Here is a 277,566-nt window from a genome sequence, read left to right as displayed (position 1 = left end):
AATTAAGAGATGTGCACATACATATATTTTTACTTACAAAGTAAGAGATGGGCTTTGGAAGCATTAGAACTGTAGGAAGAGATGGTTTGATTTCAGAAGCATAGAATGAGAAGCCAGGACCTGCTTGCCCAGAAGGTACGCAGTGGGGTTATGGGAGGATGTGCAGCTCACTGTATATGCCAGTGTATGCAGCGGATGCCGAACTGCCGGGCAGCCCCTTTACAAGTCTCTGGTAGCTGCTGGTGCAATGGCCTGAGATGTCTAGGTCAGGCTCACAGCCCCAGTCCAATGACAGCAGAAACCTCACCAGATGCACTGAAATTTTCTTCCCGTTTCAGGGGATGCGTCCTGTCTGTGGTCCCCTGTGCACCACATGCAATGGACTGATGTGGTGAGGTGACGGGTGCCATCTGACTGCCACCCAGCACCCTGAGGTACCCCTGGGGAGGGGCAGGAGAGCGGTTTGTGGCAGGGGGCTGTGACACCTTGCACATGGGGTGCTGGCTGGGCAGTGAGTGGGCTGAGGGTGTCCTGGGCAAAGGTAAGCTGTGTGCAGGCATTGTGGGACAAGGTATATTTTTTTAAAACTATATAGATTTTCTAAATGTCTTTCCGTCTTTTGAGATGTGAAGAATTTGCCTTCTATGCAGACCAGTAAAGCACTTCTGAACCTGAGATTCAGGAAACAGTGAGGAGGAGATGTGCCAGTCCTTCACCATACACAGATTTGGAAGCACAAGAGGGAGGAGTGATGAGAGAAGAGTGGAAGGGCTGAAAGCAGCAGATGTTGGTGCATCTGTGTAGTCAGATATGAAAACAAAGCAGCCTTATCTGTGTTCACATAATCTTCCATATACTGGCAGGGTTTTGAAAGAAAGAAGAATAGAAGTTTTGGGGAGAAGAAAAAACAGGAAAATAACAGCATGAGACACACTGGGCCCATGGAAGTTTAAAAGCGCCTTGACAGGTTCTTGACAGATACAAGGACCTTGTAGGAAGCTGGGAGGTCAAAGAATAATCCAGGGAGATCTGACCATTCCAGGAATTTTATGGTCTTATGTTTATGTGCTGCATTGTTCGGTATGTCTGAAGCTATGCAGGACTCTAACTTGCCAGATAAAATGGTTGCACTGTGGCACCTCTTAAGGAATCTCTTTTTAGTACAGTATTAAAGTGGCAAAATTATTTAGTAGACTCTTCTAAAATGTTTTGTGCTGCTGTTTGTTTGTTTTTTTTTTTTGAACTCCCAACTTTTGGTAGCAGGGAGTACTCAGGAACTCATCTCTATGAAGTCTTGGTATGCGATCTAAGCCAGGGACCTGGCTCTGAAACACCAGTGTTTCTGGAGATCCTGCAGCGGAAGCCACAGTCCTTGCAGATCTCATATATAAGTGGAACCTCTTGTGTTCTAGTTGGTACCCATTGCCCCTTGTTTAAATTGCAGATCTGGAACTATGTCACTTCCTTAAGCACCTGCAGTTTGCTACTGCCTGAGATCTATTTCAACAGGTTGCTTTTCTGCCTTTTTTGTTTTGTTTTGTTTTAATTAAGCAACTGGCATCTCTCGAGGGCCTCCTGGTTTTGCTTCCTCTACCTCAAAAGTTATTCTTGCTGTTTTCCTCCTCTGCAGGTCTCTCCCTCCGGAGCCCCGTAAGTGCTCCCTGCACAGGCTGCTTTTGCTGGGCTGAATAACAGTCCTTTAGTTTTACTTTCTCTTTGGCTATGCTTGGGCCTTTGGGAATGTGGGGGGAACCTTCTGCACTTGGGGGGGAAAAAAGCTTTTGTGCACATGATATGAGGTCTCTAGAGCGTGTTTTCATGCATTTAGCTGTAGCACTTGCAAAGTTGGTTTGAAATGTAACCCCTGTAACTGGTTTCTTAACTCTCTGTTGGCCTTGAGTGGTGCTTTCACGCATACTGCTCCCCACAGCTGGTGAGAATAAAGCATTGCCTGCCAGTACCTATTCTGTCCAGGTGTTTTATTTTTTTAACTCTCCAGCTGAGGCAGTTTCCCTGTAAGAGGGGCAGTCCTACAACAGTGAGATCAAATCTAGCTGACAATGTCTCTGGTGACAAGCAGAGGGTTTAATGGGTGAAGGTTAATTCAGCTCAGACGAGCTCTCCTGCCACAGGTTTGCACAGGGGCACATCTCAGAAGCCATTAAGAAGCTACTAAGGTTTTTGGATGGCACAAACAAAAGGCAAATCAGTGTTGAACCTTCTTCCAGCACTGATAAGAATTTAAATATTTAACTTCTCAAACTTATTTTTATTATAATTTTATTACAGAAGTCTCACCAGAGAGGAAACTGCAAGCTGCACTTGCAGGCCCAGTTTAATTCATTTAATGTGCAGTGCAGTTGCTAAACCACAGAAGTTAGGATAGGAAAATAAATGAATGGCAACTTTGTACATTGGCTTACTCTTACCCTACATCCTTCCAGAGGCCCAGGACAGACCCTGGCTGTCACAGATGGTTCTTCCTGCTTGATGAAGGTAGAGTTGTCATAAGGGAAGGCAGGGGAGAAAAGGTAAATATGGTGTCTACCATAAAGGAGTGAAGAAAGTTTACATTCCCCTGCAGAGTAGGGAGTGGTCTTTTGCCATCTCCCTGTGCAAGGGGGCATTAGAACTCTGAAGCTGCATGAGCAGAGAGACTGGTGCTACATACACTGAATCCAGTCTGCAAAATTCATCTTTTCCTCAAATGGGCACTTTCTTCTCACCGAGAGTCAAAGCACACACCTGATGGCATGACTTACCCGCTCTTCGGAGTGCATGTGCCATGCAAATGGGTTAGCTGGACCCTGAATCTGCCTGTGGAAGTGCAACCACAAACCCCTGCAGCAGAATGTACGTGCATGAACTTGGCAGTGCCAAGAAGACTTTGGGAAGGATATGGAAAAATGAATGGCAAACTGGGAGGACAAGGAAGGAAGGCTGGACCCAAAGCATGGTGCAGAGGCTGAAGGCTCCTGTTGTAAAGAATGTTGATTCTGCTTCATGGTGCTGCTGTGAGAGGTGGAGCAAAGAATTAAAGAATGCACCTGAAGGGAGCTGCTTTTGCTGAGGTGCAGCTGGGGCATGGATCATAATAAGGTGATTCTGGTAGAGTTTGCTCTTGCCAAGGTTAAAGGTGAGCTTGGGAACCAGGTGCTGCAATCCCTCTCTCAAGCAGAGGGAGGGGATTTGCACTGAGGTGGCTATTTTAGTCCTTGGTAAATAGTGACGATGGGAATAAAAGTGGTTGCATTGCTACCAAATCTCTGACAGCTGACACTGAATCCTGATACTGTGATACTGCCTTTGATACAGACAGAGGTGAGAAAACCACTCTAGTTAAAATTAGAGTTGACCCGAACCATTAAGCCTCCACTCTGCCTTGATATCTTTAGCTGAAAAAAACAGTAACTCTGGCCAACAAACTGCCCCTGTGTTTCCTTAAAAGCCCCCCAACAGCTTTGAATGCAGTTGGCAGAGGTAAAGGAGCTGTAAAAGCCATGCTCTGTGCTAATAGCTGTGCCCTGGATAAATAAAGGCTGTGCTATTTTCATGGTAGTTTAACAGGTTTCACCTCTGCTGCATTTGAGAGCAGCACGTACAACCTCGGCCCCCTTTGGAGACTGGGGTGAAGGCTGCAGGATGTGCAGGTCTGTCACTCCCTGCTGCTGGCTCCTGGAAGGGACGTCGTCGGTGCCCTGCGGCCAGCACTGCAGCTGTGCCCCGGCTCTCGGGCACGGCCTCAAATGTCACATTCCCTCTGATTCAACTGCTGCTGCTGGGGCTTCCTCTGCAGATGCACACACATCTGTACGCACACATCTATACGTAGAGACACTTCCTTTTCACAATAGTCCTCGTCTGTGCATGCTGTCAGCGTATATAATAGATCAGACTATAAAACTGCTCAGTGTTGACACATTTCTGTCAGTGCAAACATACAAGTAGTAGTACGTGTTATTTCAAGAAGGGAAGTTGGCTATTCTAATAAGATGACTTTCACATGTGCATAATTGTGCCAGTACCAGGATCTCTATTGCTTTGATTACTGTATTATTCTGGCAGTTTTTTATTTTCAGTATCACTCAGTGAAAACAAAACATGCTCCTGTTTCCTCAGGGAACGGCCACCCTCCAGCTAACTCAGCCCAGTGGTGCTGGTGGGTGGCCCTGCAGGCTGGACCTCCCTGTGATCCTGCCATTAATGCTCCATTTGACGGTAATGGTAACAGCGTGCCCCTCTTTTGGTCCTGCCCAGGGGTGACAGTAGTTCATGTTTCATGCCTGTAGGAAGCTATAGTTTTTGTTTGTTTGTTTGTTTGTTTTCAAAATTACAGATTGCACTTGTCCCAGTAAAAGCTGGCCTAAGATCTTCCTTAGTGCATTTCCAACAATGCATAAATCTGTCCCACTGTATCCTTTCCTTAGTGACCCTCTCCTCCTCTTTGTCTTTTGCCATGGCTTCTTTGTGTCATCCGCTGCTACTTTTCATTATTTGGCATTGCAATGGCATCATTTATTTACACGTTTGGGAGACAATGTACCCAAAAGGTCCTATATAGAATAAAGTTTTCTAACTAGATATATCCTTTGCTCACAACAGACCTGGAGAATACTTGGCCCAAATCCCAAAGCTTTGCACATTTGCAATCCGAGTAATTTCTGGCTTATAGCTGCCTTCAATCACAATTTTATATGTAAGAAGAGGAAACGTATTTCATGGGGAAAACATGCCCTGCTTTTCAGACGGCAGATATATGTGCATTTATCCAGAACAGCAGTAAAGTAGTGTTGTTTGTAACTTGTTTGTAGAGGATGAGCTGACCATAAGGCCAACAACAGGTGAGAAGGGTTTCACAAATCTATTTATACTCCAGCCTGGGTGCCGTTCAGCCCAGAGCTATGTGACAACTCATTGCCATGGGCCAGTGCTTCCCAGCGTAATGAATTCCTGTGTAGCTGGAACAAGCGCTTCTAGGTTTGGCTCTGACTCCTGATGAACTGCGTGATCATTGACATTGCTGCCTCTTAAGAAATTGTTTAACAGTTTTGTTTCATAATCATTTGAATCTGCTAAACTTACATTTTAACGTGTAGCTGCCATTATTCCTGTGCCTTAGGAAAAAACACTTCACAGCCCAGTGCAAACCATAACATTCTGTCAGCATATTCTGCATGGTTGCCAGTTTCTGATGTTACAAAAGAAAATGCATGTGTGAGGTATGAATTAGGATTTCTGGAGGAAAAAAATCTATTTTATGTAGCTGTGTGTGTTTGCTTAGCTATCATCTAATCCTGGCCTAGTAAAGCCCAGGCAGGGTAGCATGATGGAGGGAAGAACAGTCCGTGAGCTTACAGGGTTGCCATTACCAGCAAAGTGAATATGTCTTTTTTGTTTTCCTTGGAGACAAAATCATGGAAACAGACTGCCTGTTTACCCCCCTCTCTGCTCTAATATTTTCTCAGATCTTTTTAAAACACCGTAGTAAAGACAGTGAAACTTGCTGTTGGAAGGGTAGTATTTTTCCCTCTCCTTGAAGTCACTGCTCTTTCACATCAGAAACATTTCTTAGTCTTCAAACATGGTAATAAACAAACGTGGATGATGCATGGTCCTCCTGATGGTGCTTCAGAGTACTGCTAAGTGCTTGGCTTACAAAATTAAATTTAGATATAGCTCAGGTCTTGGCTCAGTATTATGCAAATTTAGGAGGAAAAAAAAATTGAGATAGAAACCTCAAGATAACTGGATCCATTGGGCCCTGTGCTAGCTTTCTGCTTACCTCTTTGCTGGGCTGGCCTGCCATCCCAAAATGGGTGGTGGGAGATGCTCAGCCCCAGAGCTGTTGCCTTGAACTTCTGGAGCATGTCAGTCTCCTGGGAAGCATCATCTGAAGAACAGAGACGCTCGCACAAGTTCTAGTCTCCTTTTCACTGCAAGGAGTCTAAATCAAACCCATCGAAGGACTCCTAAAGTTACTAGTACACTGTTTATTTAAAGAAGTGCCTTTCTATTTTTGCTGGTTTGTAAACAGCCTCTGTGGCAGTTACGACAAACTTCACTGTGTGGCTGGAGCAGACAGGCTGCTGAGCCGTTGTGTTGGGAATACACTGGGCATCTAAATGCCTACTGCGCTTGTTGTGTGTTTCCAGCAGCTTTTTTTTCTTTTATTTCCCTGTGGAAAAGCTTTTCCTAGCTCTTTGGCTGTCAAGAGAAATCTGCAGGGCTGGATGGGGAAATTGTTGCCTCGCCTGGGCTGGCAGAGCTCAGAGGTGCAGTACGTGCTTTCTCCCACTCTTGGCTATTGGTAGGATAAGTAGTTCTGAAGTCCTGAGGTTTTCAACATGAAGAATGTAGCATTGTAATTTTATTTCAACTGTCCATGGTGCTTTCTAGATTATTTCTTCATTTTGCACCTTAGAGATATCCTGTTACCAGCTGTTGTTAATGTGATACATGGATCGACATTATATTTGTCTCAGATTCAGAATTAGGTAACTGCTTACCAGGAGCCCTGTGTCTGTCTGCAGAGCGCTGAGCGCCAGCCGAGCAGCCCTCATGCTCCCCATTGCCTGGTTTATCCACATGAAAAAGCGTGCTATGGAAGCCTACTGGTATGCCATTAACGCATGTACGTATATGCATGTGTTTTCTCTGAAATATGAGGATGAAAGGATCTGCATTGGATATCAGGTTATTGATTAAAAAACATCAGTATTAAAAAACTCCAGAGAGATGCATTACCTTGTGCCCTCAATGTCTATGGTAACTCTATTTACAAGAAAAGACACAACACTTCGAAGTGGAGGAAAACATTAAAAATATTAAAAAAAAAAAAAAATTGTATTATACCGACAGGTTTAATTTAGAGTTTGAATATAAGACTCTTACACTGATATTGGGTTCAAGAGGCAGGAAGGCTGCAAGGTGCAAATTGCCCCATTAGGTTGACTTCTTAGAGTCACACTCAAAAGCCAAGCAGCCAGTGAATTTGTTGGTTTAGGTTTTACCTGTAGCGCCATGTCAGCCTTGCTATATATCTTTCTGTGTCTACTGGAATGCCTGGAAAGTTTTGTTCCCAGCTTTACAGTCACTGCCCTGGGGAGTCTCTTTAGTTTGGAGAAAAGGAGGCTAAGGGGGGACCTTATTAATGTCTATAAGTATATAAAAGGTGAGTGCCGTGAGGATGGAGCCAGGCTCTTCTCAGTGGCAAACAATGATAGGACAAGGGGTAATGGGATCGAGCTGGAACACAAGAGGTTCCACTTCAATTTGAGGAGAAACTTCTTCTCAGTGAGGGTAACAGAGCACTGGAACAGGCTGCCCAGGGAGGTTGTGGAGTCTCCTTCTCTGGAGACATTCAAAACCCACCTGGACATGTTCCTGTGTGACCTCATCTGGGTGTTCCTGCTCCGGCAGGGGGATTGAACTGGATGATCTTCTGAGGTCCCTTCCAATCCCAAACATACTGTGATACTGCGAAGGACATTGCTGTGTTGGCAGCCCTAGGCCTCAGCTTTCATTCATTCATATGCTGAAGACCCAGTGGTTTAGTAATAGTAATAATAAATGAAGAGCAGCCTTTAACACTGAAAGCTTTCAGTTTCTTCTTAATTGCTATATAATCAATTCATCTATGCCTCAAGGAAAACTTTATTAAAGCAAGAGGGATTCATACAGAGTAAGACAGGCTTATAACCCCTTTCTCCTTTAAAAGAACCTTGATAAAGGGTGTACTCTATACAGTCTAACTCCAGAAATCCTCACAGGATTACTTAATGCAGTCACAGAGTGGAATATTACTAAAGAAAGGATGAGGACAGGTAAGCGGCCAGATTTTGAAATTCAGTATGTCAGTAAAGTGGAGAGCAATTAGGGATGGTGAAGGCTGCAGATAATTTTGTGCTTGCAGTGGTGGAACAGGGTATATGCAGGGCAGGCAGATGTGAGATGAACCAAAATGAGATCAGAGGGATAACGTGGTCCTGGGTCTTGACCACCTTGTCCAGCTGAGTGCCTACTGTCTGTATCTGCACATCTTTTTTTTGACATTTACATTTTCATTATTCATCCAAAATGGCCAAGAAATGGAAAGTTGGGATCTTTGCTCCAAACTTTCAGTTGATCCAATATACAGTAGTGAGTTTATATTTGTCTGAGGACAACATGGAAATGAGTCCCTAATCAATACTGCAAGCATTATGAAACCTGCAGTATCTTGCCCGGGAAGATCAAAGTCTGAGTTTGAAGTTCATAACTGCAACAAGCATCTATACACACTGCAGTCATGATGGCACCGAGTGTATCTGCTGTGGATGGATTAATGATCTGCTAATCTAGAAGGATTTCTCTTCAGGAGATGTTGGCAGCTCCTTACTGATGAGACATGACAGTAAGAACAGGTTACTCTATCTCTGTGCTGAGATTTCTTTCCCTCCTACATAGAGCAAAGGGAACAACTTCTCAGAATATTCCTCTTAATGACGAAACTTCATAAATGATTATGAAATGCTTTGGGTGTTCAGAGGTGTGGCAGCGCAAACACTGTGACACGCTGGTTTTATTGATAACCTGCGTAGTGCTGTCATCCAGATTGCTAATATCTGGAGTAGTTCTTGTCAAAGAAGTAACTGGAGTATAAGTAGTGCTTTCATGTTCTTGTGGTCTTCAGATACTGAGGGTATGGAATGACAAGTCCCTGCAAGGTCTGAGATGTGAGCAGCGTCACTGGAAGCAAGGGCACCTGCCAGCTTTTTAAAGGTCTGCAGATAAAGTGCCACACAGAGCTGTTGGCCACTGTTCTTGCAGCAGTGAAGCCCTGGCTGGAAAACTGATACTGCTTCACTCTGTGCTCAGCCCCTCTGCAATGAGACTCCACTGCAGCAGGTGCACTCTGGTTTTAATCCTTAGGGGAAAACCACTACCTGCTGCTCAAACTAGCCGTGGTTGCATGCAGGAACTCTACTAAACAGAGTACAAAATTGCCAGGTAGCTCAAGCTTAAATCAGGGCAGGGGAAGGGTGGAAGCACAGCTGATCTCTGCTCTGCTCTGTCAGTGTACAGGCTTGATCTTGTAGCCTAAAGAAGGCACGTTTGTGTAGTGGAAATGCAACCTTAATTGATGTACAAGTAAAACATAAAACAGGCTTGCACTGTGGTGAGGAGGAAGCAAATAGACTTTTTATAGCACAGGGCACTAATTAGCGCACTAAGGAAGAAATCAGTAGTATAACATTGGGGTAAGATTTAAGCCGTTTGCATACAGAATGTAAGAGAGCTCAATTCATACCTTGCATATAAAAACTCTGATTTATTTACATCAGTAAAAAATAAATCTTAAATTTGAGTATGGTCTTATAAAACAATTGTATTCCAGAAAAATTACATTAATGAAAAATGAAAGTGTTGTCCAAAAAAACTGTATAAACATTTTTTTTTAAAGTGACCACCCAAACTATAATTTCCTCCATACTATAGTTACTCTTAATCTCATGCTTGCGATACAAATTGAAGGTAAACACTTTATTTGCAATAGTCCTGTACATTAACTGTACTGAAGAGAATCTGTTAGCTGTATGTAGTCACAAATTCATATTATAAAGTTGTAGATCGCTCCTGGAGAAGCTCTGTTTCTTGAATATAATTCTCTGTTTTCTGCAGCGTCCTTAGAGCAGCATCCGAACCCTTCAGCAGCTGCAGTGTTCAAGTGGGGTTGTGTTTGCAATGAGCCTCCTGACGACCATGGGCTTAGTCAAAGCTGGGAGAGATGCTGTGGTCGGATGACAGTTTGTGTGCCAGGTTTTCAGGGGAGCCTGGTTTTTGGGGGAAGATGCTTTGGCTGACTCCACGTCTAGCTGGCACATGTGTGAGGAGGTTTCCAGCCTGATTGCTGAATTGAAGTGTTGCTCCATGTGCCGCTGTAGCTCTTGTACCACAGATTTTGGTGCCTGGGGTATATAAATGAATACTTTCTCTCATCACCCATCATGGGTGCCGGGACATTTCAGCATGAAACCATAAAGAGATAAAATGATTGTAGCAGCTGAGCAGAAGTTGTCCTCCCACTCTGTCACATTTTCATCTTCAAAGCCACATTTAGGCATGCAAAGCGCTGACTTTCTGCTGTCATGTTCCTGATTTGGTTCCATTCTGGGTAGTTCCTGCCAGCAGAACAGACAAACTCAAAGTGCACGCGAATGTATTTGTATCTCTGTGTATCTGGGAGGGAGCTACACTTCTGATGAGGGGGAAGGCCAGCCTGCAGTTTGCCCTGCTGTTGATCTTTGCAGTACCCGCAGTGATTTCCCAGTTCAACAGGGGACGGTGCATCTGCCTGTGTGACTGCAAGGTGGATGTGTTGACATCTCCTGGCTGTACACTCTGGGTAAGGCTGCTGTACCACCTCAAGCTCACAAAGCCCTGACGATCCACAGCATCTGCTTACCGGGAGTTGCTTCTTTCTGTTCAATACCTCACCTTAAATATGACAATTAAGGTGTCAGAAGATGGCACTGAAATAATTGAAGAAGGATCGTTGTGATTAAGGCACCAGACTAAAACCTCAGGAGCTCAGTATCCAAAGCGGTCCTTTGTACAGCACAACACGAGTCTCAGTTCTCCCACCATGAAGGTGGCAGGAAAGGTTAAAAATCCTGTGTGAAGGCGGAGTGCCCAGATGCCACTATCATGAAAACCATAAGAAAAATTTAAACTATTCCTATCAAAATAGGACCACAAATGGCTTTTTTTTTTTTTCCTGGATCTCATTCTGTGCTGAAGTTGCATATAAAATCACATCAAATTAAAGTAATTAAAATTACATTAATTCAAATTTGCATCTTAATTGTGATGATAAATGAGGTGAGCAAGATCCAGTAAATTCTGAAACTGTATTCCACTGTAAAAGCCTGGGATTAATTGACTGTAAAGAACTTGTGTTTTTATTAACAAACATCTGTCTAGACTCTTCAGTGAAATGACAATAAATCCCCTCAAACGGCATAAATCAGAAAGAATATAAATCTGTTTCAGGGAGAGCAGGGTTCTCTATGCTAGCATTCTCTTCTCTTTAAAAAAAAGAAAAAAATACATGTCCTTAGGTGCCTCAGGATTCATAATGTTTGATTGGGCTATTACAAAACTACTCTAATCAGGATTAAGCCTTGTACCCTGGAAACTAGAGGTGATGAGATTATATGATGATCAAGGGTGATTTAGAAGATCAAAGCCTTTTTTGAGGGAATAAGGTCCCTAATTTTACTCCTTTAAAAGAGGTTATTTTGTTTTAACTTGTATTGGTCTTATTCTTTTTCTGCATGTTGACAAATACCCAGTGTAAAGATGTGGTTTTGCTGAAGCCATTGATGTTTTTGCAAGAAAAATCAATTGGTTCAGGATTTTACCTCCCCCCTGGAAATGTCACAACAGACACTTTTTACATAACTGAAACTTTGGTGCCTCCTGAATAAATAAATTGTCAAATATTGATAATTTCTGAAAGTTTTTGAACTCCTTTAGCCAAACAGCGAAACAAAGGACTTCTCTCTGGGTCCTGTCTTTATCAAATCAAATTGCCTCAGACTTGACCAACTGCGAAGTATTTCTTTTGCTCAGTGTAAATCTTCGAGTTGCGCCACGAAATGCAATCCAAAGAAGAAGCAGCTGCCTACCCCTCTACTGATATTTCACTAGATTGTTAGGACCAGTCTGGGTTTTTCCATGTGATGCCGTCATATTGTTTCCTAAAAAAAACAATGGAGCCAGGCTTTGGAGGTTTGGTTAGGGCCCCCTGGGGCCTCTGGCTTTGATTCTTTGCAGGTGCTTCTGCTGTCAGTCCCTCTGCAGCCCCTGGCCCACGATGTAGAGCTCGGGGTGGGACGCGGATCTGTTGGACTCTTTGATTTCGGGTACGCAAGGGCTGTTCCAAGAGTCGCCTGCTTTCCTAGGGCTCTCCTCCAAGCTGCAGAAGGAAAGATGCTTAAGTTAAGAGGCTAATGAATTGTGACTTTTTAAAACAGCACTGATTAGACCACATTAACCCTCAAAGCACAGATGCTGCACAATACTATGTAATTCCCTGTCTCCTGTGTATATGCACTGTACTGTTCCCTCCCAAAAGTCTACTGGGAAGCAAACGTTTCATATGTCGAACCGGAGATCAGTATGAATCTGGGTTTACTTGCAGGTGGACACAGACTTGCACAAAAAGTCTTGTTCCGACCCTGCTGGAGGAAAGGTCTTACCTCTGTTACACATCTGTTGAGTGAGGTTACAGTGATTTCTGAGTATGCCAACATGACTGTGGGATGCTGCAGTCAGGAGAACTGAGACACGGAAAGTGTAAATGATGTTCCTGAAGTCACACTGGCAATCTTTAGGGTCACAGGGACTTTATGAATCAAGATCTATTATAGCAGTGGAGCTAGTCATGTATGTCTCACGCCTTGGGCCTTCATGCTGAAATGTGCCCTGTGTTGCTGTAACTAATTAAAGTGGTTTAAGCTCAACATGAGTTATCTGGGAATCATTATTGTGTTTTAAGTATATAAACTGTTAAACTGTATTAGCTTTCAACTACAGACAAGCTGTCGTGTTCCTATTCTGACTGCTAGGAGTTTAATTATTTGAACTGAGGAAGAGATTTCTGATATGTGACCAGTCATGAAAATAATCCAGACCCAAATATCACCCAGTTGCAGAAGGTCTCACTTGGGCTACTTGCTTTCGGTCTGATTCAGTCAACACAATCCATCCTCAAGCCCTCCTCGAACAATATCTTAAAGGCATGTAATCTTTTATCTTTGTTCTACCTCTTGGGAGATTAGGAATCTTAATAAAATATTATTTTGTTTAACTGCACACACAGAAATCCTATTACAGATCAGCAAGATTTCTGTGAGCAGAGCGATTGTACATGTTATGCCTTGATAAGATGCCAATAGCTGCTGATTGCTGTCAAACGACCAAGCTTAGAAACCAGCAAAGTCAGCTCATTCTGTCCATGTACTGGCTGTCCATGTGGGAACCAGTTGTACTGACTTGAGCACTGAAACCTGAAACTCTCATCAAGTACCCTAAGACTGGACACAAAAGCTCTAGCTCCCGCCTTAGGGCTAATGATGTCTTAAGTCCTGATACTCCTTAGAGAACAGGATGGGCAGGAGACAATCTTGGGAAAGAAATGCTTTTTGCCTTCTAGGGGATCAGCGAGTGTACAGGAGACATGCAAGTCTGCGTATAGCACTGACATTTAATGCCTGGCAACACCAGTTAGCAAGTGAGATGGAAGTCACCCCCCTTTTTTGGTGTTTCTTCTAAAATTGAGTGGGTGGGAGAGGATGCTCAGCTGCCTAATGAGAAACATGTTGCTTGTACAAGCTCCTCTCTTAAACAATCTGTTTCTCAGCAAATTGATGTTTTAATTGGGCATGGAAAAATTGGAGGACTCTATCCTTGAGTTTGGGAGCATAGTAGAAACTGGCTAACTCACTGATTTTCAAAATGTTTTACCTGTAAAAGAGTGATGCTATTGCAGGTTTGCCTCTGCCTCTCCTCCCTCCTGTGACTAGTGCTTGGAGCTGCTAATAACACACAAAACCCCCACACAGACAAAAAAATAGGCATTGTTATATTTGTAGAGGAGAGGTAGAGCAAGGGAAGGAATGAAGGAAAGGAGACTGACAGCTGGTTGGGAATAGCTTGTGAACTTGAGACCAGATGCAAACATGGCCAGAACGAGGAGGTTTAGGAGCACAACATCTGGTTTGGGGACACGTTTCGAAATTTCCCTCCGTCAGCTGAATGAATGGCAAGGCAGAGGAAGCCTTGTATGCTTAATGAACTTGAAGGAGAAAGACGGACCAGGGTATGGTGGTTTGTCTCTTATGGCATCTGCTGCAAGAGCAGGGGTCGGCATCTGTGCATGGGGATGTGGCGCTCACAGCTGTGGCAACCGTGCTGGTCCCCAGTGACTGGAGATGAGCAGCAGTGATGGGAGGAGCTCTTGGAGCTTCTGCCTTATGCTGGTTCCTAAAACAGTTCTCTGCCCATCAGTGTATTTGCTGTGATATTCAAATAAGGCCATTTGATGTAAGGTCTGTAAAAGCTTCCTCCAGGCAGCTTATTTTAAATGTAAGAAAACACACGGTAGTGTATTGCATTTTAAATCACTGTATGTGGCAATTAATGGGCCAATTTTCCCTTTTGCTTATATTGATATAAATTTGGACTAACTCAGCAGGACTACTTTTGATGTCCATTTGTATAAATGGTAAGTTGAATTTGGCTCAGGATATATGTCGTTCTTCCAAAATGCTGTATATCATAACACTAGCATATATAATTTTTTTCATGAAAGGGAAGATTTTATTTACAGTGGTTTGTTTTGGTTTTTTTTTATATTACTCTCTATGCTCTGACAGACTACAATAGAAAGATAATACACCCCATTTAAGTATAAATTAGCTAACAATTTATAAAAGACTGTTTTTCACATTGATCCATAAAACTGCCAGGGCTTTTGTCTTGCAAGGTTTGATATAAAGCCTCTTCTGAAAACATTTATATCTGCTAGCAGGCACTGGAGTAGGCAAAGCTGACTTCACATAGTACACAACAACAACAGAAAACACAGCAACAACATATAGGACTTTTAGGAAACTTTCAAATGTCAGAATATATTGCAATATTAGAACTGGGAATGCAAACCGGTCTGCATTTCTCCGTGTTCTTCACATGTTTTGTTCAGCACTTTCCTCTACTGTCCCTGTGGGAAACTTGATCCTTTTTCTGTCTCTAGGGAGGGAATTCCTGGACACCTTACTTCAGTGCCTATGACTGTCCCTTTACTCATTCAGTATCCAGGACTGTCCCAGTATTTACAATGTGCGGAGTGCTTGTGCACTTACAAGTGCAGTTTTGTCTCCTGCTAGTGTTGGTCTTGCAATCTCTGCTCATGGGGATGATTCACATGATTTCAGCTGTTCTCTGGCAAGAGTAACAATATTCCTCACATGAGGAAAGGCTGCCTGAGAAGGGTCTTAATCCTCTTGCGTAGCTTAGAGCTTAATGGACTTAAACATCCTAAGATGCTAAGAAACTAGAATAACAACCCTTTTTACTTCCGGGCTGTTACACTGATCTTTGAGTATTCCCAAATACCATTTCTGTTTCCTAGCTGGTTCTGAGTTGTTGTTTTGTTTTTGTTTTTGTTTTGTTTTGTTTTGTGTGGGTTTTTTTGTTTGTTTGTTTTTGTTTGTGTTTTTTTTTTTTTTTAAGTGGTAGAGAGAATTTAAAGGTAAGCCCAGATTTTTTTAAAAATGGCCACCAATGCTTGCAAACATGGAACTGGTGTGTTGATGCTCCAATTTCTTTAAACTGACTTTTTCAGAGCAATTAATCTTCAGTAGCCATGGGAGGTTTCTCCACTTTGAAAACTGGGCTTGGGCTGTGGACTCATTAGACTTGAAATTGGCACCTAGTTCTGAAAGCCTACATGAGAAGCTCAGAAGCTCACATTATCTGTCATTCTTGCCAGCTGATTTGAAACATTTTAATAGAGATATCAGGTGAACAGTTTACTGGCTTAGAAGCTGAAGTTAGGAATGATACCCTTCCTCTTGGTCCAAGCCTACCTCCTAATGGTTATTTAAAGATGTGTGTAACCTGATGGTTACTTCAGAGCTTTTAAGAATTGAATGTGGCTATCTTTAGCCCCCATGCAAATAAGAGAAGTTCTGTGCCATGAAACCAACACTGAATTTTCCCTGGGGTACCTGTCACAGCAGATATGTAAGTGTAAGGCTTGAGCAACCCATGGAAGCTTAACTCCTCCCTGTATTCATACTGGCAGACTGAAATCTGGGGTGAGAAAATAGAACAGAATATTTCAGTTGGAAGTGATCTACAACAATCACCTAGTGCAACTGCCATGGTATCTTTGCCCAGCTGTCTGTTCTGCACATGAAGAGAGCACTTTTCTGGGAAATCTCTCAACGACATTAAATTCTCATCAGGAGCTCAGAAAGCCAATGCAGTGCTACCCTTCCGCTTCCTTGGCCTAGAGTGGGAAGTTTCTTACCTTGCGTGGTTAAGCGCGGGTTCACTGCCAGATGTCACGGCAGCTGGAAGACGAAACAGGACCCCTGGTCGGCGGTCAGAGAAACTTCTCCTCACAAACGGCTGAGGATTGGCAGCGCTCAGGGATAGCTTTCTGGTCCGGTCTCCAGGCTGCCGGAAAAGCAGGCTGGTCTTTTGGGAAAGTGATGAAGCTTCAGGCTGGCTGGTCGCTTCCACAGAGGGTTTGGTGGGTTCCTGTGGAGGTCTGGCTTCAAATAAGGAAGAGGTGGCTGGGCAAAATATCGAATGAACATTGCTGCCTCTCTTGGAGGAGGAGAGCTGGTGCTCATCTCCAGCATCCAGCCCAGGTCTTGGCCCCTTGTAGGAGCGGGATGGGGAGGTTGGTGGGGAAGGAGCGGTGGAGAACGGTGGGGGACTTGCATCTCGGCGGTAGGCTGGGGAGCCCAGCATCCGGTATGGTGTTGGCGAGCTTTGCTTGTGTCCCGTGGGAGGGCTGAGCGGTTTTCGCTGGGGTGGTGGAGAAGGCAGCTTCTTCTGTGAGGGTGGGCTGGGCACCCTGGGACTTGCGGGGGGACTCGGTTTCCTTTGCGTGGTGGGTGAGCTTGGTTGCGGGTTGCTACAAGCCTGCAGAGAGCGTCTGTGGTGTGTTGGGGGGCTAAAAAGCCGTTTCTCCATTGGTGGAGAAGGAGGAGGAGGAGTTCTCGTTGGGGAGACCCTCCTGGCAAATGCTGAGCCTTTTTCATTTCTCCTGAGCAAATCAGGAGAACCTTGCTTCTGGTACTGCACCAAAGTCGCAGGTGAATTGGGCTCTTTGCTCTCTGAGCTGTTGATGTGTGGTTTTGAAACCCCACTGGGATTTTGAAGAGGAATGATTTTATGGGTTTGCTTGTACAAATCTGCAGCCTCTTTCCTCTGGGTTTCCAGTATCTCCTCCTGGCTAGGTATGTGCACACTGGTAGGGTTCAGCTCCAGAGAGTACCTCTGCAGTTTCTCGTCCCCTGCTCCTGTATTCCTTAGACCTTTATTAGTGATCGCACTGGGGCCACTGATGTTTTCACTTGGCAGTAAGTCAATGGACTGGACAGAGGCTTTCATTTTTGGGGAAACTTGTGCTCTCTTAGCAGCATGAAATTCTGTTTTGGCAGGCTTTTTGGCATCTTCTGAAGAGTTTCCTTCTATTTTTGCAGTTTCTTCAGGCTCAGATAAATCGAAACACGTGTCCATTAACATTTCAGGTGGTGGTGGTGGCAGGTTCTCAAGGTCTTCTTCAGCTTCTTCCTTTGTGTCCTTCTTGCTTAATTCTGCAGTTAGTGCAGGAGGAAAGGCATTTGGAAAGCTAGAAGAAACTCCATTGGCGTCTGAAGGGTCCGTGTCTTCTACTGGTGAAATACGATGCTTAGGATTTAAAGGTGCCAGGCCTCTCTGGAAAGGAATGGTGGGTGGAATAACTGGAAGTCCAAATTTTCTGAGGCAGGCCTTCAATTTGCTAGAGGACCTGGCTGTAACTTGTTCATCCTGTAAATAGGGTGCTGCTCTTGATTTCCAAGGCTCTGGGTTGCTATGTGTATCCTTCTTCTCATAAAACATTTCAAGCCTTTTGCTGAGCTCTTTCTGAGTTCTCTGCAGCTCTAGGAGGGTCAGGTCCTCTGCCTGGCTTCTGAGGGACTCCTCTGACCTGGACCGTCGTTGTTTCCTGAAGGTTTTCTGTCTGCCCATTGCTGTACTGGGCCTTGTTGTTAAAACCGCTCTTCCACTCTCATCCTCTGTCCATTCTTTATGTCTGGATTTAGCTGGGACAAACTTGATTTTTTCACTGATGGCATATTTCATCTTCAGAATAATTTCCTCTCTCTCTGCATTCTCTGTCCTCTTGATGGACTGTCTTTGCGTGTTATCAGTGACTGCAGGTGAAGACAGGGGCCTCCTCGGCAGGGCATCCTTCCCCATATCTGATAAACTTGTGTTGTCATCATCCTCGCCCAGGGTGCTTCCCTCATCATCTTCATCATCATCATAAGGAAAATCTGTTGATTCACATATTTTGAAATGTTCATCTTCCTGAATAGAGTCAGACTGGAAGGAGTTATAGGAATGACTTTTTCTCAAGTTTGCATATTGGGGCGTGGTAGAAATGCCTTCTGGTACTCTACCCTGACAAGAAGTTGCTTCTTTACTCCGCACAGATGAGTAAAATATATCTTTAAAATGCCTTTCAAGTGCACAGTCATGGGATGTGGCTGTGCCTGGCGACATTGTCCCATCACGCACTGTTCTGGCATACTTTTGGGATGGATGTCCCTGTGCATAGGAATCACAGCTTGCTTGTCCTCCATGCTGGCTGAGAGCACTGAAGTCTTTGAGGGATTCGTTGTCCACGCAAATGCCACTGTCCTCAGAGCAGAGAGTCCTGTCATCACCCTGGGACTGAGAGGATCTCACTGCTGAGGCTTCAAGCAGCCTCACCATCCTCAGCAGGCGCTCATCAAAGCTTTGCTTTGCTTTCAGTTTTCCTTCCAGGTTGCTTGCAGCAGACTGCAGGTAGCTGCATGTTTCCTGCAGGGCGTCAGACGTGAGAGAGGCCAGTGTCCCACTCACTAACTGCATTTTATTGACTGTGTACTGCAGTAGTTGTTGCAGAAGATCAGGGTGCTCCTTCAAATCACCTTTTTCTGCTGGCCATGCCAGATTCCCACCTATGTCTTTGAGGAGACTTTCACCATCACTGGCAATTTCTTCCAAGAGCTGGTTGATTTCATCAAAACGAAGCACAAGAAAGCTTACCATCTGCTGTAGGAAGAGTTGAGTTTGGGTAGCCTGGTTGGCCATATGAAGTATAGTTTCATATTTCGAGAGGTTGGGATTTAAGTAGGTGTATGCACTCTGATGAGCCTTAACAAGCAGTTCTGGGAAATCTACTTTTTTCTCTGTCTCGCACGGTGACGAAATGGACTTTTCTTTACTTTTGCTAGATCGACCTTGTTTTGCCAGCTTGTGATTTTTTGCTTCTTTCCTTTCTTGGGAATTTGCTTTGCATTGCTTTCATCCTTGTCATCCCAAATGAAAGGTGACGCTTCTGATTCACAGGAGCTTTGCTTTCTGATCTGTATGGCCTCAGTGATACTTTTTTGAGACTCAATCAGTTTGGACATAACAACTTCAGCATCTGTGGCTGTCCTCTCAATTTCCTTGTCTTCCCTGGAAACTTGAGGATCTGAATGGGCCTTGGAAGATAACTGCAAATCATCTTTGTTGTCCTGGTCCGATAATTCATCCTCCTTTTCTCTCAGGTATTCTTTCCCCTGGATCCCATACTGGTGGAATTCATCAATATTGTAGCAAGATGAACCTTTAACAAGCAGTGGGATTCCTTTATCTCCCGGATCAATACGCAAAACACTTTTGGGTTTATTGAAAGCCTTAAGACCACTTCTTGCAATTGTATTCTCAATCTCATTGTGAGAGGGTGTGCAGCCCATCCTTTCTCTGTCTTTGGCTTTATCTTTGATTAAAAATCCAAATGAAATAGGAAAAATACAACAAAAATTCAAACTTACTGTTTCATCCTGAACTGCAGACTGGCATTCTTCTCACAGCTTTTCCATCACAATTCCAGTTTTGTTGTTGGTTTTCATTGCTGTTTGCCTCAAAATCTCACGTGCTCACTGCCCAGGATCTTCTCTTGAGTTGTGCACTGCCTCATTTTATGTTCCCACTCAGGTTTTCTTCTTCAATTCAAAAAAACAAGTGTGAAAGCTCTGCTGGATTTAGAGCTAATGGATTAAGAGGACTTGTGTGCCTCACTTCTGTCTTGACAGATGTCCACTACAAATAAGAGTTTAAGTTCATTAGGGTAAGCAGGCACCAGCCAGTCAGCACCCGTGTTGTATTTATTAAGGCAGTTTTTTTTCTGCACTATATTGGGAGGCAAAGGGACTTGGTAACTGTCCCTCCTTTATTTCCCTTGTTGCAAAAGCATAACACACGCTGAATGCAGAGATTCAAAGGAAGATACTGTAGTTTAGAGGCCTTTTTGAAGGGAAACTATTTGAACAGGTGCATAAATGATACTCCTGAACTAAGAGAAAGGTGACCTTGACCAAGTATACTTCTATGGGAGAGTACAAGACACGAAATCCAAGGGGTTAGAGACACCTGTTAGACTTCTGCCTTGAGGGGCTTCAATTTTTTCCCCTGCTTGCCAGTGACAAGCTGTTTACTCTTCCTTCTAAGACTTCCAAACAAGATTTTGATTTTTTTTCTTCCCCTCAGTTGATAATTCTTGGAAAGTGGTTTTTTTCCTCTTCTAGATAGTTTCACAACCTGAAAAGGTGAACTGCACGATAACAGTATTTATAGAATAAGTTTTGCATATGTTGTCGAGATGGTATTTGCCTCTAATGGATCTAAACTGTAAAATTTTAGATGAAAGAAAAATTAAATCCAAATTCATATTTTCCTTCCTCTGAGTGTCTTGGGATAAAATCTGAATGTTTTCTTTGCAGTCACAAAAGTGATTTGCTTACTTTTATTTCTTTTCATCACTTAGGGCTTAGTTCTCTGAACTGCAAAACTTTATGGGTTAAAACTATAAGAAAAAAGCTAAAAAATTAAAAACACAGACCCATTTCTGAAAAAAAAACACCAACCAACCAACCAAACCACAAAACTGTTGTTTGGTTCACTTCTGAGATCAGAACAGAATAATCCTTTCTGAAAGAGAAATTTAAGAAGCCAAAGTAGGAATTGAATGAAGCAGAAGATATTTATCTTTTCCAAGTATTGATTTATGAAGGGTGGTATGTGGATGAGGGTGAAAATAGCAATCCCCCCCACGCCAGTTTCCCTTTTCATTACTCAGACTGGCCTAAGTGGATTAGTCTTCTAATTTCCAGATACAGCTTTTCTGCCAAAGGTGGCCATTTCTCAGTGTCACAAGGTCACAGACAGCAGTGGCCAAATCTAATGCTGGGTAGACACCTGCAGCTTCTCTCTAGATTTCTAACTGCATGGTTGAGGGTAACATGTCTGAATCCTAAAAATCTTTGCATGCTACCAAGGCTATAAAACATTCTTAGACTTTAACGAACAGCTTACATGATTCATTCCTTGGTGCTGGACTGCAATAGCTGCATGGAAAGTTGTTATTCTCTGTAGCCTTGTTGTTGAAATCTCTTTTTATGTTCAATGGGGGCAATAAAATTATTGTGTTTGTTGAGGGTTTTGATTGTGGGATGACTATAAAACCGTGGTAGATGTATTGCTAACCCCCTCTCCCTTCCTCTTCCCCCTTTAGCCCCCCCCTCTCCCCCCTTCCCACTAGGGACAGACGATCAGGAGGGAAAGAAGGACAGAGAGAAGAGAGTTGGAAAAGTTAAAAATGTTTTACTAATGCTACTAATAAGAATAGAGAAAATAATACAAAATACACAAAACCAATCTTGAAAGTCCCAGCAACTGCAGAGCCAGCACCCAAAGTCCTGGATTGGACTCTGCAGCCAACCGGAGCTGGATTCAGTCTGTCACTGGGCCTCAGTTTGCAGGGACGGCCCACAAGGTCCTCTCCTAATGTCAGCCATAAGGAAAAAGGGACGAGATCCTCTTGATCTCCCACTTTTATATGAAGTATTCACGTGAATGGGATGTTATACTCAGTTGGTCAGTTTCTTGGTCACCTGTTTCTCGTTGCCCCTCTCACGAGATGTCCATCCATGCTTATCAATAACTTTGCATTCCATTGCTATGTTTACCAAAACATATATCTGGTTCTCCAGGAAAATGCAGCTAATATGAAGGCTTTAGCTGACAGGCAAATTCACTAAAAGAGAAACTTGGTTTTAACAAAACCAGGACAGTGTTTTACCAGGGACAGGGCATGTCAGTGATTCCCAGCAAAATTTTTAAAACGACGTGCTTTCTCTAAAATAATTTTCTGGAACACAGAAATTGTACTTAATATACATGGTGGCATAGTAATTTCCTTCAAAGCTTTTCTGGAAGGTATCAGGTAATTACTTCTTGGCTCTGCTTCTTGCAAGTCATGTAGCTCACTCTCTGGCTGCTTCTGGGTCTCACTGTGATGTGGTTTCTACACAATGGTCCCAGCTCTTTTTCCATTCCCTTTTAAGCACATATCTAGTATGTTCAAAGTGGAGAAATGGAGCAGATTTAGGCAGCTGCTTCATCCTAGTGATCCAAACAGTCAGGATGCTGTAGCCCTCCTTCGTAAGTCAAGGAAAACACAGTAGACCAAGCAGCGAGCCTTAGTGCACCTATTTTGGTTACAGTGGAAGTTAAGAGACATCTTTGGCTATAAAATATCATAAGACATTCCTTTGAAAAGCAGCTCCAAGAGTTCCATTGTTAGCACTGGGAATTTTGACAATTAACTCCATGTGAGTTATTTGTTGTATTTGGGAAGTCATTTTTCTTTACTTTTTTCCTTTGATTATCCCTTCATGTCACTTTTTTTTTTTTTTGTTATTGTCAGGCCATGTGTTAATATCTTCCAGGAAATACATGCATGGTTAAAAAATGCAAAATCCTGGTTTATGCTTATTTATTATATAGTCTTTTATTATTTTAAATATTAATATTAAAACAGTAGTAAGTTTATTATATATTTACTATTAACTAGAGAATCATGGTCATGGAAAACATGTTTTTAATAGGCACCTGTGTTATCCTAACTGTAATTGCAGTTCACATGTATATGCAACATGATTATTTAATGTTCTGTCCAATTTTTTAGCTTATGTGACAGCGCAGGAACTGCTTCCAACCACTTATGAAACTGTATTTCCCCCATCAATACTTCTGTTACTAAGTATTTATATATTGTTTGGAATGTCTGAGGTGCTTTAGAAAAACCAAATCCTCTACTTCGTGGAAAATGCTAAGGAAAATGCTTTGGCTCATGGTCATGCAACAAAAATAAAGACAAAATGGATAAATTAGGTAAAAAACAGTGGTAAAAGAGAATATCAATGAAGTGAACGACAGGGAAATATTTTTGAGTGTAAGGGGATTAGATGAATCTATAATCTGTGATTTAGGATAGCTGTATGTTGATGTCATTCCAAGTGCAGTTACTATAGTAATGTATTTTGGTTTACAATGCTACCACTTGCAGAACACAGGCTGAAAAGGCAACAGCTGGTCATGTTCAAGTGGATGCCCAAGTGGTGTTACCTGTAAACTTGCTAACTAAAGTGATTTTTACAAGTGCACCAGATGAACACAAAACTGTGTTTGAGGAAGGGACCCTATGAAAGCACCAAATATAAGATAATTAAGGATAAAAGGAGGCTTTTCCTTGCATGTGGATTGTGTATAAATTGCCTTTCCTCTTCCTTTCATATACTTTCTTCCTACTGTTAAAATTGGCAGTATTGTCATTTTGATGGGGCTGCCTGGTCATGCACTGCTCCTGAAGGGAAGAACTTAAATATTTAAACCCCATCAGACATAGTTGGTACAATAGATTATAAAAACCAAAGACTAGTCTGAAAGTGGCACTGTAAGTGCCTTAGAAAAGGCAAGAAAAAGGCCTGAATCTAGGCGAAGATGTGTGATACTCAGCCCTCAGAGGTGTTGCCAATGCTGTAACCACGGGATGGATTTTAGAGCCTTATGAAGGAAGAGTCAGTTGACTAAAACTGTATGAAATGACAGTGTAAAACCAGTAACATAAGTTTAAAAAATATGGAAATAAGGTAAATAATAATGAGGGACTGCTTGTGAGAGTGCCCTGGTTTCAGCTGGGATAGAGTTGATTTTCTTCCTAGTAGCTGGTATAGTGCTGTGTTTTGGATTTAGAATGAGAATAATGTTGATAACACACTGATGTTTTAGTTGTCACTCAGTAGTCAAGGACTTTTCAGCTTCTCAGGCAGTGCCAGGTGCACAAGGAGCTGGGAGGGGACACAGCCAGGACAGCTGACCCAGGCTGACCAGAGGGATATTCCATACCATGTGATGTCATGCTCAGTATAGATTCTGGGGGAAGCTGGCCAGGAGACTGGCTGCTCAGTAACTGGCTGAGTATCAGTTGGTGGGTGGTGAGCAATTGCATTGTGAATCACTTGCATCATCATCATCATTATTATTATTATTATCATCATCATCATCATCATTATCATTATTATTATTGTTGTTGTTACTATTATTATTTTCTCTTTCTGTCCTATTAAACTTTGTCTTCACCCACAAGGTATACCTTTTTATTTTTTTTTCCAATTCTCTTCCCCATCTCCTGAGGTCGGGGGTGAGCAAACAGCTGTGTGAGAAGTTTAGCTGCCTGCTGAGCTAAACCACAACAGAGAAGTTGCAAGATTTAAAAGAGAAATGTGCATAAATGCTCATACTGGATCTTAAAAATTTAAGGTTTGTATTTGTGGATGATTTCTGAGGAAAGTGCACTCTGCTCGCTGAGGAATTATGAAGCGCTTGAGTGATAACAGCAACTTTAAAGAGCTATTTTGCTCTGAAAGAAACCTGCTTTTTCTTCTTTTATATCAGCAAATTGAATATAACAAGGGAGCTGTTCATATTGTTGGCCTAGATATCACTAAGTAAATAAGAAATTGCTGCTTTTTATTTCAGCTTCTCCTGCAGAGCTGATGCTGTCCTGGGAGATAGAGTAGATTCTCTCTTTTCTGTAACCACTGACAGAAACACTTACAAAGCTTCATAGTGTTTCCCCTGTGGAAACCTGTTGACAATGGTAAGGAATAGGAGTATCAGGGTTTGAAGGAAATCTGGTTGCAAATAATTAAATGAACCCAGTGAGTCTATACAGAGCCTTTATTAGTGGTGATGGTGCAAGTGAAAGACAAAATTCATATTGACTCTGGGTCAAGGATAAACTTTTCACAACTGGCTGTCTGAGGCTCAACTTATGCCTTCTCTTCTTTTATGTCTAACTTCTAAGCAGGTTGCTTCAGACTGATTGCATGACACAATAAATATGAACTCAATGTTTTCAAAAACCTCTTTTGCAAAAGCAGAACCTTTTTTTTTTTTTTTTTTTAACAGCAGCAGGACAAGAAGAAACAAGTTGTTGAAAACAGGCAGGGGAAACCGGTTTTGTGCTCCAGCAAAAATACTTTACAAAGGAACTAACAGAAGAAGAAATATATATAAAAAATTAAAGAGTTCTGGGTGTTTGCTTGCTCAGAGCTGTTGATACACCCAAGATGATCCAAAGGAGTAGAGAAAAATTGTGAGTTTAATGCCACCTGAGGTCAGCAATAGTTTTGTGAGATATATTTACATTTGTCTATTATTTTTGGAATATGTATTCTGGTCACTTGGTCATAGTTTCTCTTTGCTAAGAATGCCATGGATATTTAAAAGCTTGCTATCTGTTGTAACTAATACATTCACTGCTGCTTTCAATGGTTAAGACAGCAACTGCCAAAAGGTAAGAGTTAGGAGTAAGAATTGTGTGAAAAAGCATAAAGCTTTAAGTACAGATTTCCAGAGTTATGCAAATCTAGAAAATTGAAAGGGGACAGTCTCATTAGCCCAGGCAGTGGTTGGATCAGTTCCCACAAGTGGAAGCAGGTTTGTGCTTGCAATTTCAAGGAAAGTGAGTTTCTACAAGGTGAGGGACTGGCAACTCAACAGGTAGGCAGTGTCATTTCTAGTGGAAGGTGGTACGTGGACTTGAGATCTAGAAATGAGGTCCAGGTGACTCATATTCCTGAAAAATATCCCAGGATGCTATAGAAAAGGGAACAGATATTTAGCCCTGTGCCTCTTCTAGTTCCCAGTGGATTCCCTCACCTAAATCACTTGGGGTTTCCCTGAGAACAAAGATAATCACAGCATTCCTCCTGGCTCCTCCCGCAGAGCTTTCTCCAACCATGCTGTGCACTGACTGCTGCGTGAAACCACATCAAACCCACAGGCAGATGCAGCGTGGCAGCTGTGAGTCCTGATGCATGTGTGCAGAGCAGGTGTTTACTCTGGAGAGAGGATGATCTTTCAGTGCTGGGGCACTAATGAGAGAGGAACCGAGTGGCTCTTGCTGTGGATCCAGAAGCAGTTGATGTGATCTGAGAAGCTGGCACACCTGGCAGAAACTGGAAAGGGCAATGTACACAGCAGGGCACTGGCTAAAGCTCAGAGGGAAGAAGGGTGGCATGTTCCTTGGGAAATAATGGGCAGGGCTGGAAAAACTGACAGTAACCAGTGGCCTTTTTTGTAGGAGAGAAATATCCTGATTGTGGGTGGATGCACAGCTTCCTTGTTCCACGTCCAGCTCTGAGGGTAGCTCCTGCAGTATCCATGGTCTTTTGAACATGCTTGCTGTCCCAAAGCCACATTGAAAGTAGTATGTAAGTGTGCTCCCTTTCAGAACCTCTCTGCTGCCCTAATCCTCACTCTGGAGTGGCTCTACTCAAAGCTGCAGTGTCTTCCAAAGCCACTTAAATTATCCCTTTGCCCTTGTCCAGTGTACAAATGAGGTTGCCACGGGCAAAGCCCAGGGGCTTGCAACCCAGCAGAAGTGGCTGTGAACAAAAAAGAAGCTGCCTGTGCATCAAGAAGCTGCCGCAAATGGCTGCGCTGCTCAGCAAGTGTTCTGTGTGAAAGAAAATGTGCTGAGAGGAATTGCTGAACAGGTTTCTGGATACCAGTGTGTAAGGTGCCATGATTTCCATCCCTGCTGCGGATGGGGCAAAAAGTCCTGCTCAGCCCAGTTGTCCTGCCTGCGGTGCCCTGAGGCTTCAAACCAGGGTGTGGAAGTTTAGCTGAATAAGTCCAAGATGTGTTTGTTGGCATAGAGATGCCATGATTTGTGTCTAGAGAGAGAGAGGATCTCAAGGCAATTTGTTTTGTTAACCTGTGAGGGATGATTGGACTGTTCCCTGTCAGGGGCACTGACAAAGGAGTTTTGGGGTGCTATGGATAGATGAGAGTGAGTTTGACCTTGTAGCAAGGTTTATCCCATGGCTGCCTCAAGGAATGTTGTGATAGCTGTCACCAAGTTCATTTCCAGGGCAGGTGTGAGCACATAGACACTGCCCCTTCTCCTATAACATAATGTGTCCTTACAGGGTGTGTAGGTGACATAAGAGCATGGCCATGTGGGTGATGCTGCTGGAGATGAAGTGGGTCTGACGCAAATTAGGCTCAGGAGGGAAGGTATTCTTTTCCCTGGTTATGGCTGCAATTTTTTTCTTCCTTTTAAAAAGCATGAAATAAAACTTTGACTTGCTGTTTTTAAGGCTAAGCACATAGGCTTTTGACTTTCTCTTTGGTTGAATCTGTCTCATCAGCTTCAGTATTACTGAACCAAAAGAAAAAAGAGTGTAGGTGCTCAGAGAGGGAGACTGGACATTAGATGCTCCTGAGTGGTCTTAGTCTGACCAGCTGACCATCTTGGCTCTACTTTTGCCACTTTTGGTGATACAATGAGGATCACACTTCTCAGTGCTGCAAATGCTGTTTTCCTATAGAAGTGGTCATTTTGAGACACCCAGGATCTTAACTTTTTCTCTAGAGCTGAGAAGGTAGCTCATTTCTGGGCCCTTAATTAGAGACAGACCCAACACTGTATTGGGAAAAGTCTTTTGAAGAGCTGCTGCCACCACTGTGGAGAGTCTCTGGCTGTGTGCTGTGAACAAGCCAGGGCTTGATGCAGCTGTGCTACACGGAAGGATTTCCCTGAGACACCAGAGACAAAAGGAAAGTAAACAGAAGCTGCTCTGCCCTCGACCCAGGCTGCAGGAGGGGCGTTGCCGCTGCCCATGAACAGTCTGTGAACAGTGCCCTGCAGCCAATCACCATAGTGGGGGGGGATGAGTGACTGTGAGTGTAACCAATTGTAGCCTGCACTTGCCGCATGGCCTTTTGGTATAGAGTATATAAGGCTTGGAAAAACGTGGTCTCGGGGACATTGATATTCAGTGTTGTTTAAGAGTTCATTAAAGAGTACGGATGGTAAATTCACATTGAATTAGACTCCTTACTCTCGCCCAGCCCGCCCGTTCGATCAAAGAGCTTATGCCGGCGTCTGGATTCGTCGAATTTACTACCACTACAATTGGTAGCAGAGGATGGTTCGTTAGCAAAGCATAACATTCCGGATCTACATATGGTAGCAGAAGGATGGATCGTTAGCAAAGCATAACGCTCCGGATCGAAATTACTGTGGTAAGCAGCGTTCATAAAAACGGAGCCAAGCCGGGGTGTGGGATAGTGTGCTTAGTCCGATATCAAAAGACGGGCACCTGTCGAGCTGGCCACTCGCATCCTACGGTTAAGACCGCGCTGATAAGATAATGGATATTGAAACAGCCGCGGCACTGCTGACGACTATTCTCTCTAAGAGAGGTATTGAATCGTCACAGGAAAAGCTAATCACATTGATTTTTTTAGCTCAGAAGTGGGGACACTTTGGAGAAGTTCCACTTTTGTTTTCCCCAACGGAATGGAGATCAGTGGGGGACACTATGTGGGACAAAACTATCAGAGGGGAAGAAGAGAAAGAAATTAAATCTGTGAGAGAATTGTGGAAAACCGTATTAGAATCATTAGAAGTTATGAAATTGGAACAACGTGCCGCCCTAAGAGCCGCGGAGGCGCTTGTCCAAGAACAAACCTGGACTGATAAAACTTGTCCAAAAGAAAAGAGGGTCCTGTGGGCTACTCTGTGGGGTCTGCCTGCCGTTCGGGGTGGTCGCGGGGTCCCGGCTCAGCCAATACTTTCACAATCCGATCTGCAACGCGGATTAGAAACTGCGCGGCTCGTAAACAAAGGACCGGAAGTTTCCCCCTCCGAGTCTCTGGGGCAATGTCCCAAGAAGGCGGAAGTGCAACGGGTCGACTGTCCGGATGTGGGAGGCCCTGAGTGCCGCCCTCCTCCTACCGCTCCGCCTCTGCCCTGCCCCGAGCCGGACGCCCCCCCTCCCTCCGAGAAAAGCGTGGAGGCCGGGCCGGCGCCGCCGCCGGGGCCGGGGCCGCCTCAGACTTTGCCTCCGCAAGCACCCGCGGAAGTTTTTTGTGAGCCTCCTCCTACATCATTGGGCTCACCCCAAGCAGTAGAGCAGTTACTGCAAGTCATTACCAACAAGCTTGAACAACTTAACTTAAGAGTGTCAAATGTAGAGAAAAATAAGGAACAAATTGAGTTTCAAAAACCAGCTTGCCCTTCACAAACAATGCAATCAAAGGTGCCTATAGATTCTACTGACCAGCCGCAGCCCCGACGTGGCAGATGGTCAGGGGTCATCAAAGATGCCATCCTAGAAGGTGATTGGTCTCCAGCAAAATTAGCCCTACCGGTAATTCAAAATATGAACACTCAGACAGCGGTATGGGAACCACATGATTGGAAAATTTTGCAGCAAGCAAAACAAATAATCACAAACTATGGTGTACGTTCAGCAGCTACCAGACACAAAGAACATCTCCGAACCTGTATCACAATCAGCGACCCAACTGTGAACCAGGCTTCTTTCACCTCAACAAGCCAAGCACCGCAGGAAGCCTCGGAGTTGATGTGGAGACAGCAGTAGATATAACATTGACCAATACTGCAATTCATAGAATACCAACTAATGCTAAAGGACCTTTATTTAGACAAGATAGTCACATTGGAGGCCTATTGATTGGCCGTTCTTCTGCTAGTATCAAAGGTCTTCTAGTAATACCAGGTATAATTGATGCAGATTTCACAGGAACTGTTCAAATTCTGGCCTACACTCTGCATCCACCAATTTTTATTCCTTCTGGGAGTAGAATAGCTCAGGTAGTAGCACTGGAAAACTGCCTACCAATGCTTCCAGGAGTTCCTCCAGCATCCTCAACACAAAGGCATGATAAAGGATTTGGATTGACCGGTCCTGCAGTTTGCTTCACCTCATCAATGACTCAGCGTCCCATGTTACGTGTGCAACTATTTCAGTCTGATTCTACTGTTGTTGTAGAGGTAAATGCAATGCTTGATACTGGAGCTGATGTCTCCATCATTAGTCAATTCAAATGGCCACGAAATTGGAAACTTCAAAAATCAATCTCTTCCACTGTTGCTGGAGTAGGGGGTCGAACTACTCCAAATATAAGTGTTGATCCCATTTCCATCAGTTTCCCTGAAGGTCAGTGTGTTACCCTTAGGGTGTATGTAATGGAATTGCCAAGCAGCCTTGAGGCGCTTATTGGCCGTGACGTCTTGGGGCAACTTGGTGCCGTGTTAACTACTTCACCTTTTCCTTAGTGGTCACTGGAAAGCAGTTGCCCAACCCTCCATTGACCTGGTTAACAGATAGCCCAGTTTGGGTTGACCAGTGGCCATTAACAGAAGAGCGACTGCAAAAGGCACGTGAATTAGTAGAAGAGCAATTAGTTGCAGGCCATATCAAGCCTTCTACTAGTCCATGGAATACCCCAATTTTTGTAATACCAAAAAAGAGTGGAAAGTGGCGATTATTACATGACTTGCGAAAGGTAAATGATCAAATGCAAGCCATGGGTGCTTTACAACCTGGATTACCATCACCTGTAATGTTACCAGAAAATTGGCATATTCTAATTATAGATTTAAAGGATTGTTTCTTTACCATTCCTTTACATGAGCAAGATACACAGCGTTTTGCATTTACACTGCCTTCAGTAAACAAAGCAGAACCAGCTAAAAGGTATGAGTGGGTAGTGCTACCGCAAGGTATGAAAAATTCTCCTACACTGTGCCAAATGTATGTTGCATGGGCACTTCAACCTATTCGTGCATCATGGAAACAAACAATTATTTATCATTATATGGATGATATTCTGTTCTGTCAACAAGCTGAGTTCACAGAAAGTTCCATAGTCCAAATTACGATCAAACTCAAAGAAAAGGGGTTGGTTATAGCTCCAGAGAAAGTTCAAAAGTCTGCACCTTGGAAATACCTTGGTTGGTCCATTTGTGATGCACAGATTCGTCCACAAAAAATTGAATTACATACTGATTTACAAACATTAAATGATGTCCAAAAATTGTTAGGGGACATACAATGGATTAGAAATTGCGTAGGCATTACTAACAATGATATAGCACCTCTTACTTCACTTCTAAAAGGAGGTGATCCAGCTAAGAAAATAAGCTTAGAGTCCGTGCATCTCAAATGTCTTTCTGATATTACACAAAAAGTACAGACAAATTGGTCTAGCCGAAGACTTTCTGATCGACCAATTTCCCTCCTTATTAGCAATCTAGAACATCCGTGTGCAATCATCTGCCAGTGGCAAAACAAAAACGGGGAATTCCCCATAGATGTTGCTACAGATTCTTCCTTTTGTGCCACTGTCAGATTGAAAACAGAAAATGATTTGCGATTATTAGAGTGGATTTTTCTCAGTGTCCAACCAAAATTCAGTATTCAAACGAGACCAGAAGCAATTGGAGAATTGATTCAAAAAGGAAGATCTCGAATATTAGAAATTAGCGGTCAGGAACCAGATGACATCAGTATTCCGATAAATGGAGCCGATTTAGAATGGTGGCTGAGACATTCGATGCCTATACAGAATGCATTATTAGGATTTATAGGCAAGGTACATTCACGACAACCAAAAGGTAAACTATGGCAATTCCTTAGAACAAATCAGTGGTTAGAGAGAAGCAAAGTAAAAGCAAAACCTGTTGAAGGCCTTACAGTATATACAGATGCAGGAAAACGAAGACACCAGGCAGCATGTGTCTGGCAAGAGAATAGTCAATGGAAACACCATTTAACTGAAGGTTCAAAAGAGGATTCATTGCAGACTTTAGAGCTCACAGCAGTAATATGGGCCTTAAATAATTGGCTGAAATCTGCTTTAAATGTTGTCACAGATTCTTTGTATGTAGCAGGTGTAATACCCAGAATGGAAAATGCTCTGTTAAGACAATTGAATAATCCTCGATTAGGAAAATTGTTTGTACAATTGAGAGCTATTTTAAATCAAAGAAAAGAACCCTGTTGTGTGATTCACATCCGCAGTCATCAATGGAATCTTGGTCTAGGTGAAGGAAATCAAATTGCAGATAGTTTAGTAAGTTCAGTACAGCACATGCCTCCAACAGATAAATTCCAACAAGCGAGACAAAGTCATGAGAGCTTTCATCAGAATGCCAGAGGTCTCCAAAGACAATTTGATTTAACTTTAAATGAAGCAAGAAGTATTGTACAGGCATGTCCTCAGTGTGGAAGCCAGATGTTAGGTATAGGAATCGGTGTCAATCCTCGAGGTTTAAAAGCCTTAGAAGTATGGCAAATGGATGTGACACATGTGCCAGAATTTGGAAAACTTAAATATGTGCATGTCACAATTGATACTTTTTCAAAAATGATATGGGCTACTGCTTTACCAGGAGAAAAAGCACTACATGTATGTAAACATCGCACAGCTTGTTTTGCTGTAATGGGTGTCCCAGAAAAGATTAAGACAGACAATGGCCCTGCCTATGTTAGCCAGAAAGTTAGAACTCTTCTAATGAAATGGGGAGTGAAACACGTTACAGGTATACCTCATTCCCCAACAGGCCAAGGAATCATCGAGAGAGCACATCAAATGATTAAAGGGTATTTGAGCAAACAGAAGCAGGAAGAGTTAGATTGTCAACAGCGTTTAGCAAAGGTGTTGTTTACCTTGAATTATTTATGTTTAACTGGAGACCATGAGGAGCCTCCTGTGATCATTCATCATTATCAGATCAGACTAGGAAGGAAAAACACTTTACCGGAATTCATGGTGAGATATCGTGATCCCACCACTGGATTGTGGAAAGGACCAGTACCTGTTATTTTTAATGGTAGAGGGTATATGTGTCTCTCCACAGATCAAGGTCCATTGTGGGTTCCAAGCCGAGCAGTAAAGCCGGAGTTGAAACAAACTCAACCAAGTCAACTCCCTGCAGCAGAACCCTCGGAGGTCACAGAGTGAGGTGTAACCTTTGCATTGATTTAGCTGTGACATGTATGCGTACTATAGTTATATAAGTAGATCTTTAAACACCACTACCTCTTGAGTAAGTTTATCAACACCCAGCACATCGTTTGTTATAAGTTGAGTATCTTTAAACCAAAGTTCTTGGAATTTGTTTAATCAATCCATTGCGATATTTAAATGGCAATGGAATACCTCAGGTTTATTGCAAAGTGCACTGTTTATGTTGATTGTTATTGTTATTTATATGTTATGTATAAGTTGTTTTTTATCACATATCAAAGAAGGATTAGAACACACAGCTAATCAATCCTGGCTTGTCCAAAAAGAAAAAAAAAAAGGAGGAATTGTGGAGAGTCTCTGGCTGTGTGCTGTGAACAAGCCAGGGCTTGATGCGGCTGTGCTACACGGAAGGATTTCCCTGAGACACCAGAGACAAAAGGAAAGTAAACAGAAGCTGCTCTGCCCTCGACCCAGGCTGCAGGAGGGGCGTTGCCGCTGCCCATGAACAGTCTGTGAACAGTGCCCTGCAGCCAATCACCATAGTGGGGGGGGATGAGTGACTGTGAGTGTAACCAATTGTAGCCTGCACTTGCCGCATGGCCTTTTGGTATAGAGTATATAAGGCTTGGAAAAACGTGGTCTCGGGGACATTGATATTCAGTGTTGTTTAAGAGTTCATTGAAGAGTATGGATGGTAAATTCACATTGAATTAGACTCCTTACTCTCGCCCGGCCCGCCCGTTCGATCAAAGAGCTTATGCCGGCGTCTGGATTCGTCGAATTTACTACCACTACACACCACTATTTTATGGTAACGCCTCTAGCTGACTGCTGCGCCAGCTCTGTTAGATGATGCACACATGTTTAGGAAGAGACAATTCCCTCCCTTAAAGGGTTTATTGCCTTAAAAGAAAACACGGAGAAAGGTGAACAAGCAGCATTTCTGCTATGCTTGCTTTGCAGACAGAGGCTGGAGCAGATTAAGTCTTACCTGAAGCCTGCAACACGGCTGAGGCAGAATTTTTCTTGCGTCTGCTAAGGTCTAAAGCAGTGCAGGAGTCTGAGGGCAGTCCTCTGCCTCTTGTTTGTAGCAAAAGCAAGAAGTCTTTCAGGAGAATTCTCCTGTTTCATGCAGGAGATGGCAGATTTGGAGACCCATTTGCTGCAGTCAGTTCATTTTCTGCCATTCTACAATATATATAGGGTTGTTATTTTCTCATATATGTGATTACTCAGCCTTGGAGAAGCTGAGAGAATGGTGTGGTTTAAGGTGACTCATTGTAAGGCGGAATCCTTTACTCCTACAGTGCTGGTAACAACAGGGTGGCTTGGCAGTGACTAGAAGATAGTTCCCTTTGGCTTTGCTGCTGCTTTTACCAAGTGATGTGACAGTCACCTCCTCAAATCGCAACAGGGTGTGTGTGCTGCCTGTGCTAGTTGGAGAAGGATTGTTAACTCCTGCAGATGGTTTTCTGTGGGTTTTTTTCTCCTGTAGTAGCTGAATTATTGTGCATTTTTACAGCTAATTATCCTTCCCTACTTATCTGTTGGCTTACAGGTTGGGTACACTGGCTTGAGACTCGCTGCTTACTGTCTGAATTCCTTTTCTCATAACACTCATGGGGACACTTTCCATACAAATAATTGTAAAGACAGGTTGAGCTGCTGCTCCTCATGGTTAACAGAGAACCTCAGGTGTGCCCTTGTACTTCTGCACAAAATTTCCTTCTCTTTTTGTATACATGGGGTTTTTAAATACAGCCAGAAGCAACCTTGTTGTGGATGATATCCAAACTCAACATGGACATTATGAAAATATTATAATTTTTACATTTGAAAGTATCTTCTGAGTGAGCATAACTACAGCAAAGCTAAATTTCTGTTCTGCATTGCCTATTGCACAATTATCCACAGCAGAGGGGATAGGCATAAAATATTTGTAATGGGGGTGGTGGAGAATTGCTGTTTGGCAGCTTTTAGTGGAGACTGCAGTGAATGTGGCCATGACACATTGGAGAGGGCCAGGCTGAAGGAATAATTTCTCCGCTTTTCCTAATCTTGCCTGAATACAATGCTTTCTGTAGGGCTGGTATGGACTTAACACGATCTGAGAGGGGCTTCAAACTCACACTGCCCAGCTGAGCCATTTGCCATGCAGAGATGTCATCAAATCCTGCAGCAAGGGGGCTGGAAACATCCCCCTCCCTTTTATCAGTTTCCAGCAGCTGCAGACTTTGCTGTTTGCTCGCACGCTGTGCAAAGCTTTAGGGATGATTCTCACGCAGTGGTTGTAGGTAGGCAGGGAGGGACCAGGAGCACAATGTGGTTCAGAGCGTGTCCCTGCCTGAAGCTCTGGGTGCTGCTGAGGTCCCTTGGGTGCTTTTGGCTGCAGCACTCAGGGACCTGCCTGCCAGCCCTGCAGGCAAAACATATTCCTTGCATCTCACGCTCAAGATTTCTTCAGAGAAGGGGTTGCTATGTAGCCTTGTTTATTCCTGGTATGTGACACTGTTTGCTTGCTGAGCTTGTACACCTGGAAGGGGGAGCCTGCTGTCCTCCTGGAGAAGGGGTCCAGCTTGACAAATGGCCATCCCTGCTTCCAGTTTTGGAAACACAGGGTCTGGAGCAGAAGAAATCCTCGTTCCCTTGTGGGTGGCAATCCGCAGCAGGGCTTTACAGCTCCTGAGGGCATTGCAAGCTTAACAACGTGGAGCAAGATTTCCAAAGTGAAGGACATGTGTGTTTGTGAAGGAGGTTGGTGGACAGCCCTGTCTCCTGTGCTATTGGTTTCTCAGCAAGGTGGTGCTCCAGGGGGGCTGGCAGTAGCCAGGCAGAGGGGTTGCTTTTACTCTGCTCTGGTAGAGGTTGCTTGGTGCAAGCATCTTTCCCAGAAAGCAATAAACTCTGGGAAAAAGAGTTGATGATTTTTTCTTTATTCCTTCTCTTTTCAACAAATTATTTCAAAAATTCTTGAAACTGTTGCTGTGTGACAGAGAGTTTGGGTGTCAGTTAAAAGAGACACAGTCCTGGGAAGTGTGGAAGGAGAGCGATGCTTGGGGTGGCAGATGGAAGGAGGGGAGAGGACAGGTGGGAGCTGCAGTGCAGATGCGGTGGTTTGTTGACAGGGAAGCTCCTCTTCATAAGAAGAGCAACAGCCTGGCCTCTGCCACGCAATGGGGAGCAGAGCAGGAGCTTCCACCTGGGCTCAGGTGCTGCTCCAGGGCTCCCTTTGCTGGTATGTGTGGGCAAATGGGCAGGTCTCCGCTCAGCTCCTGCCCCAACTCCCCTTGCTCTGACTGGGGCCAAAAAGCAAAAACTGCACTGTTTGTCCTTCCTGGCTCATACTTTTATTTTCCAGGTAGAATTGAGGAAAGTTAAAATCAAATCAACTTTCTGACTCAGCCCCTGCTAAAGATTAGGTCACTGTTTATGGCTTCTGGGGTGCTGGTTCATCTGTGCAGGATGGTAATCGAGTCTGCTCTTGCCAATGGTTTAAACTGTTGTGTTTCACGAAGTTTAACCTTGGTGATTTGCTTCAAAGGATGTGGGGGAAAAGTGGAATCTTTTTACTCCAAGCAAAGAGAGAAGTGAACCTTAGTGAGCTTACAGGCTCTCTGATACGTAAATGCCTAGTCCCAAAGCAATATCACTCTGATCAACAAACTTGCCTCCAGGTTAGCTTCTGTTTTCAAAGCTCTTTATTACTTAAAGTATAAATCTCTGAAAATTTGATCTGGGAAAGATGTAGGAGGAGGATGAAGAGGGAAGATCCAGAGTATGACACATCTCAAATTGCTTCTGGGGTGCAGAGATGTCAGCCTGCCACAGCAGCAGAGGGACGACAAACCAAACTCTCTGAAGGATTGAGATATAGGGACCCTGCTCATTATCAAAGTGTTTGCTGGTTACTTTCTCCCTCTGCTTCTCTCTTTCTTTCTCCAGAGACAATGCCTTTGCTTCACTTTTTTTTTTCATTCTATTTCTTCTTGGTAATACACCTAACAATTAGCTAGCTGGGGCTCTGCTGCAGAGACCACTGCTGTAATGACAACAGTAACTGCTCATATTAGTGTAATATCCATCATCCCAGGGCCTTTGAGAGCTTTGCAAAGCTTCCAGGCATCATTTGCTATTTTCTGTTGGAGGATATGTAAGAAACTAAAGCTGACTTTTTAAAAATCTGTGTCCTGCAGAGGTCACATTTATAAGCTCCTAACAGTTTTCTGGCCCTAAGATTTATGTTTCTGAGCCTTCTTTTTCTCTGCAGGCCAGTGAATGAATCGTCAGCAGAGCAAGCCCTGCCTCTGCATTCTTCCACTTGTCATGCCGTTCCTTGGCTTCGCTCACTTTCGGACATTGGAAGTGATGGCAGTTGGGAAACATGGTGCTTTCTCCCAGGTTAGTAAACCCAACCATTGCAAGTTTCGTCAGCCAACTCTACAGCGTTGCATGTCCAGCTCTGGCAGCTCCTTTTTATCCTCTTCCCTGTAAGTTCTGCGGTTTGTTGCAGAGACAGGCTATTACTCCTTGGCCTCTTAGTGGCCTCGGGCTCATGCAAGGTAGATGCTGCCAGCTGGCAGGTATTGGAAAATAAACATTTGTCCACCTTGACTGAAGGTCCTGCTTTGGGTCCCCTGGTCACCGTGGTGTGGGGCTCTGAGCAGCAGATCAGATGCAAGAAAGCCCCTGTGTTTAGCAGGCATCAACCCGTGGACACTTGGGCACTCCAGGGATTTAAATGCCTGTGGAGTTAGGTGATGCCTTGTAGGTCAGAAGAATGGAGATTTTAACTATTTCAGTGATACCTGAATGGTGGACTTAGGACCTGAACAAGACAGAGGTGCTTGAATACTGTAAAGACCAGGGTATGAATTCTGAACAGTGGGAACTGTTGTATTTCAAGGTTCATACGGCACTAAGAACAGTACTGGGATTTCAGTGGAATAGATGTAAAAGCAATAAAACGGACAATTAAGCTGGTCTTGTTACAGGATATGGTCTTGTTTTAGTATGTCAGCCCTGCACCTCATGCTCCCAATGCTTGTTACTCATAATGAAAAATTTCAATACAGACCTCAGATCCCATGCTGCAACTGAACGAAATTGCTTCAGATCATTGAGAATTTCCCTGCCTGATGATTACACAGGAACAGGACAGAGCCCTGTCATGGTTCAACCGTGATAGCCACTCACTCACCCCCTCCCTCTCCCCCCCAACAGAGGAGAGAATCAAAAGGGAAGAGAGAAACTTGGGTTGAGATAAACACAGTTTAATAAAATAACAAAATAGTAACACACTACTAGTAAATGTGTGTATATATATATATATACATATAATAGAAATAAAAGATACTCAAGGCAATTCCTCAGGAAGACACCAAGCAGCCACTCCTAGGAAACAGCACCTGTTCACAGAGAGAGAAGAAAGAGGAACAAAGGCAGAAAAGCTCAGAGGTCTCTGCAAAATGGCAAAAAGCTGAACTAAACATCCTGCACCAAAAACTCCCCCGGCTCCGAAAAAAAAAAAAAAAAGAGAGTACGAAAAAGCCCAACGTGTGCAAGAGAAAGCACCAGAGAGAAAGAGCAGAAGAGCCCGCAACCCGGAAGATCCTGACTTTTCTTAAATATGTGGCAAGATGCTAGTGCGATGGAATACTCTTATTGATCGGTGTGGATGTCAGTCAAGCTCTGCCCCATCTCTGCCCCCTTCCTCACTGCCTCACACCTGTGGGCAGAGCTCAGAGTGTCCTTGGCTCTCAGCCCAGAGCAATTAAAAACATTAACTCTGTCCTGGGGTGTTATCTCTTGCTCTCAAACTAAGTCCAAATAATGAACATGCTAGTTATAAAAAAAGAACGGTTTCTAAATGCATGAAGAAAATTTACCCATTTTCAGTCAAACCAGCAGGGCCCTTAGAATGCTCACTTGCAGTTATCTTGGATTTATGCAGCTGTTTGTGGAAACCTGCTGTAGTTAGCATGCTTGGCATTGTTCTGTGCTTGTATGAAAGATGTGTGGAACACTATTCAGGGCCCTACCAGGAGAAAACTACTGTCCAGGGAATGTATTTTAGTAGCCCTGAGAGATGGCTTCACACAGGAGTACGAGGCAGGAGATCCCTTTCCCCGAGGCTACTGAGAGGAAGGCACTGATGAAGACGAGCCAAATATTTCTAAGGAAAATGCTTTTAGAAGAAACAGACGTGACCTGAGAAACAGCTGATCTAACATTTCAAGACATGGGCCACTGGTTGGACTTAATATGAGGATGCATCTAGTTCAAGGTGCTGATTGTGACTGCTTCTGTACCCAATCCTTGAGTGTTGGGCATCTAGGGCCTTCATCCACGGCAGAAATCCTATGTGCCATGAAGACCCGCTCTCAGAAGAGACGCAGCAGCTGATTGTTGCATGCTTTTTCTAGCACTAGCCCCTGCAGTGAGGACCTCTCTGCATGAGATGCTCTGCAAAACCCTGCATGGGCTCCGGATCTCACTTTTTGAAGGTTTTCTTCAAAATGTCTAGGTGAGGAGGGGAAATGTTTCGACGCTTTTGGTCGAGGTTGGGTTACACTCAAAGCAAAGGTGTGTCAGTGTACTTGGCTCTTTCTCGTCTCATTGTGTCATGCAGTCACAGGAGCCCACAGAGCAATCGATCACCCACCTTTGGGGAATGACCGCCCTAGGCCACATCTCCAACAGAGACCGTCGCAGTGCTCAGTGGGAGCAAACTTGTGTACAGTACTCAAATAACCGTGGTGTCCAGCACAACAGCTCATTAGAGCTGGCATGAGGGATTGCTCAAGTGCTTTTTGAAGGAGCTAATGAGGTTTGGCATTCAGATCAGCTTATTCCTAACTCTTGATTTGCTGCCCTGGGTAAGCTGCTGCTTGTGGTAACTCTTGTTTCATGGTTGAGCAGGCCCGCTCTGCTGAGAGGCAGCCATTAAAGGAATTTTCAATAGGGGCATTAAACTTTTAAGATCTTCTGAATGAAAGCTGAGGGCAGAACTTATAAAAAAAGCATCATGTGGGTGATGCTTTTAACATTACATCTTTGGTGTGTGCCAATTGGTTAATATTGTTAACAAATTAAGCAAAATTAGTAACAATTGTTAGTAAATATTTGAGAAAGCAGTTTGCTGGTTCAGAAATTCCTCAAAACAGTAAGTTCAACGGTAAGTGAAAGGAGATTTTGAATGTGTAATCCTACTTGCACCATCATGCAGAGGAAAGATACAGGAGCACTTCCTGAGAGCTGTGCCTCTAACCTAAGCAGCTTTGACACGAAGAACATAGAAAAAGGGTGAGAGATACAATTAGTAGCCCAGGGATCTGACTCGCAATTCTCCCACAGGTCTGGGGAAGCTGCCCAGTGCCACCGGGCGATGGCTGTTTACTCCATGTAAAAACTTCATGTTAAAGATGCATTAGGGCCCTGTAAGCTGAAATCCACTGAAACCCCAAACAACTGTCATCACTCCAAGTCAATTTTATCCTAACAACAACTCTCTGGCTGGTGAGATATTTGATTCAACTGCCACAGTGGCTCCAATCCTGATGGACTCTGCAGGGTTGTTGGTATCAGCATGTCTCACGTAATGCTACTGTATGTTTACTGCTCTAGGAAGCTACCAGAGAAACAGCTTGTTAGGTGGGAAAGAAAGTAATGGTAGCATTAAATAATCTCTGTTTGAATTTACTGGTTACTAATGATCCAAAGAAGCTGAAAATCCCAGAGGATGCATTTCCTTTCGATTAACCCAGCAGAAGGATGACAGGGAGCACATTTACTGTTGACTGTAACATCACAGGGCCTGGAGCTGTTCAAATGCAGTTGTATTCCATTTTTTCCTCTCCAGAAAGCCATTTTCAAACACTTTTTCGCTTTGTAGGGAACCTCTGCCACCGTTCTCCTCTGTACAGAGAATGGCACCAGCTTGTTTTCCGATCTCCTATCAGTAGTGGCAGAAGATGAGTCCTGCACACCCAACACTTCCCCCAGGCTGCAGACAAATTGCTCTGCCTAATGATAATTCCGGTTACAGTGGTTTCAGTGCAAGGGAGAAAGGGGTTGCCCTGCATAGCTGTACATTTTGGGTTTTCCATATCATGTACCTGGTCTGAATTAGGAACTATGCCCTGAATTTAGGCAATTAACCCTGTGGAGGCCACAGAGGTGTTGTAAGTAATGCCTTTCTTAGTTGCACTTACAGTGTGTTAGCATTTAGGTAGGACAGCCTGGCAGAGGAACAGACCTGAGGCATGGAGAGCCTGGCTTTGTGGTGCAGGGTAAATGAGTGGCAGAGGCAGCCTTCTCCCCTAGCTACAGAATACACTCATCCTGGTACTTACAACTTTATCTTGGGCATTTGAAATACCTTCAGAAATGTGGCATCCTCAGCTTCTTTTATGAGGTGATCTTAATCAGCCAAAATTGCCACTGGCATGTTTCTTAGGTATTTATCCTATGCAGTGAGATGAAAGAAAATATACCTTAATCCCTGCTTTATGCCCTAGTCCAACTCACAATTATAACTCCATTGCTTGTTTTAAAGTACGCAGTCCAAATAGACCTACATCTCTATTTTTAAAGGTATTTCGTCCCTGCCTTCCATTTAAAATAATGGGAATTAGCCTCTAAAAACCCTCTAAGCACCTTCATTCCTTGACCTTAAGCTGTCTCTGTGAATTTATCAACACTAACAAAATAAGGGTGAAAGCCAGAACTGGCCTGACTGTGTCAGTTGACTCCAGCCTTTCTGAAATCACTTGCTTTATTCCAGATGAACACTTTGACAGCTTTTGAGCAGAGTTAAATCTCTTGAGTAGGAGGTGGAGGAGTACAAGGCCTTGCTGCAATATGAACAATTTCTGTTGAAATTTGCTTGAGGATAGCATTTTATCTGACTATAAGTTTGACTGATAGGAGGGTACCTAAAGTCTCTGTACAGGCATTCTTCGTTATTTGTTTGAAGCTTACAGAATACATTAATAGGAACCTGCCTTTGCTTCTTCCATCTAGTGCAGAGGCATTTTTCCTTCTGTAATAATTTAACTGAACTGTTCTGTGATTGATCCTTCTGGCTGCACTTAGCTAGCATGTGATAGTTGTTCTGTTTGCAGACCTTTAGAGGCACCTATGAGTGGATTTTCAAAAGCAGCTCACATTGGCATCCTTCTATACTCACTGACGTTTGTAGGAATTTTACTGCTGGTTTATCATCCTGACCTCTTATCCTAAGGTACACTCAGCAAAATCCCCTCTTACCTCTCATTTAGGCCATAAGAAACGGGTTAATCCATTTAAGGAAGCAAAAGCCCTGTATGGTGACTGAAGTACCTATCAGAAGGTGAAAAGAAATCTCTAGAGTTTCGAAGTGAAAGCAACCAAACTGTTAAGGAAACGGACTGCAGAGACTGAGGCTGAAAAATGTCACATTTTGCTGTAGCACTAACCTGAAGGGCTAAGCATAAACTTCCTTTACTCTCATATACCCTGTGCACTATAACACTGCCTACAACTCCTCGAGCCCCTTGGGATGTGTGCTTGCTGATGTGAGAATGGCAGGTAGTTTCTGGATAGCTAGCAGCCCTGACTATGGGTTGTGCTGTAGCCTCAGGCTTGCTGAGGTGCTGCAAGCATGATAGATACCTCAGCAATGCTATAAATGTAGGCAATTCAGCTACAACAGCAGTTGTTTCAGCTGCTTTTCTTCTTCCTTTCCCAAGGAGTGGCAGATTTGGAAGTATTTGGCTTGTGGTTTGAGTTGTGGCTCAGAATTACTCATGGATGTGTCAGAAAATCTTACCTACCCCTTTCTGCAGAAAAGGAGTCTTGCAGACTGGTGGAAAGTGCTACAGATATGAGTTACACACCAGTCTCCACTATCATCAGCCTTGTAAACCCCCTAAAATCCAAGTACATTTGTATTAAAAAAGAGCAAACTATTCTATCCCCCATTTTTCCAGTTGTTCTTGGGGTAAGTCCAGCATGACATTACAGCTCTTTGTACCAAATGTGTGAAACGATGCTCCTGCTGCAGTGGCAGCAGCACTGAGGTCAGTGGGAACAACCCTGAGACACTGTGCTGGGCCCAACAGCACTGGGCCTGGTGAGAGACTTGCCTCTGCTGCCGTGCCCATACAGCCATGGGGAGAGCAGCTGCTGGGGTAGAGTTACGTTACAGTAGTCTTTGTCCAGCGTTTGTACTTTATGGCTATGATTTTGACAGAACGTGGAAAATGTAGCTTGAATATATCTTAATGTTGTTTTGTACGCAGGAACCCTGTAGGCAAGGCAATGCCAGGAATCGGTGGCTGTCACTTGCACTAGCAGTGTTATTTTTCCATCCAGGTTCCTGATGCTGCAGGGGAACCCATCAGCAGCTGTATCAGGCCCACCGACCAGCAGCACATCAAGTAGAGTTTCATCTGCAAAGAATCCATTGCTCCCCCCCACCATGGCCACACAAGATGATTTCACAGCAGGTAAAGGGCTGCAGCAGACTGGAGACTCCTTCAGTTGGGCTTGTTGCAATCCTGTTTCTGCAGCTTTTGCCTGGAGGATGTTTGTCTGCAGCGGCAGTGCCAGTGCCCAGGAATGCTGCTCAGCTCAGGGAGGAAGAGCGTGTTACAAAAGCTGCATTCAAAGTGCTGATCATGAGACCCTGGAGATGCTGGCAACTGCAGCAGCTATTCTTCATGCTGTACAAGTGAGAGGCCAGCCTTAGAGGCTGGGGAATGGGGAAGACATTGAACAGGACATGAGGCAGGGAAACATGCTGTGTATAATCTTGAATTTTCAGGAACAGCCAATATCAGAAATTTTGGGGGGCAGGCTATGTTTTTGTTGCTTTTGGGTGTCTCTGCAGTAAAGAAAGCAGGGAGTAAAGCCCTGTAATGGTGAAGCAGAACAAAGGAGAAGATTTGGATGGACAGTTTGTGTCCTGCAGATACAATAATCAAATACGCCAATGGGGACATCTAATGCAGAGTGCAAACCTTCTTTTAGTTATGATACCTAGTGATTAATTGTTTGTGTCCTAGTATTTTCTTTGTTGTGAAGAGAAATCTAAAACTAAACCAAATCAAAACTCAATCCAAAATGGAGTGGGAATTACAGGAACGAAGGACTTTCAAACTATTATAACTTCAGAAAGTATCTACTTATTAGACATTGCCAAACTCTAGAGACCATTGTGGGTTGTCTACACTTTGAAAGGAGAGGAAAGAAATCCTGCAGTCATGGATGGACAACTAGCAAATCATATGCAAATATGTAGAATGTTGAGCTGTCACAATGCTGGAATGCAAGTGCACCAACCAACGGAATCATTTGAGGTTACTGTCGTGGGTGACTGCCACAGTTTGCCACGGTGCAGTGTTTACCTCACTTAGAGTGCAGCTTAAGAGAGCGACAAAAGGTACTCTGCTACCTACTGCGTGAAGGAGATATCAAGGAGAATTGGGTGAGAGTTGTTTAGAGTGATTCATATGGGGGCAGGAAATGTGAAAGGGTAGAGGGAGGCCCTCCCGTTGAGTCATGAGGTTCAGAAAGGATCCCCTTGCTTTCTAAACTCCTTCTTGCAGAGGAGTCTAGGTGTGGCTAGATCCAAACTTAGCCCCAGACTAGGTCAACAGTTTATGTCTAAGAGACACAAAGGGTAAAGGAAAACAGGCCAGGGATTATAGGTGTTTATGGCGAAAGGATTATATGGGCACATGCAATTCTTTATATTGCTTGCCTAGGATTTAAAAGTTTCACCATTCTGCATCTCAACCTGCTTATGTCCCCTCATGCAATTATTCAGTCCAATAGCATTATTTGAATCTGAGGTCTTCTTGCTTCTCATTGGATTCTTTCATCGTCTTCAGACAGGCCTTTGTTTTGTTTAATTGCAGACATGTTTATAGTCCATAGCCACTTTGTGCTGGCCTTGAAGGCATTATTTGGTTGAAATGAATCCTGTTTCGCTCAGCAAAGTACAAAACCGGCCTTGTCTTACGTGTCCATGATTGTCTGTATCTGCTTTTGTTTTCATTAAGTAGATACAAGTTCAGTGAATATGAGCAGAACTTTACAACATACAGTTTAAGATTTCAGCAAATTTAGCTTACTAAGTAAAGTGAGACAGACAGTATCTTAAAAATTACACAACCTTATAATCTAGTGATTAATTCTATTTCAAATGCATTTACTTGAGCTAAATGATTAGTATAAAACTTAAATTTGTGCTTATCCAGTGATCAGTGAATAGTAAAAGATCATTGCCCTACAGCCACGCTTGTCTAGCAGAGACAGCTCACTGTAGGCTCACCCAGGCTGTCATATTTATGGAATAAAGTGGTTGGCTTGAAGTCAAATTGCATACAGTGGGAAAGGTCTGCATGAGACTCCTTGCACCCACAACTTATCATTGTTCACTCTGCCATTCTATTTTCTTGTGGGTTTCCTAAAATAAGTTCTTGGCCTGGCTAAAGCTCAGGCCTTTGTCTCCTTTGGAGCCTGTACCATATTGCTGCTGGTGTGGCTGGGTGTAGGTTGAGAGCACACATCACAGTGACCATTCCAGAGGCCAGGACTAGTGTGTTAATCTTCTGTGAAAAAAAGTGTCTGGTGGGTTTTTTTTGTCTCCATATCAAATGTTGTGAATTTGAGTCTTTTGTACTGTTCTTATTTTAAAGCTAAATACCACACCTCAATTGCTGTCTACTACGGGAGCGTTCCCAAATTCAAACCCAGATACAAGGCTCTGCGAGGCAGAAGCATTGATTCAAACTTGCGGTTTTGTGGCAGCAGTTGGACTACTGAAGAAGGAGGTGAGGATGGAAGGGGGTTGAATGTGCAATGGTCGCCTCAGCCAAATGAAAAAAAATAAAAAATCAGGGAGAAAGGGTCCGTGGAGGTCAGTCCTCATGTGCTGGCTCTGCATCAGAGTAGGTGGCTGACAGAGAGCTGCAGATGATCCTGTCCTCCTTCAGTGGTGCATATGGCATCACATCTCGCTATCATTAGTTCATTACGCTTTCTCCTTCATCAACAGTAGCCAAATCACTACCACTGCCAGCCAGGACAGGGATTGTGGCCCAACTGCCATAAATCAGGCATCCTCTCCCGGATGACTGGGCCAGTGAGGCTGATGTGCATGACTTCAGCATTGGGCAAGGAGGTGACCACCCCCACCTTTCTCACCAAGCCTCGACCCAGGACCCCCAAGAGAGGGAGGCAAGCAGCGCTGACCCGGGTACCATCCAGATCAAAGACAAGCTGAAGATGAGGAGGATGTCTGACGGTCTGTCAGCCTCATACAGTGGTAAGGCGGGAACCTGCCTGCTCTCCTGTGGGAAGAAGGGTCTTTTCCCAGCCTAGAAAGCTAGTGCACATTCCCAGGGAACAGTTGTGCCCCCTGCAATAACCTTCCCTGTTGCTGTAGGGGTGTACAACTGTGAGGCAGGGAGAGGAGCAGGAGAGTGAATGTGCAGGTGAATAATTCTGGATATGCACAGGTCCATGGGCTCTCTGTTATTCGACAGGAGCTCAGAGGACCAGGATGCTCCTCTGGTGGCTCTGTGGGAGTGCCTAAGTGTTGTCCACTGGCCTGCTTCAAGTGGCTGCCAGCATGAGCATGTTTCCCTGTGCAGCTATTTAGAAGTTTCCAATAAATCTGTCCAATGAAATATCTAGCTTCAGGTGCTTTATGTTTGCAGTGCTGCTTCTATTATGCTTTGTGTCTCTGCTTTGCAGGCCTGACTGACTGTGATGACCCTGAGGGGGTTACCCTGAAGCCAGTAGTTTCCGGATCACCTTCCCCGAAGCTCCTGGAAACCTCCAAGACTATGTCTCCCAACCAGAACAGACCTATTTCCTCAGAGACCTGCATGTTAAGCGATGGAGAGCAGGAGCATGAGGAAAATGACACAGACTATGATGCCAGTGATGAGGATAACACGGAGCTGATGTCAGAGAGTGAAGGATGTAAAGTAAGGAAACCAAGCCAAATCATGTGTAGTGGGTCTTCAGTTTATTTCCAGTAGGCAGAGCTCTGAGATCTTCTTTTTCTGCAGTGTGAGCCCAGGGAAACAGCTGAGCCAAGAAAGTGCTCAGCTGGACATTGTGCTTCAGGCTGTTTCTGCAACATGCATGCTGCAGACTTGATGTCCTCAGTCTGTATCAATAGGAGAATAGTTTCTGTGCTCTCTAGTGGCTCCTGCTGTGTTTTCTGACTGAGAACACACCAGCAATGAATCAGAGCAACTAAATGTGTCTCACGTGGTCAAGCATGTTCTTCTACAGTTAGTAAAATCCACGTTTCTGTATACATGGTATACTCTTAAACAACACTGAATATCAATGTCCCCGAGACCACGTTTTTCCAAGCCTTATATACGCTATACCAAAAGGCCATGCGGCAAGTGCAGGCTACAATTGGTTACACTCACAGTCACTCATCCCCCCCCACTATGGTGATTGGCTGCAGGGCACTGTTCACAGACTGTTCATGCGCAGCGGCAACGCCCCTCCTGCAGCCTGGCTCGAGGGCAGAGCAGCTTCTGTTTACTTTCCTTTTGTCTCTGGTGTCTCAGGGAAATCCTTCCGTGTAGCACAGCCGCATCAAGCCCTGGCTTGTTCACAGCACACAGCCAGTAACTCTCCACATTCAGTGGCTTCCGTGCAGCTTCATTATCTCCCATGGTTCTGCCCAGGGATAGGTGAAGGGAACTGCCAACTCTGGCCATGGGTAATGGAGTCCAGACTCCATCCACTTTTTCAGGATGGATAGAAGCTGCAGTTGTTTTGGGTTTGCTGTGGTGGTAAGGAGAAGGCAGATGAAAAACAATTTTTGTAAACTGGATAACCAATAAAAGGCTAATGTATTTGATTTCAGCCTTGCAGATACAGGGCCGACTGTATCCCTGACATTCGCTCTGTTGGTTTCACTGGAATTTGAACAGGTCTTGATTTGGCTCTTTATCTGTGACAAGAATGATGGGATACTAAGGAAGGGTGCATGTCTGCCTCCACTCCCTCCATCCCCTTCCTAGCCATGGCAGGGAGAGCCTGAAGTAATTTCAGCAGGCAGAGACACAGAGCTGCAGGGTGGGAGCTCTGCTGAACTTCAGAAAATGATGGTGAGCCTGAAATTAACTGTGTGGGAGCTGGAGAGCACCAAGTATCCAGAGAGCACAGTAGAATCTGGGCCAAAGGGCTAGTAGGGGAAAGGCAGAAAGCAGAAAAAAAAAGATGGGCTTGAGGAAAGCAGGTTTTGTCAGCCTGCAGAATGACTACGTGGGGACTTGGCTGGAGTTCAACAATGCCTGGTAGGTGCTTTAGGGACGAGAGGCTAGTGATCTAAGCCCATTCCCTTACCATCAGAAAGGCTTATAGAAGCAATGGCATGCAGAACATCCTTACGTCGAGCAGATGGATACCAGGTGGGAAAGCAGCCACTGCTAGAGAGGTGAGTGAGAGGAGAGAGCTGGCAACAGCATGGGGACATTGTCTCTCCCTCATCACTTCCCTTTACATCGCCCATCCTAGGTCAAGTTGCTCCACCAGTTTGACTTTTTTTTTCCTGGTATGTCCTAGCTAAGAGCATGGCTAAACTACTTCTGGCATCAACGGGGAACGCTGGATGCTCCAGCTGAGCACTGTTCTACTATTTCCAGGCTTCCCTGCTGCATTCGTATTGCAGTGGTGAAAATGGGAACAAGCCACGGGGAATGGCTTTGCTTTCCCCGATCCCCGAGTCAGCAACATCTTCTGATGGGACTCCTGACAGTGCTGCAGGCTCTCAGAATGCGGATTTCGAAGAGGCCCCAGAGATGAGGTAAGCCAAAGTGTGCGCTTCTCCAATATGTTTTTCATCTCACACTTCTCATCTTGTGAGATTGTTTTCCACGGTCAGTTCTTCAATATATTTATGCAAACTTCTGTACTTTCACCACTTTCTGTATCTCTTGTGACCAGCACTGTGTCAAAGCCAACATCTAAGATTGGCTCTAAGCAACTCAACCAACTCTCACCAACTCTAAGATCAACTCAAAGCCACCTCTAAGATCTTGGGTAGTGGGGCACAGGAGGAGGCAGGACTTAAGAGGAACTTAAAAGCAAGTCCTCTGCTGAACTCTGATACTGATTCACTCTGTAATCTTTGTGGCACCCTTTGGGAACTGTATTGCATGGATCTGAATACAGCATCTGGTTTTGTGTGTGATCTTCGCCAATACCTGTACCTGCAAAGTTATGTTAGGGCAAATATTGACTATTGTAGAGCTGTCTGTAAATTCAGATGCTGCTTCTGTAAACATCAATTATAACTTCTCTGTGTCTGGGCCTTCACTGTAAAATGGAAGCCCAGATAAATCTCTGTTTATAGATGTCTAATTCTATAGATGCCTAATATTTGCATATGGTTTTAAGATCAAAGGGTGGAAAGTACTAGAGAACAGTTATGGGGCTGTAACTGATGGAAAGATGTTTGCTTCGATATGCGTGAGGAAATCTAGCTGTCAGCTTTATCCTAGTTATAACAATAAATAAGGAGTCATAGAAATATAGTTCCAATTCAAAAGCTTCAGCATAGCTTTTACAGTGCAATCTGAGTATACTTACCTACCAGCTGAGTTGGAAAAACCCTTCTTCTAAAAAGAACAGGGAGGTGTAAGATTATTCTCAGGAGACAGCAGTGGTATTTCCACGTGTAACAAGATACTGCCATCAGTTTAAGGCATGGCCAAGCAATGTTAGGCTTCTACAGCACTATAAAGGTAGCTGCACTCAATACAGACTTATGGCTGGCTTAACATCTCTTGCTGATTCAGAAAGGATGCATGAACAGTGAGAGCCACTCAACTCCGAAAGCAGAGACAGCAGAATTGGATAGTTAAGGCCCAAATTGAAATCCTGTGTTTCAGCTGGAGCTTGACCAGTTCTGTGTGACTCCAGCAGCTGAAAATTTAGTGACAATTAATCACCTTTGTGTATTGTTGGTTTTATGGGTTGCATTTTCTCCTTCATCAGATGGATCTTGCTAAGGAAGTTTGCCTCTCCTTCTGTATCCTCATATATTATTTTGTCCTCAATTTTCTTAAGGTCAAGATCAGGCAGCAGAAGTGAAGAGAAGACATTTAAATCTCAAGGTGGGTACAGGGCATGGTTGCCCTAAAAAGAACATAGGTGACTCATGGATGGCAATGTGAAAATTCAGCTGAAAACTGTCCTGTAACTTTTTTCATTCTTTGATGCACTCAGATGGCTCCTCAGAGACCAGCCACTGGGAAATGTGCTCTGTTGATCCAGTGAAAATGACTCCAGCATGGAGTTATGAATGGCAGGAGCTAGAAGAGTACCTTGGGGCCCTGCAAATGCACAGGAGGAAAAGAAAATGTTCCCCTAACTCATGCTTATACCTTTTAACCCCCAGCATGCTCTCTAATGTCACAAAGATTAGAGAAAAATGAGGCATTTTGCATGAAATGAGAAATGTGCCCACTCATTCCTCCAACACTTGAAGGAGAAAACCTTATCTTGAGCAGCTTCTGAACTGAACCCTTTCAGATCTGAAGTAGATTAATCAGCAGAGCCTATTTTTGCATTGGAAGAAATAGTGAAACCTTGTATGATAGCAAGTCCTTGTGAATTTTCCTTTTACAAAGAGACTTAAGGATCCAGCCTACGCAGGACCTGAGCTCTCTGTCCTTTTAAGTACAAGCCTAAATTCAATGCTGAGTAATGAGGTTTCCTTGTTGCAACTCATTTACCCCAAGTCACATATCCTGGGTTTACGATTACAAATCTCTTCCCCCACTCTATGTGCATATGTCAGTATTGCACACTGAGGCTGGGTAGGAGATGCTTACTGACTTTCCTCTGCTCCCTGCCTTGCGTTGTCACTAGCAATTAGAGTTCTGCAAGACAAAATCTGGTGTCTGGTGCATCTGTGTCAGCCAGTACTTCTAACCTGAAAACCTCAATGACACCGTTGCTGCCCCTTTGCCGTCTGTGGGTTTGTAGCAATAGGAGAGATGGGAATTTGAGAAACAATTGTGCTGATGCAGAAGAAGCAATAAGATCCACTGGTCCCTCAGCTCAGTATTAGTCCTGACAAATAATGGGCATTCCCAATAGGAATGATTCCTTTATTGCTGATATGCAGCTAGGATGCTGGGTGCAACTAGGGAGAACTATTGCTGAGCAAGTAATGTGACATTTTTGATGGATACATTATAGACTAGAAATGAGATATATCATTAAACCATCTTTCTCTCTCTTTTGTTATTGACCTGACCATTCTGCAGGGAAAAAATTCCTGATTTAAGAAAGTTATTCCTTTTTTACTGCTTGGCTATCACATGATTTTATCATCTGTGAAGCCATGTAAGGAATGATTAGTTCTCCGAGTTTTAATAGCTCTTTCTGGAGAGTATTTCAGAATGAGCTGTACTGTGCTATTCCCATTAAGAAAATCAGCCTTTGGTGAGTCTGCCCAGAAAGTGGGCTGACCTACTGCAATTTAGAATGAAACCCCTTGGGGAAAATGAATTCTGGCTTCAAGAGCACAATTCTGCTTTTGGTAACACTCTAGCAATCCTAAGCTTTTCTTTTAATGCCCTCTAAAATATTCCAGCAAAGAGGAGGAAATGTTAATTCTTACCTCTACAAAGACTATTAAATATAGCTATTAAAACCCAGTAGTTCTTTAGTAACTGGGGAAAAGAGGATGTTTACTAAAATCAAAATGGATAGGAACAGAGACAAACCCTTTTGGCAAGAGCAATCTCCATCTCTCTGTTCTTCTCTATCAAACACAGCTGCTCACCAGAATCCAAGGGCTGAGGCCTTTATCGCACAGTAGGTTTGAGTCTGGTGGCCAACAAAGCAATGTCATTTCTGCTGCCAGTGCAATATGGTAGTACGCCATCTGTTTGGAAAGGTGCTATCTTCCTTACTGTTATCATACACGATCTATATCCTTGTCTTATCAGAGGTCCAGACTTTGGAACCCATTTTGCCTCCTATCAAGCATCGCGTTGCTCGTGATGTGAAGTCTGCCAGACGTTTGCGTGAACCTGTGGTCCCATTGCCAAGCCTTCCACTCAGACAGGCCAAGGAGACAAACCATCGTGAGAGGCCTCGCCTTCTGAGTGTCGATGACTTCAAGATCAGCAATGAAAAGGTAATGGCTAAGGACAGGGGTGAGCAGGCTTCCTTTTCAATGACTGTTCAGTGCTTAGCACAAAATGTCACTGAAAATCATAATCTTCCCCTCTTGTGGAGCAGATTCTATTTGGAATACATTTGACAACTACAGAGCAATTACTTGAGTATTTTCCCTGGTGCAGAAGTCACTGGTTGAGAGGCGGTGCTAAGGTTAGGCAAAAAGCATTCTTTATGTGCGGAGGCCGATTTAGAGCAGATCTGAATGGCAGGGCAAGTTACACATCAGTGAACATGTGCACAGTGCATGCTTGGAAGCACAGAAGCAAAGATTATAATGTTGAATGCAAGGAAGGCTGCAGAATAAAATAGAAGACCTTGCTTTTCCTTAGTTACCTTTCTTGCTGTATCTCACAGCCATCTCATTCACAGTTTTTCTATTCAATAAGACCAATGTTCCTCCAACTTGTTTTCACATGACTCCTTTTTTGGACTCTGGGTTCTCAGAGAGCAGCTGAGTCATTCAGAAGCAAGGAAGTGAGAAGCAACTGCAATTACTGGCCATGACTGTTAAGAAGCAGCAAATTACCTCTCATTGCTGGTTATTGCAGATGGGTTTTGTTCCCCTGCCATAGCCTGTAGGAACTGAACCACCTGCTCACAGTAAGGTGAGCTCTTAATCTGTCTTGGAGCGCTGCTATGACTCTCTTGGTTCAAGCAGGTCTTCTTGACATAGATTGAGAAACAGCATCTTGGGCCAGTAGAAGGTTATGGCAATGGAGTGTTACATATCACTAGCTGTAATTGTCTGCCAAGGTGAGGGAAGGAGGAATTCTTCTGAAACTATTGAGATGTATATGGAGCTGCAGTAAAGAAGATGACACGCTACCACTGTGTTCCTGATGAGGTGTTGTGTGTGGTTTGTGCATCTTTTTTCATGTGCTATGATTTATTTCCATTGCAACTAGATCCGCGTTGTCTTGTGCAAGTCAGCTTACAATAAAATGAGAGAGAGGAAGATTGTGCTTAGGGAGAGGGAGGAAGAGACAGAAAAGCCCTTGCAGCTCCCTGCACTGAACACTGACCCCAGGGATGCAGCCAACAAAAGTAAGTGGTTGCAATAGTTGTGAGCCTTTTTGTTTGCTTGCTTGCTACTTACTACATAGTGTTGCAAATGTCTATGAAATTGGACTGGAAGGCTGTTAAACTTGCATCTGAGTGGAAGCTTACACAGGACTTATTTCCACTTTTCAAAGAAAAATACAGAGGCATGATGTGTCTTGCTCCCGGCCCATACTGAGTCAGTCACAGTAAATCACTTTCCCCACTTCTCCTATGAAGTCTTTCAGACTGGATAATTCTGTCTTGCAAACTACACTGGGGATTCAGACTCTCTAATTGAGAGTAGCCTCCAGGAAAGGTGAATGGGTGAGTCCAAAAGAAGGCTTTTCAACCAAGGTGCCCCTGGAAGAAACAAAATCAAACTGTATCTAATTAAAACACAAAATATCTTGCTCACATGATAGGACAGATTATCCTGCTCACCCCACTCCTTGCTGAGGAGCTCACACTATAGAGCTGTGCTGGAGCCCTTAGCCAGAGCTTGCGTTTCACCCACATGAGCAAGCAGCATTGCTGACTTAATTGCAGCTGACAGACTCTGATTGTACAGCTGCACGCACTACCTTGAGCACAGCAGCAGCAAACTTAAGTGTCAGCACTCAGCCCAAGGGCATCAGACAAGGTTCTCTGCTCTTTTTCTTGCTATTATTTTGTGAAGTACTAGTGAGGAGTGCTGAGGTGGGAACCTCTAGAATGTAACTTCCCTATCCAGCCTCTGAAACAAGAAAGCAAAAGAAAAGCAGCACTGAGTTTTCCTCATTTCTTACGGAAAGCATCACCACATTGTGTGATCATTGTCTGGGATAACAAAGAGATGTTACCCAGCTCCAGCAAGACTTCTAGCCCTTTCCAAGCCCCCTGTTGAGGGATAGTCCACCCTGTTCAGATGTTTCCTCTTAACAAGATCCTTTTTGGTCTCTGCAGGCTTTGGCCCACCACCTGTCAATGGGACAGCTCCCAGCATGCGCAATACAGGCAAAGAGAGCACTGGTACTGCTTTGAGGAAGCGGTTCAACAGGCCCGCACTGCCCAGCATGCCTGTCATCAACAAGAACAGCAGCGTCCCACGCAACTCCTCAGGTGAGCCTGCTCCCCTGCAGCCCCCACACCAGTACGTAGCACAAGGAGCACAAACTGCCTCACTCCTCAACCACAGGTAAGATCTCAGGTCCAAAGCCTGTTCAGAGGACTGAGAGCAAACCTCCTTTGGATCCATTCCAGCTCAGTGATACTGGAGCAGTTGGTGCTTACAGATCCACTGGGAAGTTGAGCTGCATGAAGTAGGGGTAAAGCCTTAAGCTATAGCTTTTGCCAGTACTGATAGTCCAAAACATAACACTGGTGCTGGGAAGCAGCTGTAACTGCAGGACTGAGCTCCAGTACTGTCTGGCAGGGTGTGCTCACCATGCACATATGTGTACCACCATGGTCAGTTAGCCTGTGCTGCTGTCTGGCTCTGCAGCCAGTTTTTCTACTATCGCAGCAAGGGCTGCCTCTTCATGGAAATTAGAGAAGTGATACATTCATTCTATTGCATCTAGAAGTGCTTAACGACTTGTAGCATCTCTCATCCCACTGCCTGCAATGCAAACTGGGAACAAGCAGTGCCTGTATTTCCGACTGTATTTTGGTCAGCCCACCCAAATACAGTGGCTCTCTGTAGCAGAAGACGTACATGAGAGGTTACTGGTGCTCCCAGGCTGCTCACTCCCTGCAGCAAATATGCAGCAGATAGTGAGCATACTGATTCTCAGCTCTCCTTTGTGGGTGGCCTACCTTGTGTTATGATCCTGAGCACCAAGAGTTAGGAAAAAGGGAACTAAGAATGATATTTTGAATGCTCCTTCCTAGTGATGCTACTCCAGTTTTCAAAACTGATCAGAACTAGCCTGACATGGCTCTCCGTTCACCTCGAATATAGTTGTGTATATGCACATACTTGTGCATATGTACATATGTCACTGATGTCAGTGATAGTAGTATTGGTAACATCCAAATTAGTACCCATCTGAATATTTTTGATTTTACAGTTCCTCCATACTTCATAGAACACGTAAGGTAGCATAAAAACACTACAGAGTCCATAGTAGTGCCTAGATTCTATGTAATATTTATACTCAGTACTTTTAGACAGCTCAGATGTTTACGTCTACACTTTAGGAAATGAGCTTTTGCAGGCAATGCATGAAGTTTTTGACCTACAATGCTTTTGATGATAAATAGGTTTCATAACAAATGCATTTGTCATCTGAATGTTCTTATACCTGGTATATTTATCATCAAGAAACTGTATTTGCCAACAATTTGCATCTATATTTACATATTTTTATTCTCAGTTCACATTTGGAAGGCTTTTTTTTTGTCACAACTATCAAGACTAGAAATTGCCTTTTTCCACAAGAGAAAGCTTAGGCATTGCATAGTTTGCAAACAAATACATTTGATGACAAATAAATTTCACCTCAGCATCTTCAAAATACAGCCAATGGGTACCTCTGAAATAGTAAATATTCCTCATGCTCGGAAAATAGTGAAATCCATAAACTACTACTTTCCCAATGGTATGCTAAAATGTATGTGCACTTAGCTGCCTGCTGTCCAGAATAGTTGAGATAAATGGGAACAGAGGTGCTGTCAGGCTCAGCAGGTCAGGTATCACTATTCCCTGGCACTTGCTCCTTGTGGATTTGACCAAGCCCAGCAGGACTTGGTTGTTCAGGCTTGGTGCTCGCTGGGGACAGCTGGAGATGTTTCCTCAGAAAGTTACAGGGTCCCTCTGTCCTCACTGCCTCAGGTCACAGCAGGTGATACAGGGAGGTATGTGCACATCTCAGGAGCTTACTCCTGGGGTAGCAAGTCCTGCTGAGCAGCACTGGCTCCTGGTGAGTGTAAGCCCTGCAGCACTATCAATCTGCAAGCTGGCTGTGGTACCCATCCAGATGTGGGAGCTGGCTCAGTGTGTGCAATTTTCAGGTTCACACAAGGAGCTGATGCCCAACTGGGGATGAATGTGAGATGGTTGGGTGCTGGAAAAATGAACCAGACAGCAGGGAAGCCACTGAATCAATGCCAGTTTGCGCGCATATGTAATCTTGGCTGGGGACTGGGTTGCCATCTGCTCGGTGGCAGGGTGCCTCACCCTGGGGTACGCAATGCTGATGTCTGACACTCTCCTTACAGTGAACTCACTGTCGCCCATTGCTCTGGACTCCTCCAAGGGGAGAGATGAGCCAGAGTGCGGGGACGCCCGGGAAGCCAAACCCTACCCTAATGCACAGCAGGTGCTGCTCAATGCTCTCACATGGCTCAGCAGCGATGACTGGTAAGAAAGCCCCCTGTTCAGTCTTTCTCCCTCTCAGTGTAAAGGTAAGTTAGAACCTTTTTTCTAGTGCCTCTGAGCCCAGACATCCCAGATGTCCCAAGGGAACTACTGAAACCACTCCAAAGTAATCACAATATAAAGATGTGAGAGCAGCCTTTTATTTGCCTTGGTCCATAGCAGTCTTAGAGCCACAGCAGGTCCCTGCTGTTTCCTAGGTTGGTTTTTTGCTCCACGTAGCTGCAAATGAAACCTTCAGGGAAGAGAGAAAGTTGACAACAAGATGATTTGCTGGCTGAAGCCAGAAGCAGGATGGAAGTGGTCTTGAGTTTACAGATTTGGGTGCCTCAGGTCACTGGCCCGGGTGGGACTGAGTAAGGATTTATCTCTGGTCCTCCCGCAGCTAAGTTCCAGAAGCACCTATGGGGAGTTCCTATTTCTGAGAAATGGACTGAGATGTGGTACGGAGTTTCTCAGCCTGTCATTTCCCCTGAAAGCCTTGTGGCAGAAGACAAGTAAAAAGAAAAAAAAAATCCTTCAGGAATCTTGCACTTTTAGAATGAAACTTTTTCTTCTTCACTGCTTAATATGGGCCAAAGATGTTTTTGTTGATAATCACAGTGTGTCCTGAAATTGAACACAGACAGGAGGAGACTCAGCAAATTTCAGGTGATATTGGTTTTCCCTTTGATTTCTGAGTCAGCATATGTGCACTAAGGCTCCATTCACACTGGGATAACCATGAAAAGTCTTCCATGATGCACCTCCTTGTGCAATATCACTTTGTTTTGCCCCTCTCTCCTTTCTCTTTCCCACTCCTGTTTGATGCCCTGTGAGGTGCAGGGAGCTGCTGCAGGGTCTGGGTTACACTCAGGGACCCCAGTGGGGGTGGATGCCCAGCCCTGCCCTGCCGCCCTGGTGAACCAGTGACTGTAACATGTCTTCATGTAGCTCAGGTCCTTCACTAAGAAAATGCTGAAAGAGGTGGGTTTTTACTACTTTTAAATAACATGTTGCTGTTGTAGGTGTTATTTTAAGTAGGGATTTTCTGGAAAATCCAGCTTTTTGTCTATTCTTGCCCAGGTATGGAGTATTTTATGACATGCTGTCTTTTTTGGGGGAGGGGAGGGCGAGGCTGTGGGGAACAAGACTAAATTGTAGAGTGCAAACTCAAGCTATGGAGTGGCAGTGAAGGCTCTCCCTCCTGCATTGCCCTATGGGGATGGCGAAGAGGGAAAACGCCCCAGTAACAGCCAGACGGGGCTGTTTCTCAGACACAGGGTACAGGGAGGATGCAAGAAACAGAAACATGGCACAGTCTTCCAGCTTCTAGGAAGCAGTGACATAGAGACTTTGTGTGCCAGTGATTTCAGGAAGGGTGTCTTGTTTAACAGCTGCAAATTAACCCAGCCATTCTGAAACCATCTATTTGCCTTTTGCATTTATGTGTGCTTTTGAACACGACCGCATCCTGTAGCAACGAGTCCACAATTTAATTAAGTGCTGTATAAGAAGCACCTCCCTGTGCTTGTTTGAGCTGACACCCTGGTAATTTTAGAGGGTGCTGCCAAGTTCTTGGGTGGTGAGAAAAGTCGATCTTTTTGGTAATTGCCTTTCAGGGAGGAGAAAGTGAAGGGACTCACCAGCATCAGACGCCTGGCTGTCTCCCACTCAGAAGTCCTTCTTTCTAAACTTCATGATGTTTCCTTGGTAGTTATCAAAGAGGTAAGAATGTTATGTTCGATTGTGTCCTATGCACCTCGTACATGAGAGCATAGAGTTGATACGTGCTTCTTCATTTACGTGGGTGTCTGCCTTCATCACTATTTTATTCACTGTTTTTCTAAGGGCTATGTCACCTATCTATATGATCTGTCTGCACAATATAGCTGTATTTACAGGCATGCAGGGCTTCTGTGTCTCTTCTCTTTGAGGTAGGTGTCATTCTCATGCAATATACAAATACAGAAACTGCAGGTGATTTGCCACAGCCCAAGTCTCTGCCAAGCTGTAATTAAACACTGCAGCTTTTGCCTCCCAGCTTCCTCCCACTTCTTCCTCCTCCTCAGCAACCTGGGTGAGTGACTGCAGGTATTTATTTTCCTGTGTTTCCTGATGATGTTTTTTCCTCCTTCCTTTCTGCTTGCTTTTTGGCAATTTGCCCTTTCCACTAAACTGCTGACTCTGTGTGCCTGTGGAATTTTGCACAGCAGCAACTGGGTGCTTAGACCAGCCTGGCTGTGGGGTGAGCAAGGCAGTCACACACAGCTTCACTGTCTCATCTCTCAGTGAACACAGAGGTCTCACCCTAAGCTAATTAATAACATCTGTGGCTGTATTTCCAACTTGGCACTTAGCAGCCAGTTCAGGCCACAGACTTGTACTCTTACTGCATGATTGCCAAATATATTAAATTTTCCTTTGCTTGCAGAAGACAGTAGGACAGCTTATTTCCATGAAAGCAACTCCTCCTCTCCAATATTTAATGACATTGGAAGCTTGAATGTTCCTTGTGTTGTTGGACTCTTTAAACCCTTCTGTTTAGATATGCAGGACTCAGATTCTACCCCTGTGAGATCTGGCTTAGGGCAAGAAGCCCTTTCAGCTTAGCTCATCTGATTTTTATATCACTTTTATATTTCTGAGGAAATTTCCTCCTCTCTCTTCTACGATCATGCACAGAGACATCTTTCAGCTTTTGTTTCACTCCAGTCCCAGATTTTGCTTTCACAAGCACTTCTAGCACTTATATGGTTTTCTTTTATTAAGAGGCACAACTAATTCTGGCAGAAAGAAATACTGGTCTGTCCTTCAAAGTATTTTTCAAATGAAGCACGTGACTCTCAGTTATTTCTTCCTTACCCTTATGGGAGAGACTTTTGGAAGCAAGGGTCACCCAAGAACAGCCCTGAATGCTGCAAAACCCCATGGGTTGCAGCTGTAATTATATGTGACCTCCAAAATGCTTGAGTACCTTGAGTTCAACAGCTGGGGTTCTCCTGACCAGGCAGAGCAGTAGATGGACTTCAAGTCCATGCTGCATATTAGCCTGATTGTACACTTGAGCCTGCATTTTCAGTTTCCTCGTTGAGTGCTCAAACTGCCAGTGCTGCGATTTTGGACAGGAAGAAAGTACTACTTTTCCTCTGTCTTGTCTTTATGAATTGTACCTTTATAGTTTAAAAACAGCCATTGCCTTTATTTTTTTTTAAGGTCTAAAATCAAAGCAGTGCACATTATGGGTTGAGTAGCACACTTAGTTCTAGATTAAACAATATTTTTAGGCCTTCAGTCTCATTAAAATTGTATAAGTGGGCCTGAGAGAGAAGAAGTTGGCGTCAGAGTAAGTGTGTTCCTGTACTTGTGGTCCTCTGCTCTTACTGTGCTCTTATATTCCATCTGGACACAGTGAGAAGTCATGTTGTTTCATGGGACTTTCACCTGGAGAATTGATTTTCTCTACAGGGTGGTTCTTACATTTCCCCTCATGACTTCCCCAGGTGAACAATCTCCGCTCAAAGGTGTGTTGCTGTGCAATCAACACTCTTGGAGATCTCTTCAGGACCATGAAGAAGGACATGGACCACAAGGTGGATGAGATTGCTCGGGTCTTGCTGCAGAAGATGGGGGACTCCAACGACTTCATTCAGACAGCAGCCAATGAAGCCCTGGGGCTCATGGCGGGGAGTGTGACTCCTGCACGAGCAATGACTGCTCTCATGGCCAGTGGAGTCCAGTACGTCATTCTTTTCTTAGTGCTATCCTTCACCTTGAATTGTGTCGGTAGAGGGAAGGGATGGGAGGCAGAAGGGAACTGATGGGAGGGAAGGGTCCTGTCTCCTGCATCTTCTGTGAACTCGGTGATTAGATTCTCTGATCATAAACCTCTCTCCCTTCCTCTTGCATCTACTTCTGCCCTCCTGCAGCCTATTTGTTCCCACAATATGTCAATGCTGGTGAGATGTGGTGAATGATGGGGAAGCAAAAGTTCCTGCAATGCGTGGTGGTATAGTCTTGTGGCTTTGCAGGAAGAGGGACAATAGCTATTCTAGCAGTGAGTGCCTTTTGATATTTCACAACGCTAACCACAGAGGCACTGAGAAAAGCCATGCATCATCATTATGCCATTAACTTGAGAAATAAGGAGGCTAATTGCTAACACATGGAGCACACTGGGGAGAACGTGCTGGGTGCGGCTCAGCAGGCACAGCTCCTACTAAGTGGGCTCTGTCTGACCGTCATGTCCTTAGATCTCTACTTTCTATTCAAATTGATGTTGCAAGTCAGCCTTGAGATAGTGAGCAGCTTTATAGGTGCCTTCACAGGCTGACTCCCATAGGATAACTGAAGCAAATGCTGCCTTAAATCATAGAATCACAGAGTACCAGATTGGAAGGGACCACCTGGACCATCTGGTCCAACCTTACTTGGCAGAAGTGCAGTCTAGACAATGTGGCTCAGCACCCTGTCCAGCTGAAACTCACTTCCCTGGGGAGATTATTCCAATGACTGATTGTTCTCATTGTGAAAAATTTCCCTCTGCAGATTTGGAGATAAACAGGTGGAATAAGCCCCAGGACTGCTACAGTTCTGTTTGTGTAGTGGAGCCCTCTGATGAGTCAGTAAAAATTGTCTTTCATTTCCCTCTTTCCTAGACTAAATTTCAGGAAAGAAATTAAGTATCAAATAGTCCAGGGAGGTAGAATTCCTTCCTCTTACTTGCAGGTAGCCTCTCTGTACAATGCCAATTTTGTGTTTATCTGAGGACAAATCACCTACAGGTGGCTAAAATGGCAGTGAGAACTTGTGTGTCCTTTCCCTAGCAATGACAGGGACCATGCTGTGACCGAGGCCTGTGCTTCTGGCCCTCTTTTTCCCCCTACCCCAGTCTTTGTTGCCTTGTTTGCAGACACCGCAATGTCCTGGTGCGCAAGACTGCAGCCGAACACCTACTGACTGCGATGGAGCGAACTGGAGCCAATAAACTCCTCTCGGGCATAGTTACCAGTACTGAGGTGCTGGTGCACACGCTGGTGAATCTTGCTCTGGACTGTCATCAGGACACAAGGTGATGATCTTCATTTCACCTCCTAAAATTTGAAAACTGTTTGATGCCTGGCTATAAATTATAAAACCACAAAAGAGTGGAAGGTAAAATTTAAAAAGTTACTTCACAGTGTGGATAACGTCTGGGGAGATGACTGTACTGAGTAAGATGAGGTTGTCCAGCAAGAGAGGCCATTGACAAATTCCTGTGACTTGAATGATTCTTTATTCAGATCAGCTGAGCTCAGATTAGGCAGTCAAATAATTCTGTTTCACCTTACGTGTGCAATGTAAAGCTGAAGCATTGGCCACTGTTCGTCACTGAATGGTCCCAAACATCTATTTCTGGGAAGGTTAAGACTGTCCTAGAAAAAATCCAGCTGTTTTCAAGTGATATATTCAATCATTCTAAATCCCTTCTGCAGATTTAATTGCCTATTGTAGTCACAAATTTTTCTTCCCAATCATTGTATAATGTTGTTGGCTGTGGCTGAATGACGTCCAAATTTCCTCTTCACAGTAGCTGAAGTTTCATAGTAGCAAAACCAAAACAACTAACCAAAAACCAAACCAAACCATTAGTCTGATTATTAATTATATTCCCATTAATAGATGTGAAGAACACATGATCAATTAGCTGCCCATGTGCATACATGTCGTATAGAATAATAAATAGTAAGCATGAGGTCATCTGTCCTAGATTCTCTGTCAGTTAAGGGGAAGTAAATTATTGTGCAATGGCAGCAAGACACTGCAAATAAGCCATGACATCCAAGCAGGAGGTGGTCTTCACTTGTCCCATGGGATCTTCCACTTCCACAGAAGCATACCCTCAGTTTCAGAGTGAAATTGTATTTTCCTGTTACCCTATGTTCTCCTCTTGTGTTCAGCTGGTAGCATTGTGCAGTTGCAGTAAGAGGAGGTAAATCTCTTTGCTGAAGAGGTAATACCTCCTCATGCAGGTATTACACATGATGAGTTTAAAATATCAGTTTATTAACGCTTTTCCTTCGTTTATTCACAAGGCCAGGGAGAAAAGACAGTAGTAGTCTGTATTAATTTCTCTTTTTCCTATGTTAGATATTATGGACGGAAGATGCTGAATTTATTGATGAGTCATCCAAAATTTGATAGTTATTTGAAAAAGTCTGCCCCCTCACGGGACTTGGAAGCTGTTATGGCAATGATTAAGCGGAAGGTAAGTGCTTGGCAGGAGAAATGTCTTCTTTATGCTAGTACTGAGATTGCTAATATGAGATTAAACATATATAATCTTTCTTTACCTCATTCTTCTTCTGCTGAATCATTTTGCTCCTGGGAATGAGCTGTTGATCCTTAGCCTGTTTATCTTCAGACAGTGAATGAACTAGTATAGTTAGAAAGAAAGTGGGTGTATTTTGAATATCAGCCACAAACAGGAAAGGAAAGTAGGAGAAAATGGTTCTACCATCAAGCATTAAAAAAACCCAATGCTACTCCCCACACCCCCCAATAAAGCAAGGAAGGGAGAATAGTGCTTCTGAAGGTAATAGAGTCTTTGCAACAGATGAAGTATTAGTGCCAAAAAAATTTCCAAATATACAAAAGATGCACAAGGCAATCATAATTAGTACGCATATTGTGTGTATTCTGGGAACACTGCCCTGCTGTTATGCTCTCTGAAGCCGGAGGAAGCTTCATGAATTCAGCATCCCATGGAAAATCATCCCTATTTTTTTTCATTCCTTTTCATTTACATTCTAGACAGGCATGTGCCTTTGTCGGGGATAGGGAGAATGAGCGTAAACCAAATTAACTCCCAACACAATGGGCCACCCTCCAGAAAGTCCAAATGTTTCCCACCAGTTTGTTTCCTTAACAGTTTGCATTATTCTTGTGCACAAGACTAATGAATTCTGGATTTTGTATTGCTGCCCATTATGGTAGCACCTATAACCTACCTTATGTTATTGAAAACAAATAGTAGACATCACTGGATCTCTGGCCCATCTCCCTCTCTAAGTTAGGAAATGTTTTCCTAAGCCTTTCTTGGTAGCAGTGATCCTTCCTGGTTATAATTTGTGTTTTAAACAAATAATTTCCTCTTTTATCTTCTATAGATTCATGTTTTTTTATATATTTGTGTAGGGGACAGAAGACCATGAATGTGAACCTCCTTCTGCCAAGGAGTCTGAGGAATCTCCTTCTGACAAGGAGTCTAAGGAACCTCCTTCTGCCAAGGAGTCTAAGGAACCTCCTTCTGCCAAGGAATCTAAGGAATCTCCTTCTGCCAAGGAATCTAAGGAATCTCCTTCTGCCAAGGAGTCTAAGGAACCTCCTTCTGCCAAGGAGTCTAAGAAACCTCCTTCTGCCAAGGAGTCTAAGAAAAATGGCTTGATGATGCCCCAGGACAACTTGCCTTCTAATGAAGGGTACTGAGCACTTCTGTTATATCTGACAAAGCACATGACAAGCTTTGCATGTCTCTTCCTCAAAAAAATCTTTCTGGTGGAGACAAGGGGTACCAGAGATTGTTTCCTTGCCCCACAAATATTTCGTGATCAAAAATGTCTACTTCTACATTAGGCTGAACACAAGTTCTCTGGAGGGTTTTCCACAAAAATTGAGAGAGAGGAAGAGACACCCACCAGTTTTAGTTCAGAAAATCCAGTGCGGTGGCGAGGACAGTGTTGTGGAGGCTGCGAGAGGGCCATTTCTCTGCTGTTTGGTTTGGGACAAGTAATTTCAATCAGGGTATTATTATCTCAGTGGAGTCTTTTTGAGATGGGTGATTTGATGAGAAGTCCCATTCTAGAACCAAGATGCCATTCCCAAAAATAGCACTTCCTATGCATTTTGTTTGGCCTGTCTGAGTCATTGCTTTCTGACTCAAAAACAGTACTGGTAGTTCTGGTCAAGAGACATATCAATGTGGACTCTGTAGCTATTCATGTCATTGAGACCCATTATTGGTTGGTTGATGGACAGCATATTTTTTTCCCTTGTGCCTCAGTCAGCATTCAAGATAGGAGTTTGGTCCTTGCTGTCTCCCCATGCTGGTGAGAGAGCTACCTGTACCTGCCCTTCTCTGATAACAGAGTGGATTTATTTAGCTCTGTTGTGCTCAGCAGTGGCAGGAAGATCACCGCACACCTCAGTAGTGGGGTTAGGAGCTTCTCGTGCTCATGGCAGAGAGAGGCTGATCCAAGAGAATTGTTCCCATTGGGTTTGTCAAGCTGTGGATCCAGCTGCTAAGGAAGCAATAATGTGAGCGCAGTAGCGGGATGGCTGGCTTCAGTTTTTGCCTCTGTTACTGATCCTCTGGATCCCTTCAGTTATGCCCCTTGATCTGTCTGGGTAGGATTCATCTGCTCAGATGCATCTGAGCTATTTATCCAGATTCCCATACCTGTTGTAGAGGCACTTCTCCAGGACAATTAATTTCCTTATAATACAGACACCTGCCATAAGATGAGGCATTTAGACTTTGTAGTGCCTACTTTTCCACACATAGGGAAGCTGGATGAGTACCTGGGAAGACACCTGAAGATAAATGAGATGCATCCCATCCTTGGTGCCTTGGTTTTCCTCAGTAAGCACTAGTGATAATGTTAAGTCCAGATTGTCTCCTGTAATGATTGTCATGAGATCAAAGCTGCTTTTCAGATAAAGATCTAGCTGAAATCACATCATTAGGAAGTCTTCTCAAGTTGCATTCCTCACAATTAACCAAAGGGAGATATTATCACCAAAAGGTCTAACTTTGTTTTTATTTTCCATTTTAAGGTCTGTCTCTTATGTACCCATGCCACCCTCTCAGACAGCCCGTCAGAAGGCCCGTCAGACAGTCCGCCAGACAGTCCGCCAGACAGCCCGCCAGACAGCCTGCCAGACAGCCCGCCAGACAGTCCGTCAGACAGTCCGTCAGACAGTCCGTCAGACAGCCCGTCAGACAGCCCGTCGCCCATCACAGGAAGAGACTGAACAGCGCCAGGAGCTTTGCAAGCTCCTGACAGCTAAGGACTTTCAGACAAGAATGGAGGGAGTGCTGCTCCTCCTTGACCACTGCAAAAACAACCCCCAGCTCATCTCCACTAACATTTCCCAGGTAGGTAGGGCATCTCCATCGCTCCTTTCCTGTTAGGTCCCTTCCCAAGCCTGTACCAGTAAAGTTAAAACAGTGCGTCTTATGTTACCTACTAGCTGTCTGGGACAGGCTGGTCTCTTCTCACCCCAAATAATTTCATTCAACTCCAGGCATCAGGGCAAGCAATTTCAGTCCAACTGTATTTCTCTGGTAGGTGTCTCTTGGTGCTGTTCATGAGACAGAATTTCCTGTTGCTGTAGCTTTTGCTGTATCTTACTACCAGTTAGGTTAAAACAAAGGAAATACAGCCACTGAAAGGCTGGAAATTATTCCCTAGAAGAGAAATCAGTTGGGGTGGAGGAGAAGTATCAGGATGCATTGATTAAAAAAACCAAAAATTAAAGGATACTCCTGTAAACTTTCTCTTCTATTGCAGACACAACTCTGCCTATTTACTTCTATCCTCATCCCTTTCCTGATTGGGACCATTCTCACCCTTCCTGTGGGCCCTTTTTTCCCTTTGGAAAGAGGAAGACAATGGCTAGAGACAGATCTCTTCCTTTTCCTCCCAGCAGCTCTTTTTTTTCCCCTTTTCCAGCAAATGGTGCCTGATAATGTGGCTGTCAAGGGACTGAACCTGCTCTAATGAGAACTACACAACACATTAAACTTCAGAAGTCTACCTGTTAGCTAGACAAATGGTCTGGGTACTGAAGAGTTCATCAGAGCCCTGCACTCCTCCAGATGCAGGTTCTGAGACAGATAAAAACAAAACTTGGATCACATCCAGCCACAGTTTTGGCAAAATCAATACTGCCCTCAGTACTTGAGGCAACTTTATGGAAAAATGGGTATCATAAATACCTGTTTTCATACCTCTGCACCAAAGATATTGCATTATTAAAATGGGATTAATTTAATGATTTGTAGCGATGATTTATGTAAATAATAATGTAAATAATATAGAGAGAAACACCATATGAACTATCCTGTCTGCACTCAAACCTCTTAATAAAATATGAAGATCTTTCCAACCACCATTAGGTGCAACCACTACAGTGAGTAGCCCATAAGAAAACAGTGAAATTGTGCTAGTAAGTGCTGACCTAACAGAAAACATTATATTTTACATTTCTGGGTGCTTGTTTCTACATCTCTCCTTGAAACAAGAACATTTTAATCCAGATTTCCTGTCCCTTGTTTTCTTAACAGATTTTTGACTCTTTTGTCCTGAGACTTCAGGATTGCAACAAGAAAGTGAACCAGCAGGCGCTGGAGGCACTGGCTTTGATGACACCCATACTTGGAGATGCCTTATACCCAGTCCTGACCTCTCTGATAGCAGCAGTCACTGAGAACCTGAACTCAAAGCACTTGGGGATTTATGCTGCAGCTGTGAAGGTGCTGGAAGCATGCATTGATCACCTAGGTAAGGCTGACCTCTGACACTGACTCTCCCCAGCTGCGGCTCCTCCATCTCAGAGCCAAGTGAGTGCTAAGTCTGTGGATGGCTGTTGTTGTCTGTGGGAACATCCAGCTGCTGCAAGATGTGTATGAAGTCCTGCCTGCATTCTTTTTATTCCAATCGGTTGTATCATGTTGGGATGTGTAGCTGAATGGACACTGCTTATCACCTGGGTCATAGATCTGATTATTACAGAGAGGACATTCTAGGGATTATTTTAAGTTTCCACTATAAGAGCATGAGGGAAGTGACTAGCATCTGTCATGACTGTTTTTCCTGGGAAACTGCATGCATTTTGTTTTTATTGAATTGGATTTCTAATATGTGCACTCTGTTAAGTTTACAACCACTAAAACAAGATGAAAGGAATGTGCTTTTTCCTTGAAACACATAGGGGGAAGTGTGGTGGAGGCTCTTTGCTCTTGCTGGGCTTCTTTCCCACTTCTTTAGAATAAACAAGTATAAATCAAGATAAATCAAGCTGTAAATGATGGCTTATTCCAAACGTTGTTCTGCATGGGGCAAGATTGCTATAGCCAAGGTCTGCTGTAAATTCTCTTGCCACACAGACTTATGTCAGCTGTGAAAATGCAGCACTGGGTGAATATGCCTGAAAAATTCAGTGTTGAAGAGGCAGGTGTTAAAGTGAAATTAACAAGTTCTCCACATCAGCTGCTTTGCAAACTCAGTGAATCTGCTGACCTGCTGCCTTTCTGTATTCCAAGTATTGGGTTGTTCCTAATCATGAAGCAGGAGAGGAGGGTGAGACCTTTACTGCTCTTGGCCCTTACTGATTTTTTTGTGGTGCGTGGGAGAAGGTGTGGGAAAAGTTGCAGAATCCTGCTAAGAGAGGATGTGGCAAATAGATCCCTTCAGGGTTTTGTATGAAGCTTTCCGTCATTCCCCTCTCACCAATTCTAAGAGGTCACTGTAAATTTTCCATGCTGGCAGATGCTAGAACAGGAGCAAGGTGCATCTGTCTCTTATCACAGTGGCTTTACTCAGAGACAGGTTCTCAAGCAAACAAGGTGGGATATATATTTTTTGTTCTGCTCATTTTTGTGGACATTTGTAAAAGTTCAAACAGGTAACTGAATCACAGATATTTCAAAATTCAAGACCCTAGGGCTTTACTGGGGGAAGGAAGGCTCTACTGGAAAAATGCATGAGCAAAACCATACCATATGCTATAAAGTGACAAAACCACCCCAGAACGCTAAAGGATTGTTCAATGCTCCTAGCAAAGAGTAAGAGAGCACAACCTCTTGCCCCATTGCTCCTATGAGTTTAATAGCTAAGAGCCCAGCTATTGCACCGAGGCTCTGTGTTGACATGCCTCATATTCTGAGCTTTAGGTGAGACTTCCTCATCTGCCACCTTTAATGATCCATGCAAAAATGCAAGCTGGTTAGAAAATTGTTTGATCACTTGATGTGAAACAAAAAAACCCCAAATGACATACAAACAAATAAAGAACATAAAACACCCCCCCCCATCTGTTAGACCAAAATTCTACCTAAAACCAAACTAATTTGCTTCCCAATAGTGCCTGAATAGTTTGTTTACCTTAACCCTGGCATTGGTTTGGATGTCCCCAGCTGAAGACCACACACATTCATTAGCTGTGACCTGGGACCATAATCCCACTCAAGGGAGCCACCTTGTAGGTGGAGGTGAATCAGCAAATCAAGCTCAACTGCAATGGGACCAAGACATCTTGCTGTCTCCTCTGACATCTGTCCTGCCCTGTTCTCTGTCATGAAAGAAATGCCCTTCAGATGGCCACTGCCTGACACCAGGGCATGGAGTCAGACCAGCAGCCCCAGATGGTTCCCAGAGGAACCATCACTCTGAGAGAGGGGAGGGGGAATTTCCCTGTAGTTGTCAACATAGCAAAGAGGGGAACGCAGTGAAAATGAGAGTGCGGAGAAGCAGATTCCTCTGCTCAATACAGCAACTGCGGGGCTGCCTGTCCTGTGGCCAGCAGGTTTAGCTGATACGTAGTACAGGGAATTAAAGCTGGGTTAGTAAGAACCAGACTGCCTGTTGCCTTGTTTTCTCTAGTAGCTATTAAAAGCTCCTCTGTCTTTAGGTCTCTCAAGGCAGCAAAAGTAACTGCTGGGTGAATTTGTTATTTACTTGAGCTTTAATGTTTCAAAATGTACCGAGCATTTGAAACTCTCAAAGTGAAAGTTGAATACTGCTAACATACTTATCTTCCTACAAAAACAAGAAAACAAGCAGCTCCCCCTCACCCATCCCAAACCCAAGTGTTCCCCTGAAAATCTATGTAGATACCAATATTAATGACAAATTAACATTTTGTGCTTCCACAAGACCTCCAGATCTTTTTTCAAAGCAGCAGCTGTAAGGTAACTCCCTGGGGAGGAAGAGCAAATGTGAAACAGCATCTGACAATACTGCAAGAGGGTGGGACAAAAAGTGAAGTGTCTGTTTGAAAAGATGAATGAGAAGAGTGTAATTACCAAAGCAGAAGCTTAATTAGCGTAGCAGAACGGATTCATTACTGCACACTCACAAGGAGATTGTTAGGGACTACCTTTTTTATATCTCAGGCAAAACGGAGCACTTAATAGCACAGTACTACTTAAAACCCCTTTGGGATTTGACTCTGTAGTGGTTCACAAAGAAGCAGGTTGCTTACTCTACCTATTGGTGCCACTCCCGGTGACACTGCGAGGTATCGTAGTGCATCCCACAAACATTCTACCTCCAAGAAAAGCTTTGCTTGGCTTATCAAAGCAGTGAGACTGGAGGCTTGCAGACCAATTCAGGCAGCAGTTTATTAATTAAAACAAGACCTCAAATCCAAAACAGGCAGCACAGGAGACGTTAAAATATATATGGCAGTCAAGTATTGGGAAATCAGGTTGTTTTTCAGTCTCTCTACCGAGATCTGATTTCAGAGATAGTATAAGAGCACCTGAGAGTGGATGGTGTTGGCAATGAGCAGCAATTATCTCTTGTAAGAGTAACTTGGAGTGTTGTCCATAGATCCCAACAGGTAGTTTAAAGATTTAACACCAGCTTATCCTTAAAGTGTGAATGGATGCGTGGACTCTTGAGCCTTCTCATCCTTTTCCTTAGACAAGGGAGGAGGTCACTTCTGCAAAGCTCCAGGATGCAAAACATTTTCATTGCTTACAGGTGATTTAAATTTTGAGGGCCCTGATGTGGAAGCTTTAACACAGCTCATTGTACAGCAGTTAACTCTGGATTTACAAATGTGAAATGAGAACTTTTCTTTTTGAATTTAAAATCCTCCCAAGTAAGCTGAAGGAAAGAAGTAAAGGACTCAGAAACTGGCATAAATTTCCTTCATTTTACAAAATGCAGTTACCTCTGCCTTTTCCCCTCCTTCCCTTTTTAACTATTTTTTTTTTCTTATAACCTCGGAAGAGTGAGCAGAAATACATGTTTCTCTTTCAGATAACACATTGCTGCTGCAAATCTTTGCCCACCGAGCGCGTTACCTCAGCGGCAAAGCTCTGCTGGATGTCATTGAACGTCTCACAGGTATTGCCTTCTTCAACTAATCTCCACTTCTTGAAGTCTTCAGAGGGAATATTTAGAGGGAATACCTCAGAATAGACAGTGCAGTCGCTTATCAACCACCAGAAGGTCCTGAGCTTGTTCCTCCTGCAAAATACTTGTACTTGGTGTATTTGGCAGGGGTTTGCCTGGCCTCTGCAGAGGCTTGCAGTGTGTGAGAGAAGAACAGCGCTTGGGCTCCAGCGCTGAGCTCTCACTGAGGCATCTCAGGACCCGCCTCCAGGAAAGAGAAGGCCTAAAAATACCCTGGCTGACTTCTCTCTTTGAAGTACAGTACAGTAAAGGTCATGGAGGTCTCTAAGAGGTCCCTGTTCTACAGCGAACCAACATCCTTTAGAAAAAAAATTGTGGCAACTGGTATTTCTGAGGATCGGTTTGTTTTGTCATCATAGGATTCTTGTTGTCCTGTTGGAAACTTTTGAGGCGGAGTCCTGCAGAGCCTGGGGGGTCACAGTGTAGGTGAAAACTCAACACACATATTACAGGCAAGGACTTTGTACAAGGCAGGATTTAGGGGCAGAAGGAGGCAGTTCAGCCCAACCCACTGAGGCTCCCTGCCTGTATTGCAGATATCATATGGACTCATTTCAGGATGTACAAACAGTCTACTGTATCAGCAGTGTGCAACACACTGGAAGTACAGCTGATAATTGATTTATAATAGTAGCTTGCTCTGTCCAGCAATAGCCAATGAATGGAAAAAATTATAATCTCAATATATACTAGAGAAGAGTATTTATAGCCTTGCTTTAATTAGGACTAAATCCACTTCTAGTTATGCCAGCATCTTTTAATCCAAGGTTTAATACACTTTGCTTCTTCATTATGAATCTCAAAAGGGCATGTTTAGCCATAACAAATATAAAAGGGCCTTTAAAGATAATTTGGATAAAGTAAATCTCTGTAAACATAAAATTTACTTTTACAGTTATTTTAATCTCTTTTTCAAATACAGCATTTGAACATAAATTGGAACTACTTTAGAAAGCGCAGATGTTCTCTCTGGGATTCAGTGGGAACAGACAGCTCTTTTTGTTCTGAAGCTCCATAGTGACCACTGTGTTTAATAGCATTTAAACATAAATTAACTCCTATTTTAAAATAGGTACCCTTTTCCTGCTTACTAGAGTTGGTTTTAGGTACTGTCAGGAGCCGTTTAAATGTTGATGACTGATGCTAGATTAACAGCATAGAGGAAATGAAGGTCCTTCCACTACAAAATAATAAATAGTTACTGCATAACGTTTCTACTGAACAGAAGATAACAAAGCTCTCTTCAGACCATTTCAGATTTTGATCTCTCAGCAAAATCTGCCATGCAAGGAGCTTATTGATAGTAAATTTTTGTTTGTATTTAATAGAGCTCAGTTCAGAAAATGAGCTGAGAACAGACGTCAGAGAGAATGTGCAGAATGCGTTAAATATCAGGCGCCTGTGTAAGATTTTTCTCTGTTCCCCTATTTTAGGGAATGTTGTGAGGGCAATTGCCATTAAACTCGTGAGATGCTCAAATGCCATGGCAATGGGGTTTGGGTAATTATCTAAGACATTCTGAAGTTTGAAACAGCTGTTCATTAGAAGCCACTAAGTATGAGGGGAAAAAACCTCAGTTTGGACCCTTCTGTCACAGACCTCAGTTAGTCACTGATGTTTGTAAGAAAACTGTCAAGCAACACACATCTTTTCTGGGCTGAAGTTTTGAAGTGTGGTGTCATACTGCTGTTTGCTGTGTGCCACTAAGCAAAAGGAACAGCCACACGGGACTTCTGTCATTCTTTGTCAAAGGTCACAAAAAAAGTAATCATCCTTTTGTTAGAAATCTTTCAATTACCTCTCTGAGCTGCATTTCAAAATCTTCAGCAGCTGGTTTAGACAACTTCTTAACGGAAATAAACAGCGATTTGCCATTTTTGGCATTTGTAATGCAGAAGCAGATAGTGAAATTATTTACAAAATGTGTATTATTCACTTTGATAAGTCTATCATGGATACAAAGCCTCTGATTTGGAGAAATTAAGGTCCTCAGAGGTTGGTTATGCTGTTCAGTGGATGATCAGCCACTGTTGCCTGTTTCTGGACCATTGGGCCCTTTGTGCTTGTTGATATTAGCCAGAAAAGCCTTCCAAGAACCAAAACTTATAGGTACTTGTAGGTACAAGGAACATACTTGTTTACATTACGGCTGTTAATCTGTTTGTCTCTCTCACCTGGCAGTGCTTGTGGCCACTGTTTATCCCCGGAAACCTCAATTCGTCCACCGCTATGTCCTGCCTGCGCTCTGGTTCCTTTTGGGAAACAAGGCCCTGCCTGTCCGAAGCGGCAGTGTCAGGGCTGTGCTCACCAAGCTTGCAAAGAGCCTTGACGAAGTGATGGGCCCCAGCCTGAAGAAGTATGCCACCAACCAGCCTCAGTATGTGACAAGAAACCTCTGGGATCTTTTGAACCTGAATGTGAAGGCTTGATGTGCTCCAGGAAACAGAAGGAGGGGTGTGGAGTGGGACAGCTGGAGGCAAAGGTGGATGTGGTGGTGGCATTCGTTTTATTCCGTGTGTTTGAAGAAGAGGATTTATCTGATAGAGTTTGTAGTTACACATTTACTTAATATATTTTGATGTTGGTTTAAAAAAAAAAAAAAAAAAAAAAAAAACCCTTAAAAAAACTTTAAAAAAAACTTAAAAATCTTAAAAAACTTAATAAAAAAAATTTAAGAATTCTTTAAAAATAAAAAATATTTTAAAAAAGAATTTTTCTAAAGTTTTATGTCTTGACCTCATGTTCCCTAAGAAGTTTGCACAGATACCAAAAAAATAAAACCTGTGTGTAAATGCAATTTGTAACTGTAAAAAGGAAAATACTATATTTATATACATAGAAATTAAGAGATGTGCACATACATATATTTTTACTTACAAAGTAAGAGATGGGCTTTGGAAGCATTAGAACTGTAGGAAGAGATGGTTTGATTTCAGAAGCATAGAATGAGAAGCCAGGACCTGCTTGCCCAGAAGGTACGCAGTGGGGTTATGGGAGGATGTGCAGCTCACTGTATATGCCAGTGTATGCAGCGGATGCCGAACTGCCGGGCAGCCCCTTTACAAGTCTCTGGTAGCTGCTGGTGCAATGGCCTGAGATGTCTAGGTCAGGCTCACAGCCCCAGTCCAATGACAGCAGAAACCTCACCAGATGCACTGAAATTTTCTTCCCGTTTCAGGGGATGCGTCCTGTCTGTGGTCCCCTGTGCACCACATGCAATGGACTGATGTGGTGAGGTGACGGGTGCCATCTGACTGCCACCCAGCACCCTGAGGTACCCCTGGGGAGGGGCAGGAGAGCGGTTTGTGGCAGGGGGCTGTGACACCTTGCACATGGGGTGCTGGCTGGGCAGTGAGTGGGCTGAGGGTGTCCTGGGCAAAGGTAAGCTGTGTGCAGGCATTGTGGGACAAGGTATATTTTTTTAAAACTATATAGATTTTCTAAATGTCTTTCCGTCTTTTGAGATGTGAAGAATTTGCCTTCTATGCAGACCAGTAAAGCACTTCTGAACCTGAGATTCAGGAAACAGTGAGGAGGAGATGTGCCAGTCCTTCACCATACACAGATTTGGAAGCACAAGAGGGAGGAGTGATGAGAGAAGAGTGGAAAGGCTGAAAGCAGCAGATGTTGGTGCATCTGTGTAGTCAGATATGAAAACAAAGCAGCCTGATCTATGTTCATATAATCTTCCATATACTGGCAGGGTTTTGAAAGAAAGAAGAATAGAAGTTTTGGGGAGAAGAAAAAACAGGAAAATAACAGCATGAGACACACTGGGCCCATGGAAGTTTAAAAGCGCCTTGACAGGTTCTTGACAGATACAAGGACCTTGTAGGAAGCTGGGAGGTCAAAGAATAATTCAGGGAGATCTGACCATTCCAGGAATTTTATGGTCTTATGTTTATGTGCTGCATTGTTCAGTATGTCTGAAGCTATGCAGGACTCTAACTTGCCAGATAAAATGGTTGCACTGTGGCACCTCTTAAGGAATCTCTTTTTAGTACAGTATTAAAGTGGCAAAATTATTTAGTAGACTCTTCTAAAATGTTTTGTGCTGCTGTTTGTTTTTTTTTTTTTTTTGAACTCCCAACTTTTGGTAGCAGGGAGTACTCAGGAACTCATCTCTATGAAGTCTTGGTATGCGATCTAAGCCAGGGACCTGGCTCTGAAACACCAGTGTTTCTGGAGATCCTGCAGCGGAAGCCACAGTCCTTGCAGATCTCATATATAAGTGGAACCTCTTGTGTTCTAGTTGGTACCCATTGCCCCTTGTTTAAATTGCAGATCTGGAACTATGTCACTTCCTTAAGCACCTGCAGTTTGCTACTGCCTGAGATCTATTTCAACAGGTTGCTTTTCTGCCTTTTTTGTTTTGTTTTGTTTTAATTAAGCAACTGGCATCTCTCGAGGGCCTCCTGGTTTTGCTTCCTCTACCTCAAAAGTTATTCTTGCTGTTTTCCTCCTCTGCAGGTCTCTCCCTCCGGAGCCCCGTAAGTGCTCCCTGCACAGGCTGCTTTTGCTGGGCTGAATAACAGTCCTTTAGTTTTACTTTCTCTTTGGCTATGCTTGGGCCTTTGGGAATGTGGGGGGAACCTTCTGCACTTGGGGGGGAAAAAAGCTTTTGTGCACATGATATGAGGTCTCTAGAGCGTGTTTTCATGCATTTAGCTGTAGCACTTGCAAAGTTGGTTTGAAATGTAACCCCTGTAACTGGTTTCTTAACTCTCTGTTGGCCTTGAGTGGTGCTTTCACGCATACTGCTCCCCACAGCTGGTGAGAATAAAGCATTGCCTGCCAGTACCTATTCTGTCCAGGTGTTTTATTTTTTTAACTCTCCAGCTGAGGCAGTTTCCCTGTAAGAGGGGCAGTCCTACAACAGTGAGATCAAATCTAGCTGACAATGTCTCTGGTGACAAGCAGAGGGTTTAATGGGTGAAGGTTAATTCAGCTCAGACGAGCTCTCCTGCCACAGGTTTGCACAGGGGCACATCTCAGAAGCCATTAAGAAGCTACTAAGGTTTTTGGATGGCACAAACAAAAGGCAAATCAGTGTTGAACCTTTTTCCAGCACTGATAAGAATTTAAATATTTAACTTCTCAAACTTATTTTTATTATAATTTTATTACAGAAGTCTCACCAGAGAGGAAACTGCAAGCTGCACTTGCAGGCCCAGTTTAATTCATTTAATGTGCAGTGCAGTTGCTAAACCACAGAAGTTAGGATAGGAAAATAAATGAATGGCAACTTTGTACATTGGCTTACTCTTACCCTACATCCTTCCAGAGGCCCAGGACAGACCCTGGCTGTCACAGATGGTTCTTCCTGCTTGATGAAGGTAGAGTTGTCATAAGGGAAGGCAGGGGACAAAAGGTAAATATGGTGTCTACCATAAAGGAGTGAAGAAAGTTTACATTCCCCTGCAGAGTAGGGAGTGGTCTTTTGCCATCTCCCTGTGCAAGGGGGCATTAGAACTCTGAAGCTGCATGAGCAGAGAGACTGGTGCTACATACACTGAATCCAGTCTGCAAAATTCATCTTTTCCTCAAATGGGCACTTTCTTCTCACCGAGAGTCAAAGCACACACCTGATGGCATGACTTACCCGCTCTTCGGAGTGCATGTGCCATGCAAATGGGTTAGCTGGACCCTGAATCTGCCTGTGGAAGTGCAACCACAAACCCCTGCAGCAGAATGTACGTGCATGAACTTGGCAGTGCCAAGAAGACTTTGGGAAGGATATGGAAAAATGAATGGCAAACTGGGAGGACAAGGAAGGAAGGCTGGACCCAAAGCATGGTGCAGAGGCTGAAGGCTCCTGTTGTAAAGAATGTTGATTCTGCTTCATGGTGCTGCTGTGAGAGGTGGAGCAAAGAATTAAAGAATGCACCTGAAGGGAGCTGCTTTTGCTGAGGTGCAGCTGGGGCATGGATCATAATAAGGTGATTCTGGTAGAGTTTGCTCTTGCCAAGGTTAAAGGTGAGCTTGGGAACCAGGTGCTGCAATCCCTCTCTCAAGCAGAGGGAGGGGATTTGCACTGAGGTGGCTATTTTAGTCCTTGGTAAATAGTGACGATGGGAATAAAAGTGGTTGCATTGCTACCAAATCTCTGACAGCTGACACTGAATCCTGATACTGTGATACTGCCTTTGATACAGACAGAGGTGAGAAAACCACTCTAGTTAAAATTAGAGTTGACCCGAACCATTAAGCCTCCACTCTGCCTTGATATCTTTAGCTGAAAAAAACAGTAACTCTGGCCAACAAACTGCCCCTGTGTTTCCTTAAAAGCCCCCCAACAGCTTTGAATGCAGTTGGCAGAGGTAAAGGAGCTGTAAAAGCCATGCTCTGTGCTAATAGCTGTGCCCTGGATAAATAAAGGCTGTGCTATTTTCATGGTGGTTTAACAGGTTTCACCTCTGCTGCATTTGAGAGCAGCACGTACAACCTCGGCCCCCTTTGGAGACTGGGGTGAAGGCTGCAGGATGTGCAGGTCTGTCACTCCCTGCTGCTGGCTCCTGGAAGGGACGTCGTCGGTGCCCTGCGGCCAGCACTGCAGCTGTGCCCCGGCTCTCGGGCACGGCCTCAAATGTCACATTCCCTCTGATTCAACTGCTGCTGCTGGGGCTTCCTCTGCAGATGCACACACATCTGTACGCACACATCTATACGTAGAGACACTTCCTTTTCACAATAGTCCTCGTCTGTGCATGCTGTCAGTGTATATAATAGATCAGACTATAAAACTGCTCAGTGTTGACACATTTCTGTCAGTGCAAACATACAAGTAGTAGTATGTGTTATTTCAAGAAGGGAAGTTGGCTATTCTAATAAGATGACTTTCACATGTGCATAATTCTGCCAGTACCAGGATCTCTATTGCTTTGATTACTGTATTATTCTGGCAGTTTTTTATTTTCAGTATCACTCAGTGAAAACAAAACATGCTCCTGTTTCCCCAGGGAACGGCCACCCACCAGCTAACTCAGCCCAGTGGTGCTGGTGGGTGGCCCTGCAGGCTGGACCTCCGATCCTGCCATTAATGCTCCATTTGACGGTAATGGTAACAGCGTGCCCCTCTTTTGGTCCTGCCCAGGGGTGACAGTAGTTCATGTTTCATGCCTGTAGGAAGCTATAGTTTTTGTTTGTTTGTTTGTTTGTTTGTTTTCAAAATTACAGATTGCACTTGTCCCAGTAAAAGCTGGCCTAAGATCTTCCTTAGTGCATTTCCAACAATGCATAAATCTGTCCCACTGTATCCTTTCCTTAGTGGCCCTCTCCTCCTCTTTGTCTTTTGCCATGGCTTCTTTGTGTCATCCGCTGCTACTTTTCATTATTTGGCATTGCAATGGCATCATTTATTTACACATTTGGGAGACAATGTACCCAAAAGGTCCTATATAGAATAAAGTTTTCTAACTAGATATATCCTTTGCTCACAACAGACCTGAAGAATACTTGGCCCAAATCCCAAAGCTTTGCACATTTGCAATCCGAGTAATTTCTGGCTTATAGCTGCCTTCAATCACAATTTTATATGTAAGAAGAGGAAACGTATTTCATGGGGAAAACATGCCCTGCTTTTCAGACGGCAGATATATGTGCATTTACCCAGAACAGCAGTAAAGTAGTGTTGTTTGTAACTTGTTTGTAGAGGATGAGCTGACCATAAGGCCAACAACAGGTGAGAAGGGTTTCACAAATCTATTTATACTCCAGCCTGGGTGCCGTTCAGCCCAGAGCTATGTGACAACTCATTGCCATGGGCCAGTGCTTCCCAGCGTAATGAATTCCTGTGTAGCTGGAACAAGCGCTTCTAGGTTTGGCTCTGACTCTTGATGAACTGCGTGATCATTGACATTGCTGCCTCTTAAGAAATTGTTTAACAGTTTTGTTTCATAATCATTTGAATCTGCTAAATTTACATTTTAATGTGTAGCTGCCATTATTCCTGTGCCTTAGGAAAAAACACTTCACAGCCCAGTGCAAACCATAACATTCTGTCAGCATATTCTGCATGGTTGCCAGTTTCTGATGTTACAAAAGAAAATGCATGTGTGAGGTATGAATTAGGATTTCTGGAGGAAAAAAATCTATTTTATGTAGCTGTGTGTGTTTGCTTAGCTATCATCTAATCCTGGCCTAGTAAAGCCCAGGCAGGGTAGCATGATGGAGGGAAGAACAGTCCGTGAGCTTACAGGGTTGCCATTACCAGCAAAGCGAATATGTCTTTTTTGTTTTCCTTGGAGACAAAATCATGGAAACAGACTGCCTGTTTACCCCCCTCTCTGCTCTAATATTTTCTCAGATCTTTTTAAAACACCGTAGTAAAGACAGTGAAACTTGCTGTTGGAAGGGTAGTATTTTTCCCTCTCCTTGAAGTCACTGCTCTTTCACATCAGAAACATTTCTTAGTCTTCAAACATGGTAATAAACAAACGTGGATGATGCATGGTCCTCCTGATGGTGCTTCAGAGTACTGCTAAGTGCTTGGCTTACAAAATTAAATTTAGATATAGCTCAGGTCTTGGCTCAGTATTATGCAAATTTAGGAGGAAAAAACAATTGAGATAGAAACCTCAAGATAACTGGATCCATTGGGCCCTGTGCTAGCTTTCTGCTTACCTCTTTGCTGGGCTGGCCTGCCATCCCAAAATGGGTGGTGGGAGATGCTCAGCCCCAGAGCTGTTGCCTTGAACTTCTGGAGCATGTCAGTCTCCTGGGAAGCATCATCTGAAGAACAGAGACGCTCGCACAAGTTCTAGTCTCCTTTTCACTGCAAGGAGTCTAAATCAAACCCATCGAAGGACTCCTAAAGTTACTAGTACACTGTTTATTTAAAGAAGTGCCTTTCTATTTTTGCTGGTTTGTAAACAGCCTCTGTGGCAGTTACGACAAACTTCACTGTGTGGCTGGAGCAGACAGGCTGCTGAGCCGTTGTGTTGGGAATACACTGGGCATCTAAATGCCTACTGCGCTTGTTGTGTGTTTCCAGCAGCTTTTTTTTCTTTTATTTCCCTGTGGAAAAGCTTTTCCTAGCTCTTTGGCTGTCAAGAGAAATCTGCAGGGCTGGATGGGGAAATTGTTGCCTCGCCTGGGCTGGCAGAGCTCAGAGGTGCAGTACGTGCTTTCTCCCACTCTTGGCTATTGGTAGGATAAGTAGTTCTGAAGTCCTGAGGTTTTCAACATGAAGAATGTAGCATTGTAATTTTATTTCAACTGTCCATGGTGCTTTCTAGATTATTTCTTCATTTTGCACCTTAGAGATATCCTGTTACCAGCTGTTGTTAATGTGATACATGGATCGACATTATATTTGTCTCAGATTCAGAATTAGGTAACTGCTTACCAGGAGCCCTGTGTCTGTCTGCAGAGCGCTGAGCGCCAGCCGGGCAGCCCTCATGCTCCCCATTGCCTGGTTTATCCACATGAAAAAGCGTGCTATGGAAGCCTACTGGTATGCCATTAACGCATGTACGTATATGCATGTGTTTTCTCCGAAATATGAGGATGAAAGGATCTGCATTGGATATCAGGTTATTGATTAAAAAACATCAGTATTAAAAAACTCCAGAGAGATGCATTACCTTGTGCCCTCAATGTCTATGGTAACTCTATTTACAAGAAAAGACACAACACTTCGAAGTGGAGGAAAACATTAAAAATATTAAAAAAAAAAAAAAATTGGATTATACCGACAGGTTTAATTTAGAGTTTGAATATAAGACTCTTACACTGATATTGGGTTCAAGAGGCAGGAAGGCTGCAAGGTGCAAATTGCCCCATTAGGTTGACTTCTTAGAGTCACACTCAAAAGCCAAGCAGCCAGTGAATTTGTTGGTTTAGGTTTTACCTGTAGCGCCATGTCAGCCTTGCTATATATCTTTCTGTGTCTACTGGAATGCCTGGAAAGTTTTGTTCCCAGCTTTACAGTCACTGCCCTGGGGAGTCTCTTTAGTTTGGAGAAAAGGAGGCTAAGGGGGGACCTTATTAATGTCTATAAGTATATAAAAGGTGAGTGCCGTGAGGATGGAGCCAGGCTCTTCTCAGTGGCAAACAATGATAGGACAAGGGGTAATGGGATCGAGCTGGAACACAAGAGGTTCCACTTCAATTTGAGGAGAAACTTCTTCTCAGTGAGGGTAACAGAGCACTGGAACAGGCTGCCCAGGGAGGTTGTGGAGTCTCCTTCTCTGGAGACATTCAAAACCCACCTGGACATGTTCCTGTGTGACCTCATCTGGGTGTTCCTGCTCCGGCAGGGGGATTGAACTGGATGATCTTCTGAGGTCCCTTCCAATCCCAAACATACTGTGATACTGTGAAGGACATTGCTGTGTTGGCAGCCCTAGGCCTCAGCTTTCATTCATTCATATGCTGAAGACCCAGTGGTTTAGTAATAGTAATAATAAATGAAGAGCAGCCTTTAACACTGAAAGCTTTCAGTTTCTTCTTAATTGCTATATAATCAATTCATCTATGCCTCAAGGAAAACTTTATTAAAGCAAGAGGTATTCATACAGAGTAAGACAGGCTTATAACCCCTTTCTCCTTTAAAAGAACCTTGATAAAGGGTGTACTCTATACAGTCTAACTCCAGAAATCCTCACAGGATTACTTAATGCAGTCACAGAGTGGAATATTACTAAAGAAAGGATGAGGACAGGTAAGCGGCCAGATTTTGAAATTCAGTATGTCAGTAAAGTGGAGAGCAATTAGGGATGGTGAAGGCTGCAGATAATTTTGTGCTTGCAGTGGTGGAACAGGGTATATGCAGGGCAGGCAGATGTGAGATGAACCAAAATGAGATCAGAGGGATAACGTGGTCCTGGGTCTTGACCACCTTGTCCAGCTGAGTGCCTACTGTCTGTATCTGCACATCTTTTTTTTGACATTTACATTTTCATTATTCATCCAAAATGGCCAAGAAATGGAAAGTTGGGATCTTTGCTCCAAACTTTCAGTTGATCCAATATACAGTAGTGAGTTTATATTTGTCTGAGGACAACATGGAAATGAGTCCCTAATCAATACTGCAAGCATTATGAAACCTGCAGTATCTTGCCCGGGAAGATCAAAGTCTGAGTTTGAAGTTCATAACTGCAACAAGCATCTATACACACTGCAGTCATGATGGCACCGAGTGTATCTGCTGTGGATGGATTAATGATCTGCTAATCTAGAAGGATTTCTCTTCAGGAGATGTTGGCAGCTCCTTACTGATGAGACATGACAGTAAGAACAGGTTACTCTATCTCTGTGCTGAGATTTCTTTCCCTCCTACATAGAGCAAAGGGAACAACTTCTCAGAATATTCCTCTTAATGACGAAACTTCATAAATGATTATGAAATGCTTTGGGTGTTCAGAGGTGTGGCAGCGCAAACACTGTGACACGCTGGTTTTATTGATAACCTGCGTAGTGCTGTCATCCAGATTGCTAATATCTGGAGTAGTTCTTGTCAAAGAAGTAACTGGAGTATAAGTAGTGCTTTCATGTTCTTGTGGTCTTCAGATACTGAGGGTATGGAATGACAAGTCCCTGCAAGGTCTGAGATGTGAGCAGCGTCACTGGAAGCAAGGGCACCTGCCAGCTTTTTAAAGGTCTGCAGATAAAGTGCCACACAGAGCTGTTGGCCACTGTTCTTGCAGCAGTGAAGCCCTGGCTGGAAAACTGATACTGCTTCACTCTGTGCTCAGCCCCTCTGCAATGAGACTCCACTGCAGCAGGTGCACTCTGGTTTTAATCCTTAGGGGAAAACCACTACCTGCTGCTCAAACTAGCCGTGGTTGCATGCAGGAACTCTACTAAACAGAGTACAAAATTGCCAGGTAGCTCAAGCTTAAATCAGGGCAGGGGAAGGGTGGAAGCACAGCTGATCTCTGCTCTGCTCTGTCAGTGTACAGGCTTGATCTTGTAGCCTAAAGAAGGCACGTTTGTGTAGTGGAAATGCAACCTTAATTGATGTACAAGTAAAACATAAAACAGGCTTGCACTGTGGTGAGGAGGAAGCAAATAGACTTTTTATAGCACAGGGCACTAATTAGCGCACTAAGGAAGAAATCAGTAGTATAACATTGGGGTAAGATTTAAGCCGTTTGCATACAGAATGTAAGAGAGCTCAATTCATACCTTGCATATAAAAACTCTGATTTATTTACATCAGTAAAAAATAAATCTTAAATTTGAGTATGGTCTTATAAAACAATTGTATTCCAGAAAAATTACATTAATGAAAAATTAAAGTGTTGTCCAAAAAAACTGTATAAACATTTTTTTTTAAAGTGACCACCCAAACTATAATTTCCTCCATACTATAGTTACTCTTAATCTCATGCTTGCGATACAAATTGAAGGTAAACACTTTATTTGCAATAGTCCTGTACATTAACTGTACTGAAGAGAATCTGTTAGCTGTATGTAGTCACAAATTCATATTATAAAGTTGTAGATCGCTCCTGGAGAAGCTCTGTTTCTTGAATATAATTCTCTGTTTTCTGCAGCGTCCTTAGAGCAGCATCCGAACCCTTCAGCAGCTGCAGTGTTCAAGTGGGGTTGTGTTTGCAATGAGCCTCCTGACGACCATGGGCTTAGTCAAAGCTGGGAGAGATGCTGTGGTCGGATGACAGTTTGTGTGCCAGGTTTTCAGGGGAGCCTGGTTTTTGGGGGAAGATGCTTTGGCTGACTCCACGTCTAGCTGGCACATGTGTGAGGAGGTTTCCAGCCTGATTGCTGAATTGAAGTGTTGCTCCATGTGCCGCTGTAGCTCTTGTACCACAGATTTTGGTGCCTGGGGTATATAAATGAATACTTTCTCTCATCACCCATCATGGGTGCCGGGACATTTCAGCATGAAACCATAAAGAGATAAAATGATTGTAGCAGCTGAGCAGAAGTTGTCCTCCCACTCTGTCACATTTTCATCTTCAAAGCCACATTTAGGCATGCAAAGCGCTGACTTTCTGCTGTCATGTTCCTGATTTGGTTCCATTCTGGGTAGTTCCTGCCAGCAGAACAGACAAACTCAAAGTGCACGCGAATGTATTTGTATCTCTGTGTATCTGGGAGGGAGCTACACTTCTGATGAGGGGGAAGGCCAGCCTGCAGTTTGCCCTGCTGTTGATCTTTGCAGTACCCGCAGTGATTTCCCAGTTCAACAGGGGACGGTGCATCTGCCTGTGTGACTGCAAGGTGGATGTGTTGACATCTCCTGGCTGTACACTCTGGGTAAGGCTGCTGTACCACCTCAAGCTCACAAAGCCCTGACGATCCACAGCATCTGCTTACCGGGAGTTGCTTCTTTCTGTTCAATACCTCACCTTAAATATGACAATTAAGGTGTCAGAAGATGGCACTGAAATAATTGAAGAAGGATCATTGTGATTAAGGCACCAGACTAAAACCTCAGGAGTTCAGTATCCAAAGCGGTCCTTTGTACAGCACAACATGAGTCTCAGTTCTCCCACCATGAAGGTGGCAGGAAAGGTTAAAAATCCTGTGTGAAGGCGGAGTGCCCAGATGCCACTATCATGAAAACCATAAGAAAAATTTAAACTATTCCTATCAAAATAGGACCACAAATGGCTTTTTTTTTTTTTTCCTGGATCTCATTCTGTGCTGAAGTTGCATATAAAATCACATCAAATTAAAGTAATTAAAATTACATTAATTCAAATTTGCATCTTAATTGTGATGATAAATGAGGTGAGCAAGATCCAGTAAATTCTGAAACTGTATTCCACTGTAAAAGCCTGGGATTAATCGACTGTAAAGAACTTGTGTTTTTATTAACAAACATCTGTCTAGACTCTTCAGTGAAATGACAATAAATCCCCTCAAACGGCATAAATCAGAAAGAATATAAATCTGTTTCAGGGAGAGCAGGGTTCTCTATGCTAGCATTCTCTTCTCTTTAAAAAAAAGAAAAAAATACATGTCCTTAGGTGCCTCAGGATTCATAATGTTTGATTGGGCTATTACAAAACTACTCTAATCAGGATTAAGCCTTGTACCCTGGAAACTAGAGGTGATGAGATTATATGATGATCAAGGGTGATTTAGAAGATCAAAGCCTTTTTTGAGGGAATAAGGTCCCTAATTTTACTCCTTTAAAAGAGGTTATTTTGTTTTAACTTGTATTGGTCTTATTCTTTTTCTGCATGTTGACAAATACCCAGTGTAAAGATGTGGTTTTGCTGAAGCCATTGATGTTTTTGCAAGAAAAATCAATTGGTTCAGGATTTTACCTCCCCCCTGGAAATGTCACAACAGACACTTTTTACATAACTGAAACTTTGGTGCCTCCTGAATAAATAAATTGTCAAATATTGATAATTTCTGAAAGTTTTTGAACTCCTTTAGCCAAACAGCGAAACAAAGGACTTCTCTCTGGGTCCTGTCTTTATCAAATCAAATTGCCTCAGACTTGACCAACTGCGAAGTATTTCTTTTGCTCAGTGTAAATCTTCGAGTTGCGCCACGAAATGCAATCCAAAGAAGAAGCAGCTGCCTACCCCTCTACTGATATTTCACTAGATTGTTAGGACCAGTCTGGGTTTTTCCATGTGATGCCGTCATATTGTTTCCTAAAAAAAACAATGGAGCCAGGCTTTGGAGGTTTGGTTAAGGCCCCCTGGGGCCTCTGGCTTTGATTCTTTGCAGGTGCTTCTGCTGTCAGTCCCTCTGCAGCCCCTGGCCCACGATGTAGAGCTCGGGGTGGGACGCGGATCTGTTGGACTCTTTGATTTCGGGTACGCAAGGGCTGTTCCAAGAGTCGCCTGCTTTCCTAGGGCTCTCCTCCAAGCTGCAGAAGGAAAGATGCTTAAGTTAAGAGGCTAATGAATTGTGACTTTTTAAAACAGCACTGATTAGACCACATTAACCCTCAAAGCACAGATGCTGCACAATACTATGTAATTCCCTGTCTCCTGTGTATATGCACTGTACTGTTCCCTCCCAAAAGTCTACTGGGAAGCAAACGTTTCATATGTCGAACCGGGGATCAGTATGAATCTGGGTTTACTTGCAGGTGGACACAGACTTGCACAAAAAGTCTTGTTCCGACCCTGCTGGAGGAAAGGTCTTACCTCTGTTACACATCTGTTGAGTGAGGTTACAGTGATTTCTGAGTATGCCAACATGACTGTGGGATGCTGCAGTCAGGAGAACTGAGACATGGAAAGTGTAAATGATGTTCCTGAAGTCACACTGGCAATCTTTAGGGTCACAGGGACTTTATGAATCAAGATCTATTATAGCAGTGGAGCTAGTCATGTATGTCTCACGCCTTGGGCCTTCATGCTGAAATGTGCCCTGTGTTGCTGTAACTAATTAAAGTGGTTTAAGCTCAACATGAGTTATCTGGGAATCATTATTGTGTTTTAAGTATATAAACTGTTAAACTGTATTAGCTTTCAACTACAGACAAGCTGTCGTGTTCCTATTCTGACTGCTAGGAGTTTAATTATTTGAACTGAGGAAGAGATTTCTGATATGTGACCAGTCATGAAAATAATCCAGACCCAAATATCACCCAGTTGCAGAAGGTCTCACTTGGGCTACTTGCTTTCGGTCTGATTCAGTCAACACAATCCATCCTCAAGCCCTCCTCGAACAATATCTTAAAGGCATGTAATCTTTTATCTTTGTTCTACCTCTTGGGAGATTAGGAATCTTAATAAAATATTATTTTGTTTAACTGCACACACAGAAATCCTATTACAGATCAGCAAGATTTCTGTGAGCAGAGCGATTGTACATGTTATGCCTTGATAAGATGCCAATAGCTGCTGATTGCTGTCAAACGACCAAGCTTAGAAACCAGCAAAGTCAGCTCATTCTGTCCATGTACTGGCTGTCCATGTGGGAACCAGTTGTACTGACTTGAGCACTGAAACCTGAAACTCTCATCAAGTACCCTAAGACTGGACACAAAAGCTCTAGCTCCCGCCTTAGGGCTAATGATGTCTTAAGTCCTGATACTCCTTAGAGAACAGGATGGGCAGGAGACAATCTTGGGAAAGAAATGCTTTTTGCCTTCTAGGGGATCAGCGAGTGTACAGGAGACATGCAAGTCTGCGTATAGCACTGACATTTAATGCCTGGCAACACCAGTTAGCAAGTGAGATGGAAGTCACCCCCCTTTTTTGGTGTTTCTTCTAAAATTGAGTGGGTGGGAGAGGATGCTCAGCTGCCTAATGAGAAACATGTTGCTTGTACAAGCTCCTCTCTTAAACAATCTGTTTCTCAGCAAATTGATGTTTTAATTGGGCATGGAAAAATTGGAGGACTCTATCCTTGAGTTTGGGAGCATAGTAGAAACTGGCTAACTCACTGATTTTCAAAATGTTTTACCTGTAAAAGAGTGATGCTATTGCAGGTTTGCCTCTGCCTCTCCTCCTTCCTGTGACTAGTGCTTGGAGCTGCTAATAACACACAAAACCCCCACACAGACAAAAAAATAGGCATTGTTATATTTGTAGAGGAGAGGTAGAGCAAGGGAAGGAATGAAGGAAAGGAGACTGACAGCTGGTTGGGAATAGCTTGTGAACTTGAGACCAGATGCAAACATGGCCAGAACGAGGAGGTTTAGGAGCACAACATCTGGTTTGGGGACACGTTTCGAAATTTCCCTCCGTCAGCTGAATGAATGGCAAGGCAGAGGAAGCCTTGTATGCTTAATGAACTTGAAGGAGAAAGACGGACCAGGGTATGGTGGTTTGTCTCTTATGGCATCTGCTGCAAGAGCAGGGGTCGGCATCTGTGCATGGGGATGTGGCGCTCACAGCTGTGGCAACCGTGCTGGTCCCCAGTGACTGGAGATGAGCAGCAGTGATGGGAGGAGCTCTTGGAGCTTCTGCCTTATGCTGGTTCCTAAAACAGTTCTCTGCCCATCAGTGTATTTGCTGTGATATTCAAATAAGGCCATTTGATGTAAGGTCTGTAAAAGCTTCCTCCAGGCAGCTTATTTTAAATGTAAGAAAACACACGGTAGTGTATTGCATTTTAAATCACTGTATGTGGCAATTAATGGGCCAATTTTCCCTTTTGCTTATATTGATATAAATTTGGACTAACTCAGCAGGACTACTTTTGATGTCCATTTGTATAAATGGTAAGTTGAATTTGGCTCAGGATATATGTCGTTCTTCCAAAATGCTGTATATCATAACACTAGCATATATAATTTTTTTCATGAAAGGGAAGATTTTATTTACAGTGGTTTGTTTTGGTTTTTTTTTATATTACTCTCTATGCTCTGACAGACTACAATAGAAAGATAATACACCCCATTTAAGTATAAATTAGCTAACAATTTATAAAAGACTGTTTTTCACATTGATCCATAAAACTGCCAGGGCTTTTGTCTTGCAAGGTTTGATATAAAGCCTCTTCTGAAAACATTTATATCTGCTAGCAGGCACTGGAGTAGGCAAAGCTGACTTCACATAGTACACAACAACAACAGAAAACACAGCAACAACATATAGGACTTTTAGGAAACTTTCAAATGTCAGAATATATTGCAATATTAGAACTGGGAATGCAAACCGGTCTGCATTTCTCCGTGTTCTTCACATGTTTTGTTCAGCACTTTCCTCTACTGTCCCTGTGGGAAACTTGATCCTTTTTCTGTCTCTAGGGAGGGAATTCCTGGACACCTTACTTCAGTGCCTATGACTGTCCCTTTACTCATTCAGTATCCAGGACTGTCCCAGTATTTACAATGTGCGGAGTGCTTGTGCACTTACAAGTGCAGTTTTGTCTCCTGCTAGTGTTGGTCTTGCAATCTCTGCTCATGGGGATGATTCACATGATTTCAGCTGTTCTCTGGCAAGAGTAACAATATTCCTCACATGAGGAAAGGCTGCCTGAGAAGGGTCTTAATCCTCTTGCGTAGCTTAGAGCTTAATGGACTTAAACATCCTAAGATGCTAAGAAACTAGAATAACAACCCTTTTTACTTCCGGGCTGTTACACTGATCTTTGAGTATTCCCAAATACCATTTCTGTTTCCTAGCTGGTTCTGAGTTGTTGTTTTGTTTTTGTTTTTGTTTTGTTTTGTTTTGTGTGGGTTTTTTTGTTTGTTTGTTTTTGTTTGTGTTTTTTTTTTTTTTAAGTGGTAGAGAGAATTTAAAGGTAAGCCCAGATTTTTTTAAAAATGGCCACCAATGCTTGCAAACATGGAACTGGTGTGTTGATGCTCCAATTTCTTTAAACTGACTTTTTCAGAGCAATTAATCTTCAGTAGCCATGGGAGGTTTCTCCACTTTGAAAACTGGGCTTGGGCTGTGGACTCATTAGACTTGAAATTGGCACCTAGTTCTGAAAGCCTACATGAGAAGCTCAGAAGCTCACATTATCTGTCATTCTTGCCAGCTGATTTGAAACATTTTAATAGAGATATCAGGTGAACAGTTTACTGGCTTAGAAGCTGAAGTTAGGAATGATACCCTTCCTCTTGGTCCAAGCCTACCTCCTAATGGTTATTTAAAGATGTGTGTAACCTGATGGTTACTTCAGAGCTTTTAAGAATTGAATGTGGCTATCTTTAGCCCCCATGCAAATAAGAGAAGTTCTGTGCCATGAAACCAACACTGAATTTTCCCTGGGGTACCTGTCACAGCAGATATGTAAGTGTAAGGCTTGAGCAACCCATGGAAGCTTAACTCCTCCCTGTATTCATACTGGCAGACTGAAATCTGGGGTGAGAAAATAGAACAGAATATTTCAGTTGGAAGTGATCTACAACAATCACCTAGTGCAACTGCCATGGTATCTTTGCCCAGCTGTCTGTTCTGCACATGAAGAGAGCACTTTTCTGGGAAATCTCTCAACGACATTAAATTCTCATCAGGAGCTCAGAAAGCCAATGCAGTGCTACCCTTCCGCTTCCTTGGCCTAGAGTGGGAAGTTTCTTACCTTGCGTGGTTAAGCGCGGGTTCACTGCCAGATGTCACGGCAGCTGGAAGACGAAACAGGACCCCTGGTCGGCGGTCAGAGAAACTTCTCCTCACAAACGGCTGAGGATTGGCAGCGCTCAGGGATAGCTTTCTGGTCCGGTCTCCAGGCTGCCGGAAAAGCAGGCTGGTCTTTTGGGAAAGTGATGAAGCTTCAGGCTGGCTGGTCGCTTCCACAGAGGGTTTGGTGGGTTCCTGTGGAGGTCTGGCTTCAAATAAGGAAGAGGTGGCTGGGCAAAATATCGAATGAACATTGCTGCCTCTCTTGGAGGAGGAGAGCTGGTGCTCATCTCCAGCATCCAGCCCAGGTCTTGGCCCCTTGTAGGAGCGGGATGGGGAGGTTGGTGGGGAAGGAGCGGTGGAGAACGGTGGGGGACTTGCATCTCGGCGGTAGGCTGGGGAGCCCAGCATCCGGTATGGTGTTGGCGAGCTTTGCTTGTGTCCCGTGGGAGGGCTGAGCGGTTTTCGCTGGGGTGGTGGAGAAGGCAGCTTCTTCTGTGAGGGTGGGCTGGGCACCCTGGGACTTGCGGGGGGACTCGGTTTCCTTTGCGTGGTGGGTGAGCTTGGTTGCGGGTTGCTACAAGCCTGCAGAGAGCGTCTGTGGTGTGTTGGGGGGCTAAAAAGCCGTTTCTCCATTGGTGGAGAAGGAGGAGGAGGAGTTCTCGTTGGGGAGACCCTCCTGGCAAATGCTGAGCCTTTTTCATTTCTCCTGAGCAAATCAGGAGAACCTTGCTTCTGGTACTGCACCAAAGTCGCAGGTGAATTGGGCTCTTTGCTCTCTGAGCTGTTGATGTGTGGTTTTGAAACCCCACTGGGATTTTGAAGAGGAATGATTTTATGGGTTTGCTTGTACAAATCTGCAGCCTCTTTCCTCTGGGTTTCCAGTATCTCCTCCTGGCTAGGTATGTGCACACTGGTAGGGTTCAGCTCCAGAGAGTACCTCTGCAGTTTCTCGTCCCCTGCTCCTGTATTCCTTAGACCTTTATTAGTGATCGCACTGGGGCCACTGATGTTTTTACTTGGCAGTAAGTCAATGGACTGGACAGAGGCTTTCATTTTTGGGGAAACTTGTGCTCTCTTAGCAGCATGAAATTCTGTTTTGGCAGGCTTTTTGGCATCTTCTGAAGAGTTTCCTTCTATTTTTGCAGTTTCTTCAGGCTCAGATAAATCGAAACACGTGTCCATTAACATTTCAGGTGGTGGTGGTGGCAGGTTCTCAAGGTCTTCGTCAGCTTCTTCCTTTGTGTCCTTCTTGCTTAATTCTGCAGTTAGTGCAGGAGGAAAGGCATTTGGAAAGCTAGAAGAAACTCCATTGGCGTCTGAAGGGTCCGTGTCTTCTACTGGTGAAATACGATGCTTAGGATTTAAAGGTGCCAGGCCTCTCTGGAAAGGAATGGTGGGTGGAATAACTGGAAGTCCAAATTTTCTGAGGCAGGCCTTCAATTTGCTAGAGGACCTGGCTGTAACTTGTTCATCCTGTAAATAGGGTGCTGCTCTTGATTTCCAAGGCTCTGGGTTGCTATGTGTATCCTTCTTCTCATAAAACATTTCAAGCCTTTTGCTGAGCTCTTTCTGAGTTCTCTGCAGCTCTAGGAGGGTCAGGTCCTCTGCCTGGCTTCTGAGGGACTCCTCTGACCTGGACCGTCGTTGTTTCCTGAAGGTTTTCTGTCTGCCCATTGCTGTACTGGGCCTTGTTGTTAAAACCGCTCTTCCACTCTCATCCTCTGTCCATTCTTTATGTCTGGATTTAGCTGGGACAAACTTGATTTTTTCACTGATGGCATATTTCATCTTCAGAATAATTTCCTCTCTCTCTGCATTCTCTGTCCTCTTGATGGACTGTCTTTGCGTGTTATCAGTGACTGCAGGTGAAGACAGGGGCCTCCTCGGCAGGGCATCCTTCCCCATATCTGATAAACTTGTGTTGTCATCATCCTCGCCCAGGGTGCTTCCCTCATCATCTTCATCATCATCATTAGGAAAATCTGTTGATTCACATATTTTGAAATGTTCATCTTCCTGAATAGAGTCAGACTGGAAGGAGTTACAGGAATGACTTTTTCTCAAGTTTGCATATTGGGGCGTGGTAGAAATGCCTTCTGGTACTCTACCCTGACAAGAAGTTGCTTCTTTACTCCGCACAGATGAGTAAAATATATCTTTAAAATGCCTTTCAAGTGCACAGTCATGGGATGTGGCTGTGCCTGGCGACATTGTCCCATCACGCACTGTTCTGGCATACTTTTGGGATGGATGTCCCTGTGCATAGGAATCACAGCTTGCTTGTCCTCCATGCTGGCTGAGAGCACTGAAGTCTTTGAGGGATTCGTTGTCCACGCAAATGCCACTGTCCTCAGAGCAGAGAGTCCTGTCATCACCCTGGGACTGAGAGGATCTCACTGCTGAGGCTTCAAGCAGCCTCACCATCCTCAGCAGGCGCTCATCAAAGCTTTGCTTTGCTTTCAGTTTTCCTTCCAGGTTGCTTGCAGCAGACTGCAGGTAGCTGCATGTTTCCTGCAGGGCGTCAGACGTGAGAGAGGCCAGTGTCCCACTCACTAACTGCATTTTATTGACTGTGTACTGCAGTAGTTGTTGCAGAAGATCAGGGTGCTCCTTCAAATCACCTTTTTCTGCTGGCCATGCCAGATTCCCACCTATGTCTTTGAGGAGACTTTCACCATCACTGGCAATTTCTTCCAAGAGCTGGTTGATTTCATCAAAACGAAGCACAAGAAAGCTTACCATCTGCTGTAGGAAGAGTTGAGTTTGGGTAGCCTGGTTGGCCATATGAAGTATAGTTTCATATTTCGAGAGGTTGGGATTTAAGTAGGTGTATGCACTCTGATGAGCCTTAACAAGCAGTTCTGGGAAATCTACTTTTTTCTCTGTCTCGCACGGTGACGAAATGGACTTTTCTTTACTTTTGCTAGATCGACCTTGTTTTGCCAGCTTGTGATTTTTTGCTTCTTTCCTTTCTTGGGAATTTGCTTTGCATTGCTTTCATCCTTGTCATCCCAAATGAAAGGTGACGCTTCTGATTCACAGGAGCTTTGCTTTCTGATCTGTATGGCCTCAGTGATACTTTTTTGAGACTCAATCAGTTTGGACATAACAACTTCAGCATCTGTGGCTGTCCTCTCAATTTCCTTGTCTTCCCTGGAAACTTGAGGATCTGAATGGGCCTTGGAAGATAACTGCAAATCATCTTTGTTGTCCTGGTCCGATAATTCATCCTCCTTTTCTCTCAGGTATTCTTTCCCCTGGATCCCATACTGGTGGAATTCATCAATATTGTAGCAAGATGAACCTTTAACAAGCAGTGGGATTCCTTTATCTCCCGGATCAATACGCAAAACACTTTTGGGTTTATTGAAAGCCTTAAGACCACTTCTTGCAATTGTATTCTCAATCTCATTGTGAGAGGGTGTGCAGCCCATCCTTTCTCTGTCTTTGGCTTTATCTTTGATTAAAAATCCAAATGAAATAGGAAAAATACAACAAAAATTCAAACTTACTGTTTCATCCTGAACTGCAGACTGGCATTCTTCTCACAGCTTTTCCATCACAATTCCAGTTTTGTTGTTGGTTTTCATTGCTGTTTGCCTCAAAATCTCACGTGCTCACTGCCCAGGATCTTCTCTTGAGTTGTGCACTGCCTCATTTTATGTTCCCACTCAGGTTTTCTTCTTCAATTCAAAAAAAGAAGTGTGAAAGCTCTGCTGGATTTAGAGCTAATGGATTAAGAGGACTTGTGTGCCTCACTTCTGTCTTGACAGATGTCCACTACAAATAAGAGTTTAAGTTCATTAGGGTAAGCAGGCACCAGCCAGTCAGCACCCGTGTTGTATTTATTAAGGCAGTTTTTTTTCTGCACTGTATTGGGAGGCAAAGGGACTTGGTAACTGTCCCTCCTTTATTTCCCTTGTTGCAAAAGCATAACACACGCTGAATGCAGAGATTCAAAGGAAGATACTGTAGTTTAGAGGCCTTTTTGAAGGGAAACTATTTGAACAGGTGCATAAATGATACTCCTGAACTAAGAGAAAGGTGACCTTGACCAAGTATACTTCTATGGGAGAGTACAAGACACGAAATCCAAGGGGTTAGAGACACCTGTTAGACTTCTGCCTTGAGGGGCTTCAATTTTTTCCCCTGCTTGCCAGTGACAAGCTGTTTACTCTTCCTTCTAAGACTTCCAAACAAGATTTTGATTTTTTTTCTTCCCCTCAGTTGATAATTCTTGGAAAGTGGTTTTTTTCCTCTTCTAGATAGTTTCACAACCTGAAAAGGTGAACTGCACGATAACAGTATTTATAGAATAAGTTTTGCATATGTTGTCGAGATGGTATTTGCCTCTAATGGATCTAAACTGTAAAATTTTAGATGAAAGAAAAATTAAATCCAAATTCATATTTTCCTTCCTCTGAGTGTCTTGGGATAAAATCTGAATGTTTTCTTTGCAGTCACAAAAGTGATTTGCTTACTTTTATTTCTTTTCATCACTTAGGGCTTAGTTCTCTGAACTGCAAAACTTTATGGGTTAAAACTATAAGAAAAAAGCTAAAAAATTAAAAACACAGACCCATTTCTGAAAAAAAAACACCAACCAACCAACCAAACCACAAAACTGTTGTTTGGTTCACTTCTGAGATCAGAACAGAATAATCCTTTCTGAAAGAGAAATTTAAGAAGCCAAAGTAGGAATTGAATGAAGCAGAAGATATTTATCTTTTCCAAGTATTGATTTATGAAGGGTGGTATGTGGATGAGGGTGAAAATAGCAATCCCCCCCACGCCAGTTTCCCTTTTCATTACTCAGACTGGCCTAAGTGGATTAGTCTTCTAATTTCCAGATACAGCTTTTCTGCCAAAGGTGGCCATTTCTCAGTGTCACAAGGTCACAGACAGCAGTGGCCAAATCTAATGCTGGGTAGACACCTGCAGCTTCTCTCTAGATTTCTAACTGCATGGTTGAGGGTAACATGTCTGAATCCTAAAAATCTTTGCATGCTACCAAGGCTATAAAACATTCTTAGACTTTAACGAACAGCTTACATGATTCATTCCTTGGTGCTGGACTGCAATAGCTGCATGGAAAGTTGTTATTCTCTGTAGCCTTGTTGTTGAAATCTCTTTTTATGTTCAATGGGGGCAATAAAATTATTGTGTTTGTTGAGGGTTTTGATTGTGGGATGACTATAAAACCGTGGTAGATGTATTGCTAACCCCCTCTCCCTTCCTCTTCCCCCTTTAGCCCCCCCCTCTCCCCCCTTCCCACTAGGGACAGACGATCAGGAGGGAAAGAAGGACAGAGAGAAGAGAGTTGGAAAAGTTAAAAATGTTTTACTAATGCTACTAATAAGAATAGAGAAAATAATACAAAATACACAAAACCAATCTTGAAAGTCCCAGCAACTGCAGAGCCAGCACCCAAAGTCCTGGATTGGACTCTGCAGCCAACCGGAGCTGGATTCAGTCTGTCACTGGGCCTCAGTTTGCAGGGACGGCCCACAAGGTCCTCTCCTAATGTCAGCCATAAGGAAAAAGGGACGAGATCCTCTTGATCTCCCACTTTTATATGAAGTATTCACGTGAATGGGATGTTATACTCAGTTGGTCAGTTTCTTGGTCACCTGTTTCTCGTTGCCCCTCTCACGAGATGTCCATCCATGCTTATCAATAACTTTGCATTCCATTGCTATGTTTACCAAAACATATATCTGGTTCTCCAGGAAAATGCAGCTAATATGAAGGCTTTAGCTGACAGGCAAATTCACTAAAAGAGAAACTTGGTTTTAACAAAACCAGGACAGTGTTTTACCAGGGACAGGGCATGTCAGTGATTCCCAGCAAAATTTTTAAAACGACGTGCTTTCTCTAAAATAATTTTCTGGAACACAGAAATTGTACTTAATATACATGGTGGCATAGTAATTTCCTTCAAAGCTTTTCTGGAAGGTATCAGGTAATTACTTCTTGGCTCTGCTTCTTGCAAGTCATGTAGCTCACTCTCTGGCTGCTTCTGGGTCTCACTGTGATGTGGTTTCTACACAATGGTCCCAGCTCTTTTTCCATTCCCTTTTAAGCACATATCTAGTATGTTCAAAGTGGAGAAATGGAGCAGATTTAGGCAGCTGCTTCATCCTAGTGATCCAAACAGTCAGGATGCTGTAGCCCTCCTTCGTAAGTCAAGGAAAACACAGTAGACCAAGCAGCGAGCCTTAGTGCACCTATTTTGGTTACAGTGGAAGTTAAGAGACATCTTTGGCTATAAAATATCATAAGACATTCCTTTGAAAAGCAGCTCCAAGAGTTCCATTGTTAGCACTGGGAATTTTGACAATTAACTCCATGTGAGTTATTTGTTGTATTTGGGAAGTCATTTTTCTTTACTTTTTTCCTTTGATTATCCCTTCATGTCACTTTTTTTTTTTTTTGTTATTGTCAGGCCATGTGTTAATATCTTCCAGGAAATACATGCATGGTTAAAAAATGCAAAATCCTGGTTTATGCTTATTTATTATATAGTCTTTTATTATTTTAAATATTAATATTAAAACAGTAGTAAGTTTATTATATATTTACTATTAACTAGAGAATCATGGTCATGGAAAACATGTTTTTAATAGGCACCTGTGTTATCCTAACTGTAATTGCAGTTCACATGTATATGCAACATGATTATTTAATGTTCTGTCCAATTTTTTAGCTTATGTGACAGCGCAGGAACTGCTTCCAACCACTTATGAAACTGTATTTCCCCCATCAATACTTCTGTTACTAAGTATTTATATATTGTTTGGAATGTCTGAGGTGCTTTAGAAAAACCAAATCCTCTACTTCGTGGAAAATGCTAAGGAAAATGCTTTGGCTCATGGTCATGCAACAAAAATAAAGACAAAATGGATAAATTAGGTAAAAAACAGTGGTAAAAGAGAATATCAATGAAGTGAACGACAGGGAAATATTTTTGAGTGTAAGGGGATTAGATGAATCTATAATCTGTGATTTAGGATAGCTGTATGTTGATGTCATTCCAAGTGCAGTTACTATAGTAATGTATTTTGGTTTACAATGCTACCACTTGCAGAACACAGGCTGAAAAGGCAACAGCTGGTCATGTTCAAGTGGATGCCCAAGTGGTGTTACCTGTAAACTTGCTAACTCAAGTGATTTTTACAAGTGCACCAGATGAACACAAAACTGTGTTTGAGGAAGGGACCCTATGAAAGCACCAAATATAAGATAATTAAGGATAAAAGGAGGCTTTTCCTTGCATGTGGATTGTGTATAAATTGCCTTTCCTCTTCCTTTCATATACTTTCTTCCTACTGTTAAAATTGGCAGTATTGTCATTTTGATGGGGCTGCCTGGTCATGCACTGCTCCTGAAGGGAAGAACTTAAATATTTAAACCCCATCAGACATAGTTGGTACAATAGATTATAAAAACCAAAGACTAGTCTGAAAGTGGCACTGTAAGTGCCTTAGAAAAGGCAAGAAAAAGGCCTGAATCTAGGCGAAGATGTGTGATACTCAGCCCTCAGAGGTGTTGCCAATGCTGTAACCACGGGATGGATTTTAGAGCCTTATGAAGGAAGAGTCAGTTGACTAAAACTGTATGAAATGACAGTGTAAAACCAGTAACATAAGTTTAAAAAATATGGAAATAAGGTAAATAATAATGAGGGACTGCTTGTGAGAGTGCCCTGGTTTCAGCTGGGATAGAGTTGATTTTCTTCCTAGTAGCTGGTATAGTGCTGTGTTTTGGATTTAGAATGAGAATAATGTTGATAACACACTGATGTTTTAGTTGTCACTCAGTAGTCAAGGACTTTTCAGCTTCTCAGGCAGTGCCAGGTGCACAAGGAGCTGGGAGGGGACACAGCCAGGACAGCTGACCCAGGCTGACCAGAGGGATATTCCATACCATGTGATGTCATGCTCAGTATAGATTCTGGGGGAAGCTGGCCAGGAGACTGGCTGCTCAGTAACTGGCTGAGTATCAGTTGGTGGGTGGTGAGCAATTGCATTGTGAATCACTTGCATCATCATCATCATTATTATTATTATTATCATCATCATCATCATCATTATCATTATTATTATTGTTGTTGTTACTATTATTATTTTCTCTTTCTGTCCTATTAAACTTTGTCTTCACCCACAAGGTATACCTTTTTATTTTTTTTTCCAATTCTCTTCCCCATCTCCTGAGGTCGGGGGTGAGCAAACAGCTGTGTGAGAAGTTTAGCTGCCTGCTGAGCTAAACCACAACAGAGAAGTTGCAAGATTTAAAAGAGAAATGTGCATAAATGCTCATACTGGATCTTAAAAATTTAAGGTTTGTATTTGTGGATGATTTCTGAGGAAAGTGCACTCTGCTCGCTGAGGAATTATGAAGCGCTTGAGTGATAACAGCAACTTTAAAGAGCTATTTTGCTCTGAAAGAAACCTGCTTTTTCTTCTTTTATATCAGCAAATTGAATATAACAAGGGAGCTGTTCATATTGTTGGCCTAGATATCACTAAGTAAATAAGAAATTGCTGCTTTTTATTTCAGCTTCTCCTGCAGAGCTGATGCTGTCCTGGGAGATAGAGTAGATTCTCTCTTTTCTGTAACCACTGACAGAAACACTTACAAAGCTTCATAGTGTTTCCCCTGTGGAAACCTGTTGACAATGGTAAGGAATAGGAGTATCAGGGTTTGAAGGAAATCTGGTTGCAAATAATTAAATGAACCCAGTGAGTCTATACAGAGCCTTTATTAGTGGTGATGGTGCAAGTGAAAGACAAAATTCATATTGACTCTGGGTCAAGGATAAACTTTTCACAACTGGCTGTCTGAGGCTCAACTTATGCCTTCTCTTCTTTTATGTCTAACTTCTAAGCAGGTTGCTTCAGACTGATTGCATGACACAATAAATATGAACTCAATGTTTTCAAAAACCTCTTTTGCAAAAGCAGAACCTTTTTTTTTTTTTTTTTTTAACAGCAGCAGGACAAGAAGAAACAAGTTGTTGAAAACAGGCAGGGGAAACCGGTTTTGTGCTCCAGCAAAAATACTTTACAAAGGAACTAACAGAAGAAGAAATATATATAAAAAATTAAAGAGTTCTGGGTGTTTGCTTGCTCAGAGCTGTTGATACACCCAAGATGATCCAAAGGAGTAGAGAAAAATTGTGAGTTTAATGCCACCTGAGGTCAGCAATAGTTTTGTGAGATATATTTACATTTGTCTATTATTTTTGGAATATGTATTCTGGTCACTTGGTCATAGTTTCTCTTTGCTAAGAATGCCATGGATATTTAAAAGCTTGCTATCTGTTGTAACTAATACATTCACTGCTGCTTTCAATGGTTAAGACAGCAACTGCCAAAAGGTAAGAGTTAGGAGTAAGAATTGTGCAAAAAAGCATAAAGCTTTAAGTACAGATTTCCAGAGTTATGCAAATCTAGAAAATTGAAAGGGGACAGTCTCATTAGCCCAGGCAGTGGTTGGATCAGTTCCCACAAGTGGAAGCAGGTTTGTGCTTGCAATTTCAAGGAAAGTAGGTTTCTACAAGGTGAGGGACTGGCAACTCAACAGGTAGGCAGTGTCATTTCTAGTGGAAGGTGGTACGTGGACTTGAGATCTAGAAATGAGGTCCAGGTGACTCATATTCCTGAAAAATATCCCAGGATGCTATAGAAAAGGGAACAGATATTTAGCCCTGTGCCTCTTCTAGTTCCCAGTGGATTCCCTCACCTAAATCACTTGGGGTTTCCCTGAGAACAAAGATAATCACAGCATTCCTCCTGGCTCCTCCCGCAGAGCTTTCTCCAACCATGCTGTGCACTGACTGCTGCGTGAAACCACATCAAACCCACAGGCAGATGCAGCGTGGCAGCTGTGAGTCCTGATGCATGTGTGCAGAGCAGGTGTTTACTCTGGAGAGAGGATGATCTTTCAGTGCTGGGGCACTAATGAGAGAGGAACCGAGTGGCTCTTGCTGTGGATCCAGAAGCAGTTGATGTGATCTGAGAAGCTGGCACACCTGGCAGAAACTGGAAAGGGCAATGTACACAGCAGGGCACTGGCTAAAGCTCAGAGGGAAGAAGGGTGGCATGTTCCTTGGGAAATAATGGGCAGGGCTGGAAAAACTGACAGTAACCAGTGGCCTTTTTTGTAGGAGAGAAATATCCTGATTGTGGGTGGATGCACAGCTTCCTTGTTCCACGTCCAGCTCTGAGGGTAGCTCCTGCAGTATCCATGGTCTTTTGAACATGCTTGCTGTCCCAAAGCCACATTGAAAGTAGTATGTAAGTGTGCTCCCTTTCAGAACCTCTCTGCTGCCCTAATCCTCACTCTGGAGTGGCTCTACTCAAAGCTGCAGTGTCTTCCAAAGCCACTTAAATTATCCCTTTGCCCTTGTCCAGTGTACAAATGAGGTTGCCACGGGCAAAGCCCAGGGGCTTGCAACCCAGCAGAAGTGGCTGTGAACAAAAAAGAAGCTGCCTGTGCATCAAGAAGCTGCCGCAAATGGCTGCGCTGCTCAGCAAGTGTTCTGTGTGAAAGAAAATGTGCTGAGAGGAATTGCTGAACAGGTTTCTGGATACCAGTGTGTAAGGTGCCATGATTTCCATCCCTGCTGCGGATGGGGCAAAAAGTCCTGCTCAGCCCAGTTGTCCTGCCTGCGGTGCCCTGAGGCTTCAAACCAGGGTGTGGAAGTTTAGCTGAATAAGTCCAAGATGTGTTTGTTGGCATAGAGATGCCATGATTTGTGTCTAGAGAGAGAGAGGATCTCAAGGCAATTTGTTTTGTTAACCTGTGAGGGATGATTGGACTGTTCCCTGTCAGGGGCACTGACAAAGGAGTTTTGGGGTGCTATGGATAGATGAGAGTGAGTTTGACCTTGTAGCAAGGTTTATCCCATGGCTGCCTCAAGGAATGTTGTGATAGCTGTCACCAAGTTCATTTCCAGGGCAGGTGTGAGCACATAGACACTGCCCCTTCTCCTATAACATAATGTGTCCTTACAGGGTGTGTAGGTGACATAAGAGCATGGCCATGTGGGTGATGCTGCTGGAGATGAAGTGGGTCTGACGCAAATTAGGCTCAGGAGGGAAGGTATTCTTTTCCCTGGTTATGGCTGCAATTTTTTTCTTCCTTTTAAAAAGCATGAAATAAAACTTTGACTTGCTGTTTTTAAGGCTAAGCACATAGGCTTTTGACTTTCTCTTTGGTTGAATCTGTCTCATCAGCTTCAGTATTACTGAACCAAAAGAAAAAAGAGTGTAGGTGCTCAGAGAGGGAGACTGGACATTAGATGCTCCTGAGTGGTCTTAGTCTGACCAGCTGACCATCTTGGCTCTACTTTTGCCACTTTTGGTGATACAATGAGGATCACACTTCTCAGTGCTGCAAATGCTGTTTTCCTATAGAAGTGGTCATTTTGAGACACCCAGGATCTTAACTTTTTCTCTAGAGCTGAGAAGGTAGCTCATTTCTGGGCCCTTAATTAGAGACAGACCCAACACTGTATTGGGAAAAGTCTTTTGAAGAGCTGCTGCCACCACTATTTTATGGTAACGCCTCTAGCTGACTGCTGCGCCAGCTCTGTTAGATGATGCACACATGTTTAGGAAGAGACAATTCCCTCCCTTAAAGGGTTTATTGCCTTAAAAGAAAACACGGAGAAAGGTGAACAAGCAGCATTTCTGCTATGCTTGCTTTGCAGACAGAGGCTGGAGCAGATTAAGTCTTACCTGAAGCCTGCAACACGGCTGAGGCAGAATTTTTCTTGCGTCTGCTAAGGTCTAAAGCAGTGCAGGAGTCTGAGGGCAGTCCTCTGCCTCTTGTTTGTAGCAAAAGCAAGAAGTCTTTCGGGAGAATTCTCCTGTTTCATGCAGGAGATGGCAGATTTGGAGACCCATTTGCTGCAGTCAGTTCATTTTCTGCCATTCTACAATATATATAGGGTTGTTATTTTCTCATATATGTGATTACTCAGCCTTGGAGAAGCTGAGAGAATGGTGTGGTTTAAGGTGACTCATTGTAAGGCGGAATCCTTTACTCCTACAGTGCTGGTAACAACAGGGTGGCTTGGCAGTGACTAGAAGATAGTTCCCTTTGGCTTTGCTGCTGCTTTTACCAAGTGATGTGACAGTCACCTCCTCAAATCGCAACAGGGTGTGTGTGCTGCCTGTGCTAGTTGGAGAAGGATTGTTAACTCCTGCAGATGGTTTTCTGTGGGTTTTTTTCTCCTGTAGTAGCTGAATTATTGTGCATTTTTACAGCTAATTATCCTTCCCTACTTATCTGTTGGCTTACAGGTTGGGTACACTGGCTTGAGACTCGCTGCTTACTGTCTGAATTCCTTTTCTCATAACACTCATGGGGACACTTTCCATACAAATAATTGTAAAGACAGGTTGAGCTGCTGCTCCTCATGGTTAACAGAGAACCTCAGGTGTGCCCTTGTACTTCTGCACAAAATTTCCTTCTCTTTTTGTATACATGGGGTTTTTAAATACAGCCAGAAGCAACCTTGTTGTGGACGATATCCAAACTCAACATGGACATTATGAAAATATTATAATTTTTACATTTGAAAGTATCTTCTGAGTGAGCATAACTACAGCAAAGCTAAATTTCTGTTCTGCATTGCCTATTGCACAATTATCCACAGCAGAGGGGAGAGGCATAAAATATTTGTAATGGGGGTGGTGGAGAATTGCTGTTTGGCAGCTTTTAGTGGAGACTGCAGTGAATGTGGCCATGACACATTGGAGAGGGCCAGGCTGAAGGAATAATTTCTCCGCTTTTCCTAATCTTGCCTGAATACAATGCTTTCTGTAGGGCTGGTATGGACTTAACACGATCTGAGAGGGGCTTCAAACTCACACTGCCCAGCTGAGCCATTTGCCATGCAGAGATGTCATCAAATCCTGCAGCAAGGGGGCTGGAAACATCCCCCTCCCTTTTATCAGTTTCCAGCACCTGCAGACTTTGCTGTTTGCTCGCACGCTGTGCAAAGCTTTAGGGATGATTCTCACGCAGTGGTTGTAGGTAGGCAGGGAGGGACCAGGAGCACAATGTGGTTCAGAGCGTGTCCCTGCCTGAAGCTCTGGGTGCTGCTGAGGTCCCTTGGGTGCTTTTGGCTGCAGCACTCAGGGACCTGCCTGCCAGCCCTGCAGGCAAAACATATTCCTTGCATCTCACGCTCAAGATTTCTTCAGAGAAGGGGTTGCTATGCAGCCTTGTTTATTCCTGGTATGTGACACTGTTTGCTTGCTGAGCTTGTACACCTGGAAGGGGGAGCCTGCTGTCCTCCTGGAGAAGGGGTCCAGCTTGACAAATGGCCATCCCTGCTTCCAGTTTTGGAAACACAGGGTCTGGAGCAGAAGAAATCCTCGTTCCCTTGTGGGTGGCAATCCGCAGCAGGGCTTTACAGCTCCTGAGGGCATTGCAAGCTTAACAACGTGGAGCAAGATTTCCAAAGTGAAGGACATGTGTGTTTGTGAAGGAGGTTGGTGGACAGCCCTGTCTCCTGTGCTATTGGTTTCTCAGCAAGGTGGTGCTCCAGGGGGGCTGGCAGTAGCCAGGCAGAGGGGTTGCTTTTACTCTGCTCTGGTAGAGGTTGCTTGGTGCAAGCATCTTTCCCAGAAAGCAATAAACTCTGGGAAAAAGAGTTGATGATTTTTTCTTTATTCCTTCTCTTTTCAACAAATTATTTCAAAAATTCTTGAAACTGTTGCTGTGTGACAGAGAGTTTGGGTGTCAGTTAAAAGAGACACAGTCCTGGGAAGTGTGGAAGGAGAGCGATGCTTGGGGTGGCAGATGGAAGGAGGGGAGAGGACAGGTGGGAGCTGCAGTGCAGATGCGGTGGTTTGTTGACAGGGAAGCTCCTCTTCATAAGAAGAGCAACAGCCTGGCCTCTGCCACGCAATGGGGAGCAGAGCAGGAGCTTCCACCTGGGCTCAGGTGCTGCTCCAGGGCTCCCTTTGCTGGTATGTGTGGGCAAATGGGCAGGTCTCCGCTCAGCTCCTGCTCCAACTCCCCTTGCTCTGACTGGGGCCAAAAAGCAAAAACTGCACTGTTTGTCCTTCCTGGCTCATACTTTTATTTTCCAGGTAGAATTGAGGAAAGTTAAAATCAAATCAACTTTCTGACTCAGCCCCTGCTAAAGATTAGGTCACTGTTTATGGCTTCTGGGGTGCTGGTTCATCTGTGCAGGATGGTAATCGAGTCTGCTCTTGCCAATGGTTTAAACTGTTGTGTTTCACGAAGTTTAACCTTGGTGATTTGCTTCAAAGGATGTGGGGGAAAAGTGGAATCTTTTTACTCCAAGCAAAGAGAGAAGTGAACCTTAGTGAGCTTACAGGCTCTCTGATACGTAAATGCCTAGTCCCAAAGCAATATCACTCTGATCAACAAACTTGCCTCCAGGTTAGCTTCTGTTTTCAAAGCTCTTTATTACTTAAAGTATAAATCTCTGAAAATTTGATCTGGGAAAGATGTAGGAGGAGGATGAGGAGGGAAGATCCAGAGTATGACACATCTCAAATTGCTTCTGGGGTGCAGAGATGTCAGCCTGCCACAGCAGCAGAGGGACGACAAACCAAACTCTCTGAAGGATTGAGATATAGGGACCCTGCTCATTATCAAAGTGTTTGCTGGTTACTTTCTCCCTCTGCTTCTCTCTTTCTTTCTCCAGAGACAATGCCTTTGCTTCACTTTTTTTTTCATTCTATTTCTTCTTGGTAATACACCTAACAATTAGCTAGCTGGGGCTCTGCTGCAGAGACCACTGCTATAATGACAACAGTAACTGCTCATATTAGTGTAATATCCATCATCCCAGGGCCTTTGAGAGCTTTGCAAAGCTTCCAGGCATCATTTGCTATTTTCTGTTGGAGGATATGTAAGAAACTAAAGCTGACATTTTAAAAATCTGTGTCCTGCAGAGGTCACATTTATAAGCTCCTAACAGTTTTCTGGCCCTAAGATTTATGTTTCTGAGCCTTCTTTTTCTCTGCAGGCCAGTGAATGAATCGTCAGCAGAGCAAGCCCTGCCTCTGCATTCTTCCACTTGTCATGCCGTTCCTTGGCTTCGCTCACTTTCGGACATTGGAAGTGATGGCAGTTGGGAAACATGGTGTTTTCTCCCAGGTTAGTAAACCCAACCATTGCAAGTTTCGTCAGCCAACTCTACAGCGTTGCATGTCCAGCAATGGCAGCTCCTTTTTATCCTCTTCCCTGTAAGTTCTGCGGTTTGTTGCAGAGACAGGCTATTACTCCTTGGCCTCTTAGTGGCCTCGGGCTCATGCAAGGTAGATGCTGCCAGCTGGCAGGTATTGGAAAATAAACATTTGTCCACCTTGACTGAAGGTCCTGCTTTGGGTCCCCTGGTCACCGTGGTGTGGGGCTCTGAGCAGCAGATCAGATGCAAGAAAGCCCCTGTGTTTAGCAGGCATCAACCCGTGGACACTTGGGCACTCCAGGGATTTAAATGCCTGTGGAGTTAGGTGATGCCTTGTAGGTCAGAAGAATGGAGATTTTAACTATTTCAGTGATACCTGAATGGTGGACTTAGGACCTGAACAAGACAGAGGTGCTTGAATACTGTAACAGTGGGAACTGTTGTATTTCAAGGTTCATACGGCACTAAGAACAGTACTGGGACTTCAGTGGAATAGATGTAAAAGCAATAAAACGGACAATTAAGCTGGTCTTGTTACAGGATATGGTCTTGTTTTAGTATGTCAGCCCTGCACCTCATGCTCCCAATGCTTGTTACTCATAATGAAAAATTTCAATACAGACCTCAGATCCCATGCTGCAACTGAACGAAATTGCTCCAGATCATTGAGAATTTCCCTGCCTGATGATTACACAGGAACAGGACAGAGCCCTGTCATGGTTCAACCGTGATAGCCACTCACTCACCCCCTCCCTCTCCCCCCCAACAGAGGAGAGAATCAAAAGGGAAGAGAGAAACTTGGGTTGAGATAAACACAGTTTAATAAAATAACAAAATAGTAACACACTACTAGTAAATGTGTGTATATATATATATATATACATATAATAGAAATAAAAGATACTCAAGGCAATTCCTCAGGAAGACACCAAGCAGCCACTCCTAGGAAACAGCACCTGTTCACAGAGAGAGAAGAAAGAGGAACAAAGGCAGAAAAGCTCAGAGGTCTCTGCAAAATGGCAAAAAGCTGAACTAAACATCCTGCACCAAAAACTCCCCCGGCTCCGAAAAAAAAAAAAAAAAGAGAGTACGAAAAAGCCCAACGTGTGCAAGAGAAAGCACCAGAGAGAAAGAGCAGAAGAGCCCGCAACCCGGAAGATCCTGACTTTTCTTAAATATGTGGCAGGATGCTAGTGCGATGGAATACTCTTATTGATCGGTGTGGATGTCAGTCAAGCTCTGCCCCATCTCTGCCCCCTTCCTCACTGCCTCACACCTGTGGGCAGAGCTCAGAGTGTCCTTGGCTCTCAGCCCAGAGCAATTAAAAACATTAACTCTGTCCTGGGGTGTTATCTCTTGCTCTCAAACTAAGTCCAAATAATGAACATGCTAGTTATAAAAAAAGAACGGTTTCTAAATGCATGAAGAAAATTTACCCATTTTCAGTCAAACCAGCAGGGCCCTTAGAATGCTCACTTGCAGTTATCTTGGATTTATGCAGCTGTTTGTGGAAACCTGCTGTAGTTAGCATGCTTGGCATTGTTCCGTGCTTGTATGAAAGATGTGTGGAACACTATTCAGGGCCCTACCAGGACAAAACTACTGTCCAGGGAATGTATTTTAGTAGCCCTGAGAGATGGCTTCACACAGGAGTACGAGGCAGGAGATCCCTTTCCCCGAGGCTACTGAGAGGAAGGCACTGATGAAGACGAGCCAAATATTTCTAAGGAAAATGCTTTTAGAAGAAACAGACGTGACCTGAGAAACAGCTGATCTAACATTTCAAGACATGGGCCACTGGTTGGACTTAATATGAGGATGCATCTAGTTCAAGGTGCTGATTGTGACTGCTTCTGTACCCAATCCTTGAGTGTTGGGCATCTAGGGCCTTCATCCACGGCAGAAATCCTATGTGCCATGAAGACCCGCTCTCAGAAGAGACGCAGCAGCTGATTGTTGCATGCTTTTTCTAGCACTAGCCCCTGCAGTGAGGACCTCTCTGCATGAGACGCTCTGCAAAACCCTGCATGGGCTCCGGATCTCATTTTTTGAAGGTTTTCTTCAAAATGTCTAGGTGAGGAGGGGAAATGTTTCGATGCTTTTGGTCGAGGTTGGGTTACACTCAAAGCAAAGGTGTGTCAGTGTACTTGGCTCTTTCTCGTCTCATTGTGTCATGCAGTCACAGGAGCCCACAGAGCAATCGATCACCCACCTTTGGGGAATGACCGCCCTAGGCCACATCTCCAACAGAGACCGTCGCAGTGCTCAGTGGGAGCAAACTTGTGTACAGTACTCAAATAACCGTGGTGTCCAGCACAACAGCTCATTAGAGCTGGCATGAGGGATTGCTCAAGTGCTTTTTGAAGGAGCTAATGAGGTTTGGCATTCAGATCAGCTTATTCCTAACTCTTGATTTGCTGCCCTGGGTAAGCTGCTGCTTGTGGTAACTCTTGTTTCATGGTTGAGCAGGCCCGCTCTGCTGAGAGGCAGCCATTAAAGGAATTTTCAATAGGGGCATTAAACTTTTAAGATCTTCTGAATGAAAGCTGAGGGCAGAACTTATAAAAAAAGCATCATGTGGGTGATGCTTTTAACATTACATCTTTGGTGTGTGCCAATTGGTTAATATTGCTAACAAATTAAGCAAAATTAGTAACAATTGTTAGTAAATATTTGAGAAAGCAGTTTGCTGGTTCAGAAATTCCTCAAAACAGTAAGTTCAACGGTAAGTGAAAGGAGATTTTGAATGTGTAATCCTACTTGCACCATCATGCAGAGGAAAGATACAGGAGCACTTCCTGAGAGCTGTGCCTCTAACCTAAGCAGCTTTGACACGAAGAACATAGAAAAAGGGTGAGAGATACAATTAGTAGCCCAGGGATCTGACTCGCAATTCTCCCACAGGTCTGGGGAAGCTGCCCAGTGCCACCGGGCGATGGCTGTTTACTCCATGTAAAAACTTCATGTTAAAGATGCATTAGGGCCCTGTAAGCTGAAATCCACTGAAACCCCAAACAACTGTCATCACTCCAAGTTAATTTTATCCTAACAACAACTCTCTGGCTGGTGAGATATTTGATTCAACTGCCACAGTGGCTCCAATCCTGATGGACTCTGCAGGGTTGTTGGTATCAGCATGTCTCACGTAATGCTACTGTATGTTTACTGCTCTAGGAAACTACCAGAGAAACAGCTTGTTAGGTGGGAAAGAAAGTAATGGTAGCATTAAATAATCTCTGTTTGAATTTACTGGTTACTAATGATCCAAAGAAGCTGAAAATCCCAGAGGATGCATTTCCTTTCGATTAACCCAGCAGAAGGATGACAGGGAGCACATTTACTGTTGACTGTAACATCACAGGGCCTGGAGCTGTTCAAATGCAGTTGTATTCCATTTTTTCCTCTCCAGAAAGCCATTTTCAAACACTTTTTCGCTTTGTAGGGAACCTCTGCCACCGTTCTCCTCTGTACAGAGAATGGCACCAGCTTGTTTTCCGATCTCCTATCAGTAGTGGCAGAAGATGAGTCCTGCACACCCAACACTTCCCCCAGGCTGCAGACAAATTGCTCTGCCTAATGATAATTCCGGTTACAGTGGTTTCAGTGCAAGGGAGAAAGGGGTTGCCCTGCATAGCTGTACATTTTGGGTTTTCCATATCATGTACCTGGTCTGAATTAGGAACTATGCCCTGAATTTAGGCAATTAACCCTGTGGAGGCCACAGAGGTGTTGTAAGTAATGCCTTTCTTAGTTGCACTTACAGTGTGTTAGCATTTAGGTAGGACAGCCTGGCAGAGGAACAGACCTGAGGCATGGAGAGCCTGGCTTTGTGGTGCAGGGTAAATGAGTGGCAGAGGCAGCCTTCTCCCCTAGCTACAGAATACACTCATCCTGGTACTTACAACTTTATCTTGGGCATTTGAAATACCTTCAGAAATGTGGCATCCTCAGCTTCTTTTATGAGCTATTCTTCATGCTGTACAAGTGAGAGGCCAGCCTTAGAGGCTGGGGAATGGGGAAGACATTGAACAGGACATGAGGCAGGGAAACATGCTGTGTATAATCTTGAATTTTCAGGAACAGCCAATATCAGAAATTTTGGGGGGCAGGCTATGTTTTTGTTGCTTTTGGGTGTCTCTGCAGTAAAGAAAGCAGGGAGTAAAGCCCTGTAATGGTGAAGCAGAACAAAGGAGAAGATTTGGATGGACAGTTTGTGTCCTGCAGATACAATAATCAAATACGCCAATGGGGACATCTAATGCAGAGTGCAAACCTTCTTTTAGTTATGATACCTAGTGATTAATTGTTTGTGTCCTAGTATTTTCTTTGTTGTGAAGAGAAATCTAAAACTAAACCAAATCAAAACTCAATCCAAAATGGAGTGGGAATTACAGGAACGAAGGACTTTCAAACTATTATAACTTCAGAAAGTATCTACTTATTAGACATTGCCAAACTCTAGAGACCATTGTGGGTTGTCTACACTTTGAAAGGAGAGGAAAGAAATCCTGCAGTCATGGATGGACAACTAGCAAATCATATGCAAATATGTAGAATGTTGAGCTGTCACAATGCTGGAATGCAAGTGCACCAACCAACGGAATCATTTGAGGTTACTGTCGTGGGTGACTGCCACAGTTTGCCACGGTGCAGTGTTTACCTCACTTAGAGTGCAGCTTAAGAGAGCGACAAAAGGTACTCTGCTACCTACTGCGTGAAGGAGATATCAAGGAGAATTGGGTGAGAGTTGTTTAGAGTGATTCATATGGGGGCAGGAAATGTGAAAGGGTAGAGGGAGGCCCTCCCGTTGAGTCATGAGGTTCAGAAAGGATCCCCTTGCTTTCTAAACTCCTTCTTGCAGAGGAGTCTAGGTGTGGCTAGATCCAAACTTAGCCCCAGACTAGGTCAACAGTTTATGTCTAAGAGACACAAAGGGTAAAGGAAAACAGGCCAGGGATTATAGGTGTTTATGGCGAAAGGATTATATGGGCACATGCAATTCTTTATATTGCTTGCCTAGGATTTAAAAGTTTCACCATTCTGCATCTCAACCTGCTTATGTCCCCTCATGCAATTATTCAGTCCAATAGCATTATTTGAATCTGAGGTCTTCTTGCTTCTCGTTGGATTCTTTCATCGTCTTCAGACAGGCCTTTGTTTTGTTTAATTGCAGACATGTTTATAGTCCATAGCCACTTTGTGCTGGCCTTGAAGGCATTATTTGGTTGAAATGAATCCTGTTTCGCTCAGCAAAGTACAAAACCGGCCTTGTCTTACGTGTCCATGATTGTCTGTATCTGCTTTTGTTTTCATTAAGTAGATACAAGTTCAGTGAATATGAGCAGAACTTTACAACATACAGTTTAAGATTTCAGCAAATTTAGCTTACTAAGTAAAGTGAGACAGACAGTATCTTAAAAATTACACAACCTTATAATCTAGTGATTAATTCTATTTCAAATGCATTTACTTGAGCTAAATGATTAGTATAAAACTTAAATTTGTGCTTATCCAGTGATCAGTGAATAGTAAAAGATCATTGCCCTACAGCCACGCTTGTCTAGCAGAGACAGCTCACTGTAGGCTCACCCAGGCTGTCATATTTATGGAATAAAGTGGTTGGCTTGAAGTCAAATTGCATACAGTGGGAAAGGTCTGCATGAGACTCCTTGCACCCACAACTTATCATTGTTCACTCTGCCATTCTATTTTCTTGTGGGTTTCCTAAAATAAGTTCTTGGCCTGGCTAAAGCTCAGGCCTTTGTCTCCTTTGGAGCCTGTACCATATTGCTGCTGGTGTGGCTGGGTGTAGGTTGAGAGCACACATCACAGTGACCATTCCAGAGGCCAGGACTAGTGTGTTAATCTTCTGTGAAAAAAAGTGTCTGGTGGTTTTTTTTTGTCTCCATATCAAATGTTGTGAATTTGAGTCTTTTGTACTGTTCTTATTTTAAAGCTAAATACCACACCTCAATTGCTGTCTACTACGGGAGCGTTCCCAAATTCAAACCCAGATACAAGGCTCTGCGAGGCAGAAGCATTGATTCAAACTTGCGGTTTTGTGGCAGCAGTTGGACTACTGAAGAAGGAGGTGAGGATGGAAGGGGGTTGAATGTGCAATGGTCGCCTCAGCCAAATGAAAAAAAATAAAAAATCAGGGAGAAAGGGTCCGTGGAGGTCAGTCCTCATGTGCTGGCTCTGCATCAGAGTAGGTGGCTGACAGAGAGCTGCAGATGATCCTGTCCTCCTTCAGTGGTGCATATGGCATCACATCTCGCTATCATTAGTTCATTACGCTTTCTCCTTCATCAACAGTAGCCAAATCACTACCACTGCCAGCCAGGACAGGGATTGTGGCCCAACTGCCATAAATCAGGCATCCTCTCCCGGATGACTGGGCCAGTGAGGCTGATGTGCATGACTTCAGCATTGGGCAAGGAGGTGACCACCCCCACCTTTCTCACCAAGCCTCGACCCAGGACCCCCAAGAGAGGGAGGCAAGCAGCGCTGACCCGGGTACCATCCAGATCAAAGACAAGCTGAAGATGAGGAGGATGTCTGACGGTCTGTCAGCCTCATACAGTGGTAAGGCGGGAACCTGCCTGCTCTCCTGTGGGAAGAAGGGTCTTTTCCCAGCCTAGAAAGCTAGTGCACATTCCCAGGGAACAGTTGTGCCCCCTGCAATAACCTTCCCTGTTGCTGTAGGGGTGTACAACTGTGAGGCAGGGAGAGGAGCAGGAGAGTGAATGTGCAGGTGAATAATTCTGGATATGCACAGGTCCATGGGCTCTCTGTTATTCGACAGGAGCTCAGAGGACCAGGATGCTCCTCTGGTGGCTCTGTGGGAGTGCCTAAGTGTTGTCCACTGGCCTGCTTCAAGTGGCTGCCAGCATGAGCATGTTTCCCTGTGCAGCTATTTAGAAGTTTCCAATAAATCTGTCCAATGAAATATCTAGCTTCAGGTGCTTTATGTTTGCAGTGCTGCTTCTATTATGCTTTGTGTCTCTGCTTTGCAGGCCTGACTGACTGTGATGACCCTGAGGGGGTTACCCTGAAGCCAGTAGTTTCCGGATCACCTTCCCCGAAGCTCCTGGAAACCTCCAAGACTATGTCTCCCAACCAGAACAGACCTATTTCCTCAGAGACCTGCATGTTAAGCGATGGAGAGCAGGAGCATGAGGAAAATGACACAGACTATGATGCCAGTGATGAGGATAACACGGAGCTGATGTCAGAGAGTGAAGGATGTAAAGTAAGGAAACCAAGCCAAATCATGTGTAGTGGGTCTTCAGTTTATTTCCAGTAGGCAGAGCTCTGAGATCTTCTTTTTCTGCAGTGTGAGCCCAGGGAAACAGCTGAGCCAAGAAAGTGCTCAGCTGGACATTGTGCTTCAGGCTGTTTCTGCAACATGCATGCTGCAGACTTGATGTCCTCAGTCTGTATCAATAGGAGAATAGTTTCTGTGCTCTCTAGTGGCTCCTGCTGTGTTTTCTGACTGAGAACACACCAGCAATGAATCAGAGCAACTAAATGTGTCTCACGTGGTCAAGCATGTTCTTCTACAGTTAGTAAAATCCACGTTTCTGTATACATGGTATACTCTTAAACAACACTGAATATCAATGTCCCCGAGACCACGTTTTTCCAAGCCTTATATACTCTATACCAAAAGGCCATGCGGCAAGTGCAGGCTACAATTGGTTACACTCACAGTCACTCATCCCCCCCCACTATGGTGATTGGCTGCAGGGCACTGTTCACAGACTGTTCATGCGCAGCGGCAACGCCCCTCCTGCAGCCTGGCTCGAGGGCAGAGCAGCTTCTGTTTACTTTCCTTTTGTCTCTGGTGTCTCAGGGAAATCCTTCCGTGTAGCACAGCCGTATCAAGCCCTGGCTTGTTCACAGCACACAGCCAGTAACTCTCCACATTCAGTGGCTTCCGTGCAGCTTCATTATCTCCCATGGTTCTGCCCAGGGATAGGTGAAGGGAACTGCCAACTCTGGCCATGGGTAATGGAGTCCAGACTCCATCCACTTTTTCAGGATGGATAGAAGCTGCAGTTGTTTTGGGTTTGCTGTGGTGGTAAGGAGAAGGCAGATGAAAAACAATTTTTGTAAACTGGATAACCAATAAAAGGCTAATGTATTTGATTTCAGCCTTGCAGATACAGGGCCGACTGTATCCCTGACATTCGCTCTGTTGGTTTCACTGGAATTTGAACAGGTCTTGATTTGGCTCTTTATCTGTGACAAGAATGATGGGATACTAAGGAAGGGTGCATGTCTGCCTCCACTCCCTCCATCCCCTTCCTAGCCATGGCAGGGAGAGCCTGAAGTAATTTCAGCAGGCAGAGACACAGAGCTGCAGGGTGGGAGCTCTGCTGAACTTCAGAAAATGATGGTGAGCCTGAAATTAACTGTGTGGGAGCTGGAGAGCACCAAGTATCCAGAGAGCACAGTAGAATCTGGGCCAAAGGGCTAGTAGGGGAAAGGCAGAAAGCAGAAAAAAAAAAGATGGGCTTGAGGAAAGCAGGTTTTGTCAGCCTGCAGAATGACTACGTGGGGACTTGGCTGGAGTTCAACAATGCCTGGTAGGTGCTTTAGGGACGAGAGGCTAGTGATCTAAGCCCATTCCCTTACCATCAGAAAGGCTTATAGAAGCAATGGCATGCAGAACATCCTTACGTCGAGCAGATGGATACCAGGTGGGAAAGCAGCCACTGCTAGAGAGGTGAGTGAGAGGAGAGAGCTGGCAACAGCATGGGGACATTGTCTCTCCCTCATCACTTCCCTTTACATCGCCCATCCTAGGTCAAGTTGCTCCACCAGTTTGACTTTTTTTTTCCTGGTATGTCCTAGCTAAGAGCATGGCTAAACTACTTCTGGCATCAACGGGGAACGCTGGATGCTCCAGCTGAGCACTGTTCTACTATTTCCAGGCTTCCCTGCTGCATTCGTATTGCAGTGGTGACAATGGGAACAAGCCACGGGGAATGGCTTTGCTTTCCCCGATCCCCGAGTCAGCAACATCTTCTGATGGGACTCCTGACAGTGCTGCAGGCTCTCAGAATGCGGATTTCGAAGAGGCCCCAGAGATGAGGTAAGCCAAAGTGTGCGCTTCTCCAATATGTTTTTCATCTCACACTTCTCATCTTGTGAGATTGTTTTCCACGGTCAGTTCTTCAATATATTTATGCAAACTTCTGTACTTTCACCACTTTCTGTATCTCTGGTGACCAGCACTGTGTCAAAGCCAACATCTAAGATTGGCTCTAAGCAACTCAACCAACTCTCACCAACTCTAAGATCAACTCAAAGCCACCTCTAAGATCTTGGGTAGTGGGGCACAGGAGGAGGCAGGACTTAAGAGGAACTTAAAAGCAAGTCCTCTGCTGAACTCTGATACTGATTCACTCTGTAATCTTTGTGGCACCCTTTGGGAACTGTATTGCATGGATCTGAATACAGCATCTGGTTTTGTGTGTGATCTTTGCCAATACCTGTACCTGCAAAGTTATGTTAGGGCAAATATTGACTATTGTAGAGCTGTCTGTAAATTCAGATGCTGCTTCTGTAAACATCAATTATAACTTCTCTGTGTCTGGGCCTTCACTGTAAAATGGAAGCCCAGATAAATCTCTGTTTATAGATGTCTAATTCTATAGATGCCTAATATTTGCATATGGTTTTAAGATCAAAGGGTGGAAAGTACTAGAGAACAGTTATGGGGCTGTAACTGATGGAAAGATGTTTGCTTCGATATGCGTGAGGAAATCTAGCTGTCAGCTTTATCCTAGTTATAACAATAAATAAGGAGTCATAGAAATATAGTTCCAATTCAAAAGCTTCAGCATAGCTTTTACAGTGCAATCTGAGTATACTTACCTACCAGCTGAGTTGGAAAAACCCTTCTTCTAAAAAGAACAGGGAGGTGTAAGATTATTCTCAGGAGACAGCAGTGGTATTTCCATGTGTAACAAGATACTGCCATCAGTTTAAGGCATGGCCAAGCAATGTTAGGCTTCTACAGCACTATAAAGGTAGCTGCACTCAATACAGACTTATGGCTGGCTTAACATCTCTTGCTGATTCAGAAAGGATGCATGAACAGTGAGAGCCACTCAACTCCGAAAGCAGAGACAGCAGAATTGGATAGTTAAGGCCCAAATTGAAATCCTGTGTTTCAGCTGGAGCTTGACCAGTTCTGTGTGACTCCAGCAGCTGAAAATTTAGTGACAATTAATCACCTTTGTGTATTGTTGGTTTTATGGGTTGCATTTTCTCCTTCATCAGATGGATCTTGCTAAGGAAGTTTGCCTCTCCTTCTGTATCCTCATATATTATTTTGTCCTCAATTTTCTTAAGGTCAAGATCAGGCAGCAGAAGTGAAGAGAAGACATTTAAATCTCAAGGTGGGTACAGGGCATGGTTGCCCTAAAAAGAACATAGGTGACTCATGGATGGCAATGTGAAAATTCAGCTGAAAACTGTCCTGTAACTTTTTTCATTCTTTGATGCACTCAGATGGCTCCTCAGAGACCAGCCACTGGGAAATGTGCTCTGTTGATCCAGTGAAAATGACTCCAGCATGGAGTTATGAATGGCAGGAGCTAGAAGAGTACCTTGGGGCCCTGCAAATGCACAGGAGGAAAAGAAAATGTTCCCCTAACTCATGCTTATACCTTTTAACCCCCAGCATGCTCTCTAATGTCACAAAGATTAGAGAAAAATGAGGCATTTTGCATGAAATGAGAAATGTGCCCACTCATTCCTCCAACACTTGAAGGAGAAAACCTTATCTTGAGCAGCTTCTGAACTGAACCCTTTCAGATCTGAAGTAGATTAATCAGCAGAGCCTATTTTTGCATTGGAAGAAATAGTGAAACCTTGTATGATAGCAAGTCCTTGTGAATTTTCCTTTTACAAAGAGACTTAAGGATCCAGCCTACGCAGGACCTGAGCTCTCTGTCCTTTTAAGTACAAGCCTAAATTCAATGCTGAGTAATGAGGTTTCCTTGTTGCAACTCATTTACCCCAAGTCACATATCCTGGGTTTACGATTACAAATCTCTTCCCCCACTCTATGTGCATATGTCAGTATTGCACACTGAGGCTGGGTAGGAGATGCTTACTGACTTTCCTCTGCTCCCTGCCTTGCGTTGTCACTAGCAATTAGAGTTCTGCAAGACAAAATCTGGTGTCTGGTGCATCTGTGTCAGCCAGTACTTCTAACCTGAAAACCTCAATGACACCGTTGCTGCCCCTTTGCCGTCTGTGGGTTTGTAGCAATAGGAGAGATGGGAATTTGAGAAACAATTGTGCTGATGCAGAAGAAGCAATAAGATCCACTGGTCCCTCAGCTCAGTATTAGTCCTGACAAATAATGGGCATTCCCAATAGGAATGATTCCTTTATTGCTGATATGCAGCTAGGATGCTGGGTGCAACTAGGGAGAACTATTGCTGAGCAAGTAATGTGACATTTTTGATGGATACATTATAGACTAGAAATGAGATATATCATTAAACCATCTTTCTCTCTCTTTTGTTATTGACCTGACCATTCTGCAGGGAAAAAATTCCTGATTTAAGAAAGTTATTCCTTTTTTACTGCTTGGCTATCACATGATTTTATCATCTGTGAAGCCATGTAAGGAATGATTAGTTCTCCGAGTTTTAATAGCTCTTTTTGGAGAGTATTTCAGAATGAGCTGTACTGTGCTATTCCCATTAAGAAAATCAGCCTTTGGTGAGTCTGCCCAGAAAGTGGGCTGACCTACTGCAATTTAGAATGAAACCCCTTGGGGAAAATGAATTCTGGCTTCAAGAGCACAATTCTGCTTTTGGTAACACTCTAGCAATCCTAAGCTTTTCTTTTAATGCCCTCTAAAATATTCCAGCAAAGAGGAGGAAATGTTAATTCTTACCTCTACAAAGACTATTAAATATAGCTATTAAAACCCAGTAGTTCTTTAGTAACTGGGGAAAAGAGGATGTTTACTAAAATCAAAATGGATAGGAACAGAGACAAACCCTTTTGGCAAGAGCAATCTCCATCTCTCTGTTCTTCTCTATCAAACACAGCTGCTCACCAGAATCCAAGGGCTGAGGCCTTTATCGCACAGTAGGTTTGAGTCTGGTGGCCAACAAAGCAATGTCATTTCTGCTGCCAGTGCAATATGGTAGTACGCCATCTGTTTGGAAAGGTGCTATCTTCCTTACTGTTATCATACACGATCTATATCCTTGTCTTATCAGAGGTCCAGACTTTGGAACCCATTTTGCCTCCTATCAAGCATCGCGTTGCTCGTGATGTGAAGTCTGCCAGACGTTTGCGTGAACCTGTGGTCCCATTGCCAAGCCTTCCACTCAGACAGGCCAAGGAGACAAACCATCGTGAGAGGCCTCGCCTTCTGAGTGTCGATGACTTCAAGATCAGCAATGAAAAGGTAATGGCTAAGGACAGGGGTGAGCAGGCTTCCTTTTCAATGACTGTTCAGTGCTTAGCACAAAATGTCACTGAAAATCATAATCTTCCCCTCTTGCGGAGCAGATTCTATTTGGAATACATTTGACAACTACAGAGCAATTACTTGAGTATTTTCCCTGGTGCAGAAGTCACTGGTTGAGAGGCGGTGCTAAGGTTAGGCAAAAAGCATTCTTTATGTGCGGAGGCCGATTTAGAGCAGATCTGAATGGCAGGGCAAGTTACACATCAGTGAACATGTGCACAGTGCATGCTTGGAAGCACAGAAGCAAAGATTATAATGTTGAATGCAAGGAAGGCTGCAGAATAAAATAGAAGACCTTGCTTTTCCTTAGTTACCTTTCTTGCTGTATCTCACAGCCATCTCATTCACAGTTTTTCTATTCAATAAGACCAATGTTCCTCCAACTTGTTTTCACATGACTCCTTTTTTGGACTCTGGGTTCTCAGAGAGCAGCTGAGTCATTCAGAAGCAAGGAAGTGAGAAGCAACTGCAATTACTGGCCATGACTGTTAAGAAACAGCAAATTACCTCTCATTGCTGGTTATTGCAGATGGGTTTTGTTCCCCTGCCATAGCCTGTAGGAACTGAACCACCTGCTCACAGTAAGGTGAGCTCTTAATCTGTCTTGGAGCGCTGCTATGACTCTCTTGGTTCAAGCAGGTCTTCTTGACATAGATTGAGAAACAGCATCTTGGGCCAGTAGAAGGTTATGGCAATGGAGTGTTACATATCACTAGCTGTAATTGTCTGCCAAGGTGAGGGAAGGAGGAATTCTTCTGAAACTATTGAGATGTATATGGAGCTGCAGTAAAGAAGATGACACGCTACCACTGTGTTCCTGATGAGGTGTTGTGTGTGGTTTGTGCATCTTTTTTCATGTGCTATGATTTATTTCCATTGCAACTAGATCCGCGTTGTCTTGTGCAAGTCAGCTTACAATAAAATGAGAGAGAGGAAGATTGTGCTTAGGGAGAGGGAGGAAGAGACAGAAAAGCCCTTGCAGCTCCCTGCACTGAACACTGACCCCAGGGATGCAGCCAACAAAAGTAAGTGGTTGCAATAGTTGTGAGCCTTTTTGTTTGCTTGCTTGCTACTTACTACATAGTGTTGCAAATGTCTATGAAATTGGACTGGAAGGCTGTTAAACTTGCATCTGAGTGGAAGCTTACACAGGACTTATTTCCACTTTTCAAAGAAAAATACAGAGGCATGATGTGTCTTGCTCCCGGCCCATACTGAGTCAGTCACAGTAAATCACTTTCCCCACTTCTCCTATGAAGTCTTTCAGACTGGATAATTCTGTCTTGCAAACTACACTGGGGATTCAGACTCTCTAATTGAGAGTAGCCTCCAGGAAAGGTGAATGGGTGAGTCCAAAAGAAGGCTTTTCAACCAAGGTGCCCCTGGAAGAAACAAAATCAAACTGTATCTAATTAAAACACAAAATATCTTGCTCACATGATAGGACAGATTATCCTGCTCACCCCACTCCTTGCTGAGGAGCTCACACTATAGAGCTGTGCTGGAGCCCTTAGCCAGAGCTTGCGTTTCACCCACATGAGCAAGCAGCATTGCTGACTTAATTGCAGCTGACAGACACTGATTGTACAGCTGCACGCACTACCTTGAGCACAGCAGCAGCAAACTTAAGTGTCAGCACTCAGCCCAAGGGCATCAGACAAGGTTCTCTGCTCTTTTTCTTGCTATTATTTTGTGAAGTACTAGTGAGGAGTGCTGAGGTGGGAACCTCTAGAATGTAACTTCCCTATCCAGCCTCTGAAACAAGAAAGCAAAAGAAAAGCAGCACTGAGTTTTCCTCATTTCTTACGGAAAGCATCACCACATTGTGTGATCATTGTCTGGGATAACAAAGAGATGTTACCCAGCTCCAGCAAGACTTCTAGCCCTTTCCAAGCCCCCTGTTGAGGGATAGTCCACCCTGTTCAGATGTTTCCTCTTAACAAGATCCTTTTTGGTCTCTGCAGGCTTTGGCCCACCACCTGTCAATGGGACAGCTCCCAGCATGCGCAATACAGGCAAAGAGAGCACTGGTACTGCTTTGAGGAAGCGGTTCAACAGGCCCGCACTGCCCAGCATGCCTGTCATCAACAAGAACAGCAGCGTCCCACGCAACTCCTCAGGTGAGCCTGCTCCCCTGCAGCCCCCACACCAGTACGTAGCACAAGGAGCACAAACTGCCTCACTCCTCAACCACAGGTAAGATCTCAGGTCCAAAGCCTGTTCAGAGGACTGAGAGCAAACCTCCTTTGGATCCATTCCAGCTCAGTGATACTGGAGCAGTTGGTGCTTACACATCCACTGGGAAGTTGAGCTGCATGAAGTAGGGGTAAAGCCTTAAGCTATAGCTTTTGCCAGTACTGATAGTCCAAAACATAACACTGGTGCTGGGAAGCAGCTGTAACTGCAGGACTGAGCTCCAGTACTGTCTGGCAGGGTGTGCTCACCATGCACATATGTGTACCACCATGGTCAGTTAGCCTGTGCTGCTGTCTGGCTCTGCAGCCAGTTTTTCTACTATCGCAGCAAGGGCTGCCTCTTCATGGAAATTAGAGAAGTGATACATTCATTCTATTGCATCTAGAAGTGCTTAACGACTTGTAGCATCTCTCATCCCACTGCCTGCAATGCAAACTGGGAACAAGCAGTGCCTGTATTTCCGACTGTATTTTGGTCAGCCCACCCAAATACAGTGGCTCTCTGTAGCAGAAGACGTACATGAGAGGTTACTGGTGCTCCCAGGCTGCTCACTCCCTGCAGCAAATATGCAGCAGATAGTGAGCATACTGATTCTCAGCTCTCCTTTGTGGGTGGCCTACCTTGTGTTATGATCCTGAGCACCAAGAGTTAGGAAAAAGGGAACTAAGAATGATATTTTGAATGCTCCTTCCTAGTGATGCTACTCCAGTTTTCAAAACTGATCAGAACTAGCCTGACATGGCTCTCCGTTCACCTCGAATATAGTTGTGTATATGCACATACTTGTGCATATGTACATATGTCACTGATATCAGTGATAGTAGTATTGGTAACATCCAAATTAGTACCCATCTGAATATTTTTGATTTTACAGTTCCTCCATACTTCATAGAACACGTAAGGTAGCATAAAAACACTACAGAGTCCATAGTAGTGCCTAGATTCTATGTAATATTTATACTCAGTACTTTTAGACAGCTCAGATGTTTACATCTACACTTTAGGAAATGAGCTTTTGCAGGCAATGCATGAAGTTTTTGACCTACAATGCTTTTGATGATAAATAGGTTTCATAACAAATGCATTTGTCATCTGAATGTTCTTATACCTGGTATATTTATCATCAAGAAACTGTATTTGCCAACAATTTGCATCTATATTTACATATTTTTATTCTCAGTTCACATTTGGAAGGCTTTTTTTTTGTCACAACTATCAAGACTAGGAATTGCCTTTTTCCACAAGAGAAAGCTTAGGCATTGCATAGTTTGCAAACAAATACATTTGATGACAAATAAATTTCACCTCAGCATCTTCAAAATACAGCCAATGGGTACCTCTGAAATAGTAAATATTCCTCATGCTCGGAAAATAGTGAAATCCATAAACTACTACTTTCCCAATGGTATGCTAAAATGTATGTGCACTTAGCTGCCTGCTGTCCAGAATAGTTGAGATAAATGGGAACAGAGGTGCTGTCAGGCTCAGCAGGTCAGGTATCACTATTCCCTGGCACTTGCTCCTTGTGGATTTGACCAAGCCCAGCAGGACTTGGTTGTTCAGGCTTGGTGCTCGCTGGGGACAGCTGGAGATGTTTCCTCAGAAAGTTACAGGGTCCCTCTGTCCTCACTGCCTCAGGTCACAGCAGGTGATACAGGGAGGTATGTGCACATCTCAGGAGCTTACTCCTGGGGTAGCAAGTCCTGCTGAGCAGCACTGGCTCCTGGTGAGTGTAAGCCCTGCAGCACTATCAATCTGCAAGCTGGCTGTGGTACCCATCCAGATGTGGGAGCTGGCTCAGTGTGTGCAATTTTCAGGTTCACACAAGGAGCTGATGCCCAACTGGGGATGAATGTGAGATGGTTGGGTGCTGGAAAAATGAACCAGACAGCAGGGAAGCCACTGAATCAATGCCAGTTTGCGCGCATATGTAATCTTGGCTGGGGACTGGGTTGCCATCTGCTCGGTGGCAGGGTGCCTCACCCTGGGGTACGCAATGCTGATGTCTGACACTCTCCTTACAGTGAACTCACTGTCGCCCATTGCTCTGGACTCCTCCAAGGGGAGAGATGAGCCAGAGTGCGGGGACGCCCGGGAAGCCAAACCCTACCCTAATGCACAGCAGGTGCTGCTCAATGCTCTCACATGGCTCAGCAGCGATGACTGGTAAGAAAGCCCCCTGTTCAGTCTTTCTCCCTCTCAGTGTAAAGGTAAGTTAGAACCTTTTTTCTAGTGCCTCTGAGCCCAGACATCCCAGATGTCCCAAGGGAACTACTGAAACCACTCCAAAGTAATCACAATATAAAGATGTGAGAGCAGCCTTTTATTTGCCTTGGTCCATAGCAGTCTTAGAGCCACAGCAGGTCCCTGCTGTTTCCTAGGTTGGTTTTTTGCTCCACGTAGCTGCAAATGAAACCTTCAGGGAAGAGAGAAAGTTGACAACAAGATGATTTGCTGGCTGAAGCCAGAAGCAGGATGGAAGTGGTCTTGAGTTTACAGATTTGGGTGCCTCAGGTCACTGGCCCGGGTGGGACTGAGTAAGGATTTATCTCTGGTCCTCCCGCAGCTAAGTTCCAGAAGCACCTATGGGGAGTTCCTATTTCTGAGAAATGGACTGAGATGTGGTACGGAGTTTCTCAGCCTGTCATTTCCCCTGAAAGCCTTGTGGCAGAAGACAAGTAAAAAGAAAAAAAAAATCCTTCAGGAATCTTGCACTTTTAGAATGAAACTTTTTCTTCTTCACTGCTTAATATGGGCCAAAGATGTTTTTGTTGATAATCACAGTGTGTCCTGAAATTGAACACAGACAGGAGGAGACTCAGCAAATTTCAGGTGATATTGGTTTTCCCTTTGATTTCTGAGTCAGCATATGTGCACTAAGGCTCCATTCACACTGGGATAACCATGAAAAGTCTTCCATGATGCACCTCCTTGTGCAATATCACTTTGTTTTGCCCCTCTCTCCTTTCTCTTTCCCACTCCTGTTTGATGCCCTGTGAGGTGCAGGGAGCTGCTGCAGGGTCTGGGTTACACTCAGGGACCCCAGTGGGGGTGGATGCCCAGCCCTGCCCTGCCGCCCTGGTGAACCAGTGACTGTAACATGTCTTCATGTAGCTCAGGTCCTTCACTAAGAAAATGCTGAAAGAGGTGGGTTTTTACTACTTTTAAATAACATGTTGCTGTTGTAGGTGTTATTTTAAGTAGGGATTTTCTGGAAAATCCAGCTTTTTGTCTATTCTTGCCCAGGTATGGAGTATTTTATGACATGCTGTCTTTTTTGGGGGAGGGGAGGGCGAGGCTGTGGGGAACAAGACTAAATTGTAGAGTGCAAACTCAAGCTATGGAGTGGCAGTGAAGGCTCTCCCTCCTGCATTGCCCTATGGGGATGGCGAAGAGGGAAAACGCCCCAGTAACAGCCAGACGGGACTGTTTCTCAGACACAGGGTACAGGGAGGATCCAAGAAACAGAAACATGGCACAGTCTTCCAGCTTCTAGGAAGCAGTGACATAGAGACTTTGTGTGCCAGTGATTTCAGGAAGGGTGTCTTGTTTAACAGCTGCAAATTAACCCAGCCATTCTGAAACCATCTATTTGCCTTTTGCATTTATGTGTGCTTTTGAACACGACCGCATCCTGTAGCAACGAGTCCACAATTTAATTAAGTGCTGTATAAGAAGCACCTCCCTGTGCTTGTTTGAGCTGACACCCTGGTAATTTTAGAGGGTGCTGCCAAGTTCTTGGGTGGTGAGAAAAGTCGATCTTTTTGGTAATTGCCTTTCAGGGAGGAGAAAGTGAAGGGACTCACCAGCATCAGACGCCTGGCTGTCTCCCACTCAGAAGTCCTTCTTTCTAAACTTCATGATGTTTCCTTGGTAGTTATCAAAGAGGTAAGAATGTTATGTTCGATTGTGTCCTATGCACCTCGTACATGAGAGCATAGAGTTGATACGTGCTTCTTCATTTACGTGGGTGTCTGCCTTCATCACTATTTTATTCACTGTTTTTCTAAGGGCTATGTCACCTATCTATATGATCTGTCTGCACAATATAGCTGTATTTACAGGCATGCAGGGCTTCTGTGTCTCTTCTCTTTGAGGTAGGTGTCATTCTCATGCAATATACAAATACAGAAACTGCAGGTGATTTGCCACAGCCCAAGTCTCTGCCAAGCTGTAATTAAACACTGCAGCTTTTGCCTCCCAGCTTCCTCCCACTTCTTCCTCCTCCTCAGCAACCTGGGTGAGTGACTGCAGGTATTTATTTTCCTGTGTTTCCTGATGATGTTTTTTCCTCCTTCCTTTCTGCTTGCTTTTTGGCAATTTGCCCTTTCCACTAAACTGCTGACTCTGTGTGCCTGTGGAATTTTGCACAGCAGCAACTGGGTGCTTAGACCAGCCTGGCTGTGGGGTGAGCAAGGCAGTCACACACAGCTTCACTGTCTCATCTCTCAGTGAACACAGAGGTCTCACCCTAAGCTAATTAATAACATCTGTGGCTGTATTTCCAACTTGGCACTTAGCAGCCAGTTCAGGCCACAGACTTGTACTCTTACTGCATGATTGCCAAATATATTAAATTTTCCTTTGCTTGCAGAAGACAGTAGGACAGCTTATTTCCATGAAAGCAACTCCTCCTCTCCAATATTTAATGACATTGGAAGCTTGAATGTTCCTTGTGTTGTTGGACTCTTTAAACCCTTCTGTTTAGATATGCAGGACTCAGATTCTACCCCTGTGAGATCTGGCTTAGGGCAAGAAGCCCTTTCAGCTTAGCTCATCTGATTTTTATATCACTTTTATATTTCTGAGGAAATTTCCTCCTCTCTCTTCTACGATCATGCACAGAGACATCTTTCAGCTTTTGTTTCACTCCAGTCCCAGATTTTGCTTTCACAAGCACTTCTAGCACTTATATGGTTTTCTTTTATTAAGAGGCACAACTAATTCTGGCAGAAAGAAATACTGGTCTGTCCTTCAAAGTATTTTTCAAATGAAGCACGTGACTCTCAGTTATTTCTTCCTTACCCTTATGGGAGAGACTTTTGGAAGCAAGGGTCACCCAAGAACAGCCCTGAATGCTGCAAAACCCCATGGGTTGCAGCTGTAATTATATGTGACCTCCAAAATGCTTGAGTACCTTGAGTTCAACAGCTGGGGTTCTCCTGACCAGGCAGAGCAGTAGATGGACTTCAAGTCCATGCTGCATATTAGCCTGATTGTACACTTGAGCCTGCATTTTCAGTTTCCTCGTTGAGTGCTCAAACTGCCAGTGCTGCGATTTTGGACAGGAAGAAAGTACTACTTTTCCTCTGTCTTGTCTTTATGAATTGTACCTTTATAGTTTAAAAACAGCCATTGCCTTTATTTTTTTTTAAGGTCTAAAATCAAAGCAGTGCACATTATGGGTTGAGTAGCACACTTAGTTCTAGATTAAACAATATTTTTAGGCCTTCAGTCTCATTAAAATTGTATAAGTGGGCCTGAGAGAGAAGAAGTTGGCGTCAGAGTAAGTGTGTTCCTGTACTTGTGGTCCTCTGCTCTTACTGTGCTCTTATATTCCATCTGGACACAGTGAGAAGTCATGTTGTTTCATGGGACTTTCACCTGGAGAATTGATTTTCTCTACAGGGTGGTTCTTACATTTCCCCTCATGACTTCCCCAGGTGAACAATCTCCGCTCAAAGGTGTGTTGCTGTGCAATCAACACTCTTGGAGATCTCTTCAGGACCATGAAGAAGGACATGGACCACAAGGTGGATGAGATTGCTCGGGTCTTGCTGCAGAAGATGGGGGACTCCAACGACTTCATTCAGACAGCAGCCAATGAAGCCCTGGGGCTCATGGCGGGGAGTGTGACTCCTGCACGAGCAATGACTGCTCTCATGGCCAGTGGAGTCCAGTACGTCATTCTTTTCTTAGTGCTATCCTTCACCTTGAATTGTGTCGGTAGAGGGAAGGGATGGGAGGCAGAAGGGAACTGATGGGAGGGAAGGGTCCTGTCTCCTGCATCTTCTGTGAACTCGGTGATTAGATTCTCTGATCATAAACCTCTCTCCCTTCCTCTTGCATCTACTTCTGCCCTCCTGCAGCCTATTTGTTCCCACAATATGTCAATGCTGGTGAGATGTGGTGAATGATGGGGAAGCAAAAGTTCCTGCAATGCGTGGTGGTATAGTCTTGTGGCTTTGCAGGAAGAGGGACAATAGCTATTCTAGCAGTGAGTGCCTTTTGATATTTCACAACGCTAACCACAGAGGCACTGAGAAAAGCCATGCATCATCATTATGCCATTAACTTGAGAAATAAGGAGGCTAATTGCTAACACATGGAGCACACTGGGGAGAACGTGCTGGGTGCGGCTCAGCAGGCACAGCTCCTACTAAGTGGGCTCTGTCTGACCGTCATGTCCTTAGATCTCTACTTTCTATTCAAATTGATGTTGCAAGTCAGCCTTGAGATAGTGAGCAGCTTTATAGGTGCCTTCACAGGCTGACTCCCATAGGATAACTGAAGCAAATGCTGCCTTAAATCATAGAATCACAGAGTACCAGATTGGAAGGGACCACCTGGACCATCTGGTCCAACCTTACTTGGCAGAAGTGCAGTCTAGACAATGTGGCTCAGCACCCTGTCCAGCTGAAACTCACTTCCCTGGGGAGATTATTCCAATGACTGATTGTTCTCATTGTGAAAAATTTCCCTCTGCAGATTTGGAGATAAACAGGTGGAATAAGCCCCAGGACTGCTACAGTTCTGTTTGTGTAGTGGAGCCCTCTGATGAGTCAGTAAAAATTGTCTTTCATTTCCCTCTTTCCTAGACTAAATTTCAGGAAAGAAATTAAGTATCAAATAGTCCAGGGAGGTAGAATTCCTTCCTCTTACTTGCAGGTAGCCTCTCTGTACAATGCCAATTTTGTGTTTATCTGAGGACAAATCACCTACAGGTGGCTAAAATGGCAGTGAGAACTTGTGTGTCCTTTCCCTAGCAATGACAGGGACCATGCTGTGACCGAGGCCTGTGCTTCTGGCCCTCTTTTTCCCCCTACCCCAGTCTTTGTTGCCTTGTTTGCAGACACCGCAATGTCCTGGTGCGCAAGACTGCAGCCGAACACCTACTGACTGCGATGGAGCGAACTGGAGCCAATAAACTCCTCTCGGGCATAGTTACCAGTACTGAGGTGCTGGTGCACACGCTGGTGAATCTTGCTCTGGACTGTCATCAGGACACAAGGTGATGATCTTCATTTCACCTCCTAAAATTTGAAAACTGTTTGATGCCTGGCTATAAATTATAAAACCACAAAAGAGTGGAAGGTAAAATTTAAAAAGTTACTTCACAGTGTGGATAACGTCTGGGGAGATGACTGTACTGAGTAAGATGAGGTTGTCCAGCAAGAGAGGCCATTGACAAATTCCTGTGACTTGAATGATTCTTTATTCAGATCAGCTGAGCTCAGATTAGGCAGTCAAATAATTCTGTTTCACCTTACGTGTGCAATGTAAAGCTGAAGCATTGGCCACTGTTCGTCACTGAATGGTCCCAAACATCTATTTCTGGGAAGGTTAAGACTGTCCTAGAAAAAATCCAGCTGTTTTCAAGTGATATATTCAATCATTCTAAATCCCTTCTGCAGATTTAATTGCCTATTGTAGTCACAAATTTTTCTTCCCAATCATTGTATAATGTTGTTGGCTGTGGCTGAATGACGTCCAAATTTCCTCTTCACAGTAGCTGAAGTTTCATAGTAGCAAAACCAAAACAACTAACCAAAAACCAAACCAAACCATTAGTCTGATTATTAATTATATTCCCATTAATAGATGTGAAGAACACATGATCAATTAGCTGCCCATGTGCATACATGTCGTATAGAATAATAAATAGTAAGCATGAGGTCATCTGTCCTAGATTCTCTGTCAGTTAAGGGGAAGTAAATTATTGTGCAATGGCAGCAAGACACTGCAAATAAGCCATGACATCCAAGCAGGAGGTGGTCTTCACTTGTCCCATGGGATCTTCCACTTCCACAGAAGCATACCCTCAGTTTCAGAGTGAAATTGTATTTTCCTGTTACCCTATGTTCTCCTCTTGTGTTCAGCTGGTAGCATTGTGCAGTTGCAGTAAGAGGAGGTAAATCTCTTTGCTGAAGAGGTAATACCTCCTCATGCAGGTATTACACATGATGAGTTTAAAATATCAGTTTATTAACGCTTTTCCTTCGTTTATTCACAAGGCCAGGGAGAAAAGACAGTAGTAGTCTGTATTAATTTCTCTTTTTCCTATGTTAGATATTATGGACGGAAGATGCTGAATTTATTGATGAGTCATCCAAAATTTGATAGTTATTTGAAAAAGTCTGCCCCCTCACGGGACTTGGAAGCTGTTATGGCAATGATTAAGCGGAAGGTAAGTGCTTGGCAGGAGAAATGTCTTCTTTATGCTAGTACTGAGATTGCTAATATGAGATTAAACATATATAATCTTTCTTTACCTCATTCTTCTTCTGCTGAATCATTTTGCTCCTGGGAATGAGCTGTTGATCCTTAGCCTGTTTATCTTCAGACAGTGAATGAACTAGTATAGTTAGAAAGAAAGTGGGTGTATTTTGAATATCAGCCACAAACAGGAAAGGAAAGTAGGAGAAAATGGTTCTACCATCAAGCATTAAAAAAACCCAATGCTACTCCCCACACCCCCCAATAAAGCAAGGAAGGGAGAATAGTGCTTCTGAAGGTAATAGAGTCTTTGCAACAGATGAAGTATTAGTGCCAAAAAAATTTCCAAATATACAAAAGATGCACAAGGCAATCATAATTAGTACGCATATTGTGTGTATTCTGGGAACACTGCCCTGCTGTTATGCTCTCTGAAGCCGGAGGAAGCTTCATGAATTCAGCATCCCATGGAAAATCATCCCTATTTTTTTTCATTCCTTTTCATTTACATTCTAGACAGGCATGTGCCTTTGTCGGGGATAGGGAGAATGAGCGTAAACCAAATTAACTCCCAACACAATGGGCCACCCTCCAGAAAGTCCAAATGTTTCCCACCAGTTTGTTTCCTTAACAGTTTGCATTATTCTTGTGCACAAGACTAATGAATTCTGGATTTTGTATTGCTGCCCATTATGGTAGCACCTATAACCTACCTTATGTTATTGAAAACAAATAGTAGACATCACTGGATCTCTGGCCCATCTCCCTCTCTAAGTTAGGAAATGTTTTCCTAAGCCTTTCTTGGTAGCAGTGATCCTTCCTGGTTATAATTTGTGTTTTAAACAAATAATTTCCTCTTTTATCTTCTATAGATTCATGTTTTTTTATATATTTGTGTAGGGGACAGAAGACCATGAATGTGAACCTCCTTCTGCCAAGGAGTCTGAGGAATCTCCTTCTGACAAGGAGTCTAAGGAACCTCCTTCTGCCAAGGAGTCTAAGGAACCTCCTTCTGCCAAGGAATCTAAGGAATCTCCTTCTGCCAAGGAATCTAAGGAATCTCCTTCTGCCAAGGAGTCTAAGGAACCTCCTTCTGCCAAGGAGTCTAAGAAACCTCCTTCTGCCAAGGAGTCTAAGAAAAATGGCTTGATGATGCCCCAGGACAACTTGCCTTCTAATGAAGGGTACTGAGCACTTCTGTTATATCTGACAAAGCACATGACAAGCTTTGCATGTCTCTTCCTCAAACAAATCTTTCTGGTGGAGACAAGGGGTACCAGAGATTGTTTCCTTGCCCCACAAATATTTCGTGATCAAAAATGTCTACTTCTACATTAGGCTGAACACAAGTTCTCTGGAGGGTTTTCCACAAAAATTGAGAGAGAGGAAGAGACACCCACCAGTTTTAGTTCAGAAAATCCAGTGCGGTGGCGAGGACAGTGTTGTGGAGGCTGCGAGAGGGCCATTTCTCTGCTGTTTGGTTTGGGACAAGTAATTTCAATCAGGGTATTATTATCTCAGTGGAGTCTTTTTGAGATGGGTGATTTGATGAGAAGTCCCATTCTAGAACCAAGATGCCATTCCCAAAAATAGCACTTCCTATGCATTTTGTTTGGCCTGTCTGAGTCATTGCTTTCTGACTCAAAAACAGTACTGGTAGTTCTGGTCAAGAGACATATCAATGTGGACTCTGTAGCTATTCATGTCATTGAGACCCATTATTGGTTGGTTGATGGACAGCATATTTTTTTCCCTTGTGCCTCAGTCAGCATTCAAGATAGGAGTTTGGTCCTTGCTGTCTCCCCATGCTGGTGAGAGAGCTACCTGTACCTGCCCTTCTCTGATAACAGAGTGGATTTATTTAGCTCTGTTGTGCTCAGCAGTGGCAGGAAGATCACCGCACACCTCAGTAGTGGGGTTAGGAGCTTCTCGTGCTCATGGCAGAGAGAGGCTGATCCAAGAGAATTGTTCCCATTGGGTTTGTCAAGCTGTGGATCCAGCTGCTAAGGAAGCAATAATGTGAGCGCAGTAGCGGGATGGCTGGCTTCAGTTTTTGCCTCTGTTACTGATCCTCTGGATCCCTTCAGTTATGCCCCTTGATCTGTCTGGGTAGGATTCATCTGCTCAGATGCATCTGAGCTATTTATCCAGATTCCCATACCTGTTGTAGAGGCACTTCTCCAGGACAATTAATTTCCTTATAATACAGACACCTGCCATAAGATGAGGCATTTAGACTTTGTAGTGCCTACTTTTCCACACATAGGGAAGCTGGATGAGTACCTGGGAAGACACCTGAAGATAAATGAGATGCATCCCATCCTTGGTGCCTTGGTTTTCCTCAGTAAGCACTAGTGATAATGTTAAGTCCAGATTGTCTCCTGTAATGATTGTCATGAGATCAAAGCTGCTTTTCAGATAAAGATCTAGCTGAAATCACATCATTAGGAAGTCTTCTCAAGTTGCATTCCTCACAATTAACCAAAGGGAGATATTATCACCAAAAGGTCTAACTTTGTTTTTATTTTCCATTTTAAGGTCTGTCTCTTATGTACCCATGCCACCCTCTCAGACAGCCCGTCAGAAGGCCCGTCAGACAGTCCGCCAGACAGTCCGCCAGACAGCCCGCCAGACAGCCTGCCAGACAGCCCGCCAGACAGTCCGTCAGACAGTCCGTCAGACAGTCCGTCAGACAGCCCGTCAGACAGCCCGTCGCCCATCACAGGAAGAGACTGAACAGCGCCAGGAGCTTTGCAAGCTCCTGACAGCTAAGGACTTTCAGACAAGAATGGAGGGAGTGCTGCTCCTCCTTGACCACTGCAAAAACAACCCCCAGCTCATCTCCACTAACATTTCCCAGGTAGGTAGGGCATCTCCATCGCTCCTTTCCTGTTAGGTCCCTTCCCAAGCCTGTACCAGTAAAGTTAAAACAGTGCGTCTTATGTTACCTACTAGCTGTCTGGGACAGGCTGGTCTCTTCTCACCCCAAATAATTTCATTCAACTCCAGGCATCAGGGCAAGCAATTTCAGTCCAACTGTATTTCTCTGGTAGGTGTCTCTTGGTGCTGTTCATGAGACAGAATTTCCTGTTGCTGTAGCTTTTGCTGTATCTTACTACCAGTTAGGTTAAAACAAAGGAAATACAGCCACTGAAAGGCTGGAAATTATTCCCTAGAAGAGAAATCAGTTGGGGTGGAGGAGAAGTATCAGGATGCATTGATTAAAAAAACCAAAAATTAAAGGATACTCCTGTAAACTTTCTCTTCTATTGCAGACACAACTCTGCCTATTTACTTCTATCCTCATCCCTTTCCTGATTGGGACCATTCTCACCCTTCCTGTGGGCCCTTTTTTCCCTTTGGAAAGAGGAAGACAATGGCTAGAGACAGATCTCTTCCTTTTCCTCCCAGCAGCTGTTTTTTTTCCCCTTTTCCAGCAAATGGTGCCTGATAATGTGGCTGTCAAGGGACTGAACCTGCTCTAATGAGAACTACACAACACATTAAACTTCAGAAGTCTACCTGTTAGCTAGACAAATGGTCTGGGTACTGAAGAGTTCATCAGAGCCCTGCACTCCTCCAGATGCAGGTTCTGAGACAGATAAAAACAAAACTTGGATCACATCCAGCCACAGTTTTGGCAAAATCAATACTGCCCTCAGTACTTGAGGCAACTTTATGGAAAAATGGGTATCATAAATACCTGTTTTCATACCTCTGCACCAAAGATATTGCATTATTAAAATGGGATTAATTTAATGATTTGTAGCGATGATTTATGTAAATAATAATGTAAATAATATAGAGAGAAACACCATATGAACTATCCTGTCTGCACTCAAACCTCTTAATAAAATATGAAGATCTTTCCAACCACCATTAGGTGCAACCACTACAGTGAGTAGCCCATAAGAAAACAGTGAAATTGTGCTAGTAAGTGCTGACCTAACAGAAAACATTATATTTTACATTTCTGGGTGCTTGTTTCTACATCTCTCCTTGAAACAAGAACATTTTAATCCAGATTTCCTGTCCTTTGTTTTCTTAACAGATTTTTGACTCTTTTGTCCTGAGACTTCAGGATTGCAACAAGAAAGTGAACCAGCAGGCGCTGGAGGCACTGGCTTTGATGACACCCATACTTGGAGATGCCTTATACCCAGTCCTGACCTCTCTGATAGCAGCAGTCACTGAGAACCTGAACTCAAAGCACTTGGGGATTTATGCTGCAGCTGTGAAGGTGCTGGAAGCATGCATTGATCACCTAGGTAAGGCTGACCTCTGACACTGACTCTCCCCAGCTGCGGCTCCTCCATCTCAGAGCCAAGTGAGTGCTAAGTCTGTGGATGGCTGTTGTTGTCTGTGGGAACATCCAGCTGCTGCAAGATGTGTATGAAGTCCTGCCTGCATTCTTTTTATTCCAATCGGTTGTATCATGTTGGGATGTGTAGCTGAATGGACACTGCTTATCACCTGGGTCATAGATCTGATTATTACAGAGAGGACATTCTAGGGATTATTTTAAGTTTCCACTATAAGAGCATGAGGGAAGTGACTAGCATCTGTCATGACTGTTTTTCCTGGGAAACTGCATGCATTTTGTTTTTATTGAATTGGATTTCTAATATGTGCACTCTGTTAAGTTTACAACCACTAAAACAAGATGAAAGGAATGTGCTTTTTCCTTGAAACACATAGGGGGAAGTGTGGTGGAGGCTCTTTGCTCTTGCTGGGCTTCTTTCCCACTTCTTTAGAATAAACAAGTATAAATCAAGATAAATCAAGCTGTAAATGATGGCTTATTCCAAACGTTGTTCTGCATGGGGCAAGATTGCTATAGTCAAGGTCTGCTGTAAATTCTCTTGCCACACAGACTTATGTCAGCTGTGAAAATGCAGCACTGGGTGAATATGCCTGAAAAATTCAGTGTTGAAGAGGCAGGTGTTAAAGTGAAATTAACAAGTTCTCCACATCAGCTGCTTTGCAAACTCAGTGAATCTGCTGACCTGCTGCCTTTCTGTATTCCAAGTATTGGGTTGTTCCTAATCATGAAGCAGGAGAGGAGGGTGAGACCTTTACTGCTCTTGGCCCTTACTGATTTTTTTGTGGTGCGTGGGAGAAGGTGTGGGAAAAGTTGCAGAATCCTGCTAAGAGAGGATGTGGCAAATAGATCCCTTCAGGGTTTTGTATGAAGCTTTCCGTCATTCCCCTCTCACCAATTCTAAGAGGTCACTGTAAATTTTCCATGCTGGCAGATGCTAGAACAGGAGCAAGGTGCATCTGTCTCTTATCACAGTGGCTTTACTCAGAGACAGGTTCTCAAGCAAACAAGGTGGGATATATATTTTTTGTTCTGCTCATTTTTGTGGACATTTGTAAAAGTTCAAACAGGTAACTGAATCACAGATATTTCAAAATTCAAGACCCTAGGGCTTTACTGGGGGAAGGAAGGCTCTACTGGAAAAATGCATGAGCAAAACCATACCATATGCTATAAAGTGACAAAACCACCCCAGAACGCTAAAGGATTGTTCAATGCTCCTAGCAAAGAGTAAGATAGCACAACCTCTTGCCCCATTGCTCCTATGAGTTTAATAGCTAAGAGCCCAGCTATTGCACCGAGGCTCTGTGTTGACATGCCTCATATTCTGAGCTTTAGGTGAGACTTCCTCATCTGCCACCTTTAATGATCCATGCAAAAATGCAAGCTGGTTAGAAAATTGTTTGATCACTTGATGTGAAACAAAAAAACCCCAAATGACATACAAACAAATAAAGAACATAAAACACCCCCCCCCATCTGTTAGACCAAAATTCTACCTAAAACCAAACTAATTTGCTTCCCAATAGTGCCTGAATAGTTTGTTTACCTTAACCCTGGCACTGGTTTGGATGTCCCCAGCTGAAGACCACACACATTCATTAGCTGTGACCTGGGACCATAATCCCACTCAAGGGAGCCACCTTGTAGGTGGAGGTGAATCAGCAAATCAAGCTCAACTGCAATGGGACCAAGACATCTTGCTGTCTCCTCTGACATCTGTCCTGCCCTGTTCTCTGTCATGAAAGAAATGCCCTTCAGATGGCCACTGCCTGACACCAGGGCATGGAGTCAGACCAGCAGCCCCAGATGGTTCCCAGAGGAACCATCACTCTGAGAGAGGGGAGGGGGAATTTCCCTGTAGTTGTCAACATAGCAAAGAGGGGAACGCAGTGAAAATGAGAGTGCGGAGAAGCAGATTCCTCTGCTCAATACAGCAACTGCGGGGCTGCCTGTCCTGTGGCCAGCAGGTTTAGCTGATACGTAGTACAGGGAATTAAAGCTGGGTTAGTAAGAACCAGACTGCCTGTTGCCTTGTTTTCTCTAGTAGCTATTAAAAGCTCCTCTGTCTTTAGGTCTCTCAAGGCAGCAAAAGTAACTGCTGGGTGAATTTGTTATTTACTTGAGCTTTAATGTTTCAAAATGTACCGAGCATTTGAAACTCTCAAAGTGAAAGTTGAATACTGCTAACATACTTATCTTCCTACAAAAACAAGAAAACAAGCAGCTCCCCCTCACCCATCCCAAACCCAAGTGTTCCCCTGAAAATCTATGTAGATACCAATATTAATGACAAATTAACATTTTGTGCTTCCACAAGACCTCCAGATCTTTTTTCAAAGCAGCAGCTGTAAGGTAACTCCCTGGGGAGGAAGAGCAAATGTGAAACAGCATCTGACAATACTGCAAGAGGGTGGGACAAAAAGTGAAGTGTCTGTTTGAAAAGATGAATGAGAAGAGTGTAATTACCAAAGCAGAAGCTTAATTAGCGTAGCAGAACGGATTCATTACTGCACACTCACAAGGAGATTGTTAGGGACTACCTTTTTTATATCTCAGGCAAAACGGAGCACTTAATAGCACAGTACTACTTAAAACCCCTTTGGGATTTGACTCTGTAGTGGTTCACAAAGAAGCAGGTTGCTTACTCTACCTATTGGTGCCACTCCCGGTGACACTGCGAGGTATCGTAGTGCATCCCACAAACATTCTACCTCCAAGAAAAGCTTTGCTTGGCTTATCAAAGCAGTGAGACTGGAGGCTTGCAGACCAATTCAGGCAGCAGTTTATTAATTAAAACAAGACCTCAAATCCAAAACAGGCAGCACAGGAGACGTTAAAATATATATGGCAGTCAAGTATTGGGAAATCAGGTTGTTTTTCAGTCTCTCTACCGAGATCTGATTTCAGAGATAGTATAAGAGCACCTGAGAGTGGATGGTGTTGGCAATGAGCAGCAATTATCTCTTGTAAGAGTAACTTGGAGTGTTGTCCATAGATCCCAACAGGTAGTTTAAAGATTTAACACCAGCTTATCCTTAAAGTGTGAATGGATGCGTGGACTCTTGAGCCTTCTCATCCTTTTCCTTAGACAAGGGAGGAGGTCACTTCTGCAAAGCTCCAGGATGCAAAACATTTTCATTGCTTACAGGTGATTTAAATTTTGAGGGCCCTGATGTGGAAGCTTTAACACAGCTCATTGTACAGCAGTTAACTCTGGATTTACAAATGTGAAATGAGAACTTTTCTTTTTGAATTTAAAATCCTCCCAAGTAAGCTGAAGGAAAGAAGTAAAGGACTCAGAAACTGGCATAAATTTCCTTCATTTTACAAAATGCAGTTACCTCTGCCTTTTCCCCTCCTTCCCTTTTTAACTATTTTTTTTTTCTTATAACCTCGGAAGAGTGAGCAGAAATACATGTTTCTCTTTCAGATAACACATTGCTGCTGCAAATCTTTGCCCACCGAGCGCGTTACCTCAGCGGCAAAGCTCTGCTGGATGTCATTGAACGTCTCACAGGTATTGCCTTCTTCAACTAATCTCCACTTCTTGAAGTCTTCAGAGGGAATATTTAGAGGGAATACCTCAGAATAGACAGTGCAGTCGCTTATCAAACACCAGAAGGTCCTGAGCTTGTTCCTCCTGCAAAATACTTGTACTTGGTGTATTTGGCAGGGGTTTGCCTGGCCTCTGCAGAGGCTTGCAGTGTGTGAGAGAAGAACAGCGCTTGGGCTCCAGCGCTGAGCTCTCACTGAGGCATCTCAGGACCCGCCTCCAGGAAAGAGAAGGCCTAAAAATACCCTGGCTGACTTCTCTCTTTGAAGTACAGTACAGTAAAGGTCATGGAGGTCTCTAAGAGGTCCCTGTTCTACAGCGAACCAACATCCTTTAGAAAAAAAATTGTGGCAACTGGTATTTCTGAGGATCGGTTTGTTTTGTCATCATAGGATTCTTGTTGTCCTGTTGGAAACTTTTGAGGCGGAGTCCTGCAGAGCCTGGGGGGTCACAGTGTAGGTGAAAACTCAACACACATATTACAGGCAAGGACTTTGTGCAAGGCAGGATTTAGGGGCAGAAGGAGGCAGTTCAGCCCAACCCACTGAGGCTCCCTGCCTGTATTGCAGATATCATATGGACTCATTTCAGGATGTACAAACAGTCTACTGTATCAGCAGTGTGCAACACACTGGAAGTACAGCTGATAATTGATTTATAATAGTAGCTTGCTCTGTCCAGCAATAGCCAATGAATGGAAAAAATTATAATCTCAATATATACTAGAGAAGAGTATTTATAGCCTTGCTTTAATTAGGACTAAATCCACTTCTAGTTATGCCAGCATCTTTTAATCCAAGGTTTAATACACTTTGCTTCTTCATTATGAATCTCAAAAGGGCATGTTTAGCCATAACAAATATAAAAGGGCCTTTAAAGATAATTTGGATAAAGTAAATCTCTGTAAACATAAAATTTACTTTTACAGTTATTTTAATCTCTTTTTCAAATACAGCATTTGAACATAAATTGGAACTACTTTAGAAAGCGCAGATGTTCTCTCTGGGATTCAGTGGGAACAGACAGCTCTTTTTGTTCTGAAGCTCCATAGTGACCACTGTGTTTAATAGCATTTAAACATAAATTAACTCCTATTTTAAAATAGGTACCCTTTTCCTGCTTACTAGAGTTGGTTTTAGGTACTGTCAGGAGCCGTTTAAATGTTGATGACTGATGCTAGATTAACAGCATAGAGGAAATGAAGGTCCTTCCACTACAAAATAATAAATAGTTACTGCATAACGTTTCTACTGAACAGAAGATAACAAAGCTCTCTTCAGACCATTTCAGATTTTGATCTCTCAGCAAAATCTGCCATGCAAGGAGCTTATTGATAGTAAATTTTTGTTTGTATTTAATAGAGCTCAGTTCAGAAAATGAGCTGAGAACAGACGTCAGAGAGAATGTGCAGAATGCGTTAAATATCAGTCGCCTGTGTAAGATTTTTCTCTGTTCCCCTATTTTAGGGAATGTTGTGAGGGCAATTGCCATTAAACTCGTGAGATGCTCAAATGCCATGGCAATGGGGTTTGGGTAATTATCTAAGACATTCTGAAGTTTGAAACAGCTGTTCATTAGAAGCCACTAAGTATGAGGGGAAAAAACCTCAGTTTGGACCCTTCTGTCACAGACCTCAGTTAGTCACTGATGTTTGTAAGAAAACTGTCAAGCAACACACATCTTTTCTGGGCTGAAGTTTTGAAGTGTGGTGTCATACTGCTGTTTGCTGTGTGCCACTAAGCAAAAGGAACAGCCACACGGGACTTCTGTCATTCTTTGTCAAAGGTCACAAAAAAAGTAATCATCCTTTTGTTAGAAATCTTTCAATTACCTCTCTGAGCTGCATTTCAAAATCTTCAGCAGCTGGTTTAGACAACTTCTTAACGGAAATAAACAGCGATTTGCCATTTTTGGCATTTGTAATGCAGAAGCAGATAGTGAAATTATTTACAAAATGTGTATTATTCACTTTGATAAGTCTATCATGGATACAAAGCCTCTGATTTGGAGAAATTAAGGTCCTCAGAGGTTGGTTATGCTGTTCAGTGGATGATCAGCCACTGTTGCCTGTTTCTGGACCATTGGGCCCTTTGTGCTTGTTGATATTAGCCAGAAAAGCCTTCCAAGAACCAAAACTTGTAGGTACTTGTAGGTACAAGGAACGTACTTGTTTACATTACGGCTGTTAATCTGTTTGTCTCTCTCACCTGGCAGTGCTTGTGGCCACTATTTATCCCCGGAAACCTCAATTCGTCCACCGCTATGTCCTGCCTGCGCTCTGGTTCCTTTTGGGAAACAAGGCCCTGCCTGTCCGAAGCGGCAGTGTCAGGGCTGTGCTCACCAAGCTTGCAAAGAGCCTTGACGAAGTGATGGGCCCCAGCCTGAAGAAGTATGCCACCAACCAGCCTCAGTATGTGACAAGAAACCTCTGGGATCTTTTGAACCTGAATGTGAAGGCTTGATGTGCTCCAGGAAACAGAAGGAGGGGTGTGGAGTGGGACAGCTGGAGGCAAAGGTGGATGTGGTGGTGGCATTCATTTTATTCCGTGTGTTTGAAGAAGAGGATTTATCTGATAGAGTTTGTAGTTACACATTTACTTAATATATTTTGATGTTGGTTTAAAAAAAAAAAAAAAAAAAACAAACAAAACCTTAAAAAAACTTTAAAAAAAACTTAAAAATCTTAAAAAACTTAATAAAAAAAAATTAAGAATTCTTTAAAAATAAAAAATATTTTAAAAAAGAATTTTTCTAAAGTTTTATGTCTTGACCTCATGTTCCCTAAGAAGTTTGCACAGATACCAAAAAAATAAAACCTGTGTGTAAATGCAATTTGTAACTGTAAAAAGGAAAATACTATATTTATATACATAGAAATTAAGAGATGTGCACATACATATATTTTTACTTACAAAGTAAGAGATGGGCTTTGGAAGCATTAGAACTGTAGGAAGAGATGGTTTGATTTCAGAAGCATAGAATGAGAAGCCAGGACCTGCTTGCCCAGAAGGTACGCAGTGGGGTTATGGGAGGATGTGCAGCTCACTGTATATGCCAGTGTATGCAGCGGATGCCGAACTGCCGGGCAGCCCCTTTACAAGTCTCTGGTAGCTGCTGGTGCAATGGCCTGAGATGTCTAGGTCAGGCTCACAGCCCCAGTCCAATGACAGCAGAAACCTCACCAGATGCACTGAAATTTTCTTCCCGTTTCAGGGGATGCGTCCTGTCTGTGGTCCCCTGTGCACCACATGCAATGGACTGATGTGGTGAGGTGACGGGTGCCATCTGACTGCCACCCAGCACCCTGAGGTACCCCTGGGGAGGGGCAGGAGAGTGGTTTGTGGCAGGGGGGCTGTGACACCTTGCACATGGGGTGCTGGGTGGGCAGTGAGTGGGCTGAGGGTGTCCTGGGCAAAGGTAAGCTGTGTGCAGGCATTGTGGGACAAGGTATATTTTTTTAAAACTATATAGATTTTCTAAATGTCTTTCCGTCTTTTGAGATGTGAAGAATTTGCCTTCTATGCAGACCAGTAAAGCACTTCTGAACCTGAGATTCAGGAAACAGTGAGGAGGAGATGTGCCAGTCCTTCACCATACACAGATTTGGAAGCACAAGAGGGAGGAGTGATGAGAGAAGAGTGGAAAGGCTGAAAGCAGCAGATGTTGGTGCATCTGTGTAGTCAGATATGAAAACAAAGCAGCCTGATCTATGTTCATATAATCTTCCATATACTGGCAGGGTTTTGAAAGAAAGAAGAATAGAAGTTTTGGGGAGAAGAAAAAACAGGAAAATAACAGCATGAGACACACTGGGCCCATGGAAGTTTAAAAGCGCCTTGACAGGTTCTTGACAGATACAAGGACCTTGTAGGAAGCTGGGAGGTCAAAGAATAATCCAGGGAGATCTGACCATTCCAGGAATTTTATGGTCTTATGTTTATGTGCTGCATTGTTCAGTATGTCTGAAGCTATGCAGGACTCTAACTTGCCAGATAAAATGGTTGCACTGTGGCACCTCTTAAGGAATCTCTTTTTAGTACAGTATTAAAGTGGCAAAATTATTTAGTAGACTCTTCTAAAATGTTTTGTGCTGCTGTTTGTTTTTTTTTTTTTTTGAACTCCCAACTTTTGGTAGCAGGGAGTACTCAGGAACTCATCTCTATGAAGTCTTGGTATGCGATCTAAGCCAGGGACCTGGCTCTGAAACACCAGTGTTTCTGGAGATCCTGCAGCGGAAGCCACAGTCCTTGCAGATCTCATATATAAGTGGAACCTCTTGTGTTCTAGTTGGTACCCATTGCCCCTTGTTTAAATTGCAGATCTGGAACTATGTCACTTCCTTAAGCACCTGCAGTTTGCTACTGCCTGAGATCTATTTCAACAGGTTGCTTTTCTGCCTTTTTTGTTTTGTTTTGTTTTAATTAAGCAACTGGCATCTCTCAAGGGCCTCCTGGTTTTGCTTCCTCTACCTCAAAAGTTATTCTTGCTGTTTTCCTCCTCTGCAGGTCTCTCCCTCCGGAGCCCCGTAAGTGCTCCCTGCACAGGCTGCTTTTGCTGGGCTGAATAACAGTCCTTTAGTTTTACTTTCTCTTTGGCTATGCTTGGGCCTTTGGGAATGTGGGGGGAACCTTCTGCACTTGGGGGGGAAAAAAGCTTTTGTGCACATGATATGAGGTCTCTAGAGCGTGTTTTCATGCATTTAGCTGTAGCACTTGCAAAGTTGGTTTGAAATGTAACCCCTGTAACTGGTTTCTTAACTCTCTGTTGGCCTTGAGTGGTGCTTTCACGCATACTGCTCCCCACAGCTGGTGAGAATAAAGCATTGCCTGCCAGTACCTATTCTGTCCAGGTGTTTTATTTTTTTAACTCTCCAGCTGAGGCAGTTTCCCTGTAAGAGGGGCAGTCCTACAACAGTGAGATCAAATCTAGCTGACAATGTCTCTGGTGACAAGCAGAGGGTTTAATGGGTGAAGGTTAATTCAGCTCAGACGAGCTCTCCTGCCACAGGTTTGCACAGGGGCACATCTCAGAAGCCATTAAGAAGCTACTAAGGTTTTTGGATGGCACAAACAAAAGGCAAATCAGTGTTGAACCTTCTTCCAGCACTGATAAGAATTTAAATATTTAACTTCTCAAACTTATTTTTATTATAATTTTATTACAGAAGTCTCACCAGAGAGGAAACTGCAAGCTGCACTTGCAGGCCCAGTTTAATTCATTTAATGTGCAGTGCAGTTGCTAAACCACAGAAGTTAGGATAGGAAAATAAATGAATGGCAACTTTGTACATTGGCTTACTCTTACCCTACATCCTTCCAGAGGCCCAGTACAGACCCTGGCTGTCACAGAAGGTTCTTCCTGCTTGATGAAGGTAGAGTTGTCATAAGGGAAGGCAGGGGAGAAAAGGTAAATATGGTGTCTACCATAAAGGAGTGAAGAAAGTTTACATTCCCCTGCAGAGTAGGGAGTGGTCTTTTGCCATCTCCCTGTGCAAGGGGGCATTAGAACTCTGAAGCTGCATGAGCAGAGAGACTGGTGCTACATACACTGAATCCAGTCTGCAAAATTCATCTTTTCCTCAAATGGGCACTTTCTTCTCACCGAGAGTCAAAGCACACACCTGATGGCATGACTTACCCGCTCTTCGGAGTGCATGTGCCATGCAAATGGGTTAGCTGGACCCTGAATCTGCCTGTGGAAGTGCAACCACAAACCCCTGCAGCAGAATGTACGTGCATGAACTTGGCAGTGCCAAGAAGACTTTGGGAAGGATATGGAAAAATGAATGGCAAACTGGGAGGACAAGGAAGGAAGGCTGGACCCAAAGCATGGCGCAGAGGCTGAAGGCTCCTGTTGTAAAGAATGTTGATTCTGCTTCATGGTGCTGCTGTGAGAGGTGGAGCAAAGAATTAAAGAATGCACCTGAAGGGAGCTGCTTTTGCTGAGGTGCAGCTGGGGCATGGATCATAATAAGGTGATTCTGGTAGAGTTTGCTCTTGCCAAGGTTAAAGGTGAGCTTGGGAACCAGGTGCTGCAATCCCTCTCTCAAGCAGAGGGAGGGGATTTGCACTGAGGTGGCTATTTTAGTCCTTGGTAAATAGTGACGATGGGAATAAAAGTGGTTGCATTGCTACCAAATCTCTGACAGCTGACACTGAATCCTGATACTGTGATACTGCCTTTGATACAGACAGAGGTGAGAAAACCACTCTAGTTAAAATTAGAGTTGACCCGAACCATTAAGCCTCCACTCTGCCTTGATATCTTTAGCTGAAAAAAACAGTAACTCTGGCCAACAAACTGCCCCTGTGTTTCCTTAAAAGCCCCCCAACAGCTTTGAATGCAGTTGGCAGTGGTAAAGGAGCTGTAAAAGCCATGCTCTGTGCTAATAGCTGTGCCCTGGATAAATAAAGGCTGTGCTATTTTCATGGTGGTTTAACATGTTTCACCTCTGCTGCATTTGAGAGCAGCACGTACAACCTCGGCCCCCTTTGGAGACTGGGGTGAAGGCTGCAGGATGTGCAGGTCTGTCACTCCCTGCTGCTGGCTCCTGGAAGGGACGTCGTCGGTGCCCTGCGGCCAGCACTGCAGCTGTGCCCCGGCTCTCGGGCACGGCCTCAAATGTCACATTCCCTCTGATTCAACTGCTGCTGCTGGGGCTTCCTCTGCAGATGCACACACATCTGTACGCACACATCTATACGTAGAGACACTTCCTTTTCACAATAGTCCTCGTCTGTGCATGCTGTCAGCGTATATAATAGATCAGACTATAAAACTGCTCAGTGTTGACACATTTCTGTCAGTGCAAACATACAAGTAGTAGTATGTGTTATTTCAAGAAGGGAAGTTGGCTATTCTAATAAGATGACTTTCACATGTGCATAATTGTGCCAGTACCAGGATCTCTATTGCTTTGATTACTGTATTATTCTGGCAGTTTTTTATTTTCAGTATCACTCAGTGAAAACAAAACATGCTCCTGTTTCCCCAGGGAACGGCCACCCTCCAGCTAACTCAGCCCAGTGGTGCTGGTGGGTGGCCCTGCAGGCTGGACCTCCCTGTGATCCTGCCATTAATGCTCCATTTGACGGTAATGGTAACAGCGTGCCCCTCTTTTGGTCCTGCCCAGGGGTGACAGTAGTTCATGTTTCATGCCTGTAGGAAGCTATAGTTTTTGTTTGTTTGTTTGTTTGTTTTCAAAATTACAGATTGCACTTGTCCCAGTAAAAGCTGGCCTAAGATCTTCCTTAGTGCATTTCCAACAATGCATAAATCTGTCCCACTGTATCCTTTCCTTAGTGACCCTCTCCTCCTCTTTGTCTTTTGCCATGGCTTCTTTGTGTCATCCGCTGCTACTTTTCATTATTTGGCATTGCAATGGCATCATTTATTTACACGTTTGGGAGACAATGTACCCAAAAGGTCCTATATAGAATAAAGTTTTCTAACTAGATATATCCTTTGCTCACAACAGACCTGAAGAATACTTGGCCCAAATCCCAAAGCTTTGCACATTTGCAATCCGAGTAATTTCTGGCTTATAGCTGCCTTCAATCACAATTTTATATGTAAGAAGAGGAAACGTATTTCATGGGGAAAACATGCCCTGCTTTTCAGACGGCAGATATATGTGCATTTACCCAGAACAGCAGTAAAGTAGTGTTGTTTGTAACTTGTTTGTAGAGGATGAGCTGACCATAAGGCCAACAACAGGTGAGAAGGGTTTCACAAATCTATTTATACTCCAGCCTGGGTGCCGTTCAGCCCAGAGCTATGTGACAACTCATTGCCATGGGCCAGTGCTTCCCAGCGTAATGAATTCCTGTGTAGCTGGAACAAGCGCTTCTAGGTTTGGCTCTGACTCCTGATGAACTGCGTGATCATTGACATTGCTGCCTCTTAAGAAATTGTTTAACAGTTTTGTTTCATAATCATTTGAATCTGCTAAACTTACATTTTAACGTGTAGCTGCCATTATTCCTGTGCCTTAGGAAAAAACACTTCACAGCCCAGTGCAAACCATAACATTCTGTCAGCATATTCTGCATGGTTGCCAGTTTCTGATGTTACAAAAGAAAATGCATGTGTGAGGTATGAATTAGGATTTCTGGAGGAAAAAAATCTATTTTATGTAGCTGTGTGTGTTTGCTTAGCTATCATCTAATCCTGGCCTAGTAAAGCCCAGGCAGGGTAGCATGATGGAGGGAAGAACAGTCCGTGAGCTTACAGGGTTGCCATTACCAGCAAAGCGAATATGTCTTTTTTGTTTTCCTTGGAGACAAAATCATGGAAACAGACTGCCTGTTTACCCCCCTCTCTGCTCTAATATTTTCTCAGATCTTTTTAAAACACCGTAGTAAAGACAGTGAAACTTGCTGTTGGAAGGGTAGTATTTTTCCCTCTCCTTGAAGTCACTGCTCTTTCACATCAGAAACATTTCTTAGTCTTCAAACATGGTAATAAACAAACGTGGATGATGCATGGTCCTCCTGATGGTGCTTCAGAGTACTGCTAAGTGCTTGGCTTACAAAATTAAATTTAGATATAGCTCAGGTCTTGGCTCAGTATTATGCAAATTTAGGAGGAAAAAAAAATTGAGATAGAAACCTCAAGATAACTGGATCCATTGGGCCCTGTGCTAGCTTTCTGCTTACCTCTTTGCTGGGCTGGCCTGCCATCCCAAAATGGGTGGTGGGAGATGCTCAGCCCCAGAGCTGTTGCCTTGAACTTCTGGAGCATGTCAGTCTCCTGGGAAGCATCATCTGAAGAACAGAGACGCTCGCACAAGTTCTAGTCTCCTTTTCACTGCAAGGAGTCTAAATCAAACCCATCGAAGGACTCCTAAAGTTACTAGTACACTGTTTATTTAAAGAAGTGCCTTTCTATTTTTGCTGGTTTGTAAACAGCCTCTGTGGCAGTTACGACAAACTTCACTGTGTGGCTGGAGCAGACAGGCTGCTGAGCCGTTGTGTTGGGAATACACTGGGCATCTAAATGCCTACTGCGCTTGTTGTGTGTTTCCAGCAGCTTTTTTTTCTTTTATTTCCCTGTGGAAAAGCTTTTCCTAGCTCTTTGGCTGTCAAGAGAAATCTGCAGGGCTGGATGGGGAAATTGTTGCCTCGCCTGGGCTGGCAGAGCTCAGAGGTGCAGTACGTGCTTTCTCCCACTCTTGGCTATTGGTAGGATAAGTAGTTCTGAAGTCCTGAGGTTTTCAACATGAAGAATGTAGCATTGTAATTTTATTTCAACTGTCCATGGTGCTTTCTAGATTATTTCTTCATTTTGCACCTTAGAGATATCCTGTTACCAGCTGTTGTTAATGTGATACGTGGATCGACATTATATTTGTCTCAGATTCAGAATTAGGTAACTGCTTACCAGGAGCCCTGTGTCTGTCTGCAGAGCGCTGAGCGCCAGCCGGGCAGCCCTCATGCTCCCCATTGCCTGGTTTATCCACATGAAAAAGCGTGCTATGGAAGCCTACTGGTATGCCATTAACGCATGTACGTATATGCATGTGTTTTCTCCGAAATATGAGGATGAAAGGATCTGCATTGGATATCAGGTTATTGATTAAAAAACATCAGTATTAAAAAACTCCAGAGAGATGCATTACCTTGTGCCCTCAATGTCTATGGTAACTCTATTTACAAGAAAAGACACAACACTTCGAAGTGGAGGAAAACATTAAAAATATTAAAAAAAAAAAAAAATTGTATTATACCGACAGGTTTAATTTAGAGTTTGAATATAAGACTCTTACACTGATATTGGGTTCAAGAGGCAGGAAGGCTGCAAGGTGCAAATTGCCCCATTAGGTTGACTTCTTAGAGTCACACTCAAAAGCCAAGCAGCCAGTGAATTTGTTGGTTTAGGTTTTACCTGTAGCGCCATGTCAGCCTTGCTATATATCTTTCTGTGTCTACTGGAATGCCTGGAAAGTTTTGTTCCCAGCTTTACAGTCACTGCCCTGGGGAGTCTCTTTAGTTTGGAGAAAAGGAGGCTAAGGGGGGACCTTATTAATGTCTATAAGTATATAAAAGGTGAGTGCCGTGAGGATGGAGCCAGGCTCTTCTCAGTGGCAAACAATGATAGGACAAGGGGTAATGGGATCGAGCTGGAACACAAGAGGTTCCACTTCAATTTGAGGAGAAACTTCTTCTCAGTGAGGGTGCCAGAGCACTGGAACAGGCTGCCCAGGGAGGTTGTGGAGTCTCCTTCTCTGGAGACATTCAAAACCCACCTGGACATGTTCCTGTGTGACCTCATCTGGGTGTTCCTGCTCCGGCAGGGGGATTGAACTGGATGATCTTCTGAGGTCCCTTCCAATCCCAAACATACTGTGATACTGTGAAGGACATTGCTGTGTTGGCAGCCCTAGGCCTCAGCTTTCATTCATTCATATGCTGAAGACCCAGTGGTTTAGTAATAGTAATAATAAATGAAGAGCAGCCTTTAACACTGAAAGCTTTCAGTTTCTTCTTAATTGCTATATAATCAATTCATCTATGCCTCAAGGAAAACTTTATTAAAGCAAGAGGGATTCATACAGAGTAAGACAGGCTTATAACCCCTTTCTCCTTTAAAAGAACCTTGATAAAGGGTGTACTCTATACAGTCTAACTCCAGAAATCCTCACAGGATTACTTAATGCAGTCACAGAGTGGAATATTACTAAAGAAAGGATGAGGGCAGGTAAGCGGCCAGATTTTGAAATTCAGTATGTCAGTAAAGTGGAGAGCAATTAGGGATGGTGAAGGCTGCAGATAATTTTGTGCTTGCAGTGGTGGAACAGGGTATATGCAGGGCAGGCAGATGTGAGATGAACCAAAATGAGATCAGAGGGATAACGTGGTCCTGGGTCTTGACCACCTTGTCCAGCTGAGTGCCTACTGTCTGTATCTGCACATCTTTTTTTTGACATTTACATTTTCATTATTCATCCAAAATGGCCAAGAAATGGAAAGTTGGGATCTTTGCTCCAAACTTTCAGTTGATCCAATATACAGTAGTGAGTTTATATTTGTCTGAGGACAACATGGAAATGAGTCCCTAATCAATACTGCAAGCATTATGAAACCTGCAGTATCTTGCCCGGGAAGATCAAAGTCTGAGTTTGAAGTTCATAACTGCAACAAGCATCTATACACACTGCAGTCATGATGGCACCGAGTGTATCTGCTGTGGATGGATTAATGATCTGCTAATCTAGAAGGATTTCTCTTCAGGAGATGTTGGCAGCTCCTTACTGATGAGACATGACAGTAAGAACAGGTTACTCTATCTCTGTGCTGAGATTTCTTTCCCTCCTACATAGAGCAAAGGGAACAACTTCTCAGAATATTCCTCTTAATGACGAAACTTCATAAATGATTATGAAATGCTTTGGGTGTTCAGAGGTGTGGCAGCGCAAACACTGTGACACGCTGGTTTTATTGATAACCTGCGTAGTGCTGTCATCCAGATTGCTAATATCTGGAGTAGTTCTTGTCAAAGAAGTAACTGGAGTATAAGTAGTGCTTTCATGTTCTTGTGGTCTTCAGATACTGAGGGTATGGAATGACAAGTCCCTGCAAGGTCTGAGATGTGAGCAGCGTCACTGGAAGCAAGGGCACCTGCCAGCTTTTTAAAGGTCTGCAGATAAAGTGCCACACAGAGCTGTTGGCCACTGTTCTTGCAGCAGTGAAGCCCTGGCTGGAAAACTGATACTGCTTCACTCTGTGCTCAGCCCCTCTGCAATGAGACTCCACTGCAGCAGGTGCACTCTGGTTTTAATCCTTAGGGGAAAACCACTACCTGCTGCTCAAACTAGCCGTGGTTGCATGCAGGAACTCTACTAAACAGAGTACAAAATTGCCAGGTAGCTCAAGCTTAAATCAGGGCACGGGAAGGGTGGAAGCACAGCTGATCTCTGCTCTGCTCTGTCAGTGTACAGGCTTGATCTTGTAGCCTAAAGAAGGCACGTTTGTGTAGTGGAAATGCAACCTTAATTGATGTACAAGTAAAACATAAAACAGGCTTGCACTGTGGTGAGGAGGAAGCAAATAGACTTTTTATAGCACAGGGCACTAATTAGCGCACTAAGGAAGAAATCAGTAGTATAACATTGGGGTAAGATTTAAGCCGTTTGCATACAGAATGTAAGAGAGCTCAATTCATACCTTGCATATAAAAACTCTGATTTATTTACATCAGTAAAAAATAAATCTTAAATTTGAGTATGGTCTTATAAAACAATTGTATTCCAGAAAAATTACATTAATGAAAAATGAAAGTGTTGTCCAAAAAAACTGTATAAACATTTTTTTTTAAAGTGACCACCCAAACTATAATTTCCTCCATACTATAGTTACTCTTAATCTCATGCTTGCGATACAAATTGAAGGTAAACACTTTACTTGCAATAGTCCTGTACATTAACTGTACTGAAGAGAATCTGTTAGCTGTATGTAGTCACAAATTCATATTATAAAGTTGTAGATCGCTCCTGGAGAAGCTCTGTTTCTTGAATATAATTCTCTGTTTTCTGCAGCGTCCTTAGAGCAGCATCCGAACCCTTCAGCAGCTGCAGTGTTCAAGTGGGGTTGTGTTTGCAATGAGCCTCCTGACGACCATGGGCTTAGTCAAAGCTGGGAGAGATGCTGTGGTCGGATGACAGTTTGTGTGCCAGGTTTTCAAGGGAGCCTGGTTTTTGGGGGAAGATGCTTTGGCTGACTCCACGTCTAGCTGGCACATGTGTGAGGAGGTTTCCAGCCTGATTGCTGAATTGAAGTGTTGCTCCATGTGCCGCTGTAGCTCTTGTACCACAGATTTTGGTGCCTGGGGTATATAAATGAATACTTTCTCTCATCACCCATCATGGGTGCCGGGACATTTCAGCATGAAACCATAAAGAGATAAAATGATTGTAGCAGCTGAGCAGAAGTTGTCCTCCCACTCTGTCACATTTTCATCTTCAAAGCCACATTTAGGCATGCAAAGCGCTGACTTTCTGCTGTCATGTTCCTGATTTGGTTCCATTCTGGGTAGTTCCTGCCAGCAGAACAGACAAACTCAAAGTGCACGCGAATGTATTTGTATCTCTGTGTATCTGGGAGGGAGCTACACTTCTGATGAGGGGGAAGGCCAGCCTGCAGTTTGCCCTGCTGTTGATCTTTGCAGTACCCGCAGTGATTTCCCAGTTCAACAGGGGACGGTGCATCTGCCTGTGTGACTGCAAGGTGGATGTGTTGACATCTCCTGGCTGTACACTCTGGGTAAGGCTGCTGTACCACCTCAAGCTCACAAAGCCCTGACGATCCACAGCATCTGCTTACCGGGAGTTGCTTCTTTCTGTTCAATACCTCACCTTAAATATGACAATTAAGGTGTCAGAAGATGGCACTGAAATAATTGAAGAAGGATCATTGTGATTAAGGCACCAGACTAAAACCTCAGGAGTTCAGTATCCAAAGCGGTCCTTTGTACAGCACAACACGAGTCTCAGTTCTCCCACCATGAAGGTGGCAGGAAAGGTTAAAAATCCTGTGTGAAGGCGGAGTGCCCAGATGCCACTATCATGAAAACCATAAGAAAAATTTAAACTATTCCTATCAAAATAGGACCACAAATGGCTTTTTTTTTTTTTTCCTGGATCTCATTCTGTGCTGAAGTTGCATATAAAATCACATCAAATTAAAGTAATTAAAATTACATTAATTCAAATTTGCATCTTAATTGTGATGATAAATGAGGTGAGCAAGATCCAGTAAATTCTGAAACTGTATTCCACTGTAAAAGCCTGGGATTAATCGACTGTAAAGAACTTGTGTTTTTATTAACAAACATCTGTCTAGACTCTTCAGTGAAATGACAATAAATCCCCTCAAACGGCATAAATCAGAAAGAATATAAATCTGTTTCAGGGAGAGCAGGGTTCTCTATGCTAGCATTCTCTTCTCTTTAAAAAAAAGAAAAAAATACATGTCCTTAGGTGCCTCAGGATTCATAATGTTTGATTGGGCTATTACAAAACTACTCTAATCAGGATTAAGCCTTGTACCCTGGAAACTAGAGGTGATGAGATTATATGATGATCAAGGGTGATTTAGAAGATCAAAGCCTTTTTTGAGGGAATAAGGTCCCTAATTTTACTCCTTTAAAAGAGGTTATTTTGTTTTAACTTGTATTGGTCTTATTCTCTTTCTGCATGTTGACAAATACCCAGTGTAAAGATGTGGTTTTGCTGAAGCCATTGATGTTTTTGCAAGAAAAATCAATTGGTTCAGGATTTTACCTCCCCCCTGGAAATGTCACAACAGACACTTTTTACATAACTGAAACTTTGGTGCCTCCTGAATAAATAAATTGTCAAATATTGATAATTTCTGAAAGTTTTTGAACTCCTTTAGCCAAACAGCGAAACAAAGGACTTCTCTCTGGGTCCTGTCTTTATCAAATCAAATTGCCTCAGACTTGACCAACTGCGAAGTATTTCTTTTGCTCAGTGTAAATCTTCGAGTTGCGCCACGAAATGCAATCCAAAGAAGAAGCAGCTGCCTACCCCTCTACTGATATTTCACTAGATTGTTAGGACCAGTCTGGGTTTTTCCATGTGATGCCGTCATATTGTTTCCTAAAAAAAACAATGGAGCCAGGCTTTGGAGGTTTGGTTAAGGCCCCCTGGGGCCTCTGGCTTTGATTCTTTGCAGGTGCTTCTGCTGTCAGTCCCTCTGCAGCCCCTGGCCCACGATGTAGAGCTCGGGGTGGGACGCGGATCTGTTGGACTCTTTGATTTCGGGTACGCAAGGGCTGTTCCAAGAGTCGCCTGCTTTCCTAGGGCTCTCCTCCAAGCTGCAGAAGGAAAGATGCTTAAGTTAAGAGGCTAATGAATTGTGACTTTTTAAAACAGCACTGATTAGACCACATTAACCCTCAAAGCACAGATGCTGCACAATACTATGTAATTCCCTGTCTCCTGTGTATATGCACTGTACTGTTCCCTCCCAAAAGTCTACTGGGAAGCAAACGTTTCATATGTCGAACCGGGGATCAGTATGAATCTGGGTTTACTTGCAGGTGGACACAGACTTGCACAAAAAGTCTTGTTCCGACCCTGCTGGAGGAAAGGTCTTACCTCTGTTACACATCTGTTGAGTGAGGTTACAGTGATTTCTGAGTATGCCAACATGACTGTGGGATGCTGCAGTCAGGAGAACTGAGACACGGAAAGTGTAAATGATGTTCCTGAAGTCACACTGGCAATCTTTAGGGTCACAGGGACTTTATGAATCAAGATCTATTATAGCAGTGGAGCTAGTCATGTATGTCTCACGCCTTGGGCCTTCATGCTGAAATGTGCCCTGTGTTGCTGTAACTAATTAAAGTGGTTTAAGCTCAACATGAGTTATCTGGGAATCATTATTGTGTTTTAAGTATATAAACTGTTAAACTGTATTAGCTTTCAACTACAGACAAGCTGTCGTGTTCCTATTCTGACTGCTAGGAGTTTAATTATTTGAACTGAGGAAGAGATTTCTGATATGTGACCAGTCATGAAAATAATCCAGACCCAAATATCACCCAGTTGCAGAAGGTCTCACTTGGGCTACTTGCTTTCGGTCTGATTCAGTCAACACAATCCATCCTCAAGCCCTCCTCGAACAATATCTTAAAGGCATGTAATCTTTTATCTTTGTTCTACCTCTTGGGAGATTAGGAATCTTAATAAAATATTATTTTGTTTAACTGCACACACAGAAATCCTATTACAGATCAGCAAGATTTCTGTGAGCAGAGCGATTGTACATGTTATGCCTTGATAAGATGCCAATAGCTGCTGATCGCTGTCAAACGACCAAGCTTAGAAACCAGCAAAGTCAGCTCATTCTGTCCATGTACTGGCTGTCCATGTGGGAACCAGTTGTACTGACTTGAGCACTGAAACCTGAAACTCTCATCAAGTACCCTAAGACTGGACACAAAAGCTCTAGCTCCCGCCTTAGGGCTAATGATGTCTTAAGTCCTGATACTCCTTAGAGAACAGGATGGGCAGGAGACAATCTTGGGAAAGAAATGCTTTTTGCCTTCTAGGGGATCAGCGAGTGTACAGGAGACATGCAAGTCTGCGTATAGCACTGACATTTAATGCCTGGCAACACCAGTTAGCAAGTGAGATGGAAGTCACCCCCCTTTTTTGGTGTTTCTTCTAAAATTGAGTGGGTGGGAGAGGATGCTCAGCTGCCTAATGAGAAACATGTTGCTTGTACAAGCTCCTCTCTTAAACAATCTGTTTCTCAGCAAATTGATGTTTTAATTGGGCATGGAAAAATTGGAGGACTCTATCCTTGAGTTTGGGAGCATAGTAGAAACTGGCTAACTCACTGATTTTCAAAATGTTTTACCTGTAAAAGAGTGATGCTATTGCAGGTTTGCCTCTGCCTCTCCTCCCTCCTGTGACTAGTGCTTGGAGCTGCTAATAACACACAAAACCCCCACACAGACAAAAAAATAGGCATTGTTATATTTGTAGAGGAGAGGTAGAGCAAGGGAAGGAATGAAGGAAAGGAGACTGACAGCTGGTTGGGAATAGCTTGTGAACTTGAGACCAGATGCAAACATGGCCAGAACGAGGAGGTTTAGGAGCACAACATCTGGTTTGGGGACACGTTTCGAAATTTCCCTCCGTCAGCTGAATGAATGGCAAGGCAGAGGAAGCCTTGTATGCTTAATGAACTTGAAGGAGAAAGACGGACCAGGGTATGGTGGTTTGTCTCTTATGGCATCTGCTGCAAGAGCAGGGGTCGGCATCTGTGCATGGGGATGTGGCGCTCACAGCTGTGGCAACCGTGCTGGTCCCCAGTGACTGGAGATGAGCAGCAGTGATGGGAGGAGCTCTTGGAGCTTCTGCCTTATGCTGGTTCCTAAAACAGTTCTCTGCCCATCAGTGTATTTGCTGTGATATTCAAATAAGGCCATTTGATGTAAGGTCTGTAAAAGCTTCCTCCAGGCAGCTTATTTTAAATGTAAGAAAACACACGGTAGTGTATTGCATTTTAAATCACTGTATGTGGCAATTAATGGGCCAATTTTCCCTTTTGCTTATATTGATATAAATTTGGACTAACTCAGCAGGACTACTTTTGATGTCCATTTGTATAAATGGTAAGTTGAATTTGGCTCAGGATATATGTCGTTCTTCCAAAATGCTGTATATCATAACACTAGCATATATAATTTTTTTCATGAAAGGGAAGATTTTATTTACAGTGGTTTGTTTTGGTTTTTTTTTATATTACGCTCTATGCTCTGACAGACTACAATATAAAGATAATACACCCCATTTAAGTATAAATTAGCTAACAATTTATAAAAGACTGTTTTTCACATTGATCCATAAAACTGCCAGGGCTTTTGTCTTGCAAGGTTTGATATAAAGCCTCTTCTGAAAACATTTATATCTGCTAGCAGGCACTGGAGTAGGCAAAGCTGACTTCACATAGTACACAACAACAACAGAAAACACAGCAACAACATATAGGACTTTTAGGAAACTTTCAAATGTCAGAATATATTGCAATATTAGAACTGGGAATGCAAACCGGTCTGCATTTCTCCGTGTTCTTCACATGTTTTGTTCAGCACTTTTCTCTACTGTCCCTGTGGGAAACTTGATCCTTTTTCTGTCTCTAGGGAGGGAATTCCTGGACACCTTACTTCAGTGCCTATGACTGTCCCTTTACTCATTCAGTATCCAGGACTGTCCCAGTATTTACAATGTGCGGAGTGCTTGTGCACTTACAAGTGCAGTTTTGTCTCCTGCTAGTGTTGGTCTTGCAATCTCTGCTCATGGGGATGATTCACATGATTTCAGCTGTTCTCTGGCAAGAGTAACAATATTCCTCACATGAGGAAAGGCTGCCTGAGAAGGGTCTTAATCCTCTTGCGTAGCTTAGAGCTTAATGGACTTAAACATCCTAAGATGCTAAGAAACTAGAATAACAACCCTTTTTACTTCCGGGCTGTTACACTGATCTTTGAGTATTCCCAAATACCATTTCTGTTTCCTAGCTGGTTCTGAGTTGTTGTTTTGTTTTTGTTTTTGTTTTGTTTTGTTTTGTGTGGGTTTTTTTGTTTGTTTGTTTTTGTTTGTGTTTTTTTTTTTTTTTAAGTGGTAGAGAGAATTTAAAGGTAAGCCCAGATTTTTTTAAAAATGGCCACCAATGCTTGCAAACATGGAACTGGTGTGTTGATGCTTCAATTTCTTTAAACTGACTTTTTCAGAGCAATTAATCTTCAGTAGCCATGGGAGGTTTCTCCACTTTGAAAACTGGGCTTGGGCTGTGGACTCATTAGACTTGAAATTGGCACCTAGTTCTGAAAGCCTACATGAGAAGCTCAGAAGCTCACATTATCTGTCATTCTTGCCAGCTGATTTGAAACATTTTAATAGAGATATCAGGTGAACAGTTTACTGGCTTAGAAGCTGAAGTTAGGAATGATACCCTTCCTCTTGGTCCAAGCCTACCTCCTAATGGTTATTTAAAGATGTGTGTAACCTGATGGTTACTTCAGAGCTTTTAAGAATTGAATGTGGCTATCTTTAGCCCCCATGCAAATAAGAGAAGTTCTGTGCCATGAAACCAACACTGAATTTTCCCTGGGGTACCTGTCACAGCAGATATGTAAGTGTAAGGCTTGAGCAACCCATGGAAGCTTAACTCCTCCCTGTATTCATACTGGCAGACTGAAATCTGGGGTGAGAAAATAGAACAGAATATTTCAGTTGGAAGTGATCTACAACAATCACCTAGTGCAACTGCCATGGTATCTTTGCCCAGCTGTCTGTTCTGCACATGAAGAGAGCACTTTTCTGGGAAATCTCTCAACGACATTAAATTCTCATCAGGAGCTCAGAAAGCCAATGCAGTGCTACCCTTCCGCTTCCTTGGCCTAGAGTGGGAAGTTTCTTACCTTGCGTGGTTAAGCGCGGGTTCACTGCCAGATGTCACGGCAGCTGGAAGACGAAACAGGACCCCTGGTCGGCGGTCAGAGAAACTTCTCCTCACAAACGGCTGAGGATTGGCAGCGCTCAGGGATAGCTTTCTGGTCCGGTCTCCAGGCTGCCGGAAAAGCAGGCTGGTCTTTTGGGAAAGTGATGAAGCTTCAGGCTGACTGGTCGCTTCCACAGAGGGTTTGGTGGGTTCCTGTGGAGGTCTGGCTTCAAATAAGGAAGAGGTGGCTGGGCAAAATATCGAATGAACATTGCTGCCTCTCTTGGAGGAGGAGAGCTGGTGCTCATCTCCAGCATCCAGCCCAGGTCTTGGCCCCTTGTAGGAGCGGGATGGGGAGGTTGGTGGGGAAGGAGCGGTGGAGAACGGTGGGGGACTTGCATCTCGGCGGTAGGCTGGGGAGCCCAGCATCCGGTATGGTGTTGGCGAGCTTTGCTTGTGTCCCGTGGGAGGGCTGAGCGGTTTTCGCTGGGGTGGTGGAGAAGGCAGCTTCTTCTGTGAGGGTGGGCTGGGCACCCTGGGACTTGCGGGGGGACTCGGTTTCCTTTGCGTGGTGGGTGAGCTTGGTTGCGGGTTGCTACAAGCCTGCAGAGAGCGTCTGTGGTGTGTTGGGGGGCTAAAAAGCCGTTTCTCCATTGGTGGAGAAGGAGGAGGAGGAGTTCTCGTTGGGGAGACCCTCCTGGCAAATGCTGAGCCTTTTTCATTTCTCCTGAGCAAATCAGGAGAACCTTGCTTCTGGTACTGCACCAAAGTCGCAGGTGAATTGGGCTCTTTGCTCTCTGAGCTGTTGATGTGTGGTTTTGAAACCCCACTGGGATTTTGAAGAGGAATGATTTTATGGGTTTGCTTGTACAAATCTGCAGCCTCTTTCCTCTGGGTTTCCAGTATCTCCTCCTGGCTAGGTATGTGCACACTGGTAGGGTTCAGCTCCAGAGAGTACCTCTGCAGTTTCTCGTCCCCTGCTCCTGTATTCCTTAGACCTTTATTAGTGATCGCACTGGGGCCACTGATGTTTTTACTTGGCAGTAAGTCAATGGACTGGACAGAGGCTTTCATTTTTGGGGAAACTTGTGCTCTCTTAGCAGCATGAAATTCTGTTTTGGCAGGCTTTTTGGCATCTTCTGAAGAGTTTCCTTCTATTTTTGCAGTTTCTTCAGGCTCAGATAAATCGAAACACGTGTCCATTAACATTTCAGGTGGTGGTGGTGGCAGGTTCTCAAGGTCTTCGTCAGCTTCTTCCTTTGTGTCCTTCTTGCTTAATTCTGCAGTTAGTGCAGGAGGAAAGGCATTTGGAAAGCTAGAAGAAACTCCATTGGCATCTGAAGGGTCCGTGTCTTCTACTGGTGAAATACGATGCTTAGGATTTAAAGGTGCCAGGCCTCTCTGGAAAGGAATGGTGGGTGGAATAACTGGAAGTCCAAATTTTCTGAGGCAGGCCTTCAATTTGCTAGAGGACCTGGCTGTAACTTGTTCATCCTGTAAATAGGGTGCTGCTCTTGATTTCCAAGGCTCTGGGTTGCTATGTGTATCCTTCTTCTCATAAAACATTTCAAGCCTTTTGCTGAGCTCTTTCTGAGTTCTCTGCAGCTCTAGGAGGGTCAGGTCCTCTGCCTGGCTTCTGAGGGACTCCTCTGACCTGGACCGTCGTTGTTTCCTGAAGGTTTTCTGTCTGCCCATTGCTGTACTGGGCCTTGTTGTTAAAACCGCTCTTCCACTCTCATCCTCTGTCCATTCTTTATGTCTGGATTTAGCTGGGACAAACTTGATTTTTTCACTGATGGCATATTTCATCTTCAGAATAATTTCCTCTCTCTCTGCATTCTCTGTCCTCTTGATGGACTGTCTTTGCGTGTTATCAGTGACTGCAGGTGAAGACAGGGGCCTCCTCGGCAGGGCATCCTTCCCCATATCTGATAAACTTGTGTTGTCATCATCCTCGCCCAGGGTGCTTCCCTCATCATCTTCATCATCATCATAAGGAAAATCTGTTGATTCACATATTTTGAAATGTTCATCTTCCTGAATAGAGTCAGACTGGAAGGAGTTATAGGAATGACTTTTTCTCAAGTTTGCATATTGGGGCGTGGTAGAAATGCCTTCTGGTACTCTACCCTGACAAGAAGTTGCTTCTTTACTCCGCACAGATGAGTAAAATATATCTTTAAAATGCCTTTCAAGTGCACAGTCATGGGATGTGGCTGTGCCTGGCGACATTGTCCCATCACGCACTGTTCTGGCATACTTTTGGGATGGATGTCCCTGTGCATAGGAATCACAGCTTGCTTGTCCTCCATGCTGGCTGAGAGCACTGAAGTCTTTGAGGGATTCGTTGTCCACGCAAATGCCACTGTCCTCAGAGCAGAGAGTCCTGTCATCACCCTGGGACTGAGAGGATCTCACTGCTGAGGCTTCAAGCAGCCTCACCATCCTCAGCAGGCGCTCATCAAAGCTTTGCTTTGCTTTCAGTTTTCCTTCCAGGTTGCTTGCAGCAGACTGCAGGTAGCTGCATGTTTCCTGCAGGGCGTCAGACGTGAGAGAGGCCAGTGTCCCACTCACTAACTGCATTTTATTGACTGTGTACTGCAGTAGTTGTTGCAGAAGATCAGGGTGCTCCTTCAAATCACCTTTTTCTGCTGGCCATGCCAGATTCCCACCTATGTCTTTGAGGAGACTTTCACCATCACTGGCAATTTCTTCCAAGAGCTGGTTGATTTCATCAAAACGAAGCACAAGAAAGCTTACCATCTGCTGTAGGAAGAGTTGAGTTTGGGTAGCCTGGTTGGCCATATGAAGTATAGTTTCATATTTCGAGAGGTTGGGATTTAAGTAGGTGTATGCACTCTGATGAGCCTTAACAAGCAGTTCTGGGAAATCTACTTTTTTCTCTGTCTCGCACGGTGACGAAATGGACTTTTCTTTACTTTTGCTAGATCGACCTTGTTTTGCCAGCTTGTGATTTTTTGCTTCTTTCCTTTCTTGGGAATTTGCTTTGCATTGCTTTCATCCTTGTCATCCCAAATGAAAGGTGACGCTTCTGATTCACAGGAGCTTTGCTTTCTGATCTGTATGGCCTCAGTGATACTTTTTTGAGACTCAATCAGTTTGGACATAACAACTTCAGCATCTGTGGCTGTCCTCTCAATTTCCTTGTCTTCCCTGGAAACTTGAGGATCTGAATGGGCCTTGGAAGATAACTGCAAATCATCTTTGTTGTCCTGGTCCGATAATTCATCCTCCTTTTCTCTCAGGTATTCTTTCCCCTGGATCCCATACTGGTGGAATTCATCAATATTGTAGCAAGATGAACCTTTAACAAGCAGTGGGATTCCTTTATCTCCCGGATCAATACGCAAAACACTTTTGGGTTTATTGAAAGCCTTAAGACCACTTCTTGCAATTGTATTCTCAATCTCATTGTGAGAGGGTGTGCAGCCCATCCTTTCTCTGTCTTTGGCTTTATCTTTGATTAAAAATCCAAATGAAATAGGAAAAATACAACAAAAATTCAAACTTACTGTTTCATCCTGAACTGCAGACTGGCATTCTTCTCACAGCTTTTCCATCACAATTCCAGTTTTGTTGTTGGTTTTCATTGCTGTTTGCCTCAAAATCTCACGTGCTCACTGCCCAGGATCTTCTCTTGAGTTGTGCACTGCCTCATTTTATGTTCCCACTCAGGTTTTCTTCTTCAATTCAAAAAAAGAAGTGTGAAAGCTCTGCTGGATTTAGAGCTAATGGATTAAGAGGACTTGTGTGCCTCACTTCTGTCTTGACAGATGTCCACTACAAATAAGAGTTTAAGTTCATTAGGGTAAGCAGGCACCAGCCAGTCAGCACCCGTGTTGTATTTATTAAGGCAGTTTTTTTTCTGCACTATATTGGGAGGCAAAGGGACTTGGTAACTGTCCCTCCTTTATTTCCCTTGTTGCAAAAGCATAACACACGCTGAATGCAGAGATTCAAAGGAAGATACTGTAGTTTAGAGGCCTTTTTGAAGGGAAACTATTTGAACAGGTGCATAAATGATACTCCTGAACTAAGAGAAAGGTGACCTTGACCAAGTATACTTCTATGGGAGAGTACAAGACACGAAATCCAAGGGGTTAGAGACACCTGTTAGACTTCTGCCTTGAGGGGCTTCAATTTTTTCCCCTGCTTGCCAGTGACAAGCTGTTTACTCTTCCTTCTAAGACTTCCAAACAAGATTTTGATTTTTTTTCTTCCCCTCAGTTGATAATTCTTGGAAAGTGGTTTTTTTCCTCTTCTAGATAGTTTCACAACCTGAAAAGGTGAACTGCACGATAACAGTATTTATAGAATAAGTTTTGCATATGTTGTCGAGATGGTATTTGCCTCTAATGGATCTAAACTGTAAAATTTTAGATGAAAGAAAAATTAAATCCAAATTCATATTTTCCTTCCTCTGAGTGTCTTGGGATAAAATCTGAATGTTTTCTTTGCAGTCACAAAAGTGATTTGCTTACTTTTATTTCTTTTCATCACTTAGGGCTTAGTTCTCTGAACTGCAAAACTTTATGGGTTAAAACTATAAGAAAAAAGCTAAAAAATTAAAAACACAGACCCATTTCTGAAAAAAAAACACCAACCAACCAACCAAACCACAAAACTGTTGTTTGGTTCACTTCTGAGATCAGAACAGAATAATCCTTTCTGAAAGAGAAATTTAAGAAGCCAAAGTAGGAATTGAATGAAGCAGAAGATATTTATCTTTTCCAAGTATTGATTTATGAAGGGTGGTATGTGGATGAGGGTGAAAATAGCAATCCCCCCCACGCCAGTTTCCCTTTTCATTACTCAGACTGGCCTAAGTGGATTAGTCTTCTAATTTCCAGATACAGCTTTTCTGCCAAAGGTGGCCATTTCTCAGTGTCACAAGGTCACAGACAGCAGTGGCCAAATCTAATGCTGGGTAGACACCTGCAGCTTCTCTCTAGATTTCTAACTGCATGGTTGAGGGTAACATGTCTGAATCCTAAAAATCTTTGCATGCTACCAAGGCTATAAAACATTCTTAGACTTTAACGAACAGCTTACATGATTCATTCCTTGGTGCTGGACTGCAATAGCTGCATGGAAAGTTGTTATTCTCTGTAGCCTTGTTGTTGAAATCTCTTTTTATGTTCAATGGGGGCAATAAAATTATTGTGTTTGTTGAGGGTTTTGATTGTGGGATGACTATAAAACCGTGGTAGATGTATTGCTAACCCCCTCTCCCTTCCTCTTCCCCCTTTAGCCCCCCCCTCTCCCCCCTTCCCACTAGGGACAGACGATCAGGAGGGAAAGAAGGACAGAGAGAAGAGAGTTGGAAAAGTTAAAAATGTTTTACTAATGCTACTAATAAGAATAGAGAAAATAATACAAAATACACAAAACCAATCTTGAAAGTCCCAGCAACTGCAGAGCCAGCACCCAAAGTCCTGGATTGGACTCTGCAGCCAACCGGAGCTGGATTCAGTCTGTCACTGGGCCTCAGTTTGCAGGGACGGCCCACAAGGTCCTCTCCTAATGTCAGCCATAAGGAAAAAGGGACGAGATCCTCTTGATCTCCCACTTTTATATGAAGTATTCACGTGAATGGGATGTTATACTCAGTTGGTCAGTTTCTTGGTCACCTGTTTCTCGTTGCCCCTCTCACGAGATGTCCATCCATGCTTATCAATAACTTTGCATTCCATTGCTATGTTTACCAAAACATATATCTGGTTCTCCAGGAAAATGCAGCTAATATGAAGGCTTTAGCTGACAGGCAAATTCACTAAAAGAGAAACTTGGTTTTAACAAAACCAGGACAGTGTTTTACCAGGGACAGGGCATGTCAGTGATTCCCAGCAAAATTTTTAAAACGACGTGCTTTCTCTAAAATAATTTTCTGGAACACAGAAATTGTACTTAATATACATGGTGGCATAGTAATTTCCTTCAAAGCTTTTCTGGAAGGTATCAGGTAATTACTTCTTGGCTCTGCTTCTTGCAAGTCATGTAGCTCACTCTCTGGCTGCTTCTGGGTCTCACTGTGATGTGGTTTCTACACAATGGTCCCAGCTCTTTTTCCATTCCCTTTTAAGCACATATCTAGTATGTTCAAAGTGGAGAAATGGAGCAGATTTAGGCAGCTGCTTCATCCTAGTGATCCAAACAGTCAGGATGCTGTAGCCCTCCTTCGTAAGTCAAGGAAAACACAGTAGACCAAGCAGCGAGCCTTAGTGCACCTATTTTGGTTACAGTGGAAGTTAAGAGACATCTTTGGCTATAAAATATCATAAGACATTCCTTTGAAAAGCAGCTCCAAGAGTTCCATTGTTAGCACTGGGAATTTTGACAATTAACTCCATGTGAGTTATTTGTTGTATTTGGGAAGTCATTTTTCTTTACTTTTTTCCTTTGATTATCCCTTCATGTCACTTTTTTTTTTTTTTGTTATTGTCAGGCCATGTGTTAATATCTTCCAGGAAATACATGCATGGTTAAAAAATGCAAAATCCTGGTTTATGCTTATTTATTATATAGTCTTTTATTATTTTAAATATTAATATTAAAACAGTAGTAAGTTTATTATATATTTACTATTAACTAGAGAATCATGGTCATGGAAAACATGTTTTTAATAGGCACCTGTGTTATCCTAACTGTAATTGCAGTTCACATGTATATGCAACATGATTATTTAATGTTCTGTCCAATTTTTTAGCTTATGTGACAGCGCAGGAACTGCTTCCAACCACTTATGAAACTGTATTTCCCCCATCAATACTTCTGTTACTAAGTATTTATATATTGTTTGGAATGTCTGAGGTGCTTTAGAAAAACCAAATCCTCTACTTCGTGGAAAATGCTAAGGAAAATGCTTTGGCTCATGGTCATGCAACAAAAATAAAGACAAAATGGATAAATTAGGTAAAAAACAGTGGTAAAAGAGAATATCAATGAAGTGAACGACAGGGAAATATTTTTGAGTGTAAGGGGATTAGATGAATCTATAATCTGTGATTTAGGATAGCTGTATGTTGATGTCATTCCAAGTGCAGTTACTATAGTAATGTATTTTGGTTTACAATGCTACCACTTGCAGAACACAGGCTGAAAAGGCAACAGCTGGTCATGTTCAAGTGGATGCCCAAGTGGTGTTACCTGTAAACTTGCTAACTAAAGTGATTTTTACAAGTGCACCAGATGAACACAAAACTGTGTTTGAGGAAGGGACCCTATGAAAGCACCAAATATAAGATAATTAAGGATAAAAGGAGGCTTTTCCTTGCATGTGGATTGTGTATAAATTGCCTTTCCTCTTCCTTTCATATACTTTCTTCCTACTGTTAAAATTGGCAGTATTGTCATTTTGATGGGGCTGCCTGGTCATGCACTGCTCCTGAAGGGAAGAACTTAAATATTTAAACCCCATCAGACATAGTTGGTACAATAGATTATAAAAACCAAAGACTAGTCTGAAAGTGGCACTGTAAGTGCCTTAGAAAAGGCAAGAAAAAGGCCTGAATCTAGGCGAAGATGTGTGATACTCAGCCCTCAGAGGTGTTGCCAATGCTGTAACCACGGGATGGATTTTAGAGCCTTATGAAGGAAGAGTCAGTTGACTAAAACTGTATGAAATGACAGTGTAAAACCAGTAACATAAGTTTAAAAAATATGGAAATAAGGTAAATAATAATGAGGGACTGCTTGTGAGAGTGCCCTGGTTTCAGCTGGGATAGAGTTGATTTTCTTCCTAGTAGCTGGTATAGTGCTGTGTTTTGGATTTAGAATGAGAATAATGTTGATAACACACTGATGTTTTAGTTGTCACTCAGTAGTCAAGGACTTTTCAGCTTCTCAGGCAGTGCCAGGTGCACAAGGAGCTGGGAGGGGACACAGCCAGGACAGCTGACCCAGGCTGACCAGAGGGATATTCCATACCATGTGATGTCATGCTCAGTATAGATTCTGGGGGAAGCTGGCCAGGAGACTGGCTGCTCAGTAACTGGCTGAGTATCAGTTGGTGGGTGGTGAGCAATTGCATTGTGAATCACTTGCATCATCATCATCATTATTATTATTATTATCATCATCATCATCATCATTATCATTATTATTATTGTTGTTGTTACTATTATTATTTTCTCTTTCTGTCCTATTAAACTTTGTCTTCACCCACAAGGTATACCTTTTTATTTTTTTTTCCAATTCTCTTCCCCATCTCCTGAGGTCGGGGGTGAGCAAACAGCTGTGTGAGAAGTTTAGCTGCCTGCTGAGCTAAACCACAACAGAGAAGTTGCAAGATTTAAAAGAGAAATGTGCATAAATGCTCATACTGGATCTTAAAAATTTAAGGTTTGTATTTGTGGATGATTTCTGAGGAAAGTGCACTCTGCTCGCTGAGGAATTATGAAGCGCTTGAGTGATAACAGCAACTTTAAAGAGCTATTTTGCTCTGAAATAAACCTGCTTTTTCTTCTTTTATATCAGCAAATTGAATATAACAAGGGAGCTGTTCATATTGTTGGCCTAGATATCACTAAGTAAATAAGAAATTGCTGCTTTTTATTTCAGCTTCTCCTGCAGAGCTGATGCTGTCCTGGGAGATAGAGTAGATTCTCTCTTTTCTGTAACCACTGACAGAAACACTTACAAAGCTTCATAGTGTTTCCCCTGTGGAAACCTGTTGACAATGGTAAGGAATAGGAGTATCAGGGTTTGAAGGAAATCTGGTTGCAAATAATTAAATGAACCCAGTGAGTCTATACAGAGCCTTTATTAGTGGTGATGGTGCAAGTGAAAGACAAAATTCATATTGACTCTGGGTCAAGGATAAACTTTTCACAACTGGCTGTCTGAGGCTCAACTTATGCCTTCTCTTCTTTTATGTCTAACTTCTAAGCAGGTTGCTTCAGACTGATTGCATGACACAATAAATATGAACTCAATGTTTTCAAAAACCTCTTTTGCAAAAGCAGAACCTTTTTTTTTTTTTTTTTTAACAGCAGCAGGACAAGAAGAAACAAGTTGTTGAAAACAGGCAGGGGAAACCGGTTTTGTGCTCCAGCAAAAATACTTTACAAAGGAACTAACAGAAGAAGAAATATATATAAAAAATTAAAGAGTTCTGGGTGTTTGCTTGCTCAGAGCTGTTGATACACCCAAGATGATCCAAAGGAGTAGAGAAAAATTGTGAGTTTAATGCCACCTGAGGTCAGCAATAGTTTTGTGAGATATATTTACATTTGTCTATTATTTTTGGAATATGTATTCTGGTCACTTGGTCATAGTTTCTCTTTGCTAAGAATGCCATGGATATTTAAAAGCTTGCTATCTGTTGTAACTAATACATTCACTGCTGCTTTCAATGGTTAAGACAGCAACTGCCAAAAGGTAAGAGTTAGGAGTAAGAATTGTGCAAAAAAGCATAAAGCTTTAAGTACAGATTTCCAGAGTTATGCAAATCTAGAAAATTGAAAGGGGACAGTCTCATTAGCCCAGGCAGTGGTTGGATCAGTTCCCACAAGTGGAAGCAGGTTTGTGCTTGCAATTTCAAGGAAAGTGAGTTTCTACAAGGTGAGGGACTGGCAACTCAACAGGTAGGCAGTGTCATTTCTAGTGGAAGGTGGTACGTGGACTTGAGATCTAGAAATGAGGTCCAGGTGACTCATATTCCTGAAAAATATCCCAGGATGCTATAGAAAAGGGAACAGATATTTAGCCCTGTGCCTCTTCTAGTTCCCAGTGGATTCCCTCACCTAAATCACTTGGGGTTTCCCTGAGAACAAAGATAATCACAGCATTCCTCCTGGCTCCTCCCGCAGAGCTTTCTCCAACCATGCTGTGCACTGACTGCTGCGTGAAACCACATCAAACCCACAGGCAGATGCAGCGTGGCAGCTGTGAGTCCTGATGCATGTGTGCAGAGCAGGTGTTTACTCTGGAGAGAGGATGATCTTTCAGTGCTGGGGCACTAATGAGAGAGGAACCGAGTGGCTCTTGCTGTGGATCCAGAAGCAGTTGATGTGATCTGAGAAGCTGGCACACCTGGCAGAAACTGGAAAGGGCAATGTACACAGCAGGGCACTGGCTAAAGCTCAGAGGGAAGAAGGGTGGCATGTTCCTTGGGAAATAATGGGCAGGGCTGGAAAAACTGACAGTAACCAGTGGCCTTTTTTGTAGGAGAGAAATATCCTGATTGTGGGTGGATGCACAGCTTCCTTGTTCCACGTCCAGCTCTGAGGGTAGCTCCTGCAGTATCCATGGTCTTTTGAACATGCTTGCTGTCCCAAAGCCACATTGAAAGTAGTATGTAAGTGTGCTCCCTTTCAGAACCTCTCTGCTGCCCTAATCCTCACTCTGGAGTGGCTCTACTCAAAGCTGCAGTGTCTTCCAAAGCCACTTAAATTATCCCTTTGCCCTTGTCCAGTGTACAAATGAGGTTGCCACGGGCAAAGCCCAGGGGCTTGCAACCCAGCAGAAGTGGCTGTGAACAAAAAAGAAGCTGCCTGTGCATCAAGAAGCTGCCGCAAATGGCTGCGCTGCTCAGCAAGTGTTCTGTGTGAAAGAAAATGTGCTGAGAGGAATTGCTGAACAGGTTTCTGGATACCAGTGTGTAAGGTGCCATGATTTCCATCCCTGCTGCGGATGGGGCAAAAAGTCCTGCTCAGCCCAGTTGTCCTGCCTGCGGTGCCCTGAGGCTTCAAACCAGGGTGTGGAAGTTTAGCTGAATAAGTCCAAGATGTGTTTGTTGGCATAGAGATGCCATGATTTGTGTCTAGAGAGAGAGAGGATCTCAAGGCAATTTGTTTTGTTAACCTGTGAGGGATGATTGGACTGTTCCCTGTCAGGGGCACTGACAAAGGAGTTTTGGGGTGCTATGGATAGATGAGAGTGAGTTTGACCTTGTAGCAAGGTTTATCCCATGGCTGCCTCAAGGAATGTTGTGATAGCTGTCACCAAGTTCATTTCCAGGGCAGGTGTGAGCACATAGACACTGCCCCTTCTCCTATAACATAATGTGTCCTTACAGGGTGTGTAGGTGACATAAGAGCATGGCCATGTGGGTGATGCTGCTGGAGATGAAGTGGGTCTGACGCAAATTAGGCTCAGGAGGGAAGGTATTCTTTTCCCTGGTTATGGCTGCAATTTTTTTCTTCCTTTTAAAAAGCATGAAATAAAACTTTGACTTGCTGTTTTTAAGGCTAAGCACATAGGCTTTTGACTTTCTCTTTGGTTGAATCTGTCTCATCAGCTTCAGTATTACTGAACCAAAAGAAAAAAGAGTGTAGGTGCTCAGAGAGGGAGACTGGACATTAGATGCTCCTGAGTGGTCTTAGTCTGACCAGCTGACCATCTTGGCTCTACTTTTGCCACTTTTGGTGATACAATGAGGATCACACTTCTCAGTGCTGCAAATGCTGTTTTCCTATAGAAGTGGTCATTTTGAGACACCCAGGATCTTAACTTTTTCTCTAGAGCTGAGAAGGTAGCTCATTTCTGGGCCCTTAATTAGAGACAGACCCAACACTGTATTGGGAAAAGTCTTTTGAAGAGCTGCTGCCACCACTATTTTATGGTAACGCCTCTAGCTGACTGCTGCGCCAGCTCTGTTAGATGATGCACACATGTTTAGGAAGAGACAATTCCCTCCCTTAAAGGGTTTATTGCCTTAAAAGAAAACACGGAGAAAGGTGAACAAGCAGCATTTCTGCTATGCTTGCTTTGCAGACAGAGGCTGGAGCAGATTAAGTCTTACCTGAAGCCTGCAACACGGCTGAGGCAGAATTTTTCTTGCGTCTGCTAAGGTCTAAAGCAGTGCAGGAGTCTGAGGGCAGTCCTCTGCCTCTTGTTTGTAGCAAAAGCAAGAAGTCTTTCGGGAGAATTCTCCTGTTTCATGCAGGAGATGGCAGATTTGGAGACCCATTTGCTGCAGTCAGTTCATTTTCTGCCATTCTACAATATATATAGGGTTGTTATTTTCTCATATATGTGATTACTCAGCCTTGGAGAAGCTGAGAGAATGGTGTGGTTTAAGGTGACTCATTGTAAGGCGGAATCCTTTACTCCTACAGTGCTGGTAACAACAGGGTGGCTTGGCAGTGACTAGAAGATAGTTCCCTTTGGCTTTGCTGCTGCTTTTACCAAGTGATGTGACAGTCACCTCCTCAAATCGCAACAGGGTGTGTGTGCTGCCTGTGCTAGTTGGAGAAGGATTGTTAACTCCTGCAGATGGTTTTCTGTGGGTTTTTTTCTCCTGTAGTAGCTGAATTATTGTGCATTTTTACAGCTAATTATCCTTCCCTACTTATCTGTTGGCTTACAGGTTGGGTACACTGGCTTGAGACTCGCTGCTTACTGTCTGAATTCCTTTTCTCATAACACTCATGGGGACACTTTCCATACAAATAATTGTAAAGACAGGTTGAGCTGCTGCTCCTCATGGTTAACAGAGAACCTCAGGTGTGCCCTTGTACTTCTGCACAAAATTTCCTTCTCTTTTTGTATACATGGGGTTTTTAAATACAGCCAGAAGCAACCTTGTTGTGGACGATATCCAAACTCAACATGGACATTATGAAAATATTATAATTTTTACATTTGAAAGTATCTTCTGAGTGAGCATAACTACAGCAAAGCTAAATTTCTGTTCTGCATTGCCTATTGCACAATTATCCACAGCAGAGGGGATAGGCATAAAATATTTGTAATGGGGGTGGTGGAGAATTGCTGTTTGGCAGCTTTTAGTGGAGACTGCAGTGAATGTGGCCATGACACATTGGAGAGGGCCAGGCTGAAGGAATAATTTCTCCGCTTTTCCTAATCTTGCCTGAATACAATGCTTTCTGTAGGGCTGGTATGGACTTAACACGATCTGAGAGGGGCTTCAAACTCACACTGCCCAGCTGAGCCATTTGCCATGCAGAGATGTCATCAAATCCTGCAGCAAGGGGGCTGGAAACATCCCCCTCCCTTTTATCAGTTTCCAGCAGCTGCAGACTTTGCTGTTTGCTCGCACGCTGTGCAAAGCTTTAGGGATGATTCTCACACAGTGGTTGTAGGTAGGCAGGGAGGGACCAGGAGCACAATGTGGTTCAGAGCGTGTCCCTGCCTGAAGCTCTGGGTGCTGCTGAGGTCCCTTGGGTGCTTTTGGCTGCAGCACTCAGGGACCTGCCTGCCAGCCCTGCAGGCAAAACATATTCCTTGCATCTCACGCTCAAGATTTCTTCAGAGAAGGGGTTGCTATGCAGCCTTGTTTATTCCTGGTATGTGACACTGTTTGCTTGCTGAGCTTGTACACCTGGAAGGGGGAGCCTGCTGTCCTCCTGGAGAAGGGGTCCAGCTTGACAAATGGCCATCCCTGCTTCCAGTTTTGGAAACACAGGGTCTGGAGCAGAAGAAATCCTCGTTCCCTTGTGGGTGGCAATCCGCAGCAGGGCTTTACAGCTCCTGAGGGCATTGCAAGCTTAACAACGTGGAGCAAGATTTCCAAAGTGAAGGACATGTGTGTTTGTGAAGGAGGTTGGTGGACAGCCCTGTCTCCTGTGCTATTGGTTTCTCAGCAAGGTGGTGCTCCAGGGGGGCTGGCAGTAGCCAGGCAGAGGGGTTGCTTTTACTCTGCTCTGGTAGAGGTTGCTTGGTGCAAGCATCTTTCCCAGAAAGCAATAAACTCTGGGAAAAAGAGTTGATGATTTTTTCTTTATTCCTTCTCTTTTCAACAAATTATTTCAAAAATTCTTGAAACTGTTGCTGTGTGACAGAGAGTTTGGGTGTCAGTTAAAAGAGACACAGTCCTGGGAAGTGTGGAAGGAGAGCGATGCTTGGGGTGGCAGATGGAAGGAGGGGAGAGGACAGGTGGGAGCTGCAGTGCAGATGTGGTGGTTTGTTGACAGGGAAGCTCCTCTTCATAAGAAGAGCAAGAGCCTGGCCTCTGCCACGCAATGGGGAGCAGAGCAGGAGCTTCCACCTGGGCTCAGGTGCTGCTCCAGGGCTCCCTTTGCTGGTATGTGTGGGCAAATGGGCAGGTCTCCGCTCAGCTCCTGCCCCAACTCCCCTTGCTCTGACTGGGGCCAAAAAGCAAAAACTGCACTGTTTGTCCTTCCTGGCTCATACTTTTATTTTCCAGGTAGAATTGAGGAAAGTTAAAATCAAATCAACTTTCTGACTCAGCCCCTGCTAAAGATTAGGTCACTGTTTATGGCTTCTGGGGTGCTGGTTCATCTGTGCAGGATGGTAATCGAGTCTGCTCTTGCCAATGGTTTAAACTGTTGTGTTTCACGAAGTTTAACCTTGGTGATTTGCTTCAAAGGATGTGGGGGAAAAGTGGAATCTTTTTACTCCAAGCAAAGAGAGAAGTGAACCTTAGTGAGCTTACAGGCTCTCTGATACGTAAATGCCTAGTCCCAAAGCAATATCACTCTGATCAACAAACTTGCCTCCAGGTTAGCTTCTGTTTTCAAAGCTCTTTATTACTTAAAGTATAAATCTCTGAAAATTTGATCTGGGAAAGATGTAGGAGGAGGATGAAGAGGGAAGATCCAGAGTATGACACATCTCAAATTGCTTCTGGGGTGCAGAGATGTCAGCCTGCCACAGCAGCAGAGGGACGACAAACCAAACTCTCTGAAGGATTGAGATATAGGGACCCTCCTCATTATCAAAGTGTTTGCTGGTTACTTTCTCCCTCTGCTTCTCTCTTTCTTTCTCCAGAGACAATGCCTTTGCTTCACTTTTTTTTTTCATTCTATTTCTTCTTGGTAATACACCTAACAATTAGCTAGCTGGGGCTCTGCTGCAGAGACCACTGCTATAATGACAACAGTAACTGCTCATATTAGTGTAATATCCATCATCCCAGGGCCTTTGAGAGCTTTGCAAAGCTTCCAGGCATCATTTGCTATTTTCTGTTGGAGGATATGTAAGAAACTAAAGCTGACTTTTTAAAAATCTGTGTCCTGCAGAGGTCACATTTATAAGCTCCTAACAGTTTTCTGGCCCTAAGATTTATGTTTCTGAGCCTTCTTTTTCTCTGCAGGCCAGTGAATGAATCGTCAGCAGAGCAAGCCCTGCCTCTGCATTCTTCCACTTGTCATGCCGTTCCTTGGCTTCGCTCACTTTCGGACATTGGAAGTGATGGCAGTTGGGAAACATGGTGCTTTCTCCCAGGTTAGTAAACCCAACCATTGCAAGTTTCGTCAGCCAACTCTACAGCGTTGCATGTCCAGCTCTGGCAGCTCCTTTTTATCCTCTTCCCTGTAAGTTCTGCGGTTTGTTGCAGAGACAGGCTATTACTCCTTGGCCTCTTAGTGGCCTCGGGCTCATGCAAGGTAGATGCTGCCAGCTGGCAGGTATTGGAAAATAAACATTTGTCCACCTTGACTGAAGGTCCTGCTTTGGGTCCCCTGGTCACCGTGGTGTGGGGCTCTGAGCAGCAGATCAGATGCAAGAAAGCCCCTGTGTTTAGCAGGCATCAACCCGTGGACACTTGGGCACTCCAGGGATTTAAATGCCTGTGGAGTTAGGTGATGCCTTGTAGGTCAGAAGAATGGAGATTTTAACTATTTCAGTGATACCTGAATGGTGGACTTAGGACCTGAACAAGACAGAGGTGCTTGAATACTGTAACAGTGGGAACTGTTGTATTTCAAGGTTCATACGGCACTAAGAACAGTACTGGGACTTCAGTGGAATAGATGTAAAAGCAATAAAACGGACAATTAAGCTGGTCTTGTTACAGGATATGGTCTTGTTTTAGTATGTCAGCCCTGCACCTCATGCTCCCAATGCTTGTTACTCATAATGAAAAATTTCAATACAGACCTCAGATCCCATGCTGCAACTGAACGAAATTGCTTCAGATCATTGAGAATTTCCCTGCCTGATGATTACACAGGAACAGGACAGAGCCCTGTCATGGTTCAACCGTGATAGCCACTCACTCACCCCCTCCCTCTCCCCCCCAACAGAGGAGAGAATCAAAAGGGAAGAGAGAAACTTGGGTTGAGATAAACACAGTTTAATAAAATAACAAAATAGTAACACACTACTAGTAAATGTGTGTATATATATATATATATACATATAATAGAAATAAAAGATACTCAAGGCAATTCCTCAGGAAGACACCAAGCAGCCACTCCTAGGAAACAGCACCTGTTCACAGAGAGAGAAGAAAGAGGAACAAAGGCAGAAAAGCTCAGAGGTCTCTGCAAAATGGCAAAAAGCTGAACTAAACATCCTGCACCAAAAACTCCCCCGGCTCCGAAAAAAAAAAAAAAAGAGAGTACGAAAAAACCCAACGTGTGCAAGAGAAAGCACCAGAGAGAAAGAGCAGAAGAGCCCGCAACCCGGAAGATCCTGACTTTTCTTAAATATGTGGCAGGATGCTAGTGCGATGGAATACTCTTATTGATCGGTGTGGATGTCAGTCAAGCTCTGCCCCATCTCTGCCCCCTTCCTCACTGCCTCACACCTGTGGGCAGAGCTCAGAGTGTCCTTGGCTCTCAGCCCAGAGCAATTAAAAACATTAACTCTGTCCTGGGGTGTTATCTCTTGCTCTCAAACTAAGTCCAAATAATGAACATGCTAGTTATAAAAAAAGAACGGTTTCTAAATGCATGAAGAAAATTTACCCATTTTCAGTCAAACCAGCAGGGCCCTTAGAATGCTCACTTGCAGTTATCTTGGATTTATGCAGCTGTTTGTGGAAACCTGCTGTAGTTAGCATGCTTGGCATTGTTCTGTGCTTGTATGAAAGATGTGTGGAACACTATTCAGGGCCCTACCAGGAGAAAACTACTGTCCAGGGAATGTATTTTAGTAGCCCTGAGAGATGGCTTCACACAGGAGTACGAGGCAGGAGATCCCTTTCCCCGAGGCTACTGAGAGGAAGGCACTGATGAAGACGAGCCAAATATTTCTAAGGAAAATGCTTTTAGAAGAAACAGACGTGACCTGAGAAACAGCTGATCTAACATTTCAAGACATGGGCCACTGGTTGGACTTAATATGAGGATGCATCTAGTTCAAGGTGCTGATTGTGACTGCTTCTGTACCCAATCCTTGAGTGTTGGGCATCTAGGGCCTTCATCCACGGCAGAAATCCTATGTGCCATGAAGACCCGCTCTCAGAAGAGACGCAGCAGCTGATTGTTGCATGCTTTTTCTAGCACTAGCCCCTGCAGTGAGGACCTCTCTGCATGAGATGCTCTGCAAAACCCTGCATGGGCTCCGGATCTCACTTTTTGAAGGTTTTCTTCAAAATGTCTAGGTGAGGCGGGGAAATGTTTCGATGCTTTTGGTCGAGGTTGGGTTACACTCAAAGCAAAGGTGTGTCAGTGTACTTGGCTCTTTCTCGTCTCATTGTGTCATGCAGTCACAGGAGCCCACAGAGCAATCGATCACCCACCTTTGGGGAATGACCGCCCTAGGCCACATCTCCAACAGAGACCGTCGCAGTGCTCAGTGGGAGCAAACTTGTGTACAGTACTCAAATAACCGTGGTGTCCAGCACAACAGCTCATTAGAGCTGGCATGAGGGATTGCTCAAGTGCTTTTTGAAGGAGCTAATGAGGTTTGGCATTCAGATCAGCTTATTCCTAACTCTTGATTTGCTGCCCTGGGTAAGCTGCTGCTTGTGGTAACTCTTGTTTCATGGTTGAGCAGGCCCGCTCTGCTGAGAGGCAGCCATTAAAGGAATTTTCAATAGGGGCATTAAACTTTTAAGATCTTCTGAATGAAAGCTGAGGGCAGAACTTATAAAAAAAGCATCATGTGGGTGATGCTTTTAACATTACATCTTTGGTGTGTGCCAATTGGTTAATATTGCTAACAAATTAAGCAAAATTAGTAACAATTGTTAGTAAATATTTGAGAAAGCAGTTTGCTGGTTCAGAAATTCCTCAAAACAGTAAGTTCAACGGTAAGTGAAAGGAGATTTTGAATGTGTAATCCTACTTGCACCATCATGCAGAGGAAAGATACAGGAGCACTTCCTGAGAGCTGTGCCTCTAACCTAAGCAGCTTTGACACGAAGAACATAGAAAAAGGGTGAGAGATACAATTAGTAGCCCAGGGATCTGACTCGCAATTCTCCCACAGGTCTGGGGAAGCTGCCCAGTGCCACCGGGCGATGGCTGTTTACTCCATGTAAAAACTTCATGTTAAAGATGCATTAGGGCCCTGTAAGCTGAAATCCACTGAAACCCCAAACAACTGTCATCACTCCAAGTTAATTTTATCCTAACAACAACTCTCTGGCTGGTGAGATATTTGATTCAACTGCCACAGTGGCTCCAATCCTGATGGACTCTGCAGGGTTGTTGGTATCAGCATGTCTCACGTAATGCTACTGTATGTTTACTGCTCTAGGAAGCTACCAGAGAAACAGCTTGTTAGGTGGGAAAGAAAGTAATGGTAGCATTAAATAATCTCTGTTTGAATTTACTGGTTACTAATGATCCAAAGAAGCTGAAAATCCCAGAGGATGCATTTCCTTTCGATTAACCCAGCAGAAGGATGACAGGGAGCACATTTACTGTTGACTGTAACATCACAGGGCCTGGAGCTGTTCAAATGCAGTTGTATTCCATTTTTTCCTCTCCAGAAAGCCATTTTCAAACACTTTTTCGCTTTGTAGGGAACCTCTGCCACCGTTCTCCTCTGTACAGAGAATGGCACCAGCTTGTTTTCCGATCTCCTATCAGTAGTGGCAGAAGATGAGTCCTGCACACCCAACACTTCCCCCAGGCTGCAGACAAATTGCTCTGCCTAATGATAATTCCGGTTACAGTGGTTTCAGTGCAAGGGAGAAAGGGGTTGCCCTGCATAGCTGTACATTTTGGGTTTTCCATATCATGTACCTGGTCTGAATTAGGAACTATGCCCTGAATTTAGGCAATTAACCCTGTGGAGGCCACAGAGGTGTTGTAAGTAATGCCTTTCTTAGTTGCACTTACAGTGTGTTAGCATTTAGGTAGGACAGCCTGGCAGAGGAACAGACCTGAGGCATGGAGAGCCTGGCTTTGTGGTGCAGGGTAAATGAGTGGCAGAGGCAGCCTTCTCCCCTAGCTACAGAATACACTCATCCTGGTACTTACAACTTTATCTTGGGCATTTGAAATACCTTCAGAAATGTGGCATCCTCAGCTTCTTTTATGAGGTGATCTTAATCAGCCAAAATTGCCACTGGCATGTTTCTTAGGTATTTATCCTATGCAGTGAGATGAAAGAAAATATACCTTAATCCCTGCTTTATGCCCTAGTCCAACTCACAATTATAACTCCATTGCTTGTTTTAAAGTACGCAGTCCAAATAGACCTACATCTCTATTTTTAAAGGTATTTCATCCCTGCCTTCCATTTAAAATAATGGGAATTGGCCTCTAAAAACCCTCTAAGCACCTTCATTCCTTGACCTTAAGCTGTCTCTGTGAATTTATCAACACTAACAAAATAAGGGTGAAAGCCAGAACTGGCCTGACTGTGTCAGTTGACTCCAGCCTTTCTGAAATCACTTGCTTTATTCCAGATGAACACTTTGACAGCTTTTGAGCAGAGTTAAATCTCTTGAGTAGGAGGTGGAGGAGTACAAGGCCTTGCTGCAATATGAACAATTTCTGTTGAAATTTGCTTGAGGATAGCATTTTATCTGACTATAAGTTTGACTGATAGGAGGGTACCTAAAGTCTCTGTACAGGCATTCTTCGTTATTTGTTTGAAGCTTACAGAATACATTAATAGGAACCTGCCTTTGCTTCTTCCATCTAGTGCAGAGGCATTTTTCCTTCTGTAATAATTTAACTGAACTGTTCTGTGATTGATCCTTCTGGCTGCACTTAGCTAGCATGTGATAGTTGTTCTGTTTGCAGACCTTTAGAGGCACCTATGAGTGGATTTTCAAAAGCAGCTCACATTGGCATCCTTCTATACTCACTGACGTTTGTAGGAATTTTACTGCTGGTTTATCATCCTGACCTCTTATCCTAAGGTACACTCAGCAAAATCCCCTCGTACCTCTCATTTAGGCCATAAGAAACGGGTTAATCCATTTAAGGAAGCAAAAGCCCTGTATGGTGACTGAAGTACCTATCAGAAGGTGAAAAGAAATCTCTAGAGTTTCGAAGTGAAAGCAACCAAACTGTTAAGGAAACGGACTGCAGAGACTGAGGCTGAAAAATGTCACATTTTGCTGTAGCACTAACCTGAAGGGCTAAGCATAAACTTCCTTTACTCTCATATACCCTGTGCACTATAACACTGCCTACAACTCCTCGAGCCCCTTGGGATGTGTGCTTGCTGATGTGAGAATGGCAGGTAGTTTCTGGATAGCTAGCAGCCCTGACTATGGGTTGTGCTGTAGCCTCAGGCTTGCTGAGGTGCTGCAAGCATGATAGATACCTCAGCAACGCTATAAATGTAGGCAATTCAGCTACAACAGCAGTTGTTTCAGCTGCTTTTCTTCTTCCTTTCCCAAGGAGTGGCAGATTTGGAAGTATTTGGCTTGTGGTTTGAGTTGTGGCTCAGAATTACTCATGGATGTGTCAGAAAATCTTACCTACCCCTTTCTGCAGAAAAGGAGTCTTGCAGACTGGTGGAAAGTGCTACAGATATGAGTTACACACCAGTCTCCACTATCATCAGCCTTGTAAACCCCCTAAAATCCAAGTACATTTGTATTAAAAAAGAGCAAACTATTCTATCCCCCATTTTTCCAGTTGTTCTTGGGGTAAGTCCAGCATGACATTACAGCTCTTTGTACCAAATGTGTGAAACGATGCTCCTGCTGCAGTGGCAGCAGCACTGAGGTCAGTGGGAACAACCCTGAGACACTGTGCTGGGCCCAACAGCACTGGGCCTGGTGAGAGACTTGCCTCTGCTGCCGTGCCCATACAGCCATGGGGAGAGCAGCTGCTGGGGTAGAGTTACGTTACAGTAGTCTTTGTCCAGCGTTTGTACTTTATGGCTATGATTTTGACAGAACGTGGAAAATGTAGCTTGAATATATCTTAATGTTGTTTTGTACGCAGGAACCCTGTAGGCAAGGCAATGCCAGGAATCGGTGGCTGTCACTTGCACTAGCAGTGTTATTTTTCCATCCAGGTTCCTGATGCTGCAGGGGAACCCATCAGCAGCTGTATCAGGCCCACCGACCAGCAGCACATCAAGTAGAGTTTCATCTGCAAAGAATCCATTGCTCCCCCCCACCATGGCCACACAAGATGATTTCACAGCAGGTAAAGGGCTGCAGCAGACTGGAGACTCCTTCAGTTGGGCTTGTTGCAATCCTGTTTCTGCAGCTTTTGCCTGGAGGATGTTTGTCTGCAGCGGCAGTGCCAGTGCCCAGGAATGCTGCTCAGCTCAGGGAGGCAGAGCGTGTTACAAAAGCTGCATTCAAAGTGCTGATCATGAGACCCTGGAGATGCTGGCAACTGCAGCAGCTATTCTTCATGCTGTACAAGTGAGAGGCCAGCCTTAGAGGCTGGGGAATGGGGAAGACATTGAACAGGACATGAGGCAGGGAAACATGCTGTGTATAATCTTGAATTTTCAGGAACAGCCAATATCAGAAATTTTGGGGGGCAGGCTATGTTTTTGTTGCTTTTGGGTGTCTCTGCAGTAAAGAAAGCAGGGAGTAAAGCCCTGTAATGGTGAAGCAGAACAAAGGAGAAGATTTGGATGGACAGTTTGTGTCCTGCAGATACAATAATCAAATACGCCAATGGGGACATCTAATGCAGAGTGCAAACCTTCTTTTAGTTATGATACCTAGTGATTAATTGTTTGTGTCCTAGTATTTTCTTTGTTGTGAAGAGAAATCTAAAACTAAACCAAATCAAAACTCAATCCAAAATGGAGTGGGAATTACAGGAACGAAGGACTTTCAAACTATTATAACTTCAGAAAGTATCTACTTATTAGACATTGCCAAACTCTAGAGACCATTGTGGGTTGTCTACACTTTGAAAGGAGAGGAAAGAAATCCTGCAGTCATGGATGGACAACTAGCAAATCATATGCAAATATGTAGAATGTTGAGCTGTCACAATGCTGGAATGCAAGTGCACCAACCAACGGAATCATTTGAGGTTACTGTCGTGGGTGACTGCCACAGTTTGCCACGGTGCAGTGTTTACCTCACTTAGAGTGCAGCTTAAGAGAGCGACAAAAGGTACTCTGCTACCTACTGCGTGAAGGAGATATCAAGGAGAATTGGGTGAGAGTTGTTTAGAGTGATTCATATGGGGGCAGGAAATGTGAAAGGGTAGAGGGAGGCCCTCCCGTTGAGTCATGAGGTTCAGAAGGGATCCCCTTGCTTTCTAAACTCCTTCTTGCAGAGGAGTCTAGGTGTGGCTAGATCCAAACTTAGCCCCAGACTAGGTCAACAGTTTATGTCTAAGAGACACAAAGGGTAAAGGAAAACAGGCCAGGGATTATAGGTGTTTATGGCGAAAGGATTATATGGGCACATGCAATTCTTTATATTGCTTGCCTAGGATTTAAAAGTTTCACCATTCTGCATCTCAACCTGCTTATGTCCCCTCATGCAATTATTCAGTCCAATAGCATTATTTGAATCTGAGGTCTTCTTGCTTCTCGTTGGATTCTTTCATCGTCTTCAGACAGGCCTTTGTTTTGTTTAATTGCAGACATGTTTATAGTCCATAGCCACTTTGTGCTGGCCTTGAAGGCATTATTTGGTTGAAATGAATCCTGTTTCGCTCAGCAAAGTACAAAACCGGCCTTGTCTTACGTGTCCATGATTGTCTGTATCTGCTTTTGTTTTCATTAAGTAGATACAAGTTCAGTGAATATGAGCAGAACTTTACAACATACAGTTTAAGATTTCAGCAAATTTAGCTTACTAAGTAAAGTGAGACAGACAGTATCTTAAAAATTACACAACCTTATAATCTAGTGATTAATTCTATTTCAAATGCATTTACTTGAGCTAAATGATTAGTATAAAACTTAAATTTGTGCTTATCCAGTGATCAGTGAATAGTAAAAGATCATTGCCCTACAGCCACGCTTGTCTAGCAGAGACAGCTCACTGTAGGCTCACCCAGGCTGTCATATTTATGGAATAAAGTGGTTGGCTTGAAGTCAAATTGCATACAGTGGGAAAGGTCTGCATGAGACTCCTTGCACCCACAACTTATCATTGTTCACTCTGCCATTCTATTTTCTTGTGGGTTTCCTAAAATAAGTTCTTGGCCTGGCTAAAGCTCAGGCCTTTGTCTCCTTTGGAGCCTGTACCATATTGCTGCTGGTGTGGCTGGGTGTAGGTTGAGAGCACACATCACAGTGACCATTCCAGAGGCCAGGACTAGTGTGTTAATCTTCTGTGAAAAAAAGTGTCTGGTGGTTTTTTTTTGTCTCCATATCAAATGTTGTGAATTTGAGTCTTTTGTACTGTTCTTATTTTAAAGCTAAATACCACACCTCAATTGCTGTCTACTACGGGAGCGTTCCCAAATTCAAACCCAGATACAAGGCTCTGCGAGGCAGAAGCATTGATTCAAACTTGCGGTTTTGTGGCAGCAGTTGGACTACTGAAGAAGGAGGTGAGGATGGAAGGGGGTTGAATGTGCAATGGTCGCCTCAGCCAAATGAAAAAAAATAAAAAATCAGGGAGAAAGGGTCCGTGGAGGTCAGTCCTCATGTGCTGGCTCTGCATCAGAGTAGGTGGCTGACAGAGAGCTGCAGATGATCCTGTCCTCCTTCAGTGGTGCATATGGCATCACATCTCGCTATCATTAGTTCATTACGCTTTCTCCTTCATCAACAGTAGCCAAATCACTACCACTGCCAGCCAGGACAGGGATTGTGGCCCAACTGCCATAAATCAGGCATCCTCTCCCGGATGACTGGGCCAGTGAGGCTGATGTGCATGACTTCAGCATTGGGCAAGGAGGTGACCACCCCCACCTTTCTCACCAAGCCTCGACCCAGGACCCCCAAGAGAGGGAGGCAAGCAGCGCTGACCCGGGTACCATCCAGATCAAAGACAAGCTGAAGATGAGGAGGATGTCTGACGGTCTGTCAGCCTCATACAGTGGTAAGGCGGGAACCTGCCTGCTCTCCTGTGGGAAGAAGGGTCTTTTCCCAGCCTAGAAAGCTAGTGCACATTCCCAGGGAACAGTTGTGCCCCCTGCAATAACCTTCCCTGTTGCTGTAGGGGTGTACAACTGTGAGGCAGGGAGAGGAGCAGGAGAGTGAATGTGCAGGTGAATAATTCTGGATATGCACAGGTCCATGGGCTCTCTGTTATTCGACAGGAGCTCAGAGGACCAGGATGCTCCTCTGGTGGCTCTGTGGGAGTGCCTAAGTGTTGTCCACTGGCCTGCTTCAAGTGGCTGCCAGCATGAGCATGTTTCCCTGTGCAGCTATTTAGAAGTTTCCAATAAATCTGTCCAATGAAATATCTAGCTTCAGGTGCTTTATGTTTGCAGTGCTGCTTCTATTATGCTTTGTGTCTCTGCTTTGCAGGCCTGACTGACTGTGATGACCCTGAGGGGGTTACCCTGAAGCCAGTAGTTTCCGGATCACCTTCCCCGAAGCTCCTGGAAACCTCCAAGACTATGTCTCCCAACCAGAACAGACCTATTTCCTCAGAGACCTGCATGTTAAGCGATGGAGAGCAGGAGCATGAGGAAAATGACACAGACTATGATGCCAGTGATGAGGATAACACGGAGCTGATGTCAGAGAGTGAAGGATGTAAAGTAAGGAAAGCAAGCCAAATCATGTGTAGTGGGTCTTCAGTTTATTTCCAGTAGGCAGAGCTCTGAGATCTTCTTTTTCTGCAGTGTGAGCCCAGGGAAACAGCTGAGCCAAGAAAGTGCTCAGCTGGACATTGTGCTTCAGGCTGTTTCTGCAACATGCATGCTGCAGACTTGATGTCCTCAGTCTGTATCAATAGGAGAATAGTTTCTGTGCTCTCTAGTGGCTCCTGCTGTGTTTTCTGACTGAGAACACACCAGCAATGAATCAGAGCAACTAAATGTGTCTCACGTGGTCAAGCATGTTCTTCTACAGTTAGTAAAATCCACGTTTCTGTATACATGGTATACTCTTAAACAACACTGAATATCAATGTCCCCGAGACCACGTTTTTCCAAGCCTTATATACTCTATACCAAAAGGCCATGCGGCAAGTGCAGGCTACAATTGGTTACACTCACAGTCACTCATCCCCCCCCACTATGGTGATTGGCTGCAGGGCACTGTTCACAGACTGTTCATGCGCAGCGGCAACGCCCCTCCTGCAGCCTGGGTCGAGGGCAGAGCGGCTTCTGTTTACTTTCCTTTTGTCTCTGGTGTCTCAGGGAAATCCTTCCGTGTAGCACAGCCGCATCAAGCCCTGGCTTGTTCACAGCACACAGCCAGTAACTCTCCACATTCAGTGGCTTCCGTGCAGCTTCATTATCTCCCATGGTTCTGCCCAGGGATAGGTGAAGGGAACTGCCAACTCTGGCCATGGGTAATGGAGTCCAGACTCCATCCACTTTTTCAGGATGGATAGAAGCTGCAGTTGTTTTGGGTTTGCTGTGGTGGTAAGGAGAAGGCAGATGAAAAACAATTTTTGTAAACTGGATAACCAATAAAAGGCTAATGTATTTGATTTCAGCCTTGCAGATACAGGGCCGACTGTATCCCTGACATTGGCTCTGTTGGTTTCACTGGAATTTGAACAGGTCTTGATTTGGCTCTTTATCTGTGACAAGAATGATGGGATACTAAGGAAGGGTGCATGTCTGCCTCCACTCCCTCCATCCCCTTCCTAGCCATGGCAGGGAGAGCCTGAAGTAATTTCAGCAGGCAGAGACACAGAGCTGCAGGGTGGGAGCTCTGCTGAACTTCAGAAAATGATGGTGAGCCTGAAATTAACTGTGTGGGAGCTGGAGAGCACCAAGTATCCAGAGAGCACAGTAGAATCTGGGCCAAAGGGCTAGTAGGGGAAAGGCAGAAAGCAGAAAAAAAAAGATGGGCTTGAGGAAAGCAGGTTTTGTCAGCCTGCAGAATGACTACGTGGGGACTTGGCTGGAGTTCAACAATGCCTGGTAGGTGCTTTAGGGACGAGAGGCTAGTGATCTAAGCCCATTCCCTTACCATCAGAAAGGCTTATAGAAGCAATGGCATGCAGAACATCCTTACGTCGAGCAGATGGATACCAGGTGGGAAAGCAGCCACTGCTAGAGAGGTGAGTGAGAGGAGAGAGCTGGCAACAGCATGGGGACATTGTCTCTCCCTCATCACTTCCCTTTACATCGCCCATCCTAGGTCAAGTTGCTCCACCAGTTTGACTTTTTTTTTCCTGGTATGTCCTAGCTAAGAGCATGGCTAAACTACTTCTGGCATCAACGGGGAACGCTGGATGCTCCAGCTGAGCACTGTTCTACTATTTCCAGGCTTCCCTGCTGCATTCGTATTGCAGTGGTGACAATGGGAACAAGCCACGGGGAATGGCTTTGCTTTCCCCGATCCCCGAGTCAGCAACATCTTCTGATGGGACTCCTGACAGTGCTGCAGGCTCTCAGAATGCGGATTTCGAAGAGGCCCCAGAGATGAGGTAAGCCAAAGTGTGCGCTTCTCCAATATGTTTTTCATCTCACACTTCTCATCTTGTGAGATTGTTTTCCACGGTCAGTTCTTCAATATATTTATGCAAACTTCTGTACTTTCACCACTTTCTGTATCTCTGGTGACCAGCACTGTGTCAAAGCCAACATCTAAGATTGGCTCTAAGCAACTCAACCAACTCTCACCAACTCTAAGATCAACTCAAAGCCACCTCTAAGATCTTGGGTAGTGGGGCACAGGAGGAGGCAGGACTTAAGAGGAACTTAAAAGCAAGTCCTCTGCTGAACTCTGATACTGATTCACTCTGTAATCTTTGTGGCACCCTTTGGGAACTGTATTGCATGGATCTGAATACAGCATCTGGTTTTGTGTGTGATCTTTGCCAATACCTGTACCTGCAAAGTTATGTTAGGGCAAATATTGACTATTGTAGAGCTGTCTGTAAATTCAGATGCTGCTTCTGTAAGCATCAATTATAACTTCTCTGTGTCTGGGCCTTCACTGTAAAATGGAAGCCCAGATAAATCTCTGTTTATAGATGTCTAATTCTATAGATGCCTAATATTTGCATATGGTTTTAAGATCAAAGGGTGGAAAGTACTAGAGAACAGTTATGGGGCTGTAACTGATGGAAAGATGTTTGCTTCGATATGCGTGAGGAAATCTAGCTGTCAGCTTTATCCTAGTTATAACAATAAATAAGGAGTCATAGAAATATAGTTCCAATTCAAAAGCTTCAGCATAGCTTTTACAGTGCAATCTGAGTATACTTACCTACCAGCTGAGTTGGAAAAACCCTTCTTCTAAAAAGAACAGGGAGGTGTAAGATTATTCTCAGGAGACAGCAGTGGTATTTCCATGTGTAACAAGATACTGCCATCAGTTTAAGGCATGGCCAAGCAATGTTAGGCTTCTACAGCACTATAAAGGTAGCTGCACTCAATACAGACTTATGGCTGGCTTAACATCTCTTGCTGATTCAGAAAGGATGCATGAACAGTGAGAGCCACTCAACTCCGAAAGCAGAGACAGCAGAATTGGATAGTTAAGGCCCAAATTGAAATCCTGTGTTTCAGCTGGAGCTTGACCAGTTCTGTGTGACTCCAGCAGCTGAAAATTTAGTGACAATTAATCACCTTTGTGTATTGTTGGTTTTATGGGTTGCATTTTCTCCTTCATCAGATGGATCTTGCTAAGGAAGTTTGCCTCTCCTTCTGTATCCTCATATATTATTTTGTCCTCAATTTTCTTAAGGTCAAGATCAGGCAGCAGAAGTGAAGAGAAGACATTTAAATCTCAAGGTGGGTACAGGGCATGGTTGCCCTAAAAAGAACATAGGTGACTCATGGATGGCAATGTGAAAATTCAGCTGAAAACTGTCCTGTAACTTTTTTCATTCTTTGATGCACTCAGATGGCTCCTCAGAGACCAGCCACTGGGAAATGTGCTCTGTTGATCCAGTGAAAATGACTCCAGCATGGAGTTATGAATGGCAGGAGCTAGAAGAGTACCTTGGGGCCCTGCAAATGCACAGGAGGAAAAGAAAATGTTCCCCTAACTCATGCTTATACCTTTTAACCCCCAGCATGCTCTCTAATGTCACAAAGATTAGAGAAAAATGAGGCATTTTGCATGAAATGAGAAATGTGCCCACTCATTCCTCCAACACTTGAAGGAGAAAACCTTATCTTGAGCAGCTTCTGAACTGAACCCTTTCAGATCTGAAGTAGATTAATCAGCAGAGCCTATTTTTGCATTGGAAGAAATAGTGAAACCTTGTATGATAGCAAGTCCTTGTGAATTTTCCTTTTACAAAGAGACTTAAGGATCCAGCCTACGCAGGACCTGAGCTCTCTGTCCTTTTAAGTACAAGCCTAAATTCAATGCTGAGTAATGAGGTTTCCTTGTTGCAACTCATTTACCCCAAGTCACATATCCTGGGTTTACGATTACAAATCTCTTCCCCCACTCTATGTGCATATGTCAGTATTGCACACTGAGGCTGGGTAGGAGATGCTTACTGACTTTCCTCTGCTCCCTGCCTTGCGTTGTCACTAGCAATTAGAGTTCTGCAAGACAAAATCTGGTGTCTGGTGCATCTGTGTCAGCCAGTACTTCTAACCTGAAAACCTCAATGACACCGTTGCTGCCCCTTTGCCGTCTGTGGGTTTGTAGCAATAGGAGAGATGGGAATTTGAGAAACAATTGTGCTGATGCAGAAGAAGCAATAAGATCCACTGGTCCCTCAGCTCAGTATTAGTCCTGACAAATAATGGGCATTCCCAATAGGAATGATTCCTTTATTGCTGATATGCAGCTAGGATGCTGGGTGCAACTAGGGAGAACTATTGCTGAGCAAGTAATGTGACATTTTTGATGGATACATTATAGACTAGAAATGAGATATATCATTAAACCATCTTTCTCTCTCTTTTGTTATTGACCTGACCATTCTGCAGGGAAAAAATTCCTGATTTAAGAAAGTTATTCCTTTTTTACTGCTTGGCTATCACATGATTTTATCATCTGTGAAGCCATGTAAGGAATGATTAGTTCTCCGAGTTTTAATAGCTCTTTTTGGAGAGTATTTCAGAATGAGCTGTACTGTGCTATTCCCATTAAGAAAATCAGCCTTTGGTGAGTCTGCCCAGAAAGTGGGCTGACCTACTGCAATTTAGAATGAAACCCCTTGGGGAAAATGAATTCTGGCTTCAAGAGCACAATTCTGCTTTTGGTAACACTCTAGCAATCCTAAGCTTTTCTTTTAATGCCCTCTAAAATATTCCAGCAAAGAGGAGGAAATGTTAATTCTTACCTCTACAAAGACTATTAAATATAGCTATTAAAACCCAGTAGTTCTTTAGTAACTGGGGAAAAGAGGATGTTTACTAAAATCAAAATGGATAGGAACAGAGACAAACCCTTTTGGCAAGAGCAATCTCCATCTCTCTGTTCTTCTCTATCAAACACAGCTGCTCACCAGAATCCAAGGGCTGAGGCCTTTATCGCACAGTAGGTTTGAGTCTGGTGGCCAACAAAGCAATGTCATTTCTGCTGCCAGTGCAATATGGTAGTACGCCATCTGTTTGGAAAGGTGCTATCTTCCTTACTGTTATCATACACGATCTATATCCTTGTCTTATCAGAGGTCCAGACTTTGGAACCCATTTTGCCTCCTATCAAGCATCGCGTTGCTCGTGATGTGAAGTCTGCCAGACGTTTGCGTGAACCTGTGGTCCCATTGCCAAGCCTTCCACTCAGACAGGCCAAGGAGACAAACCATCGTGAGAGGCCTCGCCTTCTGAGTGTCGATGACTTCAAGATCAGCAATGAAAAGGTAATGGCTAAGGACAGGGGTGAGCAGGCTTCCTTTTCAATGACTGTTCAGTGCTTAGCACAAAATGTCACTGAAAATCATAATCTTCCCCTCTTGCGGAGCAGATTCTATTTGGAATACATTTGACAACTACAGAGCAATTACTTGAGTATTTTCCCTGGTGCAGAAGTCACTGGTTGAGAGGCGGTGCTAAGGTTAGGCAAAAAGCATTCTTTATGTGCGGAGGCCGATTTAGAGCAGATCTGAATGGCAGGGCAAGTTACACATCAGTGAACATGTGCACAGTGCATGCTTGGAAGCACAGAAGCAAAGATTATAATGTTGAATGCAAGGAAGGCTGCAGAATAAAATAGAAGACCTTGCTTTTCCTTAGTTACCTTTCTTGCTGTATCTCACAGCCATCTCATTCACAGTTTTTCTATTCAATAAGACCAATGTTCCTCCAACTTGTTTTCACATGACTCCTTTTTTGGACTCTGGGTTCTCAGAGAGCAGCTGAGTCATTCAGAAGCAAGGAAGTGAGAAGCAACTGCAATTACTGGCCATGACTGTTAAGAAGCAGCAAATTACCTCTCATTGCTGGTTATTGCAGATGGGTTTTGTTCCCCTGCCATAGCCTGTAGGAACTGAACCACCTGCTCACAGTAAGGTGAGCTCTTAATCTGTCTTGGAGCGCTGCTATGACTCTCTTGGTTCAAGCAGGTCTTCTTGACATAGATTGAGAAACAGCATCTTGGGCCAGTAGAAGGTTATGGCAATGGAGTGTTACATATCACTAGCTGTAATTGTCTGCCAAGGTGAGGGAAGGAGGAATTCTTCTGAAACTATTGAGATGTATATGGAGCTGCAGTAAAGAAGATGACACGCTACCACTGTGTTCCTGATGAGGTGTTGTGTGTGGTTTGTGCATCTTTTTTCATGTGCTATGATTTATTTCCATTGCAACTAGATCCGCGTTGTCTTGTGCAAGTCAGCTTACAATAAAATGAGAGAGAGGAAGATTGTGCTTAGGGAGAGGGAGGAAGAGACAGAAAAGCCCTTGCAGCTCCCTGCACTGAACACTGACCCCAGGGATGCAGCCAACAAAAGTAAGTGGTTGCAATAGTTGTGAGCCTTTTTGTTTGCTTGCTTGCTACTTACTACATAGTGTTGCAAATGTCTATGAAATTGGACTGGAAGGCTGTTAAACTTGCATCTGAGTGGAAGCTTACACAGGACTTATTTCCACTTTTCAAAGAAAAATACAGAGGCATGATGTGTCTTGCTCCCGGCCCATACTGAGTCAGTCACAGTAAATCACTTTCCCCACTTCTCCTATGAAGTCTTTCAGACTGGATAATTCTGTCTTGCAAACTACACTGGGGATTCAGACTCTCTAATTGAGAGTAGCCTCCAGGAAAGGTGAATGGGTGAGTCCAAAAGAAGGCTTTTCAACCAAGGTGCCCCTGGAAGAAACAAAATCAAACTGTATCTAATTAAAACACAAAATATCTTGCTCACATGATAGGACAGATTATCCTGCTCACCCCACTCCTTGCTGAGGAGCTCACACTATAGAGCTGTGCTGGAGCCCTTAGCCAGAGCTTGCGTTTCACCCACATGAGCAAGCAGCATTGCTGACTTAATTGCAGCTGACAGACACTGATTGTACAGCTGCACGCACTACCTTGAGCACAGCAGCAGCAAACTTAAGTGTCAGCACTCAGCCCAAGGGCATCAGACAAGGTTCTCTGCTCTTTTTCTTGCTATTATTTTGTGAAGTACTAGTGAGGAGTGCTGAGGTGGGAACCTCTAGAATGTAACTTCCCTATCCAGCCTCTGAAACAAGAAAGCAAAAGAAAAGCAGCACTGAGTTTTCCTCATTTCTTACGGAAAGCATCACCACATTGTGTGATCATTGTCTGGGATAACAAAGAGATGTTACCCAGCTCCAGCAAGACTTCTAGCCCTTTCCAAGCCCCCTGTTGAGGGATAGTCCACCCTGTTCAGATGTTTCCTCTTAACAAGATCCTTTTTGGTCTCTGCAGGCTTTGGCCCACCACCTGTCAATGGGACAGCTCCCAGCATGCGCAATACAGGCAAAGAGAGCACTGGTACTGCTTTGAGGAAGCGGTTCAACAGGCCCGCACTGCCCAGCATGCCTGTCATCAACAAGAACAGCAGCGTCCCACGCAACTCCTCAGGTGAGCCTGCTCCCCTGCAGCCCCCACACCAGTACGTAGCACAAGGAGCACAAACTGCCTCACTCCTCAACCACAGGTAAGATCTCAGGTCCAAAGCCTGTTCAGAGGACTGAGAGCAAACCTCCTTTGGATCCATTCCAGCTCAGTGATACTGGAGCAGTTGGTGCTTACACATCCACTGGGAAGTTGAGCTGCATGAAGTAGGGGTAAAGCCTTAAGCTATAGCTTTTGCCAGTACTGATAGTCCAAAACATAACACTGGTGCTGGGAAGCAGCTGTAACTGCAGGACTGAGCTCCAGTACTGTCTGGCAGGGTGTGCTCACCATGCACATATGTGTACCACCATGGTCAGTTAGCCTGTGCTGCTGTCTGGCTCTGCAGCCAGTTTTTCTACTATCGCAGCAAGGGCTGCCTCTTCATGGAAATTAGAGAAGTGATACATTCATTCTATTGCATCTAGAAGTGCTTAACGACTTGTAGCATCTCTCATCCCACTGCCTGCAATGCAAACTGGGAACAAGCAGTGCCTGTATTTCCGACTGTATTTTGGTCAGCCCACCCAAATACAGTGGCTCTCTGTAGCAGAAGACGTACATGAGAGGTTACTGGTGCTCCCAGGCTGCTCACTCCCTGCAGCAAATATGCAGCAGATAGTGAGCATACTGATTCTCAGCTCTCCTTTGTGGGTGGCCTACCTTGTGTTATGATCCTGAGCACCAAGAGTTAGGAAAAAGGGAACTAAGAATGATATTTTGAATGCTCCTTCCTAGTGATGCTACTCCAGTTTTCAAAACTGATCAGAACTAGCCTGACATGGCTCTCCGTTCACCTCGAATATAGTTGTGTATATGCACATACTTGTGCATATGTACATATGTCACTGATGTCAGTGATAGTAGTATTGGTAACATCCAAATTAGTACCCATCTGAATATTTTTGATTTTACAGTTCCTCCATACTTCATAGAACACGTAAGGTAGCATAAAAACACTACAGAGTCCATAGTAGTGCCTAGATTCTATGTAATATTTATACTCAGTACTTTTAGACAGCTCAGATGTTTACATCTACACTTTAGGAAATGAGCTTTTGCAGGCAATGCATGAAGTTTTTGACCTACAATGCTTTTGATGATAAATAGGTTTCATAACAAATGCATTTGTCATCTGAATGTTCTTATACCTGGTATATTTATCATCAAGAAACTGTATTTGCCAACAATTTGCATCTATATTTACATATTTTTATTCTCAGTTCACATTTGGAAGGCTTTTTTTTTGTCACAACTATCAAGACTAGGAATTGCCTTTTTCCACAAGAGAAAGCTTAGGCATTGCATAGTTTGCAAACAAATACATTTGATGACAAATAAATTTCACCTCAGCATCTTCAAAATACAGCCAATGGGTACCTCTGAAATAGTAAATATTCCTCATGCTCGGAAAATAGTGAAATCCATAAACTACTACTTTCCCAATGGTATGCTAAAATGTATGTGCACTTAGCTGCCTGCTGTCCAGAATAGTTGAAATAAATGGGAACAGAGGTGCTGTCAGGCTCAGCAGGTCAGGTATCACTATTCCCTGGCACTTGCTCCTTGTGGATTTGACCAAGCCCAGCAGGACTTGGTTGTTCAGGCTTGGTGCTCGCTGGGGACAGCTGGAGATGTTTCCTCAGAAAGTTACAGGGTCCCTCTGTCCTCACTGCCTCAGGTCACAGCAGGTGATACAGGGAGGTATGTGCACATCTCAGGAGCTTACTCCTGGGGTAGCAAGTCCTGCTGAGCAGCACTGGCTCCTGGTGAGTGTAAGCCCTGCAGCACTATCAATCTGCAAGCTGGCTGTGGTACCCATCCAGATGTGGGAGCTGGCTCAGTGTGTGCAATTTTCAGGTTCACACAAGGAGCTGATGCCCAACTGGGGATGAATGTGAGATGGTTGGGTGCTGGAAAAATGAACCAGACAGCAGGGAAGCCACTGAATCAATGCCAGTTTGCGCGCATATGTAATCTTGGCTGGGGACTGGGTTGCCATCTGCTCGGTGGCAGGGTGCCTCACCCTGGGGTACGCAATGCTGATGTCTGACACTCTCCTTACAGTGAACTCACTGTCGCCCATTGCTCTGGACTCCTCCAAGGGGAGAGATGAGCCAGAGTGCGGGGACGCCCGGGAAGCCAAACCCTACCCTAATGCACAGCAGGTGCTGCTCAATGCTCTCACATGGCTCAGCAGCGATGACTGGTAAGAAAGCCCCCTGTTCAGTCTTTCTCCCTCTCAGTGTAAAGGTAAGTTAGAACCTTTTTTCTAGTGCCTCTGAGCCCAGACATCCCAGATGTCCCAAGGGAACTACTGAAACCACTCCAAAGTAATCACAATATAAAGATGTGAGAGCAGCCTTTTATTTGCCTTGGTCCATAGCAGTCTTAGAGCCACAGCAGGTCCCTGCTGTTTCCTAGGTTGGTTTTTTGCTCCACGTAGCTGCAAATGAAACCTTCAGGGAAGAGAGAAAGTTGACAACAAGATGATTTGCTGGCTGAAGCCAGAAGCAGGATGGAAGTGGTCTTGAGTTTACAGATTTGGGTGCCTCAGGTCACTGGCCCGGGTGGGACTGAGTAAGGATTTATCTCTGGTCCTCCCGCAGCTAAGTTCCAGAAGCACCTATGGGGAGTTCCTATTTCTGAGAAATGGACTGAGATGTGGTACGGAGTTTCTCAGCCTGTCATTTCCCCTGAAAGCCTTGTGGCAGAAGACAAGTAAAAAGAAAAAAAAAATCCTTCAGGAATCTTGCACTTTTAGAATGAAACTTTTTCTTCTTCACTGCTTAATATGGGCCAAAGATGTTTTTGTTGATAATCACAGTGTGTCCTGAAATTGAACACAGACAGGAGGAGACTCAGCAAATTTCAGGTGATATTGGTTTTCCCTTTGATTTCTGAGTCAGCATATGTGCACTAAGGCTCCATTCACACTGGGATAACCATGAAAAGTCTTCCATGATGTACCTCCTTGTGCAATATCACTTTGTTTTGCCCCTCTCTCCTTTCTCTTTCCCACTCCTGTTTGATGCCCTGTGAGGTGCAGGGAGCTGCTGCAGGGTCTGGGTTACACTCAGGGACCCCAGTGGGGGTGGATGCCCAGCCCTGCCCTGCCGCCCTGGTGAACCAGTGACTGTAACATGTCTTCATGTAGCTCAGGTCCTTCACTAAGAAAATGCTGAAAGAGGTGGGTTTTTACTACTTTTAAATAACATGTTGCTGTATTAGGTGTTATTTTAAGTAGGGATTTTCTGGAAAATCCAGCTTTTTGTCTATTCTTGCCCAGGTATGGAGTATTTTATGACATGCTGTCTTTTTTGGGGGAGGGGAGGGCGAGGCTGTGGGGAACAAGACTAAATTGTAGAGTGCAAACTCAAGCTATGGAGTGGCAGTGAAGGCTCTCCCTCCTGCATTGCCCTATGGGGATGGCGAAGAGGGAAAACGCCCCAGTAACAGCCAGACGGGACTGTTTCTCAGACACAGGGTACAGGGAGGATGCAAGAAACAGAAACATGGCACAGTCTTCCAGCTTCTAGGAAGCAGTGACATAGAGACTTTGTGTGCCAGTGATTTCAGGAAGGGTGTCTTGTTTAACAGCTGCAAATTAACCCAGCCATTCTGAAACCATCTATTTGCCTTTTGCATTTATGTGTGCTTTTGAACACGACCGCATCCTGTAGCAACGAGTCCACAATTTAATTAAGTGCTGTATAAGAAGCACCTCCCTGTGCTTGTTTGAGCTGACACCCTGGTAATTTTAGAGGGTGCTGCCAAGTTCTTGGGTGGTGAGAAAAGTCGATCTTTTTGGTAATTGCCTTTCAGGGAGGAGAAAGTGAAGGGACTCACCAGCATCAGATGCCTGGCTGTCTCCCACTCAGAAGTCCTTCTTTCTAAACTTCATGATGTTTCCTTGGTAGTTATCAAAGAGGTAAGAATGTTATGTTCGATTGTGTCCTATGCACCTCGTACATGAGAGCATAGAGTTGATACGTGCTTCTTCATTTACGTGGGTGTCTGCCTTCATCACTATTTTATTCACTGTTTTTCTAAGGGCTATGTCACCTATCTATATGATCTGTCTGCACAATATAGCTGTATTTACAGGCATGCAGGGCTTCTGTGTCTCTTCTCTTTGAGGTAGGTGTCATTCTCATGCAATATACAAATACAGAAACTGCAGGTGATTTGCCACAGCCCAAGTCTCTGCCAAGCTGTAATTAAACACTGCAGCTTTTGCCTCCCAGCTTCCTCCCACTTCTTCCTCCTCCTCAGCAACCTGGGTGAGTGACTGCAGGTATTTATTTTCCTGTGTTTCCTGATGATGTTTTTTCCTCCTTCCTTTCTGCTTGCTTTTTGGCAATTTGCCCTTTCCACTAAACTGCTGACTCTGTGTGCCTGTGGAAATTTGCACAGCAGCAACTGGGTGCTTAGACCAGCCTGGCTGTGGGGTGAGCAAGGCAGTCACACACAGCTTCACTGTCTCATCTCTCAGTGAACACAGAGGTCTCACCCTAAGCTAATTAATAACATCTGTGGCTGTATTTCCAACTTGGCACTTAGCAGCCAGTTCAGGCCACAGACTTGTACTCTTACTGCATGATTGCCAAATATATTAAATTTTCCTTTGCTTGCAGAAGACAGTAGGACAGCTTATTTCCATGAAAGCAACTCCTCCTCTCCAATATTTAATGACATTGGAAGCTTGAATGTTCCTTGTGTTGTTGGACTCTTTAAACCCTTCTGTTTAGATATGCAGGACTCAGATTCTACCCCTGTGAGATCTGGCTTAGGGCAAGAAGCCCTTTCAGCTTAGCTCATCTGATTTTTATATCACTTTTATATTTCTGAGGAAATTTCCTCCTCTCTCTTCTACGATCATGCACAGAGACATCTTTCAGCTTTTGTTTCACTCCAGTCCCAGATTTTGCTTTCACAAGCACTTCTAGCACTTATATGGTTTTCTTTTATTAAGAGGCACAACTAATTCTGGCAGAAAGAAATACTGGTCTGTCCTTCAAAGTATTTTTCAAATGAAGCACGTGACTCTCAGTTATTTCTTCCTTACCCTTATGGGAGAGACTTTTGGAAGCAAGGGTCACCCAAGAACAGCCCTGAATGCTGCAAAACCCCATGGGTTGCAGCTGTAATTATATGTGACCTCCAAAATGCTTGAGTACCTTGAGTTCAACAGCTGGGGTTCTCCTGACCAGGCAGAGCAGTAGATGGACTTCAAGTCCATGCTGCATATTAGCCTGATTGTACACTTGAGCCTGCATTTTCAGTTTCCTCGTTGAGTGCTCAAACTGCCAGTGCTGCGATTTTGGACAGGAAGAAAGTACTACTTTTCCTCTGTCTTGTCTTTATGAATTGTACCTTTATAGTTTAAAAACAGCCATTGCCTTTATTTTTTTTTAAGGTCTAAAATCAAAGCAGTGCACATTATGGGTTGAGTAGCACACTTAGTTCTAGATTAAACAATATTTTTAGGCCTTCAGTCTCATTAAAATTGTATAAGTGGGCCTGAGAGAGAAGAAGTTGGCGTCAGAGTAAGTGTGTTCCTGTACTTGTGGTCCTCTGCTCTTACTGTGCTCTTATATTCCATCTGGACACAGTGAGAAGTCATGTTGTTTCATGGGACTTTCACCTGGAGAATTGATTTTCTCTACAGGGTGGTTCTTACATTTCCCCTCATGACTTCCCCAGGTGAACAATCTCCGCTCAAAGGTGTGTTGCTGTGCAATCAACACTCTTGGAGATCTCTTCAGGACCATGAAGAAGGACATGGACCACAAGGTGGATGAGATTGCTCGGGTCTTGCTGCAGAAGATGGGGGACTCCAACGACTTCATTCAGACAGCAGCCAATGAAGCCCTGGGGCTCATGGCGGGGAGTGTGACTCCTGCACGAGCAATGACTGCTCTCATGGCCAGTGGAGTCCAGTACGTCATTCTTTTCTTAGTGCTATCCTTCACCTTGAATTGTGTCGGTAGAGGGAAGGGATGGGAGGCAGAAGGGAATTGATGGGAGGGAAGGGTCCTGTCTCCTGCATCTTCTGTGAACTCGGTGATTAGATTCTCTGATCATAAACCTCTCTCCCTTCCTCTTGCATCTACTTCTGCCCTCCTGCAGCCTATTTGTTCCCACAATATGTCAATGCTGGTGAGATGTGGTGAATGATGGGGAAGCAAAAGTTCCTGCAATGCGTGGTGGTATAGTCTTGTGGCTTTGCAGGAAGAGGGACAATAGCTATTCTAGCAGTGAGTGCCTTTTGATATTTCACAACGCTAACCACAGAGGCACTGAGAAAAGCCATGCATCATCATTATGCCATTAACTTGAGAAATAAGGAGGTTAATTGCTAACACATGGAGCACACTGGGGAGAACGTGCTGGGTGCGGCTCAGCAGGCACAGCTCCTACTAAGTGGGCTCTGTCTGACCGTCATGTCCTTAGATCTCTACTTTCTATTCAAATTGATGTTGCAAGTCAGCCTTGAGATAGTGAGCAGCTTTATAGGTGCCTTCACAGGCTGACTCCCATAGGATAACTGAAGCAAATGCTGCCTTAAATCATAGAATCACAGAGTACCAGATTGGAAGGGACCACCTGGACCATCTGGTCCAACCTTACTTGGCAGAAGTGCAGTCTAGACAATGTGGCTCAGCACCCTGTCCAGCTGAAACTCACTTCCCTGGGGAGATTATTCCAATGACTGATTGTTCTCATTGTGAAAAATTTCCCTCTGCAGATTTGGAGATAAACAGGTGGAATAAGCCCCAGGACTGCTACAGTTCTGTTTGTGTAGTGGAGCCCTCTGATGAGTCAGTAAAAATTGTCTTTCATTTCCCTCTTTCCTAGACTAAATTTCAGGAAAGAAATTAAGTATCAAATAGTCCAGGGAGGTAGAATTCCTTCCTCTTACTTGCAGGTAGCCTCTCTGTACAATGCCAATTTTGTGTTTATCTGAGGACAAATCACCTACAGGTGGCTAAAATGGCAGTGAGAACTTGTGTGTCCTTTCCCTAGCAATGACAGGGACCATGCTGTGACCGAGGCCTGTGCTTCTGGCCCTCTTTTTCCCCCTACCCCAGTCTTTGTTGCCTTGTTTGCAGACACCGCAATGTCCTGGTGCGCAAGACTGCAGCCGAACACCTACTGACTGCGATGGAGCGAACTGGAGCCAATAAACTCCTCTCGGGCATAGTTACCAGTACTGAGGTGCTGGTGCACACGCTGGTGAATCTTGCTCTGGACTGTCATCAGGACACAAGGTGATGATCTTCATTTCACCTCCTAAAATTTGAAAACTGTTTGATGCCTGGCTATAAATTATAAAACCACAAAAGAGTGGAAGGTAAAATTTAAAAAGTTACTTCACAGTGTGGATAACGTCTGGGGAGATGACTGTACTGAGTAAGATGAGGTTGTCCAGCAAGAGAGGCCATTGACAAATTCCTGTGACTTGAATGATTCTTTATTCAGATCAGCTGAGCTCAGATTAGGCAGTCAAATAATTCTGTTTCACCTTACGTGTGCAATGTAAAGCTGAAGCATTGGCCACTGTTCGTCACTGAATGGTCCCAAACATCTATTTCTGGGAAGGTTAAGACTGTCCTAGAAAAAATCCAGCTGTTTTCAAGTGATATATTCAATCATTCTAAATCCCTTCTGCAGATTTAATTGCCTATTGTAGTCACAAATTTTTCTTCCCAATCATTGTATAATGTTGTTGGCTGTGGCTGAATGACGTCCAAATTTCCTCTTCACAGTAGCTGAAGTTTCATAGTAGCAAAACCAAAACAACTAACCAAAAACCAAACCAAACCATTAGTCTGATTATTAATTATATTCCCATTAATAGATGTGAAGAACACATGATCAATTAGCTGCCCATGTGCATACATGTCGTATAGAATAATAAATAGTAAGCATGAGGTCATCTGTCCTAGATTCTCTGTCAGTTAAGGGGAAGTAAATTATTGTGCAATGGCAGCAAGACACTGCAAATAAGCCATGACATCCAAGCAGGAGGTGGTCTTCACTTGTCCCATGGGATCTTCCGCTTCCACAGAAGCATACCCCCAGTTTCAGAGTGAAATTGTATTTTCCTGTTACCCTATGTTCTCCTCTTGTGTTCAGCTGGTAGCATTGTGCAGTTGCAGTAAGAGGAGGTAAATCTCTTTGCTGAAGAGGTAATACCTCCTCATGCAGGTATTACACATGATGAGTTTAAAATATCAGTTTATTAACGCTTTTCCTTCGTTTATTCACAAGGCCAGGGAGAAAAGACAGTAGTAGTCTGTATTAATTTCTCTTTTTCCTATGTTAGATATTATGGACGGAAGATGCTGAATTTATTGATGAGTCATCCAAAATTTGATAGTTATTTGAAAAAGTCTGCCCCCTCACGGGACTTGGAAGCTGTTATGGCAATGATTAAGCGGAAGGTAAGTGCTTGGCAGGAGAAATGTCTTCTTTATGCTAGTACTGAGATTGCTAATATGAGATTAAACATATATAATCTTTCTTTACCTCATTCTTCTTCTGCTGAATCATTTTGCTCCTGGGAATGAGCTGTTGATCCTTAGCCTGTTTATCTTCAGACAGTGAATGAACTAGTATAGTTAGAAAGAAAGTGGGTGTATTTTGAATATCAGCCACAAACAGGAAAGGAAAGTAGGAGAAAATGGTTCTACCATCAAGCATTAAAAAAACCCAATGCTACTCCCCACACCCCCCAATAAAGCAAGGAAGGGAGAATAGTGCTTCTGAAGGTAATAGAGTCTTTGCAACAGATGAAGTATTAGTGCCAAAAAAATTTCCAAATATACAAAAGATGCACAAGGCAATCATAATTAGTACGCATATTGTGTGTATTCTGGGAACACTGCCCTGCTGTTATGCTCTCTGAAGCCGGAGGAAGCTTCATGAATTCAGCATCCCATGGAAAATCATCCCTATTTTTTTTCATTCCTTTTCATTTACATTCTAGACAGGCATGTGCCTTTGTCGGGGATAGGGAGAATGAGCGTAAACCAAATTAACTCCCAACACAATGGGCCACCCTCCAGAAAGTCCAAATGTTTCCCACCAGTTTGTTTCCTTAACAGTTTGCATTATTCTTGTGCACAAGACTAATGAATTCTGGATTTTGTATTGCTGCCCATTATGGTAGCACCTATAACCTACCTTATGTTATTGAAAACAAATAGTAGACATCACTGGATCTCTGGCCCATCTCCCTCTCTAAGTTAGGAAATGTTTTCCTAAGCCTTTCTTGGTAGCAGTGATCCTTCCTGGTTATAATTTGTGTTTTAAACAAATAATTTCCTCTTTTATCTTCTATAGATTCATGTTTTTTTATATATTTGTGTAGGGGACAGAAGACCATGAATGTGAACCTCCTTCTGCCAAGGAGTCTGAGGAATCTCCTTCTGACAAGGAGTCTAAGGAACCTCCTTCTGCCAAGGAGTCTAAGGAACCTCCTTCTGCCAAGGAATCTAAGGAATCTCCTTCTGCCAAGGAATCTAAGGAATCTCCTTCTGCCAAGGAGTCTAAGGAACCTCCTTCTGCCAAGGAGTCTAAGAAACCTCCTTCTGCCAAGGAGTCTAAGAAAAATGGCTTGATGATGCCCCAGGACAACTTGCCTTCTAATGAAGGGTACTGAGCACTTCTGTTATATCTGACAAAGCACATGACAAGCTTTGCATGTCTCTTCCTCAAACAAATCTTTCTGGTGGAGACAAGGGGTACCAGAGATTGTTTCCTTGCCCCACAAATATTTCGTGATCAAAAATGTCTACTTCTACATTAGGCTGAACACAAGTTCTCTGGAGGGTTTTCCACAAAAATTGAGAGAGAGGAAGAGACACCCACCAGTTTTAGTTCAGAAAATCCAGTGCGGTGGCGAGGACAGTGTTGTGGAGGCTGCGAGAGGGCCATTTCTCTGCTGTTTGGTTTGGGACAAGTAATTTCAATCAGGGTATTATTATCTCAGTGGAGTCTTTTTGAGATGGGTGATTTGATGAGAAGTCCCATTCTAGAACCAAGATGCCATTCCCAAAAATAGCACTTCCTATGCATTTTGTTTGGCCTGTCTGAGTCATTGCTTTCTGACTCAAAAACAGTACTGGTAGTTCTGGTCAAGAGACATATCAATGTGGACTCTGTAGCTATTCATGTCATTGAGACCCATTATTGGTTGGTTGATGGACAGCATATTTTTTTCCCTTGTGCCTCAGTCAGCATTCAAGATAGGAGTTTGGTCCTTGCTGTCTCCCCATGCTGGTGAGAGAGCTACCTGTACCTGCCCTTCTCTGATAACAGAGTGGATTTATTTAGCTCTGTTGTGCTCAGCAGTGGCAGGAAGATCACCGCACACCTCAGTAGTGGGGTTAGGAGCTTCTCGTGCTCATGGCAGAGAGAGGCTGATCCAAGAGAATTGTTCCCATTGGGTTTGTCAAGCTGTGGATCCAGCTGCTAAGGAAGCAATAATGTGAGCGCAGTAGCGGGATGGCTGGCTTCAGTTTTTGCCTCTGTTACTGATCCTCTGGATCCCTTCAGTTATGCCCCTTGATCTGTCTGGGTAGGATTCATCTGCTCAGATGCATCTGAGCTATTTATCCAGATTCCCATACCTGTTGTAGAGGCACTTCTCCAGGACAATTAATTTCCTTATAATACAGACACCTGCCATAAGATGAGGCATTTAGACTTTGTAGTGCCTACTTTTCCACACATAGGGAAGCTGGATGAGTACCTGGGAAGACACCTGAAGATAAATGAGATGCATCCCATCCTTGGTGCCTTGGTTTTCCTCAGTAAGCACTAGTGATAATGTTAAGTCCAGATTGTCTCCTGTAATGATTGTCATGAGATCAAAGCTGCTTTTCAGATAAAGATCTAGCTGAAATCACATCATTAGGAAGTCTTCTCAAGTTGCATTCCTCACAATTAACCAAAGGGAGATATTATCACCAAAAGGTCTAACTTTGTTTTTATTTTCCATTTTAAGGTCTGTCTCTTATGTACCCATGCCACCCTCTCAGACAGCCCGTCAGAAGGCCCGTCAGACAGTCCGCCAGACAGTCCGCCAGACAGCCCGCCAGACAGCCCGCCAGACAGTCCGTCAGACAGTCCGTCAGACAGTCCGTCAGACAGCCCGTCAGACAGCCCGTCGCCCATCACAGGAAGAGACTGAACAGCGCCAGGAGCTTTGCAAGCTCCTGACAGCTAAGGACTTTCAGACAAGAATGGAGGGAGTGCTGCTCCTCCTTGACCACTGCAAAAACAACCCCCAGCTCATCTCCACTAACATTTCCCAGGTAGGTAGGGCATCTCCATCGCTCCTTTCCTGTTAGGTCCCTTCCCAAGCCTGTACCAGTAAAGTTAAAACAGTGCGTCTTATGTTACCTACTAGCTGTCTGGGACAGGCTGGTCTCTTCTCACCCCAAATAATTTCATTCAACTCCAGGCATCAGGGCAAGCAATTTCAGTCCAACTGTATTTCTCTGGTAGGTGTCTCTTGGTGCTGTTCATGAGACAGAATTTCCTGTTGCTGTAGCTTTTGCTGTATCTTACTACCAGTTAGGTTAAAACAAAGGAAATACAGCCACTGAAAGGCTGGAAATTATTCCCTAGAAGAGAAATCAGTTGGGGTGGAGGAGAAGTATCAGGATGCATTGATTAAAAAAAACAAAAATTAAAGGATACTCCTGTAAACTTTCTCTTCTATTGCAGACACAACTCTGCCTATTTACTTCTATCCTCATCCCTTTCCTGATTGGGACCATTCTCACCCTTCCTGTGGGCCCTTTTTTCCCTTTGGAAAGAGGAAGACAATGGCTAGAGACAGATCTCTTCCTTTTCCTCCCAGCAGCTGTTTTTTTTCCCCTTTTCCAGCAAATGGTGCCTGATAATGTGGCTGTCAAGGGACTGAACCTGCTCTAATGAGAACTACACAACACATTAAACTTCAGAAGTCTACCTGTTAGCTAGACAAATGGTCTGGGTACTGAAGAGTTCATCAGAGCCCTGCACTCCTCCAGATGCAGGTTCTGAGACAGATAAAAACAAAACTTGGATCACATCCAGCCACAGTTTTGGCAAAATCAATACTGCCCTCAGTACTTGAGGCAACTTTATGGAAAAATGGGTATCATAAATACCTGTTTTCATACCTCTGCACCAAAGATATTGCATTATTAAAATGGGATTAATTTAATGATTTGTAGCGATGATTTATGTAAATAATAATGTAAATAATATAGAGAGAAACACCATATGAACTATCCTGTCTGCACTCAAACCTCTTAATAAAATATGAAGATCTTTCCAACCACCATTAGGTGCAACCACTACAGTGAGTAGCCCATAAGAAAACAGTGAAATTGTGCTAGTAAGTGCTGACCTAACAGAAAACATTATATTTTACATTTCTGGGTGCTTGTTTCTACATCTCTCCTTGAAACAAGAACATTTTAATCCAGATTTCCTGTCCTTTGTTTTCTTAACAGATTTTTGACTCTTTTGTCCTGAGACTTCAGGATTGCAACAAGAAAGTGAACCAGCAGGCGCTGGAGGCACTGGCTTTGATGACACCCATACTTGGAGATGCCTTATACCCAGTCCTGACCTCTCTGATAGCAGCAGTCACTGAGAAGCTGAACTCAAAGCACTTGGGGATTTATGCTGCAGCTGTGAAGGTGCTGGAAGCATGCATTGATCACCTAGGTAAGGCTGACCTCTGACACTGACTCTCCCCAGCTGCGGCTCCTCCATCTCAGAGCCAAGTGAGTGCTAAGTCTGTGGATGGCTGTTGTTGTCTGTGGGAACATCCAGCTGCTGCAAGATGTGTATGAAGTCCTGCCTGCATTCTTTTTATTCCAATCGGTTGTATCATGTTGGGATGTGTAGCTGAATGGACACTGCTTATCACCTGGGTCATAGATCTGATTATTACAGAGAGGACATTCTAGGGATTATTTTAAGTTTCCACTATAAGAGCATGAGGGAAGTGACTAGCATCTGTCATGACTGTTTTTCCTGGGAAACTGCATGCATTTTGTTTTTATTGAATTGGATTTCTAATATGTGCACTCTGTTAAGTTTACAACCACTAAAACAAGATGAAAGGAATGTGCTTTTTCCTTGAAACACATAGGGGGAAGTGTGGTGGAGGCTCTTTGCTCTTGCTGGGCTTCTTTCCCACTTCTTTAGAATAAACAAGTATAAATCAAGATAAATCAAGCTGTAAATGATGGCTTATTCCAAACGTTGTTCTGCATGGGGCAAGATTGCTATAGCCAAGGTCTGCTGTAAATTCTCTTGCCACACAGACTTATGTCAGCTGTGAAAATGCAGCACTGGGTGAATATGCCTGAAAAATTCAGTGTTGAAGAGGCAGGTGTTAAAGTGAAATTAACAAGTTCTCCACATCAGCTGCTTTGCAAACTCAGTGAATCTGCTGACCTGCTGCCTTTCTGTATTCCAAGTATTGGGTTGTTCCTAATCATGAAGCAGGAGAGGAGGGTGAGACCTTTACTGCTCTTGGCCCTTACTGATTTTTTTGTGGTGCGTGGGAGAAGGTGTGGGAAAAGTTGCAGAATCCTGCTAAGAGAGGATGTGGCAAATAGATCCCTTCAGGGTTTTGTATGAAGCTTTCCGTCATTCCCCTCTCACCAATTCTAAGAGGTCACTGTAAATTTTCCATGCTGGCAGATGCTAGAACAGGAGCAAGGTGCATCTGTCTCTTATCACAGTGGCTTTACTCAGAGACAGGTTCTCAAGCAAACAAGGTGGGATATATATTTTTTGTTCTGCTCATTTTTGTGGACATTTGTAAAAGTTCAAACAGGTAACTGAATCACAGATATTTCAAAATTCAAGACCCTAGGGCTTTACTGGGGGAAGGAAGGCTCTACTGGAAAAATGCATGAGCAAAACCATACCATATGCTATAAAGTGACAAAACCACCCCAGAACGCTAAAGGATTGTTCAATGCTCCTAGCAAAGAGTAAGAGAGCACAACCTCTTGCCCCATTGCTCCTATGAGTTTAATAGCTAAGAGCCCAGCTATTGCACCGAGGCTCTGTGTTGACATGCCTCATATTCTGAGCTTTAGGTGAGACTTCCTCATCTGCCACCTTTAATGATCCATGCAAAAATGCAAGCTGGTTAGAAAATTGTTTGATCACTTGATGTGAAACAAAAAAACCCCAAATGACATACAAACAAATAAAGAACATAAAACACCCCCCCCCATCTGTTAGACCAAAATTCTACCTAAAACCAAACTAATTTGCTTCCCAATAGTGCCTGAATAGTTTGTTTACCTTAACCCTGGCATTGGTTTGGATGTCCCCAGCTGAAGACCACACACATTCATTAGCTGTGACCTGGGACCATAATCCCACTCAAGGGAGCCACCTTGTAGGTGGAGGTGAATCAGCAAATCAAGCTCAACTGCAATGGGACCAAGACATCTTGCTGTCTCCTCTGACATCTGTCCTGCCCTGTTCTCTGTCATGAAAGAAATGCCCTTCAGATGGCCACTGCCTGACACCAGGGCATGGAGTCAGACCAGCAGCCCCAGATGGTTCCCAGAGGAACCATCACTCTGAGAGAGGGGAGGGGGAATTTCCCTGTAGTTGTCAACATAGCAAAGAGGGGAACGCAGTGAAAATGAGAGTGCGGAGAAGCAGATTCCTCTGCTCAATACAGCAACTGCGGGGCTGCCTGTCCTGTGGCCAGCAGGTTTAGCTGATACGTAGTACAGGGAATTAAAGCTGGGTTAGTAAGAACCAGACTGCCTGTTGCCTTGTTTTCTCTAGTAGCTATTAAAAGCTCCTCTGTCTTTAGGTCTCTCAAGGCAGCAAAAGTAACTGCTGGGTGAATTTGTTATTTACTTGAGCTTTAATGTTTCAAAATGTACCGAGCATTTGAAACTCTCAAAGTGAAAGTTGAATACTGCTAACATACTTATCTTCCTACAAAAACAAGAAAACAAGCAGCTCCCCCTCACCCATCACAAACCCAAGTGTTCCCCTGAAAATCTATGTAGATACCAATATTAATGACAAATTAACATTTTGTGCTTCCACAAGACCTCCAGATCTTTTTTCAAAGCAGCAGCTGTAAGGTAACTCCCTGGGGAGGAAGAGCAAATGTGAAACAGCATCTGACAATACTGCAAGAGGGTGGGACAAAAAGTGAAGTGTCTGTTTGAAAAGATGAATGAGAAGAGTGTAATTACCAAAGCAGAAGCTTAATTAGCGTAGCAGAACGGATTCATTACTGCACACTCACAAGGAGATTGTTAGGGACTACCTTTTTTATATCTCAGGCAAAACGGAGCACTTAATAGCACAGTACTACTTAAAACCCCTTTGGGATTTGACTCTGTAGTGGTTCACAAAGAAGCAGGTTGCTTACTCTACCTATTGGTGCCACTCCCGGTGACACTGCGAGGTATCGTAGTGCATCCCACAAACATTCTACCTCCAAGAAAAGCTTTGCTTGGCTTATCAAAGCAGTGAGACTGGAGGCTTGCAGACCAATTCAGGCAGCAGTTTATTAATTAAAACAAGACCTCAAATCCAAAACAGGCAGCACAGGAGACGTTAAAATATATATGGCAGTCAAGTATTGGGAAATCAGGTTGTTTTTCAGTCTCTCTACCGAGATCTGATTTCAGAGATAGTATAAGAGCACCTGAGAGTGGATGGTGTTGGCAATGAGCAGCAATTATCTCTTGTAAGAGTATCTTGGAGTGTTGTCCATAGATCCCAACAGGTAGTTTAAAGATTTAACACCAGCTTATCCTTAAAGTGTGAATGGATGCGTGGACTCTTGAGCCTTCTCATCCTTTTCCTTAGACAAGGGAGGAGGTCACTTCTGCAAAGCTCCAGGATGCAAAACATTTTCATTGCTTACAGGTGATTTAAATTTTGAGGGCCCTGATGTGGAAGCTTTAACACAGCTCATTGTACAGCAGTTAACTCTGGATTTACAAATGTGAAATGAGAACTTTTCTTTTTGAATTTAAAATCCTCCCAAGTAAGCTGAAGGAAAGAAGTAAAGGACTCAGAAACCGGCATAAATTTCCTTCATTTTACAAAATGCAGTTACCTCTGCCTTTTCCCCTCCTTCCCTTTTTAACTATTTTTTTTTTCTTATAACCTCGGAAGAGTGAGCAGAAATACATGTTTCTCTTTCAGATAACACATTGATGCTGCAAATCTTTGCCCACCGAGCGCGTTACCTCAGCGGCAAAGCTCTGCTGGATGTCATTGAACGTCTCACAGGTATTGCCTTCTTCAACTAATCTCCACTTCTTGAAGTCTTCAGAGGGAATATTTAGAGGGAATACCTCAGAATAGACAGTGCAGTCGCTTATCAAACACCAGAAGGTCCTGAGCTTGTTCCTCCTGCAAAATACTTGTACTTGGTGTATTTGGCAGGGGTTTGCCTGGCCTCTGCAGAGGCTTGCAGTGTGTGAGAGAAGAACAGCGCTTGGGCTCCAGCGCTGAGCTCTCACTGAGGCATCTCAGGACCCGCCTCCAGGAAAGAGAAGGCCTAAAAATACCCTGGCTGACTTCTCTCTTTGAAGTACAGTACAGTAAAGGTCATGGAGGTCTCTAAGAGGTCCCTGTTCTACAGCGAACCAACATCCTTTAGAAAAAAAATTGTGGCAACTGGTATTTCTGAGGATCGGTTTGTTTTGTCATCATAGGATTCTTGTTGTCCTGTTGGGAACTTTTGAGGCGGAGTCCTGCAGAGCCTGGGGGGTCACAGTGTAGGTGAAAACTCAACACACATATTACAGGCAAGGACTTTGTGCAAGGCAGGATTTAGGGGCAGAAGGAGGCAGTTCAGCCCAACCCACTGAGGCTCCCTGCCTGTATTGCAGATATCATATGGACTCATTTCAGGATGTACAAACAGTCTACTGTATCAGCAGTGTGCAACACACTGGAAGTACAGCTGATAATTGATTTATAATAGTAGCTTGCTCTGTCCAGCAATAGCCAATGAATGGAAAAAATTATAATCTCAATATATACTAGAGAAGAGTATTTATAGCCTTGCTTTAATTAGGACTAAATCCACTTCTAGTTATGCCAGCATCTTTTAATCCAAGGTTTAATACACTTTGCTTCTTCATTATGAATCTCAAAAGGGCATGTTTAGCCATAACAAATATAAAAGGGCCTTTAAAGATAATTTGGATAAAGTAAATCTCTGTAAACATAAAATTTACTTTTACAGTTATTTTAATCTCTTTTTCAAATACAGCATTTGAACATAAATTGGAACTACTTTAGAAAGCGCAGATGTTCTCTCTGGGATTCAGTGGGAACAGACAGCTCTTTTTGTTCTGAAGCTCCATAGTGACCACTGTGTTTAATAGCATTTAAACATAAATTAACTCCTATTTTAAAATAGGTACCCTTTTCCTGCTTACTAGAGTTGGTTTTAGGTACTGTCAGGAGCCGTTTAAATGTTGATGACTGATGCTAGATTAACAGCATAGAGGAAATGAAGGTCCTTCCACTACAAAATAATAAATAGTTACTGCATAACGTTTCTACTGAACAGAAGATAACAAAGCTCTCTTCAGACCATTTCAGATTTTGATCTCTCAGCAAAATCTGCCATGCAAGGAGCTTATTGATAGTAAATTTTTGTTTGTATTTAATAGAGCTCAGTTCAGAAAATGAGCTGAGAACAGACGTCAGAGAGAATGTGCAGAATGCGTTAAATATCAGGCGCCTGTGTAAGATTTTTCTCTGTTCCCCTATTTTAGGGAATGTTGTGAGGGCAATTGCCATTAAACTCGTGAGATGCTCAAATGCCATGGCAATGGGGTTTGGGTAATTATCTAAGACATTCTGAAGTTTGAAACAGCTGTTCATTAGAAGCCACTAAGTATGAGGGGAAAAAACCTCAGTTTGGACCCTTCTGTCACAGACCTCAGTTAGTCACTGATGTTTGTAAGAAAACTGTCAAGCAACACACATCTTTTCTGGGCTGAAGTTTTGAAGTGTGGTGTCATACTGCTGTTTGCTGTGTGCCACTAAGCAAAAGGAACAGCCACACGGGACTTCTGTCATTCTTTGTCAAAGGTCACAAAAAAAGTAATCATCCTTTTGTTAGAAATCTTTCAATTACCTCTCTGAGCTGCATTTCAAAATCTTCAGCAGCTGGTTTAGACAACTTCTTAACGGAAATAAACAGCGATTTGCCATTTTTGGCATTTGTAATGCAGAAGCAGATAGTGAAATTATTTACAAAATGTGTATTATTCACTTTGATAAGTCTATCATGGATACAAAGCCTCTGATTTGGAGAAATTAAGGTCCTCAGAGGTTGGTTATGCTGTTCAGTGGATGATCAGCCACTGTTGCCTGTTTCTGGACCATTGGGCCATTTGTGCTTGTTGATATTAGCCAGAAAAGCCTTCCAAGAACCAAAACTTGTAGGTACTTGTAGGTACAAGGAACGTACTTGTTTACATTACGGCTGTTAATCTGTTTGTCTCTCTCACCTGGCAGTGCTTGTGGCCACTATTTATCCCCGGAAACCTCAATTCGTCCACCGCTATGTCCTGCCTGCGCTCTGGTTCCTTTTGGGAAACAAGGCCCTGCCTGTCCGAAGCGGCAGTGTCAGGGCTGTGCTCACCAAGCTTGCAAAGAGCCTTGACGAAGTGATGGGCCCCAGCCTGAAGAAGTATGCCACCAACCAGCCTCAGTATGTGACAAGAAACCTCTGGGATCTTTTGAACCTGAATGTGAAGGCTTGATGTGCTCCAGGAAACAGAAGGAGGGGTGTGGAGTGGGACAGCTGGAGGCAAAGGTGGATGTGGTGGTGGCATTCGTTTTATTCCGTGTGTTTGAAGAAGAGGATTTACCTGATAGAGTTTATAGTTACACATTTACTTAATATATTTTGATGTTGGTTTAAAAAAAAAAAAAAAAAAAACAAACAAAACCTTAAAAAAACTTTAAAAAAAACTTAAAAATCTTAAAAAACTTAATAAAAAAAATTTAAGAATTCTTTAAAAATAAAAAATATTTTAAAAAAGAATTTTTCTAAAGTTTTATGTCTTGACCTCATGTTCCCTAAGAAGTTTGCACAGATACCAAAAAAATAAAACCTGTGTGTAAATGCAATTTGTAACTGTAAAAAGGAAAATACTATATTTATATACATAGAAATTAAGAGATGTGCACATACATATATTTTTACTTACAAAGTAAGAGATGGGCTTTGGAAGCATTAGAACTGTAGGAAGAGATGGTTTGATTTCAGAAGCATAGAATGAGAAGCCAGGACCTGCTTGCCCAGAAGGTACGCAGTGGGGTTATGGGAGGATGTGCAGCTCACTGTATATGCCAGTGTATGCAGCGGATGCCGAACTGCCGGGCAGCCCCTTTACAAGTCTCTGGTAGCTGCTGGTGCAATGGCCTGAGATGTCTAGGTCAGGCTCACAGCCCCAGTCCAATGACAGCAGAAACCTCACCAGATGCACTGAAATTTTCTTCCCGTTTCAGGGGATGCGTCCTGTCTGTGGTCCCCTGTGCACCACATGCAATGGACTGATGTGGTGAGGTGACGGGTGCCATCTGACTGCCACCCAGCACCCTGAGGTACCCCTGGGGAGGGGCAGGAGAGCGGTTTGTGGCAGGGGGCTGTGACACCTTGCACATGGGGTGCTGGCTGGGCAGTGAGTGGGCTGAGGGTGTCCTGGGCAAAGGTAAGCTGTGTGCAGGCATTGTGGGACAAGGTATATTTTTTTAAAACTATATAGATTTTCTAAATGTCTTTCCGTCTTTTGAGATGTGAAGAATTTGCCTTCTATGCAGACCAGTAAAGCACTTCTGAACCTGAGATTCAGGAAACAGTGAGGAGGAGATGTGCCAGTCCTTCACCATACACAGATTTGGAAGCACAAGAGGGAGGAGTGATGAGAGAAGAGTGGAAAGGCTGAAAGCAGCAGATGTTGGTGCATCTGTGTAGTCAGATATGAAAACAAAGCAGCCTGATCTATGTTCATATAATCTTCCATATACTGGCAGGGTTTTGAAAGAAAGAAGAATAGAAGTTTTGGGGAGAAGAAAAAACAGGAAAATAACAGCATGAGACACACTGGGCCCATGGAAGTTTAAAAGCGCCTTGACAGGTTCTTGACAGATACAAGGACCTTGTAGGAAGCTGGGAGGTCAAAGAATAATCCAGGGAGATCTGACCATTCCAGGAATTTTATGGTCTTATGTTTATGTGCTGCATTGTTCGGTATGTCTGAAGCTATGCAGGACTCTAACTTGCCAGATAAAATGGTTGCACTGTGGCACCTCTTAAGGAATCTCTTTTTAGTACAGTATTAAAGTGGCAAAATTATTTAGTAGACTCTTCTAAAATGTTTTGTGCTGCTGTTTGTTTGTTTTTTTTTTTTGAACTCCCAACTTTTGGTAGCAGGGAGTACTCAGGAACTCATCTCTATGAAGTCTTGGTATGCGATCTAAGCCAGGGACCTGGCTCTGAAACACCAGTGTTTCTGGAGATCCTGCAGCGGAAGCCACAGTCCTTGCAGATCTCATATATAAGTGGAACCTCTTGTGTTCTAGTTGGTACCCATTGCCCCTTGTTTAAATTGCAGATCTGGAACTATGTCACTTCCTTAAGCACCTGCAGTTTGCTACTGCCTGAGATCTATTTCAACAGGTTGCTTTTCTGCCTTTTTTGTTTTGTTTTGTTTTAATTAAGCAACTGGCATCTCTCAAGGGCCTCCTGGTTTTGCTTCCTCTACCTCAAAAGTTATTCTTGCTGTTTTCCTCCTCTGCAGGTCTCTCCCTCCGGAGGCCCGTAAGTGCTCCCTGCACAGGCTGCTTTTGCTGGGCTGAATAACAGTCCTTTAGTTTTACTTTCTCTTTGGCTATGCTTGGGCCTTTGGGAATGTGGGGGGAACCTTCTGCACTTGGGGGGGAAAAAAGCTTTTGTGCACATGATATGAGGTCTCTAGAGCGTGTTTTCATGCATTTAGCTGTAGCACTTGCAAAGTTGGTTTGAAATGTAACCCCTGTAACTGGTTTCTTAACTCTCTGTTGGCCTTGAGTGGTGCTTTCACGCATACTGCTCCCCACAGCTGGTGAGAATAAAGCATTGCCTGCCAGTACCTATTCTGTCCAGGTGTTTTATTTTTTTAACTCTCCAGCTGAGGCAGTTTCCCTGTAAGAGGGGCAGTCCTACAACAGTGAGATCAAATCTAGCTGACAATGTCTCTGGTGACAAGCAGAGGGTTTAATGGGTGAAGGTTAATTCAGCTCAGACGAGCTCTCCTGCCACAGGTTTGCACAGGGGCACATCTCAGAAGCCATTAAGAAGCTACTAAGGTTTTTGGATGGCACAAACAAAAGGCAAATCAGTGTTGAACCTTTTTCCAGCACTGATAAGAATTTAAATATTTAACTTCTCAAACTTATTTTTATTATAATTTTATTACAGAAGTCTCACCAGAGAGGAAACTGCAAGCTGCACTTGCAGGCCCAGTTTAATTCATTTAATGTGCAGTGCAGTTGCTAAACCACAGAAGTTAGGATAGGAAAATAAATGAATGGCAACTTTGTACATTGGCTTACTCTTACCCTACATCCTTCCAGAGGCCCAGGACAGACCCTGGCTGTCACAGATGGTTCTTCCTGCTTGATGAAGGTAGAGTTGTCATAAGGGAAGGCAGGGGAGAAAAGGTAAATATGGTGTCTACCATAAAGGAGTGAAGAAAGTTTACATTCCCCTGCAGAGTAGGGAGTGGTCTTTTGCCATCTCCCTGTGCAAGGGGGCATTAGAACTCTGAAGCTGCATGAGCAGAGAGACTGGTGCTACATACACTGAATCCAGTCTGCAAAATTCATCTTTTCCTCAAATGGGCACTTTCTTCTCACCGAGAGTCAAAGCACACACCTGATGGCATGACTTACCCGCTCTTCGGAGTGCATGTGCCATGCAAATGGGTTAGCTGGACCCTGAATCTGCCTGTGGAAGTGCAACCACAAACCCCTGCAGCAGAATGTACGTGCATGAACTTGGCAGTGCCAAGAAGACTTTGGGAAGGATATGGAAAAATGAATGGCAAACTGGGAGGACAAGGAAGGAAGGCTGGACCCAAAGCATGGTGCAGAGGCTGAAGGCTCCTGTTGTAAAGAATGTTGATTCTGCTTCATGGTGCTGCTGTGAGAGGTGGAGCAAAGAATTAAAGAATGCACCTGAAGGGAGCTGCTTTTGCTGAGGTGCAGCTGGGGCATGGATCATAATAAGGTGATTCTGGTAGAGTTTGCTCTTGCCAAGGTTAAAGGTGAGCTTGGGAACCAGGTGCTGCAATCCCTCTCTCAAGCAGAGGGAGGGGATTTGCACTGAGGTGGCTATTTTAGTCCTTGGTAAATAGTGACGATGGGAATAAAAGTGGTTGCATTGCTACCAAATCTCTGACAGCTGACACTGAATCCTGATACTGTGATACTGCCTTTGATACAGACAGAGGTGAGAAAACCACTCTAGTTAAAATTAGAGTTGACCCGAACCATTAAGCCTCCACTCTGCCTTGATATCTTTAGCTGAAAAAAACAGTAACTCTGGCCAACAAACTGCCCCTGTGTTTCCTTAAAAGCCCCCCAACAGCTTTGAATGCAGTTGGCAGAGGTAAAGGAGCTGTAAAAGCCATGCTCTGTGCTAATAGCTGTGCCCTGGATAAATAAAGGCTGTGCTATTTTCATGGTGGTTTAACAGGTTTCACCTCTGCTGCATTTGAGAGCAGCACGTACAACCTCGGCCCCCTTTGGAGACTGGGGTGAAGGCTGCAGGATGTGCAGGTCTGTCACTCCCTGCTGCTGGCTCCTGGAAGGGACGTCGTCGGTGCCCTGCGGCCAGCACTGCAGCTGTGCCCCGGCTCTCGGGCACGGCCTCAAATGTCACATTCCCTCTGATTCAACTGCTGCTGCTGGGGCTTCCTCTGCAGATGCACACACATCTGTACGCACACATCTATACGTAGAGACACTTCCTTTTCACAATAGTCCTCGTCTGTGCATGCTGTCAGTGTATATAATAGATCAGACTATAAAACTGCTCAGTGTTGACACATTTCTGTCAGTGCAAACATACAAGTAGTAGTATGTGTTATTTCAAGAAGGGAAGTTGGCTATTCTAATAAGATGACTTTCACATGTGCATAATTCTGCCAGTACCAGGATCTCTATTGCTTTGATTACTGTATTATTCTGGCAGTTTTTTATTTTCAGTATCACTCAGTGAAAACAAAACATGCTCCTGTTTCCCCAGGGAACGGCCACCCTCCAGCTAACTCAGCCCAGTGGTGCTGGTGGGTGGCCCTGCAGGCTGGACCTCCCTGTGATCCTGCCATTAATGCTCCATTTGACGGTAATGGTAACAGCGTGCCCCTCTTTTGGTCCTGCCCAGGGGTGACAGTAGTTCATGTTTCATGCCTGTAGGAAGCTATAGTTTTTGTTTGTTTGTTTGTTTGTTTGTTTGTTTTCAAAATTACAGATTGCACTTGTCCCAGTAAAAGCTGGCCTAAGATCTTCCTTAGTGCATTTCCAACAATGCATAAATCTGTCCCACTGTATCCTTTCCTTAGTGGCCCTCTCCTCCTCTTTGTCTTTTGCCATGGCTTCTTTGTGTCATCCGCTGCTACTTTTCATTATTTGGCATTGCAATGGCATCATTTATTTACACATTTGGGAGACAATGTACCCAAAAGGTCCTATATAGAATAAAGTTTTCTAACTAGATATATCCTTTGCTCACAACAGACCTGAAGAATACTTGGCCCAAATCCCAAAGCTTTGCACATTTGCAATCCGAGTAATTTCTGGCTTATAGCTGCCTTCAATCACAATTTTATATGTAAGAAGAGGAAACGTATTTCATGGGGAAAACATGCCCTGCTTTTCAGACGGCAGATATATGTGCATTTACCCAGAACAGCAGTAAAGTAGTGTTGTTTGTAACTTGTTTGTAGAGGATGAGCTGACCATAAGGCCAACAACAGGTGAGAAGGGTTTCACAAATCTATTTATACTCCAGCCTGGGTGCCGTTCAGCCCAGAGCTATGTGACAACTCATTGCCATGGGCCAGTGCTTCCCAGCGTAATGAATTCCTGTGTAGCTGGAACAAGCGCTTCTAGGTTTGGCTCTGACTCCTGATGAACTGCGTGATCATTGACATTGCTGCCTCTTAAGAAATTGTTTAACAGTTTTGTTTCATAATCATTTGAATCTGCTAAACTTACATTTTAACGTGTAGCTGCCATTATTCCTGTGCCTTAGGAAAAAACACTTCACAGCCCAGTGCAAACCATAACATTCTGTCAGCATATTCTGCATGGTTGCCAGTTTCTGATGTTACAAAAGAAAATGCATGTGTGAGGTATGAATTAGGATTTTTGGAGGAAAAAAATCTATTTTATGTGGCTGTGTGTGTTTGCTTAGCTATCATCTAATCCTGGCCTAGTAAAGCCCAGGCAGGGTAGCATGATGGAGGGAAGAACAGTCCGTGAGCTTACAGGGTTGCCATTACCAGCAAAGCGAATATGTCTTTTTTGTTTTCCTTGGAGACAAAATCATGGAAACAGACTGCCTGTTTACCCCCCTCTCTGCTCTAATATTTTCTCAGATCTTTTTAAAACACCGTAGTAAAGACAGTGAAACTTGCTGTTGGAAGGGTAGTATTTTTCCCTCTCCTTGAAGTCACTGCTCTTTCACATCAGAAACATTTCTTAGTCTTCAAACATGGTAATAAACAAACGTGGATGATGCATGGTCCTCCTGATGGTGCTTCAGAGTACTGCTAAGTGCTTGGCTTACAAAATTAAATTTAGATATAGCTCAGGTCTTGGCTCAGTATTATGCAAATTTAGGAGGAAAAAAAAATTGAGATAGAAACCTCAAGATAACTGGATCCATTGGGCCCTGTGCTAGCTTTCTGCTTACCTCTTTGCTGGGCTGGCCTGCCATCCCAAAATGGGTGGTGGGAGATGCTCAGCCCCAGAGCTGTTGCCTTGAACTTCTGGAGCATGTCAGTCTCCTGGGAAGCATCATCTGAAGAACAGAGACGCTCGCACAAGTTCTAGTCTCCTTTTCACTGCAAGGAGTCTAAATCAAACCCATCGAAGGACTCCTAAAGTTACTAGTACACTGTTTATTTAAAGAAGTGCCTTTCTATTTTTGCTGGTTTGTAAACAGCCTCTGTGGCAGTTACGACAAACTTCACTGTGTGGCTGGAGCAGACAGGCTGCTGAGCCGTTGTGTTGGGAATACACTGGGCATCTAAATGCCTACTGCGCTTGTTGTGTGTTTCCAGCAGCTTTTTTTTCTTTTATTTCCCTGTGGAAAAGCTTTTCCTAGCTCTTTGGCTGTCAAGAGAAATCTGCAGGGCTGGATGGGGAAATTGTTGCCTCGCCTGGGCTGGCAGAGCTCAGAGGTGCAGTACGTGCTTTCTCCCACTCTTGGCTATTGGTAGGATAAGTAGTTCTGAAGTCCTGAGGTTTTCAACATGAAGAATGTAGCATTGTAATTTTATTTCAACTGTCCATGGTGCTTTCTAGATTATTTCTTCATTTTGCACCTTAGAGATATCCTGTTACCAGCTGTTGTTAATGTGATACATGGATCGACATTATATTTGTCTCAGATTCAGAATTAGGTAACTGCTTACCAGGAGCCCTGTGTCTGTCTGCAGAGCGCTGAGCGCCAGCCGGGCAGCCCTCATGCTCCCCATTGCCTGGTTTATCCACATGAAAAAGCGTGCTATGGAAGCCTACTGGTATGCCATTAACGCATGTACGTATATGCATGTGTTTTCTCTGAAATATGAGGATGAAAGGATCTGCATTGGATATCAGGTTATTGATTAAAAAACATCAGTATTAAAAAACTCCAGAGAGATGCATTACCTTGTGCCCTCAATGTCTATGGTAACTCTATTTACAAGAAAAGACACAACACTTCGAAGTGGAGGAAAACATTAAAAATATTAAAAAAAAAAAAAAATTGTATTATACCGACAGGTTTAATTTAGAGTTTGAATATAAGACTCTTACACTGATATTGGGTTCAAGAGGCAGGAAGGCTGCAAGGTGCAAATTGCCCCATTAGGTTGACTTCTTAGAGTCACACTCAAAAGCCAAGCAGCCAGTGAATTTGTTGGTTTAGGTTTTACCTGTAGCGCCATGTCAGCCTTGCTATATATCTTTCTGTGTCTACTGGAATGCCTGGAAAGTTTTGTTCCCAGCTTTACAGTCACTGCCCTGGGGAGTCTCTTTAGTTTGGAGAAAAGGAGGCTAAGGGGGGACCTTATTAATGTCTATAAGTATATAAAAGGTGAGTGCCGTGAGGATGGAGCCAGGCTCTTCTCAGTGGCAAACAATGATAGGACAAGGGGTAATGGGATCGAGCTGGAACACAAGAGGTTCCACTTCAATTTGAGGAGAAACTTCTTCTCAGTGAGGGTAACAGAGCACTGGAACAGGCTGCCCAGGGAGGTTGTGGAGTCTCCTTCTCTGGAGACATTCAAAACCCACCTGGACATGTTCCTGTGTGACCTCATCTGGGTGTTCCTGCTCCGGCAGGGGGATTGAACTGGATGATCTTCTGAGGTCCCTTCCAATCCCAAACATACTGTGATACTGCGAAGGACATTGCTGTGTTGGCAGCCCTAGGCCTCAGCTTTCATTCATTCATATGCTGAAGACCCAGTGGTTTAGTAATAGTAATAATAAATGAAGAGCAGCCTTTAACACTGAAAGCTTTCAGTTTCTTCTTAATTGCTATATAATCAATTCATCTATGCCTCAAGGAAAACTTTATTAAAGCAAGAGGGATTCATACAGAGTAAGACAGGCTTATAACCCCTTTCTCCTTTAAAAGAACCTTGATAAAGGCTGTACTCTATACAGTCTAACTCCAGAAATCCTCACAGGATTACTTAATGCAGTCACAGAGTGGAATATTACTAAAGAAAGGATGAGGACAGGTAAGCGGCCAGATTTTGAAATTCAGTATGTCAGTAAAGTGGAGAGCAATTAGGGATGGTGAAGGCTGCAGATAATTTTGTGCTTGCAGTGGTGGAACAGGGTATATGCAGGGCAGGCAGATGTGAGATGAACCAAAATGAGATCAGAGGGATAACGTGGTCCTGGGTCTTGACCACCTTGTCCAGCTGAGTGCCTACTGTCTGTATCTGCACATCTTTTTTTTGACATTTACATTTTCATTATTCATCCAAAATGGCCAAGAAATGGAAAGTTGGGATCTTTGCTCCAAACTTTCAGTTGATCCAATATACAGTAGTGAGTTTATATTTGTCTGAGGACAACATGGAAATGAGTCCCTAATCAATACTGCAAGCATTATGAAACCTGCAGTATCTTGCCCGGGAAGATCAAAGTCTGAGTTTGAAGTTCATAACTGCAACAAGCATCTATACACACTGCAGTCATGATGGCACCGAGTGTATCTGCTGTGGATGGATTAATGATCTGCTAATCTAGAAGGATTTCTCTTCAGGAGATGTTGGCAGCTCCTTACTGATGAGACATGACAGTAAGAACAGGTTACTCTATCTCTGTGCTGAGATTTCTTTCCCTCCTACATAGAGCAAAGGGAACAACTTCTCAGAATATTCCTCTTAATGACGAAACTTCATAAATGATTATGAAATGCTTTGGGTGTTCAGAGGTGTGGCAGCACAAACACTGTGACACGCTGGTTTTATTGATAACCTGCGTAGTGCTGTCATCCAGATTGCTAATATCTGGAGTAGTTCTTGTCAAAGAAGTAACTGGAGTATAAGTAGTGCTTTCATGTTCTTGTGGTCTTCAGATACTGAGGGTATGGAATGACAAGTCCCTGCAAGGTCTGAGATGTGAGCAGCGTCACTGGAAGCAAGGGCACCTGCCAGCTTTTTAAAGGTCTGCAGATAAAGTGCCACACAGAGCTGTTGGCCACTGTTCTTGCAGCAGTGAAGCCCTGGCTGGAAAACTGATACTGCTTCACTCTGTGCTCAGCCCCTCTGCAATGAGACTCCACTGCAGCAGGTGCACTCTGGTTTTAATCCTTAGGGGAAAACCACTACCTGCTGCTCAAACTAGCCGTGGTTGCATGCAGGAACTCTACTAAACAGAGTACAAAATTGCCAGGTAGCTCAAGCTTAAATCAGGGCAGGGGAAGGGTGGAAGCACAGCTGATCTCTGCTCTGCTCTGTCAGTGTACAGGCTTGATCTTGTAGCCTAAAGAAGGCACGTTTGTGTAGTGGAAATGCAACCTTAATTGATGTACAAGTAAAACATAAAACAGGCTTGCACTGTGGTGAGGAGGAAGCAAATAGACTTTTTATAGCACAGGGCACTAATTAGCGCACTAAGGAAGAAATCAGTAGTATAACATTGGGGTAAGATTTAAGCCGTTTGCATACAGAATGTAAGAGAGCTCAATTCATACCTTGCATATAAAAACTCTGATTTATTTACATCAGTAAAAAATAAATCTTAAATTTGAGTATGGTCTTATAAAACAATTGTATTCCAGAAAAATTACATTAATGAAAAATGAAAGTGTTGTCCAAAAAAACTGTATAAACATTTTTTTTTAAAGTGACCACCCAAACTATAATTTCCTCCATACTATAGTTACTCTTAATCTCATGCTTGCGATACAAATTGAAGGTAAACACTTTATTTGCAATAGTCCTGTACATTAACTGTACTGAAGAGAATCTGTTAGCTGTATGTAGTCACAAATTCATATTATAAAGTTGTAGATCGCTCCTGGAGAAGCTCTGTTTCTTGAATATAATTCTCTGTTTTCTGCAGCGTCCTTAGAGCAGCATCCGAACCCTTCAGCAGCTGCAGTGTTCAAGTGGGGTTGTGTTTGCAATGAGCCTCCTGACGACCATGGGCTTAGTCAAAGCTGGGAGAGATGCTGTGGTCGGATGACAGTTTGTGTGCCAGGTTTTCAGGGGAGCCTGGTTTTTGGGGGAAGATGCTTTGGCTGACTCCACGTCTAGCTGGCACATGTGTGAGGAGGTTTCCAGCCTGATTGCTGAATTGAAGTGTTGCTCCATGTGCCGCTGTAGCTCTTGTACCACAGATTTTGGTGCCTGGGGTATATAAATGAATACTTTCTCTCATCACCCATCATGGGTGCCGGGACATTTCAGCATGAAACCATAAAGAGATAAAATGATTGTAGCAGCTGAGCAGAAGTTGTCCTCCCACTCTGTCACATTTTCATCTTCAAAGCCACATTTAGGCATGCAAAGCGCTGACTTTCTGCTGTCATGTTCCTGATTTGGTTCCATTCTGGGTAGTTCCTGCCAGCAGAACAGACAAACTCAAAGTGCACGCGAATGTATTTGTATCTCTGTGTATCTGGGAGGGAGCTACACTTCTGATGAGGGGGAAGGCCAGCCTGCAGTTTGCCCTGCTGTTGATCTTTGCAGTACCCGCAGTGATTTCCCAGTTCAACAGGGGACGGTGCATCTGCCTGTGTGACTGCAAGGTGGATGTGTTGACATCTCCTGGCTGTACACTCTGGGTAAGGCTGCTGTACCACCTCAAGCTCACAAAGCCCTGACGATCCACAGCATCTGCTTACCGGGAGTTGCTTCTTTCTGTTCAATACCTCACCTTAAATATGACAATTAAGGTGTCAGAAGATGGCACTGAAATAATTGAAGAAGGATCATTGTGATTAAGGCACCAGACTAAAACCTCAGGAGTTCAGTATCCAAAGCGGTCCTTTGTACAGCACAACACGAGTCTCAGTTCTCCCACCATGAAGGTGGCAGGAAAGGTTAAAAATCCTGTGTGAAGGCGGAGTGCCCAGATGCCACTATCATGAAAACCATAAGAAAAATTTAAACTATTCCTATCAAAATAGGACCACAAATGGCTTTTTTTTTTTTTTCCTGGATCTCATTCTGTGCTGAAGTTGCATATAAAATCACATCAAATTAAAGTAATTAAAATTACATTAATTCTAATTTGCATCTTAATTGTGATGATAAATGAGGTGAGCAAGATCCAGTAAATTCTGAAACTGTATTCCACTGTAAAAGCCTGGGATTAATCGACTGTAAAGAACTTGTGTTTTTATTAACAAACATCTGTCTAGACTCTTCAGTGAAATGACGATAAATCCCCTCAAACGGCATAAATCAGAAAGAATATAAATCTGTTTCAGGGAGAGCAGGGTTCTCTATGCTAGCATTCTCTTCTCTTTAAAAAAAAGAAAAAAATACATGTCCTTAGGTGCCTCAGGATTCATAATGTTTGATTGGGCTATTACAAAACTACTCTAATCAGGATTAAGCCTTGTACCCTGGAAACTAGAGGTGATGAGATTATATGATGATCAAGGGTGATTTAGAAGATCAAAGCCTTTTTTGAGGGAATAAGGTCCCTAATTTTACTCCTTTAAAAGAGGTTATTTTGTTTTAACTTGTATTGGTCTTATTCTTTTTCTGCATGTTGACAAATACCCAGTGTAAAGATGTGGTTTTGCTGAAGCCATTGATGTTTTTGCAAGAAAAATCAATTGGTTCAGGATTTTACCTCCCCCCTGGAAATGTCACAACAGACACTTTTTACATAACTGAAACTTTGGTGCCTCCTGAATAAATAAATTGTCAAATATTGATAATTTCTGAAAGTTTTTGAACTCCTTTAGCCAAACAGCGAAACAAAGGACTTCTCTCTGGGTCCTGTCTTTATCAAATCAAATTGCCTCAGACTTGACCAACTGCGAAGTATTTCTTTTGCTCAGTGTAAATCTTCGAGTTGCGCCACGAAATGCAATCCAAAGAAGAAGCAGCTGCCTACCCCTCTACTGATATTTCACTAGATTGTTAGGACCAGTCTGGGTTTTTCCATGTGATGCCGTCATATTGTTTCCTAAAAAAAACAATGGAGCCAGGCTTTGGAGGTTTGGTTAGGGCCCCCTGGGGCCTCTGGCTTTGATTCTTTGCAGGTGCTTCTGCTGTCAGTCCCTCTGCAGCCCCTGGCCCACGATGTAGAGCTCGGGGTGGGACGCGGATCTGTTGGACTCTTTGATTTCGGGTACGCAAGGGCTGTTCCAAGAGTCGCCTGCTTTCCTAGGGCTCTCCTCCAAGCTGCAGAAGGAAAGATGCTTAAGTTAAGAGGCTAATGAATTGTGACTTTTTAAAACAGCACTGATTAGACCACATTAACCCTCAAAGCACAGATGCTGCACAATACTATGTAATTCCCTGTCTCCTGTGTATATGCACTGTACTGTTCCCTCCCAAAAGTCTACTGGGAAGCAAACGTTTCATATGCCGAACCGGGGATCAGTATGAATCTGGGTTTACTTGCAGGTGGACACAGACTTGCACAAAAAGTCTTGTTCCGACCCTGCTGGAGGAAAGGTCTTACCTCTGTTACACATCTGTTGAGTGAGGTTACAGTGATTTCTGAGTATGCCAACATGACTGTGGGATGCTGCAGTCAGGAGAACTGAGACACGGAAAGTGTAAATGATGTTCCTGAAGTCACACTGGCAATCTTTAGGGTCACAGGGACTTTATGAATCAAGATCTATTATAGCAGTGGAGCTAGTCATGTATGTCTCACGCCTTGGGCCTTCATGCTGAAATGTGCCCTGTGTTGCTGTAACTAATTAAAGTGGTTTAAGCTCAACATGAGTTATCTGGGAATCATTATTGTGTTTTAAGTATATAAACTGTTAAACTGTATTAGCTTTCAACTACAGACAAGCTGTCGTGTTCCTATTCTGACTGCTAGGAGTTTAATTATTTGAACTGAGGAAGAGATTTCTGATATGTGACCAGTCATGAAAATAATCCAGACCCAAATATCACCCAGTTGCAGAAGGTCTCACTTGGGCTACTTGCTTTCGGTCTGATTCAGTCAACACAATCCATCCTCAAGCCCTCCTCGAACAATATCTTAAAGGCATGTAATCTTTTATCTTTGTTCTACCTCTTGGGAGATTAGGAATCTTAATAAAATATTATTTTGTTTAACTGCACACACAGAAATCCTATTACAGATCAGCAAGATTTCTGTGAGCAGAGCGATTGTACATGTTATGCCTTGATAAGATGCCAATAGCTGCTGATCGCTGTCAAACGACCAAGCTTAGAAACCAGCAAAGTCAGCTCATTCTGTCCATGTACTGGCTGTCCATGTGGGAACCAGTTGTACTGACTTGAGCACTGAAACCTGAAACTCTCATCAAGTACCCTAAGACTGGACACAAAAGCTCTAGCTCCCGCCTTAGGGCTAATGATGTCTTAAGTCCTGATACTCCTTAGAGAACAGGATGGGCAGGAGACAATCTTGGGAAAGAAATGCTTTTTGCCTTCTAGGGGATCAGCGAGTGTACAGGAGACATGCAAGTCTGCGTATAGCACTGACATTTAATGCCTGGCAACACCAGTTAGCAAGTGAGATGGAAGTCACCCCCCTTTTTTGGTGTTTCTTCTAAAATTGAGTGGGTGGGAGAGGATGCTCAGCTGCCTAATGAGAAACATGTTGCTTGTACAAGCTCCTCTCTTAAACAATCTGTTTCTCAGCAAATTGATGTTTTAATTGGGCATGGAAAAATTGGAGGACTCTATCCTTGAGTTTGGGAGCATAGTAGAAACTGGCTAACTCACTGATTTTCAAAATGTTTTACCTGTAAAAGAGTGATGCTATTGCAGGTTTGCCTCTGCCTCTCCTCCCTCCTGTGACTAGTGCTTGGAGCTGCTAATAACACACAAAACCCCCACACAGACAAAAAAATAGGCATTGTTATATTTGTAGAGGAGAGGTAGAGCAAGGGAAGGAATGAAGGAAAGGAGACTGACAGCTGGTTGGGAATAGCTTGTGAACTTGAGACCAGATGCAAACATGGCCAGAACGAGGAGGTTTAGGAGCACAACATCTGGTTTGGGGACACGTTTCGAAATTTCCCTCCGTCAGCTGAATGAATGGCAAGGCAGAGGAAGCCTTGTATGCTTAATGAACTTGAAGGAGAAAGACGGACCAGGGTATGGTGGTTTGTCTCTTATGGCATCTGCTGCAAGAGCAGGGGTCGGCATCTGTGCATGGGGATGTGGCGCTCACAGCTGTGGCAACCGTGCTGGTCCCCAGTGACTGGAGATGAGCAGCAGTGATGGGAGGAGCTCTTGGAGCTTCTGCCTTATGCTGGTTCCTAAAACAGTTCTCTGCCCATCAGTGTATTTGCTGTGATATTCAAATAAGGCCATTTGATGTAAGGTCTGTAAAAGCTTCCTCCAGGCAGCTTATTTTAAATGTAAGAAAACACACGGTAGTGTATTGCATTTTAAATCACTGTATGTGGCAATTAATGGGCCAATTTTCCCTTTTGCTTATATTGATATAAATTTGGACTAACTCAGCAGGACTACTTTTGATGTCCATTTGTATAAATGGTAAGTTGAATTTGGCTCAGGATATATGTCGTTCTTCCAAAATGCTGTATATCATAACACTAGCATATATAATTTTTTTCATGAAAGGGAAGATTTTATTTACAGTGGTTTGTTTTGGTTTTTTTTTATATTACGCTCTATGCTCTGACAGACTACAATATAAAGATAATACACCCCATTTAAGTATAAATTAGCTAACAATTTATAAAAGACTGTTTTTCACATTGATCCATAAAACTGCCAGGGCTTTTGTCTTGCAAGGTTTGATATAAAGCCTCTTCTGAAAACATTTATATCTGCTAGCAGGCACTGGAGTAGGCAAAGCTGACTTCACATAGTACACAACAACAACAGAAAACACAGCAACAACATATAGGACTTTTAGGAAACTTTCAAATGTCAGAATATATTGCAATATTAGAACTGGGAATGCAAACCGGTCTGCATTTCTCCGTGTTCTTCACATGTTTTGTTCAGCACTTTTCTCTACTGTCCCTGTGGGAAACTTGATCCTTTTTCTGTCTCTAGGGAGGGAATTCCTGGACACCTTACTTCAGTGCCTATGACTGTCCCTTTACTCATTCAGTATCCAGGACTGTCCCAGTATTTACAATGTGCGGAGTGCTTGTGCACTTACAAGTGCAGTTTTGTCTCCTGCTAGTGTTGGTCTTGCAATCTCTGCTCATGGGGATGATTCACATGATTTCAGCTGTTCTCTGGCAAGAGTAACAATATTCCTCACATGAGGAAAGGCTGCCTGAGAAGGGTCTTAATCCTCTTGCGTAGCTTAGAGCTTAATGGACTTAAACATCCTAAGATGCTAAGAAACTAGAATAACAACCCTTTTTACTTCCGGGCTGTTACACTGATCTTTGAGTATTCCCAAATACCATTTCTGTTTCCTAGCTGGTTCTGAGTTGTTGTTTTGTTTTTGTTTTTGTTTTGTTTTGTTTTGTGTGGGTTTTTTTGTTTGTTTGTTTTTGTTTGTGTTTTTTTTTTTTTTTAAGTGGTAGAGAGAATTTAAAGGTAAGCCCAGATTTTTTTAAAAATGGCCACCAATGCTTGCAAACATGGAACTGGTGTGTTGATGCTTCAATTTCTTTAAACTGACTTTTTCAGAGCAATTAATCTTCAGTAGCCATGGGAGGTTTCTCCACTTTGAAAACTGGGCTTGGGCTGTGGACTCATTAGACTTGAAATTGGCACCTAGTTCTGAAAGCCTACATGAGAAGCTCAGAAGCTCACATTATCTGTCATTCTTGCCAGCTGATTTGAAACATTTTAATAGAGATATCAGGTGAACAGTTTACTGGCTTAGAAGCTGAAGTTAGGAATGATACCCTTCCTCTTGGTCCAAGCCTACCTCCTAATGGTTATTTAAAGATGTGTGTAACCTGATGGTTACTTCAGAGCTTTTAAGAATTGAATGTGGCTATCTTTAGCCCCCATGCAAATAAGAGAAGTTCTGTGCCATGAAACCAACACTGAATTTTCCCTGGGGTACCTGTCACAGCAGATATGTAAGTGTAAGGCTTGAGCAACCCATGGAAGCTTAACTCCTCCCTGTATTCATACTGGCAGACTGAAATCTGGGGTGAGAAAATAGAACAGAATATTTCAGTTGGAAGTGATCTACAACAATCACCTAGTGCAACTGCCATGGTATCTTTGCCCAGCTGTCTGTTCTGCACATGAAGAGAGCACTTTTCTGGGAAATCTCTCAACGACATTAAATTCTCATCAGGAGCTCAGAAAGCCAATGCAGTGCTACCCTTCCGCTTCCTTGGCCTAGAGTGGGAAGTTTCTTACCTTGCGTGGTTAAGCGCGGGTTCACTGCCAGATGTCACGGCAGCTGGAAGACGAAACAGGACCCCTGGTCGGCGGTCAGAGAAACTTCTCCTCACAAACGGCTGAGGATTGGCAGCGCTCAGGGATAGCTTTCTGGTCCGGTCTCCAGGCTGCCGGAAAAGCAGGCTGGTCTTTTGGGAAAGTGATGAAGCTTCAGGCTGGCTGGTCGCTTCCACAGAGGGTTTGGTGGGTTCCTGTGGAGGTCTGGCTTCAAATAAGGAAGAGGTGGCTGGGCAAAATATCGAATGAACATTGCTGCCTCTCTTGGAGGAGGAGAGCTGGTGCTCATCTCCAGCATCCAGCCCAGGTCTTGGCCCCTTGTAGGAGCGGGATGGGGAGGTTGGTGGGGAAGGAGCGGTGGAGAACGGTGGGGGACTTGCATCTCGGCGGTAGGCTGGGGAGCCCAGCATCCGGTATGGTGTTGGCGAGCTTTGCTTGTGTCCCGTGGGAGGGCTGAGCGGTTTTCGCTGGGGTGGTGGAGAAGGCAGCTTCTTCTGTGAGGGTGGGCTGGGCACCCTGGGACTTGCGGGGGGACTCGGTTTCCTTTGCGTGGTGGGTGAGCTTGGTTGCGGGTTGCTACAAGCCTGCAGAGAGCGTCTGTGGTGTGTTGGGGGGCTAAAAAGCCGTTTCTCCATTGGTGGAGAAGGAGGAGGAGGAGTTCTCGTTGGGGAGACCCTCCTGGCAAATGCTGAGCCTTTTTCATTTCTCCTGAGCAAATCAGGAGAACCTTGCTTCTGGTACTGCACCAAAGTCGCAGGTGAATTGGGCTCTTTGCTCTCTGAGCTGTTGATGTGTGGTTTTGAAACCCCACTGGGATTTTGAAGAGGAATGATTTTATGGGTTTGCTTGTACAAATCTGCAGCCTCTTTCCTCTGGGTTTCCAGTATCTCCTCCTGGCTAGGTATGTGCACACTGGTAGGGTTCAGCTCCAGAGAGTACCTCTGCAGTTTCTCGTCCCCTGCTCCTGTATTCCTTAGACCTTTATTAGTGATCGCACTGGGGCCACTGATGTTTTTACTTGGCAGTAAGTCAATGGACTGGACAGAGGCTTTCATTTTTGGGGAAACTTGTGCTCTCTTAGCAGCATGAAATTCTGTTTTGGCAGGCTTTTTGGCATCTTCTGAAGAGTTTCCTTCTATTTTTGCAGTTTCTTCAGGCTCAGATAAATCGAAACACGTGTCCATTAACATTTCAGGTGGTGGTGGTGGCAGGTTCTCAAGGTCTTCGTCAGCTTCTTCCTTTGTGTCCTTCTTGCTTAATTCTGCAGTTAGTGCAGGAGGAAAGGCATTTGGAAAGCTAGAAGAAACTCCATTGGCGTCTGAAGGGTCCGTGTCTTCTACTGGTGAAATACGATGCTTAGGATTTAAAGGTGCCAGGCCTCTCTGGAAAGGAATGGTGGGTGGAATAACTGGAAGTCCAAATTTTCTGAGGCAGGCCTTCAATTTGCTAGAGGACCTGGCTGTAACTTGTTCATCCTGTAAATAGGGTGCTGCTCTTGATTTCCAAGGCTCTGGGTTGCTATGTGTATCCTTCTTCTCATAAAACATTTCAAGCCTTTTGCTGAGCTCTTTCTGAGTTCTCTGCAGCTCTAGGAGGGTCAGGTCCTCTGCCTGGCTTCTGAGGGACTCCTCTGACCTGGACCGTCGTTGTTTCCTGAAGGTTTTCTGTCTGCCCATTGCTGTACTGGGCCTTGTTGTTAAAACCGCTCTTCCACTCTCATCCTCTGTCCATTCTTTATGTCTGGATTTAGCTGGGACAAACTTGATTTTTTCACTGATGGCATATTTCATCTTCAGAATAATTTCCTCTCTCTCTGCATTCTCTGTCCTCTTGATGGACTGTCTTTGCGTGTTATCAGTGACTGCAGGTGAAGACAGGGGCCTCCTCGGCAGGGCATCCTTCCCCATATCTGATAAACTTGTGTTGTCATCATCCTCGCCCAGGGTGCTTCCCTCATCATCTTCATCATCATCATTAGGAAAATCTGTTGATTCACATATTTTGAAATGTTCATCTTCCTGAATAGAGTCAGACTGGAAGGAGTTACAGGAATGACTTTTTCTCAAGTTTGCATATTGGGGCGTGGTAGAAATGCCTTCTGGTACTCTACCCTGACAAGAAGTTGCTTCTTTACTCCGCACAGATGAGTAAAATATATCTTTAAAATGCCTTTCAAGTGCACAGTCATGGGATGTGGCTGTGCCTGGCGACATTGTCCCATCACGCACTGTTCTGGCATACTTTTGGGATGGATGTCCCTGTGCATAGGAATCACAGCTTGCTTGTCCTCCATGCTGGCTGAGAGCACTGAAGTCTTTGAGGGATTCGTTGTCCACGCAAATGCCACTGTCCTCAGAGCAGAGAGTCCTGTCATCACCCTGGGACTGAGAGGATCTCACTGCTGAGGCTTCAAGCAGCCTCACCATCCTCAGCAGGCGCTCATCAAAGCTTTGCTTTGCTTTCAGTTTTCCTTCCAGGTTGCTTGCAGCAGACTGCAGGTAGCTGCATGTTTCCTGCAGGGCGTCAGACGTGAGAGAGGCCAGTGTCCCACTCACTAACTGCATTTTATTGACTGTGTACTGCAGTAGTTGTTGCAGAAGATCAGGGTGCTCCTTCAAATCACCTTTTTCTGCTGGCCATGCCAGATTCCCACCTATGTCTTTGAGGAGACTTTCACCATCACTGGCAATTTCTTCCAAGAGCTGGTTGATTTCATCAAAACGAAGCACAAGAAAGCTTACCATCTGCTGTAGGAAGAGTTGAGTTTGGGTAGCCTGGTTGGCCATATGAAGTATAGTTTCATATTTCGAGAGGTTGGGATTTAAGTAGGTGTATGCACTCTGATGAGCCTTAACAAGCAGTTCTGGGAAATCTACTTTTTTCTCTGTCTCGCACGGTGACGAAATGGACTTTTCTTTACTTTTGCTAGATCGACCTTGTTTTGCCAGCTTGTGATTTTTTGCTTCTTTCCTTTCTTGGGAATTTGCTTTGCATTGCTTTCATCCTTGTCATCCCAAATGAAAGGTGACGCTTCTGATTCACAGGAGCTTTGCTTTCTGATCTGTATGGCCTCAGTGATACTTTTTTGAGACTCAATCAGTTTGGACATAACAACTTCAGCATCTGTGGCTGTCCTCTCAATTTCCTTGTCTTCCCTGGAAACTTGAGGATCTGAATGGGCCTTGGAAGATAACTGCAAATCATCTTTGTTGTCCTGGTCCGATAATTCATCCTCCTTTTCTCTCAGGTATTCTTTCCCCTGGATCCCATACTGGTGGAATTCATCAATATTGTAGCAAGATGAACCTTTAACAAGCAGTGGGATTCCTTTATCTCCCGGATCAATACGCAAAACACTTTTGGGTTTATTGAAAGCCTTAAGACCACTTCTTGCAATTGTATTCTCAATCTCATTGTGAGAGGGTGTGCAGCCCATCCTTTCTCTGTCTTTGGCTTTATCTTTGATTAAAAATCCAAATGAAATAGGAAAAATACAACAAAAATTCAAACTTACTGTTTCATCCTGAACTGCAGACTGGCATTCTTCTCACAGCTTTTCCATCACAATTCCAGTTTTGTTGTTGGTTTTCATTGCTGTTTGCCTCAAAATCTCACGTGCTCACTGCCCAGGATCTTCTCTTGAGTTGTGCACTGCCTCATTTTATGTTCCCACTCAGGTTTTCTTCTTCAATTCACAAAAAGAAGTGTGAAAGCTCTGCTGGATTTAGAGCTAATGGATTAAGAGGACTTGTGTGCCTCACTTCTGTCTTGACAGATGTCCACTACAAATAAGAGTTTAAGTTCATTAGGGTAAGCAGGCACCAGCCAGTCAGCACCCGTGTTGTATTTATTAAGGCAGTTTTTTTTCTGCACTATATTGGGAGGCAAAGGGACTTGGTAACTGTCCCTCCTTTATTTCCCTTGTTGCAAAAGCATAACACACGCTGAATGCAGAGATTCAAAGGAAGATACTGTAGTTTAGAGGCCTTTTTGAAGGGAAACTATTTGAACAGGTGCATAAATGATACTCCTGAACTAAGAGAAAGGTGACCTTGACCAAGTATACTTCTATGGGAGAGTACAAGACACGAAATCCAAGGGGTTAGAGACACCTGTTAGACTTCTGCCTTGAGGGGCTTCAATTTTTTCCCCTGCTTGCCAGTGACAAGCTGTTTACTCTTCCTTCTAAGACTTCCAAACAAGATTTTGATTTTTTTTCTTCCCCTCAGTTGATAATTCTTGGAAAGTGGTTTTTTTCCTCTTCTAGATAGTTTCACAACCTGAAAAGGTGAACTGCACGATAACAGTATTTATAGAATAAGTTTTGCATATGTTGTCGAGATGGTATTTGCCTCTAATGGATCTAAACTGTAAAATTTTAGATGAAAGAAAAATTAAATCCAAATTCATATTTTCCTTCCTCTGAGTGTCTTGGGATAAAATCTGAATGTTTTCTTTGCAGTCACAAAAGTGATTTGCTTACTTTTATTTCTTTTCATCACTTAGGGCTTAGTTCTCTGAACTGCAAAACTTTATGGGTTAAAACTATAAGAAAAAAGCTAAAAAATTAAAAACACAGACCCATTTCTGAAAAAAAAAACACCAACCAACCAACCAAACCACAAAACTGTTGTTTGGTTCACTTCTGAGATCAGAACAGAATAATCCTTTCTGAAAGAGAAATTTAAGAAGCCAAAGTAGGAATTGAATGAAGCAGAAGATATTTATCTTTTCCAAGTATTGATTTATGAAGGGTGGTATGTGGATGAGGGTGAAAATAGCAATCCCCCCCACGCCAGTTTCCCTTTTCATTACTCAGACTGGCCTAAGTGGATTAGTCTTCTAATTTCCAGATACAGCTTTTCTGCCAAAGGTGGCCATTTCTCAGTGTCACAAGGTCACAGACAGCAGTGGCCAAATCTAATGCTGGGTAGACACCTGCAGCTTCTCTCTAGATTTCTAACTGCATGGTTGAGGGTAACATGTCTGAATCCTAAAAATCTTTGCATGCTACCAAGGCTATAAAACATTCTTAGACTTTAACGAACAGCTTACATGATTCATTCCTTGGTGCTGGACTGCAATAGCTGCATGGAAAGTTGTTATTCTCTGTAGCCTTGTTGTTGAAATCTCTTTTTATGTTCAATGGGGGCAATAAAATTATTGTGTTTGTTGAGGGTTTTGATTGTGGGATGACTATAAAACCGTGGTAGATGTATTGCTAACCCCCTCTCCCTTCCTCTTCCCCCTTTAGCCCCCCCCTCTCCCCCCTTCCCACTAGGGACAGACGATCAGGAGGGAAAGAAGGACAGAGAGAAGAGAGTTGGAAAAGTTAAAAATGTTTTACTAATGCTACTAATAAGAATAGAGAAAATAATACAAAATACACAAAACCAATCTTGAAAGTCCCAGCAACTGCAGAGCCAGCACCCAAAGTCCTGGATTGGACTCTGCAGCCAACCGGAGCTGGATTCAGTCTGTCACTGGGCCTCAGTTTGCAGGGACGGCCCACAAGGTCCTCTCCTAATGTCAGCCATAAGGAAAAAGGGACGAGATCCTCTTGATCTCCCACTTTTATATGAAGTATTCACGTGAATGGGATGTTATACTCAGTTGGTCAGTTTCTTGGTCACCTGTTTCTCGTTGCCCCTCTCACGAGATGTCCATCCATGCTTATCAATAACTTTGCATTCCATTGCTGTGTTTACCAAAACATATATCTGGTTCTCCAGGAAAATGCAGCTAATATGAAGGCTTTAGCTGACAGGCAAATTCACTAAAAGAGAAACTTGGTTTTAACAAAACCAGGACAGTGTTTTACCAGGGACAGGGCATGTCAGTGATTCCCAGCAAAATTTTTAAAACGACGTGCTTTCTCTAAAATAATTTTCTGGAACACAGAAATTGTACTTAATATACATGGTGGCATAGTAATTTCTGAGACTCGTGTTGTGCTGTACAAGGGACCCCTTTGGATACTGAGCTCCTGAGGTTTTAGTCTGGTGCCTTAATCACAACGATCCTTCTTCAATTATTTCAGTGCCATCTTCTGACACCTTAATTGTCATATTTAAGGTGAGGTATTGAACAGAAAGAAGCAACTCCCGGTAAGCAGATGCTGTGGATCGTCAGGGCTTTGTGAGCTTGAGGTGGTACAGCAGCCTTACCCAGAGTGTACAGCCAGGAGATGTCAACACATCCACCTTGCAGTCACACAGGCAGATGCACCGTCCCCTGTTGAACTGGGAAATCACTGCGGGTACTGCAAAGATCAACAGCAGGGCAAACTGCAGGCTGGCCTTCCCCCTCATCAGAAGTGTAGCTCCCTCCCAGATACACAGAGATACAAATACATTCGCGTGCACTTTGAGTTTGTCTGTTCTGCTGGCAGGAACTACCCAGAATGGAACCAAATCAGGAACATGACAGCAGAAAGTCAGCGCTTTGCATGCCTAAATGTGGCTTTGAAGATGAAAATGTGACAGAGTGGGAGGACAACTTCTGCTCAGCTGCTACAATCATTTTATCTCTTTATGGTTTCATGCTGAAATGTCCCGGCACCCATGATGGGTGATGAGAGAAAGTATTCATTTATATACCCCAGGCACCAAAATCTGTGGTACAAGAGCTACAGCGGCACATGGAGCAACACTTCAATTCAGCAATCAGGCTGGAAACCTCCTCACACATGTGCCAGCTAGACGTGGAGTCAGCCAAAGCATCTTCCCCCAAAAACCAGGCTCCCCTGAAAACCTGGCACACAAACTGTCATCCGACCACAGCATCTCTCCCAGCTTTGACTAAGCCCATGGTCGTCAGGAGGCTCATTGCAAACACAACCCCACTTGAACACTGCAGCTGCTGAAGGGTTCGGATGCTGCTCTAAGGACGCTGCAGAAAACAGAGAATTATATTCAAGAAACAGAGCTTCTCCAGGAGCGATCTACAACTTTATAATATGAATTTGTGACTACATACAGCTAACAGATTCTCTTCAGTACAGTTAATGTACAGGACTATTGCAAATAAAGTGTTTACCTTCAATTTGTATCGCAAGCATGAGATTAAGAGTAACTATAGTATGGAGGAAATTATAGTTTGGGTGGTCACTTTAAAAAAAAATGTTTATACAGTTTTTTTGGACAACACTTTCATTTTTCATTAATGTAATTTTTCTGGAATACAATTGTTTTATAAGACCATACTCAAATTTAAGATTTATTTTTTACTGATGTAAATAAATCAGAGTTTTTATATGCAAGGTATGAATTGAGCTCTCTTACATTCTGTATGCAAACGGCTTAAATCTTACCCCAATGTTATACTACTGATTTCTTCCTTAGTGCGCTAATTAGTGCCCTGTGCTATAAAAAGTCTATTTGCTTCCTCCTCACCACAGTGCAAGCCTGTTTTATGTTTTACTTGTACATCAATTAAGGTTGCATTTCCACTACACAAACGTGCCTTCTTTAGGCTACAAGATCAAGCCTGTACACTGACAGAGCAGAGCAGAGATCAGCTGTGCTTCCACCCTTCCCCTGCCCTGATTTAAGCTTGAGCTACCTGGCAATTTTGTACTCTGTTTAGTAGAGTTCCTGCATGCAACCACGGCTAGTTTGAGCAGCAGGTAGTGGTTTTCCCCTAAGGATTAAAACCAGAGTGCACCTGCTGCAGTGGAGTCTCATTGCAGAGGGGCTGAGCACAGAGTGAAGCAGTATCAGTTTTCCAGCCAGGGCTTCACTGCTGCAAGAACAGTGGCCAACAGCTCTGTGTGGCACTTTATCTGCAGACCTTTAAAAAGCTGGCAGGTGCCCTTGCTTCCAGTGACGCTGCTCACATCTCAGACCTTGCAGGGACTTGTCATTCCATACCCTCAGTATCTGAAGACCACAAGAACATGAAAGCACTACTTATACTCCAGTTACTTCTTTGACAAGAACTACTCCAGATATTAGCAATCTGGATGACAGCACTACGCAGGTTATCAATAAAACCAGCGTGTCACAGTGTTTGCGCTGCCACACCTCTGAACACCCAAAGCATTTCATAATCATTTATGAAGTTTCGTCATTAAGAGGAATATTCTGAGAAGTTGTTCCCTTTGCTCTATGTAGGAGGGAAAGAAATCTCAGCACAGAGATAGAGTAACCTGTTCTTACTGTCATGTCTCATCAGTAAGGAGCTGCCAACATCTCCTGAAGAGAAATCCTTCTAGATTAGCAGATCATTAATCCATCCACAGCAGATACACTCGGTGCCATCATGACTGCAGTGTGTATAGATGCTTGTTGCAGTTATGAACTTCAAACTCAGATTTTGATCTTCCCGGGCAAGATACTGCAGGTTTCATAATGCTTGCAGTATTGATTAGGGACTCATTTCCATGTTGTCCTCAGACAAATATAAACTCACTACTGTATATTGGATCAACTGAAAGTTTGGAGCAAAGATCCCAACTTTCCATTTCTTGGCCATTTTGGATGAATAATGAAAATGTAAATGTCAAAAAAAAGATGTGCAGATACAGACAGTAGGCACTCAGCTGGACAAGGTGGTCAAGACCCAGGACCACGTTATCCCTCTGATCTCATTTTGGTTCATCTCACATCTGCCTGCCCTGCATATACCCTGTTCCACCACTGCAAGCACAAAATTATCTGCAGCCTTCACCATCCCTAATTGCTCTCCACTTTACTGACATACTGAATTTCAAAATCTGGCCGCTTACCTGTCCTCATCCTTTCTTTAGTAATATTCCACTCTGTGACTGCATTAAGTAATCCTGTGAGGATTTCTGGAGTTAGACTGTATAGAGTACAGCCTTTATCAAGGTTCTTTTAAAGGAGAAAGGGGTTATAAGCCTGTCTTACTCTGTATGAATCCCTCTTGCTTTAATAAAGTTTTCCTTGAGGCATAGATGAATTGATTATATAGCAATTAAGAAGAAACTGAAAGCTTTCAGTGTTAAAGGCTGCTCTTCATTTATTATTACTATTACTAAACCACTGGGTCTTCAGCATATGAATGAATGAAAGCTGAGGCCTAGGGCTGCCAACACAGCAATGTCCTTCACAGTATCACAGTATGTTTGGGATTGGAAGGGACCTCAGAAGATCATCCAGTTCAATCCCCCTGCCGGAGCAGGAACACCCAGATGAGGTCACACAGGAACATGTCCAGGTGGGTTTTGAATGTCTCCAGAGAAGGAGACTCCACAACCTCCCTGGGCAGCCTGTTCCAGTGCTCTGTTACCCTCACTGAGAAGAAGTTTCTCCTCAAATTGAAGTGGAACCTCTTGTGTTCCAGCTCGATCCCATTACCCCTTGTCCTATCATTGTTTGCCACTGAGAAGAGCCTGGCTCCATCCTCACGGCACTCACCTTTTATATACTTATAGACATTAATAAGGTCCCCCCTTAGCCTCCTTTTCTCCAAACTAAAGAGACTCCCCAGGGCAGTGACTGTAAAGCTGGGAACAAAACTTTCCAGGCATTCCAGTAGACACAGAAAGATATATAGCAAGGCTGACATGGCGCTACAGGTAAAACCTAAACCAACAAATTCACTGGCTGCTTGGCTTTTGAGTGTGACTCTAAGAAGTCAGCCTAATGGGGCAATTTGCACCTTGCAGCCTTCCTGCCTCTTGAACCCAATATCAGTGTAAGAGTCTTATATTCAAACTCTAAATTAAACCTGTCGGTATAATACATTTTTTTTTTTTTTTAATATTTTTAATGTTTTCCTCCACTTCGAAGTGTTGTGTCTTTTCTTGTAAATAGAGTTACCATAGACATTGAGGGCACAAGGTAATGCATCTCTCTGGAGTTTTTTAATACTGATGTTTTTTAATCAATAACCTGATATCCAATGCAGATCCTTTCATCCTCATATTTCGGAGAAAACACATGCATATACGTACATGCGTTAATGGCATACCAGTAGGCTTCCATAGCACGCTTTTTCATGTGGATAAACCAGGCAATGGGGAGCATGAGGGCTGCCCGGCTGGCGCTCAGCGCTCTGCAGACAGACACAGGGCTCCTGGTAAGCAGTTACCTAATTCTGAATCTGAGACAAATATAATGTCGATCCACGTATCACATTAACAACAGCTGGTAACAGGATATCTCTAAGGTGCAAAATGAAGAAATAATCTAGAAAGCACCATGGACAGTTGAAATAAAATTACAATGCTACATTCTTCATGTTGAAAACCTCAGGACTTCAGAACTACTTATCCTACCAATAGCCAAGAGTGGGAGAAAGCACGTACTGCACCTCTGAGCTCTGCCAGCCCAGGCGAGGCAACAATTTCCCCATCCAGCCCTGCAGATTTCTCTTGACAGCCAAAGAGCTAGGAAAAGCTTTTCCACAGGGAAATAAAAGAAAAAAAAGCTGCTGGAAACACACAACAAGCGCAGTAGGCATTTAGATGCCCAGTGTATTCCCAACACAACGGCTCAGCAGCCTGTCTGCTCCAGCCACACAGTGAAGTTTGTCGTAACTGCCACAGAGGCTGTTTACAAACCAGCAAAAATAGAAAGGCACTTCTTTAAATAAACAGTGTACTAGTAACTTTAGGAGTCCTTCGATGGGTTTGATTTAGACTCCTTGCAGTGAAAAGGAGACTAGAACTTGTGCGAGCGTCTCTGTTCTTCAGATGATGCTTCCCAGGAGACTGACATGCTCCAGAAGTTCAAGGCAACAGCTCTGGGGCTGAGCATCTCCCACCACCCATTTTGGGATGGCAGGCCAGCCCAGCAAAGAGGTAAGCAGAAAGCTAGCACAGGGCCCAATGGATCCAGTTATCTTGAGGTTTCTATCTCAATTTTTTTTTCCTCCTAAATTTGCATAATACTGAGCCAAGACCTGAGCTATATCTAAATTTAATTTTGTAAGCCAAGCACTTAGCAGTACTCTGAAGCACCATCAGGAGGACCATGCATCATCCACGTTTGTTTATTACCATGTTTGAAGACTAAGAAATGTTTCTGATGTGAAAGAGCAGTGACTTCAAGGAGAGGGAAAAATACTACCCTTCCAACAGCAAGTTTCACTGTCTTTACTACAGTGTTTTAAAAAGATCTGAGAAAATATTAGAGCAGAGAGGGGGGTAAACAGGCAGTCTGTTTCCATGATTTTGTCTCCAAGGAAAACAAAAAAGACATATTCGCTTTGCTGGTAATGGCAACCCTGTAAGCTCACGGACTGTTCTTCCCTCCATCATGCTACCCTGCCTGGGCTTTACTAGGCCAGGATTAGATGATAGCTAAGCAAACACACACAGCTACATAAAATAGATTGTTTTCCTCCAGAAATCCTAATTCATACCTCACACATGCATTTTCTTTTGTAACATCAGAAACTGGCAACCATGCAGAATATGCTGACAGAATGTTATGGTTTGCACTGGGCTGTGAAGTGTTTTTTCCTAAGGCACAGGAATAATGGCAGCTACACGTTAAAATGTAAGTTTAGCAGATTCAAATGATTATGAAACAAAACTGTTAAACAATTTCTTAAGAGGCAGCAATGTCAATGATCACGCAGTTCATCAAGAGTCAGAGCCAAACCTAGAAGTGCTTGTTCCAGCTACACAGGAATTCATTACGCTGGGAAGCACTGGCCCATGGCAATGAGTTGTCACATAGCTCTGGGCTGAACGGCACCCAGGCTGGAGTATAAATAGATTTGTGAAACCCTTCTCACCTGTTGTTGGCCTTATGGTCCGCTCATCGTCTACAAACAAGTTACAAACAACACTACTTTACTGCTGTTCTGGGTAAATGCACATATATCTGCCGTCTGAAAAGCAGGGCATGTTTTCCCCATGAAATACGTTTCCTCTTCTTACATATAAAATTGTGATTGAAGGCAGCTATAAGCCAGAAATTACTCGGATTGCAAATGTGCAAAGCTTTGGGATTTGGGCCAAGTATTCTTCAGGTCTGTTGTGAGCAAAGGATATATCTAGTTAGAAAACTTTATTCTATATAGGACCTTTTGGGTACATTGTCTCCCAAATGTGTAAATAAATGATGCCATTGCAATGCCAAATAATGAAAAGTAGCAGCGGATGACACAAAGAAGCCATGGCAAAAGACAAAGAGGAGGAGAGGGCCACTAAGGAAAGGATACAGTGGGACAGATTTATGCATTGTTGGAAATGCACTAAGGAAGATCTTAGGCCAGCTTTTACTGGGACAAGTGCAATCTGTAATTTTGAAAACAAACAAACAAACAAACAAACAAACAAAAACTATAGCTTCCTACAGGCATGAAACATGAACTACTGTCACCCCTGGGCAGGACCAAAAGAGGGGCACGCTGTTACCATTACCGTCAAATGGAGCATTAATGGCAGGATCACAGGGAGGTCCAGCCTGCAGGGCCACCCACCAGCACCACTGGGCTGAGTTAGCTGGAGGGTGGCCGTTCCCTGGGGAAACAGGAGCATGTTTTGTTTTCACTGAGTGATACTGAAAATAAAAAACTGCCAGAATAATACAGTAATCAAAGCAATAGAGATCCTGGTACTGGCAGAATTATGCACATGTGAAAGTCATCTTATTAGAATAGCCAACTTCCCTTCTTGAAATAACACATACTACTACTTGTATGTTTGCACTGACAGAAATGTGTCAACACTGAGAAGTTTTATAGTCTGATCTATTATATACACTGACAGCATGCACAGACGAGGACTATTGTGAAAAGGAAGTGTCTCTACGTATAGATGTGTGCGTACAGATGTGTGTGCATCTGCAGAGGAAGCCCCAGCAGCAGCAGTTGAATCAGAGGGAATGTGACATTTGAGGCCGTGCCCGAGAGCCGGGGCACAGCTGCAGTGCCGGCCGCAGGGCACCGACGACGTCCCTTCCAGGAGCCAGCAGCAGGGAGTGACAGACCTGCACATCCTGCAGCCTTCACCCCAGTCTCCAAAGGGGGCCGAGGTTGTACGTGCTGCTCTCAAATGCAGCAGAGGTGAAACCTGTTAAACCACCATGAAAATAGCACAGCCTTTATTTATCCAGGGCACAGCTATTAGCACAGAGCATGGCTTTTACAGCTCCTTTACCTCTGCCAACTGCATTCAAAGCTGTTGGGGGGCTTTTAAGGAAACACAGGGGCAGTTTGTTGGCCAGAGTTACTGTTTTTTTCAGCTAAAGATATCAAGGCAGAGTGGAGGCTTAATGGTTCGGGTCAACTCTAATTTTAACTAGAGTGGTTTTCTCACCTCTGTCTGTATCAAAGGCAGTATCACAGTATCAGGATTCAGTGTCAGCTGTCAGAGATTTGGTAGCAATGCAACCACTTTTATTCCCATCGTCACTATTTACCAAGGACTAAAATAGCCACCTCAGTGCAAATCCCCTCCCTCTGCTTGAGAGAGGGATTGCAGCACCTGGTTCCCAAGCTCACCTTTAACCTTGGCAAGAGCAAACTCTACCAGAATCACCTTATTATGATCCATGCCCCAGCTGCACCTCAGCAAAAGCAGCTCCCTTCAGGTGCATTCTTTAATTCTTTGCTCCACCTCTCACAGCAGCACCATGAAGCAGAATCAACATTCTTTACAACAGGAGCCTTCAGCCTCTGCACCATGCTTTGGGTCCAGCCTTCCTTCCTTGTCCTCCCAGTTTGCCATTCATTTTTCCATATCCTTCCCAAAGTCTTCTTGGCACTGCCAAGTTCATGCACGTACATTCTGCTGCAGGGGTTTGTGGTTGCACTTCCACAGGCAGATTCAGGGTCCAGCTAACCCATTTGCATGGCACATGCACTCCGAAGAGCGGGTAAGTCATGCCATCAGGTGTGTGCTTTGACTCTCGGTGAGAAGAAAGTGCCCATTTGAGGAAAAGATGAATTTTGCAGACTGGATTCAGTGTATGTAGCACCAGTCTCTCTGCTCATGCAGCTTCAGAGTTCTAATGCCCCCTTGCACAGGGAGATGGCAAAAGACCACTCCCTACTCTGCAGGGGAATGTAAACTTTCTTCACTCCTTTATGGTAGACACCATATTTACCTTTTCTCCCCTGCCTTCCCTTATGACAACTCTACCTTCATCAAGCAGGAAGAACCTTCTGTGACAGCCAGGGTCTGTACTGGGCCTCTGGAAGGATGTAGGGTAAGAGTAAGCCAATGTACAAAGTTGCCATTCATTTATTTTCCTATCCTAACTTCTGTGGTTTAGCAACTGCACTGCACATTAAATGAATTAAACTGGGCCTGCAAGTGCAGCTTGCAGTTTCCTCTCTGGTGAGACTTCTGTAATAAAATTATAATAAAAATAAGTTTGAGAAGTTAAATATTTAAATTCTTATCAGTGCTGGAAAAAGGTTCAACACTGATTTGCCTTTTGTTTGTGCCATCCAAAAACCTTAGTAGCTTCTTAATGGCTTCTGAGATGTGCCCCTGTGCAAACCTGTGGCAGGAGAGCTCGTCTGAGCTGAATTAACCTTCACCCATTAAACCCTCTGCTTGTCACCAGAGACATTGTCAGCTAGATTTGATCTCACTGTTGTAGGACTGCCCCTCTTACAGGGAAACTGCCTCAGCTGGAGAGTTAAAAAAATAAAACACCTGGACAGAATAGGTACTGGCAGGCAATGCTTTATTCTCACCAGCTGTGGGGAGCAGTATGCGTGAAAGCACCACTCAAGGCCAACAGAGAGTTAAGAAACCAGTTACAGGGGTTACATTTCAAACCAACTTTGCAAGTGCTACAGCTAAATGCATGAAAACACGCTCTAGAGACCTCATATCATGTGCACAAAAGCTTTTTTCCCCCCCAAGTGCAGAAGGTTCCCCCCACATTCCCAAAGGCCCAAGCATAGCCAAAGAGAAAGTAAAACTAAAGGACTGTTATTCAGCCCAGCAAAAGCAGCCTGTGCAGGGAGCACTTACGGGGCTCCGGAGGGAGAGACCTGCAGAGGAGGAAAACAGCAAGAATAACTTTTGAGGTAGAGGAAGCAAAACCAGGAGGCCCTCGAGAGATGCCAGTTGCTTAATTAAAACAAAACAAAACAAAAAAGGCAGAAAAGCAACCTGTTGAAATAGATCTCAGGCAGTAGCAAACTGCAGGTGCTTAAGGAAGTGACATAGTTCCAGATCTGCAATTTAAACAAGGGGCAATGGGTACCAACTAGAACACAAGAGGTTCCACTTATATATGAGATCTGCAAGGACTGTGGCTTCCGCTGCAGGATCTCCAGAAACACTGGTGTTTCAGAGCCAGGTCCCTGGCTTAGATCGCATACCAAGACTTCATAGAGATGAGTTCCTGAGTACTCCCTGCTACCAAAAGTTGGGAGTTCAAAAAAAAAAAAAAACAAACAGCAGCACAAAACATTTTAGAAGAGTCTACTAAATAATTTTGCCACTTTAATACTGTACTAAAAAGAGATTCCTTAAGAGGTGCCACAGTGCAACCATTTTATCTGGCAAGTTAGAGTCCTGCATAGCTTCAGACATACTGAACAATGCAGCACATAAACATAAGACCATAAAATTCCTGGAATGGTCAGATCTCCCTGGATTATTCTTTGACCTCCCAGCTTCCTACAAGGTCCTTGTATCTGTCAAGAACCTGTCAAGGCGCTTTTAAACTTCCATGGGCCCAGTGTGTCTCATGCTGTTATTTTCCTGTTTTTTCTTCTCCCCAAAACTTCTATTCTTCTTTCTTTCAAAACCCTGCCAGTATATGGAAGATTATGTGAACAGAGATAAGGCTGCTTTGTTTTCATATCTGACTACACAGATGCACCAACATCTGCTGCTTTCAGCCCTTCCACTCTTCTCTCATCACTCCTCCCTCTTGTGCTTCCAAATCTGTGTATGGTGAAGGACTGGCACATCTCCTCCTCACTGTTTCCTGAATCTCAGGTTCAGAAGTGCTTTACTGGTCTGCATAGAAGGCAAATTCTTCACATCTCAAAAGACGGAAAGACATTTAGAAAATCTATATAGTTTTAAAAAAATATACCTTGTCCCACAATGCCTGCACACAGCTTACCTTTGCCCAGGACACCCTCAGCCCACTCACTGCCCAGCCAGCACCCCATGTGCAAGGTGTCACAGCCCCCTGCCACAAACCGCTCTCCTGCCCCTCCCCAGGGGTACCTCAGGGTGCTGGGTGGCAGTCAGATGGCACCCGTCACCTCACCACATCAGTCCATTGCATGTGGTGCACAGGGGACCACAGACAGGACGCATCCCCTGAAACGGGAAGAAAATTTCAGTGCATCTGGTGAGGTTTCTGCTGTCATTGGACTGGGGCTGTGAGCCTGACCTAGACATCTCAGGCCATTGCACCAGCAGCTACCAGAGACTTGTAAAGGGGCTGCCCGGCAGTTCGGCATCCGCTGCATACACTGGCATATACAGTGAGCTGCACATCCTCCCATAACCCCACTGCGTACCTTCTGGGCAAGCAGGTCCTGGCTTCTCATTCTATGCTTCTGAAATCAAACCATCTCTTCCTACAGTTCTAATGCTTCCAAAGCCCATCTCTTACTTTGTAAGTAAAAATATATGTATGTGCACATCTCTTAATTTCTATGTATATAAATATAGTATTTTCCTTTTTACAGTTACAAATTGCATTTACACACAGGTTTTATTTTTTTGGTATCTGTGCAAACTTCTTAGGGAACATGAGGTCAAGACATAAAACTTTAGAAAAATTCTTTTTTAAAATATTTTTTATTTTTAAAGAATTCTTAAATTTTTTTTATTAAGTTTTTTAAGATTTTTAAGTTTTTTTTAAAGTTTTTTTAAGGTTTGTTTTTTTTTTTTTTTTTTTTTTTTAAACCAACATCAAAATATATTAAGTAAATGTGTAACTATAAACTCTATCAGGTAAATCCTCTTCTTCAAACACACGGAATAAAACGAATGCCACCACCACATCCACCTTTGCCTCCAGCTGTCCCACTCCACACCCCTCCTTCTGTTTCCTGGAGCACATCAAGCCTTCACATTCAGGTTCAAAAGATCCCAGAGGTTTCTTGTCACATACTGAGGCTGGTTGGTGGCATACTTCTTCAGGCTGGGGCCCATCACTTCGTCAAGGCTCTTTGCAAGCTTGGTGAGCACAGCCCTGACACTGCCGCTTCGGACAGGCAGGGCCTTGTTTCCCAAAAGGAACCAGAGCGCAGGCAGGACATAGCGGTGGACGAATTGAGGTTTCCGGGGATAAACAGTGGCCACAAGCACTGCCAGGTGAGAGAGACAAACAGATTAACAGCCGTAATGTAAACAAGTACGTTCCTTGTACCTACAAGTACCTACAAGTTTTGGTTCTTGGAAGGCTTTTCTGGCTAATATCAACAAGCACAAAGGGCCCAATGGTCCAGAAACAGGCAACAGTGGCTGATCATCCACTGAACAGCATAACCAACCTCTGAGGACCTTAATTTCTCCAAATCAGAGGCTTTGTATCCATGATAGACTTATCAAAGTGAATAATACACATTTTGTAAATAATTTCACTATCTGCTTCTGCATTACAAATGCCAAAAATGGCAAATCGCTGTTTATTTCCGTTAAGAAGTTGTCTAAACCAGCTGCTGAAGATTTTGAAATGCAGCTCAGAGAGGTAATTGAAAGATTTCTAACAAAAGGATGATTACTTTTTTTGTGACCTTTGACAAAGAATGACAGAAGTCCCGTGTGGCTGTTCCTTTTGCTTAGTGGCACACAGCAAACAGCAGTATGACACCACACTTCAAAACTTCAGCCCAGAAAAGATGTGTGTTGCTTGACAGTTTTCTTACAAACATCAGTGACTAACTGAGGTCTGTGACAGAAGGGTCCAAACTGAGGTTTTTTCCCCTCATACTTAGTGGCTTCTAATGAACAGCTGTTTCAAACTTCAGAATGTCTTAGATAATTACCCAAACCCCATTGCCATGGCATTTGAGCATCTCACGAGTTTAATGGCAATTGCCCTCACAACATTCCCTAAAATAGGGGAACAGAGAAAAATCTTACACAGGCGCCTGATATTTAACGCATTCTGCACATTCTCTCTGACGTCTGTTCTCAGCTCATTTTCTGAACTGAGCTCTATTAAATACAAACAAAAATTTACTATCAATAAGCTCCTTGCATGGCAGATTTTGCTGAGAGATCAAAATCTGAAATGGTCTGAAGAGAGCTTTGTTATCTTCTGTTCAGTAGAAACGTTATGCAGTAACTATTTATTATTTTGTAGTGGAAGGACCTTCATTTCCTCTATGCTGTTAATCTAGCATCAGTCATCAACATTTAAACGGCTCCTGACAGTACCTAAAACCAACTCTAGTAAGCAGGAAAAGGGTGCCTATTTTAAAATAGGAGTTAATTTATGTTTAAATGCTATTAAACACAGTGGTCACTATGGAGCTTCAGAACAAAAAGAGCTGTCTGTTCCCACTGAATCCCAGAGAGAACATCTGCGCTTTCTAAAGTAGTTCCAATTTATGTTCAAATGCTGTATTTGAAAAAGAGATTAAAATAACTGTAAAAGTAAATTTTATGTTTACAGAGATTTACTTTATCCAAATTATCTTTAAAGGCCCTTTTATATTTGTTATGGCTAAACATGCCCTTTTGAGATTCATAATGAAGAAGCAAAGTGTATTAAACCTTGGATTAAAAGATGCTGGCATAACTAGAAGTGGATTTAGTCCTAATTAAAGCAAGGCTATAAATACTCTTCTCTAGTATATATTGAGATTATAATTTTTTCCATTCATTGGCTATTGCTGGACAGAGCAAGCTACTATTATAAATCAATTATCAGCTGTACTTCCAGTGTGTTGCACACTGCTGATACAGTAGACTGTTTGTACATCCTGAAATGAGTCCATATGATATCTGCAATACAGGCAGGGAGCCTCAGTGGGTTGGGCTGAACTGCCTCCTTCTGCCCCTAAATCCTGCCTTGCACAAAGTCCTTGCCTATAATATGTGTGTTGAGTTTTCACCTACACTGTGACCCCCCAGGCTCTGCAGGACTCCGCCTCAAAAGTTTCCAACAGGACAACAAGAATCCTATGATGACAAAACAAACCGATCCTCAGAAATACCAGTTGCCACAATTTTTTTTCTAAAGGATGTTGGTTCGCTGTAGAACAGGGACCTCTTAGAGACCTCCATGACCTTTACTGTACTGTACTTCAAAGAGAGAAGTCAGCCAGGGTATTTTTAGGCCTTCTCTTTCCTGGAGGCGGGTCCTGAGATGCCTCAGTGAGAGCTCAGCGCTGGAGCCCAAGCGCTGTTCTTCTCTCACACACTGCAAGCCTCTGCAGAGGCCAGGCAAACCCCTGCCAAATACACCAAGTACAAGTATTTTGCAGGAGGAACAAGCTCAGGACCTTCTGGTGTTTGATAAGCGACTGCACTGTCTATTCTGAGGTATTCCCTCTAAATATTCCCTCTGAAGACTTCAAGAAGTGGAGATTAGTTGAAGAAGGCAATACCTGTGAGATGTTCAATGACATCCAGCAGAGCTTTGCCGCTGAGGTAACGCGCTCGGTGGGCAAAGATTTGCAGCAGCAATGTGTTATCTGAAAGAGAAACATGTATTTCTGCTCACTCTTCCGAGGTTATAAGAAAAAAAAAATAGTTAAAAAGGGAAGGAGGGGAAAAGGCAGAGGTAACTGCATTTTGTAAAATGAAGGAAATTTATGCCAGTTTCTGAGTCCTTTACTTCTTTCCTTCAGCTTACTTGGGAGGATTTTAAATTCAAAAAGAAAAGTTCTCATTTCACATTTGTAAATCCAGAGTTAACTGCTGTACAATGAGCTGTGTTAAAGCTTCCACATCAGGGCCCTCAAAATTTAAATCACCTGTAAGCAATGAAAATGTTTTGCATCCTGGAGCTTTGCAGAAGTGACCTCCTCCCTTGTCTAAGGAAAAGGATGAGAAGGCTCAAGAGTCCACGCATCCATTCACACTTTAAGGATAAGCTGGTGTTAAATCTTTAAACTACCTGTTGGGATCTATGGACAACACTCCAAGTTACTCTTACAAGAGATAATTGCTGCTCATTGCCAACACCATCCACTCTCAGGTGCTCTTATACTATCTCTGAAATCAGATCTCGGTAGAGAGACTGAAAAACAACCTGATTTCCCAATACTTGACTGCCATATATATTTTAACGTCTCCTGTGCTGCCTGTTTTGGATTTGAGGTCTTGTTTTAATTAATAAACTGCTGCCTGAATTGGTCTGCAAGCCTCCAGTCTCACTGCTTTGATAAGCCAAGCAAAGCTTTTCTTGGAGGTAGAATGTTTGTGGGATGCACTACGATACCTCGCAGTGTCACCGGGAGTGGCACCAATAGGTAGAGTAAGCAACCTGCTTCTTTGTGAACCACTACAGAGTCAAATCCCAAAGGGGTTTTAAGTAGTACTGTGCTATTAAGTGCTCCGTTTTGCCTGAGATATAAAAAAGGTAGTCCCTAACAATCTCCTTGTGAGTGTGCAGTAATGAATCCGTTCTGCTACGCTAATTAAGCTTCTGCTTTGGTAATTACACTCTTCTCATTCATCTTTTCAAACAGACACTTCACTTTTTGTCCCACCCTCTTGCAGTATTGTCAGATGCTGTTTCACATTTGCTCTTCCTCCCCAGGGAGTTACCTTACAGCTGCTGCTTTGAAAAAAGATCTGGAGGTCTTGTGGAAGCACAAAATGTTAATTTGTCATTAATATTGGTATCTACATAGATTTTCAGGGGAACACTTGGGTTTGGGATGGGTGAGGGGGAGCTGCTTGTTTTCTTGTTTTTGTAGGAAGATAAGTATGTTAGCAGTATTCAACTTTCACTTTGAGAGTTTCAAATGCTCGGTACATTTTGAAACATTAAAGCTCAAGTAAATAACAAATTCACCCAGCAGTTACTTTTGCTGCCTTGAGAGACCTAAAGACAGAGGAGCTTTTAATAGCTACTAGAGAAAACAAGGCAACAGGCAGTCTGGTTCTTACTAACCCAGCTTTAATTCCCTGTACTACGTATCAGCTAAACCTGCTGGCCACAGGACAGGCAGCCCCGCAGTTGCTGTATTGAGCAGAGGAATCTGCTTCTCCGCACTCTCATTTTCACTGCGTTCCCCTCTTTGCTATGTTGACAACTACAGGGAAATTCCCCCTCCCCTCTCTCAGAGTGATGGTTCCTCTGGGAACCATCTGGGGCTGCTGGTCTGACTCCATGCCCTGGTGTCAGGCAGTGGCCATCTGAAGGGCATTTCTTTCATGACAGAGAACAGGGCAGGACAGATGTCAGAGGAGACAGCAAGATGTCTTGGTCCCATTGCAGTTGAGCTTGATTTGCTGATTCACCTCCACCTACAAGGTGGCTCCCTTGAGTGGGATTATGGTCCCAGGTCACAGCTAATGAATGTGTGTGGTCTTCAGCTGGGGACATCCAAACCAATGCCAGGGTTAAGGTAAACAAACTATTCAGGCACTATTGGGAAGCAAATTAGTTTGGTTTTAGGTAGAATTTTGGTCTAACAGATGGGGGGGGGTGTTTTATGTTCTTTATTTGTTTGTATGTCATTTGGGGTTTTTTTGTTTCACATCAAGTGATCAAACAATTTTCTAACCAGCTTGCATTTTTGCATGGATCATTAAAGGTGGCAGATGAGGAAGTCTCACCTAAAGCTCAGAATATGAGGCATGTCAACACAGAGCCTCGGTGCAATAGCTGGGCTCTTAGCTATTAAACTCATAGGAGCAATGGGGCAAGAGGTTGTGCTCTCTTACTCTTTGCTAGGAGCATTGAACAATCCTTTAGCGTTCTGGGGTGGTTTTGTCACTTTATAGCATATGGTATGGTTTTGCTCATGCATTTTTCCAGTAGAGCCTTCCTTCCCCCAGTAAAGCCCTAGGGTCTTGAATTTTGAAATATCTGTGATTCAGTTACCTGTTTGAACTTTTACAAATGTCCACAAAAATGAGCAGAACAAAAAATATATATCCCACCTTGTTTGCTTGAGAACCTGTCTCTGAGTAAAGCCACTGTGATAAGAGACAGATGCACCTTGCTCCTGTTCTAGCATCTGCCAGCATGGAAAATTTACAGTGACCTCTTAGAATTGGTGAGAGGGGAATGACGGAAAGCTTCATACAAAACCCTGAAGGGATCTATTTGCCACATCCTCTCTTAGCAGGATTCTGCAACTTTTCCCACACCTTCTCCCACGCACCACAAAAAAATCAGTAAGGGCCAAGAGCAGTAAAGGTCTCACCCTCCTCTCCTGCTTCATGATTAGGAACAACCCAATACTTGGAATACAGAAAGGCAGCAGGTCAGCAGATTCACTGAGTTTGCAAAGCAGCTGATGTGGAGAAGTTGTTAATTTCACTTTAACACCTGCCTCTTCAACACTGAATTTTTCAGGCATATTCACCCAGTGCTGCATTTTCACAGCTGACATAAGTCTGTGTGGCAAGAGAATTTACAGCAGACCTTGGCTATAGCAATCTTGCCCCATGCAGAACAACGTTTGGAATAAGCCATCATTTACAGCTTGATTTATCTTGATTTATACTTGTTTATTCTAAAGAAGTGGGAAAGAAGCCCAGCAAGAGCAAAGAGCCTCCACCACACTTCCCCCTATGTGTTTCAAGGAAAAAGCACATTCCTTTCATCTTGTTTTAGTGGTTGTAAACTTAACAGAGTGCACATATTAGAAATCCAATTCAATAAAAACAAAATGCATGCAGTTTCCCAGGAAAAACAGTCATGACAGATGCTAGTCACTTCCCTCATGCTCTTATAGTGGAAACTTAAAATAATCCCTAGAATGTCCTCTCTGTAATAATCAGATCTATGACCCAGGTGATAAGCAGTGTCCATTCAGCTACACATCCCAACATGATACAACCGATTGGAATAAAAAGAATGCAGGCAGGACTTCATACACATCTTGCAGCAGCTGGATGTTCCCACAGACAACAACAGCCATCCACAGACTTAGCACTCACTTGGCTCTGAGATGGAGGAGCCGCAGCTGGGGAGAGTCAGTGTCAGAGGTCAGCCTTACCTAGGTGATCAATGCATGCTTCCAGCACCTTCACAGCTGCAGCATAAATCCCCAAGTGCTTTGAGTTCAGGTTCTCAGTGACTGCTGCTATCAGAGAGGTCAGGACTGGGTATAAGGCATCTCCAAGTATGGGTGTCATCGAAGCCAGTGCCTCCAGCGCCTGCTGGTTCACTTTCTTGTTGCAATCCTGAAGTCTCAGGACAAAAGAGTCAAAAATCTGTTAAGAAAACAAAGGACAGGAAATCTGGATTAAAATGTTCTTGTTTCAAGGAGAGATGTAGAAACAAGCACCCAGAAATGTAAAATATAATGTTTTCTGTTAGGTCAGCACTTACTAGCACAATTTCACTGTTTTCTTATGGGCTACTCACTGTAGTGGTTGCACCTAATGGTGGTTGGAAAGATCTTCATATTTTATTAAGAGGTTTGAGTGCAGACAGGATAGTTCATATGGTGTTTCTCTCTATATTATTTACATTATTATTTACATAAATCATCGCTACAAATCATTAAATTAATCCCATTTTAATAATGCAATATCTTTGGTGCAGAGGTATGAAAACAGGTATTTATGATACCCATTTTTCCATAAAGTTGCCTCAAGTACTGAGGGCAGTATTGATTTTGCCAAAACTGTGGCTGGATGTGATCCAAGTTTTGTTTTTATCTGTCTCAGAACCTGCATCTGGAGGAGTGCAGGGCTCTGATGAACTCTTCAGTACCCAGACCATTTGTCTAGCTAACAGGTAGACTTCTGAAGTTTAATGTGTTGTGTAGTTCTCATTAGAGCAGGTTCAGTCCCTTGACAGCCACATTATCAGGCACCATTTGCTGGAAAAGGGGAAAAAAAACAGCTGCTGGGAGGAAAAGGAAGAGATCTGTCTCTAGCCATTGTCTTCCTCTTTCCAAAGGGAAAAAAGGGCCCACAGGAAGGGTGAGAATGGTCCCAATCAGGAAAGGGATGAGGATAGAAGTAAATAGGCAGAGTTGTGTCTGCAATAGAAGAGAAAGTTTACAGGAGTATCCTTTAATTTTTGGTTTTTTTAATCAATGCATCCTGATACTTCTCCTCCACCCCAACTGATTTCTCTTCTAGGGAATAATTTCCAGCCTTTCAGTGGCTGTATTTCCTTTGTTTTAACCTAACTGGTAGTAAGATACAGCAAAAGCTACAGCAACAGGAAATTCTGTCTCATGAACAGCACCAAGAGACACCTACCAGAGAAATACAGTTGGACTGAAATTGCTTGCCCTGATGCCTGGAGTTGAATGAAATTATTTGGGGTGAGAAGAGACCAGCCTGTCCCAGACAGCTAGTAGGTAACATAAGACGCACTGTTTTAACTTTACTGGTACAGGCTTGGGAAGGGACCTAACAGGAAAGGAGCGATGGAGATGCCCTACCTACCTGGGAAATGTTAGTGGAGATGAGCTGGGGGTTGTTTTTGCAGTGGTCAAGGAGGAGCAGCACTCCCTCCATTCTTGTCTGAAAGTCCTTAGCTGTCAGGAGCTTGCAAAGCTCCTGGCGCTGTTCAGTCTCTTCCTGTGATGGGCGACGGGCTGTCTGACGGGCTGTCTGACGGACTGTCTGACGGACTGTCTGACGGACTGTCTGGCGGGCTGTCTGGCAGGCTGTCTGGCGGGCTGTCTGGCGGACTGTCTGGCGGACTGTCTGACGGACTGTCTGACGGGCCTTCTGACGGGCTGTCTGAGAGGGTGGCATGGGTACATAAGAGACAGACCTTAAAATGGAAAATAAAAACAAAGTTAGACCTTTTGGTGATAATATCTCCCTTTGGTTAATTGTGAGGAATGCAACTTGAGAAGACTTCCTAATGATGTGATTTCAGCTAGATCTTTATCTGAAAAGCAGCTTTGATCTCATGACAATCATTACAGGAGACAATCTGGACTTAACATTATCACTAGTGCTTACTGAGGAAAACCAAGGCACCAAGGATGGGATGCATCTCATTTATCTTCAGGTGTCTTCCCAGGTACTCATCCAGCTTCCCTATGTGTGGAAAAGTAGGCACTACAAAGTCTAAATGCCTCATCTTATGGCAGGTGTCTGTATTATAAGGAAATTAATTGTCCTGGAGAAGTGCCTCTACAACAGGTATGGGAATCTGGATAAATAGCTCAGATGCATCTGAGCAGATGAATCCTACCCAGACAGATCAAGGGGCATAACTGAAGGGATCCAGAGGATCAGTAACAGAGGCAAAAACTGAAGCCAGCCATCCCGCTACTGCGCTCACATTATTGCTTCCTTAGCAGCTGGATCCACAGCTTGACAAACCCAATGGGAACAATTCTCTTGGATCAGCCTCTCTCTGCCATGAGCACGAGAAGCTCCTAACCCCACTACTGAGGTGTGCGGTGATCTTCCTGCCACTGCTGAGCACAACAGAGCTAAATAAATCCACTCTGTTATCAGAGAAGGGCAGGTACAGGTAGCTCTCTCACCAGCATGGGGAGACAGCAAGGACCAAACTCCTATCTTGAATGCTGACTGAGGCACAAGGGAAAAAAATATGCTGTCCATCAACCAACCAATAATGGGTCTCAATGACATGAATAGCTACAGAGTCCACATTGATATGTCTCTTGACCAGAACTACCAGTACTGTTTTTGAGTCAGAAAGCAATGACTCAGACAGGCCAAACAAAATGCATAGGAAGTGCTATTTTTGGGAATGGCATCTTGGTTCTAGAATGGGACTTCTCATCAAATCACCCATCTCAAAAAGACTCCACTGAGATAATAATACCCTGATTGAAATTACTTGTCCCAAACCAAACAGCAGAGAAATGGCCCTCTCGCAGCCTCCACAACACTGTCCTCGCCACCGCACTGGATTTTCTGAACTAAAACTGGTGGGTGTCTCTTCCTCTCTCTCAATTTTTGTGGAAAACCCTCCAGAGAACTTGTGTTCAGCCTAATGTAGAAGTAGACATTTTTGATCACGAAATATTTGTGGGGCAAGGAAACAATCTCTGGTACCCCTTGTCTCCACCAGAAAGATTTTTTTGAGGAAGAGACATGCAAAGCTTGTCATGTGCTTTGTCAGATATAACAGAAGTGCTCAGTACCCTTCATTAGAAGGCAAGTTGTCCTGGGGCATCATCAAGCCATTTTTCTTAGACTCCTTGGCAGAAGGAGGTTCCTTAGACTCCTTGGCAGAAGGAGGTTCCTTAGACTCCTTGTCAGAAGGAGATTCCTCAGACTCCTTGGCAGAAGGAGGTTCACATTCATGGTCTTCTGTCCCCTACACAAATATATAAAAAAACATGAATCTATAGAAGATAAAAGAGGAAATTATTTGTTTAAAGCACAAATTATAACCAGGAAGGATCACTGCTACCAAGAAAGGCTTAGGAAAACATTTCCTAACTTAGAGAGGGAGATGGGCCAGAGATCCAGTGATGTCTACTATTTGTTTTCAATAACATAAGGTAGGTTATAGGTGCTACCATAATGGGCAGCAATACAAAATCCAGAATTCATTAGTCTTGTGCACAAGAATAATGCAAACTGTTAAGGAAACAAACTGGTGGGAAACATTTGGACTTTCTGGAGGGTGGCCCATTGTGTTGGGAGTTAATTTGGTTTACGCTCATTCTCCCTATCCCCGACAAAGGCACATGCCTGTCTAGAATGTAAATGAAAAGGAATGAAAAAAAATAGGGATGATTTTCCATGGGATGCTGAATTCATGAAGCTTCCTCCGGCTTCAGAGAGCATAACAGCAGGGCAGTGTTCCCAGAATACACACAATATGCGTACTAATTATGATTGCCTTGTGCATCTTTTGTATATTTGGAAATTTTTTTGGCACTAATACTTCATCTGTTGCAAAGACTCTATTACCTTCAGAAGCACTATTCTCCCTTCCTTGCTTTATTGGGGGGTGTGGGGAGTAGCATTGGGTTTTTTTAATGCTTGATGGTAGAACCATTTTCTCCTACTTTCCTTTCCTGTTTGTGGCTGATATTCAAAATACACCCACTTTCTTTCTAACTATACTAGTTCATTCACTGTCTGAAGATAAACAGGCTAAGGATCAACAGCTCATTCCCAGGAGCAAAATGATTCAGCAGAAGAAGAATGAGGTAAAGAAAGATTATATATGTTTAATCTCATATTAGCAATCTCAGTACTAGCATAAAGAAGACATTTCTCCTGCCAAGCACTTACCTTCCGCTTAATCATTGCCATAACAGCTTCCAAGTCCCGTGAGGGGGCAGACTTTTTCAAATAACTATCAAATTTTGGATGACTCATCAATAAATTCAGCATCTTCCGTCCATAATATCTAACATAGGAAAAAGAGAAATTAATACAGACTACTACTGTCTTTTCTCCCTGGCCTTGTGAATAAACGAAGGAAAAGCGTTAATAAACTGATATTTTAAACTCATCATGTGTAATACCTGCATGAGGAGGTATTACCTCTTCAGCAAAGAGATTTACCTCCTCTTACTGCAACTGCACAATGCTACCAGCTGAACACAAGAGGAGAACATAGGGTAACAGGAAAATACAATTTCACTCTGAAACTGAGGGTATGCTTCTGTGGAAGTGGAAGATCCCATGGGACAAGTGAAGACCACCTCCTGCTTGGATGTCATGGCTTATTTGCAGTGTCTTGCTGCCATTGCACAATAATTTACTTCCCCTTAACTGACAGAGAATCTAGGACAGATGACCTCATGCTTACTATTTATTATTCTATACGACATGTATGCACATGGGCAGCTAATTGATCATGTGTTCTTCACATCTATTAATGGGAATATAATTAATAATCAGACTAATGGTTTGGTTTGGTTTTTGGTTAGTTGTTTTGGTTTTGCTACTATGAAACTTCAGCTACTGTGAAGAGGAAATTTGGACGTCATTCAGCCACAGCCAACAACATTATACAATGATTGGGAAGAAAAATTTGTGACTACAATAGGCAATTAAATCTGCAGAAGGGATTTAGAATGATTGAATATATCACTTGAAAACAGCTGGATTTTTTCTAGGACAGTCTTAACCTTCCCAGAAATAGATGTTTGGGACCATTCAGTGACGAACAGTGGCCAATGCTTCAGCTTTACATTGCACACGTAAGGTGAAACAGAATTATTTGACTGCCTAATCTGAGCTCAGCTGATCTGAATAAAGAATCATTCAAGTCACAGGAATTTGTCAATGGCCTCTCTTGCTGGACAACCTCATCTTACTCAGTACAGTCATCTCCCCAGACGTTATCCACACTGTGAAGTAACTTTTTAAATTTTACCTTCCACTCTTTTGTGGTTTTATAATTTGTAGCCAGGCATCAAACAGTTTTCAAATTTTAGGAGGTGAAATGAAGATCATCACCTTGTGTCCTGATGACAGTCCAGAGCAAGATTCACCAGCGTGTGCACCAGCACCTCAGTACTGGTAACTATGCCCGAGAGGAGTTTATTGGCTCCAGTTCGCTCCATCGCAGTCAGTAGGTGTTCGGCTGCAGTCTTGCGCACCAGGACATTGCGGTGTCTGCAAACAAGGCAACAAAGACTGGGGTAGGGGGAAAAAGAGGGCCAGAAGCACAGGCCTTGGTCACAGCATGGTCCCTGTCATTGCTAGGGAAAGGACACACAAGTTCTCACTGCCATTTTAGCCACCTGTAGGTGATTTGTCCTCAGATAAACACAAAATTGGCATTGTACAGAGAGGCTACCTGCAAGTAAGAGGAAGGAATTCTACCTCCCTGGACTATTTGATACTTAATTTCTTTCCTGAAATTTAGTCTAGGAAAGAGGGAAATGAAAGACAATTTTTACTGACTCATCAGAGGGCTCCACTACACAAACAGAACTGTAGCAGTCCTGGGGCTTATTCCACCTGTTTATCTCCAAATCTGCAGAGGGAAATTTTTCACAATGAGAACAATCAGTCATTGGAATAATCTCCCCAGGGAAGTGAGTTTCAGCTGGACAGGGTGCTGAGCCACATTGTCTAGACTGCACTTCTGCCAAGTAAGGTTGGACCAGATGGTCCAGGTGGTCCCTTCCAATCTGGTACTCTGTGATTCTATGATTTAAGGCAGCATTTGCTTCAGTTATCCTATGGGAGTCAGCCTGTGAAGGCACCTATAAAGCTGCTCACTATCTCAAGGCTGACTTGCAACATCAATTTGAATAGAAAGTAGAGATCTAAGGACATGACGGTCAGACAGAGCCCACTTAGTAGGAGCTGTGCCTGCTGAGCCGCACCCAGCACGTTCTCCCCAGTGTGCTCCATGTGTTAGCAATTAGCCTCCTTATTTCTCAAGTTAATGGCATAATGATGATGCATGGCTTTTCTCAGTGCCTCTGTGGTTAGCGTTGTGAAATATCAAAAGGCACTCACTGCTAGAATAGCTATTGTCCCTCTTCCTGCAAAGCCACAAGACTATACCACCACGCATTGCAGGAACTTTTGCTTCCCCATCATTCACCACATCTCACCAGCATTGACATATTGTGGGAACAAATAGGCTGCAGGAGGGCAGAAGTAGATGCAAGAGGAAGGGAGAGAGGTTTATGATCAGAGAATCTAATCACCGAGTTCACAGAAGATGCAGGAGACAGGACCCTTCCCTCCCATCAATTCCCTTCTGCCTCCCATCCCTTCCCTCTACCGACACAATTCAAGGTGAAGGATAGCACTAAGAAAAGAATGACGTACTGGACTCCACTGGCCATGAGAGCAGTCATTGCTCGTGCAGGAGTCACACTCCCCGCCATGAGCCCCAGGGCTTCATTGGCTGCTGTCTGAATGAAGTCGTTGGAGTCCCCCATCTTCTGCAGCAAGACCCGAGCAATCTCATCCACCTTGTGGTCCATGTCCTTCTTCATGGTCCTGAAGAGATCTCCAAGAGTGTTGATTGCACAGCAACACACCTTTGAGCGGAGATTGTTCACCTGGGGAAGTCATGAGGGGAAATGTAAGAACCACCCTGTAGAGAAAATCAATTCTCCAGGTGAAAGTCCCATGAAACAACATGACTTCTCACTGTGTCCAGATGGAATATAAGAGCACAGTAAGAGCAGAGGACCACAAGTACAGGAACACACTTACTCTGACGCCAACTTCTTCTCTCTCAGGCCCACTTATACAATTTTAATGAGACTGAAGGCCTAAAAATATTGTTTAATCTAGAACTAAGTGTGCTACTCAACCCATAATGTGCACTGCTTTGATTTTAGACCTTAAAAAAAAATAAAGGCAATGGCTGTTTTTAAACTATAAAGGTACAATTCATAAAGACAAGACAGAGGAAAAGTAGTACTTTCTTCCTGTCCAAAATCGCAGCACTGGCAGTTTGAGCACTCAACGAGGAAACTGAAAATGCAGGCTCAAGTGTACAATCAGGCTAATATGCAGCATGGACTTGAAGTCCATCTACTGCTCTGCCTGGTCAGGAGAACCCCAGCTGTTGAACTCAAGGTACTCAAGCATTTTGGAGGTCACATATAATTACAGCTGCAACCCATGGGGTTTTGCAGCATTCAGGGCTGTTCTTGGGTGACCCTTGCTTCCAAAAGTCTCTCCCATAAGGGTAAGGAAGAAATAACTGAGAGTCACGTGCTTCATTTGAAAAATACTTTGAAGGACAGACCAGTATTTCTTTCTGCCAGAATTAGTTGTGCCTCTTAATAAAAGAAAACCATATAAGTGCTAGAAGTGCTTGTGAAAGCAAAATCTGGGACTGGAGTGAAACAAAAGCTGAAAGATGTCTCTGTGCATGATCGTAGAAGAGAGAGGAGGAAATTTCCTCAGAAATATAAAAGTGATATAAAAATCAGATGAGCTAAGCTGAAAGGGCTTCTTGCCCTAAGCCAGATCTCACAGGGGTAGAATCTGAGTCCTGCATATCTAAACAGAAGGGTTTAAAGAGTCCAACAACACAAGGAACATTCAAGCTTCCAATGTCATTAAATATTGGAGAGGAGGAGTTGCTTTCATGGAAATAAGCTGTCCTACTGTCTTCTGCAAGCAAAGGAAAATTTAATATATTTGGCAATCATGCAGTAAGAGTACAAGTCTGTGGCCTGAACTGGCTGCTAAGTGCCAAGTTGGAAATACAGCCACAGATGTTATTAATTAGCTTAGGGTGAGACCTCTGTGTTCACTGAGAGATGAGACAGTGAAGCTGTGTGTGACTGCCTTGCTCACCCCACAGCCAGGCTGGTCTAAGCACCCAGTTGCTGCTGTGCAAAATTCCACAGGCACACAGAGTCAGCAGTTTAGTGGAAAGGGCAAATTGCCAAAAAGCAAGCAGAAAGGAAGGAGGAAAAAACATCATCAGGAAACACAGGAAAATAAATACCTGCAGTCACTCACCCAGGTTGCTGAGGAGGAGGAAGAAGTGGGAGGAAGCTGGGAGGCAAAAGCTGCAGTGTTTAATTACAGCTTGGCAGAGACTTGGGCTGTGGCAAATCACCTGCAGTTTCTGTATTTGTATATTGCATGAGAATGACACCTACCTCAAAGAGAAGAGACACAGAAGCCCTGCATGCCTGTAAATACAGCTATATTGTGCAGACAGATCATATAGATAGGTGACATAGCCCTTAGAAAAACAGTGAATAAAATAGTGATGAAGGCAGACACCCACGTAAATGAAGAAGCACGTATCAACTCTATGCTCTCATGTACGAGGTGCATAGGACACAATCGAACATAACATTCTTACCTCTTTGATAACTACCAAGGAAACATCATGAAGTTTAGAAAGAAGGACTTCTGAGTGGGAGACAGCCAGGCGTCTGATGCTGGTGAGTCCCTTCACTTTCTCCTCCCTGAAAGGCAATTACCAAAAAGATCGACTTTTCTCACCACCCAAGAACTTGGCAGCACCCTCTAAAATTACCAGGGTGTCAGCTCAAACAAGCACAGGGAGGTGCTTCTTATACAGCACTTAATTAAATTGTGGACTCGTTGCTACAGGATGCGGTCGTGTTCAAAAGCACACATAAATGCAAAAGGCAAATAGATGGTTTCAGAATGGCTGGGTTAATTTGCAGCTGTTAAACAAGACACCCTTCCTGAAATCACTGGCACACAAAGTCTCTATGTCACTGCTTCCTAGAAGCTGGAAGACTGTGCCATGTTTCTGTTTCTTGCATCCTCCCTGTACCCTGTGTCTGAGAAACAGTCCCGTCTGGCTGTTACTGGGGCGTTTTCCCTCTTCGCCATCCCCATAGGGCAATGCAGGAGGGAGAGCCTTCACTGCCACTCCATAGCTTGAGTTTGCACTCTACAATTTAGTCTTGTTCCCCACAGCCTCGCCCTCCCCTCCCCCAAAAAAGACAGCATGTCATAAAATACTCCATACCTGGGCAAGAATAGACAAAAAGCTGGATTTTCCAGAAAATCCCTACTTAAAATAACACCTACAACAGCAACATGTTATTTAAAAGTAGTAAAAACCCACCTCTTTCAGCATTTTCTTAGTGAAGGACCTGAGCTACATGAAGACATGTTACAGTCACTGGTTCACCAGGGCGGCAGGGCAGGGCTGGGCATCCACCCCCACTGGGGTCCCTGAGTGTAACCCAGACCCTGCAGCAGCTCCCTGCACCTCACAGGGCATCAAACAGGAGTGGGAAAGAGAAAGGAGAGAGGGGCAAAACAAAGTGATATTGCACAAGGAGGTACATCATGGAAGACTTTTCATGGTTATCCCAGTGTGAATGGAGCCTTAGTGCACATATGCTGACTCAGAAATCAAAGGGAAAACCAATATCACCTGAAATTTGCTGAGTCTCCTCCTGTCTGTGTTCAATTTCAGGACACACTGTGATTATCAACAAAAACATCTTTGGCCCATATTAAGCAGTGAAGAAGAAAAAGTTTCATTCTAAAAGTGCAAGATTCCTGAAGGATTTTTTTTTTTTCTTTTTACTTGTCTTCTGCCACAAAGCTTTCAGGGGAAATGACAGGCTGAGAAACTCCGTACCACATCTCAGTCCATTTCTCAGAAATAGGAACTCCCCATAGGTGCTTCTGGAACTTAGCTGCGGGAGGACCAGAGATAAATCCTTACTCAGTCCCACCCGGGCCAGTGACCTGAGGCACCCAAATCTGTAAACTCAAGACCACTTCCATCCTGCTTCTGGCTTCAGCCAGCAAATCATCTTGTTGTCAACTTTCTCTCTTCCCTGAAGGTTTCATTTGCAGCTACGTGGAGCAAAAAACCAACCTAGGAAACAGCAGGGACCTGCTGTGGCTCTAAGACTGCTATGGACCAAGGCAAATAAAAGGCTGCTCTCACATCTTTATATTGTGATTACTTTGGAGTGGTTTCAGTAGTTCCCTTGGGACATCTGGGATGTCTGGGCTCAGAGGCACTAGAAAAAAGGTTCTAACTTACCTTTACACTGAGAGGGAGAAAGACTGAACAGGGGGCTTTCTTACCAGTCATCGCTGCTGAGCCATGTGAGAGCATTGAGCAGCACCTGCTGTGCATTAGGGTAGGGTTTGGCTTCCCGGGCGTCCCCGCACTCTGGCTCATCTCTCCCCTTGGAGGAGTCCAGAGCAATGGGCGACAGTGAGTTCACTGTAAGGAGAGTGTCAGACATCAGCATTGCGTACCCCAGGGTGAGGCACCCTGCCACCGAGCAGATGGCAACCCAGTCCCCAGCCAAGATTACATATGCGCGCAAACTGGCATTGATTCAGTGGCTTCCCTGCTGTCTGGTTCATTTTTCCAGCACCCAACCATCTCACATTCATCCCCAGTTGGGCATCAGCTCCTTGTGTGAACCTGAAAATTGCACACACTGAGCCAGCTCCCACATCTGGATGGGTACCACAGCCAGCTTGCAGATTGATAGTGCTGCAGGGCTTACACTCACCAGGAGCCAGTGCTGCTCAGCAGGACTTGCTACCCCAGGAGTAAGCTCCTGAGATGTGCACATACCTCCCTGTATCACCTGCTGTGACCTGAGGCAGTGAGGACAGAGGGACCCTGTAACTTTCTGAGGAAACATCTCCAGCTGTCCCCAGCGAGCACCAAGCCTGAACAACCAAGTCCTGCTGGGCTTGGTCAAATCCACAAGGAGCAAGTGCCAGGGAATAGTGATACCTGACCTGCTGAGCCTGACAGCACCTCTGTTCCCATTTATCTCAACTATTCTGGACAGCAGGCAGCTAAGTGCACATACATTTTAGCATACCATTGGGAAAGTAGTAGTTTATGGATTTCACTATTTTCCGAGCATGAGGAATATTTACTATTTCAGAGGTACCCATTGGCTGTATTTTGAAGATGCTGAGGTGAAATTTATTTGTCATCAAATGTATTTGTTTGCAAACTATGCAATGCCTAAGCTTTCTCTTGTGGAAAAAGGCAATTTCTAGTCTTGATAGTTGTGACAAAAAAAAAGCCTTCCAAATGTGAACTGAGAATAAAAATATGTAAATATAGATGCAAATTGTTGGCAAATACAGTTTCTTGATGATAAATATACCAGGTATAAGAACATTCAGATGACAAATGCATTTGTTATGAAACCTATTTATCATCAAAAGCATTGTAGGTCAAAAACTTCATGCATTGCCTGCAAAAGCTCATTTCCTAAAGTGTAGACGTAAACATCTGAGCTGTCTAAAAGTACTGAGTATAAATATTACATAGAATCTAGGCACTACTATGGACTCTGTAGTGTTTTTATGCTACCTTACGTGTTCTATGAAGTATGGAGGAACTGTAAAATCAAAAATATTCAGATGGGTACTAATTTGGATGTTACCAATACTACTATCACTGACATCAGTGACATATGTACATATGCACAAGTATGTGCATATACACAACTATATTCGAGGTGAACGGAGAGCCATGTCAGGCTAGTTCTGATCAGTTTTGAAAACTGGAGTAGCATCACTAGGAAGGAGCATTCAAAATATCATTCTTAGTTCCCTTTTTCCTAACTCTTGGTGCTCAGGATCATAACACAAGGTAGGCCACCCACAAAGGAGAGCTGAGAATCAGTATGCTCACTATCTGCTGCATATTTGCTGCAGGGAGTGAGCAGCCTGGGAGCACCAGTAACCTCTCATGTACGTCTTCTGCTACAGAGAGCCACTGTATTTGGGTGGGCTGACCAAAATACAGTCGGAAATACAGGCACTGCTTGTTCCCAGTTTGCATTGCAGGCAGTGGGATGAGAGATGCTACAAGTCGTTAAGCACTTCTAGATGCAATAGAATGAATGTATCACTTCTCTAATTTCCATGAAGAGGCAGCCCTTGCTGCGATAGTAGAAAAACTGGCTGCAGAGCCAGACAGCAGCACAGGCTAACTGACCATGGTGGTACACATATGTGCATGGTGAGCACACCCTGCCAGACAGTACTGGAGCTCAGTCCTGCAGTTACAGCTGCTTCCCAGCACCAGTGTTATGTTTTGGACTATCAGTACTGGCAAAAGCTATAGCTTAAGGCTTTACCCCTACTTCATGCAGCTCAACTTCCCAGTGGATCTGTAAGCACCAACTGCTCCAGTATCACTGAGCTGGAATGGATCCAAAGGAGGTTTGCTCTCAGTCCTCTGAACAGGCTTTGGACCTGAGATCTTACCTGTGGTTGAGGAGTGAGGCAGTTTGTGCTCCTTGTGCTACGTACTGGTGTGGGGGCTGCAGGGGAGCAGGCTCACCTGAGGAGTTGCGTGGGACGCTGCTGTTCTTGTTGATGACAGGCATGCTGGGCAGTGCGGGCCTGTTGAACCGCTTCCTCAAAGCAGTACCAGTGCTCTCTTTGCCTGTATTGCGCATGCTGGGAGCTGTCCCATTGACAGGTGGTGGGCCAAAGCCTGCAGAGACCAAAAAGGATCTTGTTAAGAGGAAACATCTGAACAGGGTGGACTATCCCTCAACAGGGGGCTTGGAAAGGGCTAGAAGTCTTGCTGGAGCTGGGTAACATCTCTTTGTTATCCCAGACAATGATCACACAATGTGGTGATGCTTTCCGTAAGAAATGAGGAAAACTCAGTGCTGCTTTTCTTTTGCTTTCTTGTTTCAGAGGCTGGATAGGGAAGTTACATTCTAGAGGTTCCCACCTCAGCACTCCTCACTAGTACTTCACAAAATAATAGCAAGAAAAAGAGCAGAGAACCTTGTCTGATGCCCTTGGGCTGAGTGCTGACACTTAAGTTTGCTGCTGCTGTGCTCAAGGTAGTGCGTGCAGCTGTACAATCAGAGTCTGTCAGCTGCAATTAAGTCAGCAATGCTGCTTGCTCATGTGGGTGAAACGCAAGCTCTGGCTAAGGGCTCCAGCACAGCTCTATAGTGTGAGCTCCTCAGCAAGGAGTGGGGTGAGCAGGATAATCTGTCCTATCATGTGAGCAAGATATTTTGTGTTTTAATTAGATACAGTTTGATTTTGTTTCTTCCAGGGGCACCTTGGTTGAAAAGCCTTCTTTTGGACTCACCCATTCACCTTTCCTGGAGGCTACTCTCAATTAGAGAGTCTGAATCCCCAGTGTAGTTTGCAAGACAGAATTATCCAGTCTGAAAGACTTCATAGGAGAAGTGGGGAAAGTGATTTACTGTGACTGACTCAGTATGGGCCGGGAGCAAGACACATCATGGCTCTGTATTTTTCTTTGAAAAGTGGAAATAAGTCCTGTGTAAGCTTCCACTCAGATGCAAGTTTAACAGCCTTCCAGTCCAATTTCATAGACATTTGCAACACTATGTAAGTAGCAAGCAAGCAAACAAAAAGGCTCACAACTATTGCAACCACTTACTTTTGTTGGCTGCATCCCTGGGGTCAGTGTTCAGTGCAGGGAGCTGCAAGGGCTTTTCTGTCTCTTCCTCCCTCTCCCTAAGCACAATCTTCCTCTCTCTCATTTTATTGTAAGCTGACTTGCACAAGACAACGCGGATCTAGTTGCAATGGAAATAAATCATAGCACATGAAAAAAGATGCACAAACCACACACAACACCTCATCAGGAACACAGTGGTAGCGTGTCATCTTCTTTACTGCAGCTCCATATACATCTCAATAGTTTCAGAAGAATTCCTCCTTCCCTCACCTTGGCAGACAATTACAGCTAGTGATATGTAACACTCCATTGCCATAACCTTCTACTGGCCCAAGATGCTGTTTCTCAATCTATGTCAAGAAGACCTGCTTGAACCAAGAGAGTCATAGCAGCGCTCCAAGACAGATTAAGAGCTCACCTTACTGTGAGCAGGTGGTTCAGTTCCTACAGGCTATGGCAGGGGAACAAAACCCATCTGCAATAACCAGCAATGAGAGGTAATTTGCTGTTTCTTAACAGTCATGGCCAGTAATTGCAGTTGCTTCTCACTTCCTTGCTTCTGAATGACTCAGCTGCTCTCTGAGAACCCAGAGTCCAAAAAAGGAGTCATGTGAAAACAAGTTGGAGGAACATTGGTCTTATTGAATAGAAAAACTGTGAATGAGATGGCTGTGAGATACAGCAAGAAAGGTAACTAAGGAAAAGCAAGGTCTTCTATTTTATTCTGCAGCCTTCCTTGCATTCAACATTATAATCTTTGCTTCTGTGCTTCCAAGCATGCACTGTGCACATGTTCACTGATGTGTAACTTGCCCTGCCATTCAGATCTGCTCTAAATCGGCCTCCGCACATAAAGAATGCTTTTTGCCTAACCTTAGCACCGCCTCTCAACCAGTGACTTCTGCACCAGGGAAAATACTCAAGTAATTGCTCTGTAGTTGTCAAATGTATTCCAAATAGAATCTGCTCCGCAAGAGGGGAAGATTATGATTTTCAGTGACATTTTGTGCTAAGCACTGAACAGTCATTGAAAAGGAAGCCTGCTCACCCCTGTCCTTAGCCATTACCTTTTCATTGCTGATCTTGAAGTCATCGACACTCAGAAGGCGAGGCCTCTCACGATGGTTTGTCTCCTTGGCCTGTCTGAGTGGAAGGCTTGGCAATGGGACCACAGGTTCACGCAAACGTCTGGCAGACTTCACATCACGAGCAACGCGATGCTTGATAGGAGGCAAAATGGGTTCCAAAGTCTGGACCTCTGATAAGACAAGGATATAGATCGTGTATGATAACAGTAAGGAAGATAGCACCTTTCCAAACAGATGGCGTACTACCATATTGCACTGGCAGCAGAAATGACATTGCTTTGTTGGCCACCAGACTCAAACCTACTGTGCGATAAAGGCCTCAGCCCTTGGATTCTGGTGAGCAGCTGTGTTTGATAGAGAAGAACAGAGAGATGGAGATTGCTCTTGCCAAAAGGGTTTGTCTCTGTTCCTATCCATTTTGATTTTAGTAAACATCCTCTTTTCCCCAGTTACTAAAGAACTACTGGGTTTTAATAGCTATATTTAATAGTCTTTGTAGAGGTAAGAATTAACATTTCCTCCTCTTTGCTGGAATATTTTAGAGGGCATTAAAAGAAAAGCTTAGGATTGCTAGAGTGTTACCAAAAGCAGAATTGTGCTCTTGAAGCCAGAATTCATTTTCCCCAAGGGGTTTCATTCTAAATTGCAGTAGGTCAGCCCACTTTCTGGGCAGACTCACCAAAGGCTGATTTTCTTAATGGGAATAGCACAGTACAGCTCATTCTGAAATACTCTCCAAAAAGAGCTATTAAAACTCGGAGAACTAATCATTCCTTACATGGCTTCACAGATGATAAAATCATGTGATAGCCAAGCAGTAAAAAAGGAATAACTTTCTTAAATCAGGAATTTTTTCCCTGCAGAATGGTCAGGTCAATAACAAAAGAGAGAGAAAGATGGTTTAATGATATATCTCATTTCTAGTCTATAATGTATCCATCAAAAATGTCACATTACTTGCTCAGCAATAGTTCTCCCTAGTTGCACCCAGCATCCTAGCTGCATATCAGCAATAAAGGAATCATTCCTATTGGGAATGCCCATTATTTGTCAGGACTAATACTGAGCTGAGGGACCAGTGGATCTTATTGCTTCTTCTGCATCAGCACAATTGTTTCTCAAATTCCCATCTCTCCTATTGCTACAAACCCACAGACGGCAAAGGGGCAGCAACGGTGTCATTGAGGTTTTCAGGTTAGAAGTACTGGCTGACACAGATGCACCAGACACCAGATTTTGTCTTGCAGAACTCTAATTGCTAGTGACAACGCAAGGCAGGGAGCAGAGGAAAGTCAGTAAGCATCTCCTACCCAGCCTCAGTGTGCAATACTGACATATGCACATAGAGTGGGGGAAGAGATTTGTAATCGTAAACCCAGGATATGTGACTTGGGGTAAATGAGTTGCAACAAGGAAACCTCATTACTCAGCATTGAATTTAGGCTTGTACTTAAAAGGACAGAGAGCTCAGGTCCTGCGTAGGCTGGATCCTTAAGTCTCTTTGTAAAAGGAAAATTCACAAGGACTTGCTATCATACAAGGTTTCACTATTTCTTCCAATGCAAAAATAGGCTCTGCTGATTAATCTACTTCAGATCTGAAAGGGTTCAGTTCAGAAGCTGCTCAAGATAAGGTTTTCTCCTTCAAGTGTTGGAGGAATGAGTGGGCACATTTCTCATTTCATGCAAAATGCCTCATTTTTCTCTAATCTTTGTGACATTAGAGAGCATGCTGGGGGTTAAAAGGTATAAGCATGAGTTAGGGGAACATTTTCTTTTCCTCCTGTGCATTTGCAGGGCCCCAAGGTACTCTTCTAGCTCCTGCCATTCATAACTCCATGCTGGAGTCATTTTCACTGGATCAACAGAGCACATTTCCCAGTGGCTGGTCTCTGAGGAGCCATCTGAGTGCATCAAAGAATGAAAAAGGTTACAGGACAGTTTTCAGCTGAATTTTCACATTGCCATCCATGAGTCACCTATGTTCTTTTTAGGGCAACCATGCCCTGTACCCACCTTGAGATTTAAATGTCTTCTCTTCACTTCTGCTGCCTGATCTTGACCTTAAGAAAATTGAGGACAAAATAATATATGAGGATACAGAAGGAGAGGCAAACTTCCTTAGCAAGATCCATCTGATGAAGGAGAAAATGCAACCCATAAAACCAACAATACACAAAGGTGATTAATTGTCACTAAATTTTCAGCTGCTGGAGTCACACAGAACTGGTCAAGCTCCAGCTGAAACACAGGATTTCAATTTGGGCCTTAACTATCCAATTCTGCTGTCTCTGCTTTCGGAGTTGAGTGGCTCTCACTGTTCATGCATCCTTTCTGAATCAGCAAGAGATGTTAAGCCAGCCATAAGTCTGTATTGAGTGCAGCTACCTTTATAGTGCTGTAGAAGCCTAACATTGCTTGGCCATGCCTTAAACTGATGGCAGTATCTTGTTACACGTGGAAATACCACTGCTGTCTCCTGAGAATAATCTTACACCTCCCTGTTCTTTTTAGAAGAAGGGTTTTTCCAACTCAGCTGGTAGGTAAGTATACTCAGATTGCACTGTAAAAGCTATGCTGAAGCTTTTGAATTGGAACTATATTTCTATGACTCCTTATTTATTGTTATAACTAGGATAAAGCTGACAGCTAGATTTCCTCACGCATATCGAAGCAAACATCTTTCCATCAGTTACAGCCCCATAACTGTTCTCTAGTACTTTCCACCCTTTGATCTTAAAACCATATGCAAATATTAGGCATCTATAGAATTAGACATCTATAAACAGAGATTTATCTGGGCTTCCATTTTACAGTGAAGGCCCAGACACAGAGAAGTTATAATTGATGTTTACAGAAGCAGCATCTGAATTTACAGACAGCTCTACAATAGTCAATATTTGCCCTAACATAACTTTGCAGGTACAGGTATTGGCAAAGATCACACACAAAACCAGATGCTGTATTCAGATCCATGCAATACAGTTCCCAAAGGGTGCCACAAAGATTACAGAGTGAATCAGTATCAGAGTTCAGCAGAGGACTTGCTTTTAAGTTCCTCTTAAGTCCTGCCTCCTCCTGTGCCCCACTACCCAAGATCTTAGAGGTGGCTTTGAGTTGATCTTAGAGTTGGTGAGAGTTGGTTGAGTTGCTTAGAGCCAATCTTAGATGTTGGCTTTGACACAGTGCTGGTCACCAGAGATACAGAAAGTGGTGAAAGTACAGAAGTTTGCATAAATATATTGAAGAACTGACCGTGGAAAACAATCTCACAAGATGAGAAGTGTGAGATGAAAAACATATTGGAGAAGCGCACACTTTGGCTTACCTCATCTCTGGGGCCTCTTCGAAATCCGCATTCTGAGAGCCTGCAGCACTGTCAGGAGTCCCATCAGAAGATGTTGCTGACTCGGGGATCGGGGAAAGCAAAGCCATTCCCCGTGGCTTGTTCCCATTTTCACCACTGCAATACGAATGCAGCAGGGAAGCCTGGAAATAGTAGAACAGTGCTCAGCTGGAGCATCCAGCGTTCCCCGTTGATGCCAGAAGTAGTTTAGCCATGCTCTTAGCTAGGACATACCAGGAAAAAAAAAGTCAAACTGGTGGAGCAACTTGACCTAGGATGGGCGATGTAAAGGGAAGTGATGAGGGAGAGACAATGTCCCCATGCTGTTGCCAGCTCTCTCCTCTCACTCACCTCTCTAGCAGTGGCTGCTTTCCCACCTGGTATCCATCTGCTCGACGTAAGGATGTTCTGCATGCCATTGCTTCTATAAGCCTTTCTGATGGTAAGGGAATGGGCTTAGATCACTAGCCTCTCGTCCCTAAAGCACCTACCAGGCATTGTTGAACTCCAGCCAAGTCCCCACGTAGTCATTCTGCAGGCTGACAAAACCTGCTTTCCTCAAGCCCATCTTTTTTTTTCTGCTTTCTGCCTTTCCCCTACTAGCCCTTTGGCCCAGATTCTACTGTGCTCTCTGGATACTTGGTGCTCTCCAGCTCCCACACAGTTAATTTCAGGCTCACCATCATTTTCTGAAGTTCAGCAGAGCTCCCACCCTGCAGCTCTGTGTCTCTGCCTGCTGAAATTACTTCAGGCTCTCCCTGCCATGGCTAGGAAGGGGATGGAGGGAGTGGAGGCAGACATGCACCCTTCCTTAGTATCCCATCATTCTTGTCACAGATAAAGAGCCAAATCAAGACCTGTTCAAATTCCAGTGAAACCAACAGAGCGAATGTCAGGGATACAGTCGGCCCTGTATCTGCAAGGCTGAAATCAAATACATTAGCCTTTTATTGGTTATCCAGTTTACAAAAATTGTTTTTCATCTGCCTTCTCCTTACCACCACAGCAAACCCAAAACAACTGCAGCTTCTATCCATCCTGAAAAAGTGGATGGAGTCTGGACTCCATTACCCATGGCCAGAGTTGGCAGTTCCCTTCACCTATCCCTGGGCAGAACCATGGGAGATAATGAAGCTGCACGGAAGCCACTGAACTCTAAAAACATTATTAGAGATAACCCTGTAGAAGGACGTGGCTGTATAACTCAAAAACTGAGAGAACCTAGAGCAAAAACCAGCAAACATCTGTTTCTGTCTAAACCAGACAGAGCTGATATAAAAAGCCACAAAGACACTGGTGTGTCTGCAACAGTAACTATTATACCATGTATACAGAAACGTGGATTTTACTAACTGTAGAAGAACATGCTTGACCACGTGAGACACATTTAGTTGCTCTGATTCATTGCTGGTGTGTTCTCAGTCAGAAAACACAGCAGGAGCCACTAGAGAGCACAGAAACTATTCTCCTATTGATACAGACTGAGGACATCAAGTCTGCAGCATGCATGTTGCAGAAACAGCCTGAAGCACAATGTCCAGCTGAGCACTTTCTTGGCTCAGCTGTTTCCCTGGGCTCACACTGCAGAAAAAGAAGATCTCAGAGCTCTGCCTACTGGAAATAAACTGAAGACCCACTACACATGATTTGGCTTGGTTTCCTTACTTTACATCCTTCACTCTCTGACATCAGCTCCGTGTTATCCTCATCACTGGCATCATAGTCTGTGTCATTTTCCTCATGCTCCTGCTCTCCATCGCTTAACATGCAGGTCTCTGAGGAAATAGGTCTGTTCTGGTTGGGAGACATAGTCTTGGAGGTTTCCAGGAGCTTCGGGGAAGGTGATCCGGAAACTACTTGGCTTCAGGGTAACCCCCTCAGGGTCATCACAGTCAGTCAGGCCTGCAAAGCAGAGACACAAAGCATAATAGAAGCAGCACTGCAAACATAAAGCACCTGAAGCTAGATATTTCATTGGACAGATTTATTGGAAACTTCTAAATAGCTGCACAGGGAAACATGCTCATGCTGGCAGCCACTTGAAGCAGGCCAGTGGACAACACTTAGGCACTCCCACAGAGCCACCAGAGGAGCATCCTGGTCCTCTGAGCTCCTGTCGAATAACAGAGAGCCCATGGACCTGTGCATATCCAGAATTATTCACCTGCACATTCACTCTCCTGCTCCTCTCCCTGCCTCACAGTTGTACACCCCTACAGCAACAGGGAAGGTTATTGCAGGGGGCACAACTGTTCCCTGGGAATGTGCACTAGCTTTCTAGGCTGGGAAAAGACCCTTCTTCCCACAGGAGAGCAGGCAGGTTCCCGCCTTACCACTGTATGAGGCTGACAGACCGTCAGACATCCTCCTCATCTTCAGCTTGTCTTTGATCTGGATGGTACCCGGGTCAGCGCTGCTTGCCTCCCTCTCTTGGGGGTCCTGGGTCGAGGCTTGGTGAGAAAGGTGGGGGTGGTCACCTCCTTGCCCAATGCTGAAGTCATGCACATCAGCCTCACTGGCCCAGTCATCCGGGAGAGGATGCCTGATTTATGGCAGTTGGGCCACAATCCCTGTCCTGGCTGGCAGTGGTAGTGATTTGGCTACTGTTGATGAAGGAGAAAGCGTAATGAACTAATGATAGCGAGATGTGATGCCATATGCACCACTGAAGGAGGACAGGATCATCTGCAGCTCTCTGTCAGCCACCTACTCTGATGCAGAGCCAGCACATGAGGACTGACCTCCACGGACCCTTTCTCCCTGATTTTTTATTTTTTTTCATTTGGCTGAGGCGACCATTGCACATTCAACCCCCTTCCATCCTCACCTCCTTCTTCAGTAGTCCAACTGCTGCCACAAAACCGCAAGTTTGAATCAATGCTTCTGCCTCGCAGAGCCTTGTATCTGGGTTTGAATTTGGGAACGCTCCCGTAGTAGACAGCAATTGAGGTGTGGTATTTAGCTTTAAAATAAGAACAGTACAAAAGACTCAAATTCACAACATTTGATATGGAGACAAAAAAAAACCACCAGACACTTTTTTTCACAGAAGATTAACACACTAGTCCTGGCCTCTGGAATGGTCACTGTGATGTGTGCTCTCAACCTACACCCAGCCACACCAGCAGCAATATGGTACAGGCTCCAAAGGAGACAAAGGCCTGAGCTTTAGCCAGGCCAAGAACTTATTTTAGGAAACCCACAAGAAAATAGAATGGCAGAGTGAACAATGATAAGTTGTGGGTGCAAGGAGTCTCATGCAGACCTTTCCCACTGTATGCAATTTGACTTCAAGCCAACCACTTTATTCCATAAATATGACAGCCTGGGTGAGCCTACAGTGAGCTGTCTCTGCTAGACAAGCGTGGCTGTAGGGCAATGATCTTTTACTATTCACTGATCACTGGATAAGCACAAATTTAAGTTTTATACTAATCATTTAGCTCAAGTAAATGCATTTGAAATAGAATTAATCACTAGATTATAAGGTTGTGTAATTTTTAAGATACTGTCTGTCTCACTTTACTTAGTAAGCTAAATTTGCTGAAATCTTAAACTGTATGTTGTAAAGTTCTGCTCATATTCACTGAACTTGTATCTACTTAATGAAAACAAAAGCAGATACAGACAATCATGGACACGTAAGACAAGGCCGGTTTTGTACTTTGCTGAGCGAAACAGGATTCATTTCAACCAAATAATGCCTTCAAGGCCAGCACAAAGTGGCTATGGACTATAAACATGTCTGCAATTAAACAAAACAAAGGCCTGTCTGAAGACGATGAAAGAATCCAATGAGAAGCAAGAAGACCTCAGATTCAAATAATGCTATTGGACTGAATAATTGCATGAGGGGACATAAGCAGGTTGAGATGCAGAATGGTGAAACTTTTAAATCCTAGGCAAGCAATATAAAGAATTGCATGTGCCCATATAATCCTTTCGCCATAAACACCTATAATCCCTGGCCTGTTTTCCTTTACCCTTTGTGTCTCTTAGACATAAACTGTTGACCTAGTCTGGGGCTAAGTTTGGATCTAGCCACACCTAGACTCCTCTGCAAGAAGGAGTTTAGAAAGCAAGGGGATCCTTTCTGAACCTCATGACTCAACGGGAGGGCCTCCCTCTACCCTTTCACATTTCCTGCCCCCATATGAATCACTCTAAACAACTCTCACCCAATTCTCCTTGATATCTCCTTCACGCAGTAGGTAGCAGAGTACCTTTTGTCGCCTCTTAAGCTGCACTCTAAGTGAGGTAAACACTGCACCGTGGCAAACTGTGGCAGTCACCCACGACAGTAACCTCAAATGATTCCGTTGGTTGGTGCACTTGCATTCCAGCATTGTGACAGCTCAACATTCTACATATTTGCATATGATTTGCTAGTTGTCCATCCATGACTGCAGGATTTCTTTCCTCTCCTTTCAAAGTGTAGACAACCCACAATGGTCTCTAGAGTTTGGCAATGTCTAATAAGTAGATACTTTCTGAAGTTATAATAGTTTGAAAGTCCTTCGTTCCTGTAATTCCCACTCCATTTTGGATTGAGTTTTGATTTGGTTTAGTTTTAGATTTCTCTTCACAACAAAGAAAATACTAGGACACAAACAATTAATCACTAGGTATCATAACTAAAAGAAGGTTTGCACTCTGCATTAGATGTCCCCATTGGCGTATTTGATTATTGTATCTGCAGGACACAAACTGTCCATCCAAATCTTCTCCTTTGTTCTGCTTCACCATTACAGGGCTTTACTCCCTGCTTTCTTTACTGCAGAGACACCCAAAAGCAACAAAAACATAGCCTGCCCCCCAAAATTTCTGATATTGGCTGTTCCTGAAAATTCAAGATTATACACAGCATGTTTCCCTGCCTCATGTCCTGTTCAATGTCTTCCCCATTCCCCAGCCTCTAAGGCCGGCCTCTCACTTGTACAGCATGAAGAATAGCTGCTGCAGTTGCCAGCATCTCCAGGGTCTCATGATCAGCACTTTGAATGCAGCTTTTGTAACACGCTCTTCCTCCCTGAGCTGAGCAGCATTCCTGGGCACTGGCACTGCCGCTGCAGACAAACATCCTCCAGGCAAAAGCTGCAGAAACAGGATTGCAACAAGCCCAACTGAAGGAGTCTCCAGTCTGCTGCAGCCCTTTACCTGCTGTGAAATCATCTTGTGTGGCCATGGTGGGGGGGAGCAATGGATTCTTTGCAGATGAAACTCTACTTGATGTGCTGCTGGTCGGTGGGCCTGATACAGCTGCTGATGGGTTCCCCTGCAGCATCAGGAACCTGGATGGAAAAATAACACTGCTAGTGCAAGTGACAGCCACCGATTCCTGGCATTGCCTTGCCTACAGGGTTCCTGCGTACAAAACAACATTAAGATATATTCAAGCTACATTTTCCACGTTCTGTCAAAATCATAGCCATAAAGTACAAACGCTGGACAAAGACTACTGTAACGTAACTCTACCCCAGCAGCTGCTCTCCCCATGGCTGTATGGGCACGGCAGCAGAGGCAAGTCTCTCACCAGGCCCAGTGCTGTTGGGCCCAGCACAGTGTCTCAGGGTTGTTCCCACTGACCTCAGTGCTGCTGCCACTGCAGAAGGAGCATCGTTTCACACATTTGGTACAAAGAGCTGTAATGTCATGCTGGACTTACCCCAAGAACAACTGGAAAAATGGGGGATAGAATAGTTTGCTCTTTTTTAATACAAATGTACTTGGATTTTAGGGGGTTTACAAGGCTGATGATAGTGGAGACTGGTGTGTAACTCATATCTGTAGCACTTTCCACCAGTCTGCAAGACTCCTTTTCTGCAGAAAGGGGTAGGTAAGATTTTCTGACACATCCATGAGTAATTCTGAGCCACAACTCAAACCACAAGCCAAATACTTCCAAATCTGCCACTCCTTGGGAAAGGAAGAAGAAAAGCAGCTGAAACAACTGCTGTTGTAGCTGAATTGCCTACATTTATAGCGTTGCTGAGGTATCTATCATGCTTGCAGCACCTCAGCAAGCCTGAGGCTACAGCACAACCCATAGTCAGGGCTGCTAGCTATCCAGAAACTACCTGCCATTCTCACATCAGCAAGCACACATCCCAAGGGGCTCGAGGAGTTGTAGGCAGTGTTATAGTGCACAGGGTATATGAGAGTAAAGGAAGTTTATGCTTAGCCCTTCAGGTTAGTGCTACAGCAAAATGTGACATTTTTCAGCCTCAGTCTCTGCAGTCCGTTTCCTTAACAGTTTGGTTGCTTTCACTTCGAAACTCTAGAGATTTCTTTTCACCTTCTGATAGGTACTTCAGTCACCATACAGGGCTTTTGCTTCCTTAAATGGATTAACCCGTTTCTTATGGCCTAAATGAGAGGTAAGAGGGGATTTTGCTGAGTGTACCTTAGGATAAGAGGTCAGGATGATAAACCAGCAGTAAAATTCCTACAAACGTCAGTGAGTATAGAAGGATGCCAATGTGAGCTGCTTTTGAAAATCCACTCATAGGTGCCTCTAAAGGTCTGCAAACAGAACAACTATCACATGCTAGCTAAGTGCAGCCAGAAGGATCAATCACAGAACAGTTCAGTTAAATTATTACAGAAGGAAAAATGCCTCTGCACTAGATGGAAGAAGCAAAGGCAGGTTCCTATTAATGTATTCTGTAAGCTTCAAACAAATAACGAAGAATGCCTGTACAGAGACTTTAGGTACCCTCCTATCAGTCAAACTTATAGTCAGATAAAATGCTATCCTCAAGCAAATTTCAACAGAAATTGTTCATATTGCAGCAAGGCCTTGTACTCCTCCACCTCCTACTCAAGAGATTTAACTCTGCTCAAAAGCTGTCAAAGTGTTCATCTGGAATAAAGCAAGTGATTTCAGAAAGGCTGGAGTCAACTGACACAGTCAGGCCAGTTCTGGCTTTCACCCTTATTTTGTTAGTGTTGATAAATTCACAGAGACAGCTTAAGGTCAAGGAATGAAGGTGCTTAGAGGGTTTTTAGAGGCTAATTCCCATTATTTTAAATGGAAGGCAGGGACGAAATACCTTTAAAAATAGAGATGTAGGTCTATTTGGACTGCGTACTTTAAAACAAGCAATGGAGTTATAATTGTGAGTTGGACTAGGGCATAAAGCAGGGATTAAGGTATATTTTCTTTCATCTCACTGCATAGGATAAATACCTAAGAAACATGCCAGTGGCAATTTTGGCTGATTAAGATCACCTCATAAAAGAAGCTGAGGATGCCACATTTCTGAAGGTATTTCAAATGCCCAAGATAAAGTTGTAAGTACCAGGATGAGTGTATTCTGTAGCTAGGGGAGAAGGCTGCCTCTGCCACTCATTTACCCTGCACCACAAAGCCAGGCTCTCCATGCCTCAGGTCTGTTCCTCTGCCAGGCTGTCCTACCTAAATGCTAACACACTGTAAGTGCAACTAAGAAAGGCATTACTTACAACACCTCTGTGGCCTCCACAGGGTTAATTGCCTAAATTCAGGGCATAGTTCCTAATTCAGACCAGGTACATGATATGGAAAACCCAAAATGTACAGCTATGCAGGGCAACCCCTTTCTCCCTTGCACTGAAACCACTGTAACCGGAATTATCATTAGGCAGAGCAATTTGTCTGCAGCCTGGGGGAAGTGTTGGGTGTGCAGGACTCATCTTCTGCCACTACTGATAGGAGATCGGAAAACAAGCTGGTGCCATTCTCTGTACAGAGGAGAACGGTGGCAGAGGTTCCCTACAAAGCGAAAAAGTGTTTGAAAATGGCTTTCTGGAGAGGAAAAAATGGAATACAACTGCATTTGAACAGCTCCAGGCCCTGTGATGTTACAGTCAACAGTAAATGTGCTCCCTGTCATCCTTCTGCTGGGTTAATCGAAAGGAAATGCATCCTCTGGGATTTTCAGCTTCTTTGGATCATTAGTAACCAGTAAATTCAAACAGAGATTATTTAATGCTACCATTACTTTCTTTCCCACCTAACAAGCTGTTTCTCTGGTAGTTTCCTAGAGCAGTAAACATACAGTAGCATTACGTGAGACATGCTGATACCAACAACCCTGCAGAGTCCATCAGGATTGGAGCCACTGTGGCAGTTGAATCAAATATCTCACCAGCCAGAGAGTTGTTGTTAGGATAAAATTAACTTGGAGTGATGACAGTTGTTTGGGGTTTCAGTGGATTTCAGCTTACAGGGCCCTAATGCATCTTTAACATGAAGTTTTTACATGGAGTAAACAGCCATTGCCCGGTGGCACTGGGCAGCTTCCCCAGACCTGTGGGAGAATTGCGAGTCAGATCCCTGGGCTACTAATTGTATCTCTCACCCTTTTTCTATGTTCTTCGTGTCAAAGCTGCTTAGGTTAGAGGCACAGCTCTCAGGAAGTGCTCCTGTATCTTTCCTCTGCATGATGGTGCAAGTAGGATTACACATTCAAAATCTCCTTTCACTTACCGTTGAACTTACTGTTTTGAGGAATTTCTGAACCAGCAAACTGCTTTCTCAAATATTTACTAACAATTGTTACTAATTTTGCTTAATTTGTTAGCAATATTAACCAATTGGCACACACCAAAGATGTAATGTTAAAAGCATCACCCACATGATGCTTTTTTTATAAGTTCTGCCCTCAGCTTTCATTCAGAAGATCTTAAAAGTTTAATGCCCCTATTGAAAATTCCTTTAATGGCTGCCTCTCAGCAGAGCGGGCCTGCTCAACCATGAAACAAGAGTTACCACAAGCAGCAGCTTACCCAGGGCAGCAAATCAAGAGTTAGGAATAAGCTGATCTGAATGCCAAACCTCATTAGCTCCTTCAAAAAGCACTTGAGCAATCCCTCATGCCAGCTCTAATGAGCCGTTGTGCTGGACACCACGGTTATTTGAGTACTGTACACAAGTTTGCTCCCACTGAGCACTGCGACGGTCTCTGTTGGAGATGTGGCCTAGGGCGGTCATTCCCCAAAGGTGGGTGATCGATTGCTCTGTGGGCTCCTGTGACTGCATGACACAATGAGACGAGAAAGAGCCAAGTACACTGACACACCTTTGCTTTGAGTGTAACCCAACCTCGACCAAAAGCGTCGAAACATTTCCCCTCCTCACCTAGACATTTTGAAGAAAACCTTCAAAAAGTGAGATCCGGAGCCCATGCAGGGTTTTGCAGAGCATCTCATGCAGAGAGGTCCTCACTGCAGGGGCTAGTGCTAGAAAAAGCATGCAACAATCAGCTGCTGCGTCTCTTCTGAGAGCGGGTCTTCATGGCACATAGGATTTCTGCCGTGGATGAAGGCCCTAGATGCCCAACACTCAAGGATTGGGTACAGAAGCAGTCACAATCAGCACCTTGAACTAGATGCATCCTCATATTAAGTCCAACCAGTGGCCCATGTCTTGAAATGTTAGATCAGCTGTTTCTCAGGTCACGTCTGTTTCTTCTAAAAGCATTTTCCTTAGAAATATTTGGCTCGTCTTCATCAGTGCCTTCCTCTCAGTAGCCTCGGGGAAAGGGATCTCCTGCCTCGTACTCCTGTGTGAAGCCATCTCTCAGGGCTACTAAAATACATTCCCTGGACAGTAGTTTTCTCCTGGTAGGGCCCTGAATAGTGTTCCACACATCTTTCATACAAGCACGGAACAATGCCAAGCATGCTAACTACAGCAGGTTTCCACAAACAGCTGCATAAATCCAAGATAACTGCAAGTGAGCATTCTAAGGGCCCTGCTGGTTTGACTGAAAATGGGTAAATTTTCTTCATGCATTTAGAAACCGTTCTTTTTTTATAACTAGCATGTTCATTATTTGGACTTAGTTTGAGAGCAAGAGATAACACCCCAGGACAGAGTTAATGTTTTTAATTGCTCTGGGCTGAGAGCCAAGGACACTCTGAGCTCTGCCCACAGGTGTGAGGCAGTGAGGAAGGGGGCAGAGATGGGGCAGAGCTTGACTGACATCCACACCGATCAATAAGAGTATTCCATCGCACTAGCATCTTGCCACATATTTAAGAAAAGTCAGGATCTTCCGGGTTGCGGGCTCTTCTGCTCTTTCTCTCTGGTGCTTTCTCTTGCACACGTTGGGTTTTTTCGTACTCTCTTTTTTTTTTTTTTCGGAGCCGGGGGAGTTTTTGGTGCAGGATGTTTAGTTCAGCTTTTTGCCATTTTGCAGAGACCTCTGAGCTTTTCTGCCTTTGTTCCTCTTTCTTCTCTCTCTGTGAACAGGTGCTGTTTCCTAGGAGTGGCTGCTTGGTGTCTTCCTGAGGAATTGCCTTGAGTATCTTTTATTTCTATTATATGTATATATATATATACACACATTTACTAGTAGTGTGTTACTATTTTGTTATTTTATTAAACTGTGTTTATCTCAACCCAAGTTTCTCTCTTCCCTGTTGATTCTCTCCTCTGTTGGGGGGGAGAGGGAGGGGGTGAGTGAGTGGCTATCACGGTTGAACCATGACAGGGCTCTGTCCTGTTCCTGTGTAATCATCAGGCAGGGAAATTCTCAATGATCTGAAGCAATTTCGTTCAGTTGCAGCATGGGATCTGAGGTCTGTATTGAAATTTTTCATTATGAGTAACAAGCATTGGGAGCATGAGGTGCAGGGCTGACATACTAAAACAAGACCATATCCTGTAACAAGACCAGCTTAATTGTCCGTTTTATTGCTTTTACATCTATTCCACTGAAATCCCAGTACTGTTCTTAGTGCCGTATGAACCTTGAAATACAACAGTTCCCACTGTTACAGTATTCAAGCACCTCTGTCTTGTTCAGGTCCTAAGTCCACCATTCAGGTATCACTGAAATAGTTAAAATCTCCATTCTTCTGACCTACAAGGCATCACCTAACTCCACAGGCATTTAAATCCCTGGAGTGCCCAAGTGTCCACGGGTTGATGCCTGCTAAACACAGGGGCTTTCTTGCATCTGATCTGCTGCTCAGAGCCCCACACCACGGTGACCAGGGGACCCAAAGCAGGACCTTCAGTCAAGGTGGACAAATGTTTATTTTCCAATACCTGCCAGCTGGCAGCATCTACCTTGCATGAGCCCGAGGCCACTAAGAGGCCAAGGAGTAATAGCCTGTCTCTGCAACAAACCGCAGAACTTACAGGGAAGAGGATAAAAAGGAGCTGCCAGAGCTGGACATGCAACGCTGTAGAGTTGGCTGACGAAACTTGCAATGGTTGGGTTTACTAACCTGGGAGAAAACACCATGTTTCCCAACTGCCATCACTTCCAATGTCCGAAAGTGAGCGAAGCCAAGGAACGGCATGACAAGTGGAAGAATGCAGAGGCAGGGCTTGCTCTGCTGACGATTCATTCACTGGCCTGCAGAGAAAAAGAAGGCTCAGAAACATAAATCTTAGGGCCAGAAAACTGTTAGGAGCTTATAAATGTGACCTCTGCAGGACACAGATTTTTAAAATGTCAGCTTTAGTTTCTTACATATCCTCCAACAGAAAATAGCAAATGATGCCTGGAAGCTTTGCAAAGCTCTCAAAGGCCCTGGGATGATGGATATTACGCTAATATGAGCAGTTACTGTTGTCATTATAGCAGTGGTCTCTGCAGCAGAGCCCCAGCTAGCTAATTGTTAGGTGTATTACCAAGAAGAAATAGAATGAAAAAAAAAAGTGAAGCAAAGGCATTGTCTCTGGAGAAAGAAAGAGAGAAGCAGAGGGAGAAAGTAACCAGCAAACACTTTGATAATGAGCAGGGTCCCTATATCTCAATCCTTCAGAGAGTTTGGTTTGTCGTCCCTCTGCTGCTGTGGCAGGCTGACATCTCTGCACCCCAGAACCAATTTGAGATGTGTCATACTCTGGATCTTCCCTCCTCATCCTCCTCCTACATCTTTCCCAGATCAAATTTTCAGAGATTTATACTTTAAGTAATAAAGAGCTTTGAAAACAGAAGCTAACCTGGAGGCAAGTTTGTTGATCAGAGTGATATTGCTTTGGGACTAGGCATTTACGTATCAGAGAGCCTGTAAGCTCACTAAGGTTCACTTCTCTCTTTGCTTGGAGTAAAAAGATTCCACTTTTCCCCCACATCCTTTGAAGCAAATCACCAAGGTTAAACTTCGTGAAACACAACAGTTTAAACCATTGGCAAGAGCAGACTCGATTACCATCCTGCACAGATGAACCAGCACCCCAGAAGCCATAAACAGTGACCTAATCTTTAGCAGGGGCTGAGTCAGAAAGTTGATTTGATTTTAACTTTCCTCAATTCTACCTGGAAAATAAAAGTATGAGCCAGGAAGGACAAACAGTGCAGTTTTTGCTTTTTGGCCCCAGTCAGAGCAAGGGGAGTTGGAGCAGGAGCTGAGCGGAGACCTGCCCATTTGCCCACACATACCAGCAAAGGGAGCCCTGGAGCAGCACCTGAGCCCAGGTGGAAGCTCCTGCTCTGCTCCCCATTGCGTGGCAGAGGCCAGGCTGTTGCTCTTCTTATGAAGAGGAGCTTCCCTGTCAACAAACCACCGCATCTGCACTGCAGCTCCCACCTGTCCTCTCCCCTCCTTCCATCTGCCACCCCAAGCATCGCTCTCCTTCCACACTTCCCAGGACTGTGTCTCTTTTAACTGACACCCAAACTCTCTGTCACACAGCAACAGTTTCAAGAATTTTTGAAATAATTTGTTGAAAAGAGAAGGAATAAAGAAAAAATCATCAACTCTTTTTCCCAGAGTTTATTGCTTTCTGGGAAAGATGCTTGCACCAAGCAACCTCTACCAGAGCAGAGTAAAAGCAACCCCTCTGCCTGGCTCCTGCCAGCCCCCCTGGAGCACCACCTTGCTGAGAAACCAATAGCACAGGAGACAGGGCTGTCCACCAACCTCCTTCACAAACACACATGTCCTTCACTTTGGAAATCTTGCTCCACGTTGTTAAGCTTGCAATGCCCTCAGGAGCTGTAAAGCCCTGCTGCGGATTGCCACCCACAAGGGAACGAGGATTTCTTCTGCTCCAGACCCTGTGTTTCCAAAACTGGAAGCAGGGATGGCCATTTGTCAAGCTGGACCCCTTCTCCAGGAGGACAGCAGGCTCCCCCTTCCAGGTGTACAAGCTCAGCAAGCAAACAGTGTCACATACCAGGAATAAACAAGGCTGCATAGCAACCCCTTCTCTGAAGAAATCTTGAGCGTGAGATGCAAGGAATATGTTTTGCCTGCAGGGCTGGCAGGCAGGTCCCTGAGTGCTGCAGCCAAAAGCACCCAAGGGACCTCAGCAGCACCCAGAGCTTCAGGCAGGGACACGCTCTGAACCACATTGTGCTCCTGGTCCCTCCCTGCCTACCTACAACCACTGCGTGAGAATCATCCCTAAAGCTTTGCACAGCGTGCGAGCAAACAGCAAAGTCTGCAGCTGCTGGAAACTGATAAAAGGGAGGGGGATGTTTCCAGCCCCCTTGCTGCAGGATTTGATGACATCTCTGCATGGCAAATGGCTCAGCTGGGCAGTGTGAGTTTGAAGCCCCTCTCAGATCGTGTTAAGTCCATACCAGCCCTACAGAAAGCATTGTATTCAGGCAAGATTAGGAAAAGCGGAGAAATTATTCCTTCAGCCTGGCCCTCTCCAATGTGTCATGGCCACATTCACTGCAGTCTCCACTAAAAGCTGCCAAACAGCAATTCTCCACCACCCCCATTACAAATATTTTATGCCTATCCCCTCTGCTGTGGATAATTGTGCAATAGGCAATGCAGAACAGAAATTTAGCTTTGCTGTAGTTATGCTCACTCAGAAGATACTTTCAAATGTAAAAATTATAATATTTTCATAATGTCCATGTTGAGTTTGGATATCGTCCACAACAAGGTTGCTTCTGGCTGTATTTAAAAACCCCATGTATACAAAAAGAGAAGGAAATTT

The 277,566-nt window shown here is 43.7% G+C and overlaps 4 protein-coding genes and 4 pseudogenes across 4 annotated transcripts; 3 read left to right on the top strand and 5 right to left on the bottom strand.

Annotated features, from left to right (window-relative positions):
* Window positions 1-10,929: 10,929 nt before the first annotated feature.
* LOC136099970 (photoreceptor cilium actin regulator-like) lies at window positions 10,930-19,913 on the bottom strand (annotated as a pseudogene).
* Window positions 19,914-37,264: 17,351 nt separating this feature from the next.
* LOC136099661 (TOG array regulator of axonemal microtubules protein 2-like) lies at window positions 37,265-73,324 on the top strand. Its single transcript, XM_071805923.1, has 19 exons — window positions 37,265-37,392; window positions 43,348-43,481; window positions 45,678-45,812; window positions 46,738-46,973; window positions 48,660-48,820; window positions 50,086-50,132; window positions 51,978-52,168; window positions 53,118-53,256; window positions 54,196-54,351; window positions 56,452-56,593; window positions 58,210-58,315; window positions 60,091-60,326; window positions 61,500-61,658; window positions 62,717-62,834; window positions 63,764-64,047; window positions 65,402-65,723; window positions 66,915-67,131; window positions 70,618-70,704; window positions 72,955-73,324. Exons 1-19 carry the CDS (start codon window positions 37,376-37,378, stop codon window positions 73,200-73,202), a joined length of 3,135 nt encoding a protein of 1,044 aa, XP_071662024.1. The 5' UTR covers window positions 37,265-37,375; the 3' UTR covers window positions 73,203-73,324.
* A 9,447-nt stretch (window positions 73,325-82,771) lies between these two features.
* Window positions 82,772-93,491, bottom strand: LOC136100651 (photoreceptor cilium actin regulator-like; annotated as a pseudogene).
* Window positions 93,492-100,772: 7,281 nt separating this feature from the next.
* LOC136099662 (TOG array regulator of axonemal microtubules protein 2-like) lies at window positions 100,773-138,395 on the top strand. Its single transcript, XM_071807274.1, has 19 exons — window positions 100,773-100,804; window positions 104,752-104,846; window positions 110,870-111,004; window positions 111,930-112,165; window positions 113,853-114,013; window positions 115,279-115,325; window positions 117,171-117,361; window positions 118,311-118,449; window positions 119,389-119,544; window positions 121,645-121,786; window positions 123,403-123,508; window positions 125,284-125,519; window positions 126,693-126,851; window positions 127,910-128,027; window positions 128,957-129,240; window positions 130,595-130,916; window positions 132,108-132,324; window positions 135,811-135,897; window positions 138,148-138,395. The coding sequence occupies exons 1-19, from the start codon at window positions 100,773-100,775 to the stop codon at window positions 138,393-138,395; spliced, it is 3,111 nt and encodes a 1,036-aa protein (XP_071663375.1).
* A 9,571-nt stretch (window positions 138,396-147,966) lies between these two features.
* Window positions 147,967-158,686, bottom strand: LOC136100650 (photoreceptor cilium actin regulator-like; annotated as a pseudogene).
* An 11,264-nt stretch (window positions 158,687-169,950) lies between these two features.
* Window positions 169,951-205,855, top strand: LOC136099663 (TOG array regulator of axonemal microtubules protein 2-like). The gene is made up of 19 exons (XM_071807273.1): window positions 169,951-170,078; window positions 176,013-176,146; window positions 178,343-178,477; window positions 179,403-179,638; window positions 181,325-181,485; window positions 182,751-182,797; window positions 184,643-184,833; window positions 185,783-185,921; window positions 186,861-187,016; window positions 189,117-189,258; window positions 190,875-190,980; window positions 192,756-192,991; window positions 194,165-194,323; window positions 195,382-195,499; window positions 196,429-196,712; window positions 198,067-198,376; window positions 199,568-199,784; window positions 203,271-203,357; window positions 205,608-205,855. The coding sequence occupies exons 1-19, from the start codon at window positions 170,062-170,064 to the stop codon at window positions 205,853-205,855; spliced, it is 3,123 nt and encodes a 1,040-aa protein (XP_071663374.1). The 5' UTR covers window positions 169,951-170,061.
* Window positions 205,856-217,269: 11,414 nt separating this feature from the next.
* Window positions 217,270-226,071, bottom strand: LOC136099983 (photoreceptor cilium actin regulator-like; annotated as a pseudogene).
* A 13,127-nt stretch (window positions 226,072-239,198) lies between these two features.
* Window positions 239,199-265,508, bottom strand: LOC136099664 (TOG array regulator of axonemal microtubules protein 2-like). Its single transcript, XM_071807272.1, has 16 exons — window positions 265,332-265,508; window positions 263,649-263,809; window positions 262,337-262,383; window positions 260,301-260,491; window positions 259,213-259,351; window positions 258,121-258,276; window positions 255,879-256,020; window positions 254,155-254,260; window positions 252,144-252,379; window positions 250,812-250,970; window positions 249,636-249,753; window positions 248,536-248,706; window positions 246,843-247,142; window positions 245,435-245,651; window positions 241,862-241,948; window positions 239,199-239,611 (listed from the first exon to the last, which is right to left on the bottom strand). The coding sequence occupies exons 1-16, from the start codon at window positions 265,473-265,475 to the stop codon at window positions 239,364-239,366; spliced, it is 2,622 nt and encodes an 873-aa protein (XP_071663373.1). The 5' UTR covers window positions 265,476-265,508; the 3' UTR covers window positions 239,199-239,363.
* Between the last annotated feature and the right edge of the window lie 12,058 nt (window positions 265,509-277,566).

The sequence above is a fragment of the Patagioenas fasciata genome, chromosome 3, assembly GCF_037038585.1.
Source record: "Patagioenas fasciata isolate bPatFas1 chromosome 3, bPatFas1.hap1, whole genome shotgun sequence".
Classification (NCBI taxonomy): Eukaryota; Metazoa; Chordata; class Aves; order Columbiformes; family Columbidae; genus Patagioenas; species Patagioenas fasciata.
This window is presented reverse-complemented; position numbering and strand designations above follow the sequence as displayed.

Excerpts from the sequence above, each read along its gene's own strand:
- LOC136099662 (XM_071807274.1), top strand. The coding sequence starts at position 100,773 with ATGGCCATGTGGGTGATGCTGCTGGAGATGAA. Across the intron at positions 100,805-104,751 it reads GTGATGCTGCTGGAGATGAA|GCCAGTGAATGAATCGTCAG; the intron begins GTGGGTCTGACG and ends TTTTCTCTGCAG. Across the intron at positions 121,787-123,402 it reads TGGCTCAGCAGCGATGACTG|GGAGGAGAAAGTGAAGGGAC; the intron begins GTAAGAAAGCCC and ends ATTGCCTTTCAG.
- LOC136099664 (XM_071807272.1), bottom strand. The coding sequence starts at position 265,475 with ATGTCTCCCAACCAGAACAGACCTATTTCCTCAGAGACCTGCATGTTA. Across the intron at positions 262,384-263,648 it reads GAAGAGGCCCCAGAGATGAG|GTCAAGATCAGGCAGCAGAA; the intron begins GTAAGCCAAAGT and ends AATTTTCTTAAG. Across the intron at positions 250,971-252,143 it reads CTCATGGCCAGTGGAGTCCA|ACACCGCAATGTCCTGGTGC; the intron begins GTACGTCATTCT and ends CCTTGTTTGCAG.
- LOC136099663 (XM_071807273.1), top strand. Across the intron at positions 176,147-178,342 it reads ACAAGATGATTTCACAGCAG|CTAAATACCACACCTCAATT; the intron begins GTAAAGGGCTGC and ends CTTATTTTAAAG. Across the intron at positions 187,017-189,116 it reads CGTCCCACGCAACTCCTCAG|TGAACTCACTGTCGCCCATT; the intron begins GTGAGCCTGCTC and ends CTCTCCTTACAG.
- LOC136099661 (XM_071805923.1), top strand. Across the intron at positions 60,327-61,499 it reads CTCATGGCCAGTGGAGTCCA|ACACCGCAATGTCCTGGTGC; the intron begins GTACGTCATTCT and ends CCTTGTTTGCAG. Across the intron at positions 64,048-65,401 it reads AACTTGCCTTCTAATGAAGG|GTCTGTCTCTTATGTACCCA; the intron begins GTACTGAGCACT and ends TTCCATTTTAAG.